Source organism: Hordeum vulgare, chromosome 1H (assembly GCF_904849725.1).
Source record: "Hordeum vulgare subsp. vulgare chromosome 1H, MorexV3_pseudomolecules_assembly, whole genome shotgun sequence".
Classification (NCBI taxonomy): domain Eukaryota; kingdom Viridiplantae; phylum Streptophyta; class Magnoliopsida; order Poales; family Poaceae; genus Hordeum; species Hordeum vulgare.
Genome location: NC_058518.1, coordinates 161954941 through 162243298, shown reverse-complemented (window position 1 = coordinate 162243298; position 288358 = coordinate 161954941).

The following is a 288358-nucleotide window of genomic DNA, read 5'->3' as shown; positions in this document are numbered from 1 at the left end:
GAAAGTGATCTAGTAAACCAAAAAATATATAACGAGATAGGCTCAATAAACAAAAAGGAAGGAAGAGTGTGTATTATACTCCACACTTATGTTTTACTTTCGGCAAAGTATTATACTTTCTCTTTTCTGGTTTAAAGGGAATATCTCAAAATGTTTAGATTTTTATATATCAGTCCACTTTGAGTCTCATCTAGTTAAAGTGCTGTGAGTCTCACGCCATGTTTAATTCATGAAGATGATATAAACTCAATTAAAGATAATGGATGTACTCTTATTCTACATGCATCATGCAGATCCAATTAGGAACACATTGATGCACTTATTGCTTTGGGGGTTAAACATGTGAGGCGTATATTTTTATTAGTCAATCTTGAACCCATGAAACTCATGTCATCCAATTATCATCTATCTTGGTTTTCGAGAATTTTGAGATGAGGCATTTAAACTAGAGTGAAGCGCCGGTGGGAAGGAGCACTTATGTTATAGACCCTCAGCGTGCATAATTTAGAAATTCAATGGAATGCATATCCTGTGAAATAAAGGTAATACTCTATGCTACCATGCAATTCAGAATCTCGTTTAATTACATACCCAACCACACTCCAGCATGCAATGCCCACAATCCTATTTAAGACCTCGTTCCAGAGGCATGCGGGTCGCTAATGCTATCTCCTTCGAGCATGACGACAGTGGCCTGGCCTTGAAGACAACCGGTTTAGCATCGTAAAGATGCATGGAGGATGGCTTCTTCAAGTCGTCTCCCAGATTTTGTTGGATGAGTGAAGAGGAGCCATGGACAGAGGACGTGAGGATGATCCCGGGTCATTGAGCCACAAGGTCTCAGGTCGTGTGGCAGCCTGCTTCGTCAGCTTACAACGCAACTTTGTTTGTGTCGTGGGTATAAGTCTGACAGTAGATATGTAGGGTACGAAAGGATGGGCAAAGCCTTAGCTACGACAAGGTTGTATGAGTTCAGGCCCCTCTGTGGTGGAGGTAATAGCCCTACGTCTCAGTGCTCTGGGAGCTTGTTGTCGAGTGGAATATGGAATACAATGAATTGTTAACCCCTGCACCAATGGGGGAGGGTGGCTTATATAGAGTGCGTTGCCCTCCACAACGGTTTAGTGCATAGGGGTGGAGTAGTGGCGATTAAATGCCTACGTTACAGGTAACGTATGTCTTAAATGCTAATAAAGGCACATGGAAACGTATGACCGTTTCCCTCCAGGGGGGTTACGATGCACAGAGTGGAATCCAGTCGGTTAGTTTGATATACTCCGAATGCTCGTCTCCGACTGGATGCTCGAGGATCTGTTATCGACTGGATGATGGGAACTCCTTAGTCAGTCGGAACTGACTAAGGGCCTTGTCCCTTATGAGGGGTAGTCCTTGGGTAGGACCTACAGGGCAGGCCTATGACCCTACCCTAGGACTATATCCCCATCATTAGTCCCCGAATGGATTGGGGTTGGAACGACGAAGCGATGCTTGAAGTATGGATCCGACTGGTGCGGATGTGACTTTGGTGTTGCTTGCCTCGATCCATTTTATCTTTTCTCACCACGATCCGAGTGGAAGTATTTGTGAAACAAACTGTCGGAAACCGAGTGCTTCCGTGGTATCTTCTGACGTGACCAGTCAACTGACAGCGGCGGATTTTCCGGGATCCTTAGATTTCGGTTACCGTGCGCTCAACGGGGATGATGACATCACGCTCGAGTAGTACCTGACGCCTCGATTCCCGCGCCTTCATCTTCTCCACTGATATCGCCGTGACCGGTCGGGGGATAAGATTTCGGGGCCACTTGCCAGTGACCCAGTCAGAACCTTACTTAAACCTCAGCGGCGAGGGTTTTTTCGTTACAATCACCGGATATCTTGCACTTGACTGCTCCGCTCCTCTCGCCACCTCCTGCGCACGCCAAGCTCCTTCCTTCTCCTTCTCCCCCGCGGATCCGCAGCTTCCGCCATGACCAAGGGGCAGACTAGCAAGCTGGAGGCGAGGAAGAAGAAGGGGAAGGCGGTGGCTCCTGCTCAGCGGCGGCAGCGAACATTACCGGCGGGGTGGATCCAGGGGTATTTCCTCCCCTACACGGTGACGGAGGAGAATCTGCTAGAGTTGGTGGAGCACGGGATGATCGCGCACAAGTCGTGGAGGTTGCCGGCGGAAGGCCAGACCGAGCCGGCGCCCCGGGAGGGGAGCGCGTCTTGCTCCTCAGCCACGTGTACCGAGGTTTTTCTCTGCCTCCACACCCTTTCTTCAAAGGTATCATGAACCACTTCGGGGCGTAGCTCCACCACTTTCCTCCGAATGCCATTGCTCATCTCTCTGCCTTCGTTGTGTTGTGCGAGTGTTTCATTGGCTGTCCTCCCCATTGGGGGATTTTCAAACATATCTTCTCTGCTAGATCACAGACCATCAAACGACTTAGCCAGTCGGACGACAAAACCCACCTTCTCCAGCTCTGCGGAGGCTTAGGCTTCCAAAAGAAGAGTAAAAGTAGCTATCCTCCTCTGCAATTGAGTGAATCTGTTAGGAACTGGCAGTCGACATGGTTCTACTGCCAGGACGTTGCTTGCCCGAATGCTACCACCGGACTCCCTCCTTTTAGCTTAGACTGACCGGCTCCACCTAGGCAGCTCGCGCTCACGAAGGCGGAGAAAATTGAGATCCAGCCTCTGGTTGACGTGCTTGTAGAGGTCGTCCGAAAGGGAGTCACCGACATAGATTTGCTGGAGGTTTTCCTGGGTCGGCGTATCCAACCTCTGCAAGCTCGACACCACGCCATGTGGCATTATACACGGCCTGAGGACTCCACTCGAACCAACATGGATTGCATGACCGGGGAGATGGTGGCGGAGTGGGTCCTCAACATCACCGGCGCCTGCGAAAAACCTAGAGGATCTCGACGAGTGAAGGCCTTCCGGGCGGACAATCCTCCTCCAAACGGAGTGAGTACAACTTGCCCAGTGCACACAACTATCTTAGATTTATTGCATTCTTGAATCACTGTCTGACGTCTGATGTCGTCGACTGTATCTTGTGCAGGAGTGGACTAACTGGTTTTCTCCCGTCTCGAATGGGAATCCGGCCGAGGAGGAGGAGGGCAGCCAGGAGGGCAGCGTGGAGAGCAGCGAGTACGTCTCTGACAGCGGGGAGACGGAAGAGGAGTCCGCAGAAGAAGAATAGGCAGATGAGGAGCAGAACTCGCCGCCTCCGCAGCCAGAGCCTTGGACAAAGCGCCGTCATGAACCAGTGGCTCCTTCAGCTCCTCCAGCGTCCTCGAGTGCGCTGCCAGCTCCTCCAGCTGCTCCTGTGGCACCAAGTGGTTCGCCAGCCGTTCCCGTGGCTCCGAGCGTTCGGAGCGCAAAGAGGACCAGGGATTCTGCTGCTGAGCCCGCGGGCCAACCCTCCAAAGCAGCAAAACCGAGTGGATCTAAGCCTCGGAAGGCCTTGCCGCGGATGAGGGTCACGGTTCCTGTCACCTCAACGTAAGTGCATTGTCCTTCTATCTTCCTTTAGTACTTGATTGAACTCCCGTTTATTGGTCGAATGTATTTTGCTCGATAGAGTTGCAACCTCTGCCACCTCTCCAACACGCCAGGGGGATGATCCCATGGACATGGACAATGTTGCCACATCCCAGCCAGGTGCGTCGTAGTGACTCCGAGAGCCTACGTTATTGCGTCACCAATTCTGTCTTTGGTCTTGCCTTTTTCCTATGGTCTCACGCCGTTCGGTCGGGTTTCTCTTAGGGGTGATTTTTGTGGAGGATGACGACCAGGGGAGGTCTAAGCAAGCTGCGGTGCCTGTCCTTGAGGCTGTTCCGCCGGTTACCACTCTTGCCATGGACGCGCCGCCAACTAAGGTGATGCCGTCGACTGAAACGGCGCTGATCGCTACTGGACCGACTGGAGCGGGCCTTGGGATGCCCAAGGAGCCTCCTACGATGCCAGGCCCGTCGACTGTCGAGTACAACGTCCAGCGCCTCCCAGAAGATCAGGTGGGAGCTGCCAAGGGGGCCATGGTGCAGGCGGAGCTGATGGCGGGAGAGGCCAAGAAGGCGTACGACTCCATCGCGTCCCTGTACCTGCGAAGCTTGGAACTGCGGGACGATATCCGAGTAAGTGGGCTAGTAAGTATTTACTTTTCTGTTGTAACCCACTGGGTGTGCTCGGATGTCGTATGATGTTTGCAATGGGTTCACTCTTAGTGAACCCAGTGGGTGTAGTCCCCGAGACTTCTGTCGAGTGCTTGCACCGGCAGTTGTCTTTATACACATTTTTTGTTGACTTGAGCAGATCAAAAATTAATCTGTTTGAATGCTAACAGTTGGGGAACTCGGAGTGCGCCTACTCGATGAGTCCCTGAGAGTAATTTTACTCAGGTCAGGTAGTAGTAGCCTCATAGGCTTAGGTGTTGTCATGTAGCTCAATAGGGCGGACCTGTTTGAGTTTCATGCCAGTGGGGTCACTCTTAGTGAACCCACTGGGTGTAGTCCCCAAGACCGCTGTCGACTGCTTGCGTCGGCAGGGGTCTGAAGAACTTATATTTTTTATTGTTGAATTTTTTTGACCGTCTCTTGGCGCTAGGTGGCAGAAAACTTGCGAGATGGGGACAGCGTACGAGACTCTTAGGGCTGAAAAGGTTCAGTTTGCTGGTGAGCTGGATGCGGCAATGGTTGCAATGGCTGGTATGAAGGATGTTCTGGCGGAACGAGAAAAGTCCTTGGAGCAGGCCCATGAGGCGAACAAGGCTTTGACTGCTGAGGTGGAGAAAATGGGAAAGCAAAGGACGAAGCTGATGGGGCAGATGAAAGTGCTGAACAGGCGGTGTATAGCACAGGAAAACTACGTCAGTGATTGGGCCCGGAAGATGATAGAGCTTCTCGGTGGTAAGTCTTGTTTTTCCGAGTGCTTGTGGACTGTGCATTTCATTCTGTGCTGACTGTTTGCTCGTCCTATCTTTGCATATTTTTGCATGGATGCTGAGGTTGAAGCAACTGACGTTGAGCGGTCGATGCTTGAGAACATTTCGCTCGGCGAGGACGCCAATCGAGATCTGCTCCGAGCGCACATTCGCCTGGGCAAAGTTGGACCTTTCATCGGTCGACTGAGAGAAGTCGTCGGCCGAATCGACAAGGAACTTTGGCCTGAAGACGAGTCTCGACACGAGATGGAAGGCTTGATGACTCGGCTGGAGGAGGTCCCGAACCGAGTGCAGTCATGGAAGAAGTCTGCGGCTCGCTGTGGTGCGGACGTCGCTCTGTCTCTGGTCCGAGTGCATTGCAAGGAGGTGCGCGAAGAGAAGCTGAAGGCGTTGCAGGTCGCCAACATGAAAAAGCTTCGATTCGAGGACTTCATGGAGACCTTCCTGGAAAGCGCCACCCGCATCGCCGACGAGATCGACCTCGACACATTCGTAGAACCTGCCAGTCCCAGCGCCAGTCCTGACGACGCTTGAGAAAACTTTTACCTCGGTATGCCGAGTGTTGGTTGTAATAAACTTTGGCCACTGCTGTTGGCTGTCACATTCTTTGTTCGGTGTGGATAAGCTTGATCTACACCGAGCCAACTATCCTTTGGTGAACTTTGAATTTGAATCAAACCTTTTGCTCTTGTTATGCCAAAGAGTTGCTTATAAGATTTTGGCTCGAGTTTTTGTTGGGCGTTTCTTGGTGAAGCCAATGGAAAACATGCGGAGCATGTAATTGTCAGTTGTTTTGACATCTGCATGAGCCTCACTAAGGGTCTGCTGAGTCCCCGAGTGAATCTGTAGGATACACTCGAAGGCAATAGAGTACTTAGGCGATTCATGATCGCGGCTAAATCTTCGAGTGCGACTGTCAGGTCGTACTCGGAGCGGGTTGTTACTCATGTAATTGTGAGTGGTCTTGACATCTACATGAGCCTCAATGAGGTTCTGCTACTCATGTAATTGGCAGTGGTCTTGACATCGAAATGAGTCTCACTAAGGGCCTGTTGATTCCCCGAGTGTATCTGTAGGATACAGTCGAAGGCATTGTAGTACTTAGGCGATTCGTGATCGCAGCTAAGTCCTCGAGTGCGACTGTAAGGTCGTACTCGGAGCGGGTTGTTACTCATGTAATTGTCAGTGGTCTTGACATCCACATGAGCCTCAATGAGGGTCTGGTACTCATGTAATTGTCAGTGGTCTTGACATCCACATGAGCCTCAATGAGGGTCTCCTACTCATGTAATTGTCAGTGGTCTTGACATCCACATGAGCCTCAATGAGGGTCTGCTACTCATGTAATTGTCAGTGGTCTTGACATCCACATGAGCCTCAATGAGGGTCTGTTGAGTCCCCGAGTGTATCTGTAGGATACAGTCTAAGGAAGCTTTCTCATTTAAGCGATTCTTGATCGCATTTAAGTCTTCGAGTGTGACAGTTAGTGCACGCTCGGAGAAAATTTGTACTTAGGCGATTCTTTATCGCAGCTAAGTCCCCGAGTGTGACGTTTAGTGCACACTCGGATAAAATTTGTACTTAGGCGATTCTTGATCGCAACTAAGTCCCCGAGTGCGACGTTTAGTGCACACTCGGAGAAAGTTATTACTTAGGCGATTCTTGATCGCAGCTAAGTCCCCGAGTGCGACGTTTAGTGCACACTCGGAGAAAGTTATTACTTAGGCGATTATTGATCGCAGCTAAGTCCCCGAGTGCGACGTTTAGTGCACACTCGGAGAAAGTTAGTACTTAGGCGATTCTTGATCGCAGCTAAGTCCCCGAGTGCAACGTTTAGTGCACACTCGGAGAAAGTTATTACTTAGGCGATTCTTGATCGCAGCTAAGTCCCCGAGTGCGACGTTTAGTGCACACTCGGAGGAAGTTATTACTTAGGCGATTCTTGATCGCAGCTAAGTCCCCGAGTGCGACGTTTAGTGCACACTCGGAGAAAGTTAGTACTTAGGCGATTCTTGATCGTAGCTAAGTCCCCGAGTGCGCCGTTCAGTGCACACCCGGAGAAAGTTAATACTTAGGCGATTCTTGATCGCAGCTAAGTTTTTTTAGACCGGAGTCTGCGACCGCGGAAGAATTTTGAATCTGCAAAAACTCAATCTGCTTTGTATTATTTCACCAATACTTGTTCTTTACATTGCTTCAGTCGACGGTCACGTGTAGAAGCGCTTCAGGAGATCTCCGTTCCATGCTCGCGGCTCATCTGTTTCCCTCTTGATGTTGTAGAGTCTGTATGCTCTGTTGTTCAGCACCTTGGAAATGATGAAGGGTCCTTCCCAGGCAGGAGCCAACTTGTGAGGTCTTTGCTGATCCACTTGGAGCACCAGGTCGCCTGCTTGGAACGTACGACTCCTGACGTGTCGCGCGTGTAAGCGCCGCGGCTCTTGTTGATAAATGGTTGAGCGAGTCAGTGCCATCTCGCGCTCCTCCTCTAGAAGGTCCACTCCATCTTGCCTTGCTTGTTCCGCTTCAGCTTCGGAGAAGAGTTCGACTCGTGGAGCATTGTGGAGCAAGTCACTCGGAAGGACTGCTTCTGCTCCGTAAACGAGGAAGAACGGTGATCGTCCTGTAGATCTGTTCGGGGTTGTGCGGAGACCCCAAAGCACTGAAGGTAGCTCGGTGACCCATGCGCCAGCGGAATGTCCCACCTCTCGCAAGAGTCGGGGCATCAAACCTTACAGAATAAGCCCATTCGCCGCTCTGCTTGTCCGTTTGTTTGAGGATGCGCCACTGATGCAAAATCCACTCGGATACCTTGGCTTGCACAGAAACCTTTGAATCTGTCTGAGTCAAAGTTTGTCCCGTTGTCCGTGATTATGCTGTGAGGTACCCCGAATCTAGATATGATGTCCCTGACAAACTTGATGGCTGTTAGGGCGTCGAGCTTCTTGATGGGCTTGGCTTCAATCCATTTTGTGAACTTGTCGACTGCCACCAACAGATGTGTGTATCCTCCTTGGCCTGTCCTGAATGGACCGACTGTATCTAATCCCCATACTGCAAACGGCCACACAAGACGGATTGTCTTCAACGCAGATGTTGGCTTGTGGGACTTGTTGGAGTAGAACTGACAGCCTGCACATCGGTCGACCATATCTTTAGCCATTTCGTTTGCCTGTAGCCAGAAGAAGCCAGGTCGGAATGCTTTGGCGACGATTGCTCTCGAAGAGGCGTGATGACCGCAGGTTCCCGAGTGAATTTCTTCCAGGATTAACTGTCCCTCCTCTGGGGAGATGCATCGTTGAAGAATGCGTGAAACGCTTTCCTTGTACAACTGGCCATCAATGACAGTGAACGACTTTGACCTGCGGACGATCTGCCTGGCTTGGACTTCGTCTTCTGGTAATTCCTGCCTCAAGATGTATGCAATGATCGGCACAGTCCAATCGGGGCTGACAGCAAGAATCTCCATGATCAGATCAACCACAGCAGGAACGTCAACTTCAGTCGGATCTGTCGAGCTCTTTGGTTGTACTGGTTCCTCCGTGAAAGGGTCTTCTTTAACTGAGGGAAGGTGGAGGTGCTAGAGGCATACGTCACTCGGGACTGGTCTTCGAGTGGATCCGAGTTTTGCCAACTCATCGGCTGCTTGCTTCTTCAGTCGCGGAACATGGTGGAGTTCTAGACCTTCAAACTTCTTTTCAAGCTTCCTCACTGCATTGCAGTATGTGGTCATGGTGGGGTTCCTGACGTCCCACTCTTTCATCACTTGATTAACCACCAAATCCGAATCGCCATAGACCATCAGGCGACGGACGCCGAGTGCGATGGCCATGCGCAGACCATAAAGGAGAGCTTCATACTCTGCCTCATTGTTGGAGGAATCAAAGTGTATCTGCAACACATACTTGAGTTTGTCGCCCTTTGGCGACACGATCACAACGCCAGCGCCGGAGCCATTCAACATCTTGGACCCATCGAAGAACATTGTCCAATGAGCCGAGTAGATGTGGGTCGGTTGGTGTTGTTCTATCCATTCTGCTATGAAGTCAGCTAGAGCTTGAGACTTTATAGCTTTCTTGGCCTCGAACTTGATATCGCGGTACAACATCTCCATTGCCCACTTCACCAGTCGGCCCGATGCGTCCCAATTGTGGAGGATTTCCGACAACGGAGCATCAGAAACGACAGACACCGAGTGGTCTCGGAAATAATGAGCCACCTTCTTCGCAGTCATGCAAATCCCGTAGATAAGTTTTTGATAGTGGGGATACCTCTGCTTGGAAGGAGTCAAGACTTCGGAGACGTAATACACTGGCCACTGAACTTTGTATGCTTTGCCTTCTTCTTCTCTTTCGACTGTAAGAACAGTGCTGACGACTTGATTTGTAGCCGCGATATACAGAAGAAGGGGCTCTTTACTGAGCGGAGCAGTAAGAACCGGCTGGGTGGAAAGTAGGACTTTGAGGTCGTCGAATGCAACTTGGGCTTCATCTGTCCACTCGAAAGTACCTGATTTCTTCATGAGTCGGTACAAAGGAAGTGCTTTCTCGCCGAGTCGACTGATAAACCTGCTCAAAGCCGCTAGGCAACCTGTGAGCCGTTGAACATCGTGTATTCTGACCGGCCTCTCCATTCGGATGATGGTCCCGATCTTTTCGGGGTTGACATCGATCCCTCATTCGGAAACAAAAAAACCGAGTAACTTTCCGCTGGGAACGCCGAATGAACACTTGGCGGGGTTGAGCTTGATATCGTACTTACGAAGGTTGGTGAATGTTTCTGCCAAGTCAGTCAGCAGGTCGGAACCTTTGCGTAACTTGACTACGATATCATCCATATACGCCTCCACATTCCGACCGATCTGGTCGAGGAGGCATTTTTGGATCATGCGCATAAAGGTAGCTCCTGCATTCTTCAAACCGAATGGCATAGTGATGTAGCAGAAGCACCCGAATGGGGTGATGAAGGCTGTTTTTAATTCATCGGGGCCATACAGACGGATCTGATGATAGCCCGAGTAGGCATCAAGAAATGAAAAACGCTCGCAACCCGCGGTCGAATCGACAATTTGATCGATGCGGGGGAGCGGAAAATGGTCTTTCGGGCAGACCTTATTGAGATGCTTGAAGTCGATGCACATTCGGAGCGACTTGTCCTTCTTGGGCACCATGACAACATTGGTGAGCCACTCGGAGTGGTGTACCTCGCGAATGAAGTTGGCTGCCAAAAGCTTGGCCACTTCTTCTCCGATTGCCTTCCTCTTGTGCGCGGCGGACCGACGCAGGCGTTCTCGGAGAGGCCGAGCGGTGGGATCCACATGCATTCGGCACTCAGCCAACTCCCTGGGTACACCTGGCATGTCAGAGGGCTTCCATGCGAAGATGTCCCAGTTCTCACGGAGGAATTGGTTGAGCTCGGCTTCCTATTTAGGGTCGAGGGTGGTGGAGATGTTCGTCGGGGCAGCGGTGTCGTCCGTCGGGTGGATGCTGACCTTCTTCGTCTCTCCCGCTGACTGGAATGTAGACTCCGAAGCTGGCTTCTTCGCACGCATCAAGTCAGCGGGGTCGACTGTTTTCTTGTACTCGTCAAGCTCGAGGACAGCCATCTGCTGATCGGCGATCCGTGATCCCTGCTGCAGACACTTCGGCCCGCTGTCGATTGCCTGTGATAGTGATCACACCTTTCGGGCCTGGCATCTTTAGCTTCAGGTACACGTAACATGGACGGGCCATGAAACGTGCATACGCCGGGCGGCCCAGAATTGCATGGTACGCGCTTTGGAAGTCCACCACCTCGAACGTCAGCTTTTCCTTGCGGAAGTTCTTGTCAGAGACGAAAACGACGTCCAACGCGATCTGGCCAAGTGACTTGGCCTTTCGTCCAGGGATGACTCCATGGAACTGCATGCTGCTCTTGCTGAGTTTGGACATCGGAATGCCCATCCCCTTGAGAGTGTTGGCGTACATGATGTTCAAGCCACTAGCGCCGTCCATGAGGACTTTGCCCAGTCGAACCCCTTCCACCACCGGGTCGACGACCAGAGCCTGTCTCCCTGGGTGGGTACGTGTGCTGGATGATCCGACTGGTCAAAGGTGATCGCAGTCTGAGACCATTTGAGGAACTTGGGGTTGGTAGGGGTGGCCATGTTCACCTCCCTGTTCACCAGCTTCAGTCGACTCTTGCTCTCAACGTCAGCAAAAATCATCAGTGTTGCATGGACTTGGGGGAACGGATCCTCCTTATCCTCCTCATCCTGTTCATTGTCCTTTTCACTCGGTTGCCCTTCACCGAACCCCTGGATCAGGAGGCGACATTGCCGAGTGGTATGCTTCGGATATATGGCGTTGCCCTCTTCATCCATCTTCGTATGAATCTGACATGGCTGGTCCAGGATAGGATTATTGAACTGCTTCTTCTTGGGGGTGAACTGAGCTTTCCCCTTGCCCTTGAACTTGGCGTTGGTAACAGCTGCAGCTTCTGCCTGCAGAGTGGACGGAGCTTTCTGCTTCTGCTTCCGAGTGTTACTCCCATCTCCATCGGCGACTGTTTTGTGCTTGCCGCTTCGGATGCGGTCCTCTTCTTCGCCATTTGCATAGCGTGCCGCTATCTCCATCATCTTGCTCATGGAGATGTCGCCTGTTCGACCGAACTTCAGGTACAGATCCCTGTACCGCACGCCTGCCTTGAAGGCGCAGACTGCTTGATGCTCTGTGACGTTTTCCACCGTGTGGTAGAGGGTCGTCCAACGCTGAATGAAATCGCGCAGGGGCTCATTCTGCTTCTAGACACAGTGCTGGAGCTCCATGAGGCCAGCAGGGCGCTTGCACGTCCCCTCGAAGGTCCTGATGAACACTCGGGCCAGATCTGCCCAGCTGTAGATGCTTGAGGGGGCCAACTGGTTCATCCACGCTCGTGCCGAGCCGTCGAGCATCAGAGGGAGGTGCTTCATGGCGACGTGGTCGTCCCCTCCTCCGATCTGGACTGCCACTCGGTAATCATCCAGCCACGTTTCTGGCTTGGACTCTCCTGTAAACTTGCTGATCCCCGTCGCCAATCGGAAGTTGGGAGGGATATCAGCCGAAGGATGGCTCGACTGAAACACTCGGGACCTGAAACGATGGTCCCGCTTCCATTCAGACGGTCAATATCGTAACCATCGCGGTGGGCTCGGCCCCTGTCGACCCTCCGCTGGGCGATATGCCCTCTCGCGTCGGGCCTTGGGTCGTAAGTGTCACCGACTGAATGCCGATCATCATGATGTCGGGGCCCGTAGGCCCACCCCGCGGAGGGGTGCGTGAATGGCGACGATCTTCGGGATTTATGGAACGGCTGCCTCCCCTGTGTTGCTGATGAGAACCAGGGCTGTGAACTGACCGATGCGTGTTCGCATGAACAGAACTATTGTGGATCCTGTTGTGCGACTGGGAGACCGCCGAGTTTTGCTGCTGCGCTGTGTGCAGCAGGGCACGGAATTGCTCGATCCCCCTGCCAGCCTCTGAATCAGTCGGCTGAAGGGAATCGGCTATCTTGTCAGCCGCAGCCAAGTTGAGGATGGGTGTGCGGAACAACTCGACGTTGCTCCGCCGAGTGTGCCGATTGGCAGAACGGCGAGGTGGACGGCGAGCGCCGGATGTTTCGGCGATCTCGCGCTCGTTCCGGCCAGCTTGACGGGGACTTTCATGGGAGTTGGCCATGTGTACTTCTGCTGCAGGTCCGCGACCCAAGTACTCGGAAGGAAACTCAGTCGGAACCGAGTCCGAGCGCTGGGACGGCGGGGCAACCACAACCGACTTTAGGACCGCCACTTGAGAAGACGCGTTCTGGCGCGCCTGGGCGTGTTGCACCCAACGTTGGAGCCGCGGACAGAGGGACCGCTTGTTGCGGCGCGTGACGGCGGTGTAGGTCGACACCGGAGCCGACTGCTGGAGAAGAAGAATGCCGCGGGCGCCAGCACGGAAGTGCGTAGCCCCGCGGCGGGGAAGCGCCTCGATGTCGAGAGGGGCGTCCCGAAGCCATGCCGAATCGCCGACGATGAAGAAGAGAGCGCCGAAGAGGATCTCGTGACCCATGCTCAAATCTCCACCGGACGACATGACGAAACAATGTAGTCACAAACTCGTCGGAAGTCGCTTAGACGCCGGCCCCATGGTGGGCGCCAACTGTCGTGGGTATAAGTCTGACAGTAGATATGTAGGGTATGAAAGGATGGGCAGAGCCTTAGCTACGGCGAGGTTGTATGAGTTCAAGGCCCTCTGCGGTGGAGGTAACCCTACGTCTCAGTGCTCTGGGAGCTTGTTGTCGAGTGGAATATGGAATACAATGAATTGCTAACCTCTGCACCAGTGGGGGAGGGTGGCTTATATAGAGTGCGCTGCCCTCCACAACGGTTCGGTGCACAGGGGTGGAGTAGTGGCGATTAAATGCCTACGTTACAGGTAACGTATGTATTAAATGCTAATAAAGGCACATGGAAATTTTGACCGTTTCCCTCCAGGGGGGTTACGATGCACAGAGTGGAATCCAGTCGGTTAGTTTGATATACTCCGAATGCTCGTCTCCGACTGGATGGTCGAGGATCTGTTACCGACTGGATCATGGGAACTCCTTAGTCAGTCGGAACTGACTAAGGGCCTTGTCCCTTATGAGGGGTAGTCCTTGGGTAGGACCTACAGGGCAGGCCTATGACCCTACCCTAGGACTATATCCCCATCAGTTTGCTATGACACTAATTCTATCATGGATAAGTTGGTGTCTCCCCTTTGTAAGACAAAGCTTATACGAAGATGACACATGGCGAATACGTTGGTTGTGTTGCTTTTAGGACCCTTCGCATTGTAGTCACGTTTTTTTCCTGCAAATTAAGTGCTGTATCGTTTGTATTTTAGATGCCTTTTGATAGTTGCTACGTGTGGGTATGTAACTTTGCTGATATGAGACGTGGTTCACCTGTAAAAGAAATCTTGTTTAATTTGAGACAAGCGGCATAGACGTGCAAGCCATTATTTAATTTGGTCGGGACTAAAGCCCAAAACCTTTAGTCCCGGTTCGCTTACGAACCGGAACCGAATGGTCTTCACGTGGCCGCTGTGGCGATCCCGGGCAGGAGTTTCTTTAGTCCTGGTTGGTCACACCAACCGGGATAACATGACATCCACGCGTGAGCATCTGCCTAGAGCTGGGGTTTTTGCTTTTTATGGGGAGGGGGGGGGGCTTTGAAGGGTTAATTTAGTGGTTTCATATTGTGTTAGCTAGCTAAGAGAGAGAAGTGTCCTCTCTTTCTCCGTGCTTGGTCGACGCTAGATACTATACATATAGAGAGAACATGACGCTAGCTAATAAGAAAATGAAGGAAACCATTTAGAATACTTAACATCTTTTACAATATAACATCTTTTACAATGCCTAACATCATCTACCTAAGATTCAATCACAAATAGTCCACATGGTATTCTCTGTCACTAGATATGATGTGGCCAAGAAGGAATCCCGCCAATTCCTCTTTAATTGCTCGTATGCCATTATCTAATAGGGGTTCATCCCGCTTCTTCCAGATCTAATTTAAAGAAGGGGGTCAATACTTGCATATATATGAATAAAACTCAACACAATTGATGGTAATATATAAAATAAAATTGTGAATATTATTTACGTACTTCAAATTGTTTGTTAGAGATGCCGTGCCGAGAGGTCGAGAGGCGAATGAACTCACATACGTAGAATGCACATTTTTCAATCCCACCTACCTGGTACAATCACTTTATGAGAATATATAGAGTTCAATCAAACTGCTAAACAAGCATGGTAATGATATATTGATGAAAATCTGAATCAATTAGAGATCCGCGGAACTAGCTAGCTAGTACTACTTAGTGGGGGTGCGTAAATTGCAACTCTTTGGGTATACCGCGAACCTTATTGGTGAACTTCTTCCAAATCCTGCCAGGCAAAGAAAATGATTACTTGATATGAGGAAATTAACGAAAGTTGCACGCGAGTATGGTCCCGGTATTGAGTGAACTTACTTCTTGAGCATTGAAGTCATGTCTGTTGTGGAACGTTGCATGGGAACCAAAAAATTTCCTACGCACACGAAGACCTATCATGGTGATGATCATCAACGAGAGGGAGACCAGATCCACATACCATTGTATATCGCTAAGCGGAAGCGTTAATGAACGCGGTTGATGTCGTGGTACGTCTTCACGATCCGTACCACGAACGGTCCCACGATCCGTCTCGTGATCCGTCCCGATCAAGTGCCGAACGGACGACACCTCCGCGTTCCGCACACGTACAACTCGATGACGATCACCGCCTTCTTGATCCAGCAAGAGAGACGGGGATGTAGATGAGTTCCCCGGCAGCGCGACGACGCTCCGGTGGTGGTGGTGATCTATTCCTGCAGGGCTCCGCCCGAGCTCCGCAGAAATCCGATCTAGAGGAAGAACTACGATCTAGAGGACGTGGCAAAGTTGTGTCTCAAAGTTGTGTCTCAAAAAGCCCTAAACCTCTAGTATATATAGGAGGAGGGAGAAGGTAGCCTTGGCGCGCCAAGGGACACTCCCTTGGGTCGGCCGAAGTGGATGAGGGAGGAGTCCTCCTCCAATCCCACTTGGATTATGACTCCTTCCTTAATTTCCCACCTCTTTTGGATTTTCCACTTTTTCCTCATGGGCTTTCCTTGGATGACTTTGTCAGCCCATTATGCCTTATTGCATATCCAATAAACCCATGTGGACCCCTTGGGGCGTGGTGGACCCACCCAGTGGCCCCCGGAACCCATTCGTCACACCCGGTACGCTCCCGGCAATGCCCGAAAACCTTCCGGAATCGAAATACCAACTTCCTATATATCAATCTTCGTTTCCAGACCATTCTGGAACTCTTCGTGACGTCCGGGATCTCATCCGGGACACTGAACAAAACTTCGGTCACCAACACATATAACTCAACTATACCATAACGTCACCGAACCTTAAGTGTGCAGACCCTGCGGGTTCGAGAACTATGCACACTTGACTTGAGACACTTTCCAGTCAATAATCAGCAGCGGGATCTGGATGTCCATATTGGCTCCTACATATTCTACGAAGATCTCTATCGGTTGATGTGACATCCTTAACTTTTGCTAAAGTGTTGAATGTAATTAAGCTATAGTAAACCTATGCAATGAATGCCACGTCACCGTGTTTCCTATCATTGATCTCACGTTAGTTCGAAACGATTTGAATTTAAATTTAAAATTAAAGTCAAGCGATAAAAGTTTCGAATGCAAAAATAATATGGTTGGATGAATTACAAAAATTTCCCTAATAAATTGCAAAAGTGAATCGGGCATTTTTAAAATTAGTTAAAACCCCTATATATTTAAAACATAAAACTATATAAAAATAATAATAAAATAAAGTAAGTAAAAAGAAAAAAACAAACAAACAAAGCCCCCCGGCCCAACTGGGCCAAAGTGGCCGAGCCGGCCAGACACCCCAGCCCAAGTCGCCACGGGGTATAAATCCCCTGGGAGAACCCTAACGCCCCCACGCTCCACTTCTTCCCTGCCCCCGTCGCCACTCCCCTCCCATGATCTCTCCCCACGAGCCCTCCCCTCCCTGGAGCGCTCGCCACCCCACTCCATCGCAGAGCCTGCACCCACCCCCAGCCAGCCGCTCTCCCCCACCCACTCCCTCTCGCGAGCTTCCCTCACCCCACGCCACTGCTGCCACAGCATCCATGCCTCCTCCCTCGCACCGAGGCCCTCCACATCCAGCGCCACCACCACCGTCGAACCCCATCCCCAGCGCCTCTCTCCCTCACCCACGCGCTCGCCCCTGCCTCCACGCCGGTCCCTCCCTCCCGCTCGATCCAGGAGGGATCGAGCAGGGAGGCCTCCCTCTCGACCGAGCCTCCCTTCGCCACCTCGCCCCGGACAACCTCGACACCGAGCTACCACCTCGGGCTCCCCCTCACCGGAACCGCGCCGCCTCCCCGTTGCCGGCCTCCTCCACGGGCTTCCCCCTCCTCCTCCTCAACAGCTCCATCGAGCCTCGCCACTGTTGGAATTATGCCCTAGACGCAATGATAAATAAGTTATTATTATAATTCCTGTATCAAGATAATCGTTTATTATCCATGCTATAATTGTATTGAATGAAGTCTTACATACATGTGTGGATACATAGACAAAACACTGTCCCTAGCAAGCCTCTAGTTGGCTAGCCAGTTGATCAAGGATAGTCAAGGTCTTCTGACTATGTACAAGGTGTTGTTGTTTGATAACTGGATCACATCATTGAGTGAATCATGTGATGGACTAGACCCAAACTAATGAACGTAGCATGTTGATCGTGTCATTTTGTTGCTACTGTTTTCTGCGTGTCAAGTATTTATTCCTATAACCATGAGATCATAGAACTCACTCGCACCGGAGGAATGCCTTGTGTGTATCTAATGTCACAACGTAACTGGGTGACTATAAAGATGCTCTACAGGTATCTCCGAAGGTGTCCGTTGAGTAAGTATGGATCAAAACTGGGATTTGTCACTCCATGTGACGGAGAGGTATCTCGGGGCCCACTCAGTAATACAACATCACACACAACCTTGCAAGCAATGTGACTTAGTGTAAGTCACGGGATCTTGTATTACGGAACGAGTAAAGAGACTTGCCGGTAAACGAGATTGAAATAGGTATGCAGATACTGACGATCAGTTCTCGGGAAGTAACATACCGAAGGACAAAGGGAATGACATACGGGATTATATGACTCCTTGGCACTAAGGTTCAATCGATAAGATCTTCGTAGAATATGTAGGATCCAATATGGGCATCCAGGTCCCGCTATTAGATATTGACCGAGGAGTCCCTCGGGTCATGTCTACATATTTCTCGAACCCGCAGGGTCTGCACACTTAAGGTTTGACGATGTTTTATGCGTATTTGAGTTATATGGTTGGTTACCGAACGTTGTTCGGAGTCCCGGATGAGATCACGGACCTCATGAGGGTTTTAGGAATGGTCCGGAAACGAAGATTGGTATATAGGATGACCTCATTTGATTACGGAAAAGTTTTCGGACATTACCGGGAATGTACCGGGAGTGACGAATGGGTTCCGGATGTTCATCGGGGGGGCGGGGGGGGGGGGGGGGGGGAGCCCACCCGGGGGAAGCCCATAGGCCCTAGGGGTGCTGCACCAGCCCTTAGTGGGTTGGTGGGACAGCCCAAGAGGCCCTATGCGCAGGAGATAAAGAAATCAAAGAGAAAAGGAAAAAAGGGGAAGTGGGAAGGAAGGGAAGGACTCCACCTTCCAATCCTAGTTGGACTAGGATTCGAGTTGGACTCCTCCACCCCTAGTTCGGCCGACCCCTTGGGGCTCTCTTGAGCCTCAAGGTAGGTCCCTCCCCCTCCCTCCTATATATACTGAGGTATTAGGGATGATTTGAGACAACTTTTGCCACGACAGCCCGACCACATACCTCCACGGTTTTTCCTCTAGATCGTATTTCTGTGGAGCTCGGGCGGAGCCCTGCTGAGATAGATCACCACCAACCTCCGGAGCGCCGTCACGCTGCCGGAGAACTCATCTATCTCTCCGTCTCTCTTGCTGGATCAACAAGGCCGAGATCATCATCGAGCTGTACGTGTGCTGAACGTGCAGGTGTCGTCCGTTCGACACTAGATCAGAGCGGATCGTGGGACGGATCGTGGGACGGTTCGTGGGACGGATCGAGGGACGTGAGGATGTTCCACTACATCAACCGCTTTTGTTAACGCTTCCTGCTGTGCGATCTACAAGGGTACATAGATCCAAATCTCCTCTCGTAGACGGACATCACCATGATAGGTCTTCATGCGCGTAGGAAATTTTTTGTTTCCCATGCGACGTTCCTCAACAGTGGCATCATGAGCTAGGTTCATGCGTAGATGTCATCTCGAGTAGAACGCAAAAGTTTTTGTGGGCGATGATGTGCGATTTTCTGCCCTCCTTAGTCTTTTCTTGATTCCGTGGTATTGTTGGATCGAAGCGGCTCAGACCGACATTACTCGTACTCTTACGAGAGACTGGTTTCATCACTACGAGCAACCCCATTGCTCAAAGATGACTGGCGAGTGTTGGTTTCTCCAACTTTAGTTGAATCGGATTTGACCGAGGAGGTCCTTGGAGAGAGGTTAAATAGGAATTCATACATCCCCGTTGTGGTGTTTGCGTAAGCAAGATGTGATCCTACTAGATACCCTTGGCCACCACGTAAAACATGCAACAACAATTAGAGGACGTCTAACTTGTTTTTGCAGGTTATGCTTGTGATGTGATATGGCCGACGATGTGATGTGATATATTGGATGTATGAGATGATCATGTTGTAATAGTTAATATGGACTTGCACGTCGATGCTACGGCAACCGGCAGGAGCCATAGGGTTGTCTTTAAACTAACGTTTCTGTTTGCAGATGCGTTTACTATATTGCTAGGACGTAGCTTTAGTAGTAATAGCATAGCATACATGACAACCTCGATGGCGGCATGATGATGGGGATCATGATGTGGCGCCGGTGACAAGAAGATCATACCGGTGCTTTGGTGATGAAGATCAAGGAGCACTTGATGATGGCCATATCATGTCACTTATGAATTGCATGTGATGTTAATCCTTTTATGCACCTTATTTTGCTTAGAACGACGGTAGCATTATGAGGTGATCTCTCACTAAAATTTCAAGACGAAATTGTGTTCTTCCCGACTGTGCACCGTTGCTACAGTTCGTCGTTTCGAGACACCACGTGATGATCGGGTGTGATAGACTCAACGTTCACATACAACGGGTGCAAAACAGTTGCACACGCGGAACACTTGGGTTAAGCTTGACGAGCCTAGCATGTGCAGACATGGCCTCGGAACACATGAGACCGAAAGGTCGATCATGAATCATATAGTTGATATGATTGGCATAGGGATGCTTACCACTGAAACTATCCTCAACTCACGTGATGATCGGACTTGAGCTAGTGGAATTTGATCATGAACCACTCAAATGACTAGAGAGATGTACTTTTTGAGTGGGAGCTTAGCAAGTAATTTGATTAGTTAAACTCTAATTATCTTGAACATAGTCTAAGTCCACTTTGAAAATATTTGTGTTGTAGATCAATGGCTCACGCGACAGTCACCCTGAATTTTAATACGTTCCTAGAAAAAGCTAAGTTGAAAGATGATGGAAGCAACTTTGTAGACTGGGCTCGTAATCTTAAGTTGCTCCTGCAAGCTGGGAAGAAGGATTATGTCCTTAATGCTGCGCTAGGAGATGAACCACCCGCTGCGGCTGACCAAGATATTAAGAACACTTGGCTAACACGCAAGGAGGACTACTCAGTAGTTCAATGTGCAGTCTTGTATGGCTTAGAGCCGGGACTTCAACGACGCTTTGAGCGTCATGGAGCATATGAGATGTTCCAGGAGTTGAAGTTTATCTTTCAGAAGAACGCCCGGATCGAGAGGTATGAGACCTCCGATAAATTCTATGCTTGCAACATAGAGGAGAATTCGTCTGTCAGTGAACATGTGCTCAAAATGTCTGGGTACTCAAACCGTCTAGCTGAGCTGGGGATTGAACTCCCGCAAGAGGCTATCACTGACAGAATTCTTCAATCACTGCCACCAAGCTATAAGGGCTTTGTGTTGAACTATAACATGCAAGGGATGAACAAGTCACCCGACAAGTTATTCGCGATGCTGAAAGTCACAGAGTCAGAACTCCGTAAAGAGCATCAAGTGTTGATGGTGAATAAGACCACTAGTTTCAAGAGAAACGGCAAAGGAAAGAAGGGTGATACGTCTCCAACGTATCTACTTTTCCAAACTCTTTTGCCCTTGTTTTGGACTATAATTTGCATGATTTGAATGGAACTAACCTGGACTGACGCTGTTTTCAGCAGAATTGCCTTGGTGTTATTTTTGTGCAGAAATCAAAGTTCTCCAAAGGTCCTGAAAATTTACGGGGAGCAGTTTTGGAAAATATCAAAAATACCTGCGCCAGGATCCACCTCAGGGGGTGGGCCAGTGGGCCACAAGACCCTGCTCCGCCACAACCCCCTGGTGGCGGTGGGCAGGCTTGTGGGGCCCACAGGCACCTGCCGCCCAGGGGGGACAGCTCTATAAGTTGTCTTTCGTCCCAGAAAAAATAAAAAGAGAAGTTTTCATCGCGTTTTCGATACGGAGGCGCCGCCACCTCCTGTTCTTCATCTGGAGGGCAGATCTGGAGTCCGTCTTGGGCTCCAGAGAGGGAAAATCGTCGCCATCGTCATCATCAACCTTCTTCCCTCTCCAATTCCATGAAGCTCTTCGTCGTTCGTGGGTAATCTATTCGTAGGATCGCTGGGCGCTGATGAGTAGGATGAGATCTATCATATAATCGAGTTAGTTTTGATGAGGGTTGATCCTTAGTATCCACTATGTTCTAAGATTTGATGTTGCTACTACTTTGCCATGCTTAATGCTTGTCACTAGGGCCCGAGTGCCATGATTTCAGATCTGAAATTATTATGTTGTCACCAATATATGTGTGTTTTAGATCCGATCTTGCAAGTCGTAGTTACGTACTATGTGTTATGATCCGGCAACCCCGGAGTGACAATAACTGGAACCACTCCCGGTGATGATCATAGTTTGAGGAGTTCATGTGTTCACCAAGTGCTAATGCGTTGGTCCAGTTCTTTATTAAAAGGAGAACCTTAATATCCCGTAGTTTCCTTTTGGACCCCGCTGCGAGGGAGGGATGCACAATAGATGTCATGCAAGTTCTTTTCCCTAAGCACATATGACGACACACGGAATGCATGCCTACATCACATTGATGAACGGGAGCTAGCCACTTATCTCTCCGTGTTATAGCTGTTGCATGATGAATATCATCCAAACAAATCACCGACCCAATGCCTACGAGTTTGTCCCACTACTGCTACTTGTCTTGCTCAGCTGGTACTACTATTGCTACTGCTGTTACTTGTCTTTCTCTGCCGCTACTACTGTTGCTACTGCTGTTACTTGTCTTGCTCTGCTGCTACTACTGTTGCTACTGCTGTTACTTGTTTTGCTCTGCTGCGACTGTTGCTACTACTGTCGCTTTCTACTGTTGCTACTTGCTACTGCTGTTACTACTGCTGTTCCTTGCCACTGCTATTGCTCCTTACACTGCAACTACCTTTTACACTGTTGATTCGCCAGACCATTGACGGGAATTGACAACTTCCGTCAACGCGGCAACGAAAGTGCCATTGATACAATCGTTAGGAATAGTCTGCCGTCAACAGATCGTTTCTGACACCGTTGTTATCATATTACTTTGCTAATACTATTGTACTTGCAGATACTAATCTTTCAGGTGTGGTTGAATCTGACAAATTCAGCTGCTACTACTTGGGAGTATCGTCTCACCCCTGACGGGCTTACCTACAAATTTGGGTCGAATACTCTACTCTCAAAAACTGCTGCGAACCCACATGCTGGTGGGCCATCAACAACATTCTTCCAGTTTCATTGCCGGGGAGTGCTATCAGCATTCTTCTGGTGCCGTTGCAGGAGAAGGTTAGTTCTTATAAGCATTCGTCTAGCTAACGCCACAGATTGAATGATCAGCCCTTTTCTCGAGCCGTTGCCAGGGAAGCACAGCTGATGTCAGCATTTTTTTGGCGCCGTTGCCGGGGAGGTATTGCTATATTTCCTGAGTCACTTGGGATTTATATCTGCTGATCACTATGAAGAATCTGAAGGATCCGAAGACCAAAGTATTGCCCTCAACTACGAGGGGAGGTAAGGAATTGCCATCTAGCTCTGCACTTGATTCACCTTCAGTTATGAGTAAGTTTGCGACTTCACCTCCTGCTAGAAATCTTGATTTGTCGCCTGTGCTGGATGATGCTTGTGATACTACTGCTAGAGATGCTATGCTTGATACTATGCTTGATGATACTATGCTTGATGCTATGCTTGATACTGCTAGAGATACTCCTTTGCCTGATGTTCCACTAGGAGCGTTCCTTGATGCTCATATTGCTAGAGTTACTGCCCATGCTCGTGATGCTTCTGATACTGCCGATGCTATTGAGATAGAACTTGCTTTTGCTCCTGTTAGATCTAGCTCTCCTAGATATGAATTTCCTGTTATAACTGAGGGTTACGTTATGGAGGGAGAGATAGCTGAGGATTTTCTTGCGTGTAAGGATGCCTATGACGCTGAGAAATTATTTCTCAAGTGGAAAGAAAAATCTCGGGAAGTTAGGATGAAAAATGATCCGAAGTTTGCCACTTTGCCTATCTTTGTCACCGATAAGGATTATGAATTCTCTGTCGACCCATAGATAATCTCTCTAGTCGAATCTGATCCTTTTCACGGTTACGAGTCTGAGACGGTCATAGCCCATCTTGCCAAACTATCAGAAATAGCCAACCTTTTCACTAATGAGAAGAAGATCCGCCACTACTATATCCTTAAGTTGTTTCCTTTCTCTCTAAAGGATGATGCTAAAGCCTGGTTCACCTCTCTTTCTCCTGGATGTGTGCGTAGTCCCCAGGAGATGGTCTATTACTTTTGTGAGAAATATTTCCCTGCCCATAAGAAGCAAGCTGCCTTGCAGGAAATATACAACTTTGCTCAACTCCAAGAAGAGAGTCTTCCACAAGCTTGGGGGAGGCTCGTCCAGCTACAGAATGCTTTGCCTGATCACCCTCTTAAGAAGAACGAGATACTATCCTCTATAACGGACTTACCGATGCCTCTAGAGACTATCTAGATAGTTGTGCCGGTTGTGTTTTTAGGGAACGAACTGTAGAACAAGCTGAGACTGTGCTGAATAACCTCTTGATCAACGATAATGCTTGGACTATTCCCGAACCACCTCCTAAGCCAACTCCTAAGAAAAGAGGTATTTTATTCCTCAGTCCCGAAGATATGCAAGAAGCCAAGAAATCTATGCAAGAGAAAGGCATTAGATCTGAAGATGTCAAAAACCTACCACCTATCGAAGAGATCCATGGTCTCGATAACCCGATACAGGTAGTAGAAGTGAATTCTCTGCGTAGGTTTGACGAGAGTGATATTCCTTTTGATAAACCTGCTAGCCTATGCCTTGATGAATTTGACAACTTTGTTGCCAAACAACAGAGTTTCAGTGATTATGTTAGCAGACATTTGGAACAAAGTGCTCGTATACTTAGCCATTTAAGTGCTTGTGTAGAAAGAAATGTCAATGCTCTGAAGCTTCTGAGTAAACATGCCTCTATGATTACTACTCAGGTAGAACAAGTAATTAAAGCTCAGAATGACTTGCTCAATGAATTAAATGACAACTCTGTCAGAGTCATTACTAGAGGAGGAAAAATGACTGAGGAACCTTTGTATCCAGAAGGTCATCCTAAGAGAATTGATCAAGATTCTCAAGGAATCAATGCTGATACACCTAGTCATCCTAAGGAGAAGAAGAATGATGATAGAAACCTGCACGCCAGTTCACCAAATACTGTCACACCTGAAGAACCTAATGATATTTCTGCGTCTGATGCAGAAACACAATTAGGTGATGAACATGAACCTGGTGACAATATGGACAGTGATGTTCATAATAATGCTCAACCTAGCCATGATGAGGATGTGGAGATTGAACATACGGTTAATCCTGATAATCCACAACCTAAGAGATACGACAAGAATGACTTTACTGCTAGGAAGCATGGTAAAGAAAGGGAGCCATGGGTTCAGAGACCTATGCCCTTTCCTCCTAAGCCGTCCAAGAAGAAAGATGACGAGGATTTTGAGCGCTTCGTTGAGTTGATAAGACCCGTCTTTCTGCAGATGCGGTTAACTGATATGCTCAAGATGTCTCCATATGCCAAGTACATGAAAGATATCGTTACTAATAAACGGAAGATACCAGATCTTGAGATCTCCACCATGCTTGCCAATTACACTTTCAAAGGTGGAACTCCTAAGAAACTTGGTGATCCCGGATTCCCACTATACCTTGCTCCATTAAAGGAAACTACGTAAGAACTGCCTTATGTGACCTTGGAGCCGGTGTTAGTGTTATGTCACTCTCTCATTATCGTAGACTTGAGTTGGATAAGTTGACACCCACTGAAATTTCTGTGCAAATGGCCGACAAATCAACTGCTTTCCCTATCGGCGTTTGCGAGGATGTGCCTATTGTGGTTGCTAATACCACTATCTTAACAGACTTTGTTATCTTGGATATTCCCGAGGACGATGCCATGGCTATCATCCTCGGAAGACCCTTTTTAAACACTGCAGGGGCTGTTATAGATTGCAACAAAGGCAATGTCACTTTCCATGTCGCCGGTAATGAGCACACAATGCACTTTCCGAAGAAACGATATCCAGTACATTGCATCAATGGTATTGAAAATACTTCATCGATTCTTATTGGGAGCTTTGAATGCCCTATTCCTCGTGTCAAGATGAAGTATGATTTGCTTGTTGGGGGAGATTCATATCCCCATTGAGGTGACTCAGTGGCTATTCGAAAATTCTCCGTTCTCTCTTGCGATTCGAGAAAGTTTTGTCATAAGGACTTGATCAACCCCATTGACGAATTTCTTCCGATGACCATGAAACAGATGAATCAGAGAGTCACATACCTCTATTTTGAGTCTTCATTTTTTGTTGCTTAGAAGAAAAATGATAGAATTAATTTAGTTTTTCCTGTTTTCTATTCTAGCATCCCAGAGAAAAATACCTCGAAAATAAAAGTTCTCCGATGGTCCTGAAAATTTAGTACGATTTTTTCTGGAATTTTTGAAAATTTCTGGGCCTGAGAGCTGGCCAGGGGGCCTGACCAGTGGGCCACAAGCCCCCCCACCGCCACCTACCCCCCTGGTGGCGGGGTGCAAGCTTGTGGGGTCCACAGGCACCCCTCCACTCACTCCAGCTCTCAGCCTCTTCTCCCACCTCCAAAAAAAATTGTTTCACAGCTCAAACCCGTGTTCTTGCTCGTTTGGCTGTGATTTTTGATCTCCTTGCTCAAAGCACCATTCTCCGAACTGTTTTGGGGAAATTACTCCTTGGTAAGTGACTCCTCCATTGGTACAATTAGTTTTTGCTCTAGTGCTTTATCCTTCGTGAATTCTTGCTACCTTGGTGACCCTGTTCTTGAGCTAGAAAAGTTGATTTTAGCTGGTCCCAAGTAGTTTTAGCGCGTGATACGGTCTCTAGGCACTAGTAGGAGTAGTTGCTACAAGTTGGGTTGATCCTTGTTCCCTTTTCTTTCAAAGTCTCTAAAAATTTCAGAATTTTTCAGAGCTAGAAAAAGGAAGAGATGAGGAGGTTCTTGAGAGGATCTTCAAGCCGTAACCCCAAGGAGGACGAGAAGAATCACCCCAAGTACACAGTCCCTCGAGTCACAGAAGTTCGAGCGTGCGAGTGGCCAAGTGATGAATTTTTGCGCGCTGCCGGACTTTATGAAGACTTTTATTACTTGGTGGAGAACGCAGGTCTTACTGCGTTCGTTGAAGATAAGTGCCCACAATATCTCCTCCTCACCAATATTTTCGTTCAAAGCTTCAACTTTTATCCGAGGAAGAATCCTCCCATGGTTGAGTTCGTGATATACGATGTTCCCCAGTGCATGACGCTGCAGGACTTTTGCAATGTATGCAAATTACCTTATGTTGGGGATATCCGTGACCCTCATCCACGGGACTTGGAGGATTTCATTAGTTCTATTGCTGTTGGAGAGGAGAGAGGAGTGTCTCGCGCTAGAATTGCTAGCATACATTTTCTTGTGCTTCGGTAGTTCTCACTATTTGTGGGAAAATGTTTGATTGGCCGTGGGGAGGCTGGATCACTTAGTTCTCCAGACCTTGCGGTTCTACGCGAAGGCCTTTATAACGATAAGACTTATAGCTTGGGCGCTATAGTAGCTGAACGGTTGAACCGGAACCGTTGTAAGGGTGTTGTCTATGGAGGTATCTATGCTACCCGTCTTGCCATGCACTTTGAGATACCCATTAGACTGGGAGAGGAAGGAGAGATGCTCCTCCCTGATAGATATCTGGATTATGATAGCATGGTTCGCCATGATTTTTTGGATAGAGATGCTAGTAGACGGATGATTTATTACCTGGTGTTTAGTTAGGGTACTCGAGAGACTATTACTTTGCTTGCTCCTTCTTTGTTTGATCTTCATGCAGGCAGGTACACTATTATGCCCGCAGACATCTACGCATATTGGGGCTTGGCCCAACCACAGGCGCCCGTGCCCGAGCCGCCAGTCGAGTACCAGACGCCAGTTTATCAGTGGGAGCCAGAGTAGCTCACACAGCAGTGGCATCCGCGGTCGGCTCCGAAGTATCCTGGAGCTGGTTATTTCCCACCATGGGAGTAGACCAAGCTAGGCCAAAAGCCTAAGCTTGGGGTAGTACGTGTTCTCACCGACCCTACATTCATGCTTATGCTTTCACTTTGTTAGCCGGTGCTTACACTTTGCCACTGTATTATCCATGCTAGTTTCTCTTCGTTTTCTTGTTTTCTTGTTTTGTGTCCTTTTGAGAAAACCCAAAAAGATTTTTCTTTCTTCTTTTGCTTGTTGGGAGTTTTCCCGTGTAAATATTTTTCTTTTTCTTTGTGTCAAGGTAGAAGATATTGGTTACAATGCTTATTGGTTCTTGTATGCTTACCTGTTTAACTTTCAAAAAGCCACATTATTTTGTCTTCTCCTTTGTGTTTGCCTGCAGATTCAGCTTAGTCCAGTGCGCTTATTATTGTTCACATCGTTCGATAGTGCAAATAAAAGGCAACAATGATGATATATGATGAAGTGACTGAGACTGAAAAGCTGGTATGAACTCTATCCATTTTGTCTTTGTAAATATGACTAGCTTGTCAACCCAGATTTAGCTTTGTTGTGAGAGAACCATGTTTGCAATGACAACTTAGAGATCATAGTTTCTGATGCCATGCTTATTTAGCTGAGAGCTTATAATGGTTTGTCTTGATTGCCAACACAGATTTTGAGATGACTTTGATGTAGTATGATAGGATGGTATTCTCCTTTGAATGTTTCAAGTGGCTTGACTTGGCGCTTGTTCATGCATGTAGTTGAACCAAAATCAACATAACCTCTATGATGTTCGTGTTCATGGTGATTTATATCCTGTTCATGCTTGCATTTAATGTTTGTCAAACTCATTGCATCTGGATGACTGTTGTCGCTCTCTAGTTGGTCGCTTCCCAGTCTTTTGCTAGCCTTCACTTGTACTAAGCGGGAATACTGCTTGTGCATCCACTTCCATAAACCCAAAAGTTTTTCCATGAGAGTCCACCATACCTACCTATTTGCGGTATCTACCTGCCGTTCCAAGTAAATTTGCATGTGCCACTCTCTAAACCTTCAAGAAATAAATCTGTTTTGCATGCCCGAACCGCTATTGTGGTGACAAATGGCTACTGGTATCTTCCATGCTAGGAGTGTTATCCTCAACATGTGTTTATTCACAGTCCTTCATGAGAAAGGGGCCGGTATTTGGGATGCCTAGTTCCATGCTAAAATCGAAAACATAATTGTAAAACAAGACTCCCCCCGGATTGATGTTAGTATGGACGGTACTCGAGGATTCGGCTAGCCGTGGAGTGTGATTGATTGGTGGTGGGGGAGTTAAAAATTTACTTTTCTGTTTGGGAACCGCCTATAGAATGAGTAGCATGGAAGATATTGAGAACTCTTGGTCATTGCGTTGACAATGAAAGCATGCCATCCAAAATTATTATCTCTGTTTTCAAAGCTTGAGCTCTGGCACCTCTGCAAATCAATGCTTCCCTCTGCGAAGGGCCTGTCTATTTATTTTCCTGTCGAGTAATCCCCCTCTTATATAAGCACCAATTAGAGAGCACCTCTATCATTTTTATGCTTTGCTTTTGATTGATATTGAGTATGATTATGACTGGATCTTCGTTGCTATGAATTACAATGTTTAGTGAGCCCTTGATCTTTGAAAGTGCTCTGCATTTATGTTTTACGGTCTCAGAAAGAGCTAGCGAGATACCACCTATTCATATTGCTTCATGCTTGTTTTGATTGAAGTGTTGGTATTTGAAGCTCATTATTATTTGCTCGTTAGCTGATTATACCATTGATATTAGTTTACCGTGAGACCTTTGTGTCATTTGCTTATGTGGTTAACTTGTGATCTTGCTGAAATTCTGGTTATGAGTTAGACATAGTTGCAACAACAAGATCAATCAGAGTTTGTCAAAGTTTTTCTTTCTCTCCTAGTTTGTCAACTGAGTTTCTTGAGTACAAGCAAGGTTTTAAGCTTGGGGGAGTTGATACGTCTCCAACGTATCGACTTTTCCAAACTCTTTTGCCCTTGTTTTGGACTTTAATTTGCATGATTTGAATGTGACTAACCTGGACTGACGCTGTTTTCAGCAGAATCGCCTTGGTGTTATTTTTGTGCAGAAATAAAAGTTCTCCAAACGTCCTGAAAATTTATGGGGAGCAGTTTTGGAAAATATCAAAAATACCTGTGCCAGGATCCACCTCAGGGGGTGGGCCAGTGGGCCACAAGCCCCTGCTCCGCCACCACCCCCTGGTGGCGGTGGGCAGGCTTGTGGGGCCCACAGGCACTTGCCGCCCCCAACTCCAGCTCTATAAGTTGTCTTTCGTCCCAGAAAAAATAAAAAGAGAAGTTTTCGTCGCGTTTTCGATACGGAGGCGCCGCCACCTCCTGTTCTTCATCTGGAGGGCAGATCTGGAGTCCGTCTTGGGCTCTGGAGAGGGGAAATCGTCGCCATCGTCATCATCAACCTTCTTCCCTCTCCAATTCCATGAAGCTCTTCGTTGTTCGTGAGTAATCTATTCGTAGGCTCGCTGGGCGGTGATGAGTAGGATGAGATCTATCATGTAATCGAGTTAGTTTTGATGGGGATTGATCCCTAGTATCCACTATATTATGATATTTGATGTTGCTACTACTTTTCCATGCTTAATGCTTGTCACTAGGGCCCGAGTGCCATGATTTCACATCTGAAATTATTATGTTGTCACTAATATATGTGTGTTTTAGATCCGATCTTGCAAGTTGTAGTTACCTACTATGTGTTATGATCCGGCAACCCCGGAGTGACAATAACCGGAACCACTCCCGGTGATGATCATAGTTTGAGGAATTCATGTGTTCACCAAGTACTAATGCCTTGGTCCGGTTCTTTATTAAAAGGAGAACCTTAATATCCCGTAGTTTCCTTTTGGACCCCGCTGCCGCGGGAGGGATGGACAATAGATGTCATGCAAGTTCTTTTCCCTAAACACGTATGACGACACACGGAATGCATGCCTACATCACATTGACGAACGGGAGCTAGCCACTTATCTCTCCGTGTTATAGCTGTTGCATGATGAATATCATCCAAACAAATCACCAACCCAATGCATACGAGTTTGTCCCACTGCTGTTACTTGTCTTGCTTTGCTCCTACTACTGTTGCTACTATTGTTACTTGTCTTGCTCTGCTACTGCTACTACTGTTGTTACTACTGTTACTTGTCTTGCTCTGCTGCTACTACTGTTGCTACTGCTATTACTTGTTTTGCTCTGCTGCTACTGTTGCTACTACTGTCGCTTGCTACTATTGCTACTTGCTATTGCTGTCGCTACTGCTGTTCCTTGCCACTGCTATTGCTCGTTACAGTGCTACTACCTGTTACACTGTTGATTCGCTAGACCGTTGACGGGAATTGCCAACTTCCGTCAACGCGGCAACGGAAGCGCCATTGATACAATCATTAGGAATAGTCTGTCGTCAACAGATCGTTCTGACACCGTTGTTTTCATATTACCTTGCTGTTACTATTGTGCTTGCAGATACTAATCTTTCAGGTGTGGTTGAATCTGACAAATTCAGCTGCTAATACTTGAGAGTATACTCTCACCTCCTGACGGGCTTACCTACAAATTTGGGTCGAATACTCTATCCTCGAAATCTGCTGCGAACCCACGCGCTGGTGGTCCATCAACAACATTCTTCCAGTTTCATTCCCGGGGAGTGCTATCAGCATTGTTCTGGTGCCGTTGCAGGAGAAGGTTAGTTGGTATCAGCATTCGTCTAGCTAACGCCAGAGATTGCAGGATCAACCCTTTTTTGGAGCCATTGCCAGGGAAGCACAACTGATGTCAAAGGGTAACTCAAAGAAGAGCGGCAAGCCTGTTGCCAATCCGACGAAGAAACCCAAAGATGGACCTAAGCCTGAAACGGAGTTCTATTATTGCAAGGGTATGGGTCACTTGAAGCGCAACTGCTCCAAGTATCTGGCTGATAAGAAGGCAGCCAAAGAAAAATCAGGTATATTCGATATACATGTGATTGATGTGTACTTAACCAACTCTCGTAGTAGTGCGTGTGTATTCGATACCGGTAATGTTGCTCATATTTGCAACTCGAAACAGGAACTGCGGAATAAGCAAAGGCTGGCGAAGGATGAAGTGACGATGCGTGTGGGAAATGGTTCGAAGGTTGATGCAATCGCCGTCGCCACAGTTTCACTTCAGTTACCATCAGGATTAGTTATGAACTTCAATAAATGTTATTTAGTGCCTGCGTTAAGCATGAACATTATATCTGGATCTTGTTTATTGCGAGATGGTTACTCGTTTAAGTCAAAAAATAATGGTTGTTCTATTTCTATGAGTAATATCTTTTATGGTCGTGCACCCAATGTGAGAGGATTGTTCATATTGAATCTTGATAGTGATAATACACATATACATAACATTGAGACCAAAAGAGTTAGAGTTAACAATGATAGCGCCATGTTTTTATGGCACTGCCGCTTAGGTCATATTGGTGTAAAGCGCATGAAGAAACTCCATACCGATGTATGATTTCCAACAAGTCACTTGACACACGCGAACCATGCCTCATGGGCAAGATGACTAAAACTCCGTTCTCCGGAACAATGGAGCGTGCAAGTGACTTGTTGGAAATCATACATAACGATGTGTGTGGTCCGATGAGTGTGGAGGCACGCGACGGATATCGTTATTTTCTCACCTTCACTGACGATTTGAGTAGATATTGTTATGTCTACTTGATGAAGCACAAGTATGAAACATTTGAAAAGTTCAAACAATTTGAGAGTGAAGTAAAAAATCATCATAAAAAGAAGATCAAGTTCCTACGGTCTGATCGTGGGGGTGAATATCTGAGTTTCGAGTTTGGTGCTCACTTAAGACAATGTGGAATTGTTTCACAGTTGACACCGCCTGGAACATCACAGTGTAATGGTGTGTCCGAACGTCATAATCGTACTTTATTAGAGATGGTGCGATCTATGTTGTCTCTTACTGATTTACCGTTATCGTTTTGGGGTTATGCCTTAGAAACAGCTGCATTCACTATAAATAGGGCACCATCGAAATCCGTTGAGACGATACCATATCAGCTGTGGTATGGAAAAAGACCAAAGTTATCGTTTCTTAAAGTTTGGAGATGTGATGCTTATGTCAAAAAGCTTCAGCCTGAAAAGTTGGAACCCAAAGCGGAAAAGTGCGTCTTCATAGGTTACCCAAAAGAGACAGTTGGGTATACCTTCTATCTCGGGAAAAGTGTTTGTTGCTAAGAACAGAGCTTTTCTCGAGAAGGAGTTTCTCTCGAGAGAATTTAGTGGGAGGAAGATAGAACTTGATGAGGTTGTCGAACCTCTCATCCCTCTGGATGGTGGCGCAGGGCAAGGGGAAACCCCTGTCGTTGCGACGCCGGTTGAGGAGGAAGTTAATGATGATGACCATGAAACTCCGGATCAAGTTCCTATCGGACCTCGCAGGTCGACGAGACCGCGTACTATTCCAGAGTGGTACGGTAATCCCATCTTATCAATTATGTTGTTGGACAACAATGATCCTGCGAATTATGAAGAAGCAATGGTAGGCCCGGATTGCAACAAACGGCTGGTGGCCATGAAGTCCGAGATAGGATCTATGTATGAAAACAAAGTGTTGACTTTGGAAGTACTACCTGAAGGCCGCAAGGCTATTCAGAACAAATGGATCTTTAAGAAGAAGACGAACGCTGACGGTAATGTGACCGTTTATAAAGCTCGACTTGTGGCAAAGGGTTTTTCACAAGTTCAAGGAATTGACTACGATGAGACATTCTCACCCGTAGCGATGCTTAAGTCCATCGGAATCATGTTAGCAATAGCTGCATTTTTCGATTATGAAATCTGGCAGATGGATGTCAAAACGTCGTTCCTTAACGGTTTCGTTAAGGAAGAGTTGTATATGATGCAACCCGAAGGTTTTGTCGATCCTAAAAATGCTAACAAAGTGTGCAAGCTCCAGCGATCCATTTATGGACAGGTGCAAGCATCTCGGAGTTGGAATAAACGCTTTGATGAGGTGATCAAAGCATTTGGGTTTATACAAGTGGTTGGAGAATCTTGTATTTACAAGAAAGTGAGTGGGAGCTCTGTGGCGTTCCTAATACTATATGTGGATGACATATTATTGATTGGAAACGGCCTGGAGCTTTTGGAGAGCATAAAGGATTACTTGAATAAAAGTTTCTCTATGAAGGACCTAGGAGAAGCTGCTTACATTCTAGGCATAAAGATCTATAGGGATAGATCGAAACGCTTGATAGGACTTTCGCAAAGCACGTACCTTGATAAAGTTTTGACGAGGTTCAAAATGGAACAGTCCAAGAAGGGGTTCTTGCCAGTTTTACAAGGTATGAGATTGAGTAAGACTCAGTGCCCAGCAACTGATAAATATAGAGAGCATATGAGTACCGTCCCCTATGCTTCAGCCATAGGTTCTATCATGTATGCAATGGTGTGCACTAGACGAGACGTTAGCCTGGCCATAAGTATGGCAGGTAGGTTCCAGAGTAATCCAGGAGTGGATCACTGGACGGCGGTCAAGAATATCCTGAAGTACCTGAAAAGGACTAAGGAGATGTTTCTCGTATTTGGAGGTGACAAAGATCTTGCCGTAAAAGGTTACGTCGATGCAAGCTTTGACACAGATCCGGATGACTCTAAGTCGCAGACCGGATACGTATTTATTCTTAATGGGGGTGCGGTAAGCTGGTGTAGTTCCAAGCAAAGCGTCCTGGCTGATTCTACATGTGAAGCGGAGTACATGGCCGCCTCGGAGGCAGCTAAGGACTGTGTCTGGATGAAGCAGTTCATGACGGATCTTGGAGTGGTGCCGAGCGCACTGAATCCAATAACCCTGTTTTGTGATAACACGGGTGCCATTGCCTTAGCAAAGGAACCACGGTTTCACAAGAAGACCAAACGAATCAAACGATGCTTCAACCTCATCCACGACTACGTCGAGGAGGAGGATGTGAATACCTGCAAAGTGCACACGGATCTGAATGTGGCAGACCCGCTGACTAAACCTCTTCCACGGGAAAAGCATGATCAACACCAGAACTGTATGGGTGTTAGATTTATTACAATATAATTCGCATGACGATGTGAGGACTAGATTATTGACTCTAGTGCAAGTTGGAGACTGTTGGAATTATGCCCTATAGGCAATGATAAATAAGTTATTATTATAATTCCTGTATCAAGATAATCACTTATTATCCATGCTATAATTGTATTGAATGAAGTCTTAGATACATGTGTGGATACATAGACTAAACATTGTCCCTAGCAAGCCTCTAGTTGGCTAGCCTGTTGATCAAGGATAGTCAAGGTCTTCTGACTATGTACAAGGTGTTGTTGCTTGATAACTAGATCATCATTGAGTGAATCATGTGATGGACTAGACCCAAACTAATGAACGTAGCATGTTGATCGTGTCATTTTGTTGCTATTGTTTTCTGCGTGTCAAGTATTTATTCCTATGACCATGAGATCATATAACTCACTGGCACTAGAGGAATGCCTTGTGTGTATCAAACGTCACAACGTAACTGGGTGACTATAAAGATGCTCTAGAGGTATCTCCGAAGGTGTCCGTTGAGTTAGTATGGATCAAGACTGGGAGTTGTCACTCCGTGTGACGGAGAGGTATCTCGGGGCCCACTCGGTAATACAAGATCACACACAAACCTTGCAAGCAATGTGACTTAGTGTAAGTCACGGGATCTTGTATTACGGAACGAGTAAAGAGACTTGTCGGTAAACAAGATTGAAATAGGTATGCGGATACCGACGATCGAATCTTGGGCAAGTAACGTACCGAAGGACAAAGGGAATGACATACGGGATTATATGAATCCTTCGCACTGAGGTTCAATCGATAAGATCTTTGTAGAGTATGTAGGATCCAATATGGGCATCTAGGTCCCGCTATTGGATATTTACCGAGGAGTCCCTCGGGTCATGTCTACATAGTTCTCGAACCCGCAGGGTCTGCACACTTAAGGTTCGACGATATTTTATGCGTATTTGAGTTATATGGTTGGTTATAGAATGTTGTTCGGAGTCCCAGATGAGATCACGGACGTCACGAGGGTTTCTGGAATGGTCCGAAAATGAAGATTGATATATAGGATGACCTCATTTGATTATCGGAAAGTTTTCGGATATTACCGGGAATGTACGGGGAGTGACGAATGGGTTCCGGATGTTCACCGGGGGGGGGGGGGCAGCCCACCCAGGGGAAGCCCATAGGCCTTAGGGGTGCCGCACCATCCCTTAGTGGGCTTGTGGGACAGCCCAAGAGGCCCTATGCGCAGTAGATAAAGAAATCAAAGAGAAAAGAAAAAAAGGGAAGTGGGAAGGAAGGTAAGGACTCTACCTTCCAATCCTAGTTGGACTAGGATTGGAGGTGGACTCCTCCACCCCTAGTTCGGCCGACCTCTTGGGGCTCTCTCGAGCCTCAAGGTAGGTTCCTCCCCCTCCCTCCTATATATACTGAGGTATTAGGGCTGATTTGAGACAACTTTTGCCACGACAGCCCGACCACATACCTCCACGGTTTTTCCTCTAGATCGTATTTCTGCGGAGCTCGGGCGGAGCCCTGCTGAGATAGATCACCACCAACCTCCGGCGTGCCGTCACGCTGCCGGAGAACTCATCTACTTCTCCGTCTCTCTTACTGGATCAAGAAGCCAAGATCATCGTCGAGCTATACGTGTGCTGAACGCGGAGGTGTCGTCCGTTCGGCACTAGATCGGAGCGGATCGTGGGACGGATCGCGGGACGGTTTGTGGGACGGTTCGCGGGGCGGATCGAGGGATGTGAGGATGTTCCACTACATCAACCGCGTTTCTTAACGCTTCCTGCTGTGCGATCTACAAGGGTACGTAGATCCAAATCTCCTCTCGTAGATGGACATCACCATGATAGGACTTCGTGCGCGTAGGAATTTTTTTGTTTCCCATGCGACGTTCCTCAACAGCCGTCTCGATCCCCGGCAACACCGGTGAGCTCCGGGCCCCGGATACCCTCTCCTCCTTTCCCCTTGTTCCGGTTCCGTTCCGGCAAACACCGCCTCGTTCTGGCGCCGTTGAGTTATTGTATGAGGAGGTGGAGGTTGCCTCCTCTCGCTCTTTGTTGAGAGAGATGCTTGTGAGTTGAGAGATGATAGTGAGAGAGAAACGAGATGTTAGGAAAATAAAGATAAAAGAAAAGGATAATGTATATGTGTATGTATGTATGTATTAGTCTATGTATGTATGTATGTATGTATTATGTATGTATGCATGATGTGCGTAACGTATGTCTCGGCTTGCTGTCCCAATGATAGTAGGGCCCCAGCACTACCACCAAATGACACATGGAGTCCCTCCAAAAAACAAAATAAAAATTAAAATAAATGTAATAATATATATATATGTTTTTATTAATAAAATAAATAAACAATTTAATTAATTAATTAATTGATTAAATAGATAAATTAGTAATATGTTAATATAGATAAATAATTATCGTATTAGATATGACACGTGGGTTCCCCACTAATTTAATCTGATTAATTAGTATTTAACCTTAATTTATAAATTGTGTTAGTGACACGTAGGACCCACTGGTCAGTTGACCAGTCAACTGGTGATGTCATAATAATATTTAATAATTAGTTAAATCTGTTATTTAAATCCTAAATATTAATAAAACTTTAAAATTAATATAAAATAAACCATAAGTCAGATCAAAATGTTTCAACATGAAAGTTGATCACCAGAACGAGACGAACCCGGATACGCGGTCCATTCGTGTGTCACGCGTCCCTAGCACAACAAACATGGAACTTTTCCATTGTTTTTCATCTGTCCGGTAGTAGCGGGAGACGCGGGAAATATCATCTTATATTTTCCCGACCCATCTATGACGGATGTTACTGCGTTAGCTCATGCCTAGCCTGCATATTGCCATGTCATGCTTAGTGTTGCACCTGTTGCTGTTATTTATTGTTTCTCCCCCCTCTTATTACCGGTAGAACCCGAGACTGACACTGCTGCCGGGTACATCTACGACCCTGCCGATCAGCCCCTTGCCGCAGAGCAACAAGGCAAGCAAACCCCCTTGATCATCCCTATATCGTCTATGTCTTTCTTCCTCCTGCTTGCATTAGAATTTTTCTACTGTTGTAGTTAGCTCCTATATCTGATGCATAGCCTAACATTGATAAACTGCTACTTTCAGTACCACACCTTTAATCTGCTTAGTATAGGTGGAGCGGTCGTCCCCTCTGACCCCTTAATTCAGTTTGCCCCGCTTAATTGTCGAATCTCGATCCCTGATTGACGAGCGAGACCCGACACAACACTTACACCCCCTTAGCTGTACGATGCTACCGAGATACTATCGGGTACCGAGGGTGACACATCGCGAAGTACTCAGGATGATATCTATGTAGTATAGCTAGTCAGTCGTGGTTATCAAGGGTGATTCCTCCTTCACCACTCCCGACGATGCCTGTGTTGTGCATCCCCTCAAGTGTGGGACCCTCGAAGGTGATGTCCTCTAAGTCCACCTTTACGGTTACATTGTTCGGAATCCAACGAGGGTGATGCCTCGGATCCCCCTGATGTTACAACCACACATTTACTTGATCATGTTACTGGGATCTTTGATGAATAGATGTTAGGCGGGTGGATTCCCGCATGTTTGTGTCCATGGCTTAATTAAAATGATAATGGATTTGGGTATTTGATCTGGGTTGGTCGGAGACCTTTTCGCACTAACCGGCTACGTGGGAAGAATTATGGGTACTCGACGTCGCGGTATCAGACGAAGCTCTTCAGACGTCAGCGCTGGAGCGGCGCGCGCCCGAGTGGTCCCGAGATGCAACACTCTTGTATTAAGGGGTGCTAGGATTGACATCGGCCGCCCACGCATCGTGCATGAGTGCGGAGGGAAAGTGGACCCACGAACCCTTCGTGCTTAGGAGTTAGACCGGCGGGCTGGCCTCTTTGCTGAGCTTTGGTGGGGTTGCGACATGTCGATATTCCGAGGCCGGGCATGACCCAGAAAAGTGTGTTCTGCCAGAGTGTTATCAAGCATGACGGGAAACTTGGTGCACCCCTGTAGGGATGAAAATTAACTATTCGGATAGCCGTGTCCATGGTTACAGGACGACTTGGAGTTGTGCCCTGATCTTAAACAACTACAATTGTTACTTAACTGGAATAGTTGCTCCAGGATTGCTTCCTCGCAGGGAGTCGAGGAAGGATCTCTAGGCGTGACCTCATATTAATATTGCTGCAACAATATGACTAATAATTATGTTACCTTGCTCTACTCTCGTCTATTGCTGCAAGACCCTGAAGTTGGTAGCCCTCGATAGGACTAGGCCTTCTCTCTCTTTCTCGCATTGCTGCAGTCAGTCCACATATAAACCCATTCTTTGATACTGATGAATACTTAGCATAGTTCTGATATAAGTCTTGCGAGTACTTTGGATGAGTACTCACCGTTGCTTTGCTCCCCCTTTGCCCCCTTGATCCGTTGCTGCGACCATATGATGGAGCCCAGGAGTTGGAGTATCCCGCCGCCGACGACTGCTCCCCCGACGATGCATACTACTACATGGAGGCCGCTGAAGACCAGGGGTACTTAGGAGGTTCCCAGGTAGGAGTCCTCACCTCGTTCGATCGTTGTATCTTTTGTGCTAGCCTTCTCTAAGGCACCCTCATGTTTTATGTCTGTACTCAGATATTGTTGCTTCTGCTGACTCGTGTGTTTATCGAGCTTCCGTATTCTAGCCCTCGAGGCCCCTGGCTTGTAATATGAAGCTTGTATTGTTTTATTTGTGTCTAGAGTTGTGTTGTGATATCTTCCCGTGAGTCCTTGAGTTTGATCATACGCATTTGCGTGTATGATTAGCATAAGATTAAATCAAGGACGTCACAAGTTGGTATCCGAGCCGACTGCCTGTAGGTAGCGCCCTTTCCAACTCCTTTGCCGAAGTTGAGTTTAGTGTTTGAAAAACATTACTCACACTGATGTTGTGGCTTACGGGCCCACATCTCAATTGGGTGGTATTAGTATCTTTTACTCCTTTCCTATACTATGGGCTCTACTCTCTCTTCTCTTTCGGGTTAAAGATTTTACTAACTCTAACATTAGGTTCTCGTAATCACATCGACCTGGAGAGCTGGACTATCTACTCTGTTCTTCTGAATATATATTACACACACTGTCATTTGACATCCGTCAATCTTCTTTTCAGATGCGTCCCGCAAGGAAGCATGTGCGCCTGACACAGGCCACTGAGACGACTGGGTTCCCGACCATTTTGGTCGACCTCCTCACCAGGCTGGGATATCGCTGGTACCCCGAGTACATTGTGTACGAGGACTTCCGCGAGTACAACCAGTACCACTACCAGGCTGAGGTTCGCATCTTCGACCAGATGGGCGACTCCACCCTCGAGCGTCACGTCTTCTGCGGTATTGGATTGTCGATCGAGATGGCCATCCATGACGTGACCTACATTGCTATCACTCATCTCCGTGGAGCATACCCTCACCTGCAGGAGAGTGCTTTCAGATACATCCCGGATGTTGCTGCTGGGGATGAGACTGGGTCTGATCTCACTGCCTACACTGCTAGCGTTCGGGAGCGCAACGACTGGTCCTACGTCGCTGTCTGATCCCCCTACATGACGCGTCGCTACGACGCACAGGTTCTGGTGCAGTACACTGAGGCACTGGGTCATGATTTTCGAGCTCTCACTGTGGAGCAATACGCTACGCGTGCTTGTCTTTACGATGCGTTGACACAGCTGGATCCAGCACACCACCCGAGGGTTCCCCCTGCGCACATCCGCGAGCCGAGCAGGACAGAGCTACCATCAGGTCTTGAGTGGACTGATGTTGGGGGAGAACCCCTTCACTTGGACCTCTGCTCCTCGAGTGGATGCGGTACCCTCACCAGATTCACCACGAAACACAGGGTCGTGTTCCTACCTTCTATCACCTCGAGCTACCAGGATTTGTTCGTCCTCTCCGACGTTGATGTAGCCTTATCGCTATGTCTCGTTGTGGTACTCTTCCACCGCGTGCCTGCGTGCTGCCTTGTGAGTCCAGGGTATCATCTAATGCGTCCAGGTTATCACCAAATTTCAAATTTGTAATCGATGGTCTGTAATCGAACTTATGTATGAGTCTGTATGTCGAACTCAACTACTATGAATTATCTATTGCATTTCCCTTTCGTAATCCTTGATTACTTCATGAATGCATACGATGCCTTTGCGATTACTTTAAGCTAAACTACCCGTGTTAAATATTTAGCAGGATGGTTAGACCAGCCGGCCGCCCGTGTGGCCCCGCCAACGATGCACCACCCCGCCTCCTGAGTATATGGCGGGGATGATCCAACAGTTTGAACTGAACCGCGAGTTTCTGCAAGGGCTCATGGATCATTTCCAAAGGCCGAACATGAACCAACAGCAAGGAGTGACACTGCAAGACTTCTGCCGCCTCAACCCTGCGATCTACCGCAGCTCAACTCAGCCTATTTATGCTGATGACTGGCTCCGTGACATTGCTTATGAGCTGGAGTCTGCCAATGTGCCCCTGGCGAGCTTTGTCAAGTTTGACGCCTACTTCCTAAAGGGTCCCGCGCTCAATGGTGGGAAAGTCACATGCGCTCTCAGCCCGTTGGAACTATCATCACTTGGACGAAGTTCAAGGCTGCTTTCCGTGTTGCTACATTCCTCAGGGAATCATGGACCGGACAAAGCGTGAGTTCCGCAACCTTGTCCAGGGCAACAAGACTGTGGATGCTTATCAGCGGGAGTTTCTGGACTTATCTCTCTATGCTGAAGAAGACATTGCAACTGATGCACGCATACACGAGAAGTTCCGTGAGGGCCTTCACCCTGATATCAAGCTGACACTCCTCATTCAGGATTATGTTGATTTCGCCACCCTAGTGAACAAGGCTATTCAGGTTGAGACTGGTCTGCAGGATTACAAGGATAGCAACAAGCGCAACCGTGACATGGGCTCATCTTCGGGCTCATCTGCACAGAAGCGGAAGATATGGATTCCCAACAACATGTACCATGCACCTGCTCCTGCTCCGAGGCCATCCTATGCTGCACCTCGCCTGCCTCCTCCACCACCTAGGCTGCCGAGGCTTCCAGGTCCACCGCCTCGAGTTCCTCCTTACCGTCCTAAGGACGGGCTGTGCTTCAAGTGTGGCCGTGCAGGTCACTGATACGTCTCCATCGTATCTACTTTTCCAAACTCTTTTGCCCTCGTTTTGGACTCTAATTTGCATGATTTGAATGGAACTAACCTGGACTGACGCTGTTTTCAGCAGAATTGCCTTGGTGCTATTTTTGTGCAGAAATCAAAGTTCTCCAAACGTCATGAAAATTTACGGAGATTATTTTTCGAAAATATGAAAAATACCTGTGCAAAGATCCACCTGAGGGGGTGGGCCAGTGGGCCACAAGCCCTGCCACCGCCACCCCCTGGTGGCGGATGGCAAGCTTGTGGGGCCCACGTGGCTCTGCCGCCCCCAATGTCAGCTTTATAAGTTCACTTTCGTCCTAGAAAAAATCAAGAGAGAAGATTTCATCGCGTTTGCGATACGGAGGCGCCGCCACAACCAGTTGTTCATCTGGAAGGCAGATCTGGAGTCCGTTTTGGGCTCCGGAGAGGGGAAATCGTCGCCATCGTCATCATCAACCTTCTTCCCTCTCCAATTCCATGAAGCTCTTCGCCGTTTGTGAGTAATCTATTCGTATACTCGCTGGGCGGTGATGAGTAGGATGAGATCTATCATGTAATCGAGTTAGTTTTGACGGGGATTGATCCCTAGTATCCACTATGTTCTGAGATTGATGTTGCTACTACTTTGCCATGCTTAATGCTTGTCACTAGGGCCCGAGTGCCATGATTTCAGATCTGAAATTATTATGTTGTCACCAATATATGTGTGTTTTAGATCCGATCTAGCAAGTTGTAGTTACCTACTATGTGTTATGATCCGGCAACCCTGGAGTGACAATAACCGGAACCACTCCCGATGATGACCATAGTTTGAGGAGTTCATGTGTTCACCAAGTGCTAATGCATTGGTCCAGTTCTTTATTAAAAGGAGAACCTTAATATCCCGTAGTTTCCTTTTGGACACCGCTGCCACGGGAGGGATGGACAATAGATGTCATGCAAGTTCTTTTCCCTAAGCACGTATGACGACACATGGAATGCATGCCTACATCACATTGACGAACGGGAGCTGGCCACATATCTCTCCGTGGTATAACTGTTGCATGATGAATATCATCCAAACAAATCACCGACCCATTGCCTACGAGCTTGTCCTTCTGCTGCTGCTACTTGTCTTGCTCTGCTGCTGTTACTTGTCTTGCTCTGCTGCTACTGTTCCTACTACTATCGCTTGTTTCTATTGCTACTTGCTACTGCTTTCACTACTGTTGTTCCTTGCCACTGCTATGACTCGTTACACTTCTGCTACCTGCTACAATACTTTTTCGCTGGTCGTTGACGGGAACAGACAATTTCCGTCAACGAGGCAACTTGGCGCCATTGATACAATCGATAGAAATAGTCTGTCGTGTCAACAGATCGTTTCTGACACCGTTGTTGTCATACTACTTTGCTTGCAGATACTAATCTTTCAGGTGTGGTTGAATCTCACACATTCAGCTGCTAATACTTGAGAGTATCCTCTCACCTCCTATAGGTGTACCAACAAATTTGGGTCGAATATTCTACCCTCGAAACTGTTGCGATCCCACGCGCTGGTGGGCCGTCAACAACATTCTTCTAGTTTCGATTGCCGGAGAGTGCTAGCAGCATTCTTCTGGCGCTGTTGCCGGGGAAGGTCGGCTCTCACGGAATCAGTCACCATGCTAGAGACTGTAGGCAGAATCCGAATCAGCTGGCACTTCCCTCAACTGCCAGTGGCAACAAACAGAACCGCAACAACAATACCAAGCCTGCTTATGTTCGTGGTGAGGCCAATAACATTGAGATGGGTCAAGCTCAAGACCAGCCTGCTACCATGATGGGTACACTTCTCATTAACTCAGTACCTGCTTCTGTATTGTTTGATACAGGAGGATCACGTTCCTTTATGTCGGAAATTTTTGCATACATGCATGATATTAGGAGCGAAGAGATGAACATCCCGATAGTGGTAAACACCCCCGGGGACGAATGCCGAACCTCTGTGGTTTGCCCCCATGTTTCGGTTGAAATTGAAGGATTATAATTTCTTGCCAACCCCATCCTACTAAAGTCATCCAACATTGATCTCATAGTGGGGATGGACTGGTTGAAAGCTCATACGACATCGATCGTTTGTGCCACCAAGACCGTCCACCTCCTACACCCTTAAGATTAATTAATAAGCTACCATGCTCATCCCATTCGAAATGCTGAGGCACGACTATATGCCTTGAATGCATTAAATGTGTCGCCTCTTGAAGGGATTGAAACCATTCTAGTGGTCTGAGAATTCCAAGATGTATTTCCAGAAGAACTTCCAGGGATCCCCCCCTGCTCGAGCTGTCGAGTTTGTCATTGACTTGGTACCCGGTACTACTCCTATCGCCAATCGTCCTTATAAAATGCCACCACATGAAATTCTTGAACTTAAGCAATAAATTGACAACTTGCTTCGTCTGGGTTTCATTCGTTCGAGTTCCTCTGCTTGGGGAGCACCTTCTCTCTTTGTTAAGAAGAAGGACGGGACAAATCGATTGGTTCAAGACTATCGTCCTATCAACCAGGCCACTATTCAAAACAAATATCCTCTCGCTTGGATAAATGATCTGTATGATCAGCTTGCTGGTTCCAACGTCTTCTCTAAGCTCGACTTGAGGTTGGGATACCACCAGATCCGTGTTCGCAAAGAGGATATTCCAAAGACCGCCTTTGTTACTCGTTCTGGATCTTACGAGTACACCGTCATGTCCTTCGGCTTAACCAATACACCGACAATCTTCTCTCGATTGATGAATTATATATTCATGGACTACCTCGACAAATTCTTCATGGTATATCTCGATGATATTCTGGTATTTTCAAAGAATAAAGAAGAGCACGCCAAACATCTTCGACTTGTACTAGATAAGCTTCGGGAGCATAAACTCTATGCGAAGTATTCCAAATGTGAATTCTGGCTGGACGAAGTGACATACCTTGGTCATGTGATTTCCAAGGATGGTATTGCAGTCTACCCCGAACGAATCCAAGCTATTCTTGACTGGACTCCCCCGAAGAACGTCAAGCAAGTCAGAAGTTTTCTCGAACTCGCCAGCTATTGCTGTCAATTCGTCGAGAACTTCTCCAAGATTGCGAAGCCCTTAACCAATCTGCTTCACAAAGGTGTAAAGTATGAATGGACTGATAAATGTCAAGGAAGTTTTGAGGCACTCAAGGACAAACTGACATCTGCTCCAGTACTTCCTCCTCCGGATACGAAAAGGGATTTTGTCATATATTGTGACGCTTCTCGTCAAGGAATAGGCTGTATCCTTATGCAGGATCGCAAGGTGATTGGTTATGCGTCACGTCAGCTGCGTGCTCATGAAGAGAACTACCCAGTTCATGATCTCGAACTTGCCACAGTTATTCATGCACTGAAAGAATGGCGACAATTCCTTGTCGGTAATCACTGTGAAATATACACCGACCATCAATGTCTGAAGTACTTGTTCACTCAACTAGAGCTGAATCTACGTCAACAAAGATGGATGGAGCGTATAGAAGATTTTGATTGTAGTATATCATATACCCCCGGCAAGGCTAACGTAATGGCTGAAGCCTTGAGTCGCAAGTCATACTGCAACCACCTCCAGGTTCATAAGGTTCACGATTGTCTGCAAGAGGAAATTTGTAAGCTGAACCTCCATATGTTTCCTCAGGGTTACCTTGTCCCCCCTCCTGAAGAGTATCGAAAGATGAACCTTCATGTTGTTAATCAGGGTTCCCTCAGTAACCTGGTTGTTGAACCAGATCTTGTGGGCACCATCAAGAATCTCCAATGCTTTGAAGATGATGTCCACAGGATTAAAAGCTATATTACGAAGGGTAAACCCTCCTTTTCACTGTTGTTGAAGATGGCGCCTTGTACTTCAAGGCTCGCCTATTCATCCCAAATAAAAAGGAAAAATCTCAGAATGACCGGTAGGGTGATGGAAGAAGCTCACAACACTCCATTTTCTATTCACCCGAGTAGTACCAAGATGTACCAAGACATCCGTCAAAGATTCTGGTGGCCCAATACGAAAGAAGACATTGCACGATATGTGGCAGAATGTGATATTTGCCGGCGTATCAACGTAGAACATCAAAAGCCAGTTGGAACTCTGCAACCTATCTCTATTCCTGAGTGGAAATGGGACCATGTTGAAATGGACTTTGTCACAGGTTTACCCAAATCTCAGAAAGGTAATGATGCTATTCTTGTCGTCATTGACCGACTGTCCAAAGTTGCACATTTCCTGGCCGTTAAAGAAACAATTAATGCTAGTCAACTGGTAGATCTTTATATGTCAAGAATTCTTTCACTTCACGGTATTCCATTGATAATCAACTCGGACTGTGGCAGCTTGTTCACTTCAAAATTCTGGGAAAGTTTTCAGAAGGCTATGGGGACTCATTTTTTCTTCAGCACTGCATTTCATCCTTAATCCCAGGGACAAGTTGAACGAGTCAACCAAATTCTCGAGAACATGCTTTGAGCTTGTGTCATTTCTTTTGGTAATAAATGGGAGGAATCTCTCCCGTATGTCGAGTTCTCCTACAACAATAGTTATCAAGCTAGTCTGAAGATGGCCCCTTTCAAAGTATTGTATGGACGAAGGCGTCGAACTCCTCTGAATTGGTCAGAAACTGGGGACGGATCATTCTTCGGTCCGGATATTATTCAACATGCCAAAGATCAAGTCTGCATTATTCATGAGAATGTGAAGGTTGCTCAGTCTCGTCAGAAGAGTCAGTATGACTGTCATCATCAAGATATGGTCTATCAACCTGGCGAAAAGGCTTATCTTCGTGTCACACCAATGAGAGGTTCACACCATTTCGGGATCAAGGGAAAGTTAGCTCCTCGCTATATTGGTTCTGTCACTGTTCTCGAAAGGCGTGGAAAAGTGGCTTATCAATTGGAACTGTCGGCGTACCTTTCTCCGGTTCACGATGTCTTCCATGTGTCTCAGCTCTGCCGCTGCTTCAAGGATCGTATTCGAGCAGTGGATCATGATATGCTTGAGCTGCAACAAGACCTCTCTTATAAAGAGCATCCGGTCCGCATTCTCGACCAGGCTGAATGTCAGACTCGTCGCAAAGTCACCAAGTTCCTTAAAGTGCAGTGGTCAAATCATTCTAAAGATGAAGCCACTTGGGAACGCGAGGATCATCTTCGTGATGAATACCCTGAGCTCTTTCCTTCTACCTCTTAATTCTCGGGACGAGAATTCTTGTTAGTAGGGGAGAGTTGTGACATCTTCAACTTTTGCTACAGTGTTGAATGTAATTAAGCTAAAGTAAACCTATGTAATGAATGCCACGTCATCGTGTTTCCTATCGTTGATCTCGCGTTAGATCGAAATGATTCGAAATTAAATTTAAAATTAATGTCAAGCGATAAGAGTTTCGAATGCAAAAATAATATGGTTGGATGAATTATAAAAAATTCCCTAAGAAATTGTAAAAGTGAATCGGGCATTTTTAAAATTAGTTAAAACCCCTATATATTCAAAACAGAAAACTATATGAAAATAATAATAAAAGAAAGTAAATAAAAAGGAAAAAAAACAAAGCCCCCCGGCCCAACTGGGCCAAAGTGGCCCAACCGACCACACACCCCAGCCCAACTCGCTAGGGGGTATAAACCCCCCTCGGAGAACCCTCACGCCCCCACGCTCCACTTCTTCCCTGCCCCCGCCGCCACTCCCCCCCCACGATCTCCCTCTCCCCGACGAGCCCTCCCCTCCCTGGAGTGCTCGCCACCCCACTCCCTCGCAGAGCCTGCACCCACCCCCAGCCAGCCGCACCTCCCCACCCACTCCCTCTCGCGAGCTTCCCTCACCCCACACCACAACGCCCACGGCATCCCTGCCTCCTCCCTCGCACCAAGGCCCTCCTCATCCAGCGCCACCACCACCGCCGAACCCCATGCCCAGCGCCTCTCTCCCTCACCCACGTGCTTGCCCGTGCCTCCACGTCGGTCCCTCCCTCCCGCTCGATCCAGGAGGGATCGAGCAGGGAGGCCTCCCCCTCGGTCGGCCCTCCCCACGTCGTCAGGCCTCCCTTCGCCACCTCGCCCCGGACAGCGCCGAAGCCGAGCTACCACCTCGGCCTCTTCCTCGCCGGAACCGCGCCGCCTCCACGTCGTCGACCTCCTCCATTGGCTTCCTCGTCGGCAGCCTCCTCCACCGGCTTCCCCGTCCTCCTCCTCAACGGCTCCATCGAGCCTCGCCGCCCCGATCCCCGGCAACGCCGGTAAGCTCGGGCCCCGGTCACCCTCTCCACCTTTACCCCCATTCCGGTTCCGTTCCGACGAACACCGCCTCATTTCGGTGCCGTTGAGCTTCTATATGAGGAGGTGGAGGTTGCCTCCTGTCTCTCTGTTGAGAGAGATGCCTGTGAGTTGAGAGATGACAGTGAGAGAGAAACGAGATGTTAGGAAAATAAAGATAAAAGAAAAGGATAATGTATATGTGTATGTATGTATGTATGTATTAACGTATGTATGTATTATGTATGTATGCATGATGTGCGTAACGTATGTGTGGGCTTGCTGTCCCAATGAAAGTAGGGTCCCACCACTCCCACCAAATGAGAGGTGGGGTCCCTTAAAAAACAACATAAAAATTAAAATAAATATAATAATATATATATGTTTTTATTAACAAAATAAATTAATAAATAAATGATTTAATTAGTTAGTTAATTAATTAAAAAGATAAATTAGTAATATGTTAATGTAGATAAATAATTATCCTGTTAGATATGACACGTGGGTCCCCCACTAAATTAATTTGATTAATTAATATTGAACCTTAATTAATAAATTGTGTCAATGATACGTAGGACCCACTGGTCAGTTGACCAGTCAACTGGTGATGTCAGCATGACATCATGATAATGTCATAGTAGTACTTAATAATTAATTAAATCTTTTATTTAAATCCTAAATATTAATAAAACTTTAAAAATTAATATAAAATAAAATGTAAGTGAGATCAAAATATTTTCAACAAGAAAGTTGATTAGCGGAACGAGACGAACCCGGATACGCGATCCATTTGTTTGTCACGCGTCCCTAGCATAGCAAACATGGAACTTTTCCATCGTTTTTCATCTATTCGGTAGTAGAGAGAGACCCGGGAAATATCATCTGATATTTCCCTGACCCGTCTATGACGGACGTTACTGTGTTAGCTCATGCCTGGCCTGCATATTGCCGTGTCATGCTTATTGTTGCACCTGTTGCTGTTATTTATTGTTTCTCCCCCTCTTCTTACTGGTAGACCCCGAGACTAACGCTGCCCCCAGGTACATCTACGACCCTGCCGATCAGCCCCTTGCCGTAGAGCAACAAGGCAAGAAAACCCCCTTGATCATCCCTATATCGCATATGTCTTTCTTCCTCCTGCTTGCATTAGAATTTTGCTACTGTTGTAGTTAGCTCCTATATCTGATGCATAGCCTAACTTTGATGAACTGCTACTTTCAGTACCGCACCTTTAATCTGCTTAGTATAGGTGGAGCGGTCATCCCCTCTGACCCATTAATTCACTTTGCCTCGCTTAATTGTCGAATCTTGATCCCTGATCGACGAGCCAGACCCGACACAACACTTACACCCCCTTAGTTGTACGACGCTACCGAGATACTATCGGGTACCGAGGGTGGCACCTCGGAAGTACTCAGGATGATATATCTGTAGTATAGCTAGTCGGTCGTGGTTATCGAGGGTGATTCCTCCTTCACCACTCCCGACGATGCCTCTGTCGTGCATCCCCCAAGTGTGGCAACCTCGACGGTGATTTCCTCTAAGTCCACCTTGATGGTTACATCGTTCGGGATCCAACGAGGGTGATGCCTCGGATCCCCCTGATGTTACAACCACACAGTTACTTGACCATGTTACTTGGATCTTTGATGAATAGATGTTAGTTAGGTGGATTCCCGCGTGTTTGTGTCGATGGATTAATTAAAATGATAATGGATTTGGGTATTTGATCTGGGTTTGTCGGAGAACTTTTCGCACTAACTGGCTACAGGGAAGAATTATGGGTACTCGACGTCGCGGTATCAGCCGAAGTTCTTGATACGTCAGCGATGGAGCGGCGCGCGCCCGAGTGGTCCCGAGATGCATCGCTCTTGTATTAAGGGGTGCTAGGACTAACATGGGCCTAATACGCATCGTGCAGGAGCGCGGAGGGCAAGTTGGCCCACGAACCCTTTGTGCTTAGGAGTTAGACTGGTGGGCTGGCCTCTCTACTAAGCTTAGGTGGGGCTGCGACGTGTCGATATTCCGAGGCCGGGCATGACCCAGAAAAGTGTGTCCGGCCAGAGTGTTATCGAGCGTGATAGGAAACTTGGTGCACCCCTACAGGGATAAAAATTAACTATTCGGATAGTTGTGTCCACGGTTACACGACGACTTGGAGTTGTGCCCTGATCTTATACAACTACAATTGTTACTTAACTGGAATAGTTTCTCCGGGATTGCTTCCTCGCAGATAGTCGAGGAAGGATCTCTGGGCGTGACCTCATATTAATATTGCTGCAACAATATGACTAATAATTGTGTTACCTTGCTCTACTCCCGTCTATTGCTGCAAGACCCTGAAGATGCTAGTCTTCGATAGGACTAGGCCTTCTCTCTATTTCTCGCATTGCTGCAGTCTGTCCACATATAAACCCCTTCTTTGATACTGATGCATACTTAGCATAATTCTGATATAAGTCTTGCGAGTACTTTGGATGAGTACTCACCGTTGCTTTGCTCCCCCTTTCCCCCTTGATCCGTTGCTGCGACCAGATGATGGATCCCAGGAGTTGGAGTATCCCGCCGACGACGACTGCTCCCCCGACGGTGTCTACTACTACTTGGAGGCCTCTTAAGACCAGGAGTAGTTAGGTGGTTCCCATGAAGGAGGCCTCGCCTTGTTCGATCATTGTAGCTTTTGTGCTAGCCTTCTCTAAGGCACCCCCATGTTTTATGTATGTACTCAGATATTGTTGCTTCTGCTGACTCGTGTGTTTATCGAGCTTCCGTATTCTAGCCCTCGAGGCCCCTGGCTTGTAAATGAAGCTTGTATTGTTTTATTTGTGTCTAGAGTTGTGTTGTGATATCTTCCCGTGAGTCCTTGAGTTTGATCGTACGCATTTGCGTGTATGATTAGCATATGATTAAATAGAGGGCGTCACAGTTGAACCTCTATGTCAAGGATTCATATAACCCCGTATACTCCCTTTGTCCTTTGGTATGTTACTTGCCCGAGATTCGATCATCGATATCTCCATACCTAGTTCAATCTCGTTACCGACAAGTCTCTTTACTCATTCCTGTAATACAAGATCCCATGGCTAACTCTTTAGTCACATTGCTTGCAAGGCTTGGTGTGATGTTGTATTACCGCGTGTGCCCCGAGTTACCTCTCCGTCACACGAAGTGACAAATCCCAGTCTTGATCCATGCCAACCCAATAGACACCTTTCGAGATACCTGTAGAGCACCTTTATAGTCACCCAGTTACATTGCGACGTTTGATACACTCAAGGTATTCCTCTAGTGTCCGGGTGTTGCATGATTTCATGGTCATAGGAACAGATACATTGACATGCAGAAAACAGTAGCAATAAACTGACACGATCATATGCTACGTTTATAGTCTGGGTCTTGTCCATCACATCATTCTCCCAATGATGTGATCCTGTTATCAAGTGACAACACTTTCCTATGGCCAATAAACCTTGACCATTTTTGATCAACGAGCTAGTCAACTAGAGGCTCACTAGGGAGAGTGTGTTGTCTATGTATCCACACATGTATTTGAGTTTCCAATCAATACAATTCTAGCATGGATAATAAACGATTATTATGAACAAGGAAATATAATAATAACCAATTTATTATTGCCTCTAGGGCATATTTCCAACAGCCTCCCACATGCACTAGAGTCAATAATCTAGTTCACATCACTATGTGATTTCAACGAATCCAACACCCATACAATTCTGGGGTTTGATCATGTCTTGCTTGTGAGAGAGGTTTTAGTCTGAACCTTTCAGATCTGAGTATGCTTTACAAATCTCTATGTTATCCTGTAGATGTTGCTACTACGTGCTATTTGGAAATATTCCAAATTACTTCTCTACTATACAAATCCGGTTTACTATCGAGAGTTATTCGGATTAGTGTCAAACCTTGCATGGACGTAACCCTTTACGATGAACTCTTTAATCACCTCCATAATTGAGAAAAATTCCTTAGTCCACTAGTTACCAAGGATAACTTTGACCACTGTTTACTGATTCAATCCTGGATCACTTTTTGTACCCCTTGACAAACTCATGGCAAGGCACACATCAGGTGCGGTACACTGCTTGACATACTTTAGAGCCTACGACTAAGGCATAGGGGACGACCTTCGTCCCTTCTCTTTCTTCTGCCGTGATCGGGCTTTTGAGTCTTACTCAAGTTCACACCTTACAATACAACCAAGAACTCCTTCTTTGCTGATCTACTTTGAACTCCTTTAAAAACTTGTCAAGGCATGCATTTCAATGAAAGTTCTACTAAGCGTTTTGATATATCTCTATAGATCTTGACGCTCAATGTTCAAGTAGCTCTATCCAGGTTTTCCTTTGAAAAACTCCTTTCAAACAACCCTTAATGCTTTACAGAAATTCTACATTACTTCCGATCAACAATATGTCAACCACATATACTTATTAGAAATTCTATAGTGCTCCCACTCACTTCTTTGGAAATACAAGTTTCTCATAAACCTTGTATAAACCCAAAAGCTTTGATCATCTCATCAAAGCGTATATTCCAACTCCGACATGCTTGCACCAGTCCGTAGAAGGATCGTTGGAGCTTGCATACTTGTTAGCATCCTTAGGATCGACAAAACCTTCTGGTTGTATCACATACAACCTTTCCTCAAGGAAACCGTTGAGGAAACAATGTTTTGACATCCTATGTGCAATATTTCATAAATAATGCAGCAAGTGCTAACATAATTCCAACAGACTTTTAGCATCGCTACGAGTGAGAAAGTCTCATCATAGTCAACTCTTTGAACTTGTCGGAAACATCTTTGCGATAAGTCGAGCTTTTCTTAATGGTGACTTTTCACCATCATCATCTGTCTTCCTTTTAAAGATCCATCTGCACTTAATAGTCTTACGACCATCAAGTAGTTCTTCCAAAGTCTACACCTTGTTTTCATACATGGATCCACTCTCGAATTTCATGGCCTCCAGCCATTTGTCGGAATCCAGCCCCACCATCGCTTCTCCATAGCTCATAGGTTCATTGTTGTCCAACAACATGACCTCCAAGACAGGTTTACCGTACCAATCTATAGCAGTACGTGATCTTATCGACCTACGAGGTTTGTAGTAACTTGATCTGAAGCTTAATGATCACTATCATCAGTTTCGACTTCAATTAATGTAGGCTCCACAGGAACAACTTCCTGCGCCCTGCTACACACTGGTTGAAGTGACGGTTCAGTAACGTCATCAAGTTCCACCACCCTCCAACTCAATTCTTTCGAGAGAAACTTTTCCTCGAGAAGGATCCGTTTCTAGAAACAAGCACTTTGCTTCCGGATCTGAGATAGGAGGTATACCCAAATGTTTTGGGTGTCCTATGAAGATGCATTTATCCGCTTTGGGTTCCAGCTTATCACGCTGAAACCTTTCCACATAGGCATCACAGCCCCAAACTTTTACGAAACGACAACTTAGGTTTCTCCAAACCATAGTTCATACGGTGTCATCTCAACGGAAATACGTGGTGCCCTAGTTAAAGTGAATGCGGTTGTCTCTAATGCATAACCCATAAAAGATAGTGGAAATTCGATAAGAGACATCATAGTATGCACTATATCAAATAGGGCGCGGCTATGACGTTTGGACACACCATAATACTATGGTGTTCTAGGTGGCATGAATTGCGAAACGATTTCCACATTGTCCTAACTGTGTACCAAAACTCGCAACTCAAATATTCATATCTATGATCATATCGTAGATAGTTTGTCCTCTTGTCACGACGATCTTCACTCTGAAATAGCTTTCAACTTTTCAATATTTCAGACTTGTGATTCATCAAGTAAATATTCATGTATCTACTCAAATAGTCAGTGAAGTAAGAACATAACGACATCCACTGCGTGCCTCAGCACTCATTGTACTGCACACATAAAAATGTATTACTTCCAACAAGTTACTTTCGTATTCCATGTGGTATGATTTGCATGTCTCAAGTGATTCAAAATCAAGTGAGTCCAAACCATCCATCTGCATGGAGTTTCTTCATGTGTCTATACCAATAGGTATGGTTTGCATGTTTCAAACGTTTCAAAAATGAGTGAGTACAAAAATCCATTAGCATGGAGCTTCTTCATGCATTTTACACCAACATGACTCAAGTGGCAGTGCCACAAGTAAGTGGTACTATCATTACTACTTTGTATCTTTTGGCATAAATATTCTGAACATGTGTAGCACTACGATCGAGATTAAATAAACCATTGAAGGTAATTATTATAGCAAATAGAATAACTATTATTCTCTTTAAATGAATAATCGTATTGCAATAAACACGATCCAATCATGCTAACACCAAATAACAATTATTTAGGTTGAACACCAATCCCGATGGTAGAGGGAGCATGTGATGTTTGATCACATGACCTTAGAATTACTTCCGACACACATCGTCATCTCACCCTTGCTAGTATCCTTTTAATCCGTAGCTATAACTTCGAGTTACTAACGCTTAGCAACTGAACCGGTATCTAATACCCTGGTGCTACTAGGAATACTAGTAAGGTACTCATCAATAGCAGGTATATCCAATATACTTTTGTCGACTTTGCCAGCCTTCTCATCTACCAGGTATCTAGGGCAAGGAAAAAATAGCGCGCTAAAACGCTGCTATAGCGCGCTAATAGCGTATTGGAGAACTAAACGCTACATTATGCATATTTCACTCGCTATGGCGCTATTCACGCTAAATACGGCAATTTCGTGCTATAGCGCGTATCGGCGCTATTTTTTCGACGCGACGCTATTTTTTTTCAGACGATTTTTTCATCAGCCCACTATTCTTTTGTGCTTTCCGGCCCAATATCCCTAACCAGCGACGACCAAACCTATAGCAATGACGAGACCTACCGAGCAAACCCTAAATCCCTAACCAAACCTACTGAGCGACGGCGGCAGCGACGGACACCGGTGCTTCGCCCGTCTCCTCCAGCCACGGCCGACCGCCTCTTGCCGCCTCCTCCGCTCGCAGCCTCCTCTCCTCTTGCCGCCTCTGTTGAAACCTGTCATTTATGTTGGTATATGCTGAAATCCGAACAATGTTTGTTGACACGCTATTTTACAAAATACTGCGCTATTAGCACGTGATTTCGTTCATAGCGTTTTTTTGAAGGTTGCGCTATTTCAAATAGCGTGCTATTTTTTTCCTTGATCTAGGGTAGTTCCGCCTCAGTGACTGTTTCCCTCATAACAGAAGCACTTAGTCTCGGGTTTGGGTTCAACCCTGGGTTTCTTCACTAGAGCAGCAACTGTTTTGCCGTTTCGGAAAGTATCCCTTCTTACCCTGGCCCTTTCTTGAAACTAGTGGTTTTACTAACCATCAACAATTGATGCTCCTACTTGATATCTACTTCCGCAGTGTCAAACATTACGAATAGCTCAAGGATCATCATATGTATCCTTGATATGTTATAGTTCATCACGAAGCTCTAGTAGCTTGGTGGCAGTGACTTTGGAGAACCATCACTATGTCATGTGGAAGATCAACTCCCACTCGATTTAAGCGATTCCAGTACCCAGAGAATCTGAGCACATGCTCAACGATTGAGCTTTTCTCCCTTACTTTGTAGACAAAGAATCTTGTCGAAGGTCTCATACCTCTTAACAAGGGCACGAGCATGAAATCTCAATTTCATCTCTTAGAACATCTCATATGTTCCGTGATGTTCAAAAACGTCTTCGGTGCCTCAATTCTAAGCCGTTTAAGTATTACGCACTGAACTATCACGTAGTCATCAAAACATGTATGTCGGATGTACGCAATATCCACAGACGATGCTCGAGGTTCAGCATACTAAGCGGTGCATTATGGACATAAGCCTTCTGTGCAGCAATGAGGACAATCCTTAGTTTACGGACTCAATCTTCATAATTTTCTCTAGGAACAAATAAAAACAGTAGAGCAATAGCGCAAGCTACATAATTTTCAAAGACCTTTAGACCATGTTCACGATAATTAGTTCAATTAATCATATTAATTAAGAACTCCCACTCAAATAGACACCCCTCTAGTTATTTGAGTGGCGCATGATCCAAATCCACTAACTCAAGTCCAATCATCACGTGAGTTGAGTATAGTTTCAGTGGTGAACATCTCCATGTTGATCATATCAACTATATGCTTCATGCTCGACCTTTCTGTCTCTTGTGTTCCGAGGCCATGTCTGTACATGCTAGTCTCGTCCAGTTTAACCCGAGTGTTCCGCATGTGCAACTGTTTTGCACCCGTTGTATGTGAATGTTGAGTCTATCACACCCGATCATCACGTGGTGTCTTGAAACAACAAAGTGCCGCAATGGTTCACAGTCGGGGAGAACACAATTTGATCTTGAAATTTTAGTGAGGGATCACCTTATAATGCTACCGTCGTTCGAAGCAAGATAAGGTGCATAAAAGGATTAACATCACATGCAATTCATAAGTGACATGATATGCCCATGATCTTGTGCTTCTTGATCTCCATCACCAAAGCACCGGCATGATCTTCATCGTCACCGGCGCCCCACCATGATCTCCATCATCATGATCTCCATCATCGTGCCGCCATCGATGTTGTCGTGCTATCTATGCTATTACTACTAAAGCTACAACATAGCAATATAGTAAACGCATCTGCAAGCACAAATGTTAGTTTAAAGACAACCCTATGGCTCCTGTCGGTTGCAGTAGCATCGACGTGCAAGTCGATATTTAACTATTACAACTTGATCATCTCATACATCCAATATATCACATCATGTCTTTGGCCATATTACATCACATGCATACCCTGCAAAAACAAGTTAGACGTCCTCTAATTTGCTGCTCCATGTTTTACTTGGCTGCTATGGGTGTCTTGTATGATCGCATCTTACTTATGCAAAACCACAACGGTGATGTGCAAATTGCTATTTAACCTCTCTCCAAGGACCGCCTTGGTCAAATCCGATTCAACTAAAGTTGAAGAAACAGACACCTTCTAGTCATCTTTATGAACAAGTTGCATGTTAGTCGATGAAACCGGTCTCTCGTAAGCGTACGAGTAATGCTGGTCCGGGTCGCTTCAATCCAACAATACCGCCGAATCGAGAAAAGACTAAGGAGGGCAGCAAATCGAACATCAAAGCCCACAAAAACTTTTGTGTTCTACTTGAGATTACATCTACGCATGAACCTAGCTCATGATGCCACTGTTGTGGAATGTTGCATGGGAAACAAACAATTCGGTACACACACGAAGACCTATCATGGTGATGATCATCTACGAGAGGGAGATCGGATCCACATACCCTTGTAGATCGCTAAGCGGAAGCATTAATAAACGCGGATGATGTAGTGGTACGTCTTCAAGATCCGTCCCACGAACCATCCCATGATTCGTCTTGTGATCCGTCCTGAACAAGTGCCGAACGGACGGCACCTCTGCGTTCCGCACACGTACAACTCGATGACAATCTCCGCCTTCTTGATCCAGCAAGAGAGATGGGGATGTAGATGAGTTCCCGGGCAGCGCGACGTCGCTCCGGCGGTGGTGGTGATCTATTCCTGCAGGGCTCAGCCCGAGCTCCGCAGAAATCCAATCTTGAGGAAGAACTACGATCTAGAGGAGAGGGAAGCACGTGGCAAAGTTGTGTCTCCAAAAACCCTAAACCTCTAGTATATATAGGAGGAGGGAGGAGGCAGACTTGGTGCGCCAAGGGAGACTCTCTTGGGTCGGCCGAAGTGGACGAGGGAGGAGTCCTCCTCCAATCCCACTTGGATTAGGACTCCTTCCTTAATTTCCCACCTCTTTTTGATTTTCCACTTTTTCCTCATGGGATTTCCTTGGATGACTTTATCAGCCCATTATGCCTTATTGTGCATCCAATAAACCTAGGTGGACCCCTTGGGGCGTGGTGGGCCCACCGAGTGCCCCCCCTGGAACCCATTCGTCACTCCTGGTACACTGCCGGCAATGCCCGAAAACCTTCCGGAATCCAAATACAAACTTCCTATATATTAATCTTCGTTTTCAGACCATTCCGGAACTCCTCATGACGTCCGGGATCTCATCCGGGACTCCAAACAAAACTTCGGTCACCAACACATATAACTCATCTATACCAAAACGTCACCGAACCTTAAGTGTGCAGACCCTGCGGGTTCGAGAACTATGCAGACATGACCTGAGACACTCTTGGGTCAATAACCAGCAGCGGGACCTGGATGTCCATATTGGCACCTACATATTCTATGAAGATCTCTATCGGTTGAACCTCTATGTCAAGGATTCATATAACCCCGTATACTATTCCCTTTGTTCTTCAGTGTGTTACTTGCCTGAGATTTGATCGTCGGTATCTCCATACCTAGTTCAATCTCGTTACCAGCAAGTCTCTTTACTTGTTCCTGTAATACAAGATCCCGTGACTAACTCTTTAATCACATTGCTTGCAAGGCTTGTTATGCTGTTGTATTACCGAGTGGGCCCCGAGATACCTCTCCGTCAGACGGAGTGACAAATCCCAGTCTTAATCCATGCCAACCCAACAGACACCTTTGGATATACCTATAAAGCACCTTTATAGTCACCCAGTTACGTTGCAATGTTTGATACGCACAAGGTATTCCTCCAGTGTCCGGGAGTTGCATGATTTCATGGTCATAGGAACAGATACATTGACATGCAGAAAACAGTAGCAATAAACTGACACGATCATATGATACTTTTATTGTTTGGGTCTTGTCCATCACATCATTCTCCCAATGATGTGATTCCATTATCAAGTGACAACACTTGCCTATGGCTAGGAAACCTTGACCATCTTGGATCAACGAGGTAGTCAACTAGAGGCTCACTAGGGACAGTGTGTTGTCTATGTATCCACACATGTATTTGAGTTTCCAATCAATGAAATTCTAGAATGGATAATAAACGATTATTATGAACAAGGAAATATAATAATAACCAATTTATCATTGCCTCTAGGGCATATTTCCAACAATGTCCGCATAATCCTCAGGATCTCTACGTATCGAGTCTAGGACATTTACTTTTCCCGCGTCATGCTTAATGGATAGCAGAATCCAGTGGTAACTACGCACACATATATAACTCATCATTTACATTTCTAATTAACCTCGAGTAAGCGAAACCGAGTATACAGAGAAGACATCAACACTCACCTAAAGTTATAAGGAAAGAGTATTTCCTTTTTGTTTTGATTTACAAGCAACGAATTTAGCAACTTAACCTCGGTCTCTTTGGCTTCATTTCGTATCGAAAATACATTTACCTATTCTGGGCTAATGAACCCAATGTCGAAGATTCCTGCTCTTTTTAATTCGACGATCTTCAATCTGCATAATATAGATAGTGAGGATAATTATAGATACATGCAATGAACGAGCTGAGCTAGAGACTTAACCATAGAAGTAATACTTACTAACAGTAGCAAGTCAGGAGTTGTTTGTCGAGGGCCAGGTCATTGTATAACTGAAATAACTCCTCAAATTCAACAAGCACCATTGAAGCTCCAATGAATTTGTGATCTTTGTTCACTCTCATATACACAACTGTTTTCTCCCTGAAGATGTTCATGTACCACTCATGCAATTCGTGCATCCTTGGTGTTAGAGAAGGATGGCCAGGTTTGACGAGAGGATTCTTGAGCAGGAATTTATATTGTTCTTCATTTGTTACCTCAGCCATCTTAAAAATCATTGAATCGCTCATGTAATCACCACGATTGGTACCGGGCAGCAACCCCAAATCATTAGCGACGACGATATCGCTAGACACCTTGAGCGGGGGGCACGATTGCTTCTTCTGTTGGAGGAGTTGGGGAATTGTTTTCCCACTTCTTCGTTTTGCTAACATTGCATCACTGCTAGCCGCCAGGGCGGCGGCGGAGTCTGTCTTCCGCTTGAGAGAAGGAGGAGGAGGCGGCATCTTTCTTACTTGTGTAATTTTTGGCGGAGCGGCGACAACGTCTGTCTTCCGCTGTTGCGGAGGAGGTGTACTGTTCCGACGCCCCTGAGGAGGAGCCGAAGGAGGAGGACTGCTCCGACGCGCTGGAGGAGGAGTTGAAGAAGGAGGCGGAGTGCTCGGACGTGCCGGAGGAGGAGCCGAAGAAGGAGGTGGACTGCTCCGACGCGCTGGAGGAAGAGCCGAAGAAGGAGGCGGAGTGCTCCGACGCGCCGGAGGATTAGGAGCCGAAGGAGGAGGACTGCTTTGACACGCTGGAGGAGGAGCCGAAGAAGGAGGCGGAGTTCTGCGACACGCCGGAGGAGGAGCGAAAGAAGGAGGCGGATGACTCCGACGGGCCAGAGGAGGAGTCGAAGAAGGAGGCGGAGTTCCCTCACACACCGGAGGAGGAGCCGAAGAAGAAGGCGGAGTGCCCTCACACGTTGGAGGAGCCGGAGTTCCCTGGTCATTCGCCGGAGGAGGATGATGAGTGCCCTGATCAGTCGCCGCAGGAGGATGAGGAGTGCCCTGATCACTCGCCGGAGGAGGAGGAGGAGGCGTCCAGTTTGGAAGATTGATGTACTCCTTCGGCCATAGACATGTACTCCTCAAAGCATGAACCATCTGATTATTCTCATCTTCACCTGTAGGGGGGTCAAGCTCGAGCTGCTCAAAATCCTTATTTACTTCATCCACCATCACAAGAGCATAACCACGTGGAATCGGACGGTAGTGAAAATTTCTGTTGGATTGAAGAGGTGCAACAATGCCGATAGCATCCTTGAAAGCAAGGTTCCGGCATTTCGTCAAAAGCTCGCAAGGTTGAGACTCCGTGATAGTATCCACGGGGTAGCTAGGAGCCGTGAAGTCAGGCCGAATGAGCTCCGTGGAAGCCATGGTTGGTCGACAGCTCGCTGGCTCTGAAGTTCCTCTAGAATTTGTATTCTTGCATTGATCTTCTACATGTCGCTTAGCTCCGCTTTCCTCTTTCTCTCTCGTCTTCTGTAACCGGCTGCGCCGGGAAACCCAACCTTCCATGGAACGGATCCTGTTGTGCCTCGTGTTCGTCGAGGGTCCTCAGCATTCCGTAGAGCCTCAGTCAGCTCGTCCTTCTCTCTTTCGGGAAAGAACGCCCCTTCCTGCGTTGCGGTGATACACTGCTGAAGCTTATTGATGGGTGTTGCAAGTTGCTCGTCCGTCCAACGACACTCCCCTGTTTCAGGGTCCAAAGTTCCCCCAACTCCGAACAACCAATTCCTTGAACGGTCGGGCCAGTTGCATGTCTGTGGTTGGACCCCTTTAGCAATCAGGTCTTTCTCAGGTTTGTCCCACAACAAACGACCTTTGAGGTAGCCACCTGACCCCGCGTGATGGTGATACTGCTTCTTTGCAACATTGTTCTTGTTTCTCACTGACATTTCCTTACTCTTGTCTCATGACTTGTAGGCCACAAATGCGGGCCAGTGATCTCTAATCTTCCCAAATCGGCCGACAAATTCTAGAGTCTTCCCTTTGTTGACATAGTTTAATTTCAACTCTTTCTTCCACCTCCCGAATAGTTCTGCCATCTTCTTAAGAGCAGACACCTTGACAAGTGGCTCTATAACTCGCTTATTCGGATCCTCCTCTGGCAGTAGGGTGAAATTTTCCTTCATCGCGGTCCAAAGATCATCTTTCAGCCTATCGATGACATAATCCCCTTCAGGGACGTTGTCGCCCTTAGGCATATTCCATTGCTTCATGTTGATTGGGATGTTGTCCCAGAAAATAGCTCCGCACTAAGCAGAAAATGCATCCCTGGTCCGCTTGGGTTCAATCGGTTGGTCGTCGTCCGACAGTTCTATGATCGTGAACTTTTGATCCTTGCCCAACCTTCTCGTTGGGCCTCGTCTCGTTACCGAAATTTGGCTCGATCCGGACTTTTCAATAGCTCCCTCCTCCGTTCGGTCACCGGAGCCGTCATCATGGTCTCGTTCCTCTGGGATTTGGTAATCACCGAGTCCTTCCTCCTCCATTGTTCGATCACTGAAGCCATCATGATAATGTCTTTTCTTCGGGATTTGGTAGTCACCGAGTTCGCTGAGGAAAAATCGACATTACTACCGTCGCTGTGGAAAATATCCCCCAACATTTCTTCTTTTTCCATGTCTCTTGGAATATCCATTGTTTCTGCAAATATTTCAAAGTGGGGGAAGCCCTTTATACATAATCCCAAATATTAACATAAAAACTTAATTTGTAATTTAATCTAATTTAAATATTTTTATAATTTTTATAACTTTATTTGCTATTGAAACTGAATCTAATCTAAATATTTTTATAATTTTTATAACTTGTGTCACATTGGGGAGTTCAAAAATGTACCCAACATATTCTATTATGACTGTAAAACACACACATTGATTCGCAATTAGACTATGTCTTCTCACACACATGGATTCGCAAATAGGTAGATGGAGAGATCAATGGATGTGCTACCGGTGCGTCGATGGGTGACGAAGGCGGGCTTCGGAACGACGACTGGCGATGGGCGATGACGATGACGGCGATGGAGACGACGGGCGATGACGACGACGGCGATGGGCTCGGGGGCGACAACGACGATGGGCGGTGACGAGCGATGAAGTAGCCGACGATGGGCTCGGGGACGACGACTACGACGAAGGGGTCGGGGACGATGATGGCTCGGGGACGACGGCGAAGACAATGAGCTCGGGGGCGACGTCATCGGCAATGGCGACAACGACGGGCTCGGGAGCGACGGCGGGCTCAGGACCGACGGCAACGACGATGGGCTCGTGAGCGACGGCGACGGGCTCGTTGAGGAGGTGCGGACCGACGGCGATGGGCTCAGGTGCGACGGCGACGAAGAGAGAATGGGGGGGGGAATGGAAGTTGGTGGAAATTTCGACAACTCCCGCAATATACGAACACCTTTTGTTCCGGTTGGTGGCCCAAATCGGGACCAAAGCACACCTTTAGTCCCGGGTTGTTACACCGACCGGGACTAAAGGTCAATTTCGACAACTCCCGCACTATATGCGAAACCTTTCGTTTCGGTTTGTGGCACCAACCGGGACCAAAGCCACACTTCCGCCGGCCCAAAAGGGCGGGAAGAAGAGTACTTTCGTACCGGTTGGTGGCTAGAACCGGGACAAAAGGTCCGTCGGCCCATTTGATATTTTTCATACATTTACTAATTTTTGTTTTGAGCTAAATGACCCTTAAATTGAAAAGCACTACAAATGAACTCTGAAAATGTTGAAAGTTGGCATGGTATAATCGTTTCACGCACATAGCATGTGTTAAAAAGTTGAGAGGGTTGTGGCAAAAACTCGATGCACATCGTGTACAAAACAGACAATCTGTTTCGAAGTATGAGGGTTTCATACGAGAACTCATATGTTACAAAGGGGTTTCATTTTTTGAACTTATTTGAACTCAAGACTTTTTGTGTGTTCAAAATGCACCATTCAAAGACACATCATCAATTTCTAACTACTTCTGACTTCATTTGGTATTTTTCATGCATTTACTATTTTTTTTAGCTAAACGACCCTTAAATTGAAAAGCACTACAAATGAACTCTGAAAATGTTGAAAGTTGGCATGGTATAATCATTTCACCCACATAACATGTGCTAACAAGTTGAGAGGGTTTCGGCAAAAACTGGATGCACTTTGTGTACAAAACGGACAATCTCTTTCGAAGTCTGACAGTTTGATACGAGAACTCATGTGTTACAAAGGGATTTCATTTTTTTGAACTTATTTGAAATCAAGACTTTTTGTGTGTTCAAAATGCATCATTCAAAGACACATCATCAATTTTCAACTATTTTTGACTTCATTTGGTATTTTTCATGCATTTGTTGATTTTTTTAGCTAAATGACCCTTAAATTGAAAAGCACTACAAATGAAATCTCAAAATGTTGAAAGTTGGCATGGTAGCATCATTTCACCCACATAGCATGTGCTAAAAACTTGTGAGGGTTGCGGCAAAAACTGGATTTACTTCGTGTACAAAACGCACAATGTCGTTCGAAGTATCAGGGTTTCATACGAGAACTCATCCGTTACAAAGGGGTTTCATTTTTTTGAACTTATTTGAACTCAAGACTTTTTGTGTGTTCAAAATGCACCATTCAAAGACACATCATCAATTTTCAACTATTTCTGAGTTCATTTGGTATTTTTCATACATTTACTGATTTTTTGAGCTAAATGACCCTTAAAATGAAAAGCACTACAAATGAACTCTGGAAATATTGAAAGTTGGCATGTATCATCATTTCACCCACATAGCATGTGCTAAAAAGTTGAGAGGGTTGCGGCAAAAACTGAATGCACTTCGTGTACAAAACGGACAATCTCTTTCGAAGTATCAGGGTTTCATACGAGAACTCATCAGTTACAAAGGGGTTTCATTTTTTTGAACTTATTTGAACTCAAGACTTTTTGCTTGTTCAAAATGCACTATTCAAGACACATAATCTATTTTTAACTATTTCTGACTTCATTTAGTATTTTTCACGCATTTACTGATTTGTTTTTGAGCTAAATGACCCTTAAATTAAAAAGCGCTACAAATGAACTCTCAAAATGTTGAAAGTTGGCATGGTATCATCATTTCATCCACATAGCATGTGCTTTAAAGTTGAGAGGGTTGCGAAAAAACTGGATGCACTTCGCGTACAAAACAGACAATCTCTTTCGAAGTATCACGGTTTCATACGAGAACTCATCTCTTACAAAGGGGTTTCATTTTTTTGAACTTATTTGACCTCAAGACTTTTTGTGTGTTCAAAATGCACCATTCAAAGACACATCATCAATTTTTAACAATTTCTGACTTCATTTGGTATTTTTCATGCATTTACTGATTTTTTTTGAGCTAAATGACCCTTAAATGAAAAAGCACTACAAATGAACTCTAAAAAGGTTGAAAGTTGGCATGGTATCATCATTTGACCCACATAACATGTGCTTTAAAGTTGAGAGGGTTGCGGCAAAAACTGGATGCACTTCGTGTACAAAATGGACAATCTCTTTCGAAGTATATATCAGGATTTCAAACGAAAACTCATCTGTTGCACAGGGCATTTCATTTCTTCACTTTTTCTTCGCTTGTATTCCTTTCTTATTGCACCGTAACCATGGATAATCTTCATCGTTTAACAGGGTGCTTGGGTCAGCCTTGACTTTGAAGGGAGGAATTTCATGAAACTTTTTATAATCTTCAGACATGTCCGTCTTGCCCTCCAATCCCACGATGTCTCTTTTTCCTGAAAGAACTATGTGGCGCTTTAGCTCATCGTATGATGTATTCGCTTCCTTATATTTTCTTTATCTCGATTTGGTAGACATGTCCTTCATATAGAAAACCTGCGCCACATCATTGGCTAGGACAAATGGTTCGTCTGCGTGCGCAAGATTATTCAGACCCACTGTTGTCATTCCGTCCTGTGGGTCTATCTGTACCCCGCCTCCTGACAGATTGACCCATTTGCAATGAAACAAAGGGACCTTCAAATCACGTACATAGTCAAGTTCCCATATGTCCACTATGTAACCATAATATGTGTCCTTTCCACTCTCGGTTGCTGCATCAAAGCGGACACCGCTGTTTTGGTTGGTGCTCTTTTGATCTTGGGTGATCGTGTAAAATGTATTCCCATTTATCTCGTACACTTGGGTAACTCAATACAGTCGAAGATGGTCCCCTGGCCAACGAGTACAACTCATCAGAAACAGTGTTGTCACACATGAGACGTTTTTGCAACCAACTTCTGAAAGTCCTAATGTATTCAAATGTAATCCAGTTGTCACACTACTCCGGGTGTATGGAGCTCATAATATTCTTGTGTTCATCGACATACGGGGTCACCAAGGTAGAATTCTGTAGAACTGTGTAGTGTGCTTGAGACCAAGAATGCCCGTCCGTACACATTATTGAATCCGCTCCTAGTGTGCCTTTTCCACTCAGTCTCCCCTCATACCGCGATTGAGGGAGACCAATCTTCTTAAGGTCAGGAACGAATTCAACACAAAATCAAATGACATCCTCTCTTTTATGGCCCATGGAGATGCTTCCTTCTGGCTTAGCGCGGTTACGAACATATTTCTTTAAGACTCCCATGAACCTCTCAAAGGGGAACATATTGTTTAGGAATACATGGCCCAGAACGACAATCTCGTCGACTAGATGAACTAGGACGTGTGTCATGATATTGAAGAAGGATGGTGGGAACACCAGCTCGAAACTAAGAAGACATTGCACCAAATCACTCCTTAACCTTGGCCGGATTGCTGGATCGATCACCTTCTGAGAGATTGCATTAAGGAATGCAAATAGCTTCACAATGGCTAATCGAACATTTTCCGGTAGAAGCCCCTCAATGCAACGAGAAGCAGTTGTGTCATAATCACGTGGCAGTCATGAGACTTTAGGTTCTGGATCTTTTCTCTGCCATATTTATTATTCCCTTTATATTCTCTGCCATACTAGACCTTCATACTGAGCAGACATTCAAAGAAGATTTCCTTCTCTTCTTTGGTAGGAGCGTAGCTGGCAGGACCTTCATACTACTCTGGATGCATTCCGTCTTTTTCATGCACACGTTGATGTTCTTCCCGTGCCTCCGATGTATATTTTGTCTTCCCATACACTCCCAAGAAGCCTAGAAAGTTCACGCAAAGATTCTTTGTCATGTGCACCACGTTGATTGTAGAGCGGACCTCTAGGTCTTTCCAATAGGGTAGGTCTCAAAATATAGATTTCTTGTTCCACATGGGTGTGTGTCCCACATCGTCATTCGGAATAGATGGTCTGCCAGGACCCTTTCCAAAGATTACTTGTCAATCATTGACCATATGAAGTATGTGATCACCAGTACGGTGGGCGGGCTTCTTCCGGTGATCTGCCTCACCTTTGAAATGCTTTCCTTTCTTTCGACATTGATGGTTGGTCGGAAGAAATCGACGATGCCCCATGTACACATTCTTCCTGCATTTGTCCAAATATATACTATCGGTGTCATCTAAACAGTGTGTGCATGCGTTGTATCCCTTGTTCGTCTGTCCTGAAAGGTTACTGAGAGCAGGCCTATCGTTGATGGTTACAAACAGCAACGCATGCAGGTCAAATTCCTCCTGTTCATTCTCATCCCACACACGCACACCATTTCCATTCCATAGCTGTGAAAGTTCATCAATTAATGGCCTTAGGTACACATCAATGTCATTGCCTGGTTTCCAAGGGCCTTGGATGAGCACTGGCATCATAATGAACTTCCGCTTCATGCACAACCAAGGAGGAAGGTTATACATACATAGAGTCACAGGCCATGTGCTATGCTTGTTGCTCTGCTCCCCAAAAGGATTAACGCCATCTGCACTTAAACCAAACCATACATTCCTTGGGTCACGTGTAAAGTCGCTCCACTTTCTCTCGATCTTTCCCCACCGCGACCCATCAGCGGGTGCTCTGAACTTCCCGTCTTTCTTACGATCTTTTATGTGCCATTGCATCAACTTGGTATACTTTTTGTTTCTAAACAGACGTTTCAACCGGGGTATTATAGGAGCATACCACATCACTTTGGCAGGAACCATCTTCCCGGTGCGCTGGCGCTCAACATCACCATGGTCATCTCTTCTGATCTTATACCGCAATGTGCCGCATACTGGGCATGCGTTCAAATCCTCGTACGCACCGCGGTAGAGGATGCAGTCATTAGGGCATGCATGTATCTTCTGCACATCCAATCCTAGAGGGCATAGAACCTTCTTTGCTTCGTACGTACTGTCGGGCAATTCGTTATCCTTTGGAAGCTTCTTCTTCATTAATTTTAGTAGCGAACTAAATGTCTTGTCAGATACACCATTGTCTGCCTTCCATTGCAGCAATTCCAGTGTGGTACCGAGCTTTGTGTTGTCATGTTCGCAATTTCGATACAACCATTTTTTCTGATCCTCTAACATGTGGTCGAACGTGAACCTCTCCCTTTCACTTTCGCATTCTCTATGAGCATCAACAATCACCCGACGAAGATCATCATTGAGCACATCGTCTGGTTCCTCTTGATCTTCAACCTCCCCCATTGCATCATCACCATATTCAGGGGGCGGGTAGTTGTCATCATCCTCTTCTTCTACGTTGTCTTCCATCATAACCCCTCTTTCTTCATGCTTGTCCAAACATTATAGTGTGGCATAAAACCCTTTTGAAGCAGGTGGAAGTGAAGGGTTTATAGTCGGAGAATTCCTTCGTATTCCCACATACAGTACATGGACAATGCATAAAACCATTCTGCTTGTTTGCCTTAGCCGTTTTGTGAAAATTATGCATCCCATTAATATACTCGGAGGTGTGTCGTTCTCCGTACATCCATTGACGGTTCATCTGCGTGCGTTATATAATAAAGTGTACTAAAAACTACACAAATCTTGATGAAAATGGAGCTTTGACAAGGAGCTTCTAAAGGAGAAAGCTTAAGTGTGGCTCGAGCATTTCATCGAACACCTCATGTGCATAGGAGGTGAGCTAGAGCACCACATAGCTCCCCCACGGTGGCCGAAAAAACAGAGCAGTGCACAGCTTTGCTCACGGGGGTATATATAGGCCAACCGGTGGTCCTAGTTTGTGGAAGGAACTGAGACTAAAGGACAACCTTAGGTCCTAGTTCCAGCCACAAACCGAGACTACTGGTTGTGGCCCAGGAGCAAGGCACTTTGGTCCCGGTTCTTGTCAGGAACCGGGACCGAAGGTGACAAACGAACCAGAACAAATGGCCCACAAGGCTCGGCCGGCGCCGTGGCCTCCCGAATCGAGACGTATGCCCACATGGGTCCTGGTCCGTGAGTGAACCGGGACTAATGGCATTTCATCAAGTGAACCAAAGCCCTCTTTTATACTAGTGTGTAAATCTCGATTAGTTGTTCCTTTGTGTTCCCTTTCCTTGAGGATCCCTCTACTTGTTGATTTTGAGGCGGCTTGTTTTCAGGCAACTCGCGTACATCTATAAATTGGTGTGATTAGCTATAGAGAAACAACGTGGGACTATTTATTTACTTGGAGATTGAACTTTCCTTCAGCACGAACGAACGGGACGGGAGGTTGTGATTTTTTTCCCTGGTTCGAGTCTAGGTCTTACATGGATCGTGGCACAGACCTCGGAGAAAATATTAGGCATGGAAAGGTGATCAGGCAACGTACTAAAAACTATGGTTCCGAAGGCGACGTACGGAAACAATGAAAGGCGACGGATAGTACCACCAAAATCCTAAATTAATTTATAAAAGAAAAACAAATTGAAATACGAAACATTTATATTTTTAAGAATATATTTCCTGAAATTGTGAATGCTTTTATAATATGCAAACATTTTTTTGAAAATCATAAATAATTTTGAATTCCGCAAACATTTTATGATTTCCAGTACCCTACCGGAGGGGGAAATCATCTCCGATGACCATCTTCATCATCCAGATGGAGGCCATGACGAGGAGGGAGTAGTTCACCCTTGGGGCGGAGGATATGTACCAGTAGCTATGTGTTTCATATCTCTCTCTCTCTCGTGGTTTTGAGATGGCACGATCTTGATGTATCACATTTTTTTAATATAGTTGGATAATATGGCGTTCTTCCTTTTCCATCTTGTTGTGATGGATTGAATCTTTCCCTTTGAGATCTCGTTATGTTGGATTGGATATTTTGGGTTTGAGAACATTTGATGTATGCTTTGCATGTGGATACCCGTGGTGACAATGGGGCATTCTATTGATTCACTTGATATATGTTATGGCGTCAACTTGTGGATTCTGGTGACCCTAGGGATATATGCATAGGGGTTGATTGCACGTTTTCATCTTAGTTTCGCTAATAGAAATCTTGGGGTACAATTTGAAGTTCTTTTTGTTGGATCGAATATGATGAATGTGAAATTGTTTGATGCATGTCGCATAATTAACTCACGGATAATTTATGTGACATTGGAGTATCTAGGTGACATTAGGGTTGATTGATATGTATCATAGGTGTTGTCGAGTACGAACTCTAGGGCTGTTTGTGACACCTAGAGAAATATCCCAAAAGATTGATCGAAAAGAATAACTTTGAGGTGGTTCGCTGCCTACAGCAACTTATCATTATGTGCTAAGCTAATAGGAACTTTCGATTGATTCTTTGTTGCATGCTGAGGGATGGCCATATGATTCTACTATGTTAGCATTGTTGAGAGGTTGCACTAGTGAAAGTATGAACCCAAGGCCTTATTTCCAAGCATCAATATACCGTATTGCTTGTTGTTTATTACTTTTTACCTTGCTGTTTTTATTTATTCAGATTATAAAAAATCTATTTCTACTATCCATACTACACTTGTATCACCATCTCTTCGCAAAATTAGTGCACCTATACAATTTTACATTTTATTGGGTGTGTTGGGGACACAAGATATTCCTTCTATTTGATTGTAGGTTTATTTGAGATAGACCATCTTCATCCTACACCTCCCATGGATTGATAGACCTTAGGTCATCCACTTGAGGGAAATTTGTTGATGTCCAACAAAACCATGCACTTGCCCAATAAGGTCTACAAGAATAAAGTTGCGTAGTAGACATGAAGCTGTTTTCTGGCGTTGTTGCTAGGGAGGTGAGTGCTTGAGGGTATATATTTAGATCTTGCAATTAAACTTTTAGTTTTGGGTTTTTCACTAGTTTGGTTTTATAAAAGAAAACTAAAAAATGGAATTTAGGTTGGCTTAATTTCTTCGCCTTTTTAATGTCTTTCATGAAAATGATGGTTTGGAAAATTGTGCTCAATTGTTAGAGGAAGAATTTATAAATTGCTTAGTATAAATTACTTGAATGATGGGCATGATAGTAATATTGTTAGTATGAATTCTCTGAATACCCATGATGCTAATGATATTCAAAGCCACAAGCTTGGGGATGCTATGTTTGATGAAGATGATATTTTTTGTCCCCCGAGTTTCGATGAGCAAATTTATTATGATGATAGCATGCCTCCTATTTATGATGATTATATTCATGAAAGTGGGTTTGGAAGAGTGTCAACTCTAGGTACTAATGATCCCACTATTTTGGAGGGTTTTGAATCTTTTCATAATGATAAAAGTGGATTTGGAGTGGTCATGATTTTATTTAGTGATGAGTCCACTATTTTGGAAGAGGTTTCAATTGATTATGACAACAAAGTTACTATCTATGACGAATATGGTGATGACATGTATGCTATAAATAGTAATAATAATCATGAAACTTGTCATCTTGATTTTAATGTTCATTTGGATTATGCCAATCAAATATCACATGATAGTTATTTTGTTGAGTTTGCTGCCACTATTATGAACGAGAAGAAATTTGCTTATGCAGAGAGTAATGAAAATTCAATGCTTGAGCATCATGAAAATAATGTTTTATGTGATAGTTATATTGTTGAATTCCTTCATGATGCTACTGAAAATTATTATGAGTGGGGAAGATATGTGTACCTATCTTTTAATAATATCAAGTTTCCATATGCTTGTTTTGCCTTCCCGTGCAAGTTGATTCTTGCTACAATAAATTGTTTGATCTCAAATTCCATATGCATAGGAAGTGGTTTAGACTTAAATGTGCTTGTAATGTGATTCGTGATGCTCTCTTGCATAGCTCAAATACTATTCTTTTGTGAGCATCATAGGAATCATCATGCCTAGCTAAAAAGGATTTAAAGAAAAGTGGTTGTAGGGAGACAACCCAATATTTATACTTTTCTGTTTTTGGTGTGTTAACATGATTAATCTACGGTATTAATCATTTTTTGTGCCTTAGAAGGTACCAAATAAGGTTGTGGTTGTAGGGAGACAACCCAATCATTTTTTGTATTCAATAAGGTACCAAATAAAGCCGACGAGATAGTGTGGATATGTGCTTGTTTCATTCTGTGCAAAAATAGAAACTTTTACGCCAAGTGTAGAATTTCTATGATTTTACTAGTTTCTCAAAGTAACCTGAAAATTGTACACAATTTTGGTATGCCAATTCTCTCTGTTTTCCTAGTTTTCAGAATTTTAGTCACGAAAGTATGGTGTTCATTCAGATCTTCACACACTGTATGGTTTTTGACAGATTCTGTTTTGCATGCATAGTTTTCTTGCTTTAGTGTTTTCAGAGCTTATATTTAGAGATATAAATTATGTGAATGATAGAATATTGTAAGTATTATGTGATAACGCTTATGAATCTTGTCTTGACAGTACCTAAGTGAATGATATATCTTTATTACACTAACCCATCTCACGAAGATCTATTAAGTTTTGTGTGATTGAAGTTTCCAAGTTTTGGGTGAGGTATCGACATGAGGAGAATAAGGAGCAACAAGAACCTAATAGGGTATTCCCAAGGCACCCCCAATATAATATCTAAGGAAGACTCAAGCATCTAAGCTTGGGGATGCCTTAGAAGGCATCTCCTCTTTCGTCTTCAACATTATCGGTATATCTTACCTATAGCTATATTTTTATTCATCACATAATATGTGTTTTGCTTGAAGTATCATTTTATTTTGTTTTTCTCTATTATATGTTATTTTTAATCTTTTTTGAATAAAAAGTTCGAAGAATTGCCTTTAGAATGCTTGAATTGCATGTGTGATGCGTGCTGTACAAAAACGTAAACTCTTGCTAAAGTATTTGAATTATCAGATTTTACTAGAACATAGAAAGTTTCGGAATTTTTTACAAATTACTTTCATATAAATTATTTATCATGTCCTAAATTTTCAGAATCTTGGGAGATAGATAAGTACACGTTTTAAATATATTGCGACAGACTGTTTTCCTAATTGGGAATGTTTTACATTGTAGCTAAGCATCTATGTATATTGATTGAAATAAATTTGGCGCTTGAATTCTTTCGTCTTTTGATTTGCATTTCCATCTTTTTCCTCGCACGAGAAATGCCCAGGGAAATACTCTCTTGCACGCAAGAGAGAGAGCGGAGGAAAATGACCCTCCAAAGTGCGGGCAATTTCTGAAATATTGGAGCCAAGAAATCCAAAGATCATTTGCAAAAATAATTGCAAAAAGAAAATAAAGCATTTTGAGGAATTTCTGAAAAAACATTTTTTTTAAGTTTTTATTTTTGCTTTGGAAAAATGTTATTCGGGTAGAGGATATTTTTCTGATTTTTTTGGTATATAATACCCTATATTAAATATTTTGATTTATTTCCTTTTATTCGCTTTTGATTTTCTGTTTCGGAAAAGATATAAAAATAGGAAAGTCTTGTTTTTTTTAGGCCGCCGCCCCGAGCGCTTAATAGCTGTGGGCCGCCACCCCCACAGCCCAGGGACCGAATCCCCTACATTGCGGCCACCCTTCCCAATAGCCACTCCCTCCCACCCACTGCCCCGCGGGCCCCGCTGGCCGACCCTCCCCTCTTCCCGCGGTCATGTCCCTCCTCTCCTTCCTAGTTTCTGCCCGACCCCGAGCCAGCATCCCAGGAACTCGGGATCCTCTCGGATCCCTCTCTTCCTTCCTTCCCCGGCCCCCTCCCCGGCCTATAAATACTCCTAGCCGCCGCCGCACTCCGTTCCCACCCCGCCCACGTCGAGCCGCCGCCCGAGCCCATCCCGCCACCACCGCCGGCAGCAGCCCGAGCTGCACCTTCGGCCGCCCCCTCGGAGCAGCACCCGAGCCACTCCCCGCTCCGCCGACGCCCCCCTCGGTGGAGGACTGCCGCCGCCGCCTCCCCGTCCCTCCACCACCCCCGGAGCCCGTCCCCTCGCCGGCGACCACCTCCCCTCATCGGAGTTGCCTCCCACTGCCACGGTAACTCCCTCCTCTTCTGTTGTTTTTTCTTTTGTTTTGTTAGCCCTTAGATCCATACCCTACGGTGTAGATTAGATTAGGGTACCTCTTCGGTTTAGATTAGAAAACCGTGCTGGTCTTTTTTTCACTTAACACGGTTAACCAGTAGTTTTGTTAGCCCTCGGTCGTTTGTTTATAACCTTGCAACAAACACCCCCGCAGCCTATCACAGCACGCCACGTATACCCCTCTTAGTTAGCTAGTTAGTTTCTTTTTTTCTGTCTAATTGCAAAAACAGAAAAGTTTATGTTTTGTTTTGGCCATAACTTTTGATCCCGAAGTCCAATGATATTGATTCTTGTTCCAGTAGACTCCAATTTTTCTGTAGTTTGTAAAAACATATAATGTGTCTATATGTGAAATTTTCAAATATAAGTTAGATCAGATTTAGTTTAAACCTTGTTTTGCCTATTCCAGGAGTTTAAAAAATGATTTTGAGTTGATTCCTTTTGCTACAGATTCCTAGTGATTAAATCTTACTGTGGTAGAAGTTTCAAGATTTTTAAAGTATTTTTACTGGTGTTTTTAACAGAAACAAGTTTCTGCCATAGCGACGCGTGTTGAATTCTTTTACTCAGGCTTTAGCAAATCCTTACTTGTGATGTTATCTTTACTTATTGCTTGATTGTAGTGCTTATGGTGTGTTTTGTGTTTTTATCGGTAGATCATCCGGAGTGCGAAGCGTGTTACTTAGAAGCGCTCGATCAAGACAACGATCATCAAGGCAAGTCATTTTGATCATGCTATTTTCCTATGTTTTCGATGCATGGTAGTTCACCTTTCTTTGAACAATTGCCTGCTGCCTAGGTACTTGGAAACTTTAGTATAAGTTGTAGTATCATGCGGTAGGCACACAACAACCCCGATACTTGGCCCTGGGACGACAATTTTCTTAATGCTATGCTTGAGTAGACGGGTTTTCGGTTGAGTGCATAACACGAGTGATGAGAGGTTGATTAAATAATCAAGTCCGGCTAAGACAAGATTTTCAAGACCTCGGACGCAATGCAACTCTGGGTGAAGGACGGTTGATCGGCTCCCTGGAGAACCCAGTGGATGCCCGGGATGCTGGAGAGGCCATGACATCCTGCGGAAAGCTTCACCCAGGCTCGAAGAGACGGACGGAGACTTCAAGACTCAAGGCTTACCTGCATAGCCACAAGTCATTATGGGCTCTGGCTTGGTTGGACAACACGGCGACTCTGGACAGGCGGTGCTAGGAGATGTAGAAGAACGGTAGGAATGGTTGGGCACTGACAGGAATTCAGAGGGACCCGTTGAAAGACCATGTTTTGATCATCCGGTCTTCAAACACCCTGAAGTGCGAGGACAAACCCGGAGGCGATCAAATCTTGTGGGGAACGTGTGCAAAACTCTGCAGAGTGCCCAACCTAATCGATTAGCCGTGTCCACGGTGATGGACAACTTGAGCCGAAGGCATTGAAATTCCTCTGAACTCTAGACACAACTTAATAATGATGTGGGTGTTAACAACCATTCGGGTACGAGAATTGGTTGGCAGAACCATCTCGTTAACAACAAAAAATGTAGTAATATTTTGCTTCCAACCCCTCTTGTTGTAGGATAAAATTGGCTTTATGCAAAACTCATAGCCCCACTGGCCAAATATGCATGTAGAGATAGTTGATTATTTTTTTACTCCTCTCTTTGATGACTTGCCGGCATATTCAATATGCTGACCTACACGGCTGCAACGTATCATGTTGCGGAGTACTTTTCCGACCAGGAGTGAGGCTACGATCTACGCTCAGCGACATGCCCTTGGAGTCGGATGGACTCGTCTACCTGATGCTTCCGCTAGTCTTTGTTAGATAATCTCATGAGATGGCCTTCAGCCACTTTATTGTAATCCTTTATTGTAATAAAGTACTCTTTATGAGATTTCGATTAATAAAGCTGTGTGATTGAACTCTTGGATATATACATTATGTACTGAGTGTGTACCAGCATGATCTTGGGATGGTACGGAAACACCAGAGGCTTGACTCGTCTTGAGTCGGGTCGCTACAGAAATGGTATTCAGAGCACACGCTCACCTTAGGACATAACCTCTAGGAATGGAAAAGCCTTAGGAAGAAAACTATTTTCTCTTATGTCTATAAATCTTCTATTTCCTCTTCTGATAATTTCTGACTCCTCTCCGATTTTCCAATGTTTTAGATGGCCACCTTCGTCCCTGTTAAGTTCACGAAGTTTTGCCAGCCCGACGCCACTATGCCGTTCGGAAAGGAGCTGGTACAGATCACCAAAGACTTGAGGATTGCTCTGCCGACTATCACAGGGAAGCCAACTTCGTCTTACCCGGAGGATTCATGCTACAGGATCGAGGTGCACGTTCCCAGAAGGACATTCCAGCCGCGCACTGAGCCGACGGATTTCAAGTTCATCGCACCCAACTGGATTCTCGGAAGGGACATGGCGATCCATTGTGGACTCGGATGTATCAAGGAAGAGTACAAGGGCTGCCCTATTTCCCCAGACCTATTCACCGTATCCCGGAGAAACGAAGACGGAGAAATCATCTCAAGCAAGACCAAGGACGCTCTCTTGTCTTATGCCCAAACCTTGGAGAAGCACAGCGGGACTCTGGAGCATCATGTGATCAAGGACGCCAGGAAGATCAAGCAACTGTCACTCCGCGAGCTTGAACTTGAAGATGCAGCCCGGGAAGCCCACTATGAACATGAACAGGAGGTGAAGGACTTTCTGGAGCGGATCGAGAAGCTGAAGACTCGAGTTGCATACCTGGAGGAGGAACTGGACATGGGCGAGAACCTTCATCCCGAAGGAGACGTAGCCCCCTTGATCAGCAACGACGAGGACTATGAAGAAAGCTCCACCGAAGGACCCATCACCATGCTTTTCTGAGGAGGACACTTAGACTAGACCACCAAATTTACTTTATCCTTATACACTTAGGCCGATGTTTAGGATTATCGAATTTTGTATCCTCGTGTGAACCTTTGTGATGGTATTGAATAAAGTGTGTGGTGTGATACTTGTGTGTTGCATTCATATGGGCAGTGTAATTACTCTTAGACCATTGTTCTATGCTAATCTCACCCCTCCACATACATCAGATGCCTCCGAGATGCGCCCCTGAGTCCAACTTTCTGCCGGAACTCACCTAGTTGATCCAGGAACAAAACACCCTGATGCAGCTGATCATCCAGAACCAGAACAATAACAACAACCATCATCAACCCCAGGCTGACAATCTCACCCGTTTCCTGAGGTTGAACCCTCCAACTTTCTCCAGCAGCATTGAGCCCATTGTGGCAGATGATTGGCTCCGCAAGATGGAGCGTGAACTTATCACTGCTGGTTGTTCTGAAGCTGAGAAGGTGCCCTTTGCCGCGCATCAACTTGAAGGCCCTGCAGCTGCTTAGTGGGATAACTACACCACCACTTACCCCATTGCTGGAGTCACTTGGGAGCAATTCAAGCAAGCCTTCCGTACCGCACATGTCTCAGTTGGTGCAATGAGTCTGAAGAAGCGTGAGTTTTGCAACTTACGCCAGGGGAATCGCTCTGTGGCCCAGTACGTCGATGAATTCAGCATGCTCGCCCGTTATGCACCTGGAGATGTGGCCGATGATGCGGCCAAGTAGGAAAAGTTCTTGGAGGGACTCAATGATGATCTGAGCATTCAGTTGACTGTAGCCACCTTCAACAACTACCAGGAGCTGGTTGATAAGGCCCTCATCTTGGAGGGGAAACACCAGCAGATGGAGAACCGCAAGCGGAAGTATGGGGTTGGAAAGTTCAACTCCGGCACTCAGCAGAAGCCTCGCTACACCCCCTATTCAGGGAATACCGGGACTGGATCTGGTAAGTTTGAAGGACACGTTCGGCATAACCACCTGGTGCACAACCATGGAGGCCACAACCATGGAGGAAATGGAAACCACCGCAACAACAACAACTTCAAGAATGGCGGTACTGGCACTCAGCAGCATTCAACTCCAGCTGAGAAGGATCTGACTCACATCACCTGCTTCAAGTGTCAGAAGACGGGACACTATGCCACTGAATGTCCCCAGAACAAGCAGGGAAATGGAAACGGCAACGGCAACTCTACAGCAAAGAAGCCCAATCCTTTTCCTCGAGCTCAGGTGAACCACATTGATGTTTAGGAGGTCTATGATCACCGCGATATTGTGGTTGGTAAGTTTTTGCTAAATTCACATCCAGTATTGGTACTTTTTGATTCTGGTGCAACACATTCATTCATATCAAGGGTAGTTGTGGAAAAGTATAGTTTGCCAACTAGAACCCTCAGCCAGCCTATTAAGGTCAGTTCCCCAGGAGGCATGATAACAGCCGGGATAGGATGCCATGCTTTGAGTCTCAACATCGGGAGCCATAATTTTCCCACCGACCTCATCGTACTAGAGTCCCAGGGATTGGATGTAATCCTAGGCATGGATTGGTTGGCCAAATATGAAGGGAATATTTATTGTGCCCTTAAGTCTATTTTGCTCACCACCCCCGAGCAGAAACGGATTAAGTACGTGTCTCAGCGCCCGACACGGAGTAAGCGAGTAAACTCTCTCACGGGAGTAGTCCAGGAGGAAGTACTGATTGTACAGGAGTACCCAGATGTATTTCCGGAGGAATTGCCGGGCATGCCACCCGATAGAGAGATTGAGTTCTTGATTGAGCTATTACCCGGAATATCCCCGATATCCAAGAGACCCTATCGGATGCCCGCAAATGACTTGATAGAAATCAAGAAACAAATTAAGGAGTTATTGGACAAAGGGTATATTCACCCAAGTTCTTCACCTTGGGGAGCCCTAGTGCTCTTGGTTGAAAAGAAGGACAAGTCCTTGAGAATGGTTGTCGATTATCGTGCATTGAACGATGTGACCATCAAGAACAAGTACCCCTTGCCGATGATCAATGATCTGTTTGATCAGTTAGTTGGAGCTCGCGTATTCTCAAAGATCGATCTTCGATTCGGGTATCATCAGTTGAAGATTCGTGAACATGATATACCCAAGACAGCCTTCACCACTCGGTACAGCTTGTATGAGTACACGGTCATGTCCTTTGGACTGACTAATGCTCTGGCATATTTTATGAATCTGATGAACAAGGTATTTATGGAATACTTGGACAAGTTTGCTATGGTATTCATCGATCACATACTGATATTCTCCAAGAACGAAGAGGAACACAAGGAACACCTGCGTCTAGTTCTGGAGAAGCTTCGAGAGCATAAGCTATATGCAAAGTTGAGCAAATGTGAGTTTTGGTTGAAGGAAGTCGGATTTCTCGGACACGTCATCTCAGGAGTAGGAATAGCAGTGGACCCTGCCAAGGTCGCAGCAGTCACCGAATGGGTAGCACCCGCTTCAGTCAAGGAGATCCGCAGTTTCCTCGGACTTGCCGGATATTACCAGAGGTTCATTGAGAATTTCTCAAAGATCGCCAGGCCCATGACAGAGTTGTTGGAGAAGGAATCCAAGTATATTTGGACTGAGGAATGTGAAGCCAGTTTTCAAGAGCTGAAGAAACGTCTTGTTACAGCACCAGTGCTGATATTGCCGAACATTCGGAAGGATTTCCAGGTTTACTGTGACGCTTCTCGTCAAGGAGTCGGAGGAGTGCTCATGCAAGAAGGAAAAGTTGTAGCCTATGCATCCAGACAGCTCAGACCTCATGAGTTGAATTATGCCACACATGACTTGGAACTAGCAGCCATAGTGCACACTCTCAAGACCTGGAGACATTTCCTGATCGGAAATAGTTGTGATGTTTACACTGATCACAAGAGCCTGAAGTATATCTTCACGCAGAAGGAGTTGAACCTCAGACAGAGGCGATGGCTAGAGTTGATCAAGGACTATGACATGAGATTGCATTATCACCCAGGCAAGGCAGATGTTGTAGCCAATGCGTTGAGCCGCAAGAGTTATGTGAACACGCTCACAGCTGGAGGATTACCCCAGGAGTTAGTCAATGACCTCCGAGAGCTCAAATTGGAAATAGTTCCAAGAGGATTTGTTGCCACTTTGGAAATTCAGTCTACTTTGACAGAAAAGATCCGCGAAGCACAGAAATCAGACAAGGAGATAGCTGAGATTAAGCAGAAAATGGAAGACGGGAAGGCTAAAGGTTTTCGTGAGGATGAACACGGAACTTTATGGTTTGAGGATCGTATCTATGTGCCCAATGATCCCGAACTCAGGAAGTTGATACTTCAGGAGGCCCATGATTCCCCGTACTCGATACACCCCGGCAACACCAAGATGTATCTGGATCTGAAAGAAAGTTTCTGGTGGACAAGATTGAGGAAAGACATTGCCGAGTTCGTAGCAATATGTGATGTTTGTCAGCGAGTAAAAGCCGAGCATCAGAAGCCAGCAGGTTTGCTCCAACCTCTGCCGATACCCGAGTGGAAATGGGAAAAGGTTGGTATGGACTTCATCACAGGATTAGCTCGGACCCGTTCTGGCTATGATTCTATTTGGGTTGTGGTCGATCGTTTGACCAAGGTAGCTCACTTCATCCCGGTGAAGACTACTTACACGAGTGCCAAGCTGGCCAAAATATATATGACGAGGATCGTATGTCTGCACAGAGTACCGAAGAGCATTGTGTCAGATAGAGGGACTCAGTTCACATCCAAATTTTGGCACCAACTACATGAAACCTTGGGAACGAGATTGGAGTTCAGCACCGCTTGTCACCCACAGCTAGATGGACAGACCGAGAGAGTCAATCAGATTCTGGAGGACATGTTGAGAGCTTGCGCACTAGACTATGGGCCTAGTTGGGATGACAATTTACCTTATGCCGAGTTCTCATACAACAACAGCTACCAGACCAGTTTGAAGATGGCCCCTTTCGAAGCTCTATACGGAAGGAGGTGCAGAATACCGTTGATGTGGGATGGAGTTGGAGACCGACAACTTTTTGGTCCCGACCTTATCCGAGATTCTGAAGAGAAGGTCAAGCTAATTCGTGACCGACTCAAGATAGCTCAGTCCAGGCAGAAGAGTTATGCTGACAGCAAACGCAAGGAAGTAATGTACGAAGTGGGAGACCGAGCATATCTTCGGGTGTCTCCACTTCGAGGAATCAAGAGATTCGGTGTGAAAGGAAAATTAGCACCTCATTTCATTGGCCCCTACAAAATTCTTGAACGTAGAGGCGCAGTTGCATACAAACTGGAACTGCCGGAAGGATTGTCCGGAGTTCATGATGTCTTCCATGTTTCCCAGTTGAAGAAATGCCACGCTGAGATGGCCGATGTTCCGTTGAGAGATACAGTGCCCCTAGAGGCCATACAGCTTGACAGTGATCTGACATATGAGGAGAAACCCGTCAGGATTCTCGAGACTGCCAACAGAGTTATCCGCAGCAAGATCATCAAGTTCTGCAAGGTGTTGTGGAGCCACCACACCGAGGAAGAAGCCACCTCAGAACGAGAAGAGGATCTTCGTCGAGACCACCCGCACATGTTTTCTAGCCAACCCGAATCTCGAGGGCGAGATTCATCTTAAGGTGGGTAGGTTTGTAACATCCCAATTTTCCTAATTGGGAATGTTTTACATTGTAGCTAAGCATCTATGCATATTGATTGAAATAAATTTGGCACTTGAATTCTTTCGTCTTTTGATTTGCATTTCCATCTTTTTCCACGCACGAGAAATGCCCGGGGAAATACTCTCTTGCACGCAAGAGAGAGAGCGGAGGAAAATGACCCTCCAAAGTGCGGGCAATTTCTGAAATATTGGAGCCAAGAAATCCAAAGATCATTTGCAAAAATAATTGCAAAAAGAAAATAAAGCATTTTGAGGAATTTCTGAAAAAACATTTTTTTAAAGTTTTTATTTTTGCTTTGGAAAAATGTTATTCGGGTAGAGGATACTTTTCTGATTTTTTTGGTATATAATACCCTATATTAAATATTTTTATTTATTTCCTTTTATTCGCTTTTGATTTTCTGTTTCGGAAAAGATATAAAAATAGGAAAGTCTTGTTTTTTTTAGGCCGCCGCCCCGAGCGCTTAATAGCTATGGGCCGCCACCCCCACAGCCCAGGGACCGAATCCCCTACATTGCGGCCACCCTTCCCAACAGCCACTCCCTCCCACCCACTGCCCCGCGGGCCCCGCTGGCCGACCCTCCCCTCTTCCCGCGGTCATCTCCCTCCTCTCCTTCCTAGTTTCTGCCCGACCCCGAGCCAGCATCCCAGGAACTCGGGATCCTCTCGGATCCCTCTCTTCCTTCCTTCCCCGGCCCCCTCCCCGGCCTATAAATACTCCTAGCCGCCGCCGCACTCCGTTCCCACCCCGCCCACGTCGAGCCGCCGCCCGAGCCCGTCCCGCCACCACCGCCAGCAGCAGCCCGAGCTGCACCTTCGGCCGCCCCCTGGGAGCAGCACCCGAGCCACTCCCCGCTCCACCGACGCCCCCCTCGGTGGAGGACTGCCGCCGCCGCCTCCCCGTCCCTCCACCGCCCCCGGAGCCCCTCCCCTCGCCGGCGACCACCTCCCCTCGCCGGAGTTGCCTCCCACTGCCACGGTAACTCCCTCCTCTTCTGTTGTTTTTTTCTTTTGTTTTGTTATCCCTTAGATCCATACCCTACGGTGTAGATTAGATTAGGGTACCTCTTCGGTTTAGATTAGAAAACCGTGCTGGTCTTTTTTTTCACTTAACACGGTTAACCAGTAGTTTTGTTAGCCCTCGGCAGTTTGTTTATAACCTTGCAACAAACACCCCCGCAGCCTATCACAGCACGCCACGTATACCCCTGTTAGTTAGCTAGTTAGTTTCTTTTTTTCTGTCTAATTGCAAAAACAGAAAAGTTTATGTTTTGTTTTGGCCATAACTTTTGATCCCGAAGTCCAATGATATTGATTCTTGTTCCAGTAGACTCCAATGTTTCTGTAGTTTTTAAAAACATATAATTTGTCTATGTTTGATATTTTCAAATATAAGTTAGATCAGATTTAGTTTAAACCTTGTTTTTCCTATTCGAGGAGTTTAAAAAATGATTTTGAGTTGATTCCTTTTGCTACTGCTTCCTAGTGATTAAATCTTACTGTGGTAGAAGTTTCAAAATTTTTAAAGTATTTCTACTGGTGTTTTTAACAGAAACAAATTTCTGCCATAGCGATGCGTGTTGAATTCTTTTACTCAGGCTTTAGCAAATCCTTACTTGTGATGTTATTTTTACTTATTGCTTGATTGTAGTGCTTATGGTGTGTTTTTTGTTTGTATCGGTAGATCATCCGGAGTGCGAAGCGTGTTACTTAGAAGCGCTCGATCAAGACAACTATCATCAAGGCAAGTCAATTTGATCATGTTATTTTCCTATGTTTTCGATGCATGGTAGTTCACCTTTCTTTGCCCAATTGCATGCTGCCTAGGTACTTGGAAACTTTAGTATAAGTTGTAGTATCATGTGGTAGGCACACAACAACCTCGATACTTGGCCCCGGGACGACAATTTTCTTAATGGTATGCTTGAGTAGACGGGTTTTCGGTTGAGTGCATAACACGAGTGATGCGAGGTTGATTAAATAATCAAGACCGGCTAAGACAAGATTTTCAAGACCTCGGATGCAATTCAACTCTGGGTGAAGGACGGTTGATCGGCTCCCTGGAGAACCAGTGGATGCCCGGGATGCTGGAGAGGCCATGACATCCTGCGGAAAGCTTCACCCACGCTCGAAGAGACGGACAGAGACTTCAAGACTCAAGGCTTACCTGCACAGCCACAAGTCATTATGGGCTCTGGCTTGGTTGGACAACGCGGCGACTCTGGACAGGCGGTACTAGCAGATGTAGAAGAACGGTAGGAATGGATGGGCACCGACAGGGATTCAGAGGGACCCGTTGAAAGACCATGTTTTGATCATCCGGTCTTCAAACACCCTGAAGTGCGTGGACAAACCCGGAGGCGATCAAATCTTGTGGGGAACGTGTGCAAAACTCTGCAGAGTGCCCAACCTAATCGATTAGCCGTGTCCACGGTCATGGACAACTTGAGCCGAAGGCATTGAAATTCCCCTGAACTCTCGACACAACTTAATAATGATGTGGGTGTTAACAACCATTCGGGTACGAGAATTGGTTGGCGGAACCATCTCGTTAACAACAAACAATGTAGTAATATTTTGCTTCCAACCCCTCTTGTTGTCGGATAAAATTGGCTTTATGCAAAACTGATAGCCCCACTGGCCAAATATGCATGTAGAGATAGTTGATTATTATTTTACTCCTCTCTTTGATGACTTGCCGGCATATTCAATATGCTGACCTACACGGCTGCAACGTATCATGTTGCAGAGTACTTTTCCGACCAGGAGTGAGGCTACGACCTACGCTCAGCGACATGCCCTTGGAGTCGGATGGACTCGTCTACCTGATGCTTCCGCTAGTCTTCATTAGATAATCTCATGAGATGGCCTTCAGCCACTTTATTGTAATCCTTTATTGTAATAAAGCACTCTTTATGAGATTTCGATTAATAAAGCTGTGTGATTGAACTCTTGAATATATACATTATGTACTGAGTGTGTACCAGCATGATCTTGGGATGGTACGGGAACACCAGAGGCTTGACTCGTCTTGAGTCAGGTCGCTACACTATGTATGGATATATATAGTTACGAGAGGGAGAGTCTATCTACATACCCATATAGACCACTAAGAAGAAGCGTATTTAACGTAGTTGATGTAGTCATACGTCTTCACAATCCAATCGCGATTCGTCCCGATCTAGCGCGGAACGGACGACACCTCCGCGTTCAGCACACGTGCAACTCGATGACGTATCCACCTTCTTGATCCATTGAGCGTGGACGTCATAGTAGATGAGTTCTCTCTAGAAGAACGACATGGTGACGGTGGTGGTGGAGCAATCTGAGCAGGGCTTTGCCAAGCGCTGCCGCAGATGCGATGAGAGGAGAAAATGACATAGTGAGAGAGGGAGGGTTGCGCCTATGGCTTGGGGTACAGTTTCCCTCCCTCTCCCACTCTATTTATAGGAGGAAGGGGTAGGTAGGGCGCCTACCCTAGCCCCTCCTCCAAGGTAGGACTGGCCGGCCAAGGGGGAGGAGTCCACCTCCTAGAAGGGAGCTAGGCGACCTACGGCAGGAGTCCCTCTTCCCACGGCACCTCCCACCTATCACTTTGGGCGCATGTGCCCTTAGGAGTGGGGTGCCCAACCCACCAGGGGCTGGTGTGCCTCCCTATTCAGCTGATGTGCCCCCCAAGGTGGTGGAACCCCCCCCCCCCCCCGATGGACCCCGGAACCCTTTCGATACTAACAGTACAATACCGAAATAACCCGAAAGTTTTCTGAATCCCGAATACCACTTTACTATATAAAAATCTTTACTTCAGGACCATTCCGGAATTCATCGTGACATCCGGGATCTCATCCGGGACTCCAAACAACATTCGTTCACCAACACATATGGTCGAACAATACTATATCGCCATCGAACGTTAAGCGTGCGGACCCTATGGGTTCGAGAATCATGTAGACATGATCGATAAAACTCTCCGGTCAATAATCAATAGCGGGACCTGCATGCCCATATTGATTCCCACATATTGTATGAAGACCTTTATCGGTTGAACAATGATGTGAAGGATTCTATCATCCTGTAGGCAGTTCTTTTTGTCCATGAGTATGTTACTTGCTCGAGATTCGATCGTTGGCATCTCCATACCTAGTTCAATCTCGTTATCACCAAGTCTCTTTACTTGTTCTGTAATACAACATCCCATGACTAACCCCTTAGTCATATTGCTTGTAAGATTATTGTGATGTTGTATTACAATGAGGGCCCAGAGATAGCTTTCCATCCTATAGAGTGACAGATCCCAGTCTCGCTCCATGCCAACCCAACAAACAGCCTCGGAGATACCTGTAGACTGCCTTTATGATCACCTAGTTACAAAGTGATATTTGATACACAAGGCATTCCTCCGGTGTCACGGAGTTGCATGATCTCATGGTCTTTGGAAAATATACTTCATATGTAGAAAGTAATAGCAATAATCTTAGTGATACAATCAAATGCTATGCTTACGGTTGGGTCTTGTCCATCACATCATTCTCCTAATGATGTGACCCCGTTATCAAATGACCACTCATGTCTATGGTTAGGAAACCTTAACCATCTTTGATCAAAGAGCTAGTCTAGTAGAGGCTCACTAGGGACACTCTCTTGTTTATATATCCACACATGTATTTAAGTTTACGTTTAGTACAATTATAGCATGGATAATAAATGATTATCATGAACAAGGAAATATAATAATAACCACTTAATTATTGCCTCTAGGGAATATTTCCAATTTTTCTGAGATTTATTTGAAACCAGGATATGACAGGATTGAACGAGATACAAAATCTCAATCTTGGGGATGCCCAAGGCACCCAAGTAAACATTGAAATAAGTCTCTAGCATCTAAGCTTGGGGATGCTACGCATCCCACCTCTCTTCATCAAACAAATATCGGTTAGCCTATGGCGAGCCCAAAGTTTTATTTGTCCATATGATATGTGATATTTTAAGAGTGTATTTTCTTTTTTTTTTGAAATAAATCTCAGATCCGTAAATATTTATTGAGAGAGAGTTCTTACACATCTACTTCATTGTTTGACTACTCATTGATCTTCACTTATATCTTTCGAGAGTAGTTTGGTGTTTACTCTTGTGCTACACTTATATCCTAAGAGTAAATTGTAAATGAATGAAATACAATAAATCTGAAATTATCAATGTGCTTTATGTTTAGTAGTAGTTTCACATTTTGTTTAGAAAGTGAAACGTATTAAAGTTTGCAAATCATAATATCGGCCATACAAGCACTTCATGAATGATTAGTATAAGAAAGAGAACTTTCACATACAAATATATAAACTTGGACATCATTTATGATTGTGAATATGCATTAATTATTTTCAACCTTAATCAAATAGTTGAAGTTGGACAAGGAAGACAATGCAATGTTTATGTTTGGGTGTATTTGCGTAGAAGTTATATTGTTATGGATCTTCCAACATGTGGTGCTTGTTTAGAACCTTTTGCTAGCCAAAACTCTCTAGAAATTAGAGATACTACTTGTGCATCCAAATTCTTGAGCCAAGTTTCTTCCATGAGAGTCCACCATATCTACCTTTATATGGTCTCTCACTGCCATTCCAAGTAAATTTGCATGTGGCACCTCTAGAAACTTCAAATAAACATTCATTTTATGTGCACGTACCGCTCATGGAGCAATCGGGGCGGACAATATCTCTCATAGTAAGCGGGTTATTCTCATGATGATTGTTTATGCACTTGTCATTGCACGAGAGCGACTGGTAAAAAGGATTACCAGTCCTGCATAATACATCAATAAATAAACAAGAATTCCCCCTACAAAGTTGATTGTTTGAAGGGCACTCGTGGATACGGCTAGCCATGGAAATTGTAGAGAACCGCCAATAAAGTTTTTTTGATTGAACATTGCAGGAAAAAAGACGACAACCTTTAACACTTCACTCATAAAAGGTTGCAAATGTACAAGGTTATAAGGGTAACCCAAAATAAAAACATAAACTCTAATCTGACTTGAAGAAACAATACATTAAGGGGTAGGAAGATTACCCAATGCACTAGGCAATCTTTGAACCTAAGCTTTATCCTAAAGTAGAGCAGGGAAACATCATGAATAAAAGACCTCCTCCAGTGATTAAAACTAGGCCTTAGATGCCTAAACAATTTGGCATTCCTGATCAGCCAGATGTTCCAACATGTAGTGAACACTACTTCAGCAAAAAAGGGTTGGCTAAATTCTCTCCTAGCATTAACGGATATTTGTGACATATTGTTTCCCTCAGTCCAATCTAATAATTCCACACACATTGACTGAACAGACAATTAAAGAAAAGGTGGTCCCTGTCCTCCCTTACCTGTGAGTGTGACATAGTACACACTGGACTCCATTCTTGTCGGTGCACTAAAGTTTGGGCCTTTAGTGCCCCTTACTTGTGCACGGGCAGTTGCAGCCATACTCACGGCAAGGCTTGCCAAGAGATTGCAGTAGACCACCGCGAAGACATCCAAGTCCAGAAGATTGAAGACCGAAAGCAAAACCCCCGACAAGATCCTTGCCGGGAGAGGCTAGCACAGCCCCGACAAGATCCTTGCTAGGGGACCTAGCAAAGCACAAGTTCGACCTGCTCCCGGCAAGGTCCCAATTCACCTCTGCGCCAGCGCAGTGACCAACTATCCCTTGTGTCCTCGATACGTGTCGATCCTCTAGGATACGTGTCGAATGACATCTGGGGGTGAACAACGCTGATGGAATGCGTCCATGTTCCATGTCTGGGACACCTCACGAAGAATTTAATGTGTCTGCCCTTAGACGCCAAAAACACTGTACTTAGCCGTACACCCCATGGGTGCACTATTTCACTGTGCACCCCGTGGGTGTCCTGTGCCGCCACTGTTGGTGACCCCTTTGACATATAAAGGGAGGCCCAGGGCATGCACTTAATCACTTAGTCATTCCACAGCTAGCCATGCCCAAACTGGCATAACTTCCCATACGCAACCTCTAGGTTTTTTTGAGCCTCAGTACATAGCAGTTGTGCATGGCATAACACTCCTGTAGCTCGAACTCTAGAACACATCAAATATACACACCAAGCAGGAGTAGGGTATTATGCTTTCGAGCGGCCAAAACCTGGGTAAATCTCCCTTGTGCTTGGCTGCTTGTTCTACTGTTGGTGCAACTCTCGCTCCCCCGCCGAACCATAAAGGGATCCCTTCGGTCCCATAAGTGTGTTGTGCATTCGTTTCCCTGACATATTTGGCGCTCCAGGTAGTGGGAAGAGGGTGCGCTAACTTGACCTAGTACTCAGTGCATCCGTTCCATCATCATCACCAACGCCATGGCTCCCAAGAGAATGGGTGCAACAACGGCAGATCAATCCACGCCCGACATGCTTGCAACTGCACATGCAGACGGCGGTGTGTCCGCGGGCGGAGGAGGAGGCTCCGTGACATGCTGGCAACCCAAGCCACGCGAGCGGTGTCAGCCACAACGGCGACCCGTGTGCCAATGGATCTAGGGATGGAGCGACACGGCCCACGGGCGGTGTGGCAAATTCCTAGGATGGAGGGGCGCCTTCCAAGGCACCTACACCGGCGCAGACGCCGCGGCCTTCCTTGGCCGTGCGCAACGAACGGTGCTGCAACGATGGCGGTTCCCAACATTCCCATGCAAGGACTTTTGAGCATCTTGCCAGGATGCATAGGGACGACATGCACATCGAGAGGCTGGCAAAAACGACTTGAGATCGAGGGACCATGCTCGTGCTCCTTCTAAATCTGTTAGAAGTAAGAGCACCTCGTGTTCAACTCATCTCACACCGATGCCTACGCTAGCGGAAGCTACTGGCATGAGCACAGATGCTCCTAGACTATCCTCATGTACCGGAAAAGCAGGAGGAATGGAAGGCTATGATTCAGAGCCTCATCACCCAAGGTAACGGCGATGGACCGCAGAAAGCGGGGCCCTCAAAGCAACCATCCGCCGGGCCAACTTGTACCCATGGCGAGAAGCCTAGGGGCGGTACAACCACGATGCACTCCCCTCCACGACAATAGGAACGTTCACCGCCTCAATGGATCAACATCTCCGATGATTCAACGACGTTGTCCGACCCACAGACCCGCCACGATCAGCGTCAAATCCTCAAGAAGTGATGCAAGGAAGACGACCGGACCAGAATTGAACGACACCAGGAAGCACGCCACCAATCTGATAAGCGCGCTGGGAACACTGTCGACACACCCGTGCCAGGGTATCCAGGCAAGCTACCTTACGAGGTAGGTTGACCAGCGTTTACTCCTGAGTTGTGGCAAAGTCGAGTGGCCCAGTTCTCGCATGTTCAAGTTGTAGATTCCGGAGAAGTACGACAGCAAGACTCACCCGTCGGAGTTCCTCATTCATCTACATCATTGCGGTGCAGGCTGTCGTGGGCCACGATGACAATATATTGACCAACTAGTTCCCGTTGGTGCTGAAGCCCAACGTCACGTCGTGGTTGATGCATCTGCCCAAGAACTCCATCTCTTCTTGGGCAGACCTGTGCCATGACTTCGTTGGTGCATTTACCGGTGGCCACCGAGCTCCTGGCCAGGAGAGTGATCTCCACCTCATTCCCTAAAAGGAAGGCCAGACTCTGTGCAAATACATCCAGAGGTTCAGCCACATTCAGCAGAACATCTCAGATGTTCATCATGCTGCTGTCATCAGCGCATTCCATCAGGTCGTGCAGAACCACATGATGCGTGAAGAGCTGGCGATGAACAAGATCAGGGATGTCGCTGAGCTTTATGCTATGGCTAACAAGTGTGTGCAAGCTGAAGAAGGGCAAAGGATCCCTGGCGAGGAGGCTGGCGTAGAGACCAACTCTGAAGAAGAGGGTGCCGCCACCCCGGCAAAGAAGAGCCGATGCAAGAAGCGCAAGAGCAAAGCTGTGTTTGTTGTTGAGGGGCCGGCAGCCCCGACACCTCCAAGAAGGCCAAGGCTGACGCCCCCGACAAAGACGTTGCTGGGTGCGCAACCTGCCAGGCCTTGGCGGGTGCCAACAAGTCGGAGGGCTCCGGGAAGCAATACTGCGAGATCCATAGCAGCAAGGGCCATGACCTCCAGAGCTGCCCGGGAGTCGAGCAGCTTCTCGAGAAGCAGAAAGCTGAATACAAGAAGCAGGACAAGGAGAAGGCCCAGGAAGGTGCTGAGGGGTCCGACAAGAAGCGTGGCAGTCACTGCGGCAAGGCCAAGCAGAAGAAAGATAAGCCTGCCCATGGTCGCGACAAGGGAGAGGAGGAGGAGGATGATGGTAGCTAGGAGGACGACGGGTCTAGCGACTAGGAGTTCCAGAAGATTACTGACATGATGTGTGTTGACAGGGGCGCCTCGCTGCATTCTTCCCACAACCACCTTAAAAAGTGGGCTTGTGAAGTGAATGCGGCATAGCAATCTCTTGATGCCCGCAAGACACTAAAGTGGTCCCACACGCCCATCGTTTTTGACGCTGAGGATCACCATGATCGCACAACTTTGGTCTGGTGCTTGCCGTTGTTTTTTTCACCAACAATCCACAACCTCAAGGTGATAAAGATGTTGGTTGATGGTGGGGCCGGCATGAACATGATCTCACGTGACGTGATCAAGAGGCTACCGATTCCTGATGAAGATCTCGAAGAAACGAGCACGTTTCAAGGGATCGGACCCGGGAAGATCCAGCCGAAAGGGAAGATCACGCTGCTGGTGACATTTGGCAGGGACCTGAACTACCGGACGGACAAGGTCGGCTTCAACGTTGCTCAGATTCCACTGGGATACAATAGTATCCTTGGCCGCCCAGCGCTGGCGAAGTTCAGGGCGGCACCGCATTACACCTACAAAACGTCGAAGATGCCCGGACCGATGAGCGTCATCGTCATCAACTCCGACAAGAAGGAAGCACTCATCTGCACCAACCAGCTCTACCGGCAAGCATTTGCAGCGCCTGCCGCCAAGACACCTGCCCCTGCCGTTGGATCTGGGGGGAAGAAGAACTCCGACAAACGCGCCTCCTCGGAGTGCTGCATAGCTGTTGGCGATGTGCTGGAGAGCTCCAATGCCAGGAGCAAGAAGTCCAAGGCAGATCTACCAGAAACAAAGAAGGTGCCCGCCAAGGAGGATGGCACGAGGGAACTTTCACCATTATTTCCGCCCTTGAGAGCAAATAGGAAAGCGCGCTCATTGCCTTCCTTCGGGCGAATGTGGATGTGTTTCCATGGCAACCATCTGATATCCCCGGAGTTCCCAGGAAGGTGATTGAAAACCACCTTGCCGTCTTCCCTCATGCACGGCCCATCAAGAACAAGGTCAGGAAGCAAGCTTTGGAGGGGCAAGACTTCATTACTGAGGAGATCAACATGCTAGAGGCGACATGCTTGGTTAGAGGAGTCATCCATCTTGCATGGTTGGCCAATCCAGTTGTAGTGCATGATGTCCCACAAGCGTATGGGATCGCAACAGTTTTCGAGGGTAGAGTATTCAACCCAAATATGTTAATTCGCCAAGATGGGAAGCGAAAGAATATTCTCAAGTATTAGCAGCTGAATGTGTCAGATTCAACCACACCTGAAAGATTAGTGTCTGCAAGCAAAGTATTAGTAGCAAGGTAGTATGATAGCAACCGTGCCAGAAGCAGCCTTGTTGACGGGATGTTAGTGCCGCTTACCTAGCCTCCCCGGCAACGGCGCCAACAAAGTCTTGCAACAAGTAACAGCGGAGTAGTAAGGAACAGTAGTAGCAGCAGCAGCAGCAAAGTAACAAGTAACATCAGTAGTGACAACAGCAACAAAGTGGCCCAATCCCTTTGGTAGCAAGGGACAAGCCTAGGCAAAGTAACATAGCGAGAACCAGTAGTAAAAGACTCGTAGGCAGTGGATCGGTGATGGATGCGTATGACGAATGTGATTCATCACGTAACAGCTATAACACGGAGAGATAAGTAACTAGCTCCCGTTCGTCGATCTAATGTAGGCATGTATTCCGTATGTAGTCATACATGCTTAGGGAAAAGAACTTGCATGACATCTATTCTCCATCACTCCCGTGGCAGCGGGGTCCTAATGGAAACTACAGGATATTAAGGTTCTATTTTTAATAAAGAACTGGACCAACGCATTAACACGCGGTGAATACATGAACTCCTCATACTGTGGTCATCTCCGGGAGTGGTTCCGGCTATTGTCACTCCGGGGTTGCCGGGTCATAACACATAGTAGGTGACTACAACTTGGAAGATAGGATCTAAAACACATATATATTGGCGACAACATAATAGGTTCAAATCTGAAATCATGGCACTCGGGCCCTAGTGACAAGCATTAAGCATAGCCAAGTAGTAGCAACATCAATCTAGAACATAGTGGATACTAGGGATCAATCCCCGTCCAGAACTAACTCGATTACATGATTGATCTCATCCAACTCATCACCGTCCAGCAAGCCTACGATGAGATTACTCACGAACGATGAAGAGCATCATGGAATTGTCGATGGAGAAAGGTTGATGATGACGATGGCGACAATTTCCCCTGTCCGGAGCCCGGAACGGACTCCAGATCTGCCCTCCAGATGAAGAACAGGATGTGGCGGCGCCTCCCTATCGCAAAACGCGATGAAACCTTCTCTCTAATTTTTTTCCAGGCAAAACGGAAGATATAGAGCTGAGATTGGGGGCGGTGGTGCCACATGGGCCCCACAAGCGTGCACGGCGCAGCCATAGGGGGTGGCCGCGGCCTGTGGGCTTGTGGACCACTAGCACGCCCCGTCCGGTGGATCTTTGCGCAGGTATATTTCTTTTATTCTAGAAAAAGTCTCCGTAAATTTTCAGGACGTTCCGAGAACTTTTATTTCTGCACAAAAACAACACCATGGCAATTCTGCTGAAAACAGCGTCAGTCCAGGTTAGTTCCATTCAAATCATGGAAATTAGAGTCCAAAACAAGGGCAAAATAGTTCGGAAAAGTAGATACGACGGAGACGTATCAACTCCCCCAAGCTTAAAGCCTTGCTTGTCCTCAAGCAACTCAGTTGACAAACTGAGAGAGACAAAAGAAAAACTTTGACGAACTCTGTTTGATCTTGTTGTTTCAACCATGTCTAACTCACAACCAGAATTTCAGCATGATCACAATCCAACCACATAAGCAAATGACATCTAAGTCTCACAGTGAACTCATATCAATGACATAATCAAATAGCGAACAAATAATAATAAGCCTCAAATGTCAAAACTTCAATTAAAACAACATGAAGCAGTACGAATAGATGGCATCTCGCTAGCTCTTTGTGAGACGGTAGAACATAAATGCAGAGCACCTTCAAGACCAAGGGCTGACTAAACATTGTAATTCAAGGCAATGAATATCCAGTCATAGTCATACTCAACACAATTAAAGCAAAGCATAAAAATGACAGAGGTGCTCTCTAATTGGTGCTTTTGTAAGAGGAGGATGACTCAACATGAACATAAATAGACAGGCCCTTCGCAGAGGGAAGCATTGATTTGCAGAGGTGCCAGAGCTCAAGCTTTGAAAATAGAGATAATAATTTTGGGTGGCATGCTTTCATTGTCAACGCAATGACTAAGAGTTCTCAACATCTTCCATGCTACACATGCTATAGGCGGTTCCCAAACAGAAAAGTAGAGTTTTGACTCCCCCACCACCAATCAATCACACTACACGGCTGGCCGAATCCCCGGGTACCGTCCGAACCAACATCAATCCTGGGGGAGTTTTGTTTGCAATTATCTTTTCGATTTCAGCATGGAACTGGTAATTCCAATTACCGGCCCCTTTCTTGTGAATGATAGTGAATAAACACATATCAAGGATAACACGCCTAGCATGGAAGATACCAATAGCCCTCTGTCACCACATGAGCGGTTCGGGCATGCAAAACTGATTATTTCTTGAAGATTTAGAGAGTGGTACATGCAAATTTACTTGGAACGGCAGGTAGATACCGCACATAGGTAGGTATGGTGGACTCATATGGCACAAGTTGGGTTTATGGAGGTGGATGCACAAGCAGTATTCCCGCTTAGTCAAGTGAAGGCTAGCAAAAGACTGGGAAGCGACCAACTAGAGAGCGACAACAGTCATCAAAATGCATTCAGATTAACTAACATTGAGTGCAAGCATGAGTAGGACATAAATCACAATGAACATGAACATCATAGAGTTTATGTTGATTTTGTTTCAACTACATGCGTGAACATGAGCCAAGTCAAGCCACTTGAAACATTAAAAGGAGGATACCATCCTATCATACTACAACACAGTCATCTCAAAATTCATGTTGGCAACCAAGACGAACCATTATAAGCTCCTAGCTAAGTAAGCATGGCATAAGCAACTATGATCTCTAAGGTGTCATTGCAAATATGTTTCCCTCACAACAAAGCTGAATCAGGCATGATGAGCTAGTCATATTTACAAAAACAAAATAGATCAAGTTCATACCAACTTTTCCAGGCTCAGTCACTTCATCATATATCGTCATTATTGCCTTTCACTTGCACGACCAAATGATGTGAACAATAATAAGCGTGCTCGTGCATTGGACTAAAGCTGGAATCTACAGGTGTCACATCCCTGACACTTTAAGCAAGTTAGTCTTGTGCTCATGTCTTCTTTGCATTTGCATCTAAGAATTTTTTCAACAAGAACAAGAAAGTGGCAAAGGAAAAACTCAAAACCCTAGCCACTACTTTAATAAAAGAAAATCTCAAACTAGTTGAAATCAATGAACCCAAAATGGCCTCAAGAAATGTTTAAACTTTCTGATAAATCATGAAAGTAAATGAGCATTGGAGAAAACTATTTTCTTGACACTTTAAGCATTTTAATTTAATGCAAAAGCCACTGGTTTCAAACTTTAAATTTGAAATCAGAAACTATAAATTTTCAAAAATGTTGAAAACTTTGGAAATGGTTGGGAATATTATAACAATATTTCAGGACGTCTAAAATAGTTTTTACCTTTTGTTTTGGAGCTGAAATAAATAGCAAAACAATAGTTAGCAAAACAGAAAAACAAAAACAGAAAAAAAATGGAAACCCTTACCTGTCGCCTAGCCTGGCCTGGCCCATCTCCCTGGCTCGGCCCCTCCCTCGCGCCAGTAGGAGCAGGAGGTGGCCGCCGCCTCCCCCGGCACGGCCACGCACCTGTGCGCCTGCCTGGCCGCCACCTCGCGCTAGCAAGGCCGGGGATAAGCTCCCCAGGGTCTCCCCTATCCATTCCCCAGCACCGTTCTTCCTCTCCTCTCGGATTTTGCCCTCCCTCCTGCTGCCGCCATTGGAGCCGAGCTCGAGCTCGAGCCGCAGAACCTCTACCCATGGGAACCCTCCTCCGAGTAGTCTGTTAGCCCCGCCTCATCGCCCTGATCCTCCTTGCAGAAGCCGAAGTTTCCCCAAGCTCTGCATCGCCCCCAACGCCGTCGTCTTCCACCTCCGGCCGCCGGACCTCTCCCGTCGATTCGCTCCCTCCGGCGCATCCCCGAGCCCCTCAACAGCACCATCGGAACCGCCGTGAGCTCGTCGTCGTTTCCCCTCTCGCCCAACGCTCTCCCGTGCATCGTAGCCTGGTCCCCCACCAAGGCCGAGAGCTTCTCGCCGCCGGTCATGTCGTCGCCGTCGCTGTGGTGTCTGATCCACGCGCTCGAGCTAGGATTCGAGCTCCTGGAGCCTCCAGGAGTACGATGAGCCCTCCAGCTGGCCTCCCCGTGCCCTAGAGCCATCGCTCGTAGAAGGCCGAGCTTTGGCCGCCGCTCTGGCTCGTCGCCGGCGCCTCTTCCAGCGACCCTAGCCTCCCTGATGCCCCTGCCAGATCGGCCACTTCGCCAGCGTGCCGTAACTGCAAACCGCGTTCGAATTGGTGCTGTGCAGCGCCGTTTAGGTCGCCTCCGGTGAGCCCTCCGCCGCGGGCCTGGTCGCCGGCGACCACCCTCCGGTGGGGGTCGACGTGGCAAAGCTAACCCAGCAGCTTAGGGGCTTAATCACTCGCTGACAGTGGGCCTAAGGCCAAGTCAAACCCCAATTATGACTGGTCAGCGCGGGATTAGTCCCAGAGAGGCTGACCAGTGGGTCCCCCCTGTCAGGTTTGACCTGAACAGGTTGGCTGACCTGCTGACGTCAGTCTGATGCAATAAATAGAATTTCCAGTATAAAACTAATTCAGGAAATTGCTAAAACTTGTAAAAATCATAGAAATTAATCTGTAACTCCAATGAAAATAATTTATATATGAAAAAGTATCAAAAAAATTCAAGGATTCTGATTATGCTACTTTCAACTATGTTTGGAAAAGTTACAGAACCCTAAAATGTGTAATAAGGAATAATTCAATTCTTATAATTACTTTTTAAATGGAATTTGGAAAATTATTCAAATTTCATTATGAATGCAATGATCACACACTGCCCTAATTACAAATCAGTACCATAACATGACATTTCATGCATGATAACATTAAGTTGATCTGAGCATCAGGTCGAATCAATTAAATCGGTATCCGAGAATACCCCGTTTGAATTGCTATTCGAATGTGATTCAAATCAACTCTAAAACTAATACATGTTGAAAATAATAACTTATCACTTTGCATTCTCATGCCATGCTCATGCATCATTTTGATTGCATATGATTGTTATTGAATGTTGCCATTCATTTCGGTAGGCTCCGCAACCCCGGATTCCACCGAATATCCGTCTGACGTATATCGTTCCTCCTCTGAGCAACAAGGCAAGCAACCCCTTTGATCATCCCGATAATTCCCATGTTCCTGATCCTGCACTTATTTATTGCATTAGGATCAAATGCTTCAACTGCTTTTGCCACGTTAGTTGAACCCACTTCATTTGCATGACCTAACCTTGTCACAATAAATAGCCGAACCTTGCAACCTAGCATACCTGGTAGTTGCTTGAGCTATGATATGCCTTATCCTGCTATGCATGCTATGCCTAGAGTTGTGTATGGTCTGTCATCTGGGAGATGATCAGAATTGTGGAATGTGTTCGATAAGCAAAGGTTGTGTGTTGAACTTGATTTGGTAAAGGTACCGGTGAAAGGCTGTGTAGGAGTACATGGCGGGTTGTTTCATTAGAACCGTCCTTAGGAACTGAGTTCCGTGTATGTAATCCAAGACTAGATACTACCACATACTGGGCCCTGAAATATGACCCCGCTCGGCCTATTAATCGCTTAGTACTCGGTCCTGGAGTTGCAAGTAGTTTCTGGTGTTTATAGTAATGCTGGAGGCCGTGCATGGTGCTGACCTGAGAGGTGGACCGTGATGCGGCAGGCAATGGCACAGTGTACCAAGTGGCACCCGGATGGTGGGCTTGGGAACCCTGCGCACATCGTTTGAGGCCGTGGCGGAAACCTCGGCCGGACTTCCGTACGGGTTACTCTCAGATAGGCAATAAACCTGGACTAGGTACTAGTGTGATTAACGGTCGTGGCCGACTCCACAATACCTTTTGATACCTTGCATGAGTAGTTAGTCATCTTAAAGTCTTGCTGAGTACCTTCCTACTCATGTTTGTTTAATAAATGTTGCAGAGGTTGCTAATGACCCTAATGGAGGGTTCTTCGTAGACATCGACGACGATGAGTAGCTGGTGTCCCAGCTACGATCTGGCCCTATGTTGGATCTGTAGTATAGTCAGGCCATGTGCCTTCTAGTTGCCCTGTCTGTACTCAGACAGTTTAAACTCTTCCGCTGGCTTGTAACTGAATGACTGCTATTATGGGTCGTGAGACCCTTAATGTGTAATATTATGTGTGTGGCTCTTCCGGGCCTCTTAAATAAAGCTTGTATGTTTATGGTTATGTTGTGATGCCATCGATGTATCTATACATATCGGTATGCCATGCGTACGTGTGTCTTACTTGATATGTATGGGGTTCGAATACCTAGTCGTGAACTGTAGTAGCACTCCTTACAAGGAAATGCCCCTTTGTGATCCAACGAGCCTTGATAGTTCGCTACTGCTCCGGACACATTGGTTGACCGGCATGTGTCCTTCTTAGTTGCTGTGTCTGTCCCCTTTGGGGAAATGTCACGTGACGTAATGGAGTCCTTGTAGCTTGCTACGACTCGGCTACGTTCGCTGATGACCGACACCTGCTTTGTTGGGTCATGTATGCCCGTCCTTGTGCGGTACTGCCACTTTGGTTTATGACTAGACATGTCGATCCGGGTTCTTTGACATTGGATTGCTAGCGACACTATCACATACGTGAGTCAAAAGACGCAAACGGTCCCGGCTAAGGTAAGGCTGCAGCCGTGGAGTTAACCGTGCGTGAGACCACAAAGGGATGTGATGTGTTACAGGCTGGATTCCTATGGCTAAGGATCGGGGTCCCGACAGCGTTGGTATCAGAGCCTGACTGACTGTAGGATTACTAAGCCAAACTGGTCGAAGTTGAGTCTAGAATTGCTTTAGTTATATATAAGGGAATTGTTTGTGGAAGGGAACGTAAGAATCTTGTTCTCTTCTCAAGTTATTCTATTCTGGTCATCCTCGTCTTTTCTGCGGGAATTAGGGACTAGGTTACTCATCTTCTTTTAGGCTCGTGTTCTGATCAGTAGATTATAGGACTACGGGTCAAGAGATATGTGGTTTCTGTCATTTCCTAGGAAAAGGGAAGTAAGTTTGATGATCAGATTATAGGACTACGGGTCCTTCTCGTCAGGTGGTACGTCTAACCAGGTGCATTGATGTACCGGGTCATACGGCCATGCTGGTCAGGCTGATGTCGGTGTGCGGTTACCGCTGGTACCCCGAGTACACAGTGGAGGAACAGTACCGAGACTTCAACCAGAGCCAGTACATCTGCACTGTTAGGGTATTTCCAGACTACCCTGGAGCTGAGAAGCCAATCCATTGGTCCTATGGGTTGGGGGTCACCGTTGACATGGCAGTACAGGATGCTGCCTATTGAATGCTGACCATTATGAGAGCGAGACATGCACTGCTGCAGAATTCAGAGTTCTGCTATGTTCCGGCCTCTCAGCCTGGTGAAGAGGGATACCTAAGTGGAGTCTATTTTGATTCTTCTATGGAGGATCCACTTCTGCAGTCCAGTGTTGAGATGCTAGAGAACACAGACATGGATGCTCGTGCTCTCCGCATGGAGCTTTATGCTACCCGTGCCCGTCTGTGGACAGCTTTGACGCAGCTGGCACCGGTAGTCCAGACAGGGTATGGATAGATGGAGATGTTGAACCCTGTTAGGACCCATCTTCCGGCTCACGTTGACTGGCCAGCTATAGGAGGAGTCACACCTCTTCGGGGACCCCTCTTACCACCAGTCAGGGGACCAAGGCCATATCCGTGTCCTTATGGATCTCAGGCTAGAGTGTTCCCTGATCCGCAGGTTGAGCTTCCAGATTATGGAGGTAATTTCTATGAGATGTTCTATGCGGATGCCTGAGCTATGAGCGGAAGGATAGTATGGTAGTAGCCGTACGTTCACAGTCCTGCGTGACTTGTGAAGTGTGCCTGTAATGTGAAATGAATTCCGGAGGCCTAGATAAATAATGTATAGGAAGCTTGTAAGCCTCTCATGAGTAGTTTCATAATTTCAGTACTTTGCTCTTCGGTTAAGGTTGTACTGAACTATGTAAGGGTGTGTATGAACCATGGTGTATATATAGCAGTTGCTTGTTACCATGCTGTTCGGATATTCATTTCCGCATTCCGTGTGTTTAGTACATTCTTAATCCATAGCTAGTATTGATATGATATTGGTCTAAGCTATGAGTTTGTTTGTCAGGATGGTGTTCACCAGGTTGAACCGTGCCCCTGCTCATGAGCAAGGTGAGGGTAGTCAAGCGTCGCAGGAAGACCTGCCTCACCCACCTATGGTTGGGCCAAGCCCCAATATGTGTAGATGTCCGAGGGCATAATAGTTTACCTGCGTGCAAGAAGATTGAACAAATAAGGAGCAGGCAAAGTAATAGTCTCACGAGTACCCTGACTAAATACCAGGTTATAAATCATCCTTCCACCTATATCTCTATCAAGGAAATCATGGCAAACCATGCTATCGTAATCTAGATATCTCTCGGGAAGAAGAACCTCTTCTTCCTCCTCCAGTCTATTAGGTATCTCAAAGTGTCTAGCAAGACGAGTAGCATAGATACCTCCATACACAACACCTTTAGAACGGTTTAGGTTCAACCGTTGAGCTACTATAGCGCCCAAGCTATAAGTTTTATCATTATAAAGGGCTTCGCGCAATACCGCAAGATCTGGGGAACTAAGTGACCCAGCTTTCCCACGTCCAATCAAACATTTTCCCACAAATAGTGAGAAGTACCGAAGCAAGGGAAAATGAATGCTAGCAGCTCTAGCAGAAGACACTCCTCTCTCCTCTCCTACAACAGTTGTACCGATAAAAGCTTCCAAGTCCCGTGGACGAGGTTCATGAATATCCCCAACGTAAGGTAATTTGCAAGCATTGCAAAAATCCTGGAGTGACATGCGCTGGGGACATCATAAAGTTTAAACGCAACCATAGGAGGATTCTTCCTCGGATAGAAGTTAAAGCTTTGTACGAAGATATTAGTGAGGAGGAGGTATTGCGAACACTTATCTTCAACGAAGGCAGCAAGGCATGCGTTCTCCACCAAGTGATAAAACTCCTCATAAATTCCAGCGGCGCGTAAGAACGCGTCGCTTGGACATTCGCACGCACGAACTTCTACGACTCGAGGGACCGGATACTTGGCCTTTTTCTTACTCCCATCATCCTTGGGGTCACGGCTTGAAGAGCCTCTCAAGAACCTCCTCATCTTTTCCATTTTCTATCTCTAAAAATTTCTGAAATTTTTAGTGATTCTAAGGGAAAGTGAATAAAGCTCAACGAAACTCGTAGCAACTACTCCAACAAGTGCCTAGAGACCATATTACGCATCAAAACTAATTGGGACCAGCTAGAATCAGCATACAAAGCTCAAGAACATGGTCACCAAGGCAGCAAAAATACGCGGAGTATAAGGCACTAGAGCAAAAACTAATTGGACCAATGGAGGTGTCACTTACCAAGGAGTAATTTCCCCAAAACAGTTCAGAGAACGGTGATTTGAGCAAAGAGATCGAAAATCCTAGCAAGAGGAGCAAGAACACCGGTTTGAGCTGCGAAACGATTTTTTCTCGAGGTAGGAGAAGCGGATGAGAGCAAGAATGAGTGGAGGGGGTGCCTGTGGGCCCCACAAGCCTGGGTGGCGCGACCAGGGGGTGCCCGTGCCCCAAGGGCTTGTGGCCCACTGGCGCAGCCCCCAGACAAGCTCTTTGTCTCAGAATTTTTCAAATATTCTAGAAAAAATCATACTATATTTTCACACCGTTCGGAAAACTTTTATTTTCGGGGTACTTTTCCACCAGACGCTAAAACAGAAAACAGGGAAAACTAAACTAAATCTATCATTTTTCTTATAAGCAACCAAAAATGAAAGATTGTAAGAGAGGTTTGTGAATCCTCGATTCATCCATCTCATGGTCAAAGAATGAAATCCGTCAATGGGGTTGATCAAATCCCTTAGACAAAACTTTCTGGAATAGCAAAAGAAGACGGAGAATTTTAGAATAGTCACTAGGTCCCCTCAATGGGGATGTGTATCTTCCCAACAAGCATATCATACTTCATCTTGACACGAGGAATAGGGCATTCAAAGCTCCCAATAAGAATCGATGAAGTCTTTTCGATAGCATTGATGCAATGTACTCGTTATTGTTTCTTCGGAAAGTGCATCATATGCTCATTACCATTGACATGGAGAGTGAAATTGCCTTTGTTTCAATCCATAACAACCCCTGCAGTGTTTAAAAAGGGTCTTCCGAGGATGAAAGCCATGGCATCATCCTCTGGAATATCCAAGATAACAAAGTCTGTTAAGATAGTGGTGTTAGCAACCACAACAAGCACATCCTTGCAAATGTCGACAGGGAAAGTAGTTGATTTGTAGGCCATTTACAGAGAGATTTCAGTGGGTGTCAACTTATCTAGTTCAAGCCTACGATAAAGAGAGAGAGAGAGGCATAACACTAACACCGGCTCCAAGGTCGCATAACGCAGTTCTAACATAGTAATGGAGCAAGGTATAGTGGGCACACCAGAATCACCTAGTTTCTTAGGAATTCCACCGTTGAAAGTGTAATTGGCAAGCATGGTGGAGATCTCAAGATGAGGTATCTTCCTCTTATTAGTCACAATATCTTTCATGTACTTAGCATACGGAGACATCTTGAGCATATCTATCAAACGCATCTGCAGAAAGACAGGTCTGATCATCTCAACGAAGCGTTCAAAATCTTCATCATCTTTTTTCTTGGATGGTTTGGGAGGAAAGGGCATAGGTTTCTAAACTCATGGCTCCCGTTCTTTACCATGCTTTCTAGCAGCGAAGTCATTCTTGTCTTATCTTCTATTCTTAGGCTGTGGGTTATCAAGATCAACACTAGGTTCAATCTTCACATCCTTATCGTTGCTAGGTTGAGCATCATCATGAACATTACTATTGATATTGTCATTAGGCTCATGTTCATCACCAGATTGTGTTTCAGCATCAGAGATAGAGGCATCATTTGGACTCTCAGGTGTAGCAGCAATAGGGTTGCTAGTGTGCAGGTTCCTATCATCTTTCTTCTTATTGCTAGGATGACTAGGTGCATCAGTGCTAACTCCTTGAGAATCTTCTTCAATTCTCTTCGGATGACCCTCAGGATACAAAGGTTCCTGGGTTATTCTACCGCCTCTAGTAACGACTCTGACAGAATTGTCATTCAACTCATTGAGCAAGTCATTTTGAGCTTTAAGTAGTTGTTCTACCTGAGTAGTAACCATAGAGGCATGTTTACTCAGAAGCTTAAGATCATTGACGTTTCTGTCTACACTAGCACTTAAATGACTAAGCATACGAGCATTCTTTTCCAATTGTCTACTAACATAATCACTGAAACTCTATTGTTTGGCAACGAAGTTATCAAATTCATCCAGGCATAAGCTAGCAGGTTTATCGAAAGGAATATCACTCTCATCAAACCTACGTAGAGAATTTACTTGTACTACCTGTATCGGGTTATCGAGACCGTGGATCTCCTTGATAGGTGGTAGATTTTTGACATCTTCAGATTTAATGCCTTTCTCTCGCATAGATTTCTTGGCTTCTTGCATATCTTCAGGACTGAGGAATAGAATACCTATTTTCTTTGGAGTTGGCTTAGGAGGTGGTTCGGGAATAGTCCAAGCATTCTCATTGCACAAGATGTTATTCAATAGAATTTTAGCTTGTTCTACAGTTCGTTCCCTAAAAACACTACCGGCACAACTATGTAGGTGGTCTTTGAAAGAATCGGTAAGTCCATTATAGAAGATATCAAGGATTTCATTCTTCTCAAGAGGGTCATCAGGCAAAGCATTCAGTAGCTGGATAAGCCTCCCCCAAGCTTATGGGAGAGTCTCTTCCTCAGCTTGAGCAAAGTTGTATATTTCCTGCAAGGCAGCTTGCTTCTTATGGTGAGGGAAATATTTTTCAGAGAAGTAGTAGACCATATCCTGGGGGCTACGCACACATCTAGGAGCAAGAGAAGTGAACCAAGTCTTAGTATCATCCTTTATCGAGAAAGGAAACAGGTTGAGCATGTAGTAGTAGCGGATCTTCTCCTCACTAGTGAATAGGGTGGCTATATCGTGCAGTTTGGTAAGATGGGCTACAACCATTTCAGACTCGTAACCGTGAAAGGGATCAGATTCGACAAGAGTGATTAACTCAGGGTCGACAGAGAATTCATAATCCTTATCGGTCACAAAGATAGGCGAAGTAGCAAACTTTGGGTCGTATTTCATCCTAGCATTCAGAGTTTTTCTTCCCACTTGCGCAGAAGTTTCTCAACATCATAGCTATCCTTACATGCAAGATAATCCTCGGCTATGTCTCCCTCCATAACATAGCGCGTATCAGGCATAATAGGAAATTCAGGCATAGTAGCAGGTTCTAATTCAATAGTATCAGCAGTTTCAGAAGTATCATCACATCTAGCAGCAACTCTAGCAATTTGTGCATCAAGGAATGCACCTAGTGGCAAAGCGGTATCAGGCAAAGCAGGCATAGTATCAAGCATAGCATCATCAGGCATAGTATCAAGCATAGCATCATCAGGCATAGTATCAAGCATAACATCATCGGGCATAGCATCAAGCATAGCATCATAAGCAGCTGAAGTAGCATCATCATGCACAGGTGACATATCAAGATTTCTAGCACGAGGCGAGTTCGGAAACTTACTCAGAACTGATGGTGAATCAAGTGCGGAGCTAGATGGCAATTCCTTACCTCTCCTCGTAGTGGAAGGTAGGATTTTAGTTCTTGGATCTTTCGGATTCCTCATAGTGATCAGCAGACGTCAATCCCAAGTGACTCAGAGAATATAGCTGTGCTTCCCCGGCAACGGCGCCAGAAAAATCCTTGATGTCCCATAAGCGTATGGGATCACAGCAGTTTTTGAGGGTAGAGTATTCAACCCAAATTTGTTGATTTGCCAAGACGGGAAGCGAAGGAATATTCTCAAGTATTAGCAGCTGAATGTGTCGGATTCAACCACACCTGAAAGATTAGTGTCTGCAAGCAAAGTATCAGTAGCAAGGTAGTATGATAGCAATGGTGCCAGAAGCAGCCTTGTTGACGGGATGTTAGTGCCGCTTACCTAGCCTCCCCGGCAACGGTGCCAACAAAGTCTTGCAACAAGTAACAGCGGAGTAGTAAGGAACAGTAGTAGTAGCAGCAAAAAAGTAACAGGTAACAACAGTAGTGACAACAGCAGCAAAGTGGCCCAATCCCTTTGTAGCAAGGGACAAGCCTAGGCAAAGTAACATAGCGAGAACCAGTAGTAAAAGACTCATAGGCAGTGGATCGGTGATGGATGAGTATGACGGATGTGGTTCATCATGTAACATCTATAACACGGAGAGATAAGTAACTAGCTCCCGTTCGTCGATGTAATGTAGGCATGTATTCCGTATGTAGTCATGCGTGCTTAGGGAAAAGAGCTTGCATGACATCTATTGTCCATCCCTCCCGTGGCAGCGGGGTCCTAATGGAAACTACGGGATATTAAGGTTCTCCTTTTAATAAAGAACCGGACCAATGCATTAAGACGCGGTGAATACATGAACTCCTCATACTATGGTCATCTCCGGGAGTGGTTTCGGCTATTGTCACTCCGGGGTTGCCGGGTCATAACACATAGTAGGTAACTACAAATTGCAAGATAGGATCTAAACCACACATATATTGGCGACAACATAATAGGTTCAGATCTGAAATCATGGCACTCGGGCCCTAGTGACAAGCATTAAGCATAGCCAAGTAGTAGCAACATCAATCTAGAACATAGTGGATACTAGGGATCAATCCCCGTCAAGAACTAACTCGATTACATGATAGATCTCATCCAACTCATGATCGTCCAGCAAGCCTACGATGACATTACTCATGAACGATGAAGAGCATCATGGAATTGTCGATGGAGGAAGGTTGATGATGACGATGGCGACGATTTCCCCTCTCCGGAGCCCGGAACGGACTCCAAATCGGCCCTCCAGATGAAGAACACGATGTGGCGGCGCCTCCGTATCGCAAAACGCGATGAAACCTTCTCTCTGATTTTTTTTCCACGCGAAACAGAAGATATAGAGCTGAGATTGGGGCGGTGGTGCCACGTGGCCCCCACAAGCATGCACGGCGCGGCCATAGGGGGTGGCTGCGGCCTGTGGGCTTGTGGCCCACTAGCACGCCCCCTCCGGTGGATCTTTGCGCAGGTATTTTTATTTTATTCCAGAAAAAAATATCCGTAAATTTTCAGGATGTTCCGAGAACTTTTATTTCTGCAGAAAAACAACACCATGGCAATTCTGCTGAAAATAGCGTTAGTTCGGGTTAGTTCCATTCAAATCATGCAAATTAGAGTCCAAAACAAGCGAAAAAGAGTTAAGAAAAGTATATACGACGGAGACGTATCAGTGCACAAGGCAAATGGAAAATGGAGGCTATGTATCGACTTTACAGATGTCAATAAAGCCTGTCCAAAACACCCTTTTCCCTTGCCGCGCATCGACTAGATTGTAAACTCCACTGTCGGCTGTGGCCTGCTGTCGTTCCTTCATTCCTATTCAGGGTATCATCAGATGTTCATGGCCAAGGAAGATGAAGAAAATACCGCATTTATCACCCCTTACGGCACGTACTACTTCATACGCATGCCACTTGGGTTGAAGAATGTTGGTTCAACATTTGCAAGAGCAATCCAGATCGGTTTTGAGCCATAGCTCCATAGAAATATGGAAGCTTACATGGATGACATAGTGGTGAAGACCAAGGACAAAGCTACACTCATACAAGATCTGGAGGAGACATTTGCCATCCTACGCAAGATCAACTTGAAGCTCAACCCTAAGAAGTGCGTGTTTGGAGTCCCATCTGGCAAACTTCTTGGGTTCTTTGTGTCTCAATGCGGGATTGAGGCAAACCCTCACAAGATCAAGGCCATCAAGCAAATTGAGGCACCCAAGCGCGTCAAGGATGTGCCTTGCCTTGCCAGCTTCGTTGCTTCTCTGTGAAGGTTCATCTCCAAGTTTGTTAAGCATGCCCTGCCCTTCTTCAAAATCTTGAAGAAGGCAGGTCCCATGAAATGGACTCCGGAAGCAGAGGCAACACTGCAACACTTGAAGAGATACCTCTCCTCTCCGTCGACACTTGTCGCACCTAAGCCACAAGAGTCGTTGCTGCTATACTTAGCGGCAACCAAACAAGTGGTTAGTGCTGCGCTAGTGGCGCAGAGAGAAGACAATGAAGAGGAAGTGGTAGAGTTAGTACCGTGAGGCAAAGGACCGTCAAGCGGCAAGCCAGGCCTGACACAGTTTGGGGCCGGCAAGGAAGAGTCTGCACCACCAAGTGAAGCAATGCTGAAGAAGAAGATGGTGCCGCTCCCAGTATATTTTGTCAGCTCCCCTCTGGAGGGGGCCAGGTCAAGATACTCTGGCATGCAGAAGTTGCTCTTCGGCCTCCTTATGGCCTCGAGGAAGTTGCGCCATTACTTCCAAGCACATGACATCACCGTCATCACCCGCTTTCCGCTGCAACGGATTCTGCGAAATCTAGAAGCAACCGATAGGATTGTGGAGTGGGCTATGGAACCTTGAAGCTTTAATCTCAGGTTTTAAAGCATAGTTACTATCGAGAGCAGAGCCTTGGCAGAGTTCATTGTAGAATGGACCCCGACGCGAGCCGAAGAAGTTCAAGAAACCACTCTCCCCGACAAGGAAACAACTCAAGAATGGATCATGTACTTTGATGGAGCTTTCTCACTACAAGGAGCTCGTGCGGGCGTATTGCTTGGCACACCCACCGTAGAGAACCTCAAGTACATAATTCAAATGCACTTTCCTTGGGAGAAGTCAACAAACAACACTGCCGAGTATGAAGGGCTGCTTGCCGGTCTCAGGATCGCGGTAGACGTTGGAATCAAGAAGCTCATCGTCAAAGGCGATTCACAGCTTGTTGACCAGCAAGTTAACAAAGATTACCAAAGTCCGTTGATTGAAGCCTACGTAGATGAAGCGAGGAAGATGGAGGAGCGCTTTGATGGTCTACAAACAGAGCACATCCCACGTGCTGAAAACACATTGCCAACGACCTATTGAAGCGTACTACCCTCAAGCTACCTGTGGAACCAGAGACTTTTGTGCTTCATCTGACTCAACCAAACGTAGCTCCACCAGCAAGGATAGACAAGAGAAGGAAGCTGAACTCCGGCCAATACTTTCATGCAGAGCTGCTAGAAGCAGCCGACAAGAGCCTTACCGACAAGGAAGTTATCGGGGATAGCGCCAAGCGTGCCGAGGAGCAGGACGGTCCGACAGGACCTCGAGTCCTTGCCGTAGAGACAAATTCTCCCGCAGCAGAGGACATGCCTTTAGGCCTTGCCGTCGAACCTCAGGCTCCGGCATGGCACAACACATCGTCAAGTTCCTCGAAACAAGGGAACTCCCCAAAGAGAAGGAAGAAGCGGAGAAAGTAGCCCGTCAGTCCAACATGTACCCGTTTTTGGATAACATCCTATACAGAAAGAGACCCAACGGTGTGAAATTGAAGTGCATTCCTCGGGAAGATGGACTGGAGCTATTGGTAGAGATACATAGAGGCATATGTGGCTCCCACATAGGGTCGAGGGCTCTTGTTGGAAAGGCATTCCGACAAGGTTTCTTCTGACCCACAACCCTCCAAGATGCAACAACACTAGTAACCATGTATGAAGCATTCCGGTTCCATTCAAAGAAGGCATATCAACCTGCCCAAGCTCTCCAGACAATCCCTCTCTCCTGGCCATTTTCGGTCTGGGGGCTCGACGTTCTCGACCCCTTTCCCCGCGCTGCAGGGGGCTTCGAGTACTTGTAGGTTGCAGTCGACAAGTTCACAATGTGGCCTAAAGTGCATGTAGTGAGGAAGGTGACAACACAGTCAGCCGTCAAGTTCTTCAAGGGACTAGTTTGCCGCTTTGGTGTTCCATACAGGATCATCACCAACAACGACACACAATTCACGAGAAGCACCTTCATGCAATACGTCCAAGACTTCGTGTCAAGTCTGTTTTTCCTCTATTGTCCACCCAAGGAGCAACGGTCAGGCGGAAAGGGAAAACGCTGAAGTGCTGCGAGGCCTCAAGATAAGAACTTTTGACAAGCTGGGCAAGTGCGGAAGGCACTGGATTGATGAGCTGCGAGCGGTTCTTTGGTCACTGAGAACAACACCAAATCAAGCCACCGGCCATACACCCTTCTCCGTAATCTATGGGGCGGAGACAGTTCTCCCCGTAGAACTCATATAAGGATCACCTCGAGTGCTCGCTTATGATGAGCTCGAGCAAGAGCAGCTGCGGCAAGATGACGCAACGCTCCTTGAGGAAGATCGTATTCACACTCCTATGCGAGCTGCTCGCTGCCAGCAAACCTTGCGCTGCTACCATAGCCGGAAGGTTAAAGCCCAACTTCTTGAGGAAGGCGACCTTGTTCTTTGGCACGTTAAGTCGGTCAAGAATTCCAACAATTTGCCGAAGTGGGAAGGCCCTTATCAGGTAGTTCGAGTCATCAGGCCTGGCGTAATCCGCTTGGAAACCAAGGATGGCATTCCGGTGAGCAACTCCTGGAACATCAAACATCTTCGTCAGTTCTACCCATAAGGTGCGGTCGCCGGGGGCCCTGACAACCACCTTTTGTACAAGTCTTGCCGGCAAGGCATGTAATCCTTTGTACAAAGCAAGCACAGACCATGTGCACAATTTAACAAAGCTACGCCTTTCACAATTCTTGTCAATTTCTATGTCTATTTTTGTGCATGGTTGTCAAAGATTTTGTTTTTCACATATTCCCAGCAAGAACTAACGAACCGCCAAGGTTCCATGCCTCTTTATCACTTCATTCTTTTCTTAAAGGATAGAAGGTTCCCTCGTGTACAAGTTTGCCGGGGGATGAGGGTGTGGACACCAACAGACGATGATTTAAGCGGTGTTTGTTCAAACGGAAAGGAGTGCAGCAGCAAAAAGCTAAGTTGCATATACATTGAGTAAAGTTTGAACTGTAAAGTTACTTTCCTTAGATAATTTCGACTTTTGTATGGAAAACCTGCACGCGAAGGAACCTTGTCACGATCAGTTGCGCCCTTGCTTTCTTTCGAGTCCGCTCAACGACTTAAGTGGTTGCACTGATTGCGCCAAGACGCCTTGCCGGTAGCTACACCTCCAGCAGGCTGCTAAGGACCTGTTCCTCGAAGCGCTCGCGGCAAGGCTATACACACCGAAAAGGTTGATTGCGCCAAGGTATCTTGCCGGCAGCGGCACCTCCAGCACGCAGCTAAGGACCCATTCCTCAAAGCACTCGCGGCAAGGCTATGTGCACCGGCAAGTTTCCACCATAGCATAGCGTATACACAACATAACGAGTTATATTACACAACATATGGAGAGAAATCACACAAGGGAAATAACACACTTTCATCCAAAACATAACGAGTTATATTACATAAATACTTGTCGCGATTGTAACTTGAGATAACGCTGTCTTTCACATGGGAAGCATGACAACAAAAGAAGAATGGGGCAAGTAGTCCCTCCGCTAGCCCTTGACCCTCTTGACTTGGCTCACCTTGTTAACGATGGGCATGACCAGCTCCTCAAGCGCCTTAAGGTACACGTCCTTCGGCAAGCACTCGAACACATTGGAGAGGTTGATGTCGGGGTTCTTGTGCGCCACCTTGGTGAGCACCTTGAGGAGGACAGCCCGACAGGCCTTGCGGGAGTCGTCGGCAAGCCGGGTTGCTTCGCTAGACTAGAGCTGATCCAGACCTTGACCAAGCCATCGAAGAATGGATTAATCCCGGCGCTCTGGGACGTCCCCACGTCAGAAGAGTACTGGAAGCCAGGCAAGTCCATGGTGGATAGCTGCGCCATGAGCCTTCCCACAACGTCGGCAAGGCGCTCAGTCCAAGTCTGCACGCCAACCATGTAGTCGTCATGAGGAGTAGCAGCATCCTCGAGCTTGGCCTTCTCGTCATGGAGATCCTTGGTCAAGGCCCTCTCACGGTCCTTGCCGCTCTCAAGGGCCTCTTCCAGCCTGGCCGACTTTACCTATAGATCGGCGAGGGAGGCGTTGGCGGCGGCAAGCTGGGTGGTCTTGTCGGAGACGGGAGTTTGCATCTCCGCAAGGACGGAGAGAGTTTTCTCTCTCTGTCCCGAGCGTCGAGATCTCCTTGCCGAAGCCTTCGAGGTCCATCTCCAGCCTTTCCACCTTGTCGGCAAGATCATCGCTGGCGGCCTGTGCGCTAGCAATGGCATCGGTGGCACCCTTCAGCTTGCCGGCATGATCCGCGACCTAAGCCGCGAGGTCCTCCTGGTGCTTCCGCTCCAGCTCCTGGGTTCGCTGCACGACGAGCATCCCTTCCTTAGACCTGCTGCTGCCGGCTCCTAAGTCGCCAGCAACCTTGAGGCCGGTAGCAGTGATGATCTCACCATCAAAGGTTTCTCCTTCGACGTCCTCCATTGTGCTTATTGCCCCCGGCATGCTGACGAACTGGTCCTGGCCAGCTTCGAGGTACCTGGGTGGAGAGGGAGGCTTGGGTGTTGGCGGTGGATCCTCCCGATCAGCTCCCCCAGCAACCGAGGGCTCAGTGGTTCGCGTAGCGTCTGGCGCTCCTACGGTAGGTATGCCGTAAGTATGGCCACTGGGCTCCTTGTCAGTCCTCTCCCCATACTCCTTGGCGATCTCTTCCTGTGAAGGCTTGGCGGCCTCCTCCTGGCAGCCTTGGCGGCCTCGCGAGCGGCAACAATGCCGGCCTCAGCGGCAGCAGCCTTGGTGATGTCCTCGATGACAGATTTGACGTCCATGTCCTCCACCAGAGGTGGATCTAAAAGCCAGAAGAAGGAGAACAAGATAAGAACAAGATAGAAGTTCAAGAAGACAAAAAGGATAAAGACAAAACAACTAGAGCTCTCAGGCAAACGGCTTACCTGTGCCACACTGCCGGGAGCTGGTCGCTTCTTCCCAAGCAATGTTGCTTGCCGGTGCAGGGCTGCCGGCCGTTGCGCATGCCGGATCATCCTCGGCAAGGATGACCTCATTGGTAGTAGCCCTTGTCGGAGATCCATCCCTGGGCGGCGTGGATGATGGAGGAGGCACGTCAGGGGCAGCCTCCGATGGCTCTTCTTGCCGCCGCTCCTCCCCTGCAAGCCCGATGATGTCAGTAGTGAAGATAACTGTCCCAACGCTCGCCAATGGGAAATGGGTAGAGGACCCACGCTAGGGGCTGCGTTCAGGGCTCCGTCGAGTGTTGATCTCCGTGCTAGTGGGAGTAGCCTCTAGCGCACATGAGGTGGTTGCCGGGGGCTCATCACCCGTCGAGGTCTTCGCCTTCTTCTAAGACTTCCGCACCAATGGCTCCGGATCCCCGCAGATACAAACCATAACGATATGAGTAGACCAAACAAAATCACTGTTGCAGAAATTAAAGGATGCGGCAGGGCCCTTATTGTTCCTCTTCTTCCGAGTCGAAGGCAGAGAGGTCAAATTCTACCTCCGCCATAGTGCTCACAGGAGGAGGTGGAGGGGTATCCCTGTGATGCTTGGTTGCGACAGGAGCGGAAGTCTACTGGGCTGGTGCACTAAAGGCTTCTTTGCAAAGAACCCTCTTCTTCCTGCTAGCCGGGGGATCCTCGTGCAGCTCTTCCTTGGCTGGGTCTTCGGCAGAAGGACCCCCGGCAGCCGCGCCACTGTGTCTCCGGCAACCTCACCTTGCCGGGTGGGTGCTCCCTCCGGCACCATCTCGTCTTTGATGGACTCCTCCACCGCGAAGCCGACGATGCGGACCGCCATAGCAGGAGTCGCCTCTTCGACCCTACTGGCTATATACGCCACTTCTTCATCAATGATGGGGCGGTAGACATGCGCCTCTTCCCGGATGGCGATCTCTGTCAGGTTGTCGAAGAAATGTTGCGCATGCTCTGCATTCGGCTCAGCCCAAGTCGGGTCGAGTCCGTGGGCGTTGCACACCGGCATCATAGCAATGATCAGGCTCATGGTGGAGTTGTTGCACAGAGGGACTATCTCTGTCGCCATCTTGAACTTCCCGTTGGACTTGAACAACTTCTGGCAGACGCCTACGTGTTGCATGAATGCCAGATTGCCGTTCAGCCCAAGATGCAGCCTCATGATGTCCGCCACATTCTTGTAGTCCCAGGCTAGCCTCCCTTTGGTCTGCAGAGGGGCGATGCGCCGGCAATGGGAGTCCATGGCCACCATCTCAATCGTGTACCCGACAGCCCTAAGGTGCAGGATCCTGGTGGTGGCGACAGAGAGCTTCTCGTCTTCTGGATCGAGATTGCTCCAGTCATTGCCGCATGATATGTTGGTTGTCCAGGGCGCACAGAAAGACTGGGGATCGTCCTCCACAAGCCGGCACCACCTCCCGCACCTCTCCTCCCAGTTCTCGCAGTAGGTTCCATATATGTAAATCTCCTTGGTCCCTGTCCTGGGGATCCAAGTGATGGAACCAGAGAGGGCATCTCTCTTTTGGATTCAGGGGGGATGAAGTAGTGGCGGAAGAGGGCTACATTGGGGGTGATTCCTACAAAGTTCTCGCAGAGATGCGCGAACACGGACATACAAGTGACCACATTCGGCGTGAAATAAAAGAGCCGGAGGTTATAAATGTACATGATCTCTACGAAGTAGTCGAAGTAGGGTGGACAAAGGCCGCAGTAAAATTTATGTGCGAAGAAAGGGTATCTGTTTGGCTCAAGACCAGCAGAACCTGGGTGCATGTGGGTAGCAAGATGCGCCTTCGTATTCCTCACCCACATGAGCAAGTACCGGTCCATCAGGGTCCCCGCGTCCAGCCCTGGGGGGAAGACGTCAAGCTTCTTCCGTATCTTCGCCAGATCGCCCTCCGTGACGACGTTTTTCCCCTTGCTTGGCTTCGACACTATGGTAAAAGTGGGGGAGGGGGGAGGCCGGAGGAGGTGAGAGATTGGACACGGCGGAAAGGTGGAGGAGCTCTGCTTCATCCTCAAAGGAGGGAGGCGACGACAGTTTCGAGAGTGGACAAAAGCAAGAAGCAATGGGCCAGTGCCTGTGTGATTTCCCCTTTATGTGGGGGTCACAGGGCCGCCTCTTGGAAAGCCAGAAACCGCCTCTGCATGCACATGGGCATCTCGGCTACTCCGCCCATGCCCCCCACGTCACGCATTCAAGGCGTGTCTTGGGTAGGAAGGGGCGCTGTAACTGTAAAATCGCCACCCGCAGATCTCGGCCACGACCACCCATGCACTATTTGGGCCTAGCCCAACAATGCCTCGCACTCATGTATGACCTAGGCTCGGAGGCTCCTGTCGGTGCACTAAAGTTTGGGCCTTTAGTGCCCGTTACTTGTGCCCGGGTAGTTGCAGCCACACCCGCGGCAAGGCTTGCCAGGAGACTTCAGCAGACCACCGCAAGACATCCAAGTCTAGAAGACTAAAGACCGAAGGCAGAACCCCAGGCAAGATACTTGCCGGGGGAGGCTAGCGAAGCACCGACAAGATCCTTGCCAGGGGACCTAGCGAAGCACCGGTACGACCCGCTCCCGTAAGGTCCCCGTTCACCGCTGCGCCAGCACAGCGACCAACTGTCCCTTGTGTCCTAGATACGTGTCTATCCTTCAGGATACGTGTCAAGCGACATCTGGGGGTGAACAACTCCCATGAAACGCGTCCCTGTTCCATGTCTGGGACAACTGATGAAGCATTTAATGCATCTGCCCTTAGACGCCAATAACACTGTACTTAGCCGCACGCCCCGTGGGTGCACTGTTTCACTGTGTATCCCGTGGGTGTCCTGTGCCGCCACTGTTGGTGACCCCTTCGACCTATAAAACGAGGCCTAGGGCATGCACTTAATCACTTAGTCATTCCGCAGCTAGCCACCCCCAAACTGGCATAGCTTCCCATACACAACCTCTAGGGTTTTTGAGCCTCAGTACGTAGTAGTTGTGCATGGCGTAACACTCCTGTAGCTCAAACTCTAGAACACATCAAATATACACACTTGTGCTTGGCTGCTTGTTCTGCTCTTGGTGCAACTCTCTCTCCCCCGCCGAACCATAAAGGGATCCTCTTGGTCCCATAGGTGTCTTGTGCATTCGTTACCCCGACAATCCTCAATGTGCCAATGCCTTCTTTCCACCATGTCTTTAGTATTCAACCTATCCATGATCATCATCCACGCAAATACCTTAATTTTCATAGTACATGAACTCTTCCAAATCCAAAGTAGTAATGGTTTGAAAGTCAAGTTGAGGTGCATGTGGATATAAAACCTCTTGCGGGTATAACTCTTATCTGTCCCTTGCAAGACCACACATCATTGGAGGTAGACTATCCATCATGAAGTAACACCAAGTGCTTTAAAGATAGAAGCTCGTTATATGCTTGCTCACATAGTGGAAAATTGAACCAGGTGGAGAGATCTAGGCATTGTAGACCATCCCTCACAGTGGTGAAAGGGTCTTTACAGAAAGAGAACAATCTTTTCAATCTATGTTGCAAAGGAACAACTGAATTCCCTAACGTCTAGTGGCCAGACCAGAAGAGAGCAGTATCTCCCTGGTTGATCACGACCCAAGATCTTTCTCTGAATTGGTCAACCAGTTTAAGAATGTCTCTCCACCAGTATGACCCACAAGAAGTTGTCCCTTGTTGTACCAGCCCATGGTAGTATGCGTTCCAAATGAGATGCACCCAAGGAATATCAGCTTTGTTGAAGAACTTGTGCACATGTTTCAGCAACATGGCCACATTTTAAATTCCAAGATTCAAAATCCCAAGTCCATCCTTGTTTTCGTGCCTGCAAATAAGTTCCCAAGAATCCAAATATGGAGCAGGCTCTTGCCTATTGTTTCTCCATAAACATTGCCTCTGGATCCTTTGCAATTTCTTCAGAAATCCAGGGTTGATGAGCAAACTGAATAGGAAGAAGATAGGCAAGGATGACAAAATAGAATTGCGGTATTGCAGTCTGACCCCTTGTCCCAGAAAAGAAGAGCTAGCAGTCATTCTACTTTCCATACAGTCCACCAAAGGCATGAGATCCACCATCCTAGGCTTTGTGGTGCCCACTCGAAGCCCCAAACAAGTAAATGTCATTTTTCCCACCTGACATCCAAAAACATCTGCTAGTCTACTAGTATCCTCTTGAGACACATTAATAGGGATCATAGATGACTTATGATAATTAACATCCAGTCCTGTTGATTGAGAGAAAACAAGCTTCATCATCTTAAGGGCTAATAACTGACTATCCTCAGTAGGAACAATAATGAGTGTGTCATCAACATATTGAACAATGGGATAATCCTTGTTATGACAAGGTATGGCTAACTGAAGCTCACCCAGAGCATGCATCTCATTCATCACTGACTGTAAGAGATCAGCAGCCAGAACAAACAGAAGAGGAGAAACTGGATCCCCTTGCCTCACTTCCTTTTTGCATTGGAACTGCTTGCTAGGCACTCCACTGAGCAAAACATATGAAGTATCAGTGGTTAAAACCTCTTTAATCCAGTTGATCCATCTCTGATTGAAGCCCTTGAACTTCATTATCTCAAAAATAACAAAGTGCTCTACGGAGTCAAAAGCTTTCTCAAAGTCTAATGAAGGATCAAAACGGGCAATCTAGGTTGATGGCATTGATTTAAATACTCTAGAGTCCAGCCAATACATTCCTGAATAGTACTCGATTTAATAAAGGCATTTTGATTTTTATGAACGCAATCCATGATGATTTGCCGAAATCTATTGGCCACGATTTTTGATAGGAACTTTACCCCCATTCGAGTTAGAGAGATAGGCCTATAATCCCCCACTTGCTCTGGAGACAAATTTTGGGGAATAAGAGTAATAAATGATGAGTTCAGATTTGAAAGTTGGGTATTCCCCTCATAGAACTACTGAGAAAGGTCATGAAACTACTTACGAATAATTGACCAGCACTTCTTAAAGAATAAACCATTAACACCATCAGGCCCAGGGGCCTTGTCCATAGGCATACAGTTCACTACATCGTTAATCACACTACAAGAGAAAGGCTTTGTCAGTGCATCTAGGCCCTCCACTCGTTTTAGTAAGGCTTGCAAATCAAACCCCATGTTAATACCTCTGGATGTTCCCATTCTTTTTTTAAAAGCTTACTACATCGTTAATCACATTACAAGAGAATTTTCTGTTTATCTGCAATAACAATAGAAATATGACCTTTCCTAGATGGCTTATCCCAGGACTGCTTGACACAGTCATAAAAACCCTCCATCTTCACCCTAAAATTTTAAAACCTAAAAATATTGGACTTTGGAATGCTTGTCTTAATAACAAACACACATGAAACATGATGTGATGCAGTTCTGGCTAAGGGTAGGACATCAGAAAAAGGATAAAAGGAGATCCAATTGGTAGAGGTGAAAAACCAGTCCAACTGCTCTCAAAGTGGAACATCCTTCATATTAGACGACGTGAAAGACCTAACTTTCAGAGGAAGTTCAAGCAACCCTAGATGACCAATTATCTTATTGAAAATAAAAATATCATTTAGATCTCCTCCTGGTTGATTTCTATTATCCATTGACCTGATGAAATTGAAAACTGCCAACAGCAACTAGTTTTCATCAATTAGGATAGATACGTGATATAACCAATTAACAAAATTATCACTAGGTTCCCCTTGGCAAGGAGCATAAACGGAAACAAGTGTTCAATTATCATTGTTGTGTCTCGAGGTGAAGTTAACAATGACAGCAACAAGTTTGACCTCCACAAGCATTCCAAAAAAAAAAACAGATGAATTCCAAACCACTAAAATTCCCCGAAGCACCTACTAAAGGTGCAAAAGTAAAAGTATCAAATTTCTTAGGACAGATAGCCCTGATATCTCCGCTATCAAAAGAGCTGCGTTTAGTTTCTTGAAAAAAGGACACCACACACTGACTCTCCTCAATTTTTTTCTTAACCGCCCACTTCCAAGCCGGTGAGTTAAGATCACGCACATTCCAGCAGAAGGCACTCCAGCTTCTAAAAGATTATGATTCATAGTAAACCAACAATAGGTAGCAGTCAAAGAGCACTACATAGTAGATCTTGAAGACATTGACTAGATCCGACCACATTAAGCATAGAACATCATTATTGCAAACCAGGGCGACCATCAACAGTTCAACATATATAACTTGGGGGTAGAAACCACTCAAGACAAAAATATGCAGCCAACTTAAGGGCTTGCCAAACCCAACAGTCCATGGGTAAATCAATCATCACAAGAAGTCAGCTTGTCTTCAGTAGGATCAGCCATAAGCCATTCCTTTGTTAACTTCTCCGGCGCAATGCCCAAGCCCTCACCATTCTGCTGATTGTACGAATGGTTTTAAGCATTGGTATGTTCATGCGCCTTGTCTGAAGATTGATCTAGATGAATTGCCCCAAAAGGTTTGCCCCTTGGCTTCTTTTTTCCTCGGTTTAGTTGGTAGCTCCTGAAAAACTTGTTTGAACCAATCCCGCTTGATCGACCCCCTCGTTCATCTTCTAACCGTAGTCTCCACAAGAGGAGTTTGTGCCATAGATTTACAGCGACGAACTTTCTTGTTATTGCATTTTGCCGAGAAGGATAAGTTCTCATTCATCGGGACAAGTGGCACCTCCTCAGAAGGTGCAGAGTCATCACCAGGGAAGAGATTCCTTGCCACGAGCTTTGATTTAGCTGGAATGATATAAATAGCTTGTACAAATTGTAGCTTGGAGACCACCTATACATGTCAAAAGACACAACCCAATTCCTCTCGGAGAGCACAATGGGCTCTAAAGTACTCGCAAGCATTGGCATGGGCTTAGCTTGGAGAGGACAAATTTGGAGGAGATCTCAAATGTCCTCCTCTATGCAAGATCTGGTGGCAGAACAAGGCCTTTAACCACTTTGAAAGCCCCTACCATGATTCAGTCATACTGGATGAGATGGGGTGGAATGGGACAATGTCCCAATCATTGGCATTAAATATTGGGGTGCCTCCTCTTCAATCTCAGGTTCATTCATTTGAACTTCAAACTCAGAAAAATAGGTTGATCAATCACTACTGACTCTTGGTCTTCAACTTGCTTGTCTACCTCCACATTCTGCTCATTAACGTGATCTCCCAAATGAGCGTGACCCCAATTGTCTTGATCGACCTTATCATTGGAAGGTGGTGGACTCAGAGGAAGATCATTCCAAGCAATCGTAGGGTAAGGCAGCAACACAAAATTATGCTCTTATGGCACCATGTGTCCAGGCAAAGGATGAGGGTTTCCATCTGATGGCATAGGATCTTCATCCTCCAGCATTTGCTCAGGAAAATTTGCTCCCAGCATATAGCGTGGAGCAGTCCAAGACACCATGGCACCCGCATAAGCAGCGTAATCAAAGAACACAACATCACGAGAAACCAGTATATCTTCAGGAAAGGAGGCAAACACAATGAAGGGCACCAAATACGGGTCATCACTAATCCAGTGCTGAAATTTCCCAAAGGTCTAAACTTTAGCACGAATATTCTCTGTAGTTCACAGGTCAAAAGGAATCCCACGAAACATCAGACATCCATCCCGAAAACCCTGAGTACCTCTAAATCCAACTCCCTCATCATGCTTAAAAAACCTAACAAATCTGTCATTGCCTATCGGCTGAACCGGCAACTAGAGTAGACGGAAACGAACCCCAGCATCTTTTATATCAAAACGACCAACACCACAAACCCATGGTTGAGCAGATCGAAACTGAACTCCCATGATCTCCAGAAGGTGCTCCGCTTCCTCCCTTGCAGGCCCAATTACCTCCGAGCAACTGATACGTCTCCAACGTATCTATAATTTTTCATGGTTCCATGCTATTATCTTGTCAAACTTTGGATGTTTTGTATGCCTTTTATATATTTTTTGGGACTAACTTATTAACTCAGTGCCAAGTGCCAGTTCCTGTTTTTTCCATGTTTTTTTACCCTTTTTAGAGGAGGATTTTAAACAGTGTCCAAACGGAATAAAACTTCCGAAAAGATTTTTTCCAAATAGAAGATACGCACAAGACTTGAGAACCAAGGCACGGGCCACCAGGGGACCCCACAAGCCCCCTAGGCACGGCCAGGTGGGCCCACGCCTAGTAGGCTTGTGGGCCCCGTGTGGCTCGTCTGCCCTACCTCTTCCTCCTATAAATTCAGAAAAATTCCAAAACTATGAGAGAGATCCACGAAAATAATTTTCCGCCGCCGCAAGCTTCTGTCTCGCAAGATCCCATCTGGGGCACGTTCTGGTGCCCTGCCGGAGGGGGGATTCGGATACAGAGGGCTTCTTCATCAATAGCATGACCTCTCCGATGATGCGTGAGTAGTTCACCATAGACCTTCGGGTCCATAGCTAGTAGCTAGATGGCTTCTTCTCTCTCTTGTATCTTCAAGACAAAGTTCTCCATGATCTTCATGGAGATCTATCCGATGTAATCTTCTTTTGCATTGTATTTGTCGAGATCCGATGAATTGTGGATTTACGATCAGATTATCTATGAATCTTATTTGAGTTTCTTCTGATCTCTTATATGCATCATTTTATATCCTTGTAATTCTCTTCGAGTTGTGGGTTTTGTTTGGCCAACTTGATCTATGATTCTTGCAATGGGAAAAGTGCTTGGTTTTGGGTTCATACCGTGCGGTGACCTCTCCATGTGACGGAAGGGGCTGCGAGGCACGCATCGTGTTGTTGCCATCAAGGGTAAAAAGATGGGGTTTTCATCATTGGTTTGAGTTTATCCCTCTACATCATGTCATCTTGCATAAGGCGTTACTCCATTCGTCATGAACTCAATACACTAGATGCATGCTGGATAGCGGTCGATGTGTGGAGTAATAGTAGTAGATGCAGAAAGTATAGGTCTACTTGTCTCGGACGTGATGCCTATATGTATGATCATTGCCTTAGATATCATCATGACTTTGCGTGGTTCTATCAATTGCTCGACAGTAATTTGTTCACCCACCATATTATTTGCTATTTTGAGAGAAGCCTCTAGTGAACACTATGGCCCCCGGGTCTACTTCACACCATATTTTCAGCCTTACACTTTTACTTCGTTGCACTTTCCGCCTTCAGATCTCACTTTGCAATCAATCTTGAAGGGACTGACAACCCCTTTATAGCGTTGGGTGCAAGCTTGTCACGCCCTAGATGCGACCCTATCCTCAATTTGGCACGAGGGCCTCGTCAGGGAAAGAAGCGCATCTCGTCGTTTCACAAGAATGTATATCGTTACAAGTACATGTACTGAAAAGAAGATATATATATAGAGAGAGAGAATTGGCTTACACTCGCCACAAGCTACATTAGAGTCACAGCAGTATAATACATAATCATCATGAAGAAGAGCAGGGTCCAACTACGGACGAAAACAAACGAGAAAATAAGAACGACGTCCATCCTTGCTATCCCAGGCTGCCGGCCTGGAACCCATCCTAGATCGAAGAAGAAGAAGAAGAAGCAACTCCAAATGAACAATCAATGTGCTCGCTTCAACTAACCTTTACCTGTGCCTGCAACTGGTGTTGTAGTAAACTATGAGCCAGAGGGGACTCAGCAATCTCATTTCCAAATGTATCAAGACTAGCAAAGCTTAGTAGGTGAGGCAAGGTTAAGTGGTGAGGTTGTAGCAGCGGCTAAGCATATATTTGGTGGCTAACTTACGAGTACAAGAAATAAGAGGGGGAAGATCTACGCATAGCGGACGTGACTACTGATGATCAAATGAATGATCCTGAACACCTACCTACGGTAGACATAACCCCACCGTGTTCTCGATCTGAGAAGGAACTCACGAAAGAGACAGTCACGGTTACGCACACAGTTGGCATATTTTAATTACGTTAACTTCAAGTTATCTAGAACCTATGTTTAACAAATTTTCCACGTTGCCACAGAACCACGGGCACGACTTTCCGAAAGATTTAACCCTGCAGGGGTGCTCCAACTAATCCAGCACAAATTACCACAAGCCGCACACAAATCCTCGATCACCAAACTCGCGATCTCGTCGGATTCCTTAGTGGGAAACCTCAACTCTGAGTTTACCCAAAGCATTACCGGAATCCCGATGCACAAGATATCTCGTCAAAGGTAAAAACTAATCCAGCAAGGCCGCCCAGCATGTCGACGATCCCGATAGGAGTCGCGTATCTCGTTCTCAAGACACGCCGGATGAGCGACGCGTACAGTGGCCTGATAGAAATCACCCAAGTTTCCCTGTGTTGGCCCCGCACAGTGCTCTATTTTGGACCAGCACCATCAGCACTGGCCCTCCCTGTATTATGTAGAATTACTCCTCGGGTAGCGCGAAGTCCCTATGCATTTCAGTGTTAACAGAATTATTATGTTGGGAAAATGTAGAACCAATGTTGGGCCTTGCCAGACCAGCTTTAATCTAAAACGAATTATCAAGGGGGTCCCCATAACAACCCCGATCGTGTTAGGAGCGCTCAATTATGGAACATAACACCCGTAGCCGAAACTAAGGGGGCAAAGGTGGAACAAAACACGAGGCTAGAAAGGCCGAGCCTTCCACCTTTTACCAAGTATATAGGTGCATTAAATTAAATAGCATTTAATATGGTGATATGACAAGGGACCCATGTTATCACATGGAAGCAACTGCACCTGCAACTAGCAACGCTAACACAGGGTTAAGCAAGCGGTATCATAGCCAATCAGTGGTTTGCTAGGTTGAACAGGTTGAAGGTTTTCATGGCATTGTTGAGAGGCTGATATTTAGCATGTGGTAGGCAATGAGACATAATCGGTAGAACCGATAAAACTAGCATGGCAATGATAGTAATGGTATCTGGGGAAATGGTCATCTTGCCTGAGATCCCGCTTGGAAGAAGAATGACTCCGTGAAGCAGACGAACCTATGTAATCGAACGGGTCCTCACAATCCGACACGCTTGCGGAACTCTATCGAGACGAGGCAAACCGGGAACAAGCATCAACACACGATATTCACCACATGATGCACAACACATATGACGCATGAGCAGCTGAATACATGCAAGTCATGGCATGTCAATTCACAACAACCAAATACTACACATTAAGTGAAGTTCAATATGCAACGAGTTGCATATTGACGAAACTCCACATATGAAGTATTTAGTTCACTCTCGATTAGTTACACGACAATATTAAAGGTGGTTAAACATGGCAAGAGGTGAAGCGTAATTAAACTACCTATCTAGACATTTTAAATGAGGTCGGAAATGGCATATAGCATCTCCGAAACGACCTCACATGTTAATTTACAATTCTGTCCAGATCTGAACTAACACGTCTAATTAGTTGTTTAACAGCAAAACAAATAGGTTCACGTGATTCTACGCATCGTTAAAAGAAATTTACACATAGAGAACATCTCCAACGGAGCTACGGATCAAAAGATACGGACACCGCAAGCTATGATGGCATGAATGCAATATGTGTGAAAATGGCATCCACAACATCTCAAAACACACAAACAGCAAGGAAATATGAATCTACACGAGATTCTAAGCAAGTTTTATATAGGACACGAACAAAACGGAGCTACGGTTCGACAACTACGAGCAAAATAAGAAAACACTACAATCTGCCAAGATCAGCCACATAGCATTTTCTACACCCCACAACTACGAGCTACTCAACTCCAATATGCTCAACCAAGGCATGAGGAAATAGAGGGCAAGAAGCACTACAACATACAACTAACAACAACTAGCATGGAAGCATGGATCACTGGGAAAAGAAGTCACAAAATGGCTTCTCACACACAGTTTCAGACTTTGTGAAAATAACAGTTTATGAAACTGCAATTTTCGATCTGAAGGCATATTGACAGCAGCAAAACCATAAGCTAGAGGATTCCAAATGGCATGAAAATGCACAGCATGCTAGAGAATCCCAAAGTCTACAACTAATTCCATTGCACCAACCTCAAAAGAGCTACATATCATCAGATACACTCATGCAAAGACAACAACAAAATAAAACAGATTCCAGACTTAGAAATATTTCAGCATCTCTAAAACAACACTATTTCCTAGCAACTTTAGAGCAAGCAAACCACACCTAAACATGGATTTCTATTGCAACCAAAAATACCAGGGGCTAGACTAAACATCCAAAAGCATATCTCTAGTTGACAACTTGATCATATCATGCACGGAATAAACCACAAAAGAGACAAGAGGGCAACATGGCAAAATATCACGTGAACTAACTTGCTCCAAAGCTAAAACTAAATACACAGTTAAATCCTATGGATTTTTCTACCCCGAAAACATATATAACATGAGGGGTTGCAACATGAAAACAACGCCACACGTATATGCGGGATTGTGTCCTAAACACGAAAAATAAACTAACGACAAATCCCTACATGAAAAATACCAATGACTACTCTAAAATACATGGCAAAGGGGTTCCTAAAACATGGACATTTCTACTACAGATTTCGAGCAATTCGAACATGCGCGGAAAATAAATACGGGCATCTATCTTATTGAGACAACATGGAAAACTAGGCATTCGGCATGCTAAACTACGTCAAACAAATATGCAAGTTACAATATCATATTCTACAAAAATCTACACAAGAAACATATATAATTCATCGCGATCTGACTTACAGAATAAAATATACAGGCGATTTAGTATACGGCTATTATCTGGAATTACAACTAATTCGAAAAATATCTACTAAATCCTATCGGGCCGAAACCTGAGGCGCATTACAACTAAATCTCGCTATGGGTGAGGAAAAACAGCTCGGGCGGGGCTTACCATGGGCCGGCCTGGTGTAGTGGGGCTCGGGGTGGGGCTGGCCGAAGGAGCAGGGCCGGTCGGGGCCCTGAGGTGGCCTCGCTGGGCCGAGGCGCGGGGAAGGTCCATGACGTGGCCCGTTCGGTGCTAGAGCGTCGTGCTCCTCGTCCCCTCGTCCTCCCGACCAGGACGCTGCCAGCGGCGGCGGCGGGACGATGGCACGGGACGGCCGGAAGCCCGAGGGACGGCGGGGAGCAGCTGGATCCAGCACGGGAGTCTGCGGGAGGCGACGCGGACATGGCGGCGACTGCGTGCAGGCTCGGACCGACGGGGATGGAAGGCGGCGACGCACCGTCGGCCATGGCCGGCAGGGCACAGAGGCTGGGCCGGCCTTAGGCTGTGGTGGCCGGCTCCGGCAAGGGGCTGGTGAGGCGCGCGGGAGGACTCTGGGAGGGCGCGCGGGCAGGGAGAGGTTGCTGCCTCGGGAGCAGGGGATCTCCCTCGGGAGCACGCGCGCTGGAGCGTTGCAGAGGCGGCGGCCGAATGGGCCTGCCCAAGCCCGATCTGGGCTCGGCGGGAGCGCGGCGGCTGGGGAGAGAGAGGCCGCGGGAGGAGGCTAGGGTTAGGGGTAGGTGGCGCGGATTTCGAGGAGAGGGAGAGAGACTCCTAAAAAATGCATCGGGGGTCCTATTTATAGACAAAGGGGGGCTAGGTTTAGCGAAATTTCGCCCCGGTTTCAACCGCATGGTCGGATTCGAATAATTCCGAACGCGGGAGAAACTAAATGGCCGTGTAGTGTAGATATCCGAAGACGAGAGGGAAAACGCGCGGCCCGGAAACGGTTTTTAAAACACCGATAGACGTCCTACGATAGACCGAATACGGTGCGCTACGGTCGACCTTTCGGGTACCAGACGGACTCCGATTGCGACGAAACTCGACAGGCGGCCTAACTATATTATAATAAGACTGCACGTCAAATCTCAACCCAATAAGAGAAAGTTTTCAACACACTTTTAAAAACAAGTATTTAACCGATGCTGCGGGCGCGTGCGAGTGCGGTCGGGCTCAGAACGGACAACGACGAGAACCGGCAACTAACAACAGATGCAAGTTTGAAAACTGGCGGCAACAGAGATGCCGATGCAATGCAGATGATGCGAATGATGTGATGATGATGCGACAAAAGAAAATAGACACACGACGAAAACGGAATAGAAGGGGAATCTTGTGGAACGTCGGCATCGGGTTGTCACAAAGCTCTTTTGTGTCTGCGCAGGTACTCTGGACATGGCGCGATTCTCCTACTGGATTGGTACTTTGGTTCTCAAACTGAGGGAAATACTTACTGCTCTTGTGCTGCATCACCCTTTCCTCTTCAAGGGAAAAACCAACTCAATCTCAAGAGGCAGCAGAAGGATTTCTGGCGCCGTTGCCGGGGATTTCTGTCGCCCTAGCAGCCACCAATAGCAGATTTCAATTCCGCGGCCACTGAAGTTTCATTGACACGAAAATCATGCCTGCTCAATGAAACCACCAGAGTAAAAGATCCCATATTCTCCATAGGATAAACCGTGAGACCAGATTGCCTGAAGATCACATCTGCGAAAATGCTACCCTTGGAGAAATCCAAGCCAAGGGTAGACCCCGAATCAAAAACAATCTAATTAGGTATAGCAATGAAGATCAAGGTCAACCAAAGAGGTCGATCGGTTCAGAAATCCAATTTAGCGTATGGAGGTCGAGATCACCATAGGAAGGCGGGTTGATGGTTGGTGGGTGGGTGGGTGGGAGCACTAATAATTTGATTTGCATGGAAGAAGTTGGAAATCCCTTGTTGTAACGTTGACATGAAAGGCACACAACCCAAAATATATTCACCTCTCTATTAAACAATGAGCTCTGGCACCTATGCAAATCTTCGCTTTCCTCTGCGAAGGGACAACTACATACTTTCACGCTATTTACTTTTCATGTTGAGTCAAATTCTTAACCTCAATCTATTATTTGGCAAGCACCATGTGGTGAGGAAAGATCCAAAAACATATATCTAGTCAAATATATTTGATCATGATTAATTATTGTTGACAATTACCTTCATGATAAGTACGTTGGGAGGTGAAACATTAAGCCCCTATCTTTCTCTGTGTTCGATGGATGCTGTTTGTTCTAAAAATATGCTTTGAGTATTAGCAAGCATATAAGACAGTATGATAATTGAGTGTGTGGATCCCTTACTTAAACATGATGATGTATTGAAATTGTTTGATGACTAATAACATATGTTGTTAAGTTTCGAGAGAATGCATTGTTTGAACCATGACATAGGAATTGATTGATACTCTATCATGATGATTTTGATAAGAAAAGGTTCCTGGTTATGATGTTATAAAAGTGACTAAAATTCTTTGATAAAAAATATACACTATGCTAGCATTCACACTTCATAAATTACTTCTTTTATCATTTACCTACTCAAGGATGAGTTGGAATTAAGTTTGGGGATGCTGATACGTCTCCAATGTATCAACATTTATGAAGTATTCATGCCATATTTACTTATATTTACAATACTTATATATGGTTTTGATTCGCTTTGTATGATTTAACTAGAACTAACCAAGACCGACGATGTTTTCAGCAGAATTATCGTGGTGTTGTTTTTTGTGCAAAAAATGTAAGTTCTCACAATAGGCCGAATTTTTTATATGAATTTTTCTGGAATATATGAGCAATATTGGAGCGAAGAACCACTAGAGGGGAACCACTTGTGGGCCACAAACTAACAGGGTGCACCCACCCCCTGGACGCGCCCCTATAGCTTTAGGGGCCCATGTGGCTTTGTTTGGCATGATTCCAACGCTGAAAAATCCTATATATACCAAAACCCACAGAAATAAATAGAGAAATTCTGCTCCGCCACCGTAACTCTGTGTATCAAAGAAAAACTCATCTGGAGCCTTTCCAGTACCACATTAGAGGGGGAAATTATATCTGGTGGCCATCTTGATCATCCCGACGGAGGCCATGACGAGGAGGGCGTACTTCACCCTTGGGGCCGAGGGTACGTAGAAGTAGCTATGTGTTTAATCTCTCTCTCTCTCTCTCATCTTACTGATATGACACATTCTTGATGTATCACGAGCTTTGTTAATATAGTTGGATCATAAGGTCTTCTTCTCTTGCCATCTTGTTGTGATGAATTGAATCTTTCCCTTTGAGGTTTCGTTATATTGGATTCAATATTTTGGGTTTGAGAACACTTGATGTATGTCTTGCATGTGGATACCCATGGTGAGAATGGAGCATTCTATTTATTCACTTGATATATGTTATGGTGTCAACTTGCGGATTCCACTCACCTTGGTGATCTATGCATAGGGGTTGATTTCACGTTTTCATCTTACTTTCTCTGATAGAAATCTTGGGGTACTCTTTGAAGTTCTTTGTGTTGGATCGAATATGATGAAACTAAAATTGTTTGATGCATGTATAATAATTAGCCCACGGATACTTGAGGTGACATTGGATTATCTAGGTGATATTAGGGTTGATTGATATATGTATAATAGGTGTTATTCTAGTATGAACTATAGGGCTGTTTGTGACACCTATAGGAATAGCCCAAAAGATTGATAGGAAAGAATAACTTTGAGGTGATTCGCTGGCTACAACAACTTCTTATTATGTTCTCCGCTAATAGGACCTTTGTAGTGATTCCTTGTTGCATGTTGAGGCAGGACCATATTATTCTACTATGTTAGCATTGTTGAGAGATTGCACTAGTGAATGTATGAACCCTAGGCCTTATTTCGAAGCATTAATATACCATTTTGCTAGCTATTTAGTACTTTTTACCTCGCTATTTTTATTTCTTCAGATTAAAAAAACTATTTTGCTATCCATACTACAATTGTATCACCATCTCTTCGCCGATCTAGTGCACCTATTCAATTTTCCATTATATTGGGTGTGTTGGGGAAACAAGAGATTTCTTATATTTGATTGCAGGGTTGTTTGATAGAGGCCTTCTTCATCCTACACCTCCCACAAATTGATAAACCTTAGGTCATCCACTTGAGGGAAATTTGTTGCTGCCCTACAAAGCTATGCAGTTGGAGGCCCAACAATGTCTATAAGAATAAAGTTCCGTACAAGACATCAAGCTTTTTTCTGGCGCCATTACCAGGGAGGTGAGTGCTTGAATGTATATATTTATATCTTGCAATTCATCTTTTACTTCCTTGTTTTCCACTAGTTAGGTTTTATAAAACAAATCTACAAAAGTGGAATTTAGGTTGGCTCAATTGCTTCGCCTTTTTAATGTCTTTCGTGAAAATCATGGTTTGGAAAATTAGGTTGCCTGAGTTTCTTCGTCTCATGAAAATGATCTATCTTCATTTGGTACCAATAGGTGTTTGGGCTTGGTACCTAAGTTTACACTTATTGAACTCTTCTTCTGATAATTTGGCACAATTTTTCAATCCATCATTTTCACGAAATAAATTATAAACACGAAGCATTTGAGGCCACCTCAATTCCATTTTTGTTTGTAGTTTTCTTTTTATAAACAAAACTATTGATAAACAAGAAACCAAAAGATTTAATTGAAAGATATAAAAATATACCTTCAAGCACTCACCGCTGGTGTCAAAACTGGTTGATCTCGAGTAGGGGTCCGAACTGTGGACCTTGGATCGATGGGTAACAAGGGATGAAGGAGACGATGTTTTACCCAGGTTCGGGCCCTCTTGATGGAGGTAAAACCCTATGTCCTGCTCTTATTGTATTGATGAAATAGTATAGAGTACAAGGTTGATCTATGTCCAGATTAGATATTGTGGTTTAAAACCCTAATCATAATGAGCGTAACTCCCCTATGAATTACATACCCTTGGTTTATATAGATACCAGGGGCGCTAGGGTTTACACAACAATGATTACATTAAGTAAAGGTATATGATGATTTGTATGTTGTCTTGGATTGCATGCCAAGTCTTCAGAAGAGTCCACCTTGGTCTTACTATCTTTAATGATGGTCGACCGGCCCAGGAGTTCGGCCCATAAGAACAGATAAGTGGCCGGAAGAACCCCTTAATCCAATACTCCCTCAATAGCCCCCGAAATAGCCTCCAATGCCACAGTTTAGGCTCACCATCTTCATGCTTTTGCAGTCTTTGGCTTGCGGGGCGAGTCCCACCTTATGTTTGGCTGATCCTATTCTGTATTGTTCTTCATCTGCGATTGATGAAACGTTGTCGGCCCTAGAAAAATGAATTCCCCCCGCAGGGTTAACCACCTCCTCGACTCCCACGTGTCAACGAAAAAAGGCGGTTTCTTCCCAAGAGAAAAAATAAGTTACTTATCATATAGCCTGCGCGTGCCCCCCAGCAACACTCCCCATCGCCTCCAATGCATCGACAAGAACACGAGTAAAAAAACATGGGGAGTGCTCCAGGCTCATCCTTGCGCCCTCTAGGTTCTCTTCTAGGAGATTGGGCAAGTTGCTCAGTGTCGCACCTTCGTCTGCACGAGCTTGAGATGTGAGGGTATTTTTCTCACTCAGATCTGGCATCCTCCTGCCCCGGGCTAACCTCCTCCAATGGCGAGGCTTTTGCAGAGAAGTTCCCTATGCCCAACACGATGGAGATAGTATACTTCGTCCCGTTCCTCTTACGAGGCGTGGGCTTCCCTATACACCCCCTTTCTACGAGTTTTATTGGATTACTATGGGATCCAACTTCATCACCTTACCCCCGGATCCATCCTCCACATCTCGGGATTTATCGCTCTCTGTGAGATGTTCCTTGGTTGTGAGGCCTATTTTGATTTGTGGAGGAAATTTTTCTGCATTGTCCTCCGAATTGAGGGATGGACTATTTGCAAAGTGCGCGAAGCCAAAGTATGGCGTATAGAGGGAACTGGGTATTTGGTAGGGACTACGAGGGCAGCGCCCGAAGAGTGGACCTCAGAATGATTTTATATCAAAGACTCACCCTATTCCACCCTATCTGAAGGGGTCTTCCTGAATTCTCATCCGCTCCCTTAAGAAGCGGTTCAACTGGCGTCTAAGGAGTCCTTCTCAATAAGACAATTCAGAGGTGAAATAGTTGGTTGCCAAGGTAAAACTGTTGACACCTTTCCAGCTCACCATGATAGATGTGATGGTCATGGACATAAAACGATGTGTTCAACCTCTTCGTCAAAGCTCCCATCCCCCCTGTGGCGATACAATGGTTCAAGCGACACCACTCGATACAAGAGGGAGGGTCCATCTAGTCCAACAACACTGGATGCAGTATTAGCCAACCTTTATAAAGGATAAAAGCAGGATTTTATCATCCGGAACACCAAGGAAGGCTATTCCAATCATAAACCCATCGAATAGGTTAGTATAGCTCAATTCCCCCTAATTCAGATTTTTATTTACATCGATCTTTGGCTGACTAAATCCTTGAATCTTTGCTCAAACATAAATGGAGGCGCAAGGTAGACAAAATCAGCTCCCCTCCTAGTGAGCTAGAAAACTATGCCAAGGTCGATAATCCCGGATTCCATGATGATACGGATATGTCAATTATCTTCGAGGACAGGTTCTTTTTCAAGATGAATGTTAATGCTCTGAAGTTACCCTCATAGCCGATTATCCTAAGATACCTCCTCCATCGACCAAGAGAAAGAAGAGAACCTCTTCCCAAAAAGGATGCTCACCTACTACAGCAGCAACCCCTGCCACAATCGGTTGTTGCTCCATGTGGTGGATGCCTATTAACATAGAGTCTACTGAGCGTGTGCCAAACAGTGGCAGGACCTCTAAGCGTGGAGCATACACAGGGCCTACTTCGGTTGCTCCTCCTACCAAGAGGTAACAAATTCACTGCAAGCATTGCTTGTCCTATCAATGACAAGTATTTATGCCTGTCGTCATATTTTATAGGAGCCGAACACAACCACCACCATCAATGGCGGGGGATAATGCGGAGATTCCTCCTGCCGATAAGCCCCTTGAGGATCATGACGAGGTTTCGGTTACCAACTCTGAAGTTCAGAATGTAATGAACCACCGTCGTTGGATAGAATCACTGCGCCATACTGAATTTTCCGAACACGTGTTTAATGCATTGAATTTAGTAGATGCGCTCCTCGGAGCCGCCCGAGCAGGACTTGAGAGAGTCGCCAACCATATGTCAACAAGCCTTAAGGTATCTATTCAAATATTGGCCATTGTGAACAAATCCCTAGCCACTAGTCCATGATCGTCTATTGTCCAATATGATCAATCTGAGGGTCTAACCACAATTGTCGACATGCTCTGTAGGTTGTGAGGGACAGTAATAAGGACTTGTCCCATGAGATTGGGACGTAGCAAACACAACTCGAGGCTGCGAAGGCCGAACTAGAACAAGTGAAGAGTTTCACAAGAGAAGCACATGATGAGATTTTTTAACTCATGTATGTAGTTACCTGATGACCCACAAGTGTAGGGGAACTATCGTAGTCCTTTCGAGATCTGACAAGTGGTTTTCAGGAAGGTATTATCTGCAAGCATTGAAATTATCGATAACAGATAGTTGTGTGATAAGATGATTTGTAGCAAGTAGCAAGTAAAAATAGTAACGAAGGTGTAGAAAAATGGCCCAATCCCTTTTGTAGAAAGGGACAAGCCTGGACAAACTCTTATAGGAGGTAAATCGCTCCCGAGGACACATGTGAATTTCTGTCAAGCTAGTTTTCATCATGTTCATATGATTCGCGCTCGCTACTTTGATAGTTTGATATGTGGGTGGACCGGTGCTTGGGTGATGCCCTTACTTGGAAAAACATCCCACTAATGATTAACCCCTCTTTCAAGCATCCGCAACTACGAAATAAGAATTAAGACAAAGTCTAACCATAGCATTAAACTAGTGGATCCAAATCAGCCCCTTACGAAGTAATGCATAAACTAGGGTTTAAGATTCTGTCTCTCTAGAAACCCATCATCTACTTATTACTTCCCAATGCCTTCCTCTAGGCCCACATAATGGTAAGTGTTATGTAGTCGACGTTCACATAACACCAATAGAGGAAACACAACATACAATGGATCAAAATATCGAACGAATACCAAATTCACATGACTACTTATAGCATGACTTATCCCATGTCCTCAGGAACAAAAGTGACTACTCACAAAGCATAATAATATTCGTGACTAGAGAGGTATTGAATAGCATCAAGGATCTGAACATATAATCTTCCACCGAGTAATCCAACTAGCATCAACTACAAAGAGTAATTAACACTACTAGCAAACTTACAAGTACCAATCGGAATCACGAGACAGAGATTGGTTACAAGAGATGAACTAGGGTTTGGAGATGAGATGGTGCTGATGAAGATGTTGATGGTGGTGAGTCCCCTCCGATGAGAAGAGTGTTGGTTATGATGATGGCGATGATTCCCCCACAGGGAGGGAAGTTTCCCTGGCAGGACGACCCTGCCGGAGCTGTAGATTGGTTCTGCTCAAGTTCCGCCTCGTGGCGGTAGTGATTCCTCCCGAAAGTCTCCTCCTGATTTTTTTCTGGAACGAAACCCTCCTTATAGCAAAAGAGGGGAGCCAGAGGGCCAACAGGGAACCCAAAGCCCCCTAGGCGCGCCTAGGGGGGTAGGCCGCGCCTAGCAGGCTTGTGGCCTCCTGGTGGCTCCCCTCTGGTACTTCTTCCACCCAGTATTTTTTATAAATTCCAAAATAATTCCTTGTCGATTTTCACGGCTTTTGGAGTTGCACAGAATAGGTATCTCAAACTTGCTCCTTTTTCAGGCCAGAATTCCAGCTGTCGGGATTCTCCCTCTTCATGTAAACCTTACAAAATAAGAGAGAAAAGGCATAAGTATTGTACCGTGAAGTGTAATAACATCCCATAAAGTGATAAATATCAACATAAAAGCATGATGCAAAATGGACGTATCAATTCCCCCAAGCTTAGACTTCACTTGTCCTCAAGCGGAAACCGAGGTCAATAAATATGCCCACATGTTTAGAGAGAGAGGTGTCGACAAAACGAGATATGGACATGCAGGCATCATGATCATAATTAGAACAGCAATATCATCATATAATCTCTCATGCTAAAGTGACAATTCCTTCACAAAGTAAAGTATGGATCAAGAACCTTATTGAGAATTAACAACCAATAACCTTTAGTCATTGAAGCAATTGCAATTTATCATAACATTGGAAAGAGTCAAATAAGAGCTTGTAAAGCAAATCCACATACTCAATCATCCTTTCGTCTTCTACAATTGCTACAACTCAGGTGGTACTCATGAGATCAAAGTTTCAGTCAGACACAGAGAAAGATAGGGGCTTATAGTTTCGCCTCCCAACTGTTTACCTCAAGGGTAATGTCAACAATAATAATTCATGAATACTTACTTCCAAGTTGACATATGAATATAGGTCTTTCCCTAGCATATGACGTTAGCCAAGATAAAGGCGAAATAGGGAATTGGTGTAGATCACCATGACTCTTTCAAGGGCAAAAAGTAAAAGTACAAGATAGGCCCTTCGTAGAGGGAAGCAGAGGTTGTCATGCGCTTTTGGGGTTTGGATGCGTGTCCTCTTAGTGTGAAGGAACATCACTTTATATTGCCTCCTGTGATAAAGAACTTTATTATGCAGTCTGTCGCTGTTATGTCTTCCTCATCACAGGTTCGTACAAAGCTTATTTTCCACACACTAATAGATCATACATATTTAGGGAGTAGTTTTTATTGCTTGCATAGATGACAACTTACTTGAGGGATCTTATTCAATCCATAGGTAGGTATGGTGGACTCTCATGGAAGTTTGGCTGAGAGGAGGTGGAAGCAAGCGTCACATGCTAAGGGATCTCTAGTCATATAACATTGTTCGGCACCAAGCAAACATAATTCATTATGTGGTCTTCCTTGTCCAACATCTACTTCTAAGCATGCAATAGTTTAATGAGTGTTCACAATCATAGACGGTGTCAACGATGATATATTTATATGTGAACCTCTCTTTCTTTATTTCTTTCTATTAATTGCAAAAATCACCAAGGTCTACGTTTGTCCACCCACAACAAGTTTCAATCAACATTCTCTTTATATGTGAAGCCATCACTTCCAATAACATCATTACATGATCTTTCATGCTTTTGTTCTTTTATCATTCTTTTCTTTAGATCATGGCATGAAGCAAGGCCCTTAACTAAAACGCTCTTTATTATATGACTCGCGAACTCGAATACATCGGGGGTGACTCAAAGAAAAACTGAAGCCTAGAACACTAAGAACTTTAGTCTACTAGAGAAAGATAAGACCAAAAAGGATCAAACTAAGAAAAGGTAAAAGCAAAAGCTGTGATGGTGATACGATACTAGGGAACTCCCCCAAGTTTGGCACAAGCCAAGGGGATTGCCTATACTCGTGCTTACTTGTCTTCCTTTGGAGGTGATGGTGGTGGAGTTGTTGCAACCTGGGTTTGATTCTCCGTCTTCCAAGGCATAGGTGCGCCATCATGGAAAGATGATCGAGTCTCCGGAATCCTCAAATCTATAGCCAACCATATTGATATAAATCTATACTCATACTCACAGTTTTGGTTCTGCAGGGCATAGATCTGGGCATGGAGATGATCAATTCTGTCATAGAGCCTGGAGAGGTGCTTCCCGATGTCATTGCCATCGACCTAGTGCTTGTTGGTGAACTCCGTGATCATCATGTGGTTGGCGTTGAGTCCGCGTTCCACCATCCTTTGGCACTTGACGACTTGCTACTCTATTGCTTTGAGCCTTGCCTACACGCTTCCGGTCTTCTTGGGCCCCTCAACATCACGGATGTGCAACACCCCGTGATGCATCTCGATAGATTGAAGGTGTTGCATCACTCCTGCGAGGTAAGGATTGATGACCTTCTCGATGAACTTGTCCTTCAGAACTTTTGGGGAATCCATAGCGATCTAGATCTGTCTGCATAACATCTTGAAACGAAAAGAGAGGATATTTGCGTGATACGAGGGTCAGACCTTTCGGGAGAATATATAATGAATATTTCCCGACCAGAAGGAGTACTCCACAAGAAAACGGAGTCCGGGAGGCACACGAGGTGGTCACAAGCCCCCAGGCACGACCAGGGTGGTGGCCCACGCCAGGCAGGCTTGTCGCCTCCTCGTGCGCTTTCCAGACTACTTTAAAATTTTATAATTTTCTAAAAATTCCAAAACGGAAAAAAAATTCTACTGGAAAAGCTATCAAGTCGGTTTACTTACCGAATCACATACCTCTTCGTTTTCGGTGTCTAAAACACGCTAATAATTATCCCTTATGTACTCCCCCGGAGTTATGGTATTGATAATATTGCTTTCAACATTTATGGGAGTACCTGAGCTATAATGCTTGATTCTTTGCCCATTTACCACTTTCGGAAAATTACTTTCCGTGTTGTAGATCTTGATGGCATCAGAACGATATACTTCCTCAACAATGTAAGGACCTTCCCATTTAGAGAGAAGCTTGCCTGCAAAAAATCTTAAACGAGAATTATATAGCAAGACATAATCACCTACATTGAACTCACGTTTTTCTATCCTTTTATCATGCCACCTCTTAACCTTTTCCTTGAACAACTTGCCATTTTCATATGCCTGAGCTCTCCATTCATCAAGTGAGCTAATATCAAATAACCTCTTCTCACCAGCAAGTTTGAAATCAAAGTTGAGCTCCTTGATTGCCCAATAAGCCTTATGCTCTAGCTCAAGAGGTAAATGACATGCTTTACCGTCACTATTTTGTACGGAGACATGCCCATGGGATTCTTATAAGTAGTTCTATAAGCCCACAGTGCATCATCGAGCTTCTTAGACCAATTCTTTCTAGACCTATTGACAGACTTTTGCAGAATTAGTTTAATCTCTCTATTACTTAGCTCTACTTGACCACTAGACTGAGGGTGATAGGGAGATGAAACTCTGTGGTTGACATCATACTTAGCAAGCGTTTTACGGAAAGCACCATGAATAAAATGTGAACCACCATCAGTCATTAGATATCTAGGGACTCCAAATCTAGGGAAAATAACTTCTTTAAGCATCCTGATAGAGGTGTTGTGATCAACACTACTAGTTGGGATAGCTTCTACCCACTTAGTAATGTAATCAACAACAACTAGGATATGAGTATACCCGTTAGATTTTGGAAAAGGTCCCATATAATTAATGCCCCAAACATCAAATGGTTCAATAAAAAGTGAATAATTCATAGGCATTTCCAGATGGTTACTGATACTACCTATTCTTTGACATTCGTCACAAGACAAGACAAACATACGGGCATCCTTGAAGAGAGTGGGCCAATAGAAACCTGATTGCAATACCTTGTGTCCAGTTCTATCTCCCGCATGATGTCCTCCATAAGCCTCGGAGTGAAACTTCTGTAGGATCTGTCCATGTTCATGTTCAGGTACACAACGTCTAATAACACCATCTACTCCTTCCTTATAAAGGTGAGGATCATCCCAAAAATAATATCTCAAATCAAAGAACAATTTCTTATTTTGCTGGTATGTGAAACTAGGTGGTATATGTTTGGCAACGATATAATTTGCATAATCAGCATACCACGGTGTACTACATCAAGTATTGATGACATTCAGTTGTTCATTAGGAAAGCTATCATCAATAGGTTGTGGGTCATCAAGAACATTCTCCAACCTAGACAAGTTATCTGCTACGGGGTTCTCAGCATCCTTCCTATCGACAACTTGCAAATCAAATTCTTGAAGCAAGAGAACCATCTGATAAGTCTAGGTTTAGCATCTTTCTTTTCCATGGGATACTTAATTGTAGCATGATTAGTGTGAATAGTGACTTTGGAAGCAACTATGTAAGATCTAAATTTTTCACATGCAAACACGACTGCTAGAAATTCCTTTTCAATAGTAGCATAGTTTCTTTGGGCACTGTCTAGAGTTTTACTAGCATAATGAAAAACATTCAACTTCTTATCAACTCTTTGTCCTACGACAGCACCCACAACATAATTGCTAGCATTAGACATGATTTCAAAAGGTAAGTTCCAATTAGGTGGTTGAACAATAGGCGCGGTTATCAAGGCCTTTTTAAGTATTTCGAAGGCTTCCCCACAATCATCATCAAAAACAAAAGGAATATACTTTTAGAAGAGATTGGTAAGAGGCCTAGAAATCTTATCAAAGTCCTTAATGAACCTTCTATAGAAACCAACATGACCAAGGAAACTTCTTATACCTTTGATATCTATAGGGCATGGCATTTTCTCGATCGCATCAACCTTAGCCTTATCGACTTCAATACCTCTTTCAGAAATTTTATGTCCTAAGACGATGCCGTCAATAACCATAAAGTGGCACTTCTCCCAATTCAAGACAAGGTTGGTATCTTTACATCTCTGCAAAGCTCGATCAAGGTTGCTGACGCAATCAACAAAAGAAGACCCTTAAACGGAGAAGTCATCCATGAAAGCCTCAACAATCTTTTCACAAAAGTCAGAGAATATAGCCATCATACATCTTTGAAAGGTAGCGGGTGCATTACATAAGCCAAAAGGAATACGTTTGTAAGAAAATGTACCGAAAGGGCAGGTGAAAGTGGTTTTCTCCTGATCAGATTGTGCAACAGGTATTTGGGAGAAACCAGAATAACCATCTAGAAAGCAGAAGTGTGTGTGTTTATACAATCTTTCTAGGATTTGGTCAATAAAAGGCAAAGAGTAATGATATTTCCTAGTGGCCTTATTCAATTTCCTAAAGTCAATCACCATCCTATAGCCAGTAATAATCCTGTGTGGGATCAATTCATCCTTATCATTAGGGACAATGGTAATACCTCCCTTCTTAGGGACACAATGCACCGGACTTACCCAATAGCTATGAGCAACAGGATAGATAATACCTGCTTCCAGGAGCTTTAGTATTTCTTTTATTACTACCTCTTTCATCTTAGGATTTAATCTCCGTTGATGACCGGCAACTGGTTTGGAATCAGGATCGGTTTTAATTTTTTGCTGGCATAGAGTGGGACTAATGCCCTTAAGATCGTCAAGAGTATATCCAATAGCAGCATGATGCTTCCTTAGAGTTCTTAATAACTTCTTTTCTTCATGCTCTGAGAGGCTAGCACTAATAATAACATGATATATCTCTTTTTCATCAAGATAAGCATACTTAAGAGTTTCAGGTAACTGCTTAAGTTCAAACACAGGATCACCCTTTGGTGGGGGTGGATATCCAAGCAGTTCAACAGGCAAATTATTCTTAAGGATAGGATGTTGTTCAAAGATAACTCTATCTATCTCATTCCTTTCATCCATATGCCTATCATTTTCATGCTCAAGCAAGTATTGCTCTAAAGGATCAGTAGGAGGCACATCAATAGAAGCTAGGGCAATAATTTCATCATTACTAGGAAACTCTTTCTCATGAGTTTGTCTACCAAACTTGGAGAAATTGAACTCATGTGACACACCTTAAAAGCCAACAGTGACAGTTTGCTTCTCACAGTCAATATGCGCATTGACAGTATTGAGGAAAGGTCTGCCAAATATGATGGGACAAAAGCTATCTTGTGTGGTAGCAAGAACGAGAAAATCAGCAGGATACTTCGTTTTACCACACAAGACTTCAACATCTCCAAAAATTCCCAAAGGGCAGACAGTATCTCTATTGGCAAGCTCAATAGTGACATCAATAGGTTCAATCTCAACAGGTGCAATCTCGTCTTTAATTTCATCATATAAAGATTGAGTTATTGCACTAACACTAGCACCAACGTCACATAAACCTTGATAACAATGATCTCCTATCTTAACAGAAAGAAGAGGCGTGCCAACAACAGACCTATGTTTGTCTCTAGCATGTGGTTTAGCAATTCTAGCAGCATCTTCACAGAACTGAATATCATGGCCATCAACATTGTCAGACAGGAGATCTTTGATAATAGCAATGCTAGGTTAAACTCTAATTTTCTCAGGGGGTGTAGATGTTCTAATGTAGCCCCTACGTATCATAGTTGAAGCTTTAGAATGATCCTTTATCCTAACAGGGAAATGTGGTTTCTCAATGTAAGCACTCGGAACAATAGGATCATTATAAGCAATGACTTTCTCTTCAACTGGATTGGGTTTAACTACATTGAATTCTAAGGGAGGATGATATTTAAACCACTTTTCTTTAGGAAGATCAATATGAGCAGCAAATGATTCACACAATGAAGCTACTATCTCAGAGTCAAGTCCATATTTAGCGCTAAAATCACAAAAAGTACTTGTTTAGACATAGGATTTAACGCAATCAAACTTGAAATTTATACCTGACTCCTTACCTTCATCAAACTCCCAATCTTCAGAGTTGCGCTTAATTCTTTCCAATAAATTCCATTTGATGTCAATATCTCTCTTCATAAAACAACCGGTACAAGAAGTGTCAAGCATGGTGCGATTATCATGAGAAAGCCGAGCATAGAAGTTCTGAATGATAATTTCTCTCGAGAGCTCATGGTTGGGGCATGAATATAACATTGATTTAAGCCTCCCCCAAGCTTGAGCGATACTTTCTCTATCACGAGGCCAAAAAATATAAATATAATTCCGATCACGATGTACCAAATGCATAGGATAAAACCTTTGATGAAATTCCAGTTTCAATCGGTTGTAGTTCCATGATCCAATATCATCACATAGCCTATACCATGTCAATGCTTTAGCCCTCAAAAATAAGGGAAATACCTTCTTCTTGACCTCATCCTCGGGCAAACCTGCAAGCTTAAATAAACCACAAACTTCATCTACATAGATTAGATGCAAGTCGGGATGTGATGTTCCATATCTTGTAAAAGGATTAGCCAGCAGTTTCACAAGCATACCCGAAGGAAATTCATAGCAAATATTTTCTGTAGGTGTAGCAGGTTGAGGAGCAAGTCCTTGTGCTTCCGTTCGAGGCGAATATACCCTGAACAAGATCCTCAAAGGATTAGTTTCCATAGTAACAAGTGACAATAAATTTCAGCACACTATATAAATGTTTCCTTACCAAGATCCTCTTAAATGTTTCCAAAGACGCTTCACTCCCCGGCAACAGCGCCAGAAAAGAGTCTTGATGACCCACAAGTGTAGGGAATTTATCATAGTACTTTTGGTAAGTAAGAGTGTCGAACCCAACGAGGAGCAGAAGGATCTAACAAGTGGTTTTCAGGAAGGTATTATCTGCAAGCATTGAAATTATCGATAACAGATAGTTGTGTGATAAGATGATTTGTAGCAAGTAGCAAGTAAAAATAGTAACGAAGGTGTAGCAAAATGGCCCAATCCCTTTTGTAGAAAGGGACAAGCCTGGACAAACTCTTATAGGAGGTAAATTGCTCCCGAGGACACATGTGAATTTCTGTCAAGCTAGTTTTCATCATGTTCATATGATTCGCGCTCGCTACTTTGATAGTTTGATATGTGGGTGGACCGGTGCTTGGGTGATGCCCTTACTTGGAAAAACATCCCACTAATGATTAACCCCTCTTTCAAGCATCCGCAACTACGAAATAAGAATTAAGACAATGTCTAACCATAGCATTAAACTAGTGGATCCAAATCAGCCCCTTACGAAGTAATGCATAAACTAGGGTTTAAGATTCTGTCTCTCTAGCAACCCATCATCTACTTATTACTTCCCAATGCCTTCCTCTAGGCCCAGATAATGGTAAGTATTATGTAGTCGACGTTCACATAACACCAATAGAGGAAACACAACATACAATGGATCAAAATATCGAACGAATACCAAATTCACATGACTACTTATAGCATGACTTATCCCATGTCCTCCGGAACAAAAGTGACTACTCACAAAGCATAATAATATTCGTGACCATAGAGGTATTGAATAGCATCAAGGATCTGAACATATAATCTTCCACCGAGTAATCCAACTAGCATCAACTACAAAGAGTAATTAACACTACTAGCAACCTCTCAAGTACCAATCAAAGTCGCGAGACGGAGATTGATTACAAGGGATGAACTAGGGTTTGGAGATGAGATGGTGCTGATGAAGATGTTGATGGTGATGAGTCCCCTCCGATGAGAAGAGTGTTGGTGATGACGATGGCGACGATTTCCCGCACCGGGAGGGAAGTTTCCCCGGCAGGACGACCCTCCCGGAGCTCTAGATTGGTTCTGCTCAAGTTCCACCGCGTGACGACAGAGATTCCTCCCGAAAGCCTCCTCCTGATTTATTTATGGAATTAAACCGTCCTTATAGAAAAAGAGGGGAGCCAGAGGGCCAACTGGGAGCCCACAAGCCACCTAGGCGCGGCCAGGGGGTAGGCCGCGCCTAGCAGGCTTGTGGCCTCCTGGTGGCTCCCCTCTCGTACTTCTTCCGCCCAGTATTTTTTATAAATTCCAAAATAATTCCTCGTTTATTTTCACGGCTTTTGGAGTTGCGCAGAATAGGTATCTCAAACTTGCACCTTTTTCAGGCCAGAATTCCAGCTGCCGGCATTCTCCCTCTTCTTGTAAACCTTGCAAAATAAGAGAGAAAATGCATAAGTATTGTACCATGAAGTGTAATACCATCCCATAAAGCGATAAATATCAACATAAAAGCATGATGCAAAATGGACGTATCATTACCCTATTTTCCTTCTTAAATGAAAGTGTATTCGCTGAATCTATAGGTCAATAGCAAAAAGATCTGGAAGTGGCCATAGAATCACAAAGCTACGCCGAATCTCAGAATGAGGCCAGCTGTAACTCGTTATTCCGAAGAATTGATGAAAATAAAAATCTTAAGGAAAAAAACAAGAACATATTGAACAAATTGTGAGTTTAAAGACTCAGCTAACACACGCCACCAAAGAGAACAAGAGATTGAAGGGTGGATTGTTTGGTAAGTAATATGATGAACTCGTAAATATACGAATATGTGTTTTGAAATTGACAAATATTCCACTCCTCTTTATAGCACTCCTGACTGAGAGGCCTGAAGAAGAAGCCAGTTCATTTAGTGGTGTCCTTCTAAATGAATTGTCCATAGCTTATGAACGAGGGCGAAAGGAGATGAAGAGCATGATAATGGCATTATGGCCAGTTGAGAAGCCTCCGGAAAGGATGGACGAACTGGCTGAGTGCTTTAAAGGAACTCGGCACCGATTTGAATTGTGGAAAACATCAGCTTGCGAGGAAGGTGCTCGGGAGGCATGGGAAATGGGGAAGACGAGGTTTACTAAGCTTGATTCTTGAGAACTCGCATGAGTCGGGCCGACATGGTGTGATGGTCAAGAGGTGCCTCTTCACTTAGTTCGTAACCAAGTGATGCCCGACACACGCTTGCCGCAACAAGATTGTCGCATGAATGTAATAATGGCCTAGAGTAGCAACCAGATGTGTGATTTTGTGTAACTAAGTATTTATCTAACTTTGTTCTCCGTCTGATGTGTTAATACTGTCTTAATCCACCATCCGCTTCTGCCTCCCTTGATAGAAATCAGGAAGTCTTCCGTACTATGTAACCTGTGAAATAGGTAAAAACTATGGTGAACCAGGCAATCCGGCCATATGGTGCTAAGAGACAGACAATTATCTCGGAGTTATGCTATATTACTTTTATTCAGTAAGAATCGTCTTCCCAAGAAAATAATTTCTTTATGGGTTCCTTTCTATGGGTTTTGGAATATCCGCTGTGTGCGTATCAAGTGTGTGCTTGGGAAATTTAACCCTTGGTGATGACAACCTAATTATTGTCACCTTCCTTGTGCCGAACCAATTTGTCATTAAGAACCCTAGCTTTCGGCTTCACGTGTGTTAGGTACGTATCTAGATTACTCAGTTTTAACAATGGCAGAGTTGCTCCCTTTATCCTCTAGCCTAACAATCGGGAACGTAGAGGATAAACACAGGAGCCAGGCAACCCAGCTTGGCAACATCTTAAGTCAAATTTAGTGCATATATAGGCTTAAGTATAGGAAGAATAGACGTATCATGGAAAACATGCACAAACGTACTATTATTGGCTTTAGAAAGCCTCAGGTGTCTACGGAAAATACATGTTCATGGACACAGTTTGGTTTATCCGAATGCAAGCTGGGATATGTTAATCCACTTGGAAGAGGAAAAGAGGATATAGAAAATTGAATAGATGATAAGGGAATAAATGAGCATGATTGCACCAATTTAGCCGTAGAAATGCCAAAAACGAGCCACGCTCCATGGGTTTGGTTCAAGACGATTATCTCACGTGTTGCGGAGACGATATGCCCCTCCTATAAGTACGTCGTCGATGATGAAAGGGCCATCCCATTTGAGTGCAGATTTATTCTTTTTCTTCTCAGGGAGACACAACACAAATTCGCCCATGTTGTATGTCTTAGCCCAAACTCCATGCTCTGATAACACAGAGCCTGTTATTGATAGAAGGTGAAACGTGCTAGAGCTATATCACACTCTTCTTCAAGTGCGTCCAATTCATCCTCCCGATCCAACTCGGCTTCTTTTTACTCGTACATGCGCACTCTAGGTGCATCATGGATGATATCATAGGGAAGGAATCCTTCCGCCCCGTTCACCATGAAGAATGGTGTGTACCCCGTTGATCTGTTTAGAGTGGTGCGTAATCCCCACAATACGGAGTCGAGCTCCTCTACCCAATGGAAATCACATTCTTTCAAAGATTGAACTAGACATGGCTTGATTCCGCTCATGATGAGACCATTAGCCCATTCAGCATGTACATTTGTTTGCGGGTGATATACGGAGGCATGGTCGAGCTTAATGCCCAAGTTCACGCACTAGTCCTTAACTTCCTAGTTTGTGAAATTGGATCTGTTGTCTATTATTATACTACGAGGGATGCCATAATGGTAAACCACATATGATATAAAATCTATGACCGGTCTAGACTTGACAGAAGTTACTGGTTTAGCTTCAATCCACTTAGTGAATTTATCGACCATAAGGAGAAAATATTTCTTTTTCTTGGATCGCCTTTGAGAGGTCCAACCACGTACACCCCCCAGACTGCAAACGACCAAATGATCGGTATTGTCCGAAGAGTTGTTGCAGGCACGTGGCTCTGATTTGCAAAAAGTTGACATCCAAAGCATTGTTTAACAAGCGTATGAGCGTGTGCTCGAGTTGTTTGCCAAAATAAGCTAGCTTGGAATAACTTGCTTACCAAAGCTCTAGCCGCTGCGTGGTGACCTCCCATACCTGCGTGTATTTTAGCTAATTTTTTTCCTTCTTCTTTGGATATGCATCGTTGTAGGACTCTAGTAGTGTTTTTTCTATAAAGTTCCCCTTCATGAGCCTTGTAAGACTTGGATCATTGAACTATCCATCTAGGTTTTGTTTGCTCATCTAGGAGTTCCTAGCGAAGAAGATAAGCTAGGAAGGGTTCGGTCCATGGCACGATTACAACCATAATTTCATAAGCTAGAGTGTTTCCTCTAGTGCGGAGTCGCAGATGACTTGATCATTTGGCTCAACTATAGGAGGAGTAACTTGTTACTTTCTTGTGGCTCCAATGTAGTCGTTTTCATCCTGCCATACAACGAAAGGCTTGAAAAGTTGTTCCAATAAGGTATTTTGAGGGACAGGATCATGCTTGGCGCCTATACGAGCGAGGATATCAGCAGCCTGATTATTGTCTCTAGAGACATGGTGGAATTCAAGGCCTTCAAACCGAGCTGGTATTTTGAGGACGACGTTCCTATAACTTGCCTTCTTCGGATTTTTGGCGTCAAATTTAACATTGGTTTGAGAGATAGCGAGCTCCGAATCCCCCCGTACCTACAACTGTTGTACGCCCATCGAAGTTGCCATCCGTAAACCATGTAGAAAAGCTTAGTATTAGGCCGCGTTATTAGAATCAGTATACATGATTTGTAACACGTACCGAATATAATCACCAGTGGGGGAAATAAGTATGATACCAGCCCCCACGCGAGCAAGTGTCTTGGAGCCATCGAAGTACATCGTCCAATGGGAATATGTACTATACTCTTTTGGGACTTCGGCTTCCGTCCATTTGGCTAGAAAGTCAGTGAACACCTAAGTTTTACTAGCTCGGCATGGGTTATATGTGATTTCAAAAGGTAATTGCTCTATGGCCCATTTAGATGTGCGTCCTTATTATTGATTATATCATTCAAGGGTACCTTAGATGCTATAGTTACCGAACACTCTTGAAGGTAGTGTCGGATCTTGCAAGATGCCATAAAGACTATATAGGCTATCTTCTGGTAGTGAGCACAATGAGTTTTGCACGAGCTGAGGACTTCAGACACATTGTATCTATTGTTTGTGGCCTGCCGCCTCTCGTTCAGCCACGAGTACAGCTCGCACAACCTGGTTAGTGGCCGATCTGTACAATAGCATTGGTTCTCCTGTTATGGGTGGAGTTAGTGTTGGGTTGCTGGTTAGCAATGTTTTAATTTCCTCCAGGGCTGCTGTTGCTTCTTCGGTCCACTCGAATTTTTTGGTTCGCTTGAGCAGCCGATAGAGCGGTAGTGCCTTTTCGCCGAGGCAAGAATTGAAACGGCTTAAAGCCGCCACATAGCCCGCCAGTTTTTGTACATGTGTTAACTCCAACAGTATTGCCAGCTGGGATAGAGCTCGGATTTCCCCTAGATTGGCCTCTATCCCTCTATGGGAGACGATGAAATCGAGCAATTTACCTGCGGGAACACTGAAGACACACTTCTCGGGATTGAGTCGTATGTCATATTTCCGAAGACTATCAAAGGTTTGTCGGAGGTCGTCCACCAGCTGACTGGCGTGTTTGGTCTTGATGACCACGTCATACATGTATGCCTCGAGTCTCTTGCCGATTTGTTTTTCTAGGCATGTATGAATCATGCGTTGACATTTGGCGCCCGTATTTGTAACCCGTAGGGCATTGTGTTAAAGTAAAATGGCCCGTAGGGAGTGATGAAAGCAGTTGCAGCCTAATCGGATTCCTTCATCTTTATTTGATGGTATCCAGAGTAGGTGTTAAGGAAACATCGTGAGTTGTGTCCAGCGGTGGCATCAATGATTTGATCTATGCGAGGTAAAGGGAATGGACCCTTAGGACAAGCTTTATTGAGATGTTTGAAATCGACACATAACCACCATAATTTGTCCTTCTTTGGGACCATGGCCAGATTTGCCAACCACTCGGGGTGTTTGATGTCGCGAATGAATCTGGCTTCGAGCAATTTTTGCTAGTTTGGTACCCATGGCTTGACAGTTGGGCTCGGAGAAGCCATGTAACGTCTGTTTGACGGGCTTGAAGCCATCAATTATATTCAAGCTATGCTCGGCTAGTCTTCATGGGATTCCTGGCATATCTGAAGGGTGCCAAGGGAATATATCCCAATTTACTCGTAAGAATGAGCGCAATGCTTCATCAACAACAGGGTCGAGTTGTGCTCCGATGGACGTTGTTTTATTGGGGTGCGTCATGTGCACTTGAAATTTGACTATTTCTTTGGAGGGATTGAAGGATGTGGACTTGGGTGTCTTTCTAAGAGTTACACATCCTTATCGACCATCGATCTTAGTTCGATAAGTTCTTCAGCCACAAGGGCCTCGAGAAGTGCCTCGAGGGCGAGCGCTGCGATTTTATTCTCAGTCCGCTAATCCCTATTCGGGTCGCTTAGGAGGGTGATGACACCGTTAGTCCCCGGCGTTTTGAATTTCATGTACCCATAATGCGGTATGGTCTAAAATCTGGTGAAGGCTTCCCATCCCGAAAGAGTGTGATAGCTGCTTTTGAAGGGTACGATTTGAAAGATGAGTTCTTCGGACGTGTAATTCTCATATGTGCCAAATACTACATTGAGGGAGACTCGGCTTGTGCATCACGCTTCTCTTCCGGGGATAATTCCTCGAAAGATTGTGCTGCTCCGTTCGACGTGTGATTTGTCGAGCTGCATTTTATCCAAGGTATCCTCATAAATGAGGTTTAAGCTATCACCGCCATCCATTAGTACCTTGGATAGTTTGAAACCATATATAATAGGATCGAGGACTAATGCGGAGGTGTTTGTTAGAACATATTCCATGCTCTCTTCCTCCGTGAAGGTTATAAGCGTGTTTGTCCAAGGGTTTGTTGTTGCCAACATGAATACATAGTCGGTTTCTCGGAGAGCCCTTTTCCTTTCATTATTTGAGGAGAAAGTCTTGTAAATTATGAATAGATCAGCACTATTCTAAGGCAGTTCGTATGAACGCCCTTGCGTTGGTTGGGTCCCTAGGATAGCCTCTCCGCTTTTGTCCACCTGCCCGACGACCCAATAAGATTGAAGCATGTGAGTCGAGTGAGTGTTGGGTAAGGTCGAATGTATAGGACATGGCCTATCCAGTAGATTATGAAGTATGGTTTGGGATCTGTCAAGGGTTTTATTCTTCTTCCCCGAGGGCCCGCACTCGATTAGTCATTTTTAGGGTGCACGCTTTCTCCGAGCTTGTCTCGGTTGCTCCGTGATTGGTTCCACTTGCAATTTCGGAGACTGCCAGGTGTTTCCCATGGCATAGTATTTATGTATCAATGTAGAAAGCTCGGTAAGTCTTCACATACGGTGGCAGCCGAGGGCATTTAAAATTCCCTCCTCGTGGTAGTTATGCTGGAATATGTTTATAATATCCTCGCCCTGGCAATCTGGTATCTGGTTTATGGTGAGTAGAAATTTAGCCCAGAAGTGTTGGACTGTTTCCCTTGGCTCCTACCAGTCGCGTAGGAGGTCTCACATGCTAGGTCTTTCTGAGATGCTCAACTGACGCCTAGATTGGGAGGTGGGTTGGAAAAAATTGGTGTTTCAACTAAACATGTGCCTCTGGTATCGTGAGTCGTATCTGATAGCATTAAGGAGTTTGGAGGGTCGAGTTCGGAGCCTGGACGGCTGGTCGGACATGACTACTTGCATTGTGAATTGAGTTCAGTGTGTAACTCGATTGCCGAATCGCTCGGAGAGTCTAGGTTACCAGATACCGGGACACAGATGGTTCTGAGTTCTGATGGTCGCGAGGGCGAACTTTCCGCTGGTTTCTCAAAAGTAGCGATTAGGTGAGTGAAAGGTGGGATATGGATTTCCATGTCATCGGATCTGCTCTCGATATGGTCATAGATCGATGGTTGGTCATGGGACACTCGCATGGCCTATATTCTGCCAAGCGACTCAGCTAATTCCTTAACATTCGCGGCATGTGTGCGGCCGGAATCCATGGGATCACCACATGTGTCTCCGTCTTTGGATTCACGCTGTGCGCGAGTTGCATTCACACGCCGGGGATACGCATAAAGGGCTTGGCTCGGGCTTTGAGGCTGGACCCTGGTCCTAATCCTCTGACGCCGGGGCATCTAAGGTAAAAGGTGTAGTCAGAATAAGGTCTCCCCGGGGATCGGCGACGAACTCTAGGTTCCCGAACCCGATCTCTTGATCGAGGGAAAGGATTCCGACTCGGTCTAGGTGGCCGGTCGGATTGGCATGTAGCTTGACGCTACCGAACAAAAATATCTGCCCAGGGAAGAAAACGTGCCCAGTGTGGACGTCGTCGTTAAGGATGAGGCAAGCCATCGATTCTTCCATAGTTCCACAATAGGCTCTCAATGAAAGAACCAATGTCGGTGTCAAAACTGGTTGATCTCGAGTAGGTGGTCCAAACTCTGGATCTTGGATTGATGGGTAACAATGGACGAAGTACCCGATGTTTTACCCAGGTTCGGGCCCTCTTGATGAAGGTAAAACCCTACGTCCTACTCTTATTGTATTGATGAAATAGCACAGAGTACATGGATGATCTATCTCGAGATGAGATATTGTGGTCTAAAACCCTAATCGTAATGAGCGTAACTCCCCTATGAACTATAGTCCCCCGGTTTATCGAGATACCAGGGGCGCTAGGGATTACACAGCGACGATTACATTAAGGAAAGGAATATGAGGATTAGTATGTTGTCTAGGATTGCACGCCAAGTCTTCACAAGAGTCCACCTTGATCTTAGTAACTTTAATGACGGTCGATTGGCCCAGGATTCCGGTATATAAGAACAGATATGTGTCCCGAAGACCCCCTTTGTCCCGGACTCACACACTCACCTCCCCGACAATGGTGCTAGAAAAGAGCTTGATGTCTACTACGCAACTTTATTCTTGTTGATGTTGTTCGGCCTCCAAGTGCTGAATTTTTAGGACATCAGAAAATTTCCCTGAAGTGGATGACCTAAGGTTTATCAATCCATGGGAGGTGGATGATAAAGATGGTTTCTCTCAAACATCCCTGCAATCAAATACAAGAGTTCTCTTGTATCCCCAACACACCCAATAAAATGGTAAATTATATAGGTGCACTAGTTAGGCGAAGAGATGGCGATACAAGTATAGTATGAATAGTAGAAAAATATTTATATAATAGAAGTAAATAAAAACAACAAGGTAAGAAGTAATAAAAGTGAGCATAAATGGTATTGCAATGCTTGGAAATAAGGCTTAGGGTTCATACTTTCACTAGTGCGATCTTTCAACAATGCTAACATAATAGAATCATATGATCATCCCTCAAAATGCGACAAATAATCAATCCAAAGTTCCTATTACCTAAGAACATAAGAATAAATTATTGTAAGCAGCAAACCACCACAAAGTTATCCTTTCTGATCAATCCAATGTGCCATTCCTATAATTATCACAAACAGCCCTAAAGTTCGTACTAGTAACACCTATCAAACATATCAATCAACCCTAATGTCACCTAGATACTCCAATGTCACCTCAAGTATCCATGATTTAATTATTCGACATGCATCAAACAATTTCATATTCATCATATTCAATCCAACACAAAGAACTTTAAAGAGTACCCCAAGATTTCTATTGGAGAAAATAGGAGAAGAAATGTATTAACCCATATGCATAGATTACCCCATTGTCACCACGAGAATCCGCAAGTTGAGTATCAAAACATATATAAAGCGAATCTATAGAACACCCAGTTGTCACCAGGGGTATCCACATGCAAGATGTACACTAAGTTATCCCAAATCCAATATTGAATTGGACATAACAAAATCTCAAAGGGAAAGATTAAATTCATCACATCAGGATATCAAGGGACAAACAACATATGATCCAACTATATTAACAAAGCCTGTGATTCATCAAGATCGTGACATCTCAAGAACAGGACAGAGAGAGATATCACATAGCTACTGGTAGATACCCTCAGCCCGAGGGTGGACCACTCCCTCCTCGTCATGGTGGCCGCCAGGATGATGAAGATGGCCTCAAGTGATGATTGTCCCCTTTCATAGGGTGCCGGAAAGGGCTCCAGATGAGATTTCTTTTATATAGAGAGTTTTGGTGGTGGAGCGGAAGTTGTAGGTTAACTGCAAGGGGTTTCAGGATTTATAGCATTTTTCAGCATTGGAATCACATCAAATTGAGCCACCGGGTGGTCCCAAGCCACCAGGGCACACCTAGGGGGGTGGGCCCACCTTGTTGGCTTGTCACCAATAGGTGCCTCCCCTCCGGCGATTCTTCGCTCCGGCATTTCTTATGTGCTCTAGAAAATAATATCAAAAAGTTTTGGGCGATTCCTAGAACTTTTATTTTCGGCACAAAAATCAACACCACGGTAATTCTGCTGAAAATAGAGTGAGTCTGGGTTAGTATTAAGTAAATCATATAAAGAGCATAAAACCATATAAAAGTTTTGTGAACATAGGTAAATATGGCATGAATACTTCATAAATTATTGATACGTGGGAGATGTATTAGCCTCCACCTATTCTTCCGTTGACCACCCATATGGATCCATATATGTATTAACTCGAGGGTTGGCGATGAGATCTGAGACATAACTCTCCCCGTCTGAACTTTGCGATGACATATTGCTTGTCAATCCGTCACAAAAATAGCCCAAAAAGTATAGAGGAGAAACTTGCGATGCAGTGGTCAAAACATGCATGAGTATATATAAGGAATTTTTCGTGGTCAGAATAGGAATCCAGGAAAAAAAACTAAGTCTGGGAGGTACACGAGGTGCTCCCAAGCTATGAGGGCGTGCCGAGGCGGTTGGCCATGTCCTCTTGGCTTGGGACTACCACGTGGGTACCTTGGCTGATTTTTATTTTTGTAATTTTTCTAAAATACCAAAACCAGCTAAAAATATTTTTATGGAATTATTGGAGTCGGTTTACTTACCGTATCAGATACTACCCCTTTTCAGGGTTCTGGAGCGTTCTGGAAGGTCTCTCTTATGTGCTCTTCTTGTGTCCTCACTTGAATAATATAAGTTTCTGTCAGCGTTCTAGGAATGGGGGTACCTAGACGTGCCTGCGTGCGGCCTAGGGCGGGCCCACTTCATCAACACAAGATCGACTAGCACAACACCACCCTGGACAAGGCCCTCGTGAGGGGCCAAGCTTCGCGAGGAAGAGCGGCATCAAGACCCGCAGGGGGCCTCCTCAGGACCCCACCGGAGTGGCCGATATTTCAAGGCAAGGCCTAGCCTCACGAGTCAAGGGTGACGCCAGGGAAGGACATGTGAGCAGTAGATGGCAAGATGGGACAGTTCCCCCTTTAGTGCAAAGGAGGTGGTATCATCCCAGGGCTCCGAAGGCATCCCCCAAAGGTTTCCCTTCTGGTGCAAAAAGACCACGGCCGCCCGCCGACAGGACGAGCGTTATCCCTGCGCTCACCTCTGCGGCACTGGCAACTAGTTTGCAGGCGAATACCACTTTTGACAGGGGAAGCATGTTCCCTTGTCCCCCACCAAAACTGGCCGTTGTAGGATCCCTTCCTGCCAACGATAAGGGAAGAAGACCCGGGCCTCCACTATAAATAGAGAGAGTAGGATACTTGAGAGGGGGGTTGGATTTCAGACTAGATCGAGACCAAAGAGAGTTCATCCTAACCGTAGGGAAATTCACCTAGCCACATGGCCTTCGGAGGCTCGAAAGCACTGCAATAGTTAGTCCACCACCTCCGCGAGAGGCAATCCACCAATAGAAGGAGTAGGGTTTTACGCTTCGCAGCAGACCGAACCTGGGTAAACTGTTGTGTTCTGTGTTCTGCTCACCATCGAGTGAGTCATTCGCCGTTTCCATCGAGTAGCGAGCTAGGTAAGGTCGAGCCAGGAGAGATCATCGCACACGCCCCTGTGTTCGAATCCTTAGGGTTTTGCGGAGCCCGAAATCCGACATTTGGCGCACCAGGTAGGGGCGTGTGAAGGTCTTCTCCTAACTTCCTCCTTCCGAGGCCGCTGCACCGATGGCCGCCGACCAGCCAACTTCTCTGAGCCTCGTCGAGCTTGTCTCCGACCGCCGCATCACAATGGCTGCAAGCTCGCATGCCGGTGTCGCAGGACCACGCAACTCGTACGAAGTCGTCAACATCGTCTCCACCGTGGCGACCACCTGTGCCACCTAGGCACATGGTGGCTGGGCGGCAGCCTAGGCACCCGCAGTGCTTCGCATCAACTTGGGAGACCTCAGCGCACACGACGCGTTGCGGATGCCAAGAGAGATGCTCCGCCAACGACCGACACCAGGGGGCTTTGATGCCTGGGTGGACCACATCATGGAGCTGATCGCCATCGCCCAGAAGACCATCCAGCCCGGTGCATCCTCAAGGCTACCGGCGTCGGGCACCGGGGGCTCGCACCGCGTGCCGGTCCCCAGGCGTGCAAGCTTCGGGGCGCTACCCGCTCTGGGCGGGGATGAGAGAGACGCGCTTCGCACTGCCCTCCACCTTCTCCAGACCCCAGCGACCGGTCCCAAGGCGCACGATGCCGACAACCACCACGGACGCGAGGAGAATGGTGGGACGACCGACGCACACGCTAGAGCGCATCACCAAGACCAAGTCGGCCCTCGACAGCCTGGGGTGGCTCGACAGGAGCGCTCCCTCCGGCGTAGCCAGTAGAGGGCGGGTGCGATGGCGCAGATGAACTACGGAAGCGCAGCCATGGCAGGACACCAAGGAGGGAGCCAACAATGAGCGGCGCCAGGACCAGCCAACGGCAGCAACAAGAACAAGCGACTTCACGGGGAGGCCTTTCGCAGGAAGAAATACGAGCAATACGGTTGGGGAGACCCTCCTTCGCCACTGTGGGGGAACACCACCGTCGCACTGATGACGGACCACGGGGGACGGTCGAGCGCCTACATGGAGCCGTACATGTCGGAGTATGTGGAACCACCTGACCCTCCCGACGAGGAAGAGCTTCACGCGTCCACCCCGGGCGCTAATCCTCCTCAGGAGTGAGGAACGTTTGGGGTCTCCTCCTGGAGCCGGGCCAAAAAGGCGCGGGCAGGGAGGCACCCTCAAGACACAGGGCGTGGCGCTAGCTACCTTCCCCATGGAAGGGATACGTAAGGCCAAACCCACGGGCCTCAGGAGGACGAGCCGAATGCCTCGACGAGACGCAAGTGGCACGGATCACCCGCGATGACCATGATGCAGGCATGGGCGTTGGGGGCGAGGCCTCGCGAGGCGCTTCTCACGCGCAAGGGGGCTTCAACTATTCGGTGAGGTAATATTTTGGATTTACTGCCTTGAGAAGTGTCTACTGACTACAGGGACTTCAACTATTCGGGGAACGCCTCTGCATGTCGTACCGTTCACGCAGTCCTTTATAATTTCCATTGCATCCACTTGGCGATCTGACACACTGCCTTGCTTGCATCCTTTGGCGATCCACCTTCCTCGCTCGGGGGCACCAGTCGCGACGCATCGCCCCAACGCAGGCATAGGCGAGCCCCACGGCTCCCCAGGACTACAATCGATCTGGTCACAAGGCGCTCCAGGGGTCTTACCGGTCACAAGGTCACGTGCCGCCCTTGATCTCGTCCTCGGTGATCTGGTCGTTATCATGGGTGGCAGGGCCTGACCCCGTGGCTGAGATCGTTCATTCAGTCGAGAAATGTACGGGATCGGGTCCTGGCGACGCAGTGCCACTTGAACATCAAAAGGGGGCTCCGGAGCATGGCACTTCAGGGGCCTTACCGGTCACAAGGCCACCTACCGCTCCCAACAACGTCCTTGGTGATTCGGTCATTGTCAGGTGAGGCAGGGCCTGACCCCGTGGCTACATTCGTTCACTCGGTCCCACGAAACGGCGGTCGGGAAATGTGCGGGACTGGATCCTAGCGACGCAGAGCCGCTCGAACGTTAGAGGGGGGGGGTCCTGAGCATCGCGCCTCATGAACCTTAGCAGTCACAAGGCCACCTGCCGCCCTTGACAGCGTCCTTGGTGATCCGGTCGTTGTCAGGGGAGGCAGGGCCCGACCCTGTAGCTAGATCCGTTCACTCGGTCCCATGCAACGGCGGTCGGGAAATGTGCGGGACTGGGACATGTCAATGTAGAGTCATAAAAAAGCCCTTAATTGGCCTTCCAGGAGGGAGCACGCAAGACCTCCATGAACCCGTCGCACCTATGCATCGTCCTTTAATCCTTCCGGAACCTACTTCATACCCTGACACTCTCACGTAATAACGAGCCGAGGCTGTATACGCCCAGGGCCCCTCGAGGACGTGGAAGGGGTCCGACCATGCCTAGGGGAAGACCTATGCTCCGTGTTGGGTACAACACAGTCCACCAATGCCTCCAGAAGCTTAGGCCCCAAAGCCTCGGGGGTAGGGACACTCGCGAGGCCAAAGCGTCCTCGCGACCTCCCATATACACCCCCACCGTGACACACTCACGTAATAACGAGCTGAGGCTGTATACGCCTAGGCCCCCACGAGGATGCGGAAGGGGTCCTCCCCACGCCTAGTGGAAGACCTATGCTCCATGCTGGGTAGAAGACGAGGGCAATCAGCATGGTCTTCCAAAGACCATGCTCGCAGCTGGCCAGGAAACCCATATAGTCCGCCAATGACTATGCCAGCTTTAATGCCGGACGCGGCGCTTGCTTGCTTTTTCTTGGATTCGAACTATCTTCTTCTGAGGTTGAACTGGACGATTTCAAAAGTTGGTTTTTCCAGTCTCAATGGCCAATGTTCGAAAAATAAAAAGGGGGGGACTTTCTCTGGCGTTTCTTATTTCACTGGCTTTGAAACCTCCCGTCCGGAGGACGTGTTTGGAGACAACCGCTTTGCACCACCCCTAGGAGTTAAAGAGCATAATGCAAGGTCTTTCCACCTTAGGGGAAACGTTTTTCTGTGGTCAACCCCCGCTCGGGGGTCCGGACCGAAACTTGATACCACCACAAAGAGTCTCGGAAGGCCTCAGGGCCCCTTGGGGTGATGACCAAAGGAACAAAGTGCGGAATCGCTCAGGCGCGAGAAAGGGGGGGTTCCTGGGCACGCCTCAGGAGCCTTATCGGCCGTTAAGGTCGGGTCCTGACGATGCAAAGCGGCTTGAGTGTCAACGGGGGCTCCTGAGCAGTGTGCCTTAGGAGCCTTACTGGTCGCAAAGAAAGGGGGGTTCCTGGGCACGCCTCAGGAGCCTTAGGAGCCCTATGGTGTCGGGTCCTTGCCCCGGGAGGAGCAGCCTTGGTAACGAGTTGTGCCTCACGGCGGCAGGGAATGTGCGGGACCGGGACCTCCAGACATAGAGTGCCAAAAGGGTATTCACCTAGTCCCACTCACGAAACAGGAGCTGCACAGGAGGAACTACGCGGGGACCGACACAAACCCACGAGCTAAGTGCCAGCATGCCCTGACCGGGATCCTCTCGCTTTACGATAAAGTAAAGGTGAATTAAAAGCATGCGCACTAAAGAAGGGATGCAGGGCCTAAGGATTCGACGGCAGCAAGGAGCGAGTCCAACAGCCAAGCATGTGGCAGCATGAGAGGTGCCTCGGGAGGGCAGGACTTCTAGAAGGTAATGCGTCCCTCATCGTCCCAAGGCACGACACGTGCAGTGATGGGCCCTAAGCTTTGCAGCTCGACCGCAACGACTACCTACATGCAAGCCATCGGCTCGGCAGCAAAAAGAAAAGAGGAGAACAAAAAAGGTAATAACGGCAAAATCTTAACGCTCCGCAGGGCAGAGATCTTGATCTACTGTTACAGGAGCAGGAAAACAGAAGCTTGGGGCACTAAGGGGAGGGTCTACTGACGTCACCCATGGCGCCAGCTGGCCCGGCGTGGGGACCACCCTCCTTTCTCGAGGCGGGCACTTGGACGTACCGCCCCACCAGGGCATCCACATGCGGGCGGACCTCGTCCTGGAGAACACGGCGGGACTCAACAGGCGTCGGTTCGACGACGCGACGGAGGTCGCGCTCCGGAGCAAGTAAACGCAAGTTGGAGAAGACGAGCGTCAGGGCAAGGCCCAGAAGCTCGCGCGCTCTGGACGTGCTGTGATCCTCCATGCGGTGGACGCCAGCCTCCAGCGCCTCCACGACCTCCTGGAAGAACATGAGGTAGCCCCCCTCGCTCCTCACGTTGGGCAGCGCTGGGGCCTTCCCCGCAAACCGGTGTGTCACGGCGGCCGCCCGGTCGGCGATATCCGCGAATTGCAGGGTGTACGACTCCTCGCCCTGAGTGGCTTGCACGACGTCCGCCGCCTCCCGGACCTGTTGCTGCAGTGCTGCTAGCTCCTCCTAGGCCTCCACCTTGCCTTGGCGGCGGCGCTAGGGGCGGCCTGGGCGCCGTTAATCCGGGACCGAAGCTCTTCCACCTCCTCTTGGAGCTCGCAGAGTTTTGGCTTCTTGGAGGGGGGGCACGCTGAAGAAGAAGGAAGATCAACCGCGGGACAACAGGTGAAGCAACGAACAAAGGAGGCGCTACGAAGGAATTACTCGACAGCCATTACCCAGCGGTGGCAGACACGGGTAGGCCGTGAGGGGCCTCCCCCGCTGCCTCCGGGGGCGGATGAAGGCGCAGGAGGCGCCGCATGCTTCCCTCGGCCAGAACCGTCTCTGGGGGATGCCATGAAGACAAAGCGCAAAGAAGAGAAGAGGTTTACTCGCGCCACACGGATGAAGCAGAGAAGAAGCTCGAGGTTGCGGTGCCCCGAAGACCTAGCCACCAACAATCGCGGGAGCGTGGGTGTCGCACGCCCCATGAGGGCTGTGAGGTGGGCCGACGGAAGCACTGTCGCCCACGTCGCCTCACCTATCCACCTATCCGTCACATCCGCGAGGGTCGTTGGGTGTGGTCAGGACGCACCCATGCCATTCAATGAGAAACATGATGGCCTGCGCGACTCTTGGGGATTGCACCATGGTGGCCTGGCATCACACGGGCACCTCGAGGAGCAAGAGTGTCGCCGCGCAGCTATGGGACACGTGGGTCACCTGAGCCATAGGAAAATGGGGACTGCGATGCTTCGGGAGCCTTCAAGGCTTCGCCGAGAAGTCAACCGAGGCACGCCTTCGGCTCGGGGGCTACTATCGGTGTTCTGGGAATGGGGGTACATAGACCTGCCTGCCTGCGGCCCAGGGCGGGCCCACTTCATCAACACAAGATCGACTAGCACGACACCACCCCAGACAAGGCCCTCGTGAGGAGCCAAGCCTCGCGAAGAAGAACGACATCAAGACCCGCAGGGGGCCTCCTCAGGACCCCTCCAGAGCGACGGATATTTCGAGGCAAGGCCCGGCCTCAGGAGTGAAGGGTGACGCGAGGGAATGACATGTGAGCAGTAGATGACAGGATGGGACAGTTCCCCCTTTGGTGCAAAGGAGGTGGGAGCATCCCAGGGCTCCAAAGGCATCTCCCAAAGGTTTCCCTTCTGGTCCAACAATACAACGGCCACCCGCCGGTAGGACGAGCGTCATCTCTGCGCTCACCTATGCGGCGCTGGCAGCTACTTTGCAGGCGAAGCCCACTTTTGACATGGGAAACTTGTTCCCTTACCCCCACCAAAACTGGTCGTTGTGGGATCCATTCCCGCTAACGATAAGGGAAGAGGACCCGGGCCTCCACTATAAATGGACAAAGTAGGATACTTGACAAGGGGGGGGGATTTCAGACGAGATCGAGACCAAAGAGAGTTCATCCCAACCGTAAGGTAATTTACCTAGCCACTTGGCCTCTGGAGGCTCGAAAGCATTGTACTAGTTCATCCACCACCTCCACGAGAGGCAATCCACCAAAAGCAGGAGTAGGGTTTTATGCTTCGCAGCGACCTGAACCTGGGTATACTATTGTGTTTTGTTTTCCCCTCACCGTCGAGTGAGTCCTTCACTGTTTCCATCGAGTAGCGAGCTAGGTAAGGTCGAGCCGGGAGAGATCGTCGCACACGCCCCTGTGTTCGAATCCTTAGGGTTTGAGGAGCCCGAAATCTGACTATTTCAACATTAATGGGGTACCTAATATGTAGTCTTCAATTCTTTGCCATTAACTACTCTTGGGTTTTTTACTTTGGTGTTGTTGATTTTGATAGCACCGGTGCAATAAACATCTTCGATGCTATAAGGTCCTTCCCATGTAGAAAGAAGCTTACCTCCAGAAACGAGAATTTTCCAAAAGAGCTAGGTCTCCTACATTGAATTCCTGCTTTTGGATCCTCTTGTCATGCCATCTTTTAACCTTCTATTTAAATAACTTGGCATTTTAATAGGCTTGGGTTCTCAATTCATCTAAGGAGCTTATGTCAAATAACCTCTTGATAATCCCCAAGTGCAAGGAATCCTCGTAGCAATTTCCAAAGGTGGAAGTGGTAAGTATGCAGTGTCGAACACACAAGGAGCTAAAGGTAAGATCAAGATTCTCTCAAGTCCTATCTGCCACCAATACGACTCTACATACACCGAACGTTTGCTCGTATCTAGTAACGAGAAATAAAACTGTGTTGTGGGTATAAAGACGATAGCTTTGCATGAAACTAGAGAACAAAAATATAAAAATAGTCGCTGCCTAAATAAAGTTAGAATACATCACAATATATTACAAATAGTGAGTGCATAATAGTGATGGTATGGTGTGCGGAATCATCCGAGGCAATTGGTAACAAGATGAGTAATCGTTCTTGCAATTTTATATGAGGGAGAGGCATGAGCTAACATACTTACCTTATTTGGATATTCTGAACTTATTTTTGGATCCATATCAAGCATCCGCAACTGCAAGAAATCATTATGGTAAACCCAACCATAGCGTTAAACATCAGGTCCCCTTTACTGCCATACACAAACAACTCGCTTACTTGGGTGTAAGCTTGTGTCACTCTAGCCACTATAAGAGAATCATGAACATATTGTAGACCCTAGAGCTAGAATTCCCTCATGTGTGTGCGGCACGAAGGGCACAATAGGACAACATGAAAATAAAACATACACTCAAATGTATCAAGAGCATCAATCAACCCAAAGGAAAACATAAATCTACTCAAACATCATAGGATGGAAAAACATCATCGATTAATAATATGTGGCATGAAATACCATGTTCAAGTAGGGGATTACAGCGGGGTGTGGGAGAGTTGACCGCCATAGATAGACGATGGAAGGTGATGGACACACTGATGTTGATGAAGACGATCATCACGGTGATGGTTCCCCCGGCGGCACTCTCGCGCCACCGAAAGAGAGGGCGAGAGAGTCTTCCCCCCTTAGGCTTCCTCCTACATGGCGTATCCCTAGATGGGGATACGTTCTCACCTCTGGTCCTTGCCTGCCATGGATCCTAGAGGGGCGAGACCCCCTTCGAGATTGGATCTCTCTCTCTCTCTCTCTGTTTCTCTCCTGTTTTCACTGCTGTTTTCTAGCCCTTCGTCGTTTCTTAAATATACAGAGACCGGTAACTCGGACCGGGCTGAAATTTTAAGGCAATTTTTATCATAAATATATCTTTCTTGCAGCAAAAGAAGGCCCCCAACCGACTTAAGGGGGAGCCACAAGGCATCACCATGCTGCCACCCCTAGCCGTGCCTTATTACCTTGTGAGAGCCTCGGGCATCGTGTGGCGTTGATTCTTCTTCCCAAAATTCACATATATTTCAAAAACAATCTCCGTAAATTTTTATCTCATTTCGACTCCGTATTATATGGAACTTATTTAAAACAAAGAACACACAAAAAGCTGGAACTCGCACTAGTCAAGGGGTAAGTAAGTTAGTCCCGAAAAATAATATAAAATGTTGCCAAAAGTATGAAAGATGTAGAACATTGTCATGAATACTTCATAAATTATCGATATGTTGGAGACGTATCAGCATCCCCAACCTTAATTCGTCCTCATCCTCAAGTAGGTAAATGATAAAGAAATAATTTATGAAGTGTGAATGCTAGCATAGTATATACGTTTGATCAATGTTACTTCCAATCACTTTTTCTAGCATCATAATATGGCAACTATTTCCTCATAGAACTTCTCATGATCAAGTAACAAGCTCTTCACATGTTAATGTGTGGACCATAAACTTTCTTGAAAACTACCAAACTATATTTTCAGTCATCAAACAATTACAATTCATCTTATTTTTAGGAAGTGTCTATGTAACAGCTTTGATTTAGCAAATTACACATGCTCAACTATCATTTAGTCTTCCATGATTGTTGACACTCAAGGCATATTTTTAGAACAAGGAGCTTCAATTAAACACATATGAAGATAGGGGCCTAATGTTTCCCCTCCCAACTTATTTATCTCATGGATAATGTCAACAGTAATGAATCATGATCACCTACATCCAACTGGATATTTGAACCTAGATCTGTCCCCACCACATGATGCTTGCCAAATAAAGAATTAATAAATTTGATTAGGGATGGACATTATTGACTTCCGCGTAAAAGTAAAAGGTAGGACCTTCGTAGAGGGAAGGAGAGGTTGTCATGCGCTTTTTAGTTTCGGATGTGCAATCTCTTAATTAAAAGGAACACCACTTTATATTGCCCCTTGTGATGGAAAATTTTATTATGTAGTCTGCCGCTTTTATTTTTTCACCATCACAAGTTCATACAAAGCTTATTTTCCCTTCGAATAAAATATCATACATTTTAGGAGCAATATTTATTGCTTTTTGCACCAACGACAACTTACTTGAAGGATATTATTCAATCCATAGGTAGGTATGGTGGACTCTCATGGCAAGAAACTGGATTTAAGGGTTATGGATACACAAGTAGTATCTCTACTTAGTGTGAATTTTTGGATTAGCAAAGGATATAAAGCAAGCACGACTTGTTAAAGGATCCATCACAATATAACTTCTGTGTGAATATAAACAAAAATAACCATTACATTGTCTTCCTTATCCAATGTCAACTACTTTATCAAGTTTTAAAATAATTAATGGGGGATCACAATCATAAATGATGTCCAATATAATATATTTATGTCTGAAATCTCTCTTCCTTGTGCTGGATTTCAGGCTCCGCAAAACCCTAAAGATTCGAACTCAGGGGCGTCTATGAAGATTTCTCATGGGCTCGCCTCACCTAACTCGCTACTCGTCGAGGATGGCAAAGAACTCATTCGATGATGAGGGAGACACAGAACATGGTAGTTTACCCAGGTTCGGGCTGCTGAGAAGCGTAATACCCTACTCCTGCTTTAGTGGATTGCCTCTCGTGGAGGTCGGTGGATGAACTAGTACAGTGTTCGGGAACCTCCGGAGGCTGGGTGGCCTTCGTGTGGTGTGTGCGAACGAATGGATCTCCCCCTCTATGAAGTAACTTATCCTCTATATATAGTGGCGGCCCCGATCCTCTTCCCTTATCGTTTTTGCGGGAAGGGATCCCACAATGGCCAATTTTAAGGGGAAGAGGGGAACATGCTCCCCCTGCCCAAAGGTGGTCGTCGCCTGCAAAGTGACTGTCAGCGCAGCAGGGTCGGGTCCAGGGATGACGTCCGTCCTGCTGGCCCGGCTCCCCTCCTGACGAACACTCTCCTCCTTGGCCGTACTTCGTCTCAGGCTCGGCACCAAGCACCGCAGGAGCCTTGCGCTTCCCCTCCTTGGCCTTGGCCTTTTTCTCTTTCGGTTCCACCGCCTGAGGCCCGAGGAGTGACAAGCGACCTTCTTCAGCCCTGGCGCACTTGCTTGCTATGTTGAACATCTCCAGTGCAGTGCTCATTTCATCACTCATGGCGAGCTCCTCTTCCATCTTGAGGTCGGAGACTCCGTCGGAGAAGGCCGAGATGACGACCTCGTCCGATATCTTGGGGATCTTGAGGCGCATGACCGTGAAGCACTATATGAACTTTTGTAGGGTCTCCCACTCCTCCTGCTTGATGCATCGCAGGTCATTCATGGTGGGAGCACGGTCGTGGGTTCCCTGGAAGTTGGCAATGAAGCCTATGCTAGACCATCCCAGGAGGTGATGGACGCCTTTGGGAGGTTGAGGAGCCAAGAGAGTACGCCACCCTTGAGCGCCATGGGGAACCAGCATGCCATGAGCTTGTTGCCTCCTCCTGCCGCCCTGATGCTTAGCGTGTAGAGTTATAGGAACTCGGCCGTGTCCAGGGTGACGTCGTAGTACGGGGGTAGATCGGGCGGGAACTTGCATGGCCACACAGTTGGGTAGAGCTCATGGGCGATGGCGAGGCACCCCACCGGCCCGACAGGTGCAATGGGCGCGGGGGCGACCTGGTCCTGGTGCTCCACTCGGTCTGCTTCGAGCGGGTGACGCTCCCGGCGCGGGACTTGTAGAGCCGGGAGCGCGTGTGCGTCGACGCGCGGCCGAGGAACCACCTGACAACTTGCTTCATCTCTCGGCCCTGCCCTGGGTTCGTGAGGCCGGTCGCCGGGACGCGCTTCCTGCCTAGGCTCGGGGTTCGCGCCATGCCGCAGAGGTGGGGGTGGCGCGTCTTGCTCCTCGTCGTTCGCCAATGACGGTTGTGGTCGAAGCGAGCAGGAGAACGCTGCGGAGTCACCGGCAGCGGCGACGAGCTCCTCAATGCGCTGGAACCAGTCGTTGTGGTGGTCAGGGGCATGCCGGTAATGGAGCAGCTCTGTAGCCATGGCAACAGTGTGGCAGCCATGCGACATCTCTGACCCGGAAGCTCAGACAAGCGACGGAGTGGCGGTGCGGCCGTTGGCCTGCTCGGCAGCCGACCTGGAGGAACATTGTTGTTCCTGAGCGTCAGGGCCCGTGCCAGCGTTCACCATCGTAGATTGTGACTGGCGCGCATCGGCGGAGCCTGCAGGCACCATCTAAGCAATGCGGGTGGCGTGGCGCTCGGCGCGAGCCCTGCGAGCCTCAGCCATCGGAGCGACGAGGCTCGGTGAAGGCAGAGCTTGGTGGAAACCTTGACACGCCCCCTACCTAGCGCGCCAAATGTCGGATTTCGGGCTCCGGAAAATCCTAAAGGTTCGAAGTGAGTGAGATGTTCGAAGATCTCTCGTGGGCTTGCCTCACCTAACTCGCTACTTGTCGGGGATGGCAAAGAACTTACTCGATGGTGAGGGAGACGCAGAACACGGCAGTTTACCTAGGTTCGGGCCGCCGAGAAGTGTAATACCCTACTCCTGCTTTAGTGGATTGCCTCTCGTGGAGGTTGGTGGATAAACTAGTAAAATGTTCGGGAACCACCGTAACCTGGGTGGCCTTCGTGTGGTGTGAGTGTGCAAACGAATGGATCTCACCTCTCTATGAAGTAACCTATCCTCTATATATAGTGGCGGCCCCGATCCTCTTCCCTTATCGTTTCGGCGGGAAGGGATCCCACAATGGCCAATTTTGAAGGGGAACACGGGAACATGCCCCCTACCCAAAGGTGGTCTTCGCGTGCAAAGTGACTGTCAGCGCAGCAGGGTCGGGTCCAGGGATGACGTCCGTCCTACTGGTGGTCAGCGAGGGCTTTGTTACACCAGAATGGAAACCTTCAAAAGATACCTTGGGAACCCCGGTACGTCCTTGCCCCCTTTGCACTAAAGGAGAAACTGCTCCGCCCTGCTTCCTGTTGCTCACCAGTCCTTCCTACATGTCATCCTTGACTCCTGAGGCTTGGCCTTGCCTCGGAATATCCGCCGCTCTAGAGGGGTCCTGATGAGCCCCCCTGCGGGTCTTGATGTTGCTCCTCCTCGCGAGGCTTGGCCCCTCGTCAGGGCCTTGCCTTGATCGGTACCACGCCCAATCGTACTTGCTTGATGAAGTGGGCCAGCTCTGGGCCACAGGCAGACAGGTCTGGGTACCCCCATTCCTAGAACACCGATAGTAGCCCCCGGGCCCAAGGCGCGCCTGGGCTGGCTTCCCGGTGAAGCCTTGAGGGCGTCCCGAAGCGCTCCGGGCCCTTAACGCATGTGGGCCAGGTCTGGAGCGCGTCACGCGGCTGATGTCGTGTTCCCCTTTCCTTTTTTCTCCACTCGAGTTATCATGAGTCTAACTTGTTGCCTTGGTCATCAAATTACAGGAGTCTGACTTATTGCGTTGATAAAATTACAAGAGTGGTCAACATTTTCTATCGGGGTATAAGTGAATCACAAGAGTGATCATCAAATTACACTCAACAATATATAAGTGAATTTCATAGAGCATTCTTCAATGAATATAGAGAGACCAATATCCAAGCTCAAAATATATAAGTGAAGCACGCGAAGCATTCTATAAAGCCATACTCAAAAGATTTATGTGAACCACATGAAGCATTCCATAAATCAACCAAGGATTATCTCGTACCACCATGGTGCATAAAATAAAAGGGAATAATAAACACAAAATATGCTCCAAGAATAGCGCATGTGAATGAACGAAAACTTAGGATCAACATTGGCTGACCGATAATTATTGACGACAAGAGGTCGGATGCGTAGCATTCCCAAGCTTATATGCTTGAAACTTCTTGTAATATTTACTTTTTGTGGTTTGGTAATCCCCGATCTTGAGATTTTCTATCCCGTTCAATCTCTCATATCCCAGTTTCACGTGAGTCTCAAAAATTTCATCCACACAAAACTTTAAAGGAACTCCTGAGATAGGTTAGTACACGTAAGAATAAATATACACTTCATGTACGACAAAGACAAGTTTCATAACAATTTTTAAACATTAGGCACTGTATATTATCATTTCCACAAGTTATATCTAATAATATAAGCCATTAAAAATCTAGGATAATTAGATAACAAAACTATGACAACAACCTCTCCAAAGAGAAGATTTTATAGAAATTCATTTAAACAATGTACTTATGGATCTCACAAAAATCTGAAAATTTACGACAAGCTAAAGAAGTTGTATGAAAGTAATTTATAAAAGTTTCATAAACTTTCCACGTTCGAGTAAAATCTCATAATTCAAATACTACATCAAATGTTTATGTTTTTATACACCATAGGTCACACATGCAATTCAAGCATTCTGAAGGCAATTCTTGGAACTATTTATTGATAAAAAAGATTATAAGTAACATCAAGAAAATATTAAAAAATAAAATTCCACTCGAAGCAAAACACATATTATGTGACGAATAAAAATATAGCTCCAAGTAAGATATACCGATATTGTTGAAGACGAAAGAGGGGATGCCTTTCGGGACATCCCCAAGCTTAAAAGCTTGGGTATACATTGTATATTACCTTGAGGATGCATTGGGAATCCTCAAGCTTATGGTCTTCACACTCCTTATTCTTCTCATATCAGTATCTCAACCAAAACTGGAAAACTTCAATCACACAAAACTTAACAGAAACCTCGTGAGATCCGTTAGTATAATAGGCAAATCCTAAACTTTAGGTAGTGTTAAAACTTGATTGATATTTAACTTTTGCATAAGGTACTGTATTATAAATTCTCCATGGATTATACTCCCCATACAATCCATGGCATCATCAAAATAAGCAAACTATGCAAGCAAAAACACGATCTGTCTAAAACAAAACAATCTGTAATGATGAACACAAATACCAAACTTATGTAACTTACAAAATTCTAAAACATTAGGATGACCTAGGAAATTTTTTATATTAATTCCATGTAAAAACTTGAGATCAAAAATATATTCCAAAAAAATGACAGAAATTATGCATATGACCTCAAAGTTTTTATTTTTGCACCGTATCAGTTCTACTTATCATTCAAATCATCTCAAAGGCTTTACTTGGCACATTAGTGAAATAGGAGACACAAAACATGATTATGACAGTAGCTTAATCGTGTGAACACACAAAAAAGGATAAATGTTGGGTTGTCTCCAAACATTATTTGTATGGTACAGTGGTGTACACAAGGGTATAAATATTTTGATGAGAAACTTCCATCAAAAATTCTACTTCATTTCCATGAGCATGAACACAAGTGTTCAAGATCGACCCTCGCTTCTTGAATTCATAACTTCCCAATCGCTTCTCTTTGAAGAGGCAAGTAAAATTTTGTTTTTTTAATTTTTCATTGTTTTTATTTTTTTCACCCACTACTAAATAAAGAAAACAAGAGAACATAAATAAAAGGAAAACAAAACTACTTAGTGATAAAAGTAAACAAGCATACACAAAAATATTAACCCCACGCTGTTGCTCCGGAGCAACGGTGCGAGAAAAGAGCTTGATAAGCCCCAAGTGCAAGGAATCATCACATAAATTTCCAAAGATGGAAATGGTAAGTATGGAGTGTTGAACCCACAAGGAGCTAAAGGTAATATCAATATTCTCTCAAGTTCTATGTTCCACCGATACGACTCTACATACACGGAATGTTTGCTTCCATCTTGTAACGAGAAATAAAACTATGTTGTGGGTATAATGAGAACATACTAGTGTGGAATAGGAAAATAGTCCTAGGCAAAATAGGAAAATAGTCGCAACCTAATTCAAGTTAGAATATATCACAATATATTACAAATAGTGAGTGTGGAATAATGATGGTATGGTGTGCGGAATCATCCTAGGCAAGTTAAAACAAGATTGGTAATCATTCTTGCAAATTTATATGACTGAGAGGCATGAGCTAACATACTTTCCGTACTTGGATCATATGAACTTATGATTGGATCTCTAGCAAGCATCCACAACTACTACAGATCATTGACGTAAACCCAACCAGAGCATTAAACATCAAGTCCCCTTTACTCCCATACACAAACAACTCCCTTACTTCGGTGTAAGCTTCTGTCACTCTAGCAACCCACTATAAGAGAATCATGAACATATTGCAAACCCTACAACGAGAATTCCCTCACGAGGACGACACAAAGAGCATCATATGACATCACCATAATAAAACATACACTCAAATAAATCAAGATCATGAATCAATCCAAAGGACAACATAAATCTATTTAAACATCATAGGATGGCAACACATCATTGATTAATAATATGTGGCATGAAACACCATGTTCAAGTAGGGGATTACAGCGGGGTGCGAGAGAGTGGACTGCCATAGATAGATGATAGAAGGTGGTGGATGTGGTGATGTTTAAGAAGACGATCACCGCGGCGATGGTTCTCCCGGCTACACTCTGGCGCCACCGGAAGAGGGGGAGAGAGTCTTGCCCCTTAGGCTTCCTCCTCCATGGTCTCTCCCTAGATGGGGCGAGCTTTTCGCCTCTCGTCCTTGACTGCCATGATTTCAGGAGGGGTGAGAGCTCCTCCGAGATGGGATCTCTCTCTATTTCTCTCCTGTTTTCGTTGGTGCTTTCTTGTCCTTCATCGTTTCTTAAATATCCACAGATCTATAACCACGATCAGGATTCAATTGTGAGGAAATTTTTATCAGAAAACTATTTCTTGCAACGAAAGAAGGGCTCCAACCGACTTAAGGGGGAGGCACAAGGCATCAGGGTGCAACCACCCCCCTGGACGCTCCCTGTTACCTTGTGAGAGTCTCGGGCATTGTGTGGCGTTGATTCTTCTTCCCAAATTTCACATATATTCCAAAAAAATCTTCGTAAATTTTATCGCCTTTGGACTCCATTTGAGATGGAATTTCCTGAAAACAAAAAACACACCCAAAACAGAAAGTGGCATAGGGCAGTGGGTAACTAGGATAGTTCGAGAAAATAATATAAAATGTTGCCGAAACTGTATGAAAGTTGTAGAACATTGGCATGAGTACTTCATATATTATCGATACATTGGAGATGTATCACCTCTTTTCACTGGTAAGTGTGAAATCATAGTTTAGGTCTTTAATTGCCCAATTAGCCTTATGTTCTAACTCAATTGGTAAATGATATGCCTTTCCATAGATCATTTTATACGGAGACATTCCCATAGGATTTTTATAAGCAGTTCTATAAGTCCGTAAAGCATAGTCAGTTTCTTAGACCAATTCTTTCTAGATCTATTAACAGTCTTTTGCAAGGTCAGTTTTATTTCCCGGTTACCTAATTCAACTTGACCGCTAGACTGAGGATGATAAGGTGATGCAATTCTGTGGTTAACATCATATTTAGCTAAAAGTTTACGGAAAGGACGATGAATAAAATGTGAACCACCATCAGTCATTAAATATTTAGGGACTCCAAACCTTGGGAAAATAACATCTTTAAGCATTTTAATAGCAATGTTCTGATCAGCACTACTAGTTGGAATAACTTCTATCCACTTAGTAACGTAATGAACAACAACTAAAATGTGAGTATACCCAGCGGATGAAGGAAAAGGTCCCATATAATCAAAACCCCAAACATAAAATTGTTCAATTGCAAGTGAATAATTCGTAGGCATTTCCCGAGGTCTACCAATGTTACCAATTCTTTGAAATTCATCACAAGAAAGGACAAACATACGTGCATGTTTGAAAAGAGTAGGCCAATAAAAACCAGACTGTATTACCTTGGGTGCAGTTCTATCTTGAGCATGGTGCCCTCCGTAGGCCTGAGAATGACACCTCCGTAGGATCTGTTCCTATGTATGCTCAGGTACACAATGTCTAATAACACCATGTATTCCTTATTTAGAAATATGTGGGTCATCTTAAAAGTAATGTATTAAATGAAATAAGAACTTTTCTTTTGTTGGTAGGTGAAACTAGGTGGTATGTATTTAGTAACAATGTAATTAGCATAATATGCATACTAAGGAATACTACGTGAAGCATTTATAATAGCTAATTGCTCATCATGAAAATTATCATCAATAGGTAGTGAGTCATCAAGAACATTTTCAATTCTCGACAAATTATCAACTATAGGGTTCTCAACCCCTTTTCTATCAATAATGTGCAATTCAAATTCGTGCAGTAAAAGCACTCACCTAATCAGTCTAGGCTTAGCATCTTTACTTTCCATAAGGTATTTAATGGCAACATGATCAGTGTGAATAGTAACTATGGAATAAATAATACAAGGTCTAAACTTATCACATCCAAATACAAGTGCTGAATTTTTTAGTAGTAGCATAATTTCTTTGGGCACTGTCCATACTTTTACTAGCAAACTGGACAACATTCGTTTTCTTGTCTACTCTTTGCCCTAGAACAGTACCAAGAGCATAATCACTAGCGTCACACATAATTTCAAGTGGAAAGTTCGAATCAGGTGGTTGAACAATAGATGCAGTGTTTAAGGATTTTTTAAGTATTTTAAAGGCTTCTACACAATCATCATAAAAACCAAATGGAATATCTATTTGAAGAAGACTAGTTAATGGCCTAGAAATCTTGAATAAAACGCCTATAGAAACCAATATGACCAAGAAAACTTCTTATACCTTTAACATAATTAGGACATGGCATTTTCTATATTGCATCAACTTTAGCCTTGTCTACCTCAATACCTCGTTCAGAATTTTTTTGCCCAAATACTATACCTTCGTTCACCATAAAATGGCACTTCTCTCAGTTAAAGACAAGATTAGTTTCTTCACATCTTTGCAAAACTCGATCAATGTTGCTTAAGCAAACAACAAAAGAAGTCTGATAAATGGAAAAATCATCCATGAATACCTCAACAATATTTTCACAGAACTTAGAAAATATAGCAGTCATACATCTTTGTAAGGTAGCAGGTGCATTGCATAGACCAAAAGGCATACATCTATAAGCATAAGTTCCAAATGGGCATGTAAAAGTAGTTTTCTCCCTGTCTTCTTTTGACACAGGTATTTGAGAAAAACCAGAATATCCATCAAGGAAGCAAAAGTGTGTGTGCTTAGATAATATTTCTAGCATTTGATGAGCAAAAGGCAAAGGGTAATGATTTTTCTAGTAGCTTTGTTTAATTTCCTGAAATCAATTACCATCCTCTAACCAGTTACAATTCCTTGAGGAATAAGTTCATTTTTATGATTAGGAACAACAGTTATACCTCCTTTCTTTGGGACATAATGAACATGACTTACCCATCTACTACCAGCAATAGGATAAATGATACCTTACTCCACAAGCTTTAGTATTTTAGTTCTTAACACTTCTTTCATTTTAGGATTCAAGCGGCACTGGTGATCAACGACGAGTCTAGCATCCAATTCCATATTAATATTGTGCTGCCATAGAGTGGGACTAATGCCCTTAAGATCATCAAGAGTATATCCAATAGCAGCTTGGTGCTTGCTCAAAGTTTTGAGTAATCTATTTTCTTCATACTCTCAAAGGTTAGCACTAATAATAACATGATATATTATCTGTTCATCAAGATAAGCATAGTTGAAATTATTAGGTAATTTCTTTAGCTCAAACATGGTATATCCCTTAGGTGGGGGAGGATCATCTAGAATGTTAAGAGGCAAGTTGTCTTTAAGAATAGGCGTTTGTCTAAAGAATATTTCGTCCCTTTCATTCATATGCATATCTTTCTCTTGGTATAGCACATATTGTTCTAATGGATGAGTAGGACGTACGACAATAGAAGCAAGAACAATTATTGCATCATTACTAGATAGTTCTTTCTCAAGTGATTGTCAACCAAACTTAGAGAAGGTAAATTCATGAGGCTCATCACCAAAGCTTACTTTACCTTCTTAGTAACACAATTAATTTCAGCATTAACAATATTCAAGAAATCTCTACCAAATATAATTTGACAAAAAATATATTGTTGTGAACCAAGTACTACGAAATTAGTGGGATACTTAATTTTTCCACACAAGACTTCAACATCTCTAACAATCCTAAGTGTTGAAATAGTGTCTCTATTTGCAAGTTTAATAGTGACATCAATATCTTCAATCTCAAAGGATGCTATGTCATTCATAATTTCTTGATATAAGGTAAATTGTATAGCACTAACACTAGCACCCTTGTCACACAAGCCGTGATCATAACGATCTCCAATATTAACAGAAATAACAGGCATGCCAACAATTGGTTTATTTTTATCTAAGTCATCTTGTTTGTTTCTAACAGTTTTTGCAATTCTAGCAGCTTCATCATAGAAGTAACTGACATGGCCATCAATATTTTCAACTTGGAGATCTATTACCATAGCAATATTAGGTTCTACATTTATTTTCTCAGAAGGTTTAGTTGTCCTAATATGGATTTCATTAAGCAAAGCCAAAACCTTAGCATCTTCCTTAATCCTAACATGAAATGCTGGTTTCGCAATGTAAGCAGTAGGCACAACTGCATCAACATGGTAAAAAGTTGTTTCTTCTATAACTTTAATGGGTTAATCTAACAATTCTTCAATAGGTGGATGAAATTTAAACCACTTCTATTTAGGGAGATCAACATGAGTAGCAAATGATTCACAGAAAGAAGTTACCATCTCACAGTCAAGCCCATGTTTATTGCTAAACTAATGAAAAGTTTCAGTTTCCATAAAAAAATTAACAAAATCAAGTTCAAGCTTTATACCTGAGTGTTTCCCTTTGTCGAGTTCTAATCTTTAGAGTTGTGTTTAATTCTTTCCAGAAGATCCCATTTTGATTCAATAGTCATCTTCATGTAGGAACGAGTAGAAGAAGAATCGAGTAATAATTGATCATCATGAGAAAGCCAAGAATAAACATTTTGTATAATCATTTCTCTCGTGAGCTTATGATTGGGGTAAGTGTGCATCGTAGATTTAAGCCTCCCCCAAGCTTTACAGATGAGTTCTCCTTCACGAGGCCATAAATTATATATATAATTCCAATCATGATTTACTTGATGCATAGGATATTTTTTTTGATGAAATTTCAGCTTCAAGCGATTGCAGTACCATGATCCAATATCATCCAATAGCTTATACCAAATCAATGCCTTTCCCTTCAAATATAAAGGGAAAACGTTCTTCTTAACTTTGTCCTCGGATAAACCTGCAAGCTTAATAATCGAGAAATCTCATCTACATTAATCAAGTGAAAATGGGGATGATTTGTCCCGTCTCCTGAAAAAGGATTAGCTATCTGTTTTTCTAACATACCCGAAGGAAATTCATAGTAAATAGGTTAAGTAGGTTGAGAGGCAACCTTTTCCATTTTTGGTCGGGGCGAAGATACCCCAAACAAACCGTTTAAAGGATTATTATCCATACTGACGAGCAATAGTAAATTTCATAATGTACCAAAATTATTTCCTTACCAAATGCGCTTCACCCCTAGACATCAAAGCCAAAAAAGAGTCTTCATGACCCACAAGTATAGGGGACCAATCATAGTCCTTTTTATAAGTAAGAGTGTCAAACCCAACATGGAGCACAAGAAAATGATAAGCAGTTTTCAGCAAGGTATTCTCTGCAAGTGTTGTGAGTAACAATGATAAATAGTTTTGTAGCAAGATAACTGGTAACAATTAACAACTAAGTAAAGTAACAAGTGTGCAGCAAGGTGGCCCAATCCTTTATGTGGTAAAGGATAAGCCTGGAAGTTCTCTTATATAAAGGAAAACGCTCTCGAGGACACATGTAAATTTGCATCTAGTCCTGTTCATCATGTTGAGTTGATCTGCGTTTGTTACTTTATTACTTTGATATGTGGGTGGTGTCAGTGTCAAAACCATCAGATCTTGAGTAGGGAGTCTGAACTGTGGATCTTGGATCAATGGGTAACAAGAGACAAGGGAGACGATGTTTACCTAAGTTCGGGCCCTCTTGATGGAGGTAAAACCCTATCTTGCTCATGCGTGCGTGTATTTCTGCAAGGAGATGTTTACCTTCTTCTTCTCATATGCATCCCTGGAGAACTCCGGTAGTAATTTTTCTATAAAGTTCCCCCTTATTAACCTTTAAGACATGGATTGTCGAACTATCCGTCTTTCTTCTGTTTGGTCATTAGGGAGCTCCTGGTGGAGAAGATAAGCCAGGAAGGGTTAGGTCCATGGCACGACTACAACCATGATTTCGTAAGCCAAAATTGTTTCCTAGAGTGCTAAGCTTGTTCATCTGGGTCAACTATAGGGGGAGTAACCTACTCCGTTCTCGTCACTCCAATGTCTTAATTTTCGTCTTGCCATACCACGAAAGGCTTGAAGTGTCATTCCAAAAAGGTATTTTTGGGGATGAGGTCGCGCTTAGCACCCATACAAGCAAGGACATCGGCAACCTGGTTGTTGTCTCTCGAGACATGGTGGAATTGAAGTCCATCGAACCGAGATGATATCTTGCAGACCACATTTCTTTAAGCTGCCATCTCGTGTCAAATTCGCCATTGGTTTGGGAGATAGCAAGGTTAGAATGTCGCTGCACCTCAAGCCTCTGTACGCCCATCAAAGCCGCCATCCGCAAACCATGCAAGAAAGCTTTGTATTTGGTCGCGTTATTGTAATCAGTGGACATGATTTGTAACACGTACCTGATATTGTCGCCGGTGGGGGATGTAAGTATGGCATCAGCCCCCAGACCGACAAGCGTCTTAGAGCCGTCCAAGAACATCGTCCAATGGGAATACGTGATATACTCTTTAGGGAGTTTGACCTCTATCCATCCAACGAGAAAATCGGCCAACACGTGAGATTTAATAGCTCGCCATGGCATGTACATGATTTCAAAAGGTAAGAGCTCGATGTCCCATTTGGCAGTGCGGCCCGTGACATCCTTGTTATTTATTATATCATTCAAGGGTACTTAGGATGCTACCGTGACAAAACATGCTTGAAACTAGTGTCGGAGCTTGCGAGATGCCATAGAGACTATGTAGGCTATCTTGTGGTAGTGCAGATAGCAATATTTGCATGGGGTGAGTACCTCGGACACATATTAGGCTGGTTTATGTATCTGGAGCTTGTAACCTGCCACCTCTCGTTCGACCATGAGTACTGCGCTGACAACTTGGTTAGTGGATGAGATGTATAATAGCATTGGCTCCCCTGTGATAGGTGTTGTCTGTATTAGGTTACTAGCTAACAATATTTGAATTTCCTCCAGAGCTGTTGTTTCCTCTTAAGTCCACTTGAAGTTTTTTCTTTCTTAAGCAGTCAATAGAGTGGTAGTGCCTTTTCGCCAAGGAGAGAAATGAAACGGCTTAAAACCACCACACAACTCACAAGTTTTTGTACGTGTTTTAACTCCGTCGGAATCGCCAGCTATGATCGAGCTCAGATTTTAGCCGGATTGGCCTCTATTCCTATACGGGAAAATATGAAACCATGCAGTTTACGTGCAGGGATGCCAAAGACACAATTATCCGGATTGATTCGTATGTCATATTCCTGGAGATAATCAAAGGTTTGTCAGAGGTTGTCCACCAGTTGACTGACCTGTTTAGTCTTGATGACCACGTTGTGCACGCATGCGTCAACTATCTTGCTGATATATTTTCCTAGGCACGTCTGAATCATGTGTTGATATGTGGCGCCCACGTTTTGTAACCCAAAGGACATTGTGTTGAAGCAGAATGGCCCATAGGGAGTAATAAAAGAGATTGCGGCCTCATTGGATTCCTTCATTTTTAGTTGATGGTATCCGGAGTAGGCGTCGAGGAAACATAGTGAGTCGTGTTCGGCGGTGGCATCAATGATTTTGTCTATGCGAGGTAAAGGAAATGGATCCTTAGGGCAAGTCTTATTGAGGTCTTTGAAATCGACGCATATTCACCAGGATTTATCCTTGTTTGGAACCGTGACCAAATTTGCCAACCACTCGGGGTGTTTGATGTCTCGAATAAATCCGGCTTTGAGCAATTTTGCTAGTTCGGTGCCCATGGTTTGATGGTTGGGCTCGGAGAAGCGACGTAACATGTGTTTGACGAGTTTCAAACCATCGATTATGTTGAAGCTGTGCTCAGCCAGTCTTTGTGGGATTCCTGGCATATCTGAAGGGTGCTAGGCGAATATATCCCAATTTTGTCGTAGGAATGTGCATAATGCCTCACCGACCGTAGGGTCTAGCTGTGCCCTTATTGAAGCTATTTTATTGGGGTTTGTCGGATGCACTTGAAATTTGACTATTTTGTCAACGGGCTTCAAGGATGTGGACTTGGGCCTCTTGTTAAGGGTTACACCATCCTTATGGATCACCGACCGTAATTTGGTTAGCTCTTCAGCCGCAAGGGCTTCAGAAAGTGCCTCGAGGGCGGGCGCTGCAGTTTTGTATTCAACCCATAGAGCTCAGTCCGGGTCGCTTGTGAGAATAAGGACGTTGTTTGGCCCGGGCATTTTGAGTTTCATAATGTGTTATGTCATGAAATATGATGAAGGCCTCAAATCCCAAAAGGGCAAGCTAACCTCTTTTATAGGGTACGGTGTGAAAGATGAGTTCTTCGGACGTGTAATTCTTGTAGGTGTCGAATATTACATCGAGAGAGACTCGATATGTGCATTGCTCTTATCTTCCAAGTATTATTAATCGAAAGGTGGTATTGTTCTGTTTGACACGAGATTCGTCAAACTGCATTTTATACAGGGTATCCTCATAGATGAGGTTTAAGTGTTGCCGCCTTCCATTAGTAATTTGGATAGTTTGAAACAATCTATAATGCGATTGAGTACTAGAGCGGGAGGTGTTTGGTTAGAATGAATTCATCGTTGGTCCTCCTCGGTGAAGGTTATGGGCGTATTCACCCAAGAATTTGTTGCTGCCATGTGGGATACCTGGTTGATTTCTGGAAGAGCTATTTTCCTTTGATTATTTGACGAGAACGTCTCATCAATTGTGAGTATGTCGACATTGTTGCGTTGCAGTTTGGATGAACGCTTTTGCAATGATATGGTACTGAGGATAGACTCTCCGCTTTTGGGTACCTGCCTACCGACCCAATAAGCTCGAAGGCTGTGAGTTCACATTGGGCAATGCGGAATTTATATGGCATGGGCTGCCCAATAGTTTATCAAGCACAATTTGGGATCGATCAAAAGGCTTATTCCTCTTCCTAGTGGGCCCACGATTGGTTGATCGTTGTTGCGGCGTGCACTTCCTGCAAGCCCCTCTAGGATGCTCTGTGTGGATTAGTTCTACTTGCAATTGCTCAGATTGCCAGATACTTTCCATTGTGAAGTATTTGCATATTAATGTAGATAACTCGGTGAAGCTTTGTATGCGGCGGAGGGTTAGGGAATTTAGGATTCCCTCATCATGACAGTTATGCCGGAATATTTCAATAATTTTCTCGCTGCTGCAGTCCAGTATCTGGTTCATTGTGTGGAGAAATCTAGCCCAGAAGTGTTGGACTGTTTCCGCTGGCTTTTCTGTAAATCAGGCCTCTCTGATATGCTTATGGATCATATGGATTTGGAGGTGGGTGGGAAAAAGCTTGGTGTCTCAACTGTACATGAATTCTTGGCTTTGTCAATTGCATCTGACGCTATCGAGGAGTGTGGCGCACCGGGCTTAAGGCCCGTTGGCTGGCCACGCATGACTACTCATGCCCCGGATACAGTTCGGGGCATAGAACGATTACCGAACTACCAGGGGAGTCCGGATTATCGTATGCTAGAATATAGACGGTTTTGACCTTTGATGGTTGAGAAGACAAACCTTCCGCCGGTTTCTCAATTGTGGCAATCAAGTGCGTGATAGGTGGGATGTGGAATTCCCTGTCCTTGGGTTTGATCTCAATCTGATCATAGATTGACGGCTGGTCATGGGATTATCCCACGGCCTGAATCCGACCGAGAAACTCGTTTAATTCTGGAAAATCTATGGCGTCCATGCTTTTGGAGTTCATGGGATCAACCCGTAGTGCCGCTGCTATCATAATATTCAGAGTTGTGTCGGAGTAGCGTTCACCTGAAGATGATGTACATGTGTCGTTTGGATCAGGCCTCAATGCTAGAGCCCGAACGAGAGTCGTCTCGAGGATGAGATCCCCTCCTCCGTTGTGATGGCATCGGGGGAAAAGGTGTTGTCAAAATTAGGTCTCCCTAGGAGTCGGCGATGAACTCTAAGTTCCCGAACCTGATCTCCTAATGGGGGCCAAGGTTACCGATCCAGCCTAAGACAGTGGTTCAGTTGGCATGCAGCATGACCCTGCCAAACGCAAAGATATATCTAGGGACGAAAGCATCCCTGGTGCGGACATCATCGCTAATGATGAGACGGGCCATTAATCCTTCCATAATTCCACAGCAGACTCTCAATGAAAGCAACAATGTCGGTGTAAAAACTTCCAGATCTCGAGTAGGGAGTCTGAACTGTAGATCTTGGATCGATGGGTAACAAGAGACAAGGGAGACGATGTTTACCCAAGTTCGAGCCCTCTTGATGGAGGTAAAACCCGACGTCCTGCTCTTGTTATATTGATGTGGTTACACAAAGTACAGAGTTGATCCACCTCGAGATGGGATGTTGTGGTCTAAACCCTAATAGTAGTTAGCTTAACCTGTCCTATGAACTAAAGCCCCTCGTTTATATAGACACCAAGGTTTTTAGGGTTACACAACGTCGGTTACACGTCAAGGAGGGATCATGTAGGTCACCACGGGATCATGGAATATACGCCAAGTCTTCGGAAGAGTTCATCCTTAATACGACGATAGAACGGCCCAGGAGTCCGTTCCATGGAAATAGGTAAGTGTCCCGGGGACTCATTAATCCCAGACTCCATAAGGTGGACCGGTGCTTAGGTGTTGTTCTTACTTGAACAAGCAACCTACTTACGATTACCCCCTCTCACAAGCATCCACAAGTACGAAAGAAGAATTATAACAAATTTAACCATAGCATGAAACGTATGGATCCAAATCAGCCCCTTAAGAAGTAATGCCAAAACTAGGGTTTTAGCGGATGTCACTCTAGCAACCCATCATCTACTTATTACTCCATAAGACTTCGCTTAGGCCCAAGTATGGTGTAGTCTCACGTTGTCAATGTTCACATGACACCACTAAAGGAAGCAACAACGTACATATCATCAAAATGTCAAACGAATACCAACTTCACATGATTACTTATTACAAGACTTCTCCCATGTCCTCGAGAACAAAAGAAACTACTCACAAATCATTAGCATGTTAAAAATCAGAGGTATAATAAATATGATAAAGGATCTGAACATATTATCTTCTACCATGTAAACTAACTAGCATCAACTACTAGACGTCATCAACACTATTAGTAACCCACAAGTACCAATATGAGGTTTTGAGACAAAGATTGAATACAACAGATGAACTAGGGTTTGAGATGACATGTTGATGAAGATTGATCCTCCCACAAAGGAGGATGCATTGGTGATGACGGTGTCTTTGATTTCCCCCTCCCATACGGAAGTTTCCCAGGCAGAATCACTCTACTAGAGAGCAAAAGGGCCTCTGCCCAGGTTTCCATCTCAAGACGGTGGCGTTTCGTCCCAAAAGTATCTTCTTATTATTTCCTAGGTGAAAACCCATAATAAAGAAGAATAGGGGGCGGAGGACCTGGGAGATGGCCCCAAGCCATCAGGCCGCACCTAGGGATGGGGAGCGCCCTGTTGGCTTGGGACCAATAGGTGGCCCCAATAGAACTTCTATGTTCCATAAATTCATATATATTCCACAAAACATCCTCATGAAGTTTCACGTCTTTTAGAGTCCACATAAATTTTAGCTTTTTTCTTGGTTTTCAGGTCCAGAATTCCAGTTTTCGTCAATTTCCCTCTATGTGATGTACATTGTAAATTCAGAGAGAAAAGGCATAAGAATTGTATCATAAAGTGCAATAATGGCCAAGAATAATATAATTATCAATAAGAATCCTGATGCAAAATGGACATATCACCTCACACTCCCGATGTTCGTTGATCTTCCTATTCTTTAGGACAAGTCACTTCTTTCCTTCCTCGTCAAATAGATTTGTGTGTGCCAACATTATCTTCGAATCTTGTTGTCTTGTGGGAGTTACAACCTCTCTTTATAAATTTGTATTAATAAAAAATTACACTCCTTTTTGATCTCGTATCTGAGATCCGTGTCTTTCCTCTCCAACTATATCTTCTCCCTCTCAACTGCTATCTAGTTGCTCTCAATTTATAACGCCCTAATTTTTCCAAATTATTTTTTACTTGGATTTATTAATCATTTTCATTTTGGAATTGAATTTTTTGTCATCTCTTTTGGACTTAACACTTGGATTTATTTTTTATTTTCTAAACCTTGCCATAAAATAATTTTGTTTCATAGATAAATATTAATTTCCTCTTTGAAAATGAGTATTTTCTCACTATGCAATGAAGCAACCTTCATTTTTCCTGCTACGAAAATTCCAAGTAAATTCCCCAACATCCTTTGGATGATGCCCCACATTCCTATGCAAAAATATCCCATGGTAATTTGGAAAGTTTAAGCTAAGGAAATTGTTTTTTGCTTCTTGTCAGAAATGGCTCTTTGTCAAGAAAGTATACTTTTCCTTGATCTATTTGAGCTGAAATTTTTACCACATGACTACCTTCCTAGGACAATTTTAACTACCAAATTTCACCACTTAACTCCCAGTAATTTTCCCCGAGATTGCTCCCCAAGTTCGCGTCCAGAAACTTCTCATCATGCTATTGTCTTGTCCATTGAGTTGAGTGGCAACGAGAGAGCATCCTGCAGTACCGTGTTGAATGGACTAATCCCTAGACACGTTTTGGCATGGCCAAAAGTCTCGCCTATGCGAGTGCACATGGTGAACATGCTGTTGCAAGGTGTTCGACATGCAACCAGCGTGCTTTGGAGATCGGGGCCCTCTTTTGCCGCCCGTTCATCCTCCTCAAGCCACCGCAGCTTGCCTGCACCACTTAGCTGTTGGAAATATGCCCTAGAGGCGATAATAAATTGGTTATTATTATATTTCTTTACTCATGATAATATTTTATTATCCATGATATAATTGTATTGATTGGAAACTCAAATACATGTGTGGATACATAGACAGAACACTGTCCCTAGTAAGCCTCTAGTTGACTAGCTTGTTGATCAAGGATGGCTAAGGTTTCCTAGCCATAGACAAGTGTTGTCACTTGATAACAGGATCACATCATTTGGATAATGATGTGATGGACAAGACCCAAACTATGAACGTACCATATGATCGTGTCAGTTTATTGCTACTACTTTCTGCAGGTCAATGTATCTGTTCCTATGACCATGAGATCGTGCAACTCCTGGACACCACAGGAATGCCTTGTGTGTATCAAACGTCGCAACATAACTAGGTGACTATAAAGGTGCTCTACAGGTATCTCGGAAGGTGTCTGTTGGGTTGGCATGGATCAAGACTGGGATTTGTCACTCCGTGTGATAGAGAGGTATCTCGGGGCCCACTCGGTAATACAACATCACAACAAGACTTGCAAGCAATGTGACTAAGGATTTAGTCACGGGATCTTGTATTACAGAATGAGTAAAGAGACTTACAGGTAATGAGATTGAACTAGGTATGGAGATACCGACACTCGAATCTCAGGCAAGTAACATAACTAAGGACAAAGGGAACAACATACGGGATTAAATATGTAGGAGACAATATGGGCATCCAGGCCCCGCTATTGGTTATTGACCAAAGAGTGTCTCAAGTCATGTCTCCATAGTTCTCGAACCCACAGGGTCTGCACACTTAAGTTTCGGTGATGTTTCGGTATAGTTGAGTTATTGGTGCTGGTGACCGAAGCTTGTTAGGAGTCCCAGATAAGATCCGAGACATCATGAGGAGCTCCGAAATGGTCTGGAGGTAAAGATTGATATATAGGAAGCCTTTTTTGGTCACGGAAAAGTTTTGGGCTCATCGGTAGTGTACCGGGAGTGCCGGGAGGGTGCTAGGGGACCACCGGGAGGGGTGTGACGTCCCAAGAGCCTTATGGGCTATGAGTGGAGGTGGACCAGCCCTTTGTGGGCTGGCCGAAGCCTCTCTCAAAATCCCATGCGGCTAGTAGTGGAGATAAAAGGCAAAAGTCCTTTAAAAGGAAAGGCAGGTGGAGTCCTCCCAAAGTAGTCCACCTCCCTTGTGGGAAGGTGGACTCTTCCTTGTAGGTTTTGGCCGAACCCTTCTCCTTGGAGTAGGGGCCAAGGCTGCCTCCTCTCCTCTCCTCCTATATATACTAGAGGTTTTGAGGGTTTTGAGACATAGAAATCAGCCACGTGCTGCCCTCTCTCTAGATTTCTTTCTCCTCTAGTCTAGTTTCATCGGTGCTTAGGCGAAGCCCTGCTAGAATAGCTCCACCACCATCGCAGTCATGCCGTCGCGCCGCCGGAGAACTCATCTACCTGTCCGCCCCCTCTTGCTGGATCAAGAAGCCAGAGATCGTCGTCGAGTTGAACGTGTGCTAAACGCGGAGGTGTCGTCCGTTCGGCGCTAGATCGGGACAGATTGTGGGACGACTGTTATTTGGATCGCGGAGACGTTCAACTACATCAACCGTGTTTCTTAACGCTTCCCGCTTAGAAATCTACAAGGGTATATAGATCCGATCTCCCTTCTCATAGATGATCATCACCATGATAGGTCTTTCGTGTGCGTAGGAATTTTTTTGTTTCCCATGCAACGTTAGCCAAGAGTGGTATCAGAGACAGGTTCATGCGTAGATGATATCTCAAGTAGAACACAAATGAGTTTTTGTGAGTTAATGTTCAATTTTCTGCCCTTCTTAGCCTTTTCCTGATTCGGCAGTATTGTTGGATTGAAGCGGCCCAGAACAACATTACTCGTACGGTTACGAGAGACCGGTTTCATCAACTAACATGCAACTTGTTGCATAAAAATGACCGACGGGTGCCTGTTTCTTCAACTTTATTCGAATCGGATTCGACTGAGGCGGTCATTGGAGAAAGTTAAATAACAACTTGCATATCACCGTTGTAGTTTTGCGTAAGTAAGATGCGATCATACTAGATACCAATAGCAGCCACGTAAAACATGCAACAACAAATTAGAGGACGTCTAACTTGTTTTTGCAGGGTATGCGTGTGATGTGATATGGCCAAAGACATGATATGATATATTAGATGCATGAGATGATCATATTGTAATAGTTAAATATCGACTTGCACGTCGATGCTACGGCAACCAGAAGGACCCATAGGGTTGTCTTTAATTATTTTTGCGCTTGGAGATGCTTTGCTTTATCGCTAGTAGTAGCTTTAGTAGTAACATCATTGTTAGCGTGACAACCTCGATGGCAGCACAATGATGGAGATCATGGTGTGGCGCCGGTGACGATGGAGATCATGGTGTGGCGCCGGTGACGATGGAGATCATGTTGGTGCTTTGATGATGGAGATCAAGAAGCACATGTTCGTGGCCATATCATGTCACTTATGAGTTGCATGTGATGTTAATCCTTTTATGCACCTTCTTTTTCTAAGGACAACGGAAGAATTATAAGGTGATCCCTCACTAAAATTTCAAGATAAAACTGTGTTCTCCCCGACTATGCACCATTGCGATAGTTCATCGTTTCGAGACACCACGTGATGATCGGGTGTGATAGACTCAACGTTCATATACAAGGGTGCAAAACAGTTGCACACGCGGAACACTCGGGTTAAACTTCAAGAGACCGAAAGGTCGAGCATGAATTATATAGTTTATATGATCAACATGGAGATCTTCACCATTGAAGCTAAACACAATTCTCGTGATGATCGGACTTGAGTTAGTGAATTTGGATCATGCGACACTCGAATGACTAGAGGGATGTCAATTTGAGTGGGAGTTCTTAAGTAATATGATTAATTGAACTCATTACCATGAACATAGTCCAAAGGTCTTTACAAATTATGTTGTAGCTTGTGTTGTAGCTCTATTTTCTTTAATATGTTCCTAGAGAAAATTTAGTTGAAAGATGATATTAGCAACTATGCGGACTAGGTCCATAAACTCAGGATTGTCCTCATTGCTGGACAGAAGGCTTATGTCCTTAATGCACCGTTCGGTGTATTAAACCCCGAGCGTCGTGTGTAGATGTTGCGAACATCTAACATACACGTTTTTGATGACTACATGATAGTTCAGTGCATAATACCTAAACGGCTTATAATTGAGGTGCTGAAGACATTTCAAACATCGTGGGACATAAGAGATGTTCAAAGTGATGAAATTGGGATTTCAGGCTCGTGCCCTTGTGGAGAGGTATGAGACTGTAACGCCCAAGATGCGACAGGGATAGAAGCGCATCTTGTCATTTCAAAAGAATGGATATTGTTACATGTACATGTACTGAAAAGATGAGTATATGGAATTGGCTTACACTCGCCTCAAGCTACATCAGAGTCACATTAGTACAATACATACAATCATCATGAAGAAGAGCAGGGTCTGACTATAGACGAAAACAAACGGTAAAAGAATGATATCCATCCTTGCTATCCCAGGCTGCCGACCTGGAACCCATCCTAGATCGTAGAAGAAGAAGAAACTCCAAATGGACAATCATGGCGCTCACGTTGAATATCACTTTACCTATACCTGCAACTGTTGTTGTAGTAATCTGTGAGCCACTCGGACTCAACAATCTCATTTCCAAAGGTACCAAGACTAAAAAACCTTATTAGGTGAGGTATGGTTAAGTGGTGAGCCTGTAGCAAGCGACTAAGCATTTATATGAGGTGGCTAACTTACAAGTACAAGAATAATAGAGGGGGACGATCTACGGATATCGGGCGTGAACTAATAATGATCAAATGAATGACCCTGAACACCTACTTACGTCAAACATAACCCCACCGTGTCCACGATCGGAGAAGGAGCTCACGAATGAGACAGTCACGGTTAGGCACATAGTTCGCAAGTTTTAATTAAGTGGACATCAAGTTATCTAGAACCGGATGTTAAATAAAGTGACCACGTTGCCACATAACCGCAGGCGCGACTTTCCAAAAGATTTAACCCTGCAGGTGTGCTCCAACTAGTCCACCATAAATTACCACAAGACGCATAGAAAGCCTCGATCACGAAACTCGTCACTTCGTCGGATTCCTTAGTGGAAAACCTCAACACCGAGAAATCCCAAAGTATCTCCAGAATCCCGATGCACAAGATATTTTGTAAAACGTGTCGACGAACCGGATAGGAGATGCGTATCTCATTCTCAGGACACGACCGGATGGGACTAGCTACGAGTAAAACCAAACCTCGAGTTTCTTGGTGGTGGCCCCGTATGCAACCCGTTTTGGACCAACACTCATGAGGAGCACTGGCCCGGGGGGTTGATTAATTATCCACGGGGTCCTGAAAGGCCCTATGCAATTTTATTAGATTATTAGGCAAATGTAGTACCAAAGTTGGGCCTTGGTAGACAAGTTTTAATCTAAGACGAATTATCAAGGGGTCCCCTTAACAACCCCGAGCGTGTTAGGAGCGCTAAATTATGGAATATAACACCGGTAGCCGAAACTAAGGGGGGCCAAAGGTGGAAGAAAACACCAAACTAGAAAGGCCGAGCCTTCCACCTTTTACCAAGTATATAGGTGCATTAAATTAAATAGCATTTATATGGTGATATAACAAGGTACCCATGTTATCAAATGGAAGCAACTACACCTACCACTAGCAACGATAACACATGGTTAAGCAAGCAGTAACATAGCCAATCAGTGGTTTTATAGGTTGTGCACAGGTTGTAAGGTTTTCATGGCAATGTTGAGAGGCTGGTATTTAACAGGTGGTAGGCAACGAGACATAATGAAAGAAAGGAGACAACTAGCATGGCAATGATAGTAATGGTATCGAGGGAAATGGTCATCTTGCATGAGATCCTGCTTGGAAGAAAAACAACTCCGTGAAACACGCGAACCGACGTAGTCGAACGGATCCTCACTTTCCGACACGTTTTGCAACTCTATCGAGATGAAGCAAACCGGAAACAAGAATCAACACACGACATTCACCACGAAAAATGCACAACATGATGCACACTCTAATATGATGCATGTCCAGTTCAATTATGCGAGGCATCGCATGGCAATTCACATCACGCAAACACTACACATTAAGTAAAGCTCAATATGCAACGAGTTGCATATTGACGAAACTCCACATACGACTTATTTTGTTCAATCTTGTTTAGGTACACGACAATATTAAATGTGGTTAAACATGGCAAGAGGTGAAGCGTAAATTAAACTACCTATCTATGCATTTTAAATGAGGCCGGAAACTACATATAGCGTCTCCGAATGACCCCATGCGTTAATTTTGCAATCTGTCCAGATCTGTCCTAATCACATTTTAGGTTTGTTAAAAAGCGAAACAAAGTGGAGCATGAGATTCTACGCGTCGTTCTAGTCGGTTTACATATATAGCTCATCTACAACGGAGCTACGGTCTACAAGATACGAAGAACACAAGATCATATGACATGGATGCAACGTGCATGCAAATGTCAGAGGCGACACATTCCGTTTCCGATAACTCAATGAGATACCGGTGCCAAGGAATCGTGAGCATGTCATTCCAAAAATGATAGGGTAATCCCAGTTACCGGGTTCCCAGGTGTCAGGGAACGAAAAAAGAGGGGCAACATGCAACGGGCAAGATATATGGTGCAAGCATACGGTTCAACTCATACATCACATGCATACGGTCCACGACATCGTCCCAACGGTATACCTTCGAAGCGTCCATATGAGAGCGGTTCGAGTCGTCGCAGTGTATATGTGCATGGGTTGTCGTGGACGTCGTGGAAGTAGTGGTACTCGGGATATTGTCGACGGTAGTCGTACACTTGGCATAGTTGTACACGGGTCTTCGACGATGGTAGTCGTACACGGGTTGGAGAGGAACTTGGCAAATCCATGATCTCCGGGGGTCGACGGTAGCAGAGGCGCAAGGTCGTCTTGCACTTGCGTGATCCAAATCTAATTGGCACAAAATACCACGACCTACGCAAACAAATGGCCAACCCCAACCAGCAGCATCTCAAGGCAGCAAGGAGGCATGGCAACGGTCAGCGGCAACATCTGCACGCAGCGGACACAACAGCAGGCAACAACAACGAGACACTACTTTGGCAGCCATCTGAAACACATCAGTAGAAGGGCCCGAACGCAGCAGCATGGGCGGCACAATAGGGGCTGGCGCGGAAAGCAACAGGAGGTGGTTGTGGGGTTGATTGGCGAGGATGAGCAGTGCTAGAGGCGAGGGGTGTCGGCGGTCGCAGCAGGATCCGGACGGCAACGGCAGGGCGGGCCGGATCCAGCTCATGGACGGGCGGATGTGGGCTCCTGGAATCCATTCACAACGGGGCAATTGAGTTGAGTACGGGTGACTCCATGGCGCCGGTCTCCTGCGAGGGGGGGTGGGAGAGCGCTGAGATCAAGAGTGTGTCATGGGAGGAAGGAGGAGAGGTAGGGACATGCAAGGGAGAGAGAGGAGGTGGCGGCGCTCGGTGGGAACAATAGGGAGAGATGAGGGACGAGGGCTCCTAGTGCTAGGGTTAGCAGGTGGGTGGGGTGGGATTTTGGTCGGCTGGGTTGGTCTCTCTCTCTCTTAAAAAAAGGAAAGGCTTCGCAAAAAATAAAAATAAAGCTGATTTTGAAATAACGCCGGAGGCAAAAGAAAAGGAAATAAGCAATATAAAAAATACTTTTGGGATCCTTAAAACATGCTCCAATTTATAAAAATAGGTTGGGCTTTTTTTGAAGAATAAAAATAAAACCCTTTTATATAAAATGAGACTCTATTTTGAAATAAAACAAAAGGAGAATACAAAGTAAAAACTAGAAGGTTGCCCCATAAATAATAAGAATATTTTTAAAAGAGGACGAACATTTTTATTTAGGAAAATGAGAAACTACAATTGCCTCAAAAGAATAGGAGAGGAGAGAAGAGTTTTTCCTATTGCACTAGAGATTAAAAGCACTTGAAGCACTCACAATCAAACCACACACCAGGCAAAAGATGATGCAGGATGCCATGATGCACACTAAATGATGACTCAATTTCGCTCAACCAAGAACTCGCTACCATCACAATGTTGCCATATGAGGAAAGATTACAAGAAGGGGAAGAATTGCATTGGGGCTGTCACAACTCTCCCACACTACCAGAGGATCTCGACCCGAGATCTAAGAATGAAGGGGGGAGGATGAGAGACAAACTAGGAATATGTAATACTTAGTTGCTCTATGATAAACGAGTGACACCAACGATCCTTGGAGGTTGCAAAGATATGAAGAATGATTTGAGAAACAAGCAAGAATTCACACAAAATATCGCCAGCACTTCGGTAGGATATCGATGACCAAAAATTTGATAATATGCAAAGATCTTGACAAGATTCACCACAAAAAAACTAAAATGCTAAGCAAGGAAAGAACATGATGTTGACAATCGGAGATGATTGATATAAAAAGAGCAACATCACAATGCGTCCGGAATGAAGAATAGAAACTAGATCATTGGTAAGAAAGAATGAGGAAGAGAACGACAACTACTATCACAATTGAATTTGACAAGCAACCTGTAAAGACGAATTGAACGAAGTTGTTGGCAACCAACAACGAAAACAAGAATCTTATAGTGGACTTACGAAAACCATTTCAAAATTATGAGGTGATAACCAACCACTAATGAAAACAAATATTGATTGCGAGCAACAAGATAGAATCAATGGAAGAAAGATGGGTTGAAATAGCTCATGATCAAAGAATTGGTGGGTTTAATATCTCAATCTTGAAATAACTCTCTTTGGGACCCTCCACTAACAGGAATGCTATAACACCACCTCAAAGGATAAAGGAGGGAGAATTGCACTTTGAAATGCAAGAGAAAGAAGACTAGAGGTACTCCAACAAGAATCTTGAAGAAAACCTTGAAAATGAATTGAATACTTGAAGAACCACCATGAAGAACGCTTGGAGGAACTCCGGAATGAAAGACTTATAGAAAAGAAAAGAAGGATGAAAATAATAAGATTGAAGCCTTGGAAGACTTAGATGAAGTTTCACGAAGAGATACTTGAGAAAAACTTGGAACTCTTGAAAAGAAAAGATCAGGAGCCACTCCTGAAGGAGAATTGAAATCACTTGAGATAAGGAATTGATATCAGGAGCCACTACTGAAGGAGAGTTGAAATCACTTGATGAAACACGAATAAGAATTATGTTATGCTTATCCTTCATCAAGTCTAATTGAGACAAGCAACAGATTTAGCATACCACTTGTTCTTCTTGGAATGATTGAAGAGAGGGAGAGAGAGATAGAGCACAACCATGAAGAAGTCCTACACAAACCAGCGGTAAGAACTACAAATGAATGGAATACCATGACGAATGAATATCCTTGAGAACGAAGAGATCATGATCCATCTAGAAGAACTTGAACAGGGCATCGGATAATCGAGAGATGAACAAAGAGGCAAAAATTGGGAAGAATTTGAGAATGAAAGCTGAAAGCTGAGAACAAAGACATCTACTTAAATGATGGCCTTCGGAGGATCGAGAATGAAAAAACAACACTGAAATGCACCGGATAGATATGAAAGGAATTAGTCATGAGGAAACCATTGAAGAGAGATCATGAAGCTGAGATGAAAATCTTTGAAAGAATGAACAAGATTTAAGAGGCACAGTCCTTCGAATTTGCTAGCTGAGAATAATGACAAGAAAAACACCAAGATTACTAAGACACTCCAAAACAATGAATAATGAAAAAGTTGAGCCAGTGGTGAAAATAAATTTGAAGGGATCTTGGAGAAGGAATATGATTGAAGAATGCATACTTACGTCACACTGAAAGGATGAAGTGACCTCTAGAAAAGATTAGAAGAGCCAGGTAAGATCCTGGGAAAACCTGTGGGTTATGGGCCCACTAAAAGAAAACACCGTTGAAACAATTGATTAGGGAGAGAGATATTGCACCGGTATAACAAAACATGATGAGGTTGGGAACCTCGAAACAATATAAAGGATTGAGAACAAGAAACTTCTGAGATGTCTTCAACACTCCGGATAGGACAAAGATGGATGAACAATCAACAGAGACTTGGATAAGAATTTCCAACATGGGAGAACATTGAACAAATGAAACGGATATGATTAACACCGAGAGATTGAATTGAGTCCATCGGAGAGGAAAATAACATGAAGAATGATGAACTCGAAGTCTTGAGAATCTTCATAAAGAATCACCGGATAGGACACAGAAGAGAAGATAGCGGAAGAAACAATGAAAGAAAGGCACTTGGATGACAATTTAATATCTGAATCAAAAAGGGTGGGAGGGCGAGAAAATAAACAAAGAAAACTTTGGACAGATGAGATGAACTTAGGACAGAAATGAGATATTGATCTAGCAAATATTGGAGAGGATTGACTAATTGAAGAGAAGCACACCGGTTGAAAGGAATTGATATGAAGACTCCAGTTGAAAAGAATTGATAAGACAACTAGATTGAGCAAAAGAATTTGCATTCCCATAAAAATATGAGAACACAACTTAGGAAAGATATGAAATCACCATTTGACATCGAAGCAACTCGAATTACCATACTCCAACAAAACAAAGGACGAGGCTTGCAAATTAGCCAGAACAAATTCATGAGAGGGATTCCGTCCGATATTTTCGTGGATTAGGTTCGCACGGGCTCTATCCTACAGTAGCCATCATGTGCAAGGCAGTGCACATGACAAACGAAGCGCCCCCGAGTCGTAGCAAGCTACAAGGACTCTTTAAGACACAACGAGAACCACTGTAAAATGACCGTGAAAAAACGAATCCACTAGATGTCGAAGCCCAACCCCACATCATGCATATGTTATAAGATTGTCCTATAAGTAACTACTTGAATTCCCACCTAAGAACTCCCGGAAATTTCTGGTCATGCAATCGGGTCCACAGATACAAGGAGAAATTGATCACTCAACTCCTAGCATGTAACCCGTCCAGTGTATCATATCCATCGACACATAACCAGAATCTTCGAACCTCATCTATCTCAGACCCTCGTAATCACAACGATATAAAGTATGGCGATACATCCGGACCTATCTGCACCAGTACTTGGGAAGCCAGACTCCTCTCGCCACTACTAGTATTGAAGCAATTTTGAACATCCTTCCTCCCGAGATACTAAGAAATCTAAATGATAACGATGTGCTCAAGAATCCCTTGGAGCTCAACTCCCCAGAAGAAATCAAGTCACACAGGAGGCACCAAGAAAGAACTTCATCACATCGGCATCATATAGATTCCAAAAATATCCACGTGATCCTAAAAAAATTGAGTGAGAAGAGGAGTAGAATAAAATTATTACGTCAGGATTCCTCACCAGAGCATCGAAGAGGAGAAAAAACAATCCTACTCTCCGATATCTAACTAGACTCGACTCGACCAAGTTCGATCAATCAAGGGGGCCCCTAAGTCGGTACTACTCTGATACCAACTTGTAATGCCCAAGATGTGATCATATCCATACTTTTGGCGCGAGGCCTCGACAGGGATAGAAGCGCATCTCGTTGTTTCGCAAGAGTGGATATCGTTACAAGTACATGTACTAAAAAGATGAGTATATGGAATTCGCTTACAGTCGCCACAAGCTACATCATAGTCACATTAGTACAATACATACAATCATCATGAAGGAGAGCAGGGTCTGATTACGGATGAAAACAAACCGTAAAAGAACAACGTCCATCCTTGCTATCCTAGGCTGCCAGCCTGGAACCCATCCTAGATCGACGAAGAAGAAGAAGAAACTCTAAATGAACAATCATCATGCTCACGTTCAATAGCACTTTACCTGTACCTGCAACTATTGTTGTAGTAATCTATGAGCCACAGGGACTCAACAATCTCATTTCCAAAGGTACCAAGACTAGCAAAGCTTAATAGGAGAGGTATGGTTAAGTGGTGAGGCTGCAGCAAGCGGCTAAGCATTTATATGAGGTGGCTAACTTACGAGTACAAGAATAACAGAGGGGGCGATATACGTATATCGGAAGTGAACTAATAATGATCAAGTGAATGATCCTGAACACATACTTACGTTAAACATAACCCCACCGTGTCCTCGATCGGAGAAGGATCTCACGAACGAGACAGTCACGTTTACGCATAGAGTTGGCAAGTTTTAATTAAGTTGACTTCAAGTTATATAGAACCTTATGTTAAACAAAGTAACCACGTTGCCACATAACCGCGGGCATGACTTGCCGAAAGATTTAACCCTGCAGGGGTGCTCCAACTAGTCCATCATAAATTACCACAAGCCGCATAGAAAGCCTCGATCGTGAAACTTGTGACTTCGTCGGATTCCTTAGTGGAAAACCTCAACTCTAAGAAATCCCAAAGTATCACCGGAATGTGGATGCACAAGATATTTCGTAAGAGGTTAAACTAACTGAACAAGGTCGTTCGACGTGTCGACGAACCCGATAGGAGTCGTGTATCTCGTTCTCAGGACACGACCGTATGGGACTAGCTACAAGTAAAACCAAACCTCGAGTTTCCTCGTGGTGGCCTCGCAGGCAGCCCGTCTTGGAACAACACTCATGAGGAGCATGGGCCCGGGGGGTTAATTAATTATCCACGGGGTCCGGAAAGTCCCTATGCAATTTTATTAGATTATTAGGCAAATGCAGTACCAAATTTTGCGCCTTGCTAGACCAGTTTTAATCTAAGACAAATTATCAAGGGGGTTCCCATAACAACCCCGATCGTGTTAGGAGCGCTCAATTATGGAACATAAGACTGGTAGACGAAACTAAGGTGGGGGGGGGGGAAGGTGGAACAAAACAACAAACTAGAAAGGCCGAACCTTCCAGCTTTTACCAAGTATATAGGTGCATTAAATTAAATAGCAATTATATGGTGATATAAAAAGGGACCCATGTTATCACATGGAAGCAACTACACTTGCAAGTAGCAACGATAACACATGGTTAAGCAAGCAGTAACATATCCAATCAGTGGTTTGCTAGGTTGTGAACAGGTTGAAGGTTTTCATGGCAATGTTGAGAGGCTGATATTTAACAGGTGGTAGGAAACGAGACATAACGAAAGAAACGAGACAACTAGCATGGCAATGATAGTAGTGGTATCGAAGGAAATGGTCATCTTTCCTGAGATCCTTCTTGGAAGAAGAACGACTCCATGAAGTAGGCGAACCGACGTAGTCCAATGGATCCTCACTTTCCGACACGTTGCGGAACTCTATCGAGACGAAGCAAACCGGAAACAAGAATCAACACAAGATATTCACCACGACAAACGCACGACATTATGCACACCCTAACATTATGCACGTCCAGTTCAATTATGCAAGGCATGGTACGACAATTCACATCACGCAAACACTCCACATTAAGTGAAGCTCAACATTGTGCACAGGTTGTAAGGTTTTCATGGCAATGTTGAGAGGCTGGTATTTAACAGGTGGTAGGCAACGAGACATAATGAAAGAAAGGAGACAACTAGCATGGCAATGATAGTAATGGTATCGAGGGAAATGGTCATCTTGCGTGAGATCCTGCTTGGAAGAAAAACAACTCCGTGAAACACGCGAACCGACGTAGTCGAACGGATCCTCACTTTCCGACACGTTTTGGAACTCTATCGAGATGAAGCAAACCGGAAACAAGAATCAACACACGACATTCACCATGAAAAATGCACGACATGATGCACATTCTAATATGATGCATGTCCAGTTCAATTATGCGAGGCATGGCATGGAAATTCACATCACGCAAACACTACACATTAAGTAAAGCTCAATATGCAACGAGTTGCATATTGACGAAACTCCACATAGGACTTATTTAGTTCACTCTTGTTTAGGTACACGACAATATTAAATGTGGTTAAACATGGCAAGAGGTGAAGCGGAAATTAAAATACCTATCTAGGCATTTTAAATGAGGCCGGAAATGACATATAGCATCTCCGAATGACCCCATGCGTTAATTTTGCAATCTGTCCAGATCTGTCCTAATCACATTTCAGGTTTGTTAAACAGCAAAACAAAGTGGACCATGAGATTCTACGCGTTGTTCTAGTCGGTGTAAATATATGGCTCATCTCCAACGGAGCAACGGTCTAAAAGATACGAGCAACACAAGATCATATGACATGGATGCAACATGCATGCAAATGTCAGCGACGACACGTTCCGGTTCCGATAAATCGATGAGATACCGGTGCCAATGAATTGTGAGCGTGTCATGCCAAAAATTCTAGGGTGATCCCGGTTACCGAGTTCCCAAGGGTCGAGGCACGACAAAAGAGGGGCAACATGCAACGGGCAATATATATGGTGCAAGCATACGGTTCAACTCATACATCACATGCATACGGTCCACGACATCATCCCAATGGTATACCTTCGAAGCGTGCATATCAGATCGGTTCGAGTTGTCATGGTGTAGATATGCATGGGTCGTCGGGGACATCGTGGAAGTAGTGGTACTCGCGATCTTGTCGACGGTAGTCGTACACTTGGCGTAGTGGTACACGGGTCTTCGGCGACGGTAGTCGTACATGGGTTGGAGAGGAACTTGGCAAATCCACGATCTACGGGGGTCGACGGTGGCAGAGGCACATGGTTGTCTTGCACTTGCGTGATCCAAATCTAACTTGCACAAAATACCACGACCTACGCATCAAAATGGCCAACCGCAATCATCAGCATCTCAAGGCACTAAGGAAGCATGGCAACGGTCGGCGGCAACAACTCCATGCAGCAGATGCAATAGCAGGCAAAATCAACGAGCCACTACGCGGGTAGCCATCTGCAACAACGCAACAGAAGGGCCCGAATGCAGCGGCGTGGCGGCACAACAGGGGCTGGCGCAGAAAGCAGGAGGAGGTGGTCGTGGGGTTGACTGGCGAGGAACAACAACGTTGGAGGCGAGGGATGCAGGCAGTCGCAGCAGGATCCGGACGGCGATGGCAAGGCAGGCCGGTTCCAGCTCATGGACGGGCGGATCCGGGCTCCTGGAATCCATTCCCGATGATGGGGCAATTGTGGCGAGTACGGGCGACTCCATGGCGCCGGTCTCCTGCGAAGGAGGGAGAGAGAGCGCTGAGATGGAGAGCGTGGCATAGGAGGAAGGAGGAGAGGCAGGGACGCGCGAGGGAGAGAGAGCAAGTGGCGGCGCTCGGTGGGAACGAGAGGGAGAGATGAGGGACGAGGGCTCCTCGCGCTAGGGTTAGCAGGTGGGCCGGCTGGGCTTTGGGCCGGCTAGGTTGGTCTCTCTCTCTCTCTCTCTTAAAAAAAGGAAAGGCTTCACGAAAAATAAAAATAAAGCTGATTTTGAAATAACGCCAGAGGCAAAAGAAAAGCAAATAAATAAAATTAAAAATACTTTGGGGCTCCTTAAAACATGCTCGAGTTTATAAAAATAGATTAGGCTTTTTTTGAGGAATAAAAATAAAACCCTTTTATATAAAATGAGACTCCTTAAAACATGCTCGGTTTTGAAATAAAACAAAAGGAGAATACAAAGTAAAAACCAGAGGGTTGCCCCATAAATAATAGAAGTATTTTTAAAAGAGGAGGAATATTTTTATTTAGGCAAAACGAGAAACTAGAATTGCCTCAAAAGAATTATGAGAGGAAAGAAGAGTTTTTCCTATTGCACTAGAGATTAAAAGCACTTGAAGCACTCACAATCAAACCACATGCCAGGAAAAAGATGATGCAAGATGCCATGATGCACAATAAATAATGACACAATTTGGCTCAGCCACGAACTCATTACCATCACAATGTTGCCATAGCAGGAAAGATTACAAGGAGGGGAATTATTGCATTGGGGTTGTCACAGAGACCTCCGACAAGATTATTTGTCTACAAAGTAAGGGAGAAAAGCTCAATCATTGAGCATGTTCTCAGATTGTCTAAGGGCTACAATCAGTTCAATCGAGTGGGAGTTGACCTTCCAGATGAGATAGTGATAGTTCTCCAAAGTCACAGCCAACAAGCTACGGAGCTTCGTGATAAACTATAACATGTCAGGGATAGATATGATGATCCCTGAGTTATTTGCGATGTTTGACACTGCAGAAGTAGAAATCAAGTAGGAGCATCACTTGTTGATGCTTAGTAAAACCACTAGTTTCAAGAAGGGCAAGGGAAAGAAGGGATACTTCATGAAACGGCAAACCAGTTGCTGCTATAGTGAAGAAACCAAAGGTTGATCCCAAACCTTAGACTAAGTGCTTCTGTAATGTGGGGAACGATCACTAAATAGGAACTACCCTTGATACTTGGTAGATGGGAAGGCTGGCAAAGTCAACAAAAGTATATTGGATATACTTGATATTGATGTGTACCTTACTAGTACTCCTAGTAGCACCAGGGTATTAGATACCGGTTCAGTTGCTAAGTGTTAGTAACTCTAAATTGTAGCTACGGAATAAACGGATACTAGCAAGGGTGAGGTGACGATGTGTGTTGGAAGTAATTCAAAGGTTGATGTGATCAACATCGCACGCTCCCTCTACCATGGGGATTAGTGTTGAACCTAAATAAATGTTATTTGGTGTTTGCATTGAGAATGAACATGATTAGATCATGTTTATTGCAATATGATTAGTCATTTAAAGAGAATAATGGTTATTCTATTTTCTTGAATAAATAACTTCAATGGTTTATTGAATCTCGATCGTAGTGACACAAATGTTCATCATATTGTGGCCAAAAGATACAAAGCAGTAATGATAATAACACTTACTTGTGGCACCGCCACTTGAGTCATATTGGTGTAAAACGCATGAAGAAGAGCCATACTAATGGATCTTTGGACTCACTCATTTTTGAATCATTTGAGACTTGCGAACCATGCCTATTGGTGTAAACGCATGAAGAAACTCCATGCACATGGATTGTTTAGAGTCACTTGATTTTGAATCACTTGAGACATGCAAATCATGCTACTCGAGCAAGATGACTCAAGGCCTCGTTTTCCAGTGAGATGGAACAAGAAATTAACTTATTGGAAGTAATACATTTTGATATATGCAGTCCAATGAGTGATGAGGCACGCAGTGGATATCGGTATGTTCTTACTTCACAAATGATTTGAGTAGATGCTAGTGTATTTTCTTGATGAAACACACGTCTGAATTATTGAAATGTTCAAGTAATTTCAGAGTGAAGTTGAAGATCGTCGTGACAAGAGGATAAAATGTATACGATTTGATCATAGAGATGAATATATGAGTTGCGAGTTTGGCACACAATTAAGAAAATGTGAAAATTGTTTCACATCTCGTGCCACCTAGAACACCATAGTGTGATGGTATGTCCGAACGTCATAGCCGCGCCCTATTTGATATGGTGCATACTATGATGTCTCTTATCGAATTAGCACTATCGTTTATGAGTTAGGCATTAGAGACAACCAAATTCACTTTAAATAGGGCACCACGTAATTCTGTTGAGATGACACCGTATGAATTCTGATTTAGAGAAACCTAAGCTCTTGTTTCTTAAAAGTTTGGGGTTGCGACACTTATGTGAAAAAGTTTCAGCCTGATAAGCTCGAACCGAAAGCGGATAAATGCATCTTCATAGGACACCCAAAACTGTTGGGTATACCTCCTATCTCAGATTCGGCAGCAAAGTGTTTGTTCCTAGAAACGGGTCCTTTATCGAGAAAAGGTTTCTCTCGAAATAATATGTTGGAGGATGGTGGAAACTTGATAAGGTTATTGAACCGTCACTTCAACCAGTGTGTAGCAGGGCGCAGGAAGTTGTTCCTGTGGTGCCTACACCAATTGAAGTGGAAGCTGATGATAGTGATAATGAAACTTCGGATCAAGTTTCTACAAACCTCGTAGGTCGATAAGGTGACATACTGCGACAGATTGTTACGGTAACCTTGTCTTGGAGGTCATGTTGTTGGACAACAATGAACCTACGAGCTATGGAGAAGCGATGGTGGGCCTGGATTCCGACGAATGGCCGAAGGTCATGAAATCCGAGAGAGGATCCATGTGTGAACACAAAGTGTAGACTTTGGAAGAACTACTTGATGGTCGTAAGGCTCTTGGGTAGAAATGGATTTTTAAAGGAAGACAGACGATGATGGTAAGTGTCAGCATTAAGAAAGTTCGATTTGTCGCAAAGATGTTTCCGACAAGTTCAAAGAGCTGACTATGATTAGACTTTCCCACTCGTAGTGATGCTAAGAGTTTGTTGGAATTATTTTAGCAGTTGCTACATTATTTATAAAATCTTGCAGATAGGATGTCAAAACATTGTTTCCTCAATGGTTTCCTTGAGGAAAGGTTGTATGTGATACAACCAGAAGGTTTTTGGTTTTATCCAAAGTTTATGAGAAACTTGTATTTCCAAAGAAGTGAGTGGGAGCACTATAGAATTTCTGGTTAGAATATGTGATTGACATATTGTTGATCGGAAATAAGGTAGAATTTCTAGAACGCATAAAGGGTTGTTTGAAATGAGTTTTTCAAAGTAAAACCTGGATAGAGCTAATTGAACACTGAGCATCAAGATCTATAGAGATATATCAAAACGCTTAATAGAACTTTCATTGAAATGCATGCCTTGACAAGTTTTTGAAGGAGTTCAAAATAGATCACCAAAGGATTTCTTAGCTGTGTTGTAAGGTCTGAACTTAAGTAAGACTCAAATCCTGACCAGGATAGAAAAAAGAGAAAGGACGAAGGTCGTACCCTATGCATTAGCCGTAGGCTCTAAAGAATGCCATGTTGTGTACCGCACCTGATGTGTGCCTTCCATGAGTATGTCAAGGGGTACAAAGAGTGTCCAAGATAGAATTGTTGAATAGTGGTCAAAGCTATCCTCAGTAACTAGTGTATAAGGAAATTTTCTCGATTGTGGAGGTGACTAAAGAGTTCATCATAAAGAGTTACGTTGATGCAAGCTACGACACTAATCCGAATAAGTCTAAGTAGTAAACCCGATTCGTATAGTGGAGCAGTCATTTGGAATAGTTCCAAATGGCGCGTGGTAGCAGCATCTATAGGATAACATAGAGATTTGTAAAGCACACACGGACCTGAAAGGTTCAGACCCGTTGACTAAAACCTCTCTCACAAGCAAGACATGATCGAACCCCAGAACTATATGGGTGTTAGATTCATTACAATCACACAGTGATGTGAACTAGATTATTGACTCTAGTGCAAGTGGGAGACTATTGGAAATATGCCCTGGAGGTGTTAATAAATTGGTTATTATTATATTTCCGTATTCATGACAATATTTTATTATCCATGATATAATTTTATTGATTGGAAATTCAAATACATGTGTGGATACATAGACAAAACACTGTCCCTATTAAGCCTCTAGTTGACTAGCTCGTTGATCAAAGATGGTTAAGGTTTACTAGCCATAGACAAGTGTTGTCACTTGATAATGGGATCACATCATTAGGAGAATGATGTTATGGACAAGGCCAAAACTATGAAGATAGCATATGAGCGTGTCAGTTTATTTCTACTGCTTTCTGCATGTCATTGTATTTGTTCCTATGACCATGAGATCATGCAACTCCCGGACACCGGAGGAATACCTTGTGTGTATCAAACGTCACAATGTTAATGGGTGACTATAAAGGTGCTATACAGGTATCTCCGAAGGTGTGTGTTGGGTTGGCATGGATCAAGACTGGGATTTGTCACTTCGTGTGACGGAGAGGCATCTCGGGGCCAACTCGGTAATACAACATCACATAAAGCCTTGCAAGCAATGTGACTAAGGAGTTAGTCACGTGATCTTGTATTACTTAAGGAGTAAATAAACTTGCTGGTAACTAGATTGAACTAGGTATGGAGATACCGACGATCAAATCTCGGGCAAGTAACATACCGAGGACAAAGGGAACAACATACGTGATTAAATGAATCCTTGACATAGAGGTTCAACCGATAGAGATACTTGTAAAATATGTAGGAGCCAATATGGGCATCGAGGCCCTGCTATTGGTTACTGACAGGAGAGTGTCTCAGGTCATGTCTGCATAGTTCTCGAACCCGCAGGGTGTGGACACTTAAGGTTCGGTGACGTTTTGGTATAGTCGAGTTATAGGTGCTGGTGACCGAAGGTTGTTCGGAGTCCCGGATGAGAACCTGGACGTCATTAGGAGCTCCAGAATTGTCTAGAGGTAAGATTTGTATATAGGAAGCCCTATTTTGGTCACCGAAAAAGTTTTGGGCTCATCGTGTGTGTACCGGGAGTGTCGGGAGGGTGCCGAGGGACCACCGGGAGGGGTATGACAACCCAAGAGCCTTATGGGCTCTGAGAGGAGGTGGACCAGCCCCCGTTGGGCTGGCCAAAGCCTCTCTCAAAAGCCCATGTGTCTAGGAGTGGAGATAAAAGGAAAAAGTCCTTTAAAAGGAAAGGAAGGAGGAGTCCTCCCAAAGTAGTCCACCTCCCTTGTGGGAAGGTGGAGTCTTTTATTTTTGTTGTGTCACAATCTTCCTTGCTGCACACCTAGTGAGAGAGACATGCACTCACCATGATTTTGTCAAGCTTCACTTATATCCTTTGGTTAGACAATTCAGCTCACATGTGTTTCACTTATATCTTTTGAGCTAGTTGATTATCCTCTGTGTGTTTCACTTCTATCTTTTAGAGCACGGAAGCGCTTGGCGTGGTAGTTGATCTATGAAATGAAAGAAGTCTCAAAAGGGGTAGTTATCCAATGGGATAAGAAAACTTCCACCTTCATGTGAATTGAGTAGTTAGAGAAGTTTGATTCATCTCAATTAGTTTTGAGTTGTGGTTGTGGTAATATTGAAGTTACACTAGTAAGTTGTTGTGGATCTAGAAATACTTGTGTTGAAGTTAGTGATTCCCGTAGCATGCACGTATGGTGAACCACTATGTGATGAATTCTAAGCATGATTAGTTTATTGATTGTCATCCTTTGTGTAGCGGTCGGGATCGCGCGATGGTTTATACCTACCAACCCTTCCCCTAGGAGTATGCGTTGAATGCTTTATTTCGATTACTACTAAAACTTTTGCAACAAGTATATGAGTTCTTCTTGGCTAATGTTGAGTCCATGGTTTAGATGCACTTTCACCTTCCACCATCACTATCTTCTTTAGTGCCGTACAACTTTCGCCGGTGCATAAAACCCACCATTAGCCTCCCTCAAAACAGCCACCATACCTACCTACTATGGATTTTTCAAAACCATTCCGAGTTATATTGCCATGCAACTACCACCATGACATGTGCCACAGCTTCAACATTTCCATTGCATGATCATAAGATAGGTAGTATGATGTTTCCATTGATGTCTATGACATGCTAGATCATTGTCACGGTACACTACCGAAGGCATTCCATAAAGAGTCATCATTGCTCTAAGTTTTGAGTTGTAAGTGTGATGATCATCATTGATGGAGCATTGTCCCATGTGAGGAAATAAAAGAGGCCAAAGATGCCCACCAAAAAAAGATAGGCCAAAGAGCCCACCAAAAAAATGAGAGAAAAAGAGAGAAGGGATAATGCTACTATCTCCTTTCCACACTCGTGCTTCATATTAAGCACCATGATCTTCCTGATTGAGAGTCTCTCGTTTTGTCACCACCATATAGCTAGTGGGAAATTTTCATTATATAACTTGGCTTGTATATTCCAATTATGGGCTTCCTCAAAATTGCCTTAGGTCTTCGTGAGCAAGCAAGTTGAATGCACACCCACTAGTTTTCTTTAAGAGCTTTCACATACTCTTAGCTCTAGTGCATCATTTGTACGGCAATCCCTACTCATTCACATTGATATCTATTGATGAGCATCTCCATAGCTCATTGATATGCCTAGTCAATGTGACCATCTTCTCCTTGTTTTCCTTGTAACCTCCACCACACTCCATTCCACTTATAGTGCTAAAACCATGGCTCATGCTCATGTATTGCGTGAGAGTTGAAAAAGTTTGAGAAAGTAAAGGTGTGAAAACAATTACTTGGTCAATACCGAGGTAGTGCATGATTTAAATTCGTTGTGTAAGGATGATAGAGCAAAGCGAGACTATATGATTTTGTAGGGATAACTTTCTTTTGCCCTTGTTATTTTGAAAGTTCATGATTACCTTGCTAGTTTGCTTCAAGTATTATTGTCTCCACGTCAATAGCAAACTATTGTTTTGAATCTAACGGATCTGAACATTCATGTCACATAAGAGGAGTTACAAAGGACATCTATGCTAGGTAGCGTGAAAGCATCAAAAATTCATTCTTTATCACTTCCCTACTTGAGGACGAGCACGAGTTAAGCTTGGGGATGCTTGATATGTCTCAAACGTATCTATTATTTTTGATGGTTTATGCTGTAATCTTGTCAACTTTGGATGTTTTATATACCTTTTATATCTTTTTTGGGACTAACTTATTAATTCAGTGCCAAGGCCAGTTCCTGTTTTTTCTGTGTTTTTCACTCTTTTCAGATCTGATTTTGGAACGGAGTCCAAACGGAATAAAATCCCCGAAATGATTTTTTCCAGAACAGAAGAAGATCGGGGGACTTGAGGGCCAAGGCAGGAGGCCCACAGGGAACCTAAAGCCCTATAGTCGTGGCCAGGGGGGTCGTGGCTACCAGGCTTGTGGCCTCCCTAGAGCTCCCCTGCCCTAGCTCTTTGGCCTATATATTCCCTAAAATCCCAGAAAAAATCAGGGTGTCCATGAAACCACTTTTCCGCTGCCGCAAGCTTCCGTTTCCGCGAGATCTCATCTGGAGACCCTTCCCGGTGCCCTGCCGGAGGGGACTTTGGAGCTGGAGGGCTTCTACATCAACATCATTGCCTCTCCAATGACTCGTGAGTAGTCTACTTCAGACCTACGGGTCCGTAGTTAGTAGCAAGATGGCTTCTTCTCTCTCTTGGATCTTCAATACAAAGTTCTCCATGATCTTCATGGATATCTATCCGATGTAATCCTCTTTGGCGGTGTGTTTGTCGAGATCCGATGAATTGTGGATTTGTGATCAGATCATCTATGAATTATATTTGAGTCTTTGCTGATTTCTTATATGCATGATTTGATATCCTTGTAAGTCTCTCCGAGTCTTGGGTTTTGTTTGGACAACTAGATCTATGATTCTTGCAATGGGAGAAGTGCTTGGTTTTGGGTTCATACCGTGCGGTGACCTTTCCCAGTGACAGAAGGGGCAGCAAGGCACGCATCGTGTTGTTGCCATCAAGGGTAACAAGATGGACTTTCATCATAGATTTGAGATTGTCCATCTACATCATGTCATCTTGCTTAAGGCGTTACTCTGTTCTTATGAACTCAATACACTAGATGCATGCTCGATAGCGGTCGACGTGTGGAGTAATAGTAGTAGATGCAGAAAGTATCGGTCTACTTGTTTTGGACGTGATGCCTATATGTATGATCATTGCCATAGATAACGTCACGACTTTGCGCGGTTCTATCAATTGCTCGACAGTAATTCATTCACCCACCGTTTACTTGCTTTCATGAGAGAAGCCACTAGTGAACACTACAACCCCTGGGTCTACTCACAATTATCATCTCAGCTTTTACTTTTACTTTGCTTTGTTTACTTTTTGTTTTCAGTTCTCACTTTGCAAACAATCTATAAGGGATTGACAACCTCTTTATAGCGTTGGGTGCAAGATCTTTGTGTTTGTGCAGGTACTTGTGACTTGACGCGATCCTCCTACTGGATTGATACCTTGGTTCTCAAACTGAGGGAAATAATTACCGCCGCTGTGCTACATTACCCTTTCCTCTTCAAGGGAACAGCAACGCAAGGCTCCAAGGCCGCGGTGGAATCCTTTGCATATTTGCCAAGGAAATCCCAATAGGCGTAGCCAGCAGCAATTACCTTCTCTCACAAGCATCCGTAACTAGGAAACAAGAATTAAGATAAATCTAACCATAGCATTAAACATGTGGATCCAAATTAGCCCATCATGCAGCAACACACACACTGGAGTTTAAGCTTTTGTCACCCTCGCAACCTATCATCTACTTATTACTCCATAATAAATTCCCTGAGGCCCATAAAATGGTGAAGTTACATGTAGTCGACGTTCACATGACACCACTAAGAGAGGTAACAACATACATATCATCAAAATATTGAACGAATACCAACTTTATATGATTACTTATAACTAGACTTCTCCCATTTCCTCAGGAACAATAGTTATTACTGACACCTCATCACAATGTTCAACAATAGAGGTGTAATAATAATAATTAAGGATCCAAACATAATATCTTCAACCAATTAATCCAACAAGCATGAACTACAAGATGTAATCAACACAACTACTAACCCACAGGTACTAATATGAGTTTTTGAGATAAAGATTGAATACAAGAGATGAACTAGGGTTGGATATCAGATGGTGCTGGTGAATATGTTGATGAAGATTGGTCCTTCCACAAAGGTGGGAGCACTGGTGATGATGATGGCTTTGATTTCCCCCTCCCGGAGGGAAGTTTCCTCGACAAAATCTCTTTGCCGGTGAGCAAAAGGGCATGTGCCTAGGTTTCCGCCTCGAGACGGTGGCCCTTCATCCCATAAGGTTGCTTATGATTTTTGCCAGGTCGTCAAAGGGCAAGTAGGTGGCCCACAAGGCAACAGGGCACGACCAAGGGGGGTGTTCGTGCCGTGTTACCTTGTAGCCAACAGATGCTCCCCTCTCTGGTATACTTTGGCCCAATAATTCTCTGCATGTTGATTTTTCTGCCTTTTTCTCGGTTTCCCAGTCCAGAATTCTAGTTTCCAGATACTTACCTCTTTGTGATGTACCTTGCATATTCAGAGAGAAAGGACATAATAATTGTTTTATAATAGGGAATAATGGATAATAATAACACAAATATCAATAATAATTCATGATGCAAAATGGACGTATCAAATCCCCCAAGCTTAGACCACGCTTGTCCTCAGTCGAAAGCCGAACTCAAAAATAATGACCACATGATTTGAGATAGAGGTGTCGATAAAAACAAAATACGAACATGAGAGAGTATTGAATATTAGCATAGCAGTGGATTTTTTATCATATAGCTCCTCATAAACAAGTGACAATCCATTCACAACTATTGGAGTAAAAAGCAAAAACTTTATTAACAATCAACAAACTATGTTCTAGTTCACTAGGAGAATCATACTTCATAATATTTTAGAGGATTGTCTATGTAATAGCTTTCTATTTGAAAATTTCAAATACTTAACTATCATTTAATGTTCTATGATTGCTCACCCTCAAGACATATGTTTTGGTCTCTTGTTTCCATAGGACACATAGGAAGATAGGGGCTTAAATGATTTGACACCCAACTTATTTACCTCAAGGAAAGTGTCAACAATAATAAATCATGATCATCTACATCCACGTGGATATATTAGTGTGGATCTTTACCCAACACATGGTGCTTGCCACTATAGATTTAATAGGAGGGAATGGGAATAAACTTTATTGACTCACACACATGAATGAACTCCTGAATATGAAAGATATGCCCTTCGTAGAGGGAAGCGAAGGTTGTCATGCGCTTTTAAGTTTTTGGATGTGCAAACTCTTAATTCAAAGGAACGTCATATTATATTGCCCCTTGTGATAGCAAATTTTATTATGTAGTCCATCACTTTTATTTCTTTTCCATCACAAGATCATACGAAGTTTATTTTCCCTTTCAATAAAAGATCATACATGTTTTAGGAGCGATCTTTATTGCTTCATGCACCGATGACAACTTACTTGAAGGATCTTACTCGATCCATGGGCAGGTATGGTGGACTCTCATGGCGAGAAACTAGGTTTTAGGGTTATGGATGCACAAGTAGTATCTGTACTAAGTGCGGAATGTTTGGGCTAGAAATGATCTACAACAAGCACGACATGTTAAGGGATCCATGACCATATAACTTCTATGTGAACGTAAACTACCATAATTATTATGTTGTCTTCCATGTCTAATATCAACAATTGATCATTATATAATATTTAGTTGGGGATCAGAATCATAGAACATGTCCAACATAGTATATTTATATGTGAGTCTTCTCTTCTCTATCATAGTCTTTCTTAGTTGGCATCAATGACTAATACTATGTTTGTTTACTATCAACAACTTTTATCACTTATATCCTTTTTAATTTTGAAGTCATTACTACTTCTCATGATATAAGCATATTATCTTTGTATTTTTTTTATTGCCATGCTATGATGACGGGTGCACAGAAGTAAAGCATGCAAACTCAACTAATCTTTATTATATAACCCTCATACTCGATTACAAGGAAAGAAGGATCTCAAAGCAAAAATTCTAAAAAAAAAAATATGAAATTTATTTTTGTAAATCACAAAACAACTGAGGATCGAACTAAGATAGATGGTAATGGTGGAAGTGATGGTGGTATGATACCGGGGCACCTCCCCCAACAGTGTACTAACCTCTATAGAGTGGACAATTTATCAATAGCCGCATCCTCGATTATGGACACTGTTCATAGTAGGTTACAATGTGGGTCAATGGTAATAAATAATTGCCATGCTTGATTATCTTGAAATGGCACAAGGTGGTCATTAAGGATCCTGATGATAAGTGGTTTGTGTTGTTTACAAGGTAATCCCGGGAAGGTAAGTTGGTCCAAGGGACCGAAATCAAGTTCACTTGCACGTCATAATAGCAGCATGCTCATATTCATGCATTAATCTGTTGAATGTCATGTTATTGTTTGTCATATTTGTATTGTTTTCTATGAGCCTCCGAGTATATTCAAAGTACTCCCCTAGCTTATCATGCTAGATGTAGGAGAACCCGTAAAATGTGTTGATGTCCATCGGTTTAACATTACCTAGGATCGTGTACTAACAGTGTGCTCATGGAATGGAGTTCCCCTAGTTCGTCGTTCCGCTGCCGTGTAGTTGCTTTCCTTCTTGTTAAGGCATGTGAATTGTCTACTAAATAATGTACCTAAGTGTAGCCGCACTATTTGTGCCACTTGTCCTCGCTTATCATTTAATGTTGAACCTTTGTATCCGCAACAAATCAATAAAGCGGTTGTTTGTGTACCAAGTTGTTGTGTATTGCTAGAAGACTTGATATATGGGATGGCAATGAAAGGTAAACCAGTTGCTATGAGCCGGGGTTCCACAACACTTGGTATCTGATGAATCACAAGTATAGGGGATTAATCGTAGTCCTTTCAATAGGTAAGAGTGTTGAACCCAACGAGGAGCAGAAGGAAATGACAAGCGGTTTTCAACAAGGTATTTGCACCAAGGTAGTCCAATACTTTTTTATAGCAAGTAATAGTGATAGATATTTTGTAGCAAGATAATTCGTAACAAGTGACAAGTAAAAATAGTAGAAAATTTGCACCAAGGTAGTCCAATACTTTTTTATAGCAAAGGATAGGCCTGAAGTACTCTTACATTAAGCAAGCGCTCCCGAGGACACATGGGAATTTCTGTCTAGTCATGTTCATCATATTTAGTTGATTCACGTTTGCTACTCTGATAATTTTATATGTGGGTGGACCGGTGCTAAGGTGATGTTCTTACTTGAACAAACAACCAACTTATGATTACCCTCTATCGCAAGCATCCGTAACTATGAAACAAGAATTAAGATAAATCTAACCATAACAATAAACGTGTGGATCCAAATCAGCCCCTCATGAAGCAACACATACACTACGGTTTAAGCTTCTGTCACTCTCGCAACCCATCATCTACTTGTTACTCCACAATGACTTCCCTTAGGCCCATAAAATGGTGAAGTTACATGTAGTCAACGTTCACATGACACCACTAAGAAAAGTAACAACATACATATCATCGAAATATCGAACAGATACAACCTTTATATGATTACTTATAACTATACTTCTCCCATGTCCTTAGGAACAATAGAATGACATGTTAAAACAACACAGATGTACCAATAATAATTAAGGACAGGAACATAATATCTTCCACTAATTAATCCAACAAGCATCAACTACAAGATGTAATCAACACAACTAGTAACCCACAGGTACCATCTTAGGTTTTGAGATAAAGATTGAATACAAGAGATGAACTAGGGTTGGAGATGAGATGGTGCTGGTGAATATGTTGATGAAGATTGGTCCTCCCACAAAGGAGGGCGCGTTGGTGATGATGATGGCTTCGATTTCCCCCTCCCAGAGGAATGTTTCCTCGACAGAATCTCTCCGCTTGTGAGCGAAAGGTCCTCTGCCTAGGTTTCCGTCTCGAGTTGGTGACGCTTCATCCTGAAATGTTGCTTATGATTTTTATAGGTCAAAACAGAACATATAGGAGAAGAGGGAAATCAGGGGGTCAGTGGGGGGCCCATAAGGCATCAGGGCGTGACGAAGGGGGGTGTTCGTGCCTTGTTGCCTTGTAGCTAATAGGTGCCCCCCCTCTCTGATATATTTTGGCCCAATAATTCTTAAATATTCTGGAAAACTTCTCCGTGAAGTTTGAGGCCATTTGGAGCATGTTGATTTTTCTTCCTTTTTCTCGGTTTCCCGGTGCAGAATTACAGTTTCTAGATACTTCCCTCTTTGTGATGTACCTTGCATATTCAGAGAGAAAGGACATAATAATTGTATAATAATAGGGAATAATGGATAAGAATAACACAAATATCAATAAGAACTCAGGATGCTAAATGTGTCATGGGAACAAACATGATAGAAGAGGTGAGGGGTATGAAAGGAGAGGGCAGAGTCCTAGCTACGACAAGCTTGTACACACGATGTATGAGTTCAGGCCCCTCTCGTGGAGGTAACAACCCTACATCTTAGTGTTGAGGAGCTCTTGTTGTGTGGAGTGTGTGTTAGAGGGATGCGAACCCTTGTGGCAGAGGGGAGGGGTGTCTTATATAGAGTGTGCTACCCCTCATCAAGGCCCAGGCAACCAAGGGTTCGAGTAATGAAGACAAAGGTGTGTGTTACCGATAATGTATGTAATAAGTGTTGCATACGATGATAAGTGGAATGCCTGCTCTTTGGACTCCCTAGAGTGAGTTCCGAACTTCTGCGGTCGACTGGCTTGATATTCTTCTGAGTGAAAGTCTTCTGTCGAGTGCATAGAGAAATTCTACGAGTGGATGCTCTACCGAGTGACTCATGGTGGGTCGGTCGGAATATTCCTTGAAATCTTTAAGTCTCTAATGATGTTCCCTTGGGTAGTACATGTAGGTAAGGCCTATAACCCTACCTTAGGTACATATCTCCATCATTAGTCCCCGAATGGACCCGAGTTCGAGTGGAAAGGGGTCGATGCAGATTCTATCAAACATGCCAAACTCCGAATGCATATCAAGTCTTGGCAGAAACGGGCATCGATTGAAATATTTTCCATTCAACCTGATAAATTCTATCCTAAAATACATCCGAGTGAGTTTGAAAGCGAAAACTGATCCGAGTGCTCAACCCGATCTTTTGATGTGGCGGATCGCTTTGTCAGGCCCGGATTTCACGGGATTCGAATATTTGGTAAGAGCGTGCCGCACGGTGATCACGCAACAACCGGGGTAGATGAGAGCCCGACGCCTCGATTATTGCGCCACCCTTATCGCCACGTATCTTACTCCGTCTGACATCAGTATATACAGAGAACTGCATGCCCATAGGTGAGCAACTCACTCAGGGAGTTATAAAACGAGCCGGTGCTAGGGTTGGAACAGTACTCCTTCTCAATATCCTCATTTTCTCCATCTCCTCGGCCTCTTGAGCTCCTCTTAGATGTGTCTTTGCCACCATCTCGAGATGACGAAGTCGAAGACTGGGAAACTTGAGCGGGCCAAGAAGGGAGGAAGCGCCAAGAAGCCGTCGAGCGCTTGAGCTGCAGTGCCGCCGGGCTGGATCCACGAGGATTTCCTCCCATAAACCATCAAGGAGGTGAATGTCCTGAACCTCGTCAATGACAGATTGATAGCCACCGAATCCTGGAGGTTACCGGTGGGGAAGTTGAGCCGGAGCCGCGCGAAGGTGAGAGAGTCCTCCTCAGCACCCATGTAGAGCGAGGTTTTTCTATGCCACCCCACTCATTCATTTATGGGTTCTTGAATTTTTTTGGTGCCTAACTCCATCACCTTCCTCCGAAATTCTATTACACATCTTGCTGCGTTCATAATGCTATGCGAGTGTTTCTTGGGCTGTTCTCCTCATTGGGGACTGTTCAAGCATATCTTCACTATTCGTTCCTAGTCGGTTAAGAGAGCCAAACCCAAGCATAGTAGAACCAATGTCATCCAACTGTGTGGTGGTTTGGGATCCAGAAGAGGAGTAAGAGTGCATATCCACAAATGACCCTGTTTTGAATCCGTCCGAGGCTGGCAATCGACCTGGTTTTACTCCAAAGACATCGCAGCCCCAAATATGTCGACTAGTCTTCCCCCCTTCACTTTCGAGCGACCTGCTTCTCCCAGAACGCCGACTGTGTTAGAGGGGGAAAGGTTCGAGGTAGGAATTCTGGCGAATGCGTTAGTAGATCTGAGCCGTGGTGGGGTGAGTAGAATGGACCTGCTTGAGACATTTTTCACTCGGCGTATCCAGCCTCTCCAAGCGAGAGACCACCCCATGTGGCATTATTGAAGCCCCAACGATTCCACTCGGTCGCACCCAGAGGAGATCTCCGAAGAAACCGTGGCTCAGTGGCTCAAAGGCATCACTGGGGCCTGCGACAATCCGCTAGGAGCCAAACGGGTCTTGCCCTTCTCTACTGAGAACAAGCCGCCGAACATGGTGCGTTACTCCCTTGCCGATTACTTTCATATCTTTGTCGAGTGATTGGATCTCCAGTCGACTGACTTTGTTGTTTTTATATCTTGTAGGAGTTGACAAACATGTATTCGCCCTTGCCGAATGCGGAGCAAATTGACGTTGGTGGAGAGAGCAAAGGCGGTAGCACGGACAGTGACTATGCTGAGGACAATGAGGACAGCAAAGACGACTTGGAGGAGAGCGAAGAAAAGATTCAATCTCCTCCGCGCGACGAGCCTCGATCCAAGCATCGCCATGATGGACAGCTACTCCAAGCAAGACCCTGGTGTCAAGCACTAGGAATATAAAGCATGTCCGAGATGCAAGAACTGAGTCGGCAAAGAAGGCTGCAAAACAGCCCAAACCCGACGCTCCCAAGCCTCAGAAGGCTCTGCCTCGAATGAGGATCGTTGTGCGGGTCGCTTCAACGTGAGTGTTTACTCTCTTTATTTTGTCGTTGTGAAATTTCATGAACTTGATGTAAGAGTGGAATTTGCTCGCCAGAGCTGCTACCTCGGTGATGTCGCCTCCTGGTGATGAAGAGGATCCCATGGACTTGGATGCTGCAGACGTGGTCACCTCCCAACGAGGTATAACAAATCTTCATTATGCTATGTTTTCTAGATAAGATTTGTCGATTGGACCGACTCACAGTTACTCAGGTCATCTATCTGGAAGACGATGAAGAACCACGCCAATCAACTACTGAATTTCCTTCGGAACTTGGAGACCCGTCCCGAGCCAGAACCGGGCTCGAGATACCGCTGTTGAGTGCTCCTCCGGTGAGTTCGACTATTGTGACTCCAGCATCAATTGAACAACCTCCGATAACTCTTATGACTTCAGCCGTAGGCTGACTCCTCCAATGGCTGTGTTCTCTCTATAACATGTTCCAAAAGACCAAAATCGAGCTGGGAAGGATGCCATGATCCAGGACGAGCAGATGATGACGTGAACCAAGGATGCGTATAAGGCCAGCAAGTTGGCGTATGATGCCATCTCAGTCCTTTGTGCTAATGTCTGAGTAAGTGGGATTGTCAGTTCATTTCCAATTGCATTTTGTGCATCTTAACTATACACCCGCTGGGTGTTTTCTTTTGGTGCAAGCATGGTTGTTTTTGATCCAATGGGGGCACGCTGAGGGCACCCACTCGGTGTAGTCCCTGAGGCCAGTGTCGAATGATGGTGACATCGGCAGGGGTCTTTAATTCGGTTTCGATAATCGAGAACACACGAGAGGGCAGACCTGCGCGAGTGATAATAATTCTAGTGGGGGTATGGTGAGTGAACCCACTGGGTGTAGTCCCTGAGACCGCCGTCGAGTGCTTGCACTGGAGGGGGTATGGTTGAACAGTTTCATATATTTGCTTTTATCTCTCTTTTTTTGACTCGGACAGGCCGGACCTGGTCGAGTGGTGTCGTATCAAGTGGGGCATGCTAAGTGCACCCACTAGGTGTAGTCCCACAGGCTACTGTCGATCTTGTACAATGGGCAGTAGTCTTAAGAACTTGGACTCGGGGTCCTCTTTTTTATTTGAGTACTTTCATCACTTGGTCTGTTGAGTTAAGGGAAGGGTCTGAACCAGCAAGATTTATCGTACGGGTTTCATGGAAATAATTTCCATCAACCATGATATGACACTTTGTAGGGGTGTGGGCTGGGACAGCGGGCCGCCATCTAATCGATTGAACTATTATTCTTCGTTCGGGAGTGGAGAAATATTAGTGTCAACTGAATTACTTGTGTGACGATTTCAGAAATCTTGTGAGCTTGGAGCCAAGTACGTAAACTTGGAAAACGAGAAGAAACAACTACAGCTGGATTTGGAAGTGACCACAAATGATCAGAACCTCCTAAAGCAGGCTCTTGAAGATAAGGACAAAGCATGTGCCAAGGCTAAGGAGAAAACTGAGGTGGGGGAAAGGAAGCTCGCCGCAGTCGGAAAATTGGAGGAGGAAAATAACAGATTGAAGCAAGAATGGGTCGACTATAGCAAGAAGCTGGAGCACATGACCAAAAGAAGGAACGACGTGGAAAACTACCTCGACAAGTTCGCCAAGAAGATGTTCGGCATGCTCACAGGTAATTTCCTTCCACCAAGTGAATTTCCTCCAATTTCGTCGAATGAAAATGTGGCCCACTTTTCGTTTTCCCTTTGTGCAGACTTCTGCCAGGACTTCGACAAGGAGACTGAAGAGATCGAGCCGAATCTGGACCCTACCAAGTCCCCCGTTGGAGACGCGGTGTCCATGAATATGTTCTGCGTCAACACTCGTCTCAGGAAGGTTTAAGAATATGTTGCTTGACTGAGAGCCACCCTGGAGAGGATTGACAAGGATCTTTCGCCAGAAGACACTCTCCAAACCGATCTTGAACCAATGATGAGCCGCCTAAACCAGATTCTGGATCGAGTGCAGGCTTGGTAGAAATCTGCTGCTCGCTGTGGAGACGAAGTGGCTCTTTCACTCGTTTGGGTCCATTGTAAGGAGTATAAAGAGGAAAAGCTCAAGGTGTTCCAGGTGGCCAACACGAAGAAGCTTCAGTTTGAGAATTTCATGGAGACCTTCATCGATGTAGCTACCTGTATTGCTTATGGGATTGACTTGGACACCTTCGTCGATCCCGCGAGTCCTGGTGCGCCTTGAAAAAATTTGATTACGGTTAAATTTTGCTTGCCTCGGTATGCTGAGAGATGGTGTAACCGATTAAAACTTTTTCGGACCTTAAGTCCAAGTACTTTCTTTCACATAGACAACTTTGATCCGAGCTGGAGATCTTAAGTTCCATCTGCAATTGGCTTTCCAATATTTTGCTTGACTGAATTTGTTTGGTTTTCGAATGAACCTGACATTCATTGCTCAGAGGAATTTCACTTAGGCGAAGACTGGTTCGTGGCTAAGTCTCTGAGTGAATGGATTGTACTGCACTCGGTGTGCTTTTAGAAACTTAGGCAAAACCATGTTCGCAGCTAAGCCCCCGAGTGAGAGGATTGCTCGCCAATCGGAGTATGTTTTAACTTAGGCGACTGATTCGCAGCTAAGCCCCTGAGTGTGAGGATTGCTCACCACTTGGAGTGTTTGTAAAAACTTAGGCGAAGTCTTGTTCGCAGCTAAGTCCCCAAGTGAGAGGATTGCTCTCCACTCGGAGTATGTTTTAACTTAGGCGACTAATTCATAACTAAGCCCCCGAGTGAGAGGATTCCTCACCAAAGTTGTCAGAATCGTGACTGAAGTCTTATAATCTTACGATCTTCTGATCCGAACTAGCCCCTCTGATTCTACGATTTTGCCCATAGAATCTAAGTTTCTACGATCCTGATAGTTAAGATTATATGATTCACGATCCTAGAAACGGAGCTCTGATCCAATTCAGAATCGCAATTCGGACAACTTTGTTCCTTACCACTCGGGGCATGTTTGAACTTAGGCGACTGATTCACAGCTAAGCCTCTGAGTGAGAGGATTGCTCGCCACTCGAGTATGTTTTAACTTCGGCGACTGATTCGCAGCTAAGCCCCCGAGTGAGAGGATTGCTCACCACTCGGAGTACGTTTTAACTTAGGCGACTGATTCACAGCTAAGCCCCCGAGTGATAGGATTGCTCACCACTCGGAGTACTTGTGAATTTGAGATTGCACAATCAAAATCGGCAAAGACTGCGCGAGTCACAACTATGATAAGAACATTGTCTAGTACACTATTATTACATCGAATGACACGGTCGTCAAGGGTAAAATCGTTGCAGCAAATCCGCGTTCCATGCACGTGGTTCGTCGATTCTCTTCTTGAGATTGCAGAGGTGGTAGGCTCCATTGTTCAGAACCTTGGTAATGAAGAAAGGTCCGACCCATGCGGGGGCGAACTTGTGCGGCCGTTGCTGATCCACTCAGAGCACGAGATCACCTTCGTGAAACGACCGCCTCTTGCATGAAAATGGCGCAGGTCGTGTTGGTAAACTATCGACCTAATCAGGGCCAGTTCTTGCTCTTCTTCCGAAAGGTCTATGCCGTCCCATCGCACCTGTTCAGCTTCAGCCTCAGAATGAATCTCCACTCGGGGAGAATTGTGAAGAAGGTCAATTGATAAAACAACTTTGGCTCTGTAAACCAAGAAAAAAGGAGTGCGTCCAGTCGACCGATTGGGTGTCGTCCTCAAGCCCCACATAACTAATGGTAGTTCAGTAACCCAAGCTCCAGCTGCATGTTCCAAATCTCGCATGAGCCAAGGCTTCAACCCTTTAAGGCCATTCGCTCGCTCAACTTGACCATTAGTTTGGGGGTGCGTGACAGACACGTAGTCAACTCGAGTGCCTTGGGCGGAGCAAAAGTATCCGAATTCTTCCGAATCAAAGTTAGAACCATTGTCTATGATAATACTATGGGGCACTCCATATCAGAATGTTATTTCCTTTATGAACTTGATAGTAGTGCGCGAATCCTGCTTTTTACGGGTTTGGCTTCAATCCACTTGGTGAACTGGTCGACTCCTACAAAAAAATGAGTGAACCCACTCTGGCCCATTCGGAGAGGACCGGCAATATCCAAACTCCACACAGCAAACGGACACACACGTCGAATAGTCTTTAGAGCAGATGCGGGTTTATGTGAAAAATTCGAGTAAAACTAGCATCCTTTGTAACGATCCACAATTTCCTTGTCCATTTCATTAGCGCCTGGCCAGAAAAATCTAGCTCGGTATGCTTTGGCAACAATTGTCCAAGAGGACACATGCTGACCACACGTCCGTGAGTGGATTTCATCTAGAATCAATCGTCCTTCTTCAGGAGGTTTTCACCACTGAGCTACACCAGTCACACTTTCTCTGGAAAGTTTTCCGTTCATTACAGTAAACGCTTTGGACCTGCGGACAATCTATCGAGCTTCGACCTCATCTTTTGCGACTTCTTGCCTCAATATATATGCAATGTACGGCACCGTCCACTCGGGCGTAATGACTAGAATCTCCATGACAAGGTCAATAACTGCTGGAATGTCAACCTCAATCAAGTTGGAAGTGCTTATCGCTTGTGGGGGCTCTTTAGTGAAGGGAGCTTGTTGTACTGAAGGAGAATGCAAGTGCTCCGGAAACACGTTGTTGGGTACAGGTTTTCGAGTGGTGCCAATCTTGGCTAGGTCGTCAACTGCTTGATTCCTCATTCGAGGAATATGATGGAGTTCCAAACCTTCAAACTTCTTCTCAATCTTTCTCTCTACATTGCAATACCCGATCATAATAGGGTTCGTGACATCCCATTCTTTCATCGCTTGATTGAACACCAAGCTCGAGTCACCGTATATCATCAGGCGTCGGACGCCGAGTGAGATAGCCATACGTAGCCCATAGAGGAGTGCCTCATATTCAGCTTCATTATTGGAGGAATCAAAGTGAATCTGGAGAACGTAGCTGAGCTTGTCACCTTTTGAAGATACCAGAACCACGCCGACACCAGACCCGTTCAACATGTTAGAACCATCAAAGAACATGGTCCAGTGTGCCGAGTAAATTTGGGTGGGTTGTTGCTGTTCCACCCACTCGGCCATGAAATCAGCAAGTGCTTGAGACTTGATTTCCTTCTTTGCTTCAAATTTGATATCGAAATATAAGAGTTCAATGGCCCATTTGGCCACTCGACTAGCCGCATCTCGGTTGTTGAGGATCTCAGACAACGGAGCATCGCTGATGACTGAGACTGAGTGATCTTGAAAATTGTGTGCCACCTTCTTCGGTGATACATATATGCCATAGAGGAGCTTGTGATAATGGGGGTACCTTTGCTTCGAAGGAGTCAACACTTCAGAAATATAGTATACAAGACGTTGGACTTTGTAAGCCTTGGCCTCTTCTTCATGCTCGACAGTTAGAACTGTGCTGACGACTTGATTTGTAGTTGTGATGTATAAGAGAAGGGTTTCTTTGTTGTGCGGAGCAGCAAGCACTGGCTGGGTAGAAAGCAGGGCTTTTAGCTCAACAAACGCTGCTTCTGCCTTGTCAGTCTGTTCAAACACATCGTACTTTTTCATGAGTCGGTATAAAGGCAATGCGTTCTCACTGAGGCTAGAAATAAACCTACTCAACGCCGCCAGGCAACCTGTGAGCCTCTAGACATCATGCACATGCACAGGGCTTTTCATTCAAACGATGACACCGATCTTCTCGGGGTTAACGTCGATCCCATGTTCGGAAACGAGGAAGCCGAGTAACTTGCCTCCAGGAATTCCAAAAATTCACTTAGCTGTATTTGTAAGTGCATCTAGTGCCCTTAGTGATTTTGGTGGTTTGAAGACTTATAGGTTAAGTAACTAATGTGTTTATAAGTGTACACATGCTCTATAGGTTGCTGAGAAGTTTGAGTTATACGATGAATATCGACCCCTAAAAATGTATGTCTTCGGCTGAAGAAATTGTTCTAAGCTTGAAGACTTTGATCGCGAAGAAAGTGGGATGAAATTGATATTCCTCATGAAGATATTGAAGATGAGGAATTCAGTGTGTCCTGAAGAAAATCAGTCCGAACACTTTGAAGCATGAAGATTCATTCTTTCTCTTTCATCTTCTTTACTCTTGAGTCATAGGAACACCCTACGATTAAACGGGGTCGAGGTAATACTACAGAATGAATTTCCTCATGATGCTCAACACAAGCTTAAACCTACAAAAGCCTCAAGTGAGGAATATGAGAGACATGAGGACTCTCACAGTTACCAATCTTATCCACACCAATGATCACAATATTTAAGGGCATTTATGTCAAATCATGTCGGGATGCTCCCAGGCTATAAATAGCCACCCCACACTACCACTAGCTGGTTGGCTGCTCCCCGAGAAACTGACACTTGTCATTCAGAGCAACCAAAATTCTTCAGAGTCTTCGAGAGTAAATCATCAAGTGACGAAATATCCCAAACACCAAACCGCAAACCAAAAACCAAGTGATTGAGCATCACTGCAGAATTTTTTCTTGTGTTGAACTGAAACCTTTTACCTTTGAGGACTGTGCATCCTCTAGAAGGTAAAGCGTCATGGTCTAGAGCATCCACCAGTCAATTGTGGATCGCCGAGTGATCGAGTTTGTGAGGGTTTGGAAGTGTGCCTTGAAGACTTACAACGAGTGTTGGGTGAGGACTGTGTGTCGTTAGCTCAAGGAGAATACGGTGGGGACTGTGTTTCCTAGGACCATGTGTCCTTTGGTTTAAATACCAAGCCGCTCCAAACCAGACGTACGACTGTCACAGCAGTTGGAACTGGGTCATCAACAACTATCTTCATCGTGATATGGGTTCTATTTCTTCAACTCTTTCAATTCCTCAATATTGTAAGTTGAACACTTTAATTGTCATTGTTTGAAGAATTTGTTGAAGACTTTCTCTGAATTTCCTCAACCTCAAATTCTTCATACGAGTTAATCTTCACCTTCTTATTCTGCGCCTGCATACTGTGCAAACCGATTATCAAAATCTTCATCAAGTAAATTGTTGTTGTAATCGTTGCACCTCTGATCCTGCTCTATTTCCGCTGAACGTTATTCATCAGTGATGAATTTTCTCAGCGACGAAATTCTAAAAATCGCCTATTCACCCCCATCTGGTCGATATAATGCACTTTCAATTGGTATCAGAGAAAGGTACTCCCTTGTTCTGTGTGATTTTGGTTTAACCACCTGGAGTTTTAGTTATGTTGACTGCAGGTATGATCAAGGTTACTGTAGGATATCCTACCTTCTAAGGGAAGGACTTTCCCTATTGGAAGATGAAGATGCAGATGCATCTTCATGCTATTGACAATGATCTCTGTTACATTGTGGAACATGGCATTCCCTCCATCGCTGCTATTGTCTCTGTTGCTGATGTGAAGAAATTCAAGCAACTTGATTCTCACGCGAAGAATATCATCTGTGGCCATCTAAGCAAATGTCAGTATGTTAGAGTGAGTGCTTTGGGCACATCTAAGCTTATTTGGGATAGGCAGTCCAAAGTCAATGAAGGAATTTCAACTCAACATGACTCTCGTGTTGATGTTCCTCGCAATCTCTTCAATCGCTTCAAGAGGCTTGACAATGAAAGCTGCCAAGATACCTTTGATCGCCTCACTGACATCTCAAATGAACTGCAAGCACTAGGAGCTCGAGACATCACTAACCATGAAGTTGTGAAGAAACTGCTAAGATCTCTGGATCCATCATTTCATACACTGGTTCTGATGATTGAAGAAAGAGCAGACTACAAGATGCTTGATCCTGGTGATATACTCGAAAGACTCAATACTCATGAATTCCAAGAGGAAGAAAAGAGATATCTGTATGGACCAAGCTACTCTAGACCTTGTGCGTTGAAGGCCGAAGCAATTTCCTCATCTGAAGAAGAAGACTTAGATTGCAGCATGGGTGATCCTAAAGAACTTGGACAGGAGCTTGCAATGCTCGTGAGGAAATACTAGAAGTTTACAAGGTGTGGCCAGTTTGGTAAATATTCAAGAAGAGATATGAGGAAATCAGAATCTTCATCTGAGGACTACAAGAAAAGAACCTGCCACAAATGCAAGATATATGGTCACTATATTGCTAATTGTCCTCGCTAGGTGAAGGAACCAAAGAACAAGAAATACAAGGATGAAAGTTCTGATGACTCGAAGAAAAAGAAGAAATCTTCAAAATCCTCATCGCACAAGAAGACTAGTTTCAGAAAGGCTCGGGCACTCATTGTCAAGGAAATGGTTTCTGAGGAAGAATCTAAGGAATGTGATGAAGAGGAAGGTTTTATGGAAGACTCGGAGTCTGGTGTGGCAAGTTTTGCACTGGCTACCATATTTGTCAGCAAGTCCATCTTCAACCTTGAAGAAAATGACAATGCTATCTACACTGATGACTATGTTGATGACGTAGCTCCAACCTATTCCTTCATGGCAAAAGGTTCAAAGGTACCAAATGAAACTTCCTCCCCTAATTCAAACGACTCTGAACCTGATGATTATAAAAAACCCAGTTACACTAAACTTGCCCACATTGCAACTAAACAACAAAGTGCCATTGAAAAGCTTCAAAAACTGCTAGACAGAAGTGATGACATGTTGAATGATGAAATGAATCATACCCAAATACTCACTGAAGGTGTGAAAAGTCTTCAGTCCAAATTAGATAGTCTTCAAGATCGTTATGACACACTGTTGGCTGATCATGAGAAACTTTCCTCTGAATTTCTTCAAAGGAAACTTGATCTTGAGAAGTTGAAGATGTCTCATGATGATCTTCGAATGGAAAATGATTCATTACTTGCTCAACAAATTAGTGCTGCTCTGGTTGAATTCACTCCACCATGTCTCAAATGCATCGAGCGTGAAACTGTCAATTCTTCACCAGAATCATCAAATGCTTCTATTGCTACAAATTCTTAAACTCCTCCGGTGGTAACAAATTCCCCACTTGAGGAAACCACAAATGTTACTGATGAAAATGTAGGGCTGAAGGAATTGTATGTGACAGGCATGTACAAAAGTCTCAAAGGGCATCAAACCCTTTGCGATGTGCTCATAAAGCATATTTTGAACAGGAACCCGAGGAAATAAGGAATTTACTTTGAAAGGACATTGGATGCTGATGGATTATACTGGAAACCTGAGCAGTATCCCAAAACCTCATGGGTTGGTGCTAAAGGACCTCCTGTTGACCCATCCAATCTAATAGGCTTTGCATGTGAACTATCCTATTCCTCAGATGAGTCATTTGACTCCAACTATAAAATGTTCAAAAATCAATCTGGTGAAGTATTTGCTCGATATGTTGGAACTAACTGCAGGAATGGGCCTCCCATGAGGAAAATATAGGTCCCAAAAAGTTGCTTGGAAAATCTTCAGGTGAATGTCCTCATGACACCACCTGTGAGGAACCTGAACCCCAGATCAAATTCCTCAGGTGGACCAAAGTCTTCAAGAGGATCAAAATCCTCAACTCGTCAAAACTATGCTCGTACTCGTGCTAATGCTTCTGATATGCAGGTAAATTACAAGGGATATGAATATGAGCATTATACCTCAAATCATTATGTTCATAAATCCTCAAAGAACTTCTCTGCCTATTCATTTCAGTCCTCTAACCCCCTTACTGTGAAGAGAAGTGCATTAGCGTCAATGCCCCCTTTCTCATATGGTGCTCGCAAGATGATGAACTCTTTGCCACCCCTTCGGATGTGGGTGGTGAAGAATTTGAACTAATCACTTCTACAGGTCAGGTCTCCAAATGAAATCATCATCTGAAGAATTTGCTGGAGAGGTGAGGAAAATGCTTGGTTGGACGCAAGCTAAAATTGATGAAATGATAACATTTCACACATCCTCAAATTTATTGTTTATGATGAAATTCCTACCTGATGAAATTGATATCATATTCTTCATGTCTGAAGCATATGAGATGGTAAGCTATACTAATTTATTTGCAGGATGACAAACCCAAGAGTACTAAGTGGGTTCTTGATAGTGGTTGCAAAAACCACATGACTAGTGATAGAAGCTTGCTGATGAATATGCCACTGACTCCATCACCACTGAAGCAAATCACTTATGCTGACAAAGGTAAAAGCAAGGTATTGGGACTTGGCAAAGTGGCTATTTCCAAGGACAGACACATGGACAATGTGATACTTGTCGAGTCCCTTGGGTTTAACCTCATGTCAGTCTCAATGCTTTATGATCTTGGTATGGTTTTTATCTTTGGAAAATATAGATGTGTAGTCATCATGGAATCTGACAGATCCAAAGTCTTCGAACGCTTTAGGAGAGGAGATTTGTACATTGTTGATTTTCCACAGGTCCTCAACCAGCCACATCCTTACTAGCAAAAACCTCAGAAGGTTGGCTATGCAATCAAGGACTTGGTCATGCAGGCATGAGGAATTTGCACACCCTCGCAAAGAAAAAGCATCTCATTGGCATCGAATCCGTGAAATTCCTCAAGGACCACCTCTGTGGTGCTTGTGAGTCTGGAAAAATTACCAGATCCAAACACCCCTCGAAGACTATCATGACCACTACTCGTCCGTTTGAATTGCTTCACATGGATCTATTTGGACCTACTCATTATGCCACTGTAACCAATGCAACATCCTTATATGGCTTTGTCATTGTTGATGACTATTCTCGATATACTTGGGTGCATATAATTCTGTATAAAACTGAAGTCCAGGAAGTCTTCAAACAATTTTCGTCAAGGGCCTCGGCGTCAAGATCAAACACATCACGAGTGACAACGGGACAAAATTTAAAATACTGATCTTGATGATCATCTTGATGAACTTGGTATTACTCATGAATTATCTGCTCTTTACACTTCCCAACAAAATGGCGTCGTTGAACGCATGAACAGGACTCTGGTTGAAATGGCATGGACCATGCTTGGCACACCTACAGAGTCTTCAACATCTATCACAACAAGGTTGTTGAAACTGTAAATGTGCGGTTCGATGAAACTAATGGCTCGTAAAGAGAGAAATTGCCTCCTATGCTAGATAAATTATCTCCTGAGGAAGCAATCAAGTTCAAAGCTTCTGAAGTCATTGTTCCTACTGAGGAAATTGCTGAAGAAATTGTCCCCAGCACTGATCAAATTCAAGAAGGTGCTCCTGAGGAAATTACTCCAGAGCAAATTCATCAGCCGAGACAAAATCCTCAATCAGCTCATCCAAGGATTGCAAATGAAGTAGAACTTGACAAAATCATCGATGACATCAACGCGCCAGGTCCCTCTCACTCGCTCAAAAGCTTCACATTTAGTTAACTTTTGTGGGTATTCCTCCTTTGTGTCTATCACAGAACCCTCAAAAGTTGCCGATGCTTTCATGGAACCTGAGTGGATTCAAGCCATGCAAGATGAACTTCTTCAATTCAAGGTAAAAGACGTGTGGGAACTCGTCAAACGACTAGATCCTCGCAAGCATAATATCATTGGCACCAAGTGGATTTTCCGAAACAAGCAAGATGAGGATGGTCAAGTGGTGAGGACTAAGGCACGACTTGTAGCCCAAGGCTACACATAGGTTGAAGGAATTGATTTCGATGAAACTTTTGCACCTGATGCTAGACTTGAAGCAATTTGAATTCTACTTGCTTTTGCTAATCATCATAACATTACTGTATATCAAATGGATGTGAAAAGTGCGTTCCTCAATGGTAAGCTTGAGGAAGAAGTATATGTTGCTCAGCCCCCAGGTTTTGAGGATTCGAAGCATCCAGATAAAGTCTTCAGACTCAAAAAGGCACTCTATAGACTCAAGCAAGCCCCTCGGGCATGGTATGATACATTGAAGGAATTCCTCATGAAGAAAGGCTTGAAACCTGGTTCACTCAATCCAACTCGTTTTACTAAATCCTATGATAATGAACTATTTGTGTGCCAAATATATGTCGATGACATTATCTTTGGCTGTACTGACAAACGTTATAGTGATTAATTTCCTTACATGATGAGTGAAGAATATCAGATGTCTATGATGGGGGAGCTCAAATTATTTTTAGGTCTTCAAATTCGTCAACAACGCAATGGCATCTTATATCACACGAGAAATACCTCAATGATGTTCTCAGGAAATTCGACATGCATGAATGCAAAGGCACCAAGACTCCCATGCCTACCAAAGGCCACCTCTGCACTTACAAAAATAGTAAAGATTTGGATCAGCAGGTATATCGCTCGATGATTGGCTCTTTATTGTATCTATGTGCTTCTAGGCCAGATATAATGCTTAGTGTTTGCATGTGTGCTCGTTTTCAAGCAAAACCGAAGGAATCACACCATAAGGCTGTGAAGCATATTCTTCGATACTTAGCTCACAGACCAACACTAGGATTATGGTACCCCAAGGGCTCAAATCTTCATCTCGTTGGATATACTGATTCTGATTATGCTGGTGACCGTGCGGATCGCAAGTCAATATCAGGCACATGCCATTTCCTCGGAAGATCATTAGTCTACTGGTCCTCAAAGAAGTAGAAATGCGTTTCTCTCTCCACTGCCGAAGCTGAGTACATTGCTGATGGATCCTGCTGTCCTCAATTGCTATGGATGAAGCGAACCCTCAAAGACTATGACACCAACATGAAGACTGTGCCTCTCTACTGCGACAATGAGAGTGCAATCAAGATCGCCTACAACCCAGTACAACACTCGAAGACTAAGCACATCCAGATTCGTCATCATTTTCTTCGGGACCATGTCCTCAAGGGCAATATCAACATTGAGCATGTGAAGACAGGCAATCAACTAGCGAATATTTTCACTAAGCCCTTGGATGAGAGAAGGTTTTTCAAGTTGGAGTGTGAGCTAAATATCTAAGAGTCTTCAAATGTTTTGTGAAAACATGCACACATCCTAACACTTATGCAAAATTGATGACTTAGATGTGCAACACACGACGAATCAATTTTCTTGAATCAATGAAGAATATCACCTCTTAGTGTGAGGAAATTAATGAAGAATTTGGTTCTCAGGGCCCTATGACAATTGTACGCGGTGCCTGAAATCATCATTCTTATATGGTGGGTCACGCCACCACCTAACTTCGAAATTCATCAAGCTGTTTTTCTTCAAAGTTGAAATTCATCAAACTGTCGTTTTGTCACAAAATCCTCAAAATTTTCATTTGCATATATATATATATATATATATACATATATATATAGACTAAGACTTCAATGTCCTCAACAACATTCACTTATAGGCCAGTCTTCAATTTGGTATTTCATCTAAGTGAATGTGATCGGACCCGACTCCCCTCTATGCTATACTCAACCCAGTCTATTCATTTCTTCATATGTTTTTTACTTGAAACTTGTTCAAAATCCTCACTGTGTCCTTGTCAGTTGAGGACTTTGCAACGAAATCCGCAAATCTTCAAAAATGAATTTTATAACGTTACACAGTAACTGGACCTACTTCCCACGATCGGATAAGCACGATCTCCACCGCTTCAATCGTAGGCTCCACGTGTCGTGCACAGACAAATAGGCAAGGGCAGTTCTGTCCGAAAGATTCGGCCGAACAGTTTTTCACCTGAGCTATAAATATGCCCTTACCCACCCACCTCAGTTAAACTCTTTGTTCTCTCGTCTTCTCTCCGCTCGAGCTCAACCCTAGAGCCACCGCTAGCAATCTCGTCACCGGTGAGGAACAACTTCACTGCATCGCCCTCGCTGTCGCCGAACTCACGCCGGAAGCGGAATCTCTTCCTCTGCCACCATCGTAGCTCACTTCTGCCGCCAAGTTAGGGTGCAGAAGATCTTCTCACTTTTACTGCTCCTGTTCTTCGTGTTCTTCGCTCAGGGTAATTAAAATCTTATTTTACTGCCTTTGTTGATCTATTATTTCACTTTAGATTCGCAAAATCTGTTTTCCCTCACTGTCTGTCAACCTCGCACACTCATTCCTCAAACACTTGATGAATTTCACTAAGCTACTCCAATTCTTCATGAGATTCCACAATTGTGTAAATTCTTGAATCTTCAAAACTGTGGAACCCAAGATCAGAATGCTTAGTCAAATTCCTCAACCCACTGGTCAAATTCCTCAACTTCTAATTTTTCAATTTCTTCAAATCTGAGAACGCATATGACCTCTCCAAATTCCTCGCACCCATACTCTGCTCACAGGTACAAAATGTCAACTGATGAATCACTAGGTTCTCATCAACTTAACTCATTTGCAGCGTCCCTCGAAAAAAGTTTACCAGTGTCATCAGAATCTTCAAAAGTGCATATTCCTCAGGAAAAGCATCAGGTGAAGAAAATGGAAGATGACAGAAAGCAAAAGGGAGGAAAGAAGCTTGAACAGAACACTGCAGTTGATATTCCTGAAGAATTATATGCTGACTACCGCACTCCTAATGAGGAAATATATGGCACAGAAACCATGGCGAAGAGCAAGATAAGTCTTTAGAAAATCCAACGCATGTGGGCTAAGGAGTGGAAGTAATACTGCTATGTAACTCCAAAATATGCGAAGAAATTCGCCCTCAAGCCACCTTGCAAGAGGCCTCTTCATGGTGACCAACAAGCTGCTCATATCTCGAGTGTTGAAACAATTGAGAATTACCCTGATGAGAAAGACAAACATTTTTCTAAGCTACAGAAGAAAGAAGAAGTTGTACTAAAAAAATTCAATGAGGACTCAGCTGCTGGTGCCACTGCCGCCACCTCTTTAGCTGCTGAAGCCTTTGGTACAACTATTCCTCAGAAGTAGACTGTGCCAAAGAAACCAAAGGCCTCAGTGCCAAAAGAGCAATTTCCTCAAAAAGGTGCACCAGTGCCAAAACCTTCAATAGCACCACAGTCCTCACAGCCTCAACAAAAGCAGATAGTTAAGCATCAGCCTGCTCATTCAAGTTCCTCAGTGCCATCTGCCACGAGCTCTGCTACAAAGTCTTCACCAACTCTGTTCAAGACTAAAATGACTGCTGGAAGAGGCATCAGGCCCAATCCGAGCAAAGTCATCAACATTTCTTCTGCATCAGAAGGGAGTGAGGAATTCGATGATGACACTCTTCAAGGAATCATCAGAAACAAGCAGGAACGAGTAGCACAAGCCTCAGGCAGCTCTATTCCTGTTGCCATGGACCCCAAGGTTCTGCTGGACTTCATCAATCTCTGCAATGAAGATCCAAACACTCCCATTGATGACTTGAAGCTTCCCCCTGGTGTCAGTCACATGGTTGCCACATTCATCAATGAGGCAAAATAGAAAGAACAGGAAGTCAAGCAAGCAAAGGCTGCTAAACTGAAGAAGGAGAAATTCCTCAAGCAAAGTCTCCTCAATATAACGCCTGAAGCTATTGTTTCAACACAGGCTGAACTGAAAACCTTGACACATAAGTACACAAGAGTATGTGATCGTGAAAGTGTCAAGGTGAATTTCATCAAGCTTGCAACAGATGTAGTTGATGAATCAAACAAGAAGACTACTCCTCCTGTGCAGCAAAAGCTACCTCAGTCTAGCTACACGGTTCAGGTGACAGAAGAAGGTGACGCTGATGAACCTACCGCTGAGGAAATTCCTCAAGATAGCTTAGCTGAAGAATCTGCTCCAACTGAAGAAAATGCTTCAGTTGAGGAAACTACAAGGATTGTGTCTGCACCAGCTCCTCAAGAAACAATTCCTTCACCTCAACCCTCAAGGGTGAATAAGATGATTCCGTCTGCATTAGACGTGAAAAAGACAAAAGCTGCTAAGAAATAAGCAAAGAAGAGAAAAGCTTCAATGACCTCAGAATCCTCTGAGACCAAGAGCCCAAAGGTCACTCAGACAGAATCTTCAACTGCCCCTGTGGATGCTACGCCTCTAAGTGTAGCTCCATCCTACTCACTGGTTCCCTTCGGAGTTGACTATGTCATTCCTGAAGATGATGAGGAAATGGAGGATGCTGAAGCTGAAGAAATCATAGATGAGGAAATACAAATTGATGACATTCCTCAACCCTCCATTCCTCAAAAGACATCTAATGAAATCATGGGTGATGATGAACCTGGTTGCACCACTCCAGTTATTCATGATGACTTCTGGAAGAAACTCATCGCTCACCAAGGTCAACCCAAATCCCTCCTACTCATGCTGCAAAGAAATCCTCACCTGATCTGATGGGAAGACCTTCCGTGAGGAATCTGCTCAAGAATCAGCTACATCAGCTGAAGATAATGCATCGACCAATGCTACAACTGCCTCCTCCAACAAGCAAATTCCTCATGCTAAAGAAAATCCTCAAGCTGAGGAAAATCCTCAACCTGATGAAAATGCTCAGAATGAAGAAAATGCTCCTGCCACGAATACTAAAACTGCTATTGTTGTGGTCAACCCGAAAAAAACAATGATAGTAGCTCCTCCTCAAGAACAGCAGCATAAGCTTCAACCGCAGGAAAATCAGCCTTTTTCAAAAAGGCCAAAGTTTCAAAAGGAAGCATTTTATGAAGAACGGATGTACTTCACTGGCGCAAATCCTTATGATAAGCTTCGCATCAAGCACCAGAAGTTTTGGACGAGGAACCAGCTCAACTACTATGCTTTAGTGCTTTGTGGGAGGAACAAGATATTTCAGCAGAAGCATATTCCTCACTTTGACATGGAAGAAATTCCTTGCTTCACTCCAGTCCTCAATCTTCTTCACGAAGCTGGACTGCTGCCTCTCTGCACTGACATTGGGGACTTGAACTGCGACATCATTCTTCAATTCTACGCCACACTACACATCTCTGAAGACCCGAAGGATGTCAACACTTGGGTTTTGGACTGGATGACTCATCACACGCACTACAAAGCGCTTGCCACTGAATTTCTTCGAGCTCTTCCAGTCTCAATTCCCTTAGAGAATGTGGTGCTGATGTATGGTGAACGTGAGCTTCCCAACAGACTAATGGAAGTCCTCATGAAGCCTTTGGCCAAGGACCAACCTCCAAGGACTCATTTTATGTGTCAAGACTTGAAGTATGAACCACGAATAGTCTACAGAATCCTGGCCAATGTCATCGCTCAGAGAATGCGGTGTTGATGTGTGATGAACGTGAGCTGCCCAACAGACTGATGGAAGTCTTCATGAAGCCTTTGGCCAAGGACGAGTAAAGTCTATTGTAAACCTTCAGCTCGTATGGTTCGTCGGTTTTAAACCCCAATCTCCAAATCCCTGAAATCGACACCCCAACTCTCTGATCCCGGTGGTTAAGCACCTTAATTCCATTTCAGGGAAGGATTGGGTGACGTGGCACAGTGGGAGGCTGGGTTTGCCCCACTCTCTGTCTCTCTGTTTGATGCATGGCGGGAGGCTGCAATGATTTTTTTGCTGGTTCGGTTGCAAGGCTGCTGTTAAGTTAGAGCCGGAAGACATATATGTTTTATTTGATCGAACAGATTTGACTGCAATTTGCTGTTAGTTGCAGGGCTGCTGTATAAGCTCTCAAATTTGAAAGTAAATTGACATCAACATATAAAGTACGCCAACATATATAACAGGAACATATAACAGGAAATTCATTTCCAATAGTCACAACTCCCAAACATCATTCATTACTTAACATAGTTTGTAACTGAAGTCAAAAGGCAACCACATGTACCACATTCTTCCTAAATTTCCTCGCATGTTTTCTCAACTGTACTACCTCTGACTCCTCTCCACTCTCATCAGTATGTGCCACATAATCAGGATCATCTGAATCTTCACAGTGTGAACCATTTTCTACAGTTTCTGGAATTTGAACTGCAGTCTCGCTAGCTACGTTAGCAAATGGTTGAGAAAGATTAATTATTTGATACTTCTCATCAAATCTAAAACGGTTCAAAGGTATCAAATAATGCCTCCTCCTCTAATTCAAGTGACTGTGAACATAATGATTATAAGAAACCGAGTTACAGTAAACTTGCTATCATTGCCACTAAACAACAAACTGCTCTGGAAAAGCTTCAAAAACTGCTAGACAAAAGTGATGATCTCTTGAATGATGAAATGAATCTTAATCAAATCCTCGTTGATGACATGAAAAATCTTCAGTCTAGGTTTGATATTCTTCAGGATCGTTATGATACACTCTTCACTGATCATGAGAAGCTTTCCTACGAATTTCTTCAAAGGAAGCTTGATCTTGAGAAGCTGAGGATGTCTCATGATGATCTTCGCATGGAAAATGATTCATTACTAGCTCAACAGATCAGCGCTAGTCAAGTTGAATTTATTCCTCCATGTCTTAAATGCATTGAATGTGAAACTGCTAATTTCTCACCAGAATCATCAAATGCTACAAATTCTTCAACTGCACCTGTTGTGTCTATTTCCTCACCTGAGGAAAACACAAATGTTACTGATGAAAATACAGGGTTGAAGGAATTGTACGTGACAGGCATGTACAAAAGCCTCAAAGGACACCAAACCCTTTGTGATGTGCTCAAAAAGCAGATCTTGAACACTAACCCGAGGAAAGAAGGAATTGCCTTTGAGAGGAAATTAAATGCTGATGGAACTTATTGGAAACCTGAGCAGTATCCCAAAACCTCATGGATTGCTGCTACTGGGCCTCCTTTTGATCCATCTAATCTAACTGGCTTCTCATGTGAATTATCCTATTCCTCGGATGATCATTTGATTCCAACTATAAACTGTTCAAAAATCAATCTGGTAAAGTATTTGCTCGATATGTTGGAACTAACTGCAGGAATGGCCCTCCTTTGAGGAAAATCTGGGTTCCCAAAAGTTGTCTTGAAAATATTCAGGTGAATGTCCTCATGACACCACCTCTGAAGAATCTGAACCCCAGATCAAATTCGTCCGGAGGACCAAAGTCTTCAAGAGGATCAAAATCCTCAACTGGTCAAAACTATGCTCGTACCCGTGCTTATGCGTCTAACATGCAGGGAAACTACAAGGAATATGAATATGAGCGTTACTCCTCAAATCATTATGTTCATAAATCCTCAAACCAGTTCTCTACATATTCATATGAGTACTTTAACCCCCCTATTGTTAAGAGAAGTGCATTAGCTTCAATGCCACCTTTCTCATATGGTGCTCGCAGGATGATGAACGCTTTGCCACCCCTTCAGATGTGGGTGGTGAAGAAATCAAACTAATCACTTCTGCAGGTCAGGTCTCCAGATGAAAATCATCATCTGAAGAATTTGCTGGAGACCCGAGGAAATGCTTGATAGGACGCAAGCTAATGATTGATGAAATAGAAATATTTCGCACGTCCTTACATTTCTGTTATGATGAAATTACTGAACTGATGAAATTAGTATCATATTCTTCAAATCTGAAGCATATGAGATGGTAAGCTGTACTAATTCATCTGCAGGATGACAAACCAAAAAATACAGAGTGGGTTCTCGATATTGGCTGCACACATCACATGACTGGTGATAAAAGCCTATTGATGAAAATGCCACTAACTCCATCACCTCTGAAGCAAATCACATCTGCTGACAAAGGTAAAAGCAAGGTATTGGGACTTGGCAAAGTAGCTATTTCCAAGGATAGGCATATGGACAAAGTGATGCTTGTTGAATCCCTTGGTTTTAACCTCATGTCAGTCTCGATGCTTTGTGATCTTGATATGATTGTTATCTTTGATAGATATAGATGTGTAGTCATCATGGAATATGACAGATCCAAAGTCTTCGAAGGTGTAAGAAGAGGGGATTTGTACATTGTTGATTTCTCTACAGGTCCTCAACCAGGCACTTGCTTACTAGCAAAAACCTCAGAATGACGGCTGTGGCACCGAAGACTAGGTCATGCAGGCATGAGGAGTTTGCACACGCTTGCAAAGAAGAAGCATGTCATCGGCATCGAATCAGTCAAATTCCTCAAGGACCATCTCTGCGATGCTTGTGAATCTGGCAAAATGACCAGATCCAAACATCCCTCTAAAACCATCATGACTACTACACGTCCATTCGAATTGCTTCATATGGATTTATTTGGACCTACTAACTATGCCACACTAACCAATGCAGAATCTTTATATGGCTTTGTCATAGTTGATGATTATTCCAGATATACTTGGGTGCATATCATAGTGTATAAAACCGAAGTGCAGGAAAGCTTCAAACGATTTTCTTCAAGGGCCTCGACGAACTTTGGCATCAAGATCAAACACATCAGGAGCGATAATGGAACCGAGTTCAAAAACACTGGTCTTGATGATTATCTTGATGAACTTGGTATTACTCACGAATTGTCTGCTCCTTATACTCCTCAGCAGAATGGTGTCGTCGAAAGGAAGAACATGACTCTGGTTAAAATGGCAAGAACTATGCTTGAAGAATATCAGACTCCTCGTCGCTTCTAGCCTGAAGCAATCAACACTGCATGCCATATCATCAACAGGGTATATCTTCACAAATTCCTCAAGAAAACCTCATATGAACTCCTCACTGACAAGAAACCCAATGTAAGTTATTTCAAAGTCTTCGGTGCAAAATGCCGGATTAGGGATCCTCACCATAGCTCAAAATTTGCACCTAAGGCACATGAAGGTTTTATGCTCGGTTATGGAAAGGACTCGCACACCTATAGAGTCTTCAACAACTATCACAACAAAGTTGTTGAGACTGTAGATGTGCGGTTCGATGAAACTAATGGCTCGCAAAGAGAGCAATTGCCTTCTGATCCAGATAAGCTGTCTCCTGAGGAAGCAATAAAGCTTAAGCCTACTGAAGACCTTGTCCCCACTGAGGAAATTGGTGAAGAAACGATCCCCATCGCTGATAAAAACCAAGAAGATGCTCCTGAGGAAATTGCAACAGCACCACTTCCTCAGCCCAGACAAAATCCTCAACCAGCGCATCCAATGATTGCAAACGAAGTAGAACTTGACAAAATCCTCAATGACATCAACGCGCCAGGTCCTCTCACTCGCTCAAAAGCTTCACACTTAGTTAACTTTTGTGGGCATTTTTCCTTTGTATCCATCACAGAACCCTCAAAAGTAGCTGAGGCTTTTCTGGAACCGGAGTGGATCCAAGCCATGCAAGACGAACTCCTTCAATTCAAGCTTAATGACGTATGGGAGCTCGTCAAATGATCAGATCCTCGCAAGCACAACATCATCGGCACCAAGTGGATATTTCGAAACAAGCAAGATGAGGACGGTCAAGTGGTGAGGAACAAGGCACGACTTGTAGCCCAAGGCTAAACCCAGGTTGAAGGAATAGATTTCGATGAAACTTTTGCACCTGTTGCTAGACTTGAAGCTATTCGAATACTACTTGCTTATGCTAATCATCATAACATCACCCTATATCAAATGGATGTGAAATGTGCATTCCTCAATGGTAAGCTTGAGGAAGAAGTATATGTTGCTCAACCCCCAGGTTTTGAGGATCCAAAGAATCTAGACGAAGTCTTCAGACTCAAAAAGGCTCTGTATGGCCTCAAGCAAGCCCCTCGGGCATGGTATGATACATTGAAGGAATTCCTCATGAAGAAAGGCTTCAAACCTGGTTCACTCGATCCAACTCTTTTCACAAAATCCTATGATAATGAGTTGTTTGTATGTCAAATATATGTTGATGATATCATATTTGGCTGTACTAACAAAAGATACAGTGATGAATTTTCCTACATGATGAGTGAAGAATATCAGATGTCCATGATGGGGGAGCTGAAATTCTTCTTAGGTCTTCAAATTCGTCAACAAAGCAATGGAATCTTCATATCACAGGAGAAATACCTCAAGGATGTTCTGAGGAAATTCGACATGCACGAATGCAAAGGTGCCAAGACTCCAATGCCTACCAACGGCCACCTCGGCACTGATGAAAATGGTAAAGATTTCGATCAGCAGGTATACCGTTCTATGATTGGCTCCTTATTGTATCTATGTGCATCTAGGCCAGATATAATGCTTAGTGTTTGCATGTGTGCATGTTTTCAAGCAAAACCGAAGGAATCACACCATAAGGGTGTGAAACATATTCTTCGATACTTAGCTCACACACCAACACTAGGATTATGGTATCCCAAGGGCTCAAATCTTCATGTGGTAGGATATTCTGATTCAGACTATGCTGGTGACCGTGTGGATCGCAAGTCAACTTCTGGCACAGGCCATTTCCTCGAAAGATCACTAGTTTGCTGGTCCTCAAAGAAGCAGAACTGTGTATCACTCTCCACTGCCGAAGCTGAGTACATTGCTGCTGGTTCTTGCTGTGCTCAATTGCTATGGATGAAGCAAACCCTCAAGGACTACAACATCAACATGAAGAATGTGCCTCTCTACTGTGACAATGAGAGTGCTATCAAGATTGCATACAACCCAGTACAGCACTCGAAGACCAAGCACATCCAGATTCGTCATCATTTTCTTCGAGACCATGTCCTCAAGGGCAATATCCTCATCGACCATGTGAAGAGTGATGATCAACTGGCAGATATCTTCACTAAGCCCTTGGATGAGAAAAGGTTTTGCAAGTTGTGGTGTGAGCTAAATATCTTAGAGTCTTCAAATGTTTTGTAAAAACATGCACACATCCTAACACTTATGCAAAGTTGATGACTTAGATGTGCAACACATGATGAAACAATTTTCTTCAACTGATGAAGAAAGTCACTCTGAATGTGAAGAAATTAACGAAGAAATTGATTCTCAGGGCCCTACGACAATTGTACGCGGCGTCTGTAATCAACATTCTTATATGGTGGGTAACGCCACCGCCCAATGTCAAATTACTCAAGTTGATTTTCTTCAAATAATCAATTTCCTCACAATGCATTTTTCTTCAAAACAGTTGTTCTTCATTGTGATAATCTATTACAAAATCTTCAAAAACACTTGATGACTTTCATTGGCTTAGGTAGACTGTGATTTCTAGTCCTCAACAACATTCACTTATTGCTATTTCTTCAAGTTGATGTTTCTGCTAAGTGAATGTGATCGGACCCTACTTTCCCTCTATGCTATACTTATCCAGTCTATTCAATTCTTCATATGTCTTCTACTTGAAACTTTGTTCAAAATCCTCACTGCATCCTTGTGAGCTGATGATTTTGTAATGAAAATCCTCGAATCTTCAAAATTGTTTTCTTTAAAGGAACAGTAACTGAACCCCCACTTCCCACGATCGGATAACCACGATCTCCACTATCTCCACCGCATTGTACGGGAGCTACACGTGTCCTAGGGAGACGTAGAGGCAGGGGCTATTTGGTCCGAAACTTTCGCGCCAAACGGTAACTTTCGGGCTATAAATATGTCCTTATCCCCCTCGGCATCCTCTTCTTTGCCTCATCACTCTCCTGCCATAGCACACTCCACCGAACCCTAGCGCCACCGCTGGTAGTCTTGTCGCCGGTGAGGAAGAGCTTCATTGCCTCGACCTTTCCGCCGCCAGGATCACGCCGGAGTCTGACCATCTACGTTCGCCGCCGCCGTAGACGTCCTCTGCCGCCAAGTTAGGGTGCATTGGACAATCGACCGAAGTGCCTCTCCAACACTACTTTCTGTGTTCTTCGTTCGCACCTTCCAGGGTAAATATATCCCATTTTTACAGCAGATTAGATCTGAAATTTTACCTCTTCTATGTGAAATCTGTTTTTCCTCAAGATACGATGCGCACATGATTCCTCAAACACTACCTATCACCGCAATCATTGATGAACTAGCTAAGCATCTAAGATTTTCACGAGATTCCTCAATTGTGCGAATTTTCGGATCTGTACAACTCTGGAACCCAAGAACAGTATGCTTTGGCAAATTCCACTGGTTATATTCCTCAAACTGTCAAACTTTTTCATTTTCTTCAAATCTGAGAACGCGTATGACCTCTCCAAATTCTTCGCAACTATACTCTGTTCAAAGGTACACACATGTCAGCTGATGAATCTCTCGGTTCTCATCACATTATCTCATTGGCAGCGTTTCTGGAAGAAACTCTTCAAGGCTCATGAGAATCCTCAAGAGTTCAAAATCATTAGCAAATTCCTCGACTGAAGAAAATGGAGGAAGAGAGAAAACAGAAGGGAGGAAAGAAACTGGAGCAGAACACAGCTGCTTATATTCCTGAGGACATATACTTGGACTATTGTAGGCCTGATGAAGAACCTGAGACAATGGCCAAGAGAAAGATTAGGCTGCAGAAGATTGAACGCAGATGGGCGAAGGAATGGAAGGAGTACAGGTTTGTGACTCCAAAATATGCAAAGAAATTCGCTTTGAAGCCTCCTGGCAGAAGGGCCCCACTTGAGGATCATCAAGAAGCACATCCCTCAAGTGTTATGACAATTGATGACTACCCAGATGAGAAAGAAAGGCATCTGGCCAAGCTCAAGAAGCAAGCTGAAGCTGCAGTGAGGAAATTCAATGAATCCTCGCTGCTGCCTCCGGTGCTGCAAATTCCTCAGCGGAAGAAACCTCAGGCTCAGAGATTCCTCACACGCAGTCTGTGCCAACAAAGCAAAGGGCTCCAAAGCCTCAAGAGAAGTCTGTTCAGGCTTCTGTCACAAAACCCTCAGCTCCAAAACCCTCAGCTCCAAAACCCTCAGTTCCAAAACCATCAACACCAAAACCATCAGCGCCAAAACCCTCCGCACCAATCTCCTCTGCACAAAAATCCTCAGCTCCACCTCCAAAGCCTCAAGAAAAAACCAGTAAAGAAGTATGTTGTGAAACCTACGACCGCTAGCTCCAGCTCCTCACTCCCAGCTGCAACTAGCTCGGAGACAAAGTCTTCAACACCACTTGTGAAGACTTTGACAACTGCTCAACCTGTACCTCTGCCCAGCCCCAGCAAAATCATCGCAGTCCCGTCTGCATCAGAAGGAAGTGATGATTATGATGATGAAACCCTTCGAGCCATCATCAGGAACAAACAAGAACGGGTAGCACAAGTATCAGGAAGTGCTATTCGTCTGGCCATGGACCCCAAGGTCCTCCTCGACTACATCAATATATGGTATGAGGACCCAAACACACCCATTGATGATTTGAAACTTCCTCCTCGCATCAGCCACATGGTGGCCACCTTCATAAATGAAGCCAAGTGGAAGGAATAGCAGGCCAGGCAGGCAAAGGTTGCAAACACCAAAAAGGAGAAATTCCTCAGGCAGAACCTCCTCAAGCGGACTCCTGATGAACTGGTGTCAACCCAGGCAGAGCTGCAAGTCTTGACTGACAAGTGTGACAAACTGTCAGATCGCAAAAGCATCAAGCGCAATTTCATCAAGCTAGCCACTAGTGCTGTTGATGACTACAACAAGAGAACCGCACAACCAGCAACAACTCCTCAGCCCCTGGTTGAGCAGCCAGCAGATGCAACTCCTGATGAGGAGGAAACTCCTCAAGCTGAGGAAGAACACCAAGAGCGCCGTGCCGATGAACCGGCCATTGAAGAAATCATCACCGAGACTGCAACTGATGAAATTGGAACCACTGATGAGACGGCTCCTGATCCAGCTGCTTCATCAAAGCAGGCTGCTTCCTCACTACCAGCTGAAGAATCTGCAAAAAGAACACCTTCACCAAAAGCTTCAAAGGTGAAGAAGATAATCCCGTCTGCATCAGACGTGAAGAAGACAAGAGCTGCTGAGAAGGAAGCAAAGAAGAGAAAAGCCTCCTCATCAGTAGAAATGACAGAGGCAAAGAGCCTCAAAGAAACTGAAGAAACTGCTCCTCTGGATCCAGTACCTCTTAATGTCGCCCCTTCATATGAGATGGTCATCATTGATATCCTAACTACAAGGGCTGATGAGGAAATGAAGGATGTCGCCTCTGAGGAACACACTGATGAGGAAATCCAGATTGATGACAGTCCTAAACCCCTTGTTCCTCAGACAGAAACTACTCAAGCTTCAGCTGGAGCAGCTGATGAAACTGCTTCTACCACAAAGCCAGCTGAAGAAAAACAAGCTGAGGAAAATGCACATTCTGAGTAGACTCCTCATTCTGAACAGGCTGACCCAACTCCTCAAGCTGAGAAAGAAGCAGAAATTCCTCAGCCTGAAGCTCAGCCAGAGCAAGAAGTACCAGCTGATGAAATTCCTCAACCTGAGGAAAATGCTGAAGAAAATGTTCCCGCCCAAGACAATGAATTCATTGTGCTCAACTCAAAGACTGCCATGGTTGTTTCCCCTCCCATTCCTCAGCCGAATCTTAAGCCAGTTCAGCGCCAGCCATTCTCCAAGCGTCCAAAGTTTCAGAAAGAAGATTTCTTTGAAGAACGCATGTATTTCATCGGAGAGAATCCTTATGACAAGCCTCAAATGAGGCATCTGATGTTTTGGACAAGAACTTAGATGAACTACTATTCCTCAGTGCTCTGTGGCCGCAACAAGATATTCCAGCACATGCATATTCCTCATGTTGAGCTTGAAGCAATACCCTGCCTGGAACCAGTCCTTAGTGTACTCCACGATGCAGGTTTGGTCCCTATGTGCTCCGACATATCAGACTGGAATAGTTAGATTATTCTTCAGTTATATGCAACTCTGCACATCTCTGGCAACGCTGATGACATCAACACTTGGGTGTTTGATTGGATGACCCAAAACACTCACTACAAGGCTCCTGCTTCTGAACTCCTCAGAGAACTGCCCGTACCAATTCCCTCAGACGGGGCAGTGAAGCTTTATGGTGAGCGTGAGCTACCAAATGGAATGATGGAAGTCCCCATGGAGCCTTTGGCTGCAGGAAAACCCTCAAGAACCACATTCCTCGTCCATGAGCTCAAGTACACACCACGGTCTGTCTACAGAATCCTCTGCAGTGTGCTTGCGCCAATCAAAGGCCATGACGATGAAGAAGATTTTGTCGGCCTCATGAAGAATATCCTCTTCAACATGATTCACGGTATTCCTATGAATATCCATGATTTCTTCTTGAGGACTTTGGCTGACAATGCCATGTGCCCCTATGATCACAAGATTTATGCCCCATGGATAATGAGATTCATCAGGACAAGGATAGGCATCAACTTCCACGCTGATTTCCAAAACCACATGGGTTATATGCTTCCTATCCGGGTAAACAAGAAGACTTTCGAGCCCATCGAAGGAAAAGGAAAATCTGTGATTGAAGAAGGCAGCAGGCCCCTTGATGGCCAGTTCAAAGAGCCTGACGCATATTCTTCATGGGATGATACTGAGACTCGTCCAGCAAGCCCTGTTCCTCCTCGCGTGCTAACCACCAGAGAGCTTCTCCTCAGTCTTCACCAGAAGGTGGATCACAACCACAAATGGGTCAAACGCCAGTTTGGTGCCATTGTGAAAACCCTCACTGAAACTCAGAACTCTGTGAAGATTAATTATCACTATCTGCATGAGGTTTTCGATCGCACCTGGGCTACACTTGCACATCTGAAGACTCGGACTGAGCTTGAAGAAATGAACTTTCAGCAGGACTTTGACTGGTCGTGGCCTCCCAAGAGGAAGTTCAGGCCCATTCTAGTGCTAGACCTTGAAGACAACTCCTTTTCTTCATTCCGCACCGCCGAATCTGATGAGGAACAACTCGACACAGCAACCGGCCCAAGGAAGAAGACTACCCACAAGAAGCGTCACGACTCTTCATCAACCGCCCAGAAATGAAGTCTTCACAGGCGTTAGTCCTCAGTTTGTCCCTTTTTGTCACTTGATGACAAAGGGGGAGAAACTCGAGAGTTAGTCTTCAAGCGGGGTATTTTTGGGGCTTATGAACTATATTTAAGTTACAAACTCTTGGTTCTTCTGAAGTTTTTATGTAATGAGTTGTAACTTAAGCCCGATGGTACTCTGACGCTTTTGAACGCTTTTCTTCGCATGCTTATTCCTCAAGTTTTAATGCACGCATGCTGGAATACGTCAGATACCATTTGCCATCATGCATCTTCATTTTCTTCATATGATATGTTATATGTATACATGATTTACAAGACTCAGGGGGAGATCTCCATGATATAAATCATCAATGTGCATCTGCTATAAAAGCAAAATCCTCAAGGTATGCACATCTTCAGGGGGAGTCTCTGTGAATCTTGTTTTGAAATTCCTCAAATGAGTATTCACACTTCATAGTTTTGATCCCTGTTGAACACTTAACCTAATTGTCATCAACCACCAAAAAGGGGGAGATTGTAAGTGCATCTAGTGCCCCTTAGTGCATATAGGTTAAGTGTCTAATGTGTTTACAAGTGTACATAGGATCTATAAGTCATTGAGGAGTTTGAGATATTTGAAGAATATCGACCCCTAAAAATGTATATCTTCAGTTGAAGAAATTGGTCTGAAGCTGAAGAAATGAATCGCGAGGAATCTGCGATGAAATTGATATTCCTCATAAAGATACTGATATTGAGAAGACCGGTGGTTCCTGAAGAAAATCATTCTGAAGAAATTGAAGTCTGAAGATTTACGTTTTCTGTTTTTCTTTCTTCGCATTTGATGAATAGGAACACCGTAGTGTTAAAGGGGGTCAAAGTAACACTATGGAATGGATTTCCTCATGATGCTCACCCCAAGCCTACTCCTACCAAAAGCCTCAAGTGAGGAATATGAGTGACATGAGGACTCTCACAGTTGAGGGTCCCGACCATTTCGGTAACCACGCCAAGTCACTGGTCTTATCCACTCCAACGGTCATATTATTTAAGGGCATTAGTGTCAAATCATGTCGGGATGCTCCCAGGCTATAAATAGCCACCCCCACAACCACTAGCTGGTTGGCTGCTCCGTTAGAAACTGACACTTGTCATAAGAGCAACCCAAATTCCTCAAAGCCTTCGAGAGTAATTCATCAGTGAGGAAATACACCACCCACCGAAACCACAAACCAAACCTAGTGATTGAGCATCACTGAAGAAGTTGTTCCTGTGTGGGACTGAAGCCTTTTACCTTTGAAGACTGTGCATCCTCCAGACGGTTATGCGTCATGGTCTAGAGCAATGCAGCAGTCAATTGTGGATCGCCGGGTGACCGAGTTTGTGAGGGTTTGGAACTCTGCCCTAAAGACTTACCACGAGTGTTGGGCGAGGACTGTGTGTCCTTAGCTCAAGGAGAATACGGTAGGGACTGTGTGTCCTGGGACTGGGTGTCCTTTGGTTTCAATACCAAGCCGCTCAAAACCAGATGTACAACTGTCACAGTAGTTGGAACTGGGCCATCAACGACTGTCTTCTCTGAGAATCGGGTTATAATTCCTCAACTCTTTACTTTCTCTGTATTATGTGTTGATGACTTTCACTGTGACTGTTTGAAGAATTTGTTGAAGACTTTCTCTGAATTTCCTCAACCCCAAATTCTTCACAATAGTTAATCATCATCTGTGTTCTGCGTGCCTGCTTACTGTGCAATCTGTTTTCACATTCTTCACTCTGAAATACTGCTGGTGTGAACGTTTGCACGTCTGATCCTTTACTGTTTCCGCTGTGACTTAGTCATCAGTGAGGAATTTCCTCAAAAGGAATTTCCTCAGTGATGAAATTCTAAAAATCTCCTATTCACCCCCCTCTAGTCGATATAATGCACTTTCAAGAATCCCTATGACAAGCCTTAAATGAGGCATCTGAAGTTTTGGACGAGGGCACAGCTGAATAACTATGCCTCTGTGCTGTGTGGAAGAAACGAGATATTCCAACACAGGCATATTCCTCACGTTGAACTTGAAGCAATACCGTGCCTAGCTCTAGTCCTCAATGTACTCCATGACGCTGGTCTGCTGCCAATGTGCTCCGACATCTCTGATTGGAACACTGAGCTCATTCTTTAGTTTTATGCCACTCTTCACATATCTGGCGACCCTGAAGACATTAACACCTGGGTGTTTGACTGGATGACACAAAACACTCACTACAAGGCTCCTGCTACTGAGCTCCTCCGTGAACTGCCTGTATCAATTCCCTCAGAGGAGGCTGTGAAGCTTAACGGTGAGCGTGAGCTGCCCAACGGGATGATGGAAGTCCTCATGAAGCCTTTGGCTGAAAGACAATCACCGAGAAAAACCGTCCTCGTCCACGAGCTCAAATATACACCAAGGTCTGTCTACAGAATCCTCTGAAGTGTTCTCGCGCCGATCAAAGGCCATGATGATGAAGAAGACGTCGTAGGCATCATGAGGAATATGCTCTTCAACATCATCATTGGTATTCCTATCAACATCCATGATTTATTCTTGCGGACTTTGGCCGACGATGCTATGTGTCCATTTGATCACAAGATATATGCCCCATGGATCATGAGATTTGTCACGACAAGGACTGGCATAACCTTCCCCGCTGATTTCCAAAACCATGTTGGTTATATGCCTCCTATCCGGGTCAACAAGAAGACTTTCGAGCCAGTTGAAGGAAAAGGAAAGTCAGTGATTGATGAAGGTAGTAGGCCTCTTCATGGCCAGTTCAGAGAGAGAGAAGCTTATTCTTCATGGGATGATACTGAGACTCGCCCGGCAAGCCCCGTTCCTCCTCGCGTGATGAATACGAGAGAGCTCCTCCTCAGTCTTCACCAGAAGGTGGATCGCAATCACAAGTGGGTCAAACGCCAGTTTGGCGCCATTATGGAAACCCTCACTGAAACACAGAACTCTGTGAAGCTTAACCATCACTATCTGCATGAGGTTTTTGATCGCACCTAGGCTACACTTGCACATCTGAAGACTCAGACAGAGCTTGAAGAAATGGACTTTGAGCGAGACTTTGACTGGTCGTGGCCTCCCAAGAAGAAGTTCAGGCCCATTCCAGTTCCAGACCTTGAAGACAGTTCCTTTTCTTCATTCCGCACTACTGAAATTGATGAAGAACAGCTCGACACTGCTACGGTCCAAGGAAGGACACTACTCCCAAGAAGCATCACGCCTCTTCATCAACCGCCAAGTAGTGAAGTCTTCATGGGCGTTAGTCCTCAGTTTGTCCCTTTTTGTCACTTGATGAGAAAGGGGGGGAAACTTGAGAGTTAGTCTTCAAGCGGGATATTTTGGGGCTTATGAACTATATTTAAGTTACAAACTCTTGGCTCTTCTGAAGTTTTTATGTAATAAGTTGTAACTTAAGCTCGATGGTACTCTAACGCTTTTGAACGTTTTTCTTCGCATGCTTATTCCTCAAGTTTTAATGCACGCATGCTGGAATTCGTCAGATACCATTTGTCATCATGCATCTTCATTTTCTTCATACGATATGTTACATGTATGCATGATTTACATGACTCAGGGGGAGATCTCCGTGATATATATCATCAATGTGCATTTGCTGGGAAAAGCAAAATCCCCAAGATATGCACATCTTGAGGGGGAGTCTCTCTGAATCTTGATTTCAAATTCCTCAAATGAGTATTTACACTTCCTATTTTTGATCCCTGTTGAAGACTTAACCTAATTGTCATCAACCACCAAAAAGGGGGAGATTGTAAGTGCATCTAGTGCCCCTTAGTGATTTTGGTGTTTATAAGTGTACACAGGATCTATAAGTCACTGAGGAGTTTGATATATTTGATGAATATCGACCCCTAAAAATATATATATCTTCGGTTGAAGAAATTGGTCTGAAGATGAAGAATTGAATCGCGAAGAATCTGCGACGAAATTGATATTCCTCATGAAGATACTGAAAATGAGGAATTCGGTGTGTCCTGAAGAAAATCATTTTGAAGACTTTGAAGCAAGAAGATTTACTCTTTCTGTTTTATTTTCTTCACATTTGAGTAATAGGAACACCGTACTGTTAAAGGGGATCGAAGTTACACTTTGGAATGAATTTCCTCATGATGTTCAACGCAAGCCTAATTCTACCAAAAGCCTCAAAGTGAGGAATACGACTGACATGAGGACTCTCACAGTTGAGGGTTCCGACCGTTTGGATAGACACGCCAAGTCATTGGTATTATCGACACCAACGGTCATATTATTTAAGGGCATTAGTGTCAAATCATGGCGGGATGCTCCCAGGCTATAAATAGCCACCCCCCAGAACCATTAGCTGGTTGGCTGCTCCGTTAGGAACTGACACTTATCATAAGAGCAACCCAAATTCCTCAGGAGTCCTCGAGAGTAATTCATCAGTGAGGAAATACCCCATACACCGAAACCACAAACCAAACCTAGTGATTGAGCATCACTGAAGAAGTTGTTCCTGTGTGGGACTGAAGCCTTTTACGTTTGAGGACTGTGCATCCTCCAGACGGTTAGGCGTCATGGTCTAGAGCTTTCCAGCAGTGAATTGTGGATCATCGGGTGACCAAGTTTGTGAGGGTTTGGAAGTATGTCCTGAAGACTTACCACGAGTGTTGAGCGAGGACTGTGTGTTCTTAGCCCAAGGAGAACATGGTAGGGACTGTGTGTCCCGGGACTGTGTGTCCCGGGACTGTGTGTCCTTTGGTTTCAATACCAAGCCGCTCCAAACCAGATGTACGACTGTCACAGCAGTTGGAACTAGGTCATCAACTACTGTTTTCGCTGTGAAACGGGTTCTAATTCCTCCATTCCTTACTTTCCTCAGATTATGTGTTGATGACTTTCACTGCTACTATTTGAAGAATTTGCTGAAGACTTTCTCTGAAATTCCTCAACCCCAAATTCTTCACGCTAGTTAATCCTCGTCTGTTTTCTGCGTGTCTGCTCACTGTGCAATCTGTTTTCACATTCCTCACTGTGAAAAACTGCTATTGTGAAACTTTGCACTTCTGATCCTTTACTGTTTCCGCTGTAAGTTAGTCATCAGTGAGGAATTTCCTCAAAAGGAATTTTCTCAGTGATGAAATTCTAAAAATCTCCTATTCACCCCCTCTCTAGTCAATATAACGCAATTTCACGTAATCACATCGGATATCTGCCGCCCATGAGAGTCATCAAGAAGACATTTGAGCCTGTTGAAGGCAAAGGAAAAACTGTTATTGATGAAGGAAATCGGCCGCTTGATGGCCAGTTTCGCGAACAGAGTCATATTGTTCATATGATGACACTCCTTCCCAAGATCCACCAAGCCCCGCAACCCCAAGGGTGATGAATAACAGAGAACTACTCCCCAATCTTCATCAAAAGGTTGATCACAATCACAAATGGGTCAAATGTCAATTCAGTGCTATTGTGAAAACCCTCAACGAGACTCACAATGCAGTGAGGAAAAATCACTATTACCTTCATGAGGTGTTTGATCGTACCTGGGCCACCTTGTATCATCCGAAGACACAAGAGGAACTTGACGAATTGGAGTTTACTCAGGACTTCGACTGGTCGTGGCCTCCCAAGAAGAAATTCAAGGCAATTCCAGTTCCTGACCTTGAGGACACATGTTTTTCTTCATTCCACACTGCAGAGTCTGATGAGGAACCAGAAGACACTGCAACTAGTCCAACGAAGAAGCCTGTCGCCAAGAATCCTCACGGCTCTTCATCAGCCAAGAAGTGAAAGTCTTCATGGGGCGTTCGTCCTCAATTTTGTCCCTTTTCTTCACTTGATGACAAAGGGGGAGAAATCTAAGTTAGTCTTCAAATGAGATCTATCTTGGGGCTTATGAACTTTATTAAGTTACAAACTCTTGGTTCTTCTGAAGTGTTTTATGTAATGAGTTGTAACTTAAGCCCGATGGTGCTCTGATTCTTTTGAATGTTTTCCTTTGGATGCTTATTCCCCAGAATATATTAAAGCAGGCATGCTGAAATTCGTCAGATACCATTTCTCATCATGCATTCTCGAATTCTCATTTGATATGTCAAATGTATGCATGATTTACAAGATACAGGGGGAGATCTCCATGATATAACTCATCAATGTGCATCTGCTGTGAAAAGCTAATTCCTCAAAATATGCACATCTTTAGGGGGAGTCTCTCAGTATCTTCATTTCAAATTCCTCAAACTCAGTATTTACACTTCATATTTTTATCCCCATTTAAAACTTAACCTTATTGTCATCAACCACCAAAAAGGGGGAGATTGGAAGTGCATCTAGTGCCCTTAGTGATTTTGGTGGTTCGAAGACTTATAGGTTAAGTAACTAATGTGTTTATAAGTGTACATAGGCTCTATAAGTCGCTGAGGAGTTTGAGTTATACGATGAATATCGACCCCTAAAGATGTATGTCTTCAGCTCAAGAAATTGGTCTAAGCTTGAGGACTTTGATCGCGTAGAAATTGCGATGAAATGGATATTCCTCATGAATATATTGAAGATGAGGAATTTGGTGTGTCCTGAAGAAAATCAGTCCAAAGACTTTAAACCGTGAAGATTTATTCTTCCTGTTTCATCTTCTTTACTCTTGATTCATTGGAACACCGTATTGTTAAAGGGGGTCGAGGTAATACTACGGAATGAATTTTCTCATGATGCTCAACCCAAGCCTAAACCTACAAAAGCCTCAAGTGAAGAATCTGAGAGACATGAGGACTCCCACAGTTGAGAGTTCCGACCGTTGTCGCGATTCGCGGCACCTCACCAATCTTATCCACACCAACAGTCACAATATTTAAGGGCATTTATGTCAAATCATGTTGGGATACTCCGAGGCTATAAATAGCCAGCCTCACAACCATTAGTTGGTTGGCTGCTCCGCGAGAAAATGACGCTTGACATTTAGAGCAACCCAAATTCCTCAGAGTCTTCGAGAGTAAATCATCAAGTGAAGAAATATCCCAAACACCAAACCACAAACCAAAAACCAAGTGATTGAGCATCACTCAAGAATTTGTTCCTGTGTGTAACTGAAGCCTTTTACCTTTGAGGACTATGTATCCTTCAGACGGTTGGGCGTCATGGTCTAGAGCATCCAGCAGTCAATTGTGGATCGTCGGGTGACCGAGTTTGTGAGAGTTTAGAAGTCTTCCCTGAAGACTTACCACAAGTGTTGGGCAAGGACTGTGTCCTTAGCTCAAGGAGAATACGGTAGGGACTGTGTGTCCCGAGATTGTGTGTCCTTTGGTTTCAATACTAAGCCGCTCCAAGCAAGACGTACGAGTGTCACAGCAGTTGGAACTGGGTCATCAATAACTGTCTTCATCGTGATATGGGTTCTATTTTTTCAACTCTTTCAATTCGTCAATATTGTAAGTTGAAGACTTCCATTGTCATTGTTTGACGAATTTGCTGAAGACTTTCTCTAAATTTCCACAACCTCAAATTCTTCATACCAGTTAATCTTCACCTACTTATTCTGTGCGTGCATACAGTGCAAACCGATTCTCATAATCTTCATCAAGTAAACTGCTGTTATAATCATTGCACCTCTGATCCTGCGCTATTTCCGTTGAACGTTATCCATGAGTGAGGAATTTCCTCAAAAGAAATTTCCTCAGCGATGAAATTCTAAAAATCGCCTATTCACCACCCTCTAGTCGATATAACGCACTTTCAGTATTCAACTTGATATCATATTTTCTCAGATTCGCGAATCTTTCTGCCAAGTTGGTCAGCAGGTTGGAACCTTTGCGAGACATGACTATGATATCATCCCATATAGGCTTTGACATTCTGACTGATTTGATCAAGCAGGCACTTCTGAATCATACACATGAAAGTAATGCCAACATTTTTTAAACCAAAAGGCATGGTGATATAGCAGAAACACCCGAAAGGGGTGATGAAGGCCGTTTTTATTTAATCTGGACCAAAGAGACGGATCTGGTTATAACCAGAGTATGCATCAAGAAAAGATAAGTGCTCACACCCCGCAGTCGAGTCGACAATTTGATCATTGCGGGGGAGCGGAAAGTGTTCTTTTGGGCAGACCTTATTAATATGCTTGAAATCAATACACATACGAAGAGACTTGTCCTTCTTGGGGACCATGACGACGTTTGCGAGCCACTCAGAGTGGTATACCTCGCGTATGAACTTCGCCTCCAAGAGTCTAGCCACATGCTTGCTGATTGCATTCCGTTTCTCTATTGCGGACCGACGCAAATGCTCTTTGATAGGCTTTGCCTTTGGATCCACTCTTCGTCGGTGCTCAGCCAGTTCCCTAGGCACACCCGACATGTCACCAGGCTTCCATGCAAAGATGTCCCAGTTGATGTGGACGAACTGGATGATCTCAGCTTCCTATTTACTGTCGAGTGTTGTCGAGATGTTGGCCGGGGCAGCATTAGGATCCGTCAGGTAGATATTCACTTTTTTGACTTGACCCGCCGACTGAAAAGTAGACTCAGAAGGAGGCTTCTTGGAGCGCATCAGATCGATGGGATCAGTGTTCTTACGTTATTCCTCCAATTCAACCATAGTCATCTGATGATTAGTGATCTTGGAGCCTTCTTGTAACCACTGCTCAGCTATCTGTCGATTGCCTGTGACTGTGATGACGCCTCCGGGCCCTGGCATCTTCATCTTGAGGTAGACGTAACATGGGCGTGACATGAAACGGGCATAAGCTAGGCGACTGATAACCCACAAGTATAAGGGATCACAACAGTTTTCGAGGGTAGAGTATTCAATCAAAATTTATTGATTCGACTCAAGGGGAAGCGAAAGAATATTCTCAAGTATTAGAAGTTGAGTTTTCAATTCAACCACACCTGAAAGATTTAGTATCAGCAGCAAAGTATCAGTAGCAAAGTAGGGTGATAGCAGCAGTAGCAACGGTAACCAGTAGCAGCAGAGTAACAACAGTAGCAACAGAGTAAGAGTGGCAGCAGCAATAGTAGTAGCGGCAAAGTAACATAGCAAGGACCAGTAGGAAAAGACTCATAGGCATTGGATCGGTAATGGATGATTATGCCGGATGTGATTCATCATGCAACAGTTATAACAAGGAGAGATAAGTAACTAGCTCCAGTTCATCAATCTAATGTAGGCATGTATTCCGTATGTAGTCATACGTGCTTAGGCAAAAGAACTTGCATGACATCTATTGTCCATCCCTCCCGTGGCAGCAGGGTCCTAATGGAAACTACGGGATATTAAGGTTCTCCTTTTAATAAAGAACCAGACCAATGCATTAACACTTGGTGAATACATGAACTCCTCATACTATGGTCATCTCCGAGAGTGGTTCCGGCTATTGTCACTCCGGGGTTGCCGGGTCATAACACATAGTAGGTGACTACAACTTGCAAGATAGGATCTAAAGCACACATATATTGGCGACAACATAATAGGTTCAGATCTGAAATCATGGCACTCGGGCCCTAGTGACAAGCATTAAGCATGGCAAAGTAGTAGCAACATCAATCTCAGAACATAGTGGATACTAGGGATCAATCCCCATCAAAACTAACTCGATTAATTGATAGATCTCATCCAACCCATCACCGTCCAGCAAGCCTACGATGAGTTTACTCATGAACGGTGAAGAGCATCATGGAATTGGAGATGAAGGAAGGTTGATGATGACGATGGCGACGATTTCCCATCTCCGGAGCCCAGAACGGACTCCAGATATGCCCTCCAGATGAAGAACAGGAGGTGGCGGCGCCTCCGTATCGTAAAACGCAATGAACTCTTCTCCTTGATTTTTTTTCCGGGCGAGACGGACTAAATAGAGCTGGATTTGGAGGCGGTGGAGCATCGTGGGCTCCACAAGCCTGCCAGGCGCAGTCAGGGAGGCCGCGCCAAGTGGGCTTCTGGGCTCCACGCTCCACGTCCTCCGCTGATACTTGCGCCAGTATTTTTCATAAATTCAAGAAAAATTCTCCGTAAATTTTCAGGTCATTCCGAGAACTTTTATTTCTGTGCAAAAACAACACCATGGCAATTCTGCTGAAAGCAGCGTTAGTGTGGGTTAGTTCCTTCAAATCATGCAAATTAGAGTCCAAAACAAGGGCAAAAGAGTTCAGAAAAGTAGAAACGACGGAGATGTATCAACTCCCCCAAGCTTAAAGCCTTGCTTGTCCTCAAGCAATTCGTTTGACAAACTGAAAGAGACAAAAGAAAAACTTTGACGAACTCTGTTTGATCTTGTTGTTGCAACTATGTCTAACTCATAACCAGAATTTCAGCAAGATCACAAGCTAACCACATAAGCAAATGACATCTAGGTCTCACGATAAACTCATATCAATGGCATAATCAACTAGCAAGCAAATAATAATAAGTCCTGAATGTCAACACTTCAATAAAAACAATTGTGAAGCAGTACGAACACATGGTATCTTGCTAGCTCTTTCTGAGACCGCAAAACATAAATGCATAGCACCTTCAAAGACCAAGGGCTGACTAAACATTGTAATTCATGGCAAAGCAGATCCAGTCACAGTCATACTCAACATAGTTAAAAGCAAAGCATAAAAATGACAGAGGTGCTCTCTAATTGGTGCTTTTATAAGAGGAGGATGACTCAACAGGAACATAAATAGACAGGCCCTTCGCAGAGGGAAGCATTGATTTGCAGAGGTGCCAGAGCTCAAGCTTTCAAAACAGAGATAATAATTTTGGGTGGCATGCTTTCATTGTCAACGCAATGACTAAGAGTTCTCAACATCTTCCACGCTACACATGCTATAGGTGGTTCCCAAACAGAAAAGTAAAGTTTTGACTGCCCCACCACCAATCAATCACACTCCACGACTAGCCGAATCGTCGGGTGCCGTCCATACCAACATCAATCCTGGGGGAGTTTTGTTTGCAATTGTCTTTTCGATTTGATCATGGAACTCGGAATTCCAATTACTGGCCCCTTTCTCGTGAATGATAGTGAATAAACACATATCGATGATAACACGCCTAGCACAGAAGATACTGATAGCCCCCTGTCACCACATGAGCGGTTCGGGCATGCAAAACAGATTATTTCTTGAAGGTTTAGAGAGCGGCACATGCAAAATTACTTGGAATGGAAGGTAGATACCGCATATTGGTAGGTATGGTGGACTCATATGGAACAACTTTGGGTTTATGGAAGTGGATGCACAAGCAGTATTCCCGCTTAGTACAAGTGAAGGCTAGCAAAAGACTGGGAAGCGACTAACCAGAGAGCGACAACAGTCCTCAAAATGCATTGAGATTAACTAACATTGAGTGCAAGCATGCGTAGGACATAAATCACCATGAACATGAATATCATAGAGGTTATGTTGACTTTGTTTGAACTACATGCGTGAACATGCGCCAAGTGAAGCCACTTGAATCATTCAAAGGAGGATACCATCGTATCATACTACATCAGAATCATCTCAAAATTCATGTTGGCAACCAAGACAAAGCATTATAAGCTCCTAGCTAATTAAGCATGGCATGAGAAACTATGATCTCTAAGTTGTCATTGCAAACATGTTTCTCTCACAACAAAGCTGAATCACGAACGATGAGCTAGTCATATTTACAAAAACAAAATAGATCGAGGTCATACCAGCTTTTCCAGGCTCATTCACTTCATCATATATCCTCATTATTGCCTTTCACTTGCACGAACGAATGATGTGAACAATAATAAGAGTGCTTGTGCATTGGACTACGCTGGAATCTGCAGGCAAACACAAAGGAGAAGACAAAGAAATATGGCTCTTTGATAGGTAAACAGGCATGCATGCGAGAGCCACTAAACATTGTAGCCATTATCTTCTACCTTGACCCAAAGAAAAAGACAAATATTTACACGGGAAAGCTCCCAACAAGCAAAAGAAGAAAAAGAAAATATTCTTGGTTTTTTTTTCAAACTAGACAGACACATGAAAAGAAAACAAGAAAAAGAAATAAACTAGCATGGATGATATAGTGGCAAAGTGTGAACACCGACGAACAAAGTGAAAGCATAAGCAAGAATGTAAAGTCGGTGAGAAACATGTACTCCCCCAAGCTTCGGCTTTTGGCCTAAGTTGGTCTACTCCCATGGATGGTCTGGGCGATACCCGAAATCATAATGAGGGTTGTACGGGAGCGCTGCAGCTACTGCATGAATAGCTGCCTCACGGAGACGAGCAGCCTTCGCCTCACTCTCATACTCTTCTGCCTCTCCTCTGGTTATGTAATATCTCCGTTTTACCTGAAAGTCAAAGAAGGCAGGAGCAGGAAGGGTAATATGGAAAACACGCTGCCAGTTAAATATCAAACGGTATAGGAGGGATTCATCATCCCTCTCAAGGAACTGATAGCGTGTCAAAGCGGTGCGATCAAGGAAAGCTGTATGGAGCGGGGGATCTCCTTCGCGGATGGGTACTACAAGAAAATTTGCTATGCGGGTGGCATAGATCCCACCAAAGAAATCGCCTTCATTAGGATTATTATTCAGCCTCCTTGCTATAATAGCTCCCATGTTGAAACTTCTATCACCTGTTACTGTGCTCTTAAGAATACTAAGGTCGGGTGCGCAGAGGTGACAATGCTCAATCTTGCCATTAATGCATCTGCCTATGAAGAGGGCAAAATAATGCAAGGCAGGAAAATGAATGCTCCCCATGGTAGCCTGTGTAATATCTCTAGTTTCTCCAACGGTTATGCCAGAGAAAACATCTCTAACCGAAGATTTAGGAGGATCATTGAGACTACCCCAAATAGGTATCTTGCGAATTCTATTGAAATCCTCTAAATCCATGGTATACGATTTTTCATAGAGATCAAAGAGTACAAATGTATCACGGCCAACTGAAAATTTGAATCTACGAACAAAAGAGGCAGTGAGAGCAACATACTGTTCACATTTATCGAAGATGAATTATTCGAGTCCAACATTGTGAACAAGTGTATCAAACTCGTCTTTGAAACCTGCCTCAATCATGAATTCATCAGAAGGCCATTCACGTGGTTGTACCTGTGCGTTCCTCGGCTGGTAAGGATCGGGTTCCCGAATCGCAAGATGGGGACTGCTCTTGCTTCAGGAACCACCATGATAGTCTCTCCTGAACATTTTCCTTTTATGAAATTTTCAGTGACCCAAAGGAAAAGTGAGCAAGGCTCAACTAAAATCGTAGCAACTACTCCCACAAGTCCCTAGAGGCCATATTACACATCAAAACTACTTGGGACCAGCTAAAATTAGCATGCAAAACTCAAGAACAGGGTCACCAAGGCAGCAAAAATACACGAAGTATAAGGCACTAGAGCAAAAACTAATTGGACCAATGGAGGAGTCACTTACCAAGGAGTAATTTCCCCAAAACAATTAGGAGAATGGTGCTTTGAGCAAGGAGATCGAAAATCCCAGCAAGAGGAGCAAGAACACGGGTTTGAGCTGCGAAACGATTTTTTCTTGAGGTAGGAGAAGCAGATGGGAGATAGAATGAATGGAGGGGGTGCACGTGGGCCCCACAAGCCAGGTAGGCGCGGCCAGGGGGTGCCCGCGCCTCCAGGGCTTGTGGCCCACTTGTGTAGCCCCCACACAAGATCTTCATCTCACTATTTTTCAAAAAATTCCAGAAAAAATAATACTTGATTTTCAGGACGTTCGGAGAACTTTCATTTTCGGGGTACTTTTCCATGGGACGCTAAACAGAAAACAGGGAAAACTAGACTAAATCTATCATTTTTCTTCTAAGCAACCGAAGGTGAAAGCTTGGAACAGAGGTTTGTGACTCCTCGATTCATCCATCTCATGATCATGGAAAGAAATCCGTCAATGAGGTTGATCAAATCAACTTGACAAAAAAATTCGAATCGCAAAAGAAAATGGAGAATTTTTGAATAGTCACTAGGTTACCTCAATGGGGATGTGCATCTCCCCAACAAGCAAATCATACTTCATCTTGACAGTAGGTATAGGGCATTCAAAGCTCCGAATAAGAAACAATGAAGTTTTTTCGATAGCATTGATGCAATGTACTCGATATTGTTTCTTTGGAAAGTGCACCGTATGCTCATTACCGTTGACATGGAAAGTGACTTTGCCTTTGTTGCAATCAATAAGAGCCCCTGCAGTGTTTAGAATGGGTCTTCCAAGGATGACCGCCATGGCATCATCCTCGGGAATATCCAGAATAACAAAGTCTGTTAAGATAGTGACGTTGGCAACCACAACAGGCACATCCTCGCTAATGCCGATAGGGAAAGCAGTTGATTTGTCGGCCATTTGCAGAGAGATTTCAGTGGGTGTCAACTTATCCAGTTCAAGCCTTCGATAAAGAGAGAGAGGCATAACACTAACACCAGCTCCAAGGTTGCATAGAGCAGTTCTAACGTAGTTGCCTTTAATGGAGGACGCTATAGTGGGCACACCGGGATCACCTAGTTTCTTAGGAGTTCCACCCTTGAAGGAATAATTAGCGAGCATGGTGGAAATCTCAACCTAGGTATCCTCCTCTTATTAGTCATAATATCCTTCATGTACTAAGCATACAGAGACATTTTGAGAATATCTGTCAAACGCATTTGCAGAAAGACAAGTCTAATCATTTCAAAAAAGCTCTCAGAATCCTCATCATCCTTTTTCTTGGATTGTTTGGGAGGAAAGGGCATAGGTTTCTGAACCCATGGTTCCCTTTCTTTACCATGTTTCCTAGCAGCGAAATTGTTCTTATCGTATCTTCTATTCTTAGGCTGTGGGTTACTGTTGATATCATCATTATCATTGCTAGGTTGAGCATCAACATGAACATCACTATTGATATCATCATTAGGCTCATGTTCATCACCAGATTGTGTTTCGGCATCAGAGGTAGAGACATTGTTTCGACTCTCAGGTGTAACAACATCAGGGTTGCTAGCATGCAAGTTCCTATCATCTTTCTTCTTCTTCCTAGGATGACTAGGTGCATCAGTGCTAACTCCTTGAGAATCTTGTTCAATTCTCTTAGGATGACCCTCAGGATAGAGAGGTCCGTGGGTCATTCTACCGCCTCTAGTGACGACTCTGACAGAATTGTCATTCAATTCATTGAGCAAGTCATTTTGAGCTTTAAGTACTTGTTCTACCTGAGTAGTAACCATAGAGGCATGTTTACTCAGAAGCTTAAGACCATTGACATTTCTGTCCACACAACCACTTAAATGACTAAGCATATGAGCATTCTATTCCAATTGTCCGCTAACATAATCATTGAAACTTTGTTGTTTGGCAACAAAGTTATCAAATGCATCCAGGCATAAGCTAGCATGTTTATCAAAAGGAATATCACTATCATTGAATCTACGAAGAGAATTTACTTCTACTACCTGTATCGGGTTATCAAGACCATGGATCTCTTTGATAGGTGGTAGATTTTTGACATCTTCAGATTTAATGCCTTTCTCTTTCATAGTTTTCTTAGATTCTTGCATATCTTCAGGACTGAGGAATAGAATACCTCTTTCCTTAGGAGTTGGCTTTGGAGGTGGTTCGGGAATAGTCCAATAATTCTCATTGCACAAGATATTATTTAATAAGATCTCAGCTTGTTCTACAGTTCGTTCCCTAAAAACACAACCAACACAACTATCTAGGTGGTCTCTAGAAGCATCGGTAAGTCCATTATAGAAGATATCAAGTATTTCATTCTTCTCAAGAGGGTGATCAGGCAAAGCATTCAGTAGCTGGACAAGCCTCCCCCAAGCTTGTGGGAGACTCTCTTGTTCAACATGCGCAAAGTTGTATATTTCCTGCAAGGCAGCTTGCTTCTTATGGGCATGGAAATATTTTTCAAAGAAGTAGTAGATCATATCCTGGGGGCTACGCACACATATAGGAGCAAGAGAAGTGAACCAAGTCTTAGCATCATCCTTTAGCGAGAAAGGAAACAGCTTAAGGATATAGTAGTGGCGCATCTTTTCCTCACTCGTGAATAGGGTGGCTATATCGTGCAGTTTGGTAAGATGGGCTACAACCGTTTCAGACACATATGCGTGAAAAGGATCAGATTCGACCAGAGTGATTAACTCAGGGTCGATAGATAATTCATAATCCTTATCGGTCACAAAGATAGGCGAAGTAGCAAACTTCGGGTCGTATTTCATCCTAGCATTCAAAGATTTTTGTTTCCACTTGCGCAGTAATTTCTCAACATCATAGCTATCCTTACAAGCAAGAAAGTCCTCAACTATATCTCCCTCCATAACATAACACTCAGGCATATCAGGCAATTCAAATCTAGGAGAGCTAGTTCTAACAGGCAAAATAGCAGGTTCTACTTCAATAGTCTCAGCAGTTTCAGAAGTATCATCACATCTAGCAGCAACTCTAGCAATTTGTGCATCCAGTAATGCATCTTGTGGCAAAGCAGTATCAAGCATAGCATCATCATAAGCATCATGGGCAGCAGAAGTAGCATCATCAAGCACAGGCGACGTATCAAGATTTCTAGCAGGAGGTGGTGTCGCAAACTTACTCATAGCTGAAGGTGAATCAAGTGCAGAGCTAGATGGAAGTTCCTTACCTGTCCTCGTAGTTGAGGGAAATACTTTAGTTCTTGGATCTATCGGATTCCTCATAGTGACCAGCAGACGTAAATCCCAAGTCACTCAGAGAATATAGTTGTGCCTTCCCCGACAACGGCGTCAGAAAATAGTCTTGATAACCCACAAGTATAGGGGATCGCAACACTTTTCGGGGGTAGAGTATTCAACCCAAATTTATTGATTCGACTCAAGGGGAAGCGAAAGAATATTCTCAAGTATTAGCAGTTGAGTTGTCAATTCAACCACACCTGAAAGATTTAGTATCTGCAGAAAATTATCAGTAGCAAAGTAGGGTGATAGCGGCAGTAGCAACGGTAACCAGTAGCAGCAGAGTAACAGTAGTAGCAACAGAGTAACAATAGTAGCAGCAACAGTAGTAGCGGCAAAGTAACGTAGGAATGACCAGTTGGAGAAGACTCGTAGGCATTGGATCGGTGATGGATGATTATGCCGGATGTGATTCATCATGCAACAGTTATAACAAGGAGAGATAAGTAACTAGCTCCAGTTCGTCAATCTAATGTAGGCATGTATTCCGTATGTAGTCATACGTGCTTAGGGAAAAGAACTTGCATGACATCTATTGTCCATCCCTCCCGTGGAAGCGGGGTCCTAATGGAAACTACATGATATTAAGGTTCTCCTTTTTATAAAGAACCGGTCCAACGCATCAACACTTGGTGAATACATGAACTCCTCATACTATGGTGATCTCCGGGAGTGGTTCCGGCTATTGTGACTCCGGGGTTACCGAGTCATAACACATAGTAGGTGACTACAACTTGCAAGATAGGATCTAAAACACACATATATTGGCGACAACATAATAGGTTTAGATCTGAAATCATGGCACTCGGGCCCTAGTGACAAGAATTAAGCATGGCACAGTAGTAGCAACATCAATCTCAAAACATAGTGGATACTTGATACGTCCATTTTGCATCATGTTTTCATGTTGATATTTATCGCTTCTTGTGTTGTTATTTCACTTCACGGTACAATACTTAAGCCTTTTCTCTCTTATTTTGCAAGGTTTACATGAAGAGGGAGAATGTCGGCAGCTGGAATTTTGGCCTAAAAGTGGAGCAAAGTTGAGACATCTATTCTGCACAACTCCAAACACCGTAAAAATCAACGAGGATTTTTTTTCCGGATTTATACAAAATACTAGGCCAAAGAAGCCCCCGAGGGGCGCCAGCAGGTGGCCACAAGCCTGCACGGCGCGGCCACCCCCCCAGGCCGCGCCTAGGGGGCTTGTGGGCAGCCTGCTGGCCCACTGCCCTCCTCTTCTTCTAGATGAAGGATTCCGTCCAGAAAAAAATCAAGGAGGATCTTTTTCGCGGATTCACCACCGCCACGAGGCTGAACTTGAGCAGAACCAATATAGAGCTCTAGCAGGACGATCCTGCTGGGGAAACTTCCCTCCCGGAGAGGGAAATCGTCGCCATCGTCATCACCAACACTCCTCTCATCGGAGGGGACTCGTCACCATCAACATCTTCATCAGCACCATCTCATCTCCAAACCCTAGTTCATCACTTGTAACCAATCTCCGTATCGCGACTCCGATTAGTACTTGTCAGGTTGCTAGTAGTGTTGATTACTCTTTGTAGTTGAAGCTAGTTGGATTGTTTGGTGGAACAGTTTATGTTCAGATCCTTGATGCTACTCATTACCTCTCTGGTCATGAATATAATTGTGCTTTGTGAGTAGTTACTTTTGTTCCTAAGGAAATGGGATAAGTCATGCTGATAGTAATCGTGTGAATTTGGTATTCGTTCAATATTTTGATGTGTTGTATGTTGTTTTTCCTCTAGTGGTGTTATGTGAACGTCGACTACATAACACTTCACCATTATTTGGGCCTATAGGAAGGCATTGGGAAGTAGTAAGTAGATGATGGGTTGCTAGAGTGACATAAGCTTAAACCCTAGTTTATGAGTTGCTTCGTAAGGGGCTGATTTGGATCCACTAGTTTAATGCTATGGTTAGACTTTGTCTTAATTCTTCTTTCGTAGTTGCGGATACTTGCGAGAGGGGTTAATCATAAGTGGGATGCTTGTCCAAGTAAGGGCAGTACCCAAGCACCGGTCCACCGACATATAAAAATATCAAAGTAACGAACGTGAATCATATGAACATGATGAAAACTAGTATGACAGTAATTCTCGTGTGTCCTCGGGAGCGTTTTTCCTCCTATAAGACTTTGTCCAGGCTTGTCCCTTGCTACAAAAGGGATTGGGCCACTTTGCTGCACCATTTCTACTATTGTTACTTGTTGGTTGCTATGAATCATCTCACCACACAATCACTTGTTACCGACAATTTCAGTGCTTGCACATTTTACCTTGCTGAAAACCACTTGTCAGATCCTTCTGCTCCTCCTTGGGTTCGACACTCTTACTTATCGAAAGGACTACAATTGATCCCTTATACTTGTGGGTCATCAAGACTCTTTTTTGGCGCCGTTTCCAGGGAGTGAAGCGCCTTTGGTAAGTGGAAATTGGTAAGGAAACATTCATATAGTGTGTTGAAATTTTTTGTCACTTGTCACTCTGGATACTAATCCTTTGAGGGGCTTGTTCGGGGTACCTTCACCTCGAACGAAAGCACAAATAGTTGCTCCTCAACCTGCTGCATCTAATGGAATATTTGCTTTGAATTTCCTTCGGGTATGCTTGAGAAACTGCAGTCTAATCCTTTTACAGGAGATGGAACATCACATCCAGACTTGCATCTAATATATGTAGATGAAGTTTGTGGTTGATTTAAGCTTGCAGGTTTGCCCGAGGATGAGGTCAAGAAGAAGGTCTTTCCTTTATCTTTGAAGGATAAGGCGTTGACATGGTATAGGCTATGTGATGATACTGGTTCATGGGACTACAATCGGTTGAAATTGGAATTTCATCCAAAGTTTTATCCTATGCATTTAGTACATCGTGATCAGAATTATATTTTTAATTTTTGGCCTCATGACAGAGAAAGCATCACTCAAGCTTGGGGGAGGCTTAAATCAATGTTATATTCATGCCCCAATCATGAGCTCTCGAGACAAATTATCATTCAGAACTTCTATGCTCGGCTTTCTCACGATGATCGCACCATGCTTGATACTTCTTGTACCGGTTCTTTTATGAAGAGAGATATTGACTTCGACTGGAATTTATTGGAGAGAATTAAATGAAACTCTCAATATTGGGAGCTTGAATAAGGTAAGGAGTCAGGTATGAATTTCACGTTTGATTGCGTTAAATCCTTTGTTTAGACAAATACTTTTTGTGACTTTAGCGCTAAGTATGGACTTGACTTTGAGATAGTAGCTTCACTGTGTGAAACCTTTGCTTCTCATATTGATCTCCCCAAAGAGAAGTGGTTTAAATATCATCCTCCTTTAGAAGTCAATGTAGTTAAACCCACTTCAGTTGAAGAGAAAGTCATTGCCTATAATGATCATGTTGTTCCGAGTGTTTACATTGAGAAACCACCTTTCCTTGTTAGGATAAAGGATCATTCTAAACTTCAACTGTGACACATAGAGGCCATATTAGAACACCTACACCCCCTGAGCAAATTAGAGTTGAACCTAGCATTGCTATTACCAAAGATCTTGTGTCCGACGATGTTGAGGGACATAATATTCACTTCTGTGAAGATGCTGCTAGAATTGCTAAACCTCACGTTAGAGACAAACATAGGCCTGTTGTTGGCACGCCTGTGGTTTCTGTTAAGATAGGAGATCATTTCTATCATGGTTTATGTGACGTGGGTGCTAGTGTTAGTGCAATACCTAAATCCTTGTACGATGAAATCAAAGATGAGATTGCACCTGTTGAGATAGAGCCTATTGATGTCACTATTCAGCTTGCCAATAGAGATACTATCTGCCCTGTGGGAATTGTTAGGGATGTTGAAGTCTTGTGTGGTAAAACGAAGTATCCTGCTGATTTCCTCGTTCTTGCTACCGCACAAGATAGCTTTTGTCCCATCATCTTTGGCAGACCCTTCCTCAATACTGTCAATGCTCATATTGATTGTGAGAAGCAAACTGTCACTACTGGTTTTGAAGGTGTGTCACATGAGTTCAATTTCTCCAAGTTTGGTAGACAACCTCAAAAAAGAGTTGCCTAGTAGGGATGAAACTATTGCCTTAGGTTCTATTGTCGTGCCTCCTATTGATCCCTTAGAGCAATACTTGCTTGAGCATGAAAATGATATGCATACGGATGAAAGGGATGAGATATATAGAGTTGTCTTAGAATAATATCCTATCCTTAAGAATAATCTGCCTATTGAACTGCTTGGGGATCCACCCCCACCAAAGGGTGATCGTGTCTTCGAGCTAAAACAGTTGCCTGATACTCTTAAGTATGCTTATCTTGATGAAAAAGAGATATATCCTGTCATAATTAGTGCTAGCCTCTCCGAGTATGAAGAAAAAAAGTTACTAAAAACTCTGAGGAAGCACCGTGCTGCTATCGGATATACTCTTGATGATCTTAAGGGATTAGTCCCACTCTATGCCAGCACAAGATTAAAACCGATCATGATTTCAAACCAGTTGTGGATCATCACAGGAGATTGAATCCTTAGATGAAAGAAGTAGTAAGAAAAAAATTACTAAAGCTCCTGGAAGCAGGTATTATCTATCCTGTTGCTCATAGCGATTGGGTGAGTCCGGTGCATTGCGTCCCTAAGCAGGGAGGCATTACCGTTGTCCCTAATGATAAGGATGAATTGATCCCATAGAGGATTATTACTGGCTATAGGATGTTGATCGATTTCAGGAAACTGAATAAAGCCACTAGGAAATATCATTACCCTCGCATTTTATCGACCAAATGCTAGAAAGGCTGTCTAAACACACACACTCCTGGTTTCTAGACGGTTATTTTGGTTTCTCCCAAATACCAGTTGCACAATCTGATCAGGAGAAAACCACTTCCACCTGCCCTTTCGGTACCTTTGCTTATAGACGTATGCCTTTTGGCTTATGTAATGCACCTGCCACCTTTCAAAGATGTATGATGGCTATATTCTCTGACTTTTTTGAAAAGATTGTCGAGGTTTTCATGGATGACTTTTCCGTTTACGGGTCTTCGGGTCTTCTTTTGATGATTGCCTCAGCAACCTTGATCGAGTCTTGTACAGATGTAAAGACACCAATCTTGTCTTGAATTGGGAGAAGTGCCACTTTATGGTTAATGAAGGCATCGTCTTAGGACATAAAATTTCTGAAAGAGGTATTGAAGTCGATAAGGCTAAGGTTGATGCAATCGAGAAAATGCCATACCCCACAGATATCAAAGGTATAAGAAGTTTTCTTGGTCATGCTGGTTTCTATAGAAGGTTCATTAAAGACTTCTCTAAGATTTATAGGCCTCTTACCAATCTCTTGCAAAAGGATATTCCTTTTGTTTTTGACGATGATTGTGAGGAAGCCTTCGAAATACTGAAGAGGGCTTTCATAACTGCACCTATTGTTCAACCAACTAATTGGAACTTGCCTTTTGAGATCATGTGTGACGCTAGTGATTATGCTGTTGGTGTTGTCCTAGGGCAAAGAGTTGACGAGAAGTTGAATGTTATTCACTATGCTAGTAAAACTCTAGACAGTGCCCAGAGAAACTATGCTACTACGGAAAATGAATTTTTAGTAATCGTGTTTGCATGTGAAAAGTTCAGGTCTTACATAGTTGAATCCAAAGTCACTATTCACACTGATCATGCTGCTATTAAGTACCTCATGGAGAAAAAGGACGATAAACCTAGACTTATCAGATGGGTTCTCTTGCTACAAGAATTTGATTTGCATGTTGTCGACAAAAAGGGTGCTGATAACCCCGTAGCAGATAACTTGTCTAGGTTGGAGAACGTTCTTAATGACCCACAACCTATTGATGATAGCTTTCCCGATGAGCAATTGAATTTCATCAATGCTTCACGTAGTGCACCGTGCTATGCTGATTGTGCAAACTATATCATCGCAAAATATATACCACCTAGTTTCACGTACCAGCGAAACAAGAATTTCTTCTTTGACTTGAGACATTACTTCTGGGATGATCCTCATCTTTATAAGGAACGAGTAGATGGTGTTATTAGACGTTGTGTACCTGAACATGAACAGGGACAGATCCTACAGAAGTGTCACTATAAGGCCTACGGAGGACACCATGCGGGAGATAGAACTGCACACAAGGTATTGCAATCAGGTTTCTATTGGCCCACTTTCTTCAAGGATACCCGTAAGTTTGTCTTGTCTTGTGACGAATTTCAAAGAATAGGTAATATTAGCAAATGTTAGGAAATGCCTATGAACTATTCACTTGTTATTGAACCATTTGATCTTTGGGGCTTTGATTATATGGGACCTTTTTCCAAAATCCAATGGGTATACTCACATCCTAGTTGATGTTGATTACGTCACTAAGTGGGCAGAAGCTATCCCCACTAGTAGTGTTGATCACAACACCTCTATCAGGATGCTTAAAAAAGTTATTTTCCCTACATTTGGAGTCCCTAGATATCTAATGACCGACGGTGGTTCACATTTCATTCACGGTGCTTTCCGTAAAACGCTTGCTAAGTACGATGTCAACCATAGAATTGCGTCTCCCTACCACCCTCAGTCCAGTGGTCAAGTAGAGCTAAGCAACAGAGAGATTAAACTAATTCTGCAAAAGAGTGTCAACAAGTCTTGAAAGAATTGGTCTAAGAAGCTCGATGATGCACTGTGGGCTTATATAACTACCTATAAGAATCCCATGATGCACAAAATGGTGTACGGTAAAGCATGTCATTTACCTCTTGAGCTGGAGCATAAACCTTATTGGGCAATCAAAGAGCTCAACTTTGATTTCAAACTTGCCAGTGAGAACAGGTTATTTGACATTAGCTCGCTTGATGAATGGAGAACTCAGGCATATGAGAACGCCAAGTTGTTCAAAGAGAAGGTTAAGAGGTGGCATGATAAGAGGATACAAAAGCATGAGTTCAATGTAGGTGATTATGTCTTGCTATATAACTCTCGTTTCAGATTCTTTGCACGTAAGCTTCTCTCTAAATGGGAAGGTCCCTATGTTGTTGAGGAAGTATATCGTTCCGGTGCTATCAAGATCAACAACACGGAAGGTAATTGTCAGAGAGTTGTAAATGGGTAGAGAATCAAGCATTATATCTCAGGTACTCCCATAAATGTTTAAAGCAATATTATCAATACCATAACTACGGAAGAATACCTAAGGGATATTTATCAGCCTGTTTCAGACTCCGAAAAGGAAGAGGTATGTGATTCGGTATGAAAAAGAGTCCAAAACTTTTCCAGTAGGAAATTTTCTCCGTTTTGGAATATTTGAAAAAATACAAAAATTGGAAGTAGTCCGGAAAGTGCACGAGGAGGCGACAAGCCTGCCCGGCGCGGGCCCACCCCCTGGCCGCGCCGGGAGGGCTTGTGGCCACCTCGTGCGCCTCCCGGACTCTGTTTTCATGCAGGGTACTCCTTTTGGTCTGGAAAAATCATTATATATACTCCCGTTTGGTCTCACCCCTGCATCACGCAGAGTTCCTCTGTTTTCGTTTCGAGCCTGTTTTCTCAAGATTCAGAGGGGGAGAGCTTTGTGGCAGATTACCTTGCTAATCCCAAGGTCTATGGGGACATGGATCCTTATGTCTGGACCACTGATGAGGAAGAAGATTATGATCCGAAGGGGAAGGAACAAACAACTTCCGATGAAGAGGAGGCTCCTCTACCTCAACCTGGACACCCACATGTGGAGTTCAAAAAGTCGAGCCTCCCTGACTCAAGGAAGAAGTCTAAGACTTTGTTTATCCCTTCTCGTTTCTTGCAGGATAATAAGCAGGAATTATGCCAAAGGGTGTTGAAGCATGAAGAGGAGAATGATGATCTGAGGGAGCATAATTTAATGCTCAAGTGGAAATTAAACAAGCTCAAGACCTGTGCAACAACTCCTCCACCATCACCACCAAAGTAAAACAACTAAACATGGGTATGGGCAATCCCCTTGGCTTGTGCCAACCTTGGGAGAGTTGCCCCGGCATCGTATCACTATCACATCTTTTGCCTTTACCTTTATTTTAGTTTTCCTTTTCAGTTTTCTGTTTTTCTAGTAGATTAAAAGTCTTAGTGTTTTAGTCTTGAGTTTTGCTTTGTGTCACCCCTGATGTCTTAGTTGAAGCGCTTTGCCTATTGCCATGATCAAAAGAGTGAGAATAGAACAGAAGCATGAAAGATCATGTAATGATCTTATGGGAAGTGATGGCTTCACACATAAAAAGAATGTTGACTGAAACTTGTTGAGGGTAGACAAATGTAGACCTTGGTCAATTTTGCAATTAATAGGAAGTGATAAAGAAGGAGAGGTTCACATATAAATATATCATCTCTGACACCATCTATGATTGCGAACACTCACTAAACTATTGCATGCCTAGAAGTAGACGGTGGACAAGGAAGACAACATAATGAATTGTGTTTGCTTGGTTCCGAACAATGTTATATGATTAGAGATCCCTTAGCATGTGACGATTGCTTCCACCTCACATTAGCCAAACCTCCCGCACTAAGTAGAGATACTAGTGCATCCATAAACCTTCAACCCAGTTTTTCCATGTGAGTCCACCATACCTACCTATGGATTGAATAAGATCCCTCAAGTAAGTTGTCATCGGTGCAAGCAATAAAAATTGCTCTCTAATATGTATGATCTATTAGTGTGTGGAAAATAAGCTTTGTACGAACCTGTGGTGAGGAAGACATAAAAGCGACAGACTGCATAATAAAGTTCTTTATCACAGGAGGCAATATAAAGTGACGTTCCTCCGCACTAAGGGGACACGCATCCAAACCTCAAAAGCGCATGACAACCTCTGCTTCCCTCTGCGAAGGGCCTATCTTGTTCCTTTACTTTTTGCCCTTGAAAGAGTCATGGTGATCTTCACCAATTCCTTATTTTGCCTTTATCTTGGCTAACGTCATATGCTTGGGAAAGATCTATATTCATATCTCAACTTGGAAGTAAGTATTCATGAATTATTATTGTTCACATTACCCTTGAGGTAAGCAGTTGGGAGGCAAAACTATAAGCCCCTATCTTTCTCTGTGTCCAGCTGAAACTTTGATCTCATGAGTACCACGTGAGTTGTAGCAATTGTAGAGAACGAAACAATGATTGAGTATGTGGATATTCTTTACAAGCTCTTATTTGACTCTTTTTGATGTTGTGATAAATTGCAATTGCTTCAATGACTAAAGGCTATTGGTTGTTACTTCTCGGTAAGGTTCTTTATCCTTGCTTTACTTTGTGAAGGAATTATCACTTTAGCATGAGAGATTATATGTTGGAATTGTTGTTCTGATCATGATCATGATTCATGCATGTTCGTATCTTGTTTTGTCGACACCTCTCTCCCTAAACATGTGGACATATTTATTGAGTTAGGCTTTCTCTTGAGGACAAACGAGGTCTAAGCTTGGGGGAGTTGATACGTCCATTTTGCATCATGTTTTCATGTTGATATTTATCGCTTCTTGGGCTGTTAGTTCACTTCACGGTACAATACTTATGCCTTTTCTCTCTTATTTTGCAAGGTTTACATGAAGAGGGAGAAAGCCCGCAGCTGGAATTCTAGCTTGAAAGTGGAGTAAACTTGAGATACCTATTCTGTGCAAATCCAAACGCCGTAAAAATCAACGACAATTTTTTTCCGGATTTATAAAAAATACTGGGACGAAGAAGCACCAGAGGGGCGCCAGCAGGTGGCCACAAGCCTGCACGGCACGGCCACCCCCCAGGCCGGGCCAAGGGGGCTTGTGGGCAGCCTGCTGGCCCACTGGCCCCCCTCTTCTGCTATATGAAGGGTTTCGTCCAGAAAAAAATCAAGGCGGAGCTTTTTCGTGGATTCGCCGCCGCCACGAGGCGGAACTTGAGCAGAACCAATCTAGAGCTTCGGCAGTACGATCCTGCCGAGGAAATTTCCCTCCCGAAGGGGGAAATCATCGCCATCGTCATCACCAACACGCCTCTCATCGGAGGGGACTCGTCACCATCAACATCTTCATCAGCACCATCTCATCTCCAAACCCTAGTTCATCACTTGTAACCAATCTCCGTCTCGCGACTCTGATTGGTACTTGTAAGGTAGTTAGTAGTGTTGATTACTCTTTGTAGTTGATGCTAGTTGGATTGTTTGGTGGAGGAGTTTATGTTCAGATCCTTGATGCTACTCATTACCTCTCTGGTCATGAATATGATTATGCTTTGTGAGTAGTTACTTTTGTTCCTGAGGACATGGGATAAGTCATGCTAATAGCAGTCATGTGAATTTGGTATTCGTTCAATATTTTGTTGTCTTGTATGTTGTTTTTCCTCCAGTGGTGTTATGTCAACGTCGACTACATAACACTTCACCATTATTTGGGCCTAGAGGAAGGCATTGGGAAGTAGTAAGTAGATGATGGGTTGCTAGAGTGACAGAAGCTTAAACCCTAGTTTATGTGTTGCTTCGTAAGGGGCTGATTTGGATCCACTAGTTTAATGCAATGGTTAGACTTTGTCTTAATTCTTATTTCGTAGTTGCGGATGCTTGCGAGAGGTGTTAATCATAAGTGGGATGCTTGTCCAAGTAAGGACAGTACCCAAGCGCCGGTCCACCCACATATCAAACTATCAAAGTAACGAACGCGAATCATATGAACATGATGAAAACTAGCATGATAGAAACTCCCGTGTGTCCTCGGGACCGTTTTTCCTCCTATAAGACTTTGTCCAGGCTTGTCCCTTGCCACAAAAGGGATTGGGCCACTTTGCTGCACCGTTGCTACTTTCGTTACTTGTTGCTTGCTACGAATCATCTCACCACACAATCACTTGGTACCGACAATTTCAGTGCCTGTAGATTTTACCTTGCTGAAAACCACTTGTCAGATCCTTCGACTCCTCATTGGGTTCGACACCCTTACTTATCAAAAGGATTACGATTGATCCCCTATACTTGTGGGTCATCAATACTAGGGATCAATCCCCGTCAAAACTAACTCGATTACATGGTAGATCTCATCCAACCCATCACCATCCAGCAAGCCTACGATGAGATTACTCACGAACGGTGAAGAGCATCATGGAATTGGCGATGAAGGAAGGTTGATGATGACAATGGCGACGATTTCCCCTCTTCGGAGCCCAGAACGGACTCCAGATCTGCCCTCCGGATGAAGAACAGGAGGTGGCGGCGCCTCCGTATCGTAAAACGCGATGAACTCTTCTCCTTGATTTTCTCCAGGCGAGATGGACTAAATAGAGCTGGATTTGGAGACGGTGGAGCGTCGTGGGCTCGATAAGCCTGCCAGGCATGGCCAGGGGGGGCGCTTGGTGGGCTTGTGGGCTCCACGCACCACATCCTCCGTTGATTCTGGCGCCAGTATTTTTCATAAATTCTAGAAAAATTCTCCGTAAATTTTCAGGTCATTCCGAAAACTTTTATTTATGCGCAAAAACAACACCATGGCAATTCTGCTGAAAACAGCGTTAGTCCGGGTTAGTTCCATTCAAATCATGCAAATTAGAGTCCAAAACAAGGGCAAAAGAGTTTGGAAAAGTAGATACGACGGAGACGTATCAATGACCAAGGATGGCATGGTATGCACTCTAAAAGTTCACAACTTCGAACGTTAGCTTCTCCCTGCGAAAGTTCTTGTTTGTGCCGAATACCGCATCCAGCACAATTTGGCCGAGTGACCTGGCCTTTTTCCCAAGGATGACTCCATGGAACCGCATATTTCATTCGCTAAGTCAGGACATCAGAATGCCCATTCCCTTAAGGGTATCTGCATACAAAATGTTCAAACCACTCCCTCCATCCATCAAAAGCTTGCGAAGACGAACGCCTCCCACAACTGGGTCTACCACCAAAGCTTGTTGACCACGGGTAGATACGTGAGCAGGGTGATCCAACTGATAAAACGTTATGGGGGTCTGAGATCACTTGAGGTATGATGGGGTGGTCGGAACTGCCATGTTGACCTCTCTGTTTATGACCTTCAACCGACTTTTGCTCTCTACATCAAAGAAAATCATTCGAGTAGCATTAACTTCTCGGAAATCATATTTATCTTCTACATCTTCCTTCTCAGGAGTTTTCTCACTCGACCGATCTTCTTTGATTTGTTGGATCAACAGCCTGCACTGAAGAGTAGTGTGTTTGGGCAATATCAAATTGCCGTATTCAGCTTTCTTTGTGTGGATTACACACGGTAAATCCAGGACATATGGCTGATTCTTTGACTTTTTGGGAGGAAATTGTGCTTTGGGCTTTCATTTATTATTCCCTTGTGCCGCAAGGGTAGCCACTTCTGCTGGAGTGGAACCATCAGCCTGGTGCTTCTGCTTCTGATTGGAATTGCCGACATCATCATTGTCGACTGCTTTTCCCTTACCGTTGTAGAGGCAATCCTCTTCTTCAACATTGGCATATCGAGTGGCAATCTCCATCATATTTCTCATGGACATGTCACCTGTCCGACCGAACTTCAGATATAATTCCCTGTACCTGACACCGGCCTTGAAAGTGCAGACTGCCTGGTAATCAGAAACGTTTTCCACCGTGTGATGAAGGGTGGTCCAACGTTGGATATAATCTCTCAAGGACTCATTCGGCTTATGTACGCAATGCTGCAACTCGGACAAACCAGTAGGGTGCTTGCACGTGCCCTCGAATGTTTTGATGAACACTCGGGCAAGATCCCCCTAGCAATACATGTTAGAAGGAGCCAACTGATTCAGCCATGCCCTGGCCGAACCATCCACCATCAGAGACAAATGCTTCATGGCAACATTGTTGTTTCCTCCGCCAATCTGCACTGCCACTCGGTAATCATCGAGCCATGTCTCAGGCTTTGATTCTCCTGTAAAATTACTTATTCCAGCCATCTTTGTGAAAAACTAGGGGCCGGAGACCACGATGCCGCTTCCACTCGCACGATCCCTGTCAAAGCCATCTTTGTCAGCTATGCCCTTATCAATCCGCCTCTTCGCAAGTACATTCCTCGCGCCGAACCCAGGACTCCGCTCATCACCGAACACGCATCTATCTCGTAGTGTCGGGACACATACAAACCATTCCGCAGGGGAGAATATACCCGACGGCGGTCATCACGGTGATAGCGGGGAGCAAACTAATGTTACCCCTAATCTCTGTGCTGATCCTCTCGGTAACCTCCACCTCTACGATGGGAGGTGACATTGGACTATAAACTGAACAAACTATATGTGCCCTGGGTGAATTATTGTGCAATCTATTGAGTGACTATGATATGGCCGAGTTTTGTTGCTGCGCTGCTTGAAGTAATGTACGAATCTTCTCTAAGCATGTGTCAGCCTCTGAATTTGACGGCTAAATAGAATCTACTATATTAGCTGCAGCTACAACATTTAGAACCGGAGTACGAAATACCTCGACGTTGTTCTATGGTCTACTCGGGAACAGTTGTGGCTGAAGTCGACTCAAAACTGGAGGGCGTTGGCGGGCGTGTCCACTTGACGGTTCTCCAGCCTCGCGTCTGGTGCAACCAAACCGAGGCGGGCTCTCCATAGAACTCACCATGAAGATCTCCGCTGCAGGATCGCAGCTCTCACACTTGGAAGGGAAATCAGACTGATCTGATGCCGAGTCGAACACGCCACGAAGTGATTGAGCAGGCTCGATTGCTGCAATCTGCGGAGACGACACCTAGCGAGCCACCGTGTGCTTCACCCATTGTTGGAGTCACGAGCGACCGGATCACTTGTGGCGACGACCAGCGGGGAGAACAGTCGACACCGGGGTCGATTGGTGCCTAAGGAGAACACCGTAGGAACTTGCTCAGAAGTGCATTGCCCCGCGGATCGGGAGTGCCTTAACATCGAGAGGTGCCTCCTAAAGCCATGCCGAGTCATCAACAACGAATACGAGCGCGCGAGACGGATCTCGTGGCCCAAGAACGAATCGCCGCTGGAAGACATGACGAAGAATGAAAATCGCAAACATGCCGGGAGTCGCTTAGATACCTACCCCACGGTGGGCACCAACTGTCGTGGGAACGAACTTGATAGTAGAGGTGAGGGGTACAAAATAAGAAGACAAAGTCCTAGCTACGGCAAGCTTGTACACACGATGTTTGAGTTCAGGCCCCTCTCGTGGAGGTAACAACCCTATGTCTCAATGCTCAGCAGCTCTTGTCGTGAGGAGTGTGTGTTACAGGGATGCGGACCCTTGTACTAGAGGGGAGGGGTGGCTTATATAGAGTGCTCTACCCCTAATAAAGGCCAGGAAACAAAGGGTTCGAGTAATGAAGACAAAGGTGTGCGTTACCAATAACATACGTAATAAATGTTACTTTTGCGGTCGACTGGCTTCATATTCTTCTGAGTGGAAGTCTCATGTCGAGTGGATAGAGCAATTCTCTAAGTGGATGCTCTACCGAGTGACTCATGGCGAGTCTGTCGGAATCTTCCTTGAAATCTTTAAGTCTTTAATGTTGTGCCCTTGGGTAGCACATGTAGGTGAGGCATATGACCCTACCCTAGGTACATATCTCCATCAAAATGGACGTATCAAATCCCTCAAGCTTAGACCTCGCTTGTCCTCAATCATAAGTCCAACTCGAAAAAAATGACCACATGATTTGAGAGAGACGTGTCGATAAAAACAGAATACGAACATGAGAGCATCATGAATATTAGCATAGAAGCAGGTATTTTATCATATAGCTCCTCATAAACAAGTGACAATCAATTCATAACTATTGGGGTAAAAAGCATAAACTTTATTGACAGTCAACAAACTATGTTCTCAGTCATCGGGACAATCATAATTCATCATATTTTAGAGGAGAGTCTATGTAATAGCTTTCTTTTTGGCAATTTCACATACTCAACTATCATTTAATGTTCTGTGATTTCTCAAGCTCAAGACATATTTTTGGAGCTCAAGTCTCCATAGGACACATAGGAAGATAGGGGCTTAAATGATTTGCCACCCAACTTATTTACCTCAAGGATAATGTCAACAATAATAAGTCATAATAATCTACATCCACGTGGATATATAAGTTTGGATATTTACTCAACACATGGTGCATGCCACTATAGAGTTAATAGGATGGAATAGGAATAAACTTTATTGACTCACACACATGATTGAATTCCTCAAGATGAAAGATATGCCCTTCGTAGAGGGAAGCGAAGGTTGTCATCTGCTTTTATATTTTTGGATGTGCAAACTCTTAATGCAAAGGAACGTCACATTATATTTCCCCTTGTGATAGCAAATTTTATTATGCAGTCCATCCCTTTTATTTCTTTTCTGTCACAAGATCGTACAAAGCGTATTTTCCCTTACAATAAAAGACCATACATGTTTTAGGAGCAATTTTTATTGCTTGATGCATCGATGACAACTTACTTGAAGGATATTACTCGATCCATGGGTAGGTATGGTGGACTCTCATCGCGAGAAACTGGGTTTTAATGTTATGGATGCACAAGTAGTATCTCTACTTAGTGTGGAATTTTTGGGCTAGAAAAGATCTAAAGCAAGCACGATATGTTAAAGGATCCATGACCATATAACTTCTATGTTAATGTAAACTACCATAATCAATATGTTGTCTTCCATATCTAATATCAACAATTGATCATTATATAATATATGGTGGGGGATCACAATCATAAAACATGTCCAAGATAGTATATTTATATGTGAGTCTTCTATTCTCTATGATAATCTTTCTTAGATTCACCAATGACTAATACTGTATTTCTTTACTATCAACAACTTTTGTCACTTATACCCTTTTTCATGTGAAGTCATTACTACTTCCCATGAGATAAGCATATGATCTTTGTATTTTTTTATTGCCATGCTATGATGACGGGTGCACACAAGTAAAGCACGCAAACTCGACTAATCTTTATTATATAACTCTCATACTCTCTTACAAGGATAGAAGGATCTCAAAGCAAAAGTTCTATGAAAAGTAAATATGAAATTTTATTTCTGTAAATCACAAAACAACTACGGATCAAACTAAGATAGATGGTAATGGTGGAAGCGATGGTGATATGATAGCAGGGAGCCTCCCCATACCCATGTACTCATGTGTCCTTTTTCTCTCCATGGACCAAAGGTAGCGATAGATATCCACAACGATCTTTGGATCCGCAACATAGTGGGAAACATAGTTCTCTCCATCCGAATCTTGTGATGACATCTTTTCAGATCTACTAGAAAAACAACCCAAAATGAGAGCAGAGGAAAATCTCACGATGTGGTGGTCAAAACAGACGGGAGTATATATAATGATTTTTTCAAGTAAGAATACATGCTGAGGAAGAAAATAGAGCCCGAGAGGCACAAGAGGTCCCCACAAGGCATCACGACGCGCCCAGGGGGTGGCTGCGCCGTGTTGCCTTGTGGCTCCATCGTTAGTCCCTGAGACTCCTTTTTATTTCTGGATTTTTTCTAAAATACCAAAACAAATAGAACATATTCTTGTGGAATTTTTCGAGTTGATTTTATTACTATTTCACGTACCTACCACTACTGGATATTATAATTTTGTCGTCTGCCATGGCTGACGGCAAAGGGGGGAACCACGGGCGGCAAATGCTTTGCCGTCGGTCAGCGGACAGCAAAAAAAATACGGTGAAGAGGTTCTTTGTCGTCTTCTTTTGTAAAGCGGACGGCAAAGAATCTTTGCCATGAGGGGGCAGACGACAAATTAAATGGGACGGCAGATACACCAACAATCCCGTTAAGTGTTAACGGCAGGCCTCCTCTCTTTACCGTCTGCCCTCCCCCCTTTGCCATGAGGGGGCTGACGGCAAAGGGGGGAACTAAGCCCCTCTCTCTCACCTCTTTATCGTCTTCCCTCCCCCTTTGCCATGTGGGAGCAGACGGCAAAGGGGGAACCAGCCCCTCTCTCTCCCCTCTTTGTCGTCTGCCGTGCCCCCTATGCCATGTGGGGCCAGACGGCAAAGGGGGGAACCAACCCCTCTCTCTCCCCTCTTTGTCGTCTGCCATGCCCCCTTTTCCATTTGGGAGCAGACGACAAAGGAGAAGGAGAAGGAAGAGGAGAAGAAGAAGAAAAGAAGAAGGAGAAGGAGAAGGAGGAAGAAGAAGGAGAAGGAGGAGCTCCTTCTCCTTCTTCTCCTCGTATTTCTCCTTCTTCTTGTCCTTCTTCTTCTCTTCTTCTTCTCTTCTTCTTCTTCTTCCTTCTTTTTATTTTTCCTCTTTCTTTTCCTCTTCTCCCCTTCTTCGGGCCAAATTAGCTAATTATGCCTTTTTTAGATAATCATGTCATTTCGAGGATAATTAGGTAAGTATAGGTCATGTTTTATTAAATAGGCCATTTTGGAGCTAACTAAGATAATTATGTCATTTAGGTGGAAGCCTAGCTAACTATAGGTCATTTCGGAGCTAACTTGGGTAAAATAGGTCATTCCGGAGGAAACTATGCTTATTAAGCCATTTTGGATCTAGCTAAGCTAATTATAGGCCATTTAATACCTAACTTAGGGGGAATAGGTCATCTTGGAGCTACGTAAGCCTTATTATGTCATTGAGGAGAGAATTTAGCTAACTATAGGTCATTTTTATTAAATACGTCATTTTGGAGCTAACTAAGCTAATTATGTCATTTTGGTGGAAGCCTAGCTAACTATAGTTCGTTTCGGAGCTCACTTGGGTTAAATATGCCATTTTGGAGCTAACTATGCTTATTAAGCCATATTGGAGCTAAATTGGCTAATTATATCATTTAGGTGGAAGCCAAGCTAAGTATATAATATTCATGAGCTAACCAAGGTTCTTATGCCATTTTGAGCTTATTATTTCATTTTTTAGCTAAATTGGTCATTTTAAGGAGCTAACCAAGGTTCTTATGATGTTTTCACCTAAGTAAGCTAATTATGTCATTTTGTAGGATAATTAGCCAATTTATTATTTGTTGGATGAGTCTAAGCTACGTAGAAGAAGAGAAAGAGAAGAAGCAAGGAGAGAAGAAGAAGTAAAAGAATAAGGAGGAGGAGGAGGAGGGGGAGGAGAACAAGGAGAAGGAAGAGAAGAAGAAGAAGAAAAGCAGAAGGAGAAGGAGAAGGAGGAAGAAGAAGGAGAAGCCCTTCTCCTTCTTCTCCTCCTTCTTCTCCTTCTTCTTGTCCTTCTTCTTCTCTTCTTCTTCTTCTCTTATTCTTCTTCTTCCTTCTTTTCATTTTCCTCTTTTCCCCTTCTTCGGGCTAAATGAGCTAAGAATGCCTTTTTGGAGCTAATTATGTCATTTCGACGATAATTAGGTAAGTATAGGTCATGTTTTATTAAATAGACCATTTTGGAGCTAACTAAGCTAATTATGTCATTTAGGTGGAAGCCTAGCTAACTATATGTCATTTCGGAGCTAACTTGGGTAAGATAGGTCATTCCGGAGCAAACTATGTTTATTAAGCCATTTTGGATCTAGCTAAGCTAATTATAGGCCATTTAATACCTAAGTTAGCGGGAATAGGTCATCTTGGAGCTACGTAAGCCTTATTATGTCATTTAGGAGAGAACTTAGCTAACTATAGGTCATTTTTTATTAAATAGATCATTTTGGAGCTAACTAAGCTAATTGTGTCATTTAGGTGGAAGCCTAGCTAACTATAGGTCGTTTCGGAGCTCACTTGGGTTAAATATGTCATTTTGGAGCTAACTATGCTTATTAAGCCATATTGGAGCTAAATTGGCTAATTATATCATTTAGGTAGAAGCGAAGCTAAGTATATAGTATTCATGAGCTAACCAAGGCTCTTATGCCATTTTGAGCTTATTATTTCATTTTTAGCTAAATTGGTCGTTTTAATGAGCTAACCAAGGTTCTTATGATGTTTTCTCCTAACTAAGCTAATTATGTCATTTTGTATGATAATTACCCAATTTAGTCTTTGTTGGATGAGTCTAAGCTACCCAGAAGAAGAGAAAGAGAAGAAGCAAGAAGAGAAGAAGAAGTAAAAAAAGAAGGAGGAAGAGGAGGAGGAGAAGGAGAAGGAAGAGGAGAAGAAGAAGAAAAGAAGAAGGACAAGGAGAAGGAGGAAGAAGAAGGAGAAGGAGGAACTCCTTCTTCTTCTTTTCCTCTTTCTTCTCCTTCTTCTTGTCCTTCTTCTTCTCTTCTTCTTCTTCTCTTATTCTTCTTCTTCCTTCTTTTCAATTTTCCTCTTTCTTCTCCTGTTGTCCCCTTCTTTGGCTAAATTAGCTAATTATGCCATTTGGAAGCTAATTATGCCATTTCGAGGATAATTAGGTAAGTATAGCTCATGTTTTATTAAATAGACCATTTTGGAGCTAACTAAGCTAATTATGTCATTTAGGTGGAAGCCTAGCAAACTATAGGTCATTTCGGAGCTAACTTGGGTAAAATAGGTCATTCCGGAGCAAACTATGCTTATTAAGCCATTTTGGATCTAGCTATGCTAATTATAAGCCATTTAATACCTAAGTTAGGGAGAATAGGTCATCTTGGAGCTACGTGAGCCTTATTATGTCATTTAGGAGAGAACTTAGCTAACTATAGGTCATTTTTTATTAAATAGGTCATTTTGGAGCTAACTAAGTTAATTATGTCATTTAGGTGGAAGCCTAGCTAACTATAGGTCATTTCGGAGCTCACTTGGGTTAAATATGTCATTTTGGAGCTAACTGTTCTTATTAAGCCATATTGGAGCTCAATTGGCCTACTTATATCATTTAGGTGGAAGCCAAGCTAAGTATATAATATTTATGAGCTAACCATGGTTCTTATGCCGTTTTGATCTTATTATTTCATTTTTAGCTAAATTGGTCATTTTAATGAGCTAACCAAGGTTCTTATGATGTTTTCACCTAACTAAGGTAATTATGTCATTTTGTAGGATAATTAGCCAATTTAGTCTTTGCTGGATGAGTCTACGCTACATAGAAGAAGAGAAAAAGAAGAAGCAAGAAGAGAAGAAGAAGTAAAAGAAGAAGGAGGAGGAGGAGGAGGAGGAGGAGAAGGAGAAGGAAGAGGAGAAGAAGAAGAAAAGAAGAAGGACAAGGAGAAGGAGGAAGAAGAAGGAGAAGGAGGAGCTCCTTCTCCTTCTTCGCCTCCTTCTTCTCCTTCTTCTTTCCTTCTTCTTCTCTTCTTCTTCTTCTCTTCTTCTTCTTCCTTCTTTTCATTTTTCCTCTTTCTTCTCCTCTTGTCCCCTTCTTCGGGCTAAATTAGCTAAGAATGACTTTTTGGAGCTAATTAGGTCATTTCGAGGATAATTAGCTAAGTATAGGTCATGTTTTCTTAGATAGACCATTTTGGAGCTAACTAAGCTAATTATGTCATTTAGGTGGAAACCTAGCTTATTATAGGTCATTTCGGAGCTAACTTGGGAAAAATAGGTCATTCCGGAGCAAACTATGCTTATTAAGCCATTTTGGATCTAGCTAAGCTAATTATAAGCCATTTAATACCTAAGTTAGGGGGAATAGGTCATCTTGGAGCTAAGTTAGCTTTATTATGTCATTTAGGAGAGAACTTAGCAAACTGTAGGTCATTTTTTATTAAATAGGTCATTTTGGAGCTAACTAAGCTAATTATGTCATTTTGGTGGAAGCCTAGCTAACTATATGTCGTTTTGGAGCTAACTTGGGTTAAATATGTCATTTTGGAGGATAATTAGCTAAGAATGCCTTTTTGGAGATAATTATGTCATTTCGAGGATAATTAGCTAAGTATAGGTCATGTTTTATTAAATATACCATTTTGGAGCTAACTAAGCTAATTATGTCATTTAGGTGGAAGCCTAGCTAACTATAGGTCATTTCGGAGCTAACTTGGGTAAAATGTGTCATTCTGGAGCAAACTATGCTTATTAAGCTATTTTGGATCTAGCTAAGCTAATTATAGGCCATTTAATACCTACGTTAGGGGGAATAGGTCATCTTGGAGCTAAGTTAGCCTTATTATGTCATTTAGGAGACAACTTAGCTATATATAGGTCATTTTTTTATTAAATAGGTCATTTTGGAGCTAACTGAGCTAATTATGTCATTTAGGTGGAAGCCTAGCTTACTATATGTCGTTTCGGAGCTAACTTGGGTTAAATATGTCATTTTGGAGCATAATTGGCTAAGTATATGTCATTTTGGAGCTAATTATGTCATTTCGAGGATAATTAGCTAAGTATATGTCATTTTTATTAATAGACCATTTTGGAGCTAACTAAGCTAATTATGTCATTTAGGTGGAAGTCGAGCTAACTATAGGTCATTTCGGAGCTAACTTGGGTAAAATAGGTCATTCGAGAGCAAACTATGCTTATTAAGCCATTTTGGATCTAGCTAAGTTAAATATGGGCCATTTAATACCTAAGTTAGGCGGAATAGGTCATCTTGGAGCTACCTAAGCCTTATTATGTAATTTAGGAGAGAACTTAGCTAAGTATATGTAATATATATTAAAACACTAGAAATAACATACCATTATCGTCATCACGGTGGTGAAGCACGGTGGCTCTGGCTTGTTTCACCTACAGAAGGCTGCCCTGGAGAAGGCTCCACTGTAGAAGGGTCGTGCGTTGCGTTTCGGGAGATATTCTGCACCAAACATCGTTTGCAATGTGTCGTTATCATGAGGACACTCTTAAGATAACTGCACTTGTCGGGACCCCGATCCTAAGCCATAGGAATCCAGCCAGTAACACATCGCATTTCTTTGCGGTCTCACGCACGGTTATCCCCACGGCTGCAAACTTACCTTAGCCGGGACCATTTGCGCCTTTTGACTCGCGTAGGCAATTGTGTCGCTAGCAATCAAATGACAAAGAACCCGGATCGACATGTCTAGTCATAAAACAAAGTGGCAGTTCCGCACAGGGACAAGCATACATGACCCAACAAAGCAGGTGTCGGTCACGAGCGAATGTAGACGAGTCGTAGCAAGCTACAAGGACTCCATTACATCGCGTGACATTTCCCCATCGGGGACAGACACAACAGCTAAGAAGGACACATGCGGGTCAACCAATGTGTGCGGAGAAGTAGCGAACTACCATAGCTCGTGGGATCACAAAGGGGCATTTCCCTGTAAGGAATGCTACTAAAGCCTACGGCTAGGTAATCGAACCCCGTACATATCAAGTACGACACACGTACACATGGCATACTGATATGTATAGATACATCGATGGCATCACAACATAACCATAAACATACAAGCTTTATTTAAAAGGCATGGAAGAGCCTCACACATAATATTACACAGTAGGGGTCTCACGACCCATCATAACAGTCATTCAAGTTACAAGCCAGCGGAAGTAGATAAACTGTCTGAGTACAGACAGATGAAACTAGAAGGCACATGGCCTGACTATACTATAGACCCACCCTAGGGCCAGATCGTAGCTCGGATACCAGCTACTCGTCGTCGTCGATCTCTAGGAAGAACCCTCCATTAGGGTCATTAACAACCTCTGCAGCAATATTAAGCAAACATGAGTACTGAGGTACTTAGGAAGACTTTAGGATAACTATCTACTCATGCCATGTATCATAAAGGAATTGTGGGGTTTCATGCGAAAAGCCTGCATTTGACTCGTAGCTAGACAACTTGCACTTTTAGATAATTTTTGACAACTTGATTTCTCCCACACGAGTCCACTAACACCACAACAATAGTCCATCGTGGAATCATTCCGTCTCCCCACGGAAATGCCGTCCACGACACTCACGCTTGTCTTGACAATTTTATGAGTAGCCATTAAAGTTATGTATGAACAACATATGTCTCCAAGTAGTCCATATCCGCAGACACAGCTATTCGAATAGATCATAACTCTGTAGGGGTGTACTTCTTCACACACGCTCTGGCCACTTATCGCCATGTGCACGTCATGCACATTGGCAACCTTCAAGCGGAAGCCCAGCGAGGGAGTCGGCCACGACCGTTAACCGCGCTAATACTTAGTCTAGGTCTATCGCCCATCTGAGGGTAACCCGCACGGAAGTCCGGTCGAGGTTTCCGCCACGGCCCCAAACGATGTGCGCAGGGTTCCCAAGCCCACCATCCGGGTGCCACTTGGTACACCGTGCCACTACCTACCGCATCACAGCCCACCTCTCAGGTCAGCGTTATGCACGGCCTCCAGCATGACTATAAACACCAGAAACTACTTGCAACTCCTGGACCGAGTATTAAGCGATTAATAAGTCGAGAGGGTCAATTAAGTATCCCAACGTGTGGTAGCATCTAGTCTTGGATTACATACACGGAACTCAGTTCCTAAGGACGGTTACAATGAAACAACCCGCCATGTACTTTTACATAGCCTTTCACCGGTACCTTTACCAAATCAGGTTCAACACACAACCTTTACTTACTGAACACAATCTCACAATTCTGTTCATCACCCAGATGACAGACCATACACAACTCGAAGCATAGCATGCATAGCAGGATAAGGCACATCATGGCTCAAGCATCTACCAGGTATGCTAGGTTGCAAGGTTCAGCTATTTACTGTGACAAAGACAGGTATTGCAAAGGAAGTGGGTTCAACTAACGTGGCAAAATCATTTGAAGCATTTGATCCTAATGCAATAAGTAAGTGCAGGAGCGAGAACATGGATTTATCGGGATGATAAAAATGGTTGCTTGCCTTGTTGCTCAGAGGAGGGACAATATCCGTCAGTCAGATATTCGGTGGAATGTGGAGGAGCGGAGCCTACCGAAAGAAATGGCAACAATCAATAACAATCATATGCAACAAAATGATGCATGAGCATGGCATGAAGATGCAAGGTGGTATGCTAATGTAGCTATCATTTATTAAGTTTGAAGTTGGTTTGAATCAGATTCAAATATCACTTCAAACGAGGTATTCTCGAATACCATTTTAATTGATTCGACCTGATGCTCAGATCAACTTGTTTTTAACATGCATGGGAATGATATGTTAAGTTGCTGATTGTGATTGAACAACGTTTGATCATAGCATTTGAAGTGCAATTCAAATGATTTTCAAATTCCAACTCCAAAGCATTTATTAAATTTAACCTATTCATTATTCTACATGTTTGGTCCAGTAACATTTTGAAACATGTTCAAAAATGACATATTCAGATTCCTTGGATTTTTCTGATACTTTTTCATATATAAATTATTTTCATTGGAGTTACAGATTAATTTCTATGATTTTTAGAAGTTTTGGACATTTTCTGGAATTCTTTTAAATCAGAAAATCCACTTATTGCGTCAGGCCCACGTCATCATGGCGTCAGCCGTCGGCTAACCTGATCAGGTCAAACCCGACAGGGGGGACCCACTGGTCAGCCTCACAGGGATAATCCCGCGCTGACCAGACCCTGATTGCGTTTGACTTAGGCCTGGGCCCACTGGTCAGTGTCTGCTTAACGTTTTAAACATGGATTAGCGAGGCCAGGTCATCCCCTGCCGGAGACTAACCGGCGGCGACCAGATCCGCGGCGAATCTTTGCCGGAGAGTCGTCGGAGATGGCTGTAGTGCTCCGGATCGAGAGCCGAGAGCACTGGGAGGATCCCCAGGCTCGGCCTCATCTAGTACTGGCATCAGGGAGGACTGGGGAGGACCCGAGGTCACCGGCGACAAGCTGAGGCAACGACCGGAGCTCGGGCTCGTCGGTCTAGTGGCTAGGGGGCACGAAACCGAGGGGAAGAAGAGGGGAAACGAGTGCAAGCTCACGGGGAGTGCAGTGGAAGGCTTAGACCGCTCTGGGAGGCGCTGTGGACGACGAATCGAATGAAGCTCGCCGGCGGCCGAAGCTTGAAGACGACGGTGTCGTGGGCGTTGCAGGGCTCGGGGGATCTTCTGCTTCTTCAAGGATGACCAGCTCATCGAGGCGGGGCGAATGGAGCACTCGGGGGGATCCTGTGGCTAGAGGCACGGGCAGCTCGAGCTCGAGCTCCTGTCAATGGCGCCATTGGGGAACACAGCAACCGAGAGGAGAGGGGAGGAATGGGTCGCAGGGATGGATAGGGTCGTTATCGGGGATGTTATCCCCGTCCTGCCAGCGCCCGGGACATCCACGCAAGCAGGGAGCTGTGTGGAGGCGCCGGGCGTCGTGGCGGCCACCACCTGCTGCCTACTGGCGAGGAGGAAGACGACAGGGGAGCTGGGCCTGGGCCAGGTAAGCGACAGGTAGGTGTTTTGCCTTTTTTTCTTGTTTTGTTTCTGATTTGCTAACTATTTTGATTTGCTATTTATTTCAGCTCCAAAATAGTTTATAAAGTTATTTTAAACACACCAGAATATTAGTTGGAATATATCCAACCATTCCTGAAGTTTTCAACATTTTTGAAAACTTAATTTTTTTGAATTCAAATTTAAACTTGAATTCAGTGGCTTTTTGTATTTAGATAAAATGCCAAATGTGTTATGAAAATAGTTTTCTTCATTGCTTATTTTCTTTCAAGAATTATCAGAAAAGCTGAACTTTTCTTGAGGCCATTTTGGGTTCATTGATTTTAACTGGTTTGAAATTTCCTTTAAATTGAGAAGTGGCTAGGGTTTTTGAGTTTTGCTTCACCACTTGCTTTGATCTTGTTGCAATTTTCTTGGATGCAATGCAAAGAAGATATGAGGACAATTCTATACTTTTGTTAGGGTTCCAAGGATGTGACAACTCACCCCCACTCAAAAGAATCTCGTCCCGAGATTTAGAAGTCGTCGGGAATAACGCGGGATACTCGAGTCGGAGACAATCCTCTCTTTCCCAGGTTGCCTACTTTTCAGAATGATTCGACCATTGAACTTTAAGAAACTTGAGGTTTCGATGTCGAGTGGTACACTCAGCTTGATCAAGAGCACGCATAGGGTATTCTCGGTATGAAAGTTTATCTTGGAGATCAAGTGTTTCGTGGTCCACTTCACGGATAGGATCCAAAAAGCAACGCCTGAGTTGCGAGACGTGGAAGACATAATGAACCTTGGAAAGATGCGGAGGAAGTTCCAACTGGTAGGCAACTTCTCCTTGTTTGGCAAGAATGCGAAAAGGACCCTTGATACCGAATCGATGGGTACCCTTCAAAGGTGTAACCCGAAGGTAAGCCTTCTCGTCAACTTCAAAGGTCACAACCTTATGATGACGATCATATTGGCTCTTTTGACGAGACTGGGTGGTTTTCAACTTTTCACGAATAATGCAAACCCGATCTTCCGCATCCTGGATCATATCCAGGCCAAAGAGTTGCCTCTCTCCGGTTTCTGACCAATTAAGAGGTGTTCGACATCTTCATCCATAGAGAACTTCAAAAGGGGCTTTGCCCAAGCTTGATTGATAACTATTGTTATAAGAAAATTTGGCGAATGGAAGGCACTTCTCCCAATTCATACCGAACGATATAACACAAGCTCGTAGCATATCTTCTAGGATTTGATTCACTCGTTCTACTTGACCACTTGACTGAGGATGGAAAGCAGTGCTAAAACATAAGTGAGTCCCCATAGCATTCTGAAAATTTTCCCAGAAGCGAGAAGTAAAGATACTCCCACGGTCTGAGTTAATCTCCAGGGGAACACCATGAAGAGACACTATCCGAGAGATATATAACTCTGCTAGCTGACTAGCTGTTATACTCTCACGAACTGGAAGAAAAGCTTCTTTGGAGAGACGGTCAATGACCACAAAGATAGCATTATTTCCTTTCTTGGTCTTGGGAAATCCGGTAATGAAATCCATACTAACTTTATGCCATTTCCATTCAGGAATAGCTAAAGGTTGAAGGGTGCCATCAGGCCTTTGATGTTCTTCCTTAACTCGACGACAAAAGTGGCAGTTAGCAACAAACTCAGCAATTTCTCTCTTCATCCTAGTCCACCAAAACCTCTGGCGTAGGTCCTGATACATCTTAGTACTACCGGGATGAATGGTGAGAGGAGAATCATGAGCCTCCTTAAGGATCAATTGCCGCAGACGTTTGCTCTTAGGAACCAGTAAACGGTTTTGAAAGAACACAACACCTTTCTCATTGATGGAGAAATCCCTAGCGTTTCCGCTAGCAATATTCTCCTTGATCCGGGATATACCCTTATCATAAGCCTGTACGGCTATGATTTGATCCCTAAGTGTAGGCTTCGCCACCAGGGTAGAAAGGAATCCTTGAGGAACAATATGGAGATTTAACTTCCGAAATTCCTCATAGAGATGTGGTTGACCTTGTTGTAGCATCAAATTGTTACAATAAGATTTACGACTTAGTGCATCAGCCATAACATTGGCCTTCCCCGGGGTGTAAGTTATTCCTAAGTCGTAATCCGAGATCAACTCGACCCACCGTCTTTGCCTGAGATTCAAATCCGGCTGGGTGAAGATATATTTGAGGGCAGGTAATGTCGCCAGGTTTTAAGTGCAAGGACTACAGCTGCAAGCTCAAGATCATGTGTGGGATAATTATCCTCATGTGGATGCAACTGTCGAGATGCGTATGCAATCACATGACGATCTTGCATGAGAATGCAACCTAATCCTTGTCGCGAGGTGTCACAATAGATAACAAAGTCCTTAGAAAAATCTGGTGGTAGCAACACAGGTGCGGAAGTCAGGCGTCTTTTCAGTTCCTGGAAACTATGCTCACACTATGGTGTCGACTCGAACTTTTTTATCTTTCTTGAGGAGTTCAGTTAGAGGCTTTGCAACCTTGGAGAAATTCTCGACAAAGCGGCGACAATAGCTCGCTAGACCAAGAAAACTCCTAACTTGCTTAACCGATTCAGGTTGAGTCCAATCAAGGACAGCTTGAACTCTCTCGGGATTGACAGCAATACCCTTACCAGAGATTACATGACCTAGATAGGTCACTTCTCGTAACCAAAATTCACATTTTGAAAACTTGGCATAAAGGCGATGCTCTCGAAGTTTCATCAATACCAGCCTTAAATGCTCGTCATGTTCTTGTTCGTTCTTCGAGTAGATGAGAATATCATCGAGGTATAACACGACGAATTTATCCAAATACTCCATGAAGATTGAATTCATCAAGCGAGAGAAGGTGGCTGGGGCATTGGTTAAACCGAAGGACATGACAGTGTACTCTTATTGGCCATAACGAGTAACAAAAGCCGTTTTTGGAATGTCCCCGTTCTTGATCTTGATTTGATGGTATCCCACCCTCAAATCCATTTTTGAGAAGACTGAGGATCCAGCGAGCTGATCATAGAGGTCGTTGATCCTGGGGAGCGGATACTTGTTCTTTATGGTGACTAGATTAACTGGTTAGTAATCTACAACCATCCGATCCGTTCCATCCTTCTTCTTGACGAAGAGGACGGTACAAGCCCAGGGAGAAGAGCTAGGACGAATGAAACCTTTATTCAAAGCCTCATCTAGTTGCTTCTTAAGTTTGGCTAGCTCCAGGGGTGCCATCTTATATGGTCTTCTGGCTATTGGAACGGTTCCCGGAACAAGATCTATCACAAACTCTACATCTCTGTCAGGTGGAATTCCTGGCAGTTCCTATGGAAAAACATCCGGAAAGTCACGGACTACCGAAATGTCTTCAAGTTCCGGAAGAGGGTTGGCATTGAGGGAATAGAGTTGGCATTTGGCAACTCGAGTAGAGACATTGACTATCTCACCCGAGGGATGGATAAGCTGAACATTTTTGGAATGAGTATCAATCTTGGCATAGTGACCTGACATCCAGTCCATACCCAAGATGATATTAATATCCGAAGATTTTAGGGCTATCAATGAGGCTAGAAAAACTAGCATGTCTACTAGAATTTCATTGTCATAGGTTATCCTAGAGGTTTCCCACTTACTACCAGGAGTTTGGACAACCAAAGGAATTGGCATATCACAGAAAGACATGTTTTGCAACTGTGCATAACTTTCTGATATGAAGGAATGAGAAGACCCAGTGTCAAAAAGAACAGACGCTCGGTGATGATTAACAAGAAGCGTATCCAGTATGACGTCGGGATCCTCTGCGGCTTCTTCTGCTGAAACATAGTTAACACGGCCACGTGCAGGAGTTGGCTTCACGTAGTAAGCTTTGCCCGACGGACTTTCCAGGTTGCTTGGCACCCACATTCTGAGGACACTCACGGGAATAGTGCCCTGGTTCTCCACACTTGTAACATATCACTTGGTTGGCACGTGGTGCAGCATTGCAAGCTGGACCACCATAGGTTTTTGCTGGAGGGTTGGTCTGATTCATCTCAGGCGCCACATAGGATGGGCTCGGAGTGTATCTTGGCGGCAAGGAACTATTTGGAACCCACAACCTGCATTTTGGAAACGCGAAACCAGATGACGAGCCAAAATCACGGAAGTGCTTCTTTGTGGCTTCATAGTCGGTATGACCAGTCTCGGCACTGATCGCCTTGTTGACCAGGGCTTGGAAGCTTGTACACTCATGGAGGCGCAAATCACGACGAAGCTCAGGGCTCAGACCCTTACGGAATCTTGCTTGCTTCTTGGCATCGGTAGACACCTCCTCTGTTGCATAGCGGGCGAGGTTACCGAACTCGCGACTATAGGCATCCACAGTCAACTTTCCCTGGGTGAATGCACATAAGTCCTCTCTCTTTATGTCCATCAGGCCCTCCGGAATATGGTGCAGACGAAAGGCTGCACTAAAGTCTACCCATGTGGCTGCTGGTTCAGCAGGACACATAGCTTCAAAGTTCTCCCACCACAGATTGGCTGGTCCTTCCAGAAAATAAGCCGCAAAGGTCACCTTGTCGGCCTCAGAAACATTCGCAGAGCGAATCTTACGTGAAATACTGCACAACCAATCATCAGCGTCGAGGGGATCGATGGAGTGATGGAACTTTGGAGGATTCAGCTTCACAAAGTCATTGAGGGACACTGCAACATTTCTAGGTTGACGAGCGTATTTTGCTCAATACGCTCTAACAGTCGGTTGGTCTCCCTTTTGTTTGTCTCTGCCTCAAGAATAACTTCCGCCAAAGAGGGCGGGTGAGGCAGGCCTTCCTGTGATGCTTGACTACCCTCGTCTTGCTCATGAGCAGGGGCACGGTTCAACCTGGTGAACACCATCCTGACAAACAAACTCACAGCTTAGACCAATATCAACATCAATACTAGCTATGGACTAAGAATGCACTGAGCACATGGAATGCGGAAATGAATATCCGGACAGCATGGTAGCAAGCAACTGCTATATATACACCATGGTTCATACACACCATTACATAGTTCAGTACAACCTTAACCGAAGAGCAAACTACTGAAATTAGGAAACTACTCATTAGAGGCTTACAAGCTTCATATACATTATTTATCTATGCCTCCGGAATTCATTTCATGTCACAAGCATACTTCACAAGTCACACAGGACTGTGAAAGTACAACTACTACCATACTATCCTTCCACTCACGGTTCAGGCATCCGCATAGAACATCTCATAAAGGTTGCCTCCATGGCCTGGTAGCTCAACCTGCGGATCAGGAAATACTCTGGCCTGAGATCCCTGGGATCCATAAGGACACGGATGTGGCCTTGGTCCCCTGACTGGTGGTTGTAGGGGTCCCCGAAGAGGGGTGACTCCTCCAATAGCGGGACAGTCAACATGAGCTGGAAGATGGGTTCTAACAGGGTTCAGGATCTCCATATCTCCATACCCTGTCTGGACTACCGGTGCTAGCTGCGTCAAAGCCGTCCACAGACGGGCACGTGTAGCCTAAAGCTCCATGCGGAGGGCACGAGCATCCCTGTCTCTATTCTCTAGCATCTCAGCAGTGGACTACAGCAGCGGATCCTCCATAGAGGAATCAAAATAGACCCCGCTGAGGTATCCTTCTTCACCTGGCTAAGAGGCAAGAACATAGCAGAACTCTGAATTCTGCAGCAGTGCATGTCTCGCCCTCATAATGGTCAGCATTGAATACGCAGCATCTTGTACTGCCATGTCAACAGTCACGCCCAATCCATAAGACCAATGGATTGGCTCCTCAGCTCCAGGGTAGTCTGGAAATACCCTAACAGTGCAGATATACTGGCTCTGGTTGAAGTCTCGGTACTGTTCCTCCACTGTGTATTGTGGGTACCAGTGGTAACCGCACACCGACATCACCCTGACCAGCATGGCCGTATGACCCGGCACATCAATGCACCTGGTCAGACGAACCACCTGACGAGAAGGATGGCCAGGCATCTGAAAATAGAAAGTAATGCAAAAGCATTAGAGCTCTGAATGCAAAAATTGGGCAGCATAACGGTTGTAAATGCTCAAAAACAATTTTGAGACAACCCAGAAAATAGAATAGCGTAACTACTCAGCTATCAAGTTCAACTCTCTGATCATCAAACTTACTTCCTTTCCCTAGGGATAAAAGAAATCCAAAATATCTCTCGACCCGTTGTCTTATAATCTACCGATGAGAAACACGAGCCTAGAAGAAAATGAGTAACCTAGTCCTTAATTCCCGCAGAAAAGACGAGGATGACCAGAATAGATTAACTTGAGAAAAGAACAATAGTCTTACGTTCCCTTCCACAAACAATTCCCTTATATATAACTAAAGCAATTCTAGACTCAACTTCGACCAGTTTGGCTTAGTAGTCCTACAATCAGTCAGGCTCTGATACCAACGCTGTCGGGACCCCGATCCTAAGCCATAGGAATCCAGCCTGTCACACATCGCATCTCTTTGCGGTCTCACGCACGATTATCCCCACGGCTACAGCCTTACCTTAGCCGGGACCGTTTGCGCCTTTTGACTCGCGTATGCAATTGTGTCGCTAGCAATCCAATGACAAAGAACCCGGATCGACATGTCTAGTCATAAACCAAAGTGGCAGTTCCGCACAAGGACAGGCATACATGACCCAACAAAGTAGGTGTCCGTCACCAACGAATGTAGACGAGTCGTAGCAAGCTATAAGGACTCCATTACATAGCGTGACATTTCCCCATCAGGGACAGACACAACAGCTAAGAAGGACACATGCTGGTCAACCAATGTGTCCGGAGCAGTAGGGAACTACCATGGCTCGTTGGATCACAAAGGGGCATTTCCCTGTAAGGAATGCAACTAAAGCCTACGGCTAGGTAATCGAACCCCATACATATCAAGTACGACACACGTACGCATGGCATACTGATATGTATAGATACATCGATGGCATCACAACATAACCATAAACATACAAGCTTTATTTAAAAGGCTCGGAAGAGCCTCACACATAATATTACACAGTAGGGGTCTCACGACCCATCATAACAGTCATTCAAGTTACAAGCCAGCGGAAGTAGATAAACTGTCTGAGTACACACAGATGAAACTAGAAGGCACATGGCCTGACTATACTACAGACCCACCCTAGGGCCAGATCGTAGTTGGGCTACCACCTACTCGTCGTCGTTGATGTCTAGGAAGAACCCTTCATTAGGGTCATTAACAACCACTACAACAATATTAAGCAAACATGAGTACTGAGGTACTCAGCAAGACTTTAGGATAACTATCTACTCATGCAGTGTATCATAAAGGAATTGTGGGGTTTCATGTGGAAAGCCAGCATTTGACTCGTGGCTAGACAACTTGCATTTTTAGATAATTTTTGACAACTTGATTTCTCGCACACGAGTCCACTAACACCACAACAATACTCCATCGTGGAATTATTCCGTCTCCACACGGAAATGCCGTCCATGACACTCACGCTTATCTTGACAATTTTATGAGTAGCCATTAAAGTTATCTATGAACAACATATGTCTCCAAGTAGTCCATATCTGTGGACGCGGCTATTCGAGTAGATCATAACCCTACAGGGGTGTACTTCTTCACACACGCTCTCCCCACTTATTGCCATGTGCACGTCATGCACCTCGGCAACCTTCAAGCGAAAGCCCAGCGAGGGAGTCGGCCACGACCGTTAACCGCACTAATACTTAGTCCAGGTCTATCGCCTATCTGAGCGTAACCCGCACGGAAGTCCGGCCGAGGTTTCCGCCACGGCACCAAACGATGTGCGCAGGGTCGGTGGGTTTTCACCATAGAATAGAAGTTCATAAATTGCTTCAACTCTTCCATAATACTCGGTGCCTCCTTTGCCGATAGCAGAGACAGAACAATTTGTAGTCTTTAGGTCGGGCATAGATAGCTATTTGCCAAAGGTACGAAAGTGATCCCCGCTGATGTTGTATTTGTCAAATGAACGGACCTTGTAGTCA